This window comes from Schistocerca cancellata, chromosome 7 (assembly GCF_023864275.1).
Source record: "Schistocerca cancellata isolate TAMUIC-IGC-003103 chromosome 7, iqSchCanc2.1, whole genome shotgun sequence".
Taxonomy (NCBI): Eukaryota; Metazoa; Arthropoda; class Insecta; order Orthoptera; family Acrididae; genus Schistocerca; species Schistocerca cancellata.
The window spans coordinates 391,834,294-392,122,651 of NC_064632.1; the positions used below are offsets into that span (position 1 = coordinate 391,834,294).

The 288,358-nt window shown below is 42.6% G+C and overlaps 1 protein-coding gene across 1 annotated transcript; it reads left to right on the top strand.

Moving 5' to 3' along the window:
• The first annotated feature begins 47,070 nt into the window (after positions 1-47,070).
• Positions 47,071-217,025, top strand: LOC126092787 (vesicular glutamate transporter 1). The gene is made up of 11 exons (XM_049908515.1): positions 47,071-47,204; positions 62,088-62,147; positions 73,504-73,676; positions 75,885-75,949; positions 108,006-108,124; positions 117,597-117,711; positions 182,639-182,813; positions 194,000-194,289; positions 204,922-205,165; positions 208,518-208,645; positions 216,744-217,025. The coding sequence occupies exons 1-11, from the start codon at positions 47,071-47,073 to the stop codon at positions 217,023-217,025; spliced, it is 1,785 nt and encodes a 594-aa protein (XP_049764472.1).
• Positions 217,026-288,358: the final 71,333 nt, after the last annotated feature.

Sequence of the window (288,358 nt, forward strand, 5' to 3'; positions counted from 1 at the left end):
ACATGTCGCCGGAAACTCCTGGCGAAGTTCCTCCAGCGTGCATGGCTTACATAGGTATACGTTATCTTCCACAGTTGCCCACAAGTCAAGGTCCATAGGTGTTAGATCTGGCGACCGTGGAGGGAACTCAATGGGTCCTCTTCGTCCAGTCCAATGCCCCGGATAATTGTCATCCAGGAAAGCTCGTACGACTACATGGCAGCGTGGTGGCACACCGTCCTGTTGATAGAAGACCTTTTCATCAGCTCCATAAAGCACACGTATACCTGTCAAAATTGATGAGCTTAGCATTTCCAGGTACACTTCTCCAGTGACAGTAGCTTCAAAGAAAAAGGGTCCTACTAAGCCACTAGATGATAGTCCACACCACACATGAGCCCCTGGTAGATTGACTGCTTTATCCACATAAACACGCGGGTTTTACGGTGCCCAGTACACATTTTATGCCGATTCATGGTTCCTTTAAGTTTAAAGTGAGCCTCGTCAGTCCACACTACCTTCGTCACAAACTGTTCATCAGTTACCATTCGGCGATCAGGATCGTCATCATTAATCGCGTGCAGTGATCGTAGAATGTAAACTTTCCACTTTTCAGTTTTCAGAATACTTCGTAGACTTCTACTGCTAACCGCCACTTCATGTGCACATTGCGTAGCAGACTTCTGTGGAGAATTAAGAAACATTCCCAACACGAGAGCCGACGAAGCAGGACTTGTAGCTGTACGTTGTCTTCCTGATATTCCTTTGTGAATATCACAAATCGTTCCATACAATCCAAACTTGTCAATGATGCGTTTAATTGTTAGGCGGGTTGGCGGTTCTGTTTCAAACTCCCGCCTCCACTGACGTTGCACTTCAATGGCATTATCAAACTTGAAAAACAAATTCACAATACATTTTCGTTGCTCGAATGTCAAGCGTGCTCCAGCCATCTTGTTTTCTTAGTACCGAAATGAAAGTACTAACATCTGTTGAGCCAAGGACCATACTACAACACATTCGTAACTCAAATCGAACGACAATACCGTATGCTCTAGGACTGTGTAGAATGAATTTCGACATGGCCAAAAGATTCATTCCACAAATTCCACAGGCACCAAGGTCATATGGGAGTACCGAAGATCCACAAAGAGTATTTTTGTTTAAGGCCCATTCTGGGTAGTATTAATTCACCGACCTGTAAACCGGCAAAAGAACTGGCACCGAATCTTCGACATCTAGCGAGCTAAACAGATTCGTATCTCAAGTATTCCTCCCATTCTGTGACACTTTTATAAGGAAAGTATGTCCTAGCTTCGAATCTGATGATTAGTTTTGACGCGAAGTCTCTATTCACGAATGTATCAGGGTTATGTCCTAGCTACGAATCTGATGATTAGTTTTGACACGAAGTCTCTATTAACGAATGTATCAGGGTCAGGTACGCTGTTCACCTTAGAGGAATGTGTGGCACCTGACATCTGCGAACTTGTGTGCTACTGTTTAACGACCTCCTGTATTAGGTGGAAAGGGGAATTTTATGAACAGACGGACATTGTATGTTCAAAAGTGTGTGAAACCTTATGGGACTTAACTGCTAAGGTCATCAGTCCCTAAGTTTACACACTACTTAACCTAAATTATCCTAAGGACTAACACACACACCCATGCCCGAGGGAGGATTCGAACCTCCGCCGGGATCAGCCGCACAGTCCATGACTGCAGTGCCTTAGGCCGCTCGGCTAATCCCGCACGGCCGGACGGTGTAGGTATACGTTCCCATCTCTCACTTATTGCAGCAGACATCTTCATGGAGTCATTTAGTTCGCACCATTACATCCTGATTACTGGCTCCGATATTCCGATATGTTGATAATACCTTCGTCATTTGGCCACATGGAAAGAAAGAGCTACAGGAGTTCTACCAACATCTCAATCAACACTTCTGGCGTCTGTCTACCTGTGCTACGTTGGGTATTCCTTAGGATACACCGCGGCAGCTTCTGTGCCCCACGTAGCCCTGTTGCAAATATACTGTAGCAACATGGGCCCGGCGTGGGCGCCAGAGGGCGCCGACCTGAGGCAACAAACACAACCGAGCTCCTCTGGCCTCGGCGCCACAGGGGCCCTGTTTGCTCGTTCCGGACGCTCAGCCACAGAGGACCGCCGCTGGTAGCGTCCGCTGGCGCACATATCGATTGAGAGCAGCCACCGTGACTGGTTCACCTATAATTCTACCGTCTCCTAAAGTAAGTTTCCAACGCAATTTTTTGTGAGCACCATCACGAAAAACTACGTGCGTGTGACTGAGAGAGAGAGAAAGGAGCAAACTATTTCATTACAGTTATCCTCTGCTTCCACACTTTCTATGGCTCAGTAAACAAAGCAAGTAGTAACCGATGAATCCATTCCTGGAATGTTTGGAGCGACAGGATACAAACAAAAAACTACTTTTTAGAAGAAGACATTTCATGTTACACAGTAAGAGTGTAACTATGAAACCTTAATTCGCTTCTAGTTTTAATCTATTTGTTCTTGATCAGGTGACATAAATATTGTTGTTAGATCCTAAATAGCAGCATTACTGCTGCGGTCTCGAAATAAAATTCTCCCTCTCTGTGTCCAACTCATAGTCCCACCTCTGTCTGTCTCCTGCTCCCCACACTCTTCACCTTCTCCTCCGCTTCTTTTATTCATATCTTCTACTCCCTCCCTCTATATTTTCTCTCCCACCCTCTAACCATATATTCCTGCTCCTCTTTCCACCTCCCCGTCTTCCTTTTCCACCTGCCCACTACCCCTCTACATCTTTGTCCTGCTCATGTAAATCCCCTTCCTTCTCTCGCTATGCCATTTCCTCCTTCCCCCCACTCTGCCCATCCCTTTCTCTATCCATTTCAACCTATCTCCAGCCATGCTCATCAGCATTTGTAGCGCCTGCAAAACAGTACAATAAAGCAGGCCAGTACCACCTAAAACATGGCTGTTTTGCAGGATGGGATGCACATTAAACCTCTAAATTCATTTATTTGCTCAAGATGGACGGGCTGCTATGGAAAACAGGTCGATAATGCTCATCGATACTATGCCAACACAGCACACCTGCAGGGCAGCCTACATGTGGAGTCCCAGAAAGCAATTTCTTATCTCAAAACTGCAGCCTGTCCTGCATAGCAGGTTGATTTGGCAGGCCACTACTGTTCCCACAGTACATACCTGTCATGCAGGGCAGGATGTGTATCAGGGGCTGTAGAAAACATGTTTTTGCCTACATCTCCATTTCTTTTATATCTAGGAAGGTATAAAGTCAACAATGCTCATACTCATGAGTCCTTCCCTTTCTGTGCCAAATTTGGCTGAAATCGATCATGGGTTTTTGAAGGAAATCCTGAACATACAGATATATACAAACACACTTTCCTTTATATACAGTATGGTCAGAAATACATATTTACACACATATACTCTGCTTTATTTAGATAACTGACTATGTGGAATATTTCTACATCTACATGGATAGTCCACAAATCACATTTAACTTATTTATTGGAATTTGTTTGTACTACCACCTTCCAAAACATCAATTCCAGTAAAATACTTTACATAAAATACGTCCAATTTTTATTTGTTACAGAACAATAGTTGTTAGACTGTAGCCTATATACTCAGAGACACGAAGGCAATTTTTTAAATTCAAAATGTTGACTATTCATAAACTGCATGAAACATGGATCATTAGAAATCCAGAGGTGAAATGGATTTGAAATGTGATGCTAATAAAGAATTTTAAAAATTAGGTACACAGATATAGTACAAAGTCAAGAACAACTGAACAAGAGAGGTAAGGAAAGAAGTTTACAGAAGACCAATGTTAGATGGAGGGACCGATTAGTGGGGCAGTATCATGGTATGGCGAATTTGGGTCTGGAATCAGCAGTACAGTAAAAATGTAGTTGAACACAAGAATAACAAAAATACAATGCCATACAAGCACCCAGAAGACATAGTCGAAAGTCAATGTAGCTTTGTACAAGTAAACACCACTGGCTTGTTAGAAAATGATTATAGTTTTCTGTGTTTAGTGTTGTTAGCAGGCATGGTAGATTATATTAGGGGCTTGAACTGTGCCAGATGTTGAACAATTTCTGTGAAGGACACAGGGTTGCTGCATACTCACTTAAGATAATGGTACCAGCACCTGACAGAAAGGTGCATCATTGTGGATCTGCATTGGGCTAACTGGTCCAGTCATAAAATATCCAGTTTCTGGGGTAGTCATAAGTGACACTGGCCTGATGTAGGACTGCATGAGAACATGAGGCAGGCATACTCGCTGAGAAATTTCCAGTCTACCATGTCTGACCTAAAAGTCAGTGTCGCCATATTGTGCGCCAATCACATCATAATCTCTTTACATATGCGACAGAGAACAAGTAACAGACTCCCTACAACATTTTGTGTCATCCTGCAGCATTGGTCAGAGACTGTCAGCAGGTGGTCCAGGGAATTAGCGTCTCATGCTTAGGATGCCCTTAGCACAACACAAATGGCTGCGGTTTGAGTAGTACCACGACCAGATGGCATGAACTACCCTGATGATATCGAAGAGAATAGCGGTGACCTTGAGAGAGATCCCTTTCTTCCATGGTTTAGGAGGCATCAGGAGTGACTTCACTTTACAGCTGGTGATGGCTGAAAGAGCTCTGACAGCAGAACAGTATGTTGCAGACTTCCAGCTTCATGTGTTACCTCCCAAACAACTGTATCACTCTGCATCTTTCAACAAGATGAAACTCGTCACACAGGTATTGTGTCTTTATGTCTGCACGACGTGTACTTCTGTGGCCTGCGAGGTCCACAAATTTGTCCCTGAAAGAACACTTACAGAACAAGGTCAGACGTTAACTTAGTCCCAGTGTAAGTTCCATAATATCAAGGACCGTTACAGAAATTGCGGTCTAGCTTTCTCTGGAGAGGATACAACTTTATGACATTTTCCTATCCAAAACAATGCAGATATCCAGAAAGTGCAACGTCATAATGCCATACTGCCTGTAAACTTGACTCGATTTAGAACAATCACTTACATAGCACCACATGCACTCTTAACCTGTGGAGTTTCATTTCAGTTCCTCCTACCCTTCTGGGGGCTTCATTGTTTTGTCAGGCCGTGTAGATCATAGAGGATTTTTGATGTAGTAGCTCTGAAGACATGATGTGGTTATGTCAATACAGAGAAGCACATGTGCAACATATAATCATTCAGTAGAATGATGGCTTAAATTTTATTAAAAAAATATATAAACAGAGTAGTCACTCGACCAGAATCAACCAAACAGAAAGCCCCAGGAAAAATAATATATCGCACAAGGCCTGCTCACAAAACTAAACATGAACAATTCTTATAATTATGCACCCTGTTAAATTTTTATGCTTTCTTATCACCTTCATCTCCAACTTCTTGTACAATGCCTGGAATGGTTCAGAAAGAAGGAGTATACTGTCTAACAACAAAATGACCTTTCATAAATAAATGGTGACATATCTATGTCGGTTTCGTAAGTTATCCTTCCTTTTCCTTGCAATTATCTTGGCAAGTGGATAACTTGAAAAGGCTATGACGTACTCTCTGGCAAATAGCTTTTCAGATTCTCTACGTGACCTACATCCGTTTCTTAAGCTTCCCCTTCTCCTTCCTTTCAGCTGTCTTGCTAAGTAGACACCTTCGAAAGGACGCGATTTTAAAAGCTGACGGTTTTCCCAAGTGCTATGTTTGTACAACTGTTATCCCACTGAGAGTCGAACAGACGAAAAATTGCAGCTCGCATTTCAATTTCCTTGATAATTTGAAATAATTTGATTCTTTAGGTTTGTGGCACAAATACTCAAATTTTAGATCCATATCCTTTATTTTCCCCATAGACACACATTATGCCATCGTTTTGTTTTCACCTCACATAAATTCATTACATATATTAGTAGTGTTTTCGCCACAGCTTCACCCACACATTTCTTTGACACACATATAGCACACATATCCTAACCCCCTATCTTGGTTCATGTCCTATTCCTCCTTTTATATCTTCATCTCCTCCTTGCTTCTCCTCTCTGTCTATATCCTTCTTGCCACATTCTATGTGAATCTCCTCCTCATCTCCCCCCTACTTATCTCTTCCTCCCCTGCTCTTTTCCACCTTCCCCTTTCTGCTCATCTCTTCCTGTCACCCCTGCCACTCTCTGTCGATCTCCCCCTTCATCTTCACATCATTGCATACCTCTTCTTCCATCCCCTCCTACCCATCCACTACTCCACCCCCTCTTCCCATATTTTTCCTCTTCCCCACTCCACCCACCTCCTCTCCAGCTCTCTCCTTCCATTTTTCTCCTATTTGCCTTTTCTTCTCTCTATTTCTCTCTCTCCCTCCCTCTCTCTCTCTCTCTCTCTCTCTTTCTTTCCATCCCTTCCTACCCCCTCCTCTCTGTCCACCTCCTCCTGTTCGCATCCCCCTACTCATCTCCTGTCTGCTCCTTACTCCTCTCCCTACCCATGCCCTCCTCTCACCCTCTATGTGCCTCCCCTCCTTCGCCCCTTCTCTGTGTCCATCCAATCCTATCCCACATCGCAGCTTATCTCATCTGTCCCTATCTCTCTGTCCCACCTCTCCTCTGCACATCTGAATCTTCCCTCAGCTGGGTACATCTGCACATGTAGCCCCTGCTGAACAGATTCATAAAGCAATAAAGCAAGCATATACTGTTTTCGCTACACTCCTGTCATACTGGGCTGTCTAAACTTCAGGGATTTGAAAATAGTTTCTTGCCCCTCATATGTAGGCTGCCCTGCATATGAGGTTTGTTTGGCAAGCTGCTACTATTCCCAAACTATGTGTCTGTCACGTAGGACAGCCTATACACCAGGGGCTCAAAAACACGTTTTTGTCCATATCTCATCTGCTATTGTAGCTGTGAGGTTATAAACACCAGAGTGCTGATACCTGTGAGGCCTACTGTCATGTTTGGCTGAAATCGATTTAGGGGTCTGGGCAGAGATGCTGGACGTACAAACAAACACTCTGTTTTGTTTACATGGTGCTTAAAAATTACACTGGCAAACAATGTGGGAATGTAGAGGGTGTCTTGAGAAACAAAGATAGGATAATTACCTGTGTCCAACAACGTTACAGAGCCTCCAAGCTGTTGTGTTAGCAGAAGAGCTACCACCGTGTTACGAGTGGAGGCCGAAATGCACGCGTTTTAGCTCACGCAGGCTGGCGTGAGGAGGGAACAACTATACTGATGTGAGGTCTGGAACATGACAAGGAATTAGAATTCAGAAAGCGGACGTAATTAGTTTAATACTTAACTTTAATCCATTAATGATGAACGTCGCTCTTGACGATATATGACTCACAATTTTATCTGTTCAGAATACATTCATAGTAACTGAATATGGTGCCTTGCTAGGTCGTAGCAAATGACGTAGCTGGAGGTTATGCTAAACTGTCATCTCTGCAAATGAGAGCGTATGTAGACAGTGAATCATCATTAGCAAAGTCGGCTGTCCAACTGGGGCGAGTGCTAGGAGTCTCTCTAGACTAGACCTGCCATGTGCTGGCGCTCGGTCTGCAATCACTGATAGTGGCGACACGCGGTCCCGACGTATACTAACGGACTGCGACCAATTTAAAGGCTACCACTTAGCAAGTGTGGTGTCTGGCGGGGACACCACACAAGCTATAGGTGACAGTGCATGGACATGTAATGTATGCATATACAGGGCGATTCTGTGATAATTTTACAAACTCTCGGGAATAATGGAGGATGATAAATGTATCAATTTGAGCAAGGGATCCTGGTCCAGGAACGAATGATTCCAAAGTTACAAGTGAAAATTGTTCTGATACATCAGACAATGGAATACATGTGCTGGTTTTGTTGTTATTGAAATTGTACAGTAGACGGTTGTAGTATGGACCAAAACAAGGAAAAAGTCTAGTAAACACAGGCTGTAAAATGTATACCATAGGATCTACGAGTACTTTTTCGATAGAGAAGATGTGTTTCATAGTAGTGAAGATGGACAAGTGCTTGTAGCTCCTCAGTTATGCATTTTAGTGCCCATGTTTACATACTACTACATCTGAAAGTTGCCTATCCTACAGTGTTAGCAACAATTGTACACTGGGTCCCCTATCTGAAATTGATACATGTATCGTTCCTCACCATCCCTGAAAGTTGGCAGTCTGTGTATACATACAGTATATGACACACATAACATTGATGCTCTATACCATCAGTGGATAATCTTTCTGCACTGTTCCTCAATACGTCTCCACATCCCATCAAAGTTCGTCAGCGTAATTTTCAAACACCCTGTACGTAAATGATAGGGTTGCAGCAGTATCAAAACACACTACAAACTGTACAAATACCAGACAGCAGTTACAAAGAGCCAAATAACATAAAAGGCCATAACTGAGAAGGGGTTGATACAAGTTTGAAGCATGTACAATAGATCTAAGCAAATTATAGAGATGCAGGCAAGAACTTATTTATTTAGCTATTTCCTATCTTCTGATAGTCTCTTATCTAGGTTCAAGAACAGACCAAGCGTCACACACAAGTTAGCATGTATGAGTATAGCGCATAATATTTTAATGTAATTTCAAATGAGTTAGTATATCCAAGAATTATGCTGTCTGAGGGAGAAAATATACATAAAATACCTACTATAAAATAAAATAAATAATTTTAAAAATCTGCATTATGTTCATCTGAAATCCAGAAGGCACATGCTACTGGTCTGCTGCACTGATACATAATTAATTTTGTAATTTTTAGTTCTAGACTACATTAGACTATGGTATGCAGCACTACACTACACAGCACTACACTACACTACCATGTTTCGTTCATGCTGTGCAGGGTCATTTAAATCTGTGGTAGGCTGGGCTACTCTTGCCAGAAACCGTAATGCAGCATATGAAGGAAGACGACACACATAATAAACAGCTAGCACAATCTCACAACCGATGATGCCCAATAACAGAAGTTATCGATAGTGAAAATTAATTACTAGCAAATGAGTAATTAACATTAACACTGTCCCTTCACTGTTTAACCAAGAATAAAGTGAGTGTTATTAGATAGGTATATGGAGCAAGTAATAAAGGAAATCATGGATGAATGTTGAAATAGAATTAATGGTCAGGTAGACGAAATAAAAATGTGAGGGTCGCTGATGGCATTGTAAAGGAGGGAAGAGCTTGGAATTTAAACTGAATGGAACAGATAGTGTTTTTAAAAGAGGTTCTGAGATGGACATGGACAAAATTAAAGGTAAATATTAGAGAATAACCGAATTAAATTAGGCGATGCTGATTAAAGTGAAACGATAAAAGTATTCCCTGAGTTTTGCAATTGAACCGTCAAAATAACAGACAATGACTGATGTAGAGAAGATATAAAATCAAGACTGCCAATAACGGAGAAATCGTTTCTGAAACGTAGAAATTTGATAACTAAGATAAATATAAATTTCAAAAGTTTGGTTCTTGTAAATAATCTTATATTAGTCCAATTAGCAAAATTTCTTTTATAATCATCGGATAACTAGTTTCAGCTAAAACGTATCTTCAAATCAATAGGACAAACATTCCTGTGTCTAATCACCAGGCCGGTAGGAGACATGTTAACATCAGTGAAATATGCTGTTATGCATTATGCACAAGTATGCACTATATTGATGGCAATGTGTCTCCTACAGGGTTGGGACACCTAGCTGTTTCAGTCGAAACTAGTTATCAATGATTATAAATAATTTTAGCCATCTTGACTAATAAAGCATTATTTGTAAGAATCCATAGCTTTTAACATTTACAGATCACTAATCTCTAACGTATGCCGCGAAACAACACAATGTAAATGTTTGGAAGTCTTTTCTTGAGTTATTTGTTCGGAGTCTGGCCTTATACGGAAGGAAAACATGAGTGATAAACAGTTGAGACAAGAACAGACTAAAAATTTTTGAAATGTGGTACTACAGAAGAATGCTGAAGATAGGAGAGAGAGATCAGATAACCCATGAAGAGGTACTGAATCGAATCGGGGAGAAAAGAAATTTCTGGCGTAACTTGAACAAAAGAAGCGATCGGTTCATAGGTAATAACCTGAGTCTGGAAAGTAAGGGTGTGGGGTAAGACACGTTAACAGGAAGTAAGACTTGACTGCAGTGAGTAAGTTAAAGTGTATGTGGATAGCAATAGCTGCTCAGAAATGAAGAATCTTAAGTAGTGAAGACTACACTATAGAGCTTCGAACTGAAGACAAGCTCACAAGATCGAGCACTAATTTTTTTAATTTAAACTCCTATAGTAATTTCAGTGGCATTACTGCACGTTACAACTAAAGATTCAAAGAGTCGTATTTACCGTATTAGGACACAGGAATTTGTGGTTTGTTCGACACTTGCAACTGTCCCCGTGTTGAACACATGTGATCAGTGAGACAGCTGTCCGCCTTAGCGGTATTTTCGAAAGGCGCCTCACAGGTGAAGCTGCTCACGTTCATTTATCGATCCAGCAGCAGCGAGTGACGACGACTGCCCGAAGGTCGATTGGTAGTGCCGTTTGTTACAGCATTGCCGAACAGCCTGACGAATGTAAAAGCTTCATTAGCAGATGAAATTTCCTCTAATGGATATGGAAGCGATGCAAATTGTGCCATTACGTGTCATTCGTAAATGCTATCGTGTACGTACCTTGTCAGACCATTAGCAAGGCCTTTTTTACGATAAGATGTACACGGGTTTATCCAACAGCATGACAACACTGCGACAGATAATCTCTTGTACCACATGAAAAAATTCTGGGTTGATTGAAGTGAGATTGAAGCCTCTAATCTTTAGTATACATGAAAATAAAAACGATGGTGCAGGTGTGAAAATTAATAGAGTACAGAGAGGGTGCATATGTTTCATTGCCAATCTCCAACAGTCGCGTACTCTGCAATAAAGATCCAGAATCATTCTTAACTAAAGAGTGAGTTATGTGATATAAATAGAGACGTGTTCCAATAAATATAATTCAAGAGAGAAGTATAAGCTCAAGATCGAGGCAAGGCTGATTAATGTAAGAAACCACTTATTTAATATAATCGTATACCGAAAGGTAACATAAAAATTAGTCAGCTGCGAGAAATGGCTGCCACATGATTGGATGGCGCTTCTTAAAATGTGATAACCTAGCAGAACGTCCTTACCGTCTAAGATTCTCTCTCTCTTCCAGTGGAAACGTAAAACGCGCTTCTCGTGTGGCGATGTGTAAAATAAAAAATTGGCCAAGTCTGAGTAGGAGTCGCGCTCTACGAGTTCACTACAAACTTAGTTACGCTTACAGTTAGTTCATCCATCCCGAGAATCTAGAACCACGACGATTGTTTAGCCGATACCGACATTGGCCAGATATCAGCTCCCCCGAAATTCCAAGACTGTCGAGAATGTTTCAGTTTTACATTTTAAGTTCAAATTTGTTGTGTAATTTTGTATTTGCTATCCTGAGAAAAAAGTGTCTTTACAGACGGACAGACAGTCGGATGACAAATGACAAAAAAGTATTTTTTCGTATCATATAATTACAAATTAAAAATTTTCGGGTTTTATCTTTTACTGGTACCGTGAAACCGTGCTGCTTGCCAAATTTCATTATTGTAAATCAACAAGAAGTACACTATAGGTTTTGATGAGTGATCTTCCGAGGATCAAAATATGTGACAATCATTTGACTGCATAGACTCGTAAACTTAAAATTTGTACACCGCCAAAGGACCGCAGGCCTTAGTATGTTACAAAAATTTAAACTTGATACGTCAGTCCCTTCGTCAGAAGAAAGGTTCTTAACGGTCGGACGGTCAGACAGACGGGCAGATACATGGGTGGACAACGAAGTGGTCCTACAACAATGGCCATTAAACTTGCTACAACAAGAAGAAATGCAGATAATAAACGGGTATTCATTGGAGAAATATATTAAACTAGAACTGACATGTGATTACATTTTCACGCAATTTGGGTGCATAGATCCTGAAAAATCAGTACCCAGAACAACCAACTCTGGCCGTAATTACAGCCTTGATACGCCTGGGCATTGAGTCAAACAGAGCTTGGATGGCGTGTACAGCTACATTTGCCCATGCAGCTTCAACCAGATACCACAGTTCATCAAGAGTAGTGACTGGCGTACTGTGACGAGCCAGTTGCTCAGCCACCATTGACCAGACGTTTTCAATTGGTGAGAAATCTGGAGAATGTGCTGGCCAGGGCAGCACAGTTCATCAAGAGTAGTGACTGGCGTACTGTGACGAGCCAGTTGCTCAGCCACCCATTGACCAGACGTTTTCAATTGGTGAGAGATCTGGAGAATGTGCTGGCCAGGGCAGCAGTCGAACATTTTCTGTATCCAGAAAGGCCCGTACAGGACCTGTAACATGCGGTCGTGCATTATCCTGCTGAAATGTAGGTTTTCGCAGGGATCGAATAAAGGGTAGAGCCACGGGTCGTACCACATCTGAAATGTAACGTCCACTGTTCAAAGTGCCGTCAATGCGTACAAGAGGTGATGGCTGTAATGGCTCTGAGCACTATGGGATTCAACTGCTGTGGTCATAAGTCCCCTAGAACTTAGAACTACTTAAACCTAACTAACCTAAGGACATCACACACATCCATGCCCGAGGCAGGATTCGAACCTGCGACCGTAGCGGTCGTGCGGTTCCAGACTGTAGCGCCTTTAACCGCTCGGCCACTCTGGCCGGCTACAAGAGGTGACCGACACGTGTAACCAATGGCACCAAATACCATCAAGACGGGTGATACGCCAGTATGGCGATGACAAATACACGCTTCCAATATGCGTTCACCTCGATGTCGCCAAAACACGGATGCGACCATCATGATTCTGTAAACAGAACCTGGATTCATCCGAAAAAATGACGTTTTGCCATTCGTGCACCCAGGTTCGTCGTTGAGTACACCATCGCAGGCGCTTCTGTCTGTGACGCAGCATCGAGGGTAATAGCAGCCATGGTCTCCGAGCTGATAGTCCATGCTGCTGCAAACGTCGTCGAACTGTTCGTGCAGATGGTTGTTGTCTTGCAAATGTCCCCATCTGTTGACTGAGGAATCGAGACGTGGCTGCACGATCCGTTACAGCCATGCGGATAAGATGCCTGTCATATCGACTGCTAGTGATACGAGGCCGTTGGGATCCAGCACGGCATTCCGTATTACATTCCTGAACCCACCGATTCCATATTCAACTAACAGTCACTGGATCTCGACCAACGCGAGCAGCAATGTCGCGATACGATAAACCGCAATCGCGATAGGCTACAATCCGACCTTTATCAAAGTCGGAAACGTGATGGTACGCATGTCTCCTCTTTACACGAGGCATCACAACAACGTTTCACCAGGCAACCCCGGTCAACTGCTGTTTGTATATGTGAAATCGGTTGGAAACTTCACTCATGTCAGCACATTGTAGATTTCGCCACCGGCGCCAACCTTGTGTGAATGCTCTGAAAAGCTAATCATTTGCATATCACAGCATCTTCCTCCTGTCGGTTAAATTTCGCGTCTGTAGCACGTCATCTTCGTGATGTAGCAGTTTTAATGGCCAGTAGTGAATAAGAACAAAAGTAGTGCAGTGATTTGTGAAAAAAAGGGGTTCCCTGTACTGTGACCTTCCCGAGGGTGTTTTTGAAGTTTACACATCTTAAAACGTTACTTTGACGCTTTTCTGGGAATTTTAGAAGCCTGAATGCAACATTTGTGCGGGTAAATAATAACACTCTCGTATGCACCAACAATCTTGCATTACGTGTTTTATTATTTTAGTTAGACATTATTTGCCAATTTACGATTTCTTACAAAAAGAACTTTGAACTACAAGATACTGAAAAAGGGAAAAATGTTAATTGTTTTTATTCAGAGTTAATATAAGAGTCAAAAACTTTGAGAGGATTTCGTTGTACGTCCCTTGTGTCTCTTTTTTTTCTTGCTGTTGATGTCCATAGCTGAGTGCCGCCCACGAAGCAGCCAAGATTCTACACAATTCGAAGGGCTAAAACGAGTCAGCGGTGTGTCATTCCACTTCAGAAAAAGTAGCACTTTTCTTAACGGAGAGACTCTGCTGTCAATAATGACCTGATTCAGGTTCACTGGACGACCCTGTAACTCTCTTGAAGGAGTTGGCAACGGAAATTATTTTCTGGGATACTTTCTTCTTTTTTTACGATTTACACCGAAGTTATCACAATTGTAAAAAACATTCGAAGTGAATTATTCGTACCTCGTTTGCTCTACTGAAAGCGTGCTGCGAGGTCATGACATATTTTTCCCAAAATTTTTGTCGTACCACATCTCAAAATCGGTGGTTCTGATTTTCCTTTTTTTTTTGTCAGGACTTTCGGTACGGCGTACAAGTGAATACTGTCACAAATCAAGCACTGTCTACTTACAAGTATTGTCTCGAGAATGAAATATCACGTTTGGTAGCAAACTAAGGAAGTGTTCGTTGTAGCGTATTAGTATGCACCGAAATAAGCTTACCAGATATTACTCGCATCTTAAAAGGGAACACTGGCCGCTTTGTGTCGCTATAATGTCGTAGAAACGATACCAGGCGCTGACATATGTGAAGACAGTGAAGCGACGTTTACGTGCCAATGGGGGGTATGAAGTCGAGCGCAGTAACATGTGTAGACATAGAGAAGCGACAGGATGGCAGAAAGGATCTGTGACATGATCACAGCCACACTGTCAATGAAGTAACGTAACTGTCTGCTGTATCGACGTGAACTGTTCAGGGCGTCCACGAGAAACGTTCTGCCCCTCGGAGCGAAGTAACACTGCGTAACAACAGTAGTGATAAAAATGTCCAGCCTACAGAACCAGAGAAGACTGTAACGCCTTGTCAATGACATTCGGTTCCAAATCAGACAGGAATTGCTGTTGCCAGTGAATGTTGCTGCATCTCAACCAGTTTCGATGTGGGCATTGCGATAGAAAGTGTATACAGCGGAGAGTTGGTGTCAAGTACCGAGGACAAGGCCACTGCTAACAGTGAAATATAAAGTTGCATATTCCCAATGAGCGAAAGAACATAAACATTGGACACCAGCTGACTGGTGGCATGTAGTTTGGTCCAACGAGATGCAGTTTTTGTCTCTTTTCAGATTTTTGCCCCAATTCAATTGATATTAGGCGTCGACTGTAACGACGGTTGTATAATGCGTTTCCCCCACTCTGTGTGGAGGATGAGTTCAGACCACAGGTGTGATGCTCCTCTTTCTTCGTAACTTGACAGATTCGCTCCCTCAGGTTACAGAGAACATATGACCTTTATTCCGATATTCACTGTGACTAATTGTCGCAACTTTTTCGCCTTCACGGTAAGTGTGCGGAAAATATTCTCGGCTTTAGATATTACAACGGCCGTGTTCATGTTGTTTCATGGGTACGTCCTTGATTCGACGAATTTTTATTTTATACACTGTCTCTGTTGCTCTAATATTTTTTAAAAAAACGTAGGCCTATTTTTTACAATTTTACAGAGGACAAAAATATGGAGACATCAAAACTATATATACTGTACGATACCCACTACGGTGTACGACAACCATGGACATCCAAAACAACTTCCAGTCGTCTCGGAATGGATAAGAACAGGTCCTGTTTGGTTTTCAAGCAAATTTTATATCATTCTTCCCTCAAAATAGTGGCAAGCAAATTCAGGTAATGATGATGGAGGTGCATAGGGATCACATACCCTTCTCTCCAAAGTAGACTTCAAAGACTCAATAATATTCATATCTGGTGACTGCGGTAACCAGGGGAGATACGACAAGTCGTCCTCGTGCTCACGAATCCAGTCCTGGACGATGCGAGCTGTGTGGTCAGAGGCGCTGTCTTCCTAAAACACAGCATCACCATTGGAGAACAAAACATCGAAACATGGAACGGGCGTGCTCATCCAAAATGGTCACATAATCCTTGTCAATAACACGATCTTGAAGAATATCCATGGGGCCCCTGGAATACTACAGTATGGCTACAAAGATCATTACAGAATTCCCGCTGTGTTTCACTCCTGGAACGTAAACTCGGTCAGAAGATGGAAACAGTGATCAACGAGACTCATTCGAGCAAATGACTTGCATGTATTGCTCTATAGTCCACGCTTTATGGCATCGGCACCGCGTTTTTCTCTATCGTAGCCTCACTGTAGTGGCTTGGAATTCCTAATGGTTCAAATTGCTTTAAGCACTATGGCACTTAAAATTTGAGGTCATCAGTCCCCTAAACTTAGAACTAATTAAACCTAACTAACCAAAGGACATCACACACATACATGCCCGAGGCAGGATTCGAACCTGCGACCGGAGAAGCAGCGCGGTTCTAGACTGTAGAGCCTAGAATCGCTCGGCCGCAGCGGCCGGCTTGGAATTCCAGCTTACCCTAAAATTCACTACATAGGAAGTTCTCTTCCAGTTGTTTTGTCGCTAACAGGGTTCGCGAGTTCGGCATTCACTTCTGCAGTGACTTTCGCAGCTGTCGCCTTCTTATTTTTCGTCACAATTCTCTTCAACGAACGTCGACCGCGACCACTCAACACACAATTTCGTTGGCGTTGTGTCTTAGTGGATGATGTTTTTTTCTAGTTTCCTTGTAAGCGGAATAAATCTTCGGTACGGTGCCTCGTGATATGCCAACATTTCTACTACCTTGGTTATGGAAGCACCCACCATAAAAGCACCAACTACTTACCCTCGTTCGGAGCCACTTATCTCCGATATAATGGACTCACAACTACACAGAACAACGTTTGAGCACGACTGAGACTTGCAGTGTATTGACGACACTGTACAGGCGCCGCTTGTTGTGAAATACAGCAGCGCAACCTGCAGGCTTGGCTAGCATATGCATTTATGTTAAAGGATGTTTTTCTAGGGGTGTCTCCATATTCTTGACCAACCCCTGTATAATGTTCCACATCACTATGAAATGTTGTTTTAAGAAATAGAAAACCAGAATAATGGCAATGAGTCATAGAGAATTCAGTTGTTTGAAGGAAACAGATGACATGAAACAAAAAATGTTTGTTATTTAGAAGAAGAAGACAATACCCTGTGGCATCTCAGTTGGTCCGCTAAATCAACCGATCCAAGCTGTTTATTTTCATTTTCTTGGTGATTAAGGGTCACCATATCTTCAGCTCCAAGATAAGTGTGCTCCGAGATGATAACAGGCAACAGCAGTTTTCACAGAGCCGTTTGTTTACATTTCAGGCTCGACGAACACTCAGATACCCTATGATACCACTGTTGGCCAGGTGCATCAGTCGGTCTAAATCCCATTGAAAATGACCGGGACTACTTGAAACCGCAGATGAAACATCGCTAGCAACATCCCCGAACTTTGGCAGGTGTGCAGAATTAATCATAAATGGAAGGCTTCAGTCTGATATGTCATTCCTGATGAAGCTTGTGGGCACTGTTCGTCACCCAAATGAGGCTTTTGTCAATACTAGAGGCTGCGTGATGTTTCCTGAGGGATAACTTTTCGCCTGGTTTGTTTATCACTGACTGCTACGGTCGCAGGTTCGAATCCTGCCTCGGGCATGGATGTGTGTGATGTCCATAGGTTAGCTAGGTTTAAGTAGTTCTACGTTCTAGGGGACTGATGACCACAAATGTTAAGTCCCACAGTGCTCAGAGCCATTTGAACCATTTTGTTTATCACTGGTTTTGATGTTATGTTGAAGGCGTTAGTGTTGACTGATAAAAATAATGTATCTAATCACTTGTTTTTATTGCACTGTGCACACTTCTGGCGATCCGCTCGTAAGGGACCAAGTATAGTGTCGCGGTGGTTAACACACTAGACTCGCATTCGGGAGGACGACTTCTCAAATTTGCATCCAGCCATCCTGACTTAAGTTTTCCGTGTTTTTCCGAATCTCTCAAGGGAAATGCCGGATTGGGTCCTTTGAAAGGGCACGGACGATTTCCTTCCCCATCCTAGAAATATTCCGAGGTATTGCTCCGTCTCTAACGACCTTAATGTCGAATGTCGATGGGACGTTAAACCCTAATCCTTCTTCCTTCCGTTAATAAGACATTAATAATACGAGACTCGCCAAGAAAATAATGCCCCAAATTTCCTTCTTTGACGATTATTTATGTCACACAGTTGAAGCTACACACCTGAACACACCTGAAAGAATGATGTTTTATCTACACACTATATTATCCACGTAATCTCCTTCCACTTGTACTACCTTCCTCCAGCAAGACACAAGGGCGTATATATCCTGTTAGCACCAATTCTAATTGTGTATTCTGTTCTTTTTTTTTTCCTCCGTGGTTCACCTCCCTCCTCGTCGTCCTTTTTAATGAGGCCAAACAAGCGGAAGTCCGAGGGAGCTAGGTCAGAGCTGTTAGTTGGTTGGGCCAACTTGTTTCGGAATGTGCTCAGAGGTCCTCAGATTTGTGTGGAGTGTTGTCGTGTTGAATCAAAACGTCTACTGAGTCATTATGGCCAACTGCCTAGTCGTTACGCGTCGATGCTCGTGGGTGAGAGCGTCAGCACACTGCAACACGTCAGGTGTGACTGCTGTGGATGGCCTTCCCGGTCGCTGCAGACCATGGAACTCTGCCGAACCACTTTCCGACGGTCTCCCCCTCTGCGTCCTGCGACCAATTGCGTTCCTGCAGATACCTCATGTCATCAGACAAACGTTTGTGAATATTCTCCGCACTTTCCTTCTCTGCAGTTATAAATATAATGAAAAGACGCCACTTTTAACGTACAGGGGGGTTATAATTAAATTTTCGCTACTTTCAACAGTGTAGGTGAAATATTATTTACGTATTGGTACGCAGGTTTATAGAAATGATGTTCAGACTGCATACTGCATGATTTGCATTACTAGTAGCGTTAAGTGTCATGACATGCTACACTCCTGGAAAAGGAAAAAAGAACACATTGACACCGGTGTGTCAGACCCACCATACTGGCTCCGGACACTGCGAGAGGGCTGTACAAGCAATGATCACACGCACGGCACAGCGGACACACCAGGAACCGCGGTGTTGGCCGTCGAATGGCGCTAGCTGCGCAGCATTTGTGCACCGCCGCCGTCAGTGTCAGCCAGTTTGCCGTGGCATACGGAGCTCCATCGCAGTCTTTAACACTGGTAGCATGCCGTGACAGCGTGGACGTGAACCGTATGTGCAGTTGACGGACTTTGAGCGAGGGCGTATAGTGGGCATGCGGGAGGCCGGGTGGACGTACCGCCGAATTGCTCAACACGTGGGGCGTGAGGTCTCCACAGTACATCGATGTTGTCGCCAGTGGTCGGCGGAAGGTGCACGTGCCCGTCGACCTGGGACCGGACCGCAGCGACGCACGGATCCACGCCAAGACCGTAGGATCCTACGCAGTGCCGTAGGGGACCGCACCGCCACTTCCCAGCAAATTAGGGACACTGTTGCTCCTTGGGTATCGGCGAGGAAAATTCGCAACCGTCTCCATGAAGCTAGGCTACGGTCCCGCACACCGTTAGGCCGTCTTCCGCTCACGCCCCAACATCGTGCAGCCCGCCTCCAGTGGTGTCGCGACAGGCGTGAATGGAGGGACGAATGGAGACGTGTCGTCTTCAGCGATGAGAGTCGCTTCTGCCTTGGTGCCAATGATGGTCGTATGCGTGTTTGGTGCCGTGCAGGTGAGCGCCACAATCAGGACTGCATACGACCGAGGCACACAGGGCCAACACCCGGCATCATGGTGTGGGGAGCGATCTCCTACACTGGCCGTACACCACTGGTGATCGTCGAGGGGACACTGAATAGTGCACGGTACATCCAAACCGTCATCGAACCCATCGTTCTACCATTCCTAGACCGGCAAGGGAACTTGCTGTTCCAACAGGACAATGCACGTCCGCATGTATCCCGTGCCACCCAACGTGCTCTAGAAGGTGTAAGTCAACTACCCTGGCCAGCAAGATCTCCGGATCTGTCCCCCATTGAGCATGTTTGGGACTGGATGAAGCGTCGTCTCACGCGGTCTGCACGTCCAGCACGAACGCTGGTCCAACTGAGGCGCCAGGTGGAAATGGCATGGCAAGCCGTTCCACAGGACTACATCCAGCATCTCTACGATCGTCTCCATGGGAGAATAGCAGCCTGCATTGCTGCGAAAGGTGGATATACACTGTACTAGTGCCGACATTGTGCATGCTTTGTTGCCTGTGTCTATGTGCCTGTGGTTCTGTCAGTGTGATCATGTGATGTATCTGACCCCAGGAATGTGTCAATAAAGTTTCCCCTTCCTGGGACAATGAATTCACGGTGTTCTTATTTCAATTTCCAGGAGTGTATTAGCGCCGATATTAGTACGGCGACGTAGTGTTGAAACACAAGCATAACTGTGCATTACAGGTGCAGACACTCAACATGGGTGTGGACGGGGTATGCAGGGCTTTACTCGTAAAGCTGTTTTATCAAAACACGAATAGTACTGCTGTTTCTCGCGATTATCGACACATTAGAGGAATACGGAGAGGTCCTTTTTCAGCTCTGGGGTTGAAGAACGTGATTAGGTAGTTTGAACTGACTGGCGATTTGGGAATTGCTCCTGCGAGAGGCCAATTCCAATTCCTCAGAAACCGTTGAAGAAGTTACTGTCGCCATGGTTGGGAATACTGGACGTAATGTGCAATCTTCAAACGGAGTGCGAGCTATTTCACTACAGCCGAACATTGCATGACCCACCGTTTGAAAAGTGCTGAACAACTGTGAAATGCCATCAGTAGTGCGGTTCCAGTCTGCCGTGGATGCAGATGGTCGTCAAATTGTGAGCATGGTTTGTAACTTGAAACGTCAACGTGGTACGCAATTAACAAATGTTATCCTCCCAAGTTAAAATGTGTTTCCTTCAATGGTTTATTAGTTGTTTCTCTTCCACGTGTTATTACAAATGTTTACACAAAATTTTGTTGTCTTATTATCACTCGTTGTTCATGGAGGCCCTCTTAAATAGTGAAGCTTTAATTATATCTATCCTGTGCACTACTTACACACATCATTTTGAAACATTGGTGGAGCTACGCCATCTGTCGAAGGTAAAGGAAGTTTCGTACGCCATCAGCAAGCTGCAAAGAACTGGTATCTAAGGTTTTGCATTCGCAATATTCTTGTCGACTGTGAAAAAAAAACTATGTGGAGAATAAATTTTTGGGCTACCCTGGTAACGTAGAAATTAGCGAGTCTATAAAAAGATTAATGCACGAAGCGTACAACAACTTCTGCAGTCATACTTTGGCGAAAGGTCTTGCCGAGAACCAGTAAGAATTCTGATCCTTGGAAAACATTTCTAAGCGGGTCGAAGACTACCACTCAGTCACTCATCGACCAGTCTAGTGTGGCAAAAGAACACAGCACATCGAAAGCTAAAGTTTAAAACTTCCCGATTAAAATTCATTCACGCAGAAGCATCATAAAGACATGCCACCGTTACACTGTCATACAGACTCCTGTATGGAGGATATAGAAGTAGGTATCAGTAGTGTTGAAAAGCAGCTGAAAGAGTTGAAAACAAATAAGTTGCCAGGTCCAGATGAAATACAGAGATAATGGCTGAAATATGGTAGTTTTGGGACAATCTCCACTCTGTGGACGTCGGAATATTGCATTCCCTAACGATTTCCGAAATTTAATGTCCCTTGCATCTAGTTTCAACTACTATTCCGAGTTCAAGATCTGTTATTCCCCTTGTGTGGCTATTATGAACGCGTTTTCACTAGAATCACCTGAGGATAAATGACAGCTCTGAGATGCATACCTGTGTACATGATGCCACGCCATCGGCATGTGTGTCTGTCGCTATTCCATGACTTTTGTTACCTCAATGTAAAGACAATCATTTCACCACCGCAACATTCGCAAGTGGAACACTATAGCGAATGACTATTAGTGTTACAGCTTACCCTCTGTCATACACCTTACGGTGGCTAATGAAATGTGAAGGCAGATTTAAATGTAAATGTAATTGTAGTATTTTCCGCCAGCTCCTGCTCGTTGCTTGACAGCTGTTACTATTGGGGACCAATGAAGCTGTACGGACATATAACGCAGCAAATAGTCAGGATGTGCTCTCCTCGAAACCTCTGACTTCTTCATAATCTCAGATTTAGTTAGCGTTTCCAGACTGAGTTTTCGAAATTTCCTCGCAGAAAGAAAAATATGCCCACTGTGGTGTCACCGCCAGATACCACACTTACTAGGTGGTAGCTTTAAATCGGCCGCGGTCCATTAGTACATGTCGGACCCGCGTGTCGCCACTGTCAGTAATTGCAGACCGAGCGCCACGACACGGCAGGTCTAGAGAGACGTACTAGCACTCGCCCCAGTTGTACGACGACGTTGCTAGCGACTACACTGACGAAGCCTTTCTCTCATTTGCCGAGAGATAGTTAGAATAGCCTTCAGCTAAGTCTATGGCTACGACCTAGCAAGGCGCCATTAACCATATCTAGAGAGAGTCTCACTTGTATCATCAAGAATGCTATATACAAATGATGGATTAAAGTTAAGTATTAAAGAAGCTACGTACTTTTCTTTATAGCATTCATTACGTATCCTGTTTCAGACATCATGCCAGCCGGCGTGTGTAACGCGTGCATTTCGGCTACTTCCGAGTGGCGTGGCTGTCTTGATACGCCACAACACCCACAATGATACCATTTCAGCAACTTTTCCCCATGTATCATTAACCTAACTATTGGTTTAAACTATTACATGTTATCAGCTGGAAGAGGTGGAATTATAAGCTCAGAGCCATAAAGTTATTGTACAAATCAAAATATTATGGTACACAAACTAGAATTTTTTAATTTGTATATAAAAACTGTAGCCTGACCAGAAGAATAAAAAAACCTGCTCTAGGAGCGCTAAATGTGTTTTATTCGTGATTTTTTCATTGTTGCGTTGAGTTACCATTAGTGCAAAACCTATATTTCATTTCGTAATCCTATACCTCTATCCACTACGCTAATGTGAATCATAAAACCCGTGCCTATGTTTCTTAACACAAGTCCTGAAAGCTCTTAATCACCGATCTGTCATTACCTTATATTTAATTACATTAATATGGACTTGATTTCGAGAGATTCTCAATATTTGAAACGGTATATTTTTCTGTCTTGTTGCTTCATCTCCCATGCCCAATGTGTATGTTTTAAATTAAACAGATTAATGACAGCAGCTAAAAAGACGAAAAACATCGACAGCTTAAAAAATATAGTTACAATGAGGTGATATTCTTCTATGAAGAAAGCACTGGAGCACTGCATTTTGACTTAACATCTGAAGAATCTGCAGAGGATGAGAAGTACTGTGGGAGGAAAGCATATATCCTACAGAGGTTGAGGGGTGTGGGTAAACAGATAGTGGTCAACAGCACATTTTCGTTGGACATACGTTACAGTACAACGCAAATAAAAAACATGCTTCAACGGAAACGACGAAATGCTGTACGACATTCTCTGAGAACTCGATACGATCACGAAAGTCGATAGGATCCCAATGGTCGAAACTAGACACGTACGTGTTATAGTGTCGTCACGAAGAGGTGTCACACCGGTGAGCGTCTCCCACATCTCCCACAAAATAAGGGTGCGTTGATTCAGTTTAAGAAAGAGTGACATCTAAAAAATATCTAGGGACCTAGGTATTTGTTGTTTGAAACATCAGACATGGCATTAATAGTAAGACACTTTCCAAATTCCCGTGGTACCACAATTTTCTTCACCAAACATTTCCCCAAGGTACCCAAATTCCTCCAAAAAATATTTTTCTACAAACCGCTAAAAAAGAAACAATCTGGAGTCGCTGGATTTAGTCAGCACGAGTGAGTCCCCGCGCACCTCTGTTCCTCCAGCCCGATGCTATCACGGGCGTGAGCGGCAGCGGACGCGTGGCGCCGCCGCGGTGAGTCGCGCGGCCTGATTTCCGGCGGCGATAGACGCGGCCGGCCGCCAGCCGCCAGCCGCCCCCGCAATCAGCGGACGCCGTGCATTAGCGGCCAGCCGGCTGCGGCATCGATTGAGCGACGGCTTTTAGCGCCGCGCCTCGCCGCCACAACACTCGCCACGGTGCTGTCTCCGGTCACGCGACACCAGAGTCACCATCGTTTGTGGTCGCCCACAGACCTAGCATGCGTCAGCTTGGTGCACTTCCGGCACGTTCTCCTCTCATAGGGCTTCGCTGTTCATCTTTTTATTTTCATGTAGTATCTAAATTTCGGATCTCTCGTTTTTTATTTACTTATTTATTTTTTATTTTTACTACTCCTTTCACTATGGCTTCGCCCGTTTATGTGTTCGACACATATATTGTATACAGCTCCTCCTCCCACTCTCTGTGTTCACACCTTCCTCCCTCTGTTGGCACACACTGTCTGTCTGTACCCACCACCCACTCTCCATCTCTCTCCATCTCCTCCTCTCCTTTCTTTGTCCATTTCCTCAGTCGCCTCTCCCTGACCATATTTTCCTTCCCCATACATCTAACCATATCCTCCCTCTCTCTATCTCTGCCTCTTCCTTTTCCTTTTCCACATGCCCACCACCTTTCTACACATTTCACCTGTCTATGCATCTCCCTGTCCTCCCCCCCCCCCCCCCTCTCTGCCCATTTCTTTCTCCCATCAGTCCTTTTCTACCCATCTCATCTTGTCCCTAGGCCAAGCTTGTCAGCATGTATAGCACCCACAATACAATTAAATAAAGCAGGCCAATACTATTCCCAGGCATGCCCCTCATGCATGGCATGCTACACATCAGGGGCTTAAAAATTATTTATTTGCGCCTGACGTACTGGCTACCGTACAAAGGAGGCTTATACTACTACAACAGAACACGCCTGTCATGCAGGGCAGCCTAGATGTCAGGGCCTGGAAATCCATTTCTTTCCCCTGGCATGTAGATTGCTCTGCAATGCAGACTGATTTGGTAGGCTGTTACTGTTTCCATGCAACATACCTGTCATGCAGAGCAGCCTCTAGAAGAAACATATTGTCAAATTTGGTTGGAACTAATCGAGGGGCTTGGGAGGAGATTCCAAACTCATACACACACACACACACACACACACACACACACACACACACACACACTCACACGCAAACACACACTACTTTATGCACATATCAGCATTTGGCTTAGTTTCATATTCTCAACACTATAGATCACAAACAATGCATTTGTTTAGTATTATTTGGTTATTTTTGGCATAATGATGATGTAATGAAATTTATGTCCTGCACAAACTTTCAGTGTAAGGACCGATGTATACATATTCACAGATTTTCGTCCCTCAGGTTGACATGTATTGTGACTTATTTAGTTGCATAATCGAGAAAAGCCTCTCACACACATCATTATGTTGAATTAAACACTGAGATCACGCTTGAAAGCTCATTATAGAGATGCTGAAATTCTTCCTGTATAGCTCCTGAACAATTCCAGCATTGCAGATCGACCTGTTGCGTTTGCAGATTTGCAGATGCGCTTTCAACTGGAATGGAAAATGGTCTCGAAGAGATCTCAAACACAAATGTGAGATTGTAGTATCCTCATTTGTTGAAAAAGATATTTCTGTAATTCTTTCAGTCGCACAATGCATGATTCAAATTTCGTGTTTTCCTTAACGCCAATGAGCTTAGAGAAATGGACGGCGTTTCTTGTCAGAAGTTGTCCCTTAGACAATGCATTTATCTTTCTAAGTGCATCCCCTTTCGCCATTAAATCAGAAAAGTTGCTTCGCACCTTTCTGTACCATACGGAAGGTAGTTTGCTGTCAACTTTGTTTAAAATGCAAGGTTCATACTGGATCTTCTAAATTTCGTTCTCCTTTCTTTCGCTAACAAATGCAATACTAGTGCAACTTAACCGTAAATCGAAATCTCGTTCAGGCATGTCCTTTGACTGCAGTAATACAGAACGTTGCCATATTCTTCATTCACTTCCACCAAAAACATACGATATAATAATGTGTGAAACATCATAAAATTTTCTGTCCACGCAACTAATTCCACCACGTGTTCCATGCTGGGATATTTAACACAATGCACTTCTTGGCAAACAGAATAATGAATCCCGTAAAAATTGTCTGTCGACCTTTATAATTTTCAGCTCATTCATCGTCAACTAAATCTTTCAGCAATAGCTACATGCTTTTGTAGTGCCATTTCATAGCAAATTTGCAGTACCTGTAGTTTATGCTACTATATAATACATATTGATAGTTCTCATTCTTCTCTTGTGCTTCCCATTCATTTTTAAGGAACTGCGACGACAGATTGCTAGACTCTCTCCTTTTACACAAACAGCCTGTTGTCCTGTGAACTTCCCTTAATCTACGAACAAATAGCGAAGAATAAATAGCACTCGCACCACGATTCTGCTGAGCTGAAGAAAGTAGTGCCGACCAAAATAAGCCGCACCAAATGCTGGAAGAAGTGTCACAATGAACTACTGAAAGAAGCGTCGTGCTATGCCAAAAAGTACCGAGCAAAGTCGAGACATACCGAGTACTGCCGAGATAGGCCGAGCCTCGGCAAACATGAGGGGAGTGCATTGTACAAGTTTTACTTTTCGGGAGCGACCTTATCTTATGTAGACCATTACTAGTTACCAGACTTGGACCTGCTCCTTCCCCGCTTAACTGAGGTACTCCACAAGTGGTGAGAAGATATCCCACTGAGACTGATGAGAGTCTCTCGAATTAACGCATTTTTATAAAAATGATGCCGTGATTTGCGACGGCTGTCACCATTGTTAGTGTGGGAGAAACCAAGAGGCGAAACCAGAAACGCGAAACTAACAGGGATGAAAAAACAGTAGAAACGCAAACACCCGACTTGATAGCAAAGCTGTAGCCGCTGAAGAAAGCTGTTACGTTAAACGTGGTTTCCAGTGACATGTATCAAGCCCACTGTAAGCACGTGGTTGCTAAATTCTCAGTCTTCTAGCCTTGACAACGCTGAGCAAAGGCTTTCAGGCAGGGCGCTCCTCAGTCCGGAAAAGGAGGGGTAACAACGATCAGCTCTGGCCCAAACAAACGCCGTATGAGAAAAAATTGTTAAAGCACCTTAGTTTACATGTAAAGAGTGTGCAACAACCTCAATTTGTAACGATTTACGTGAATGATGTTAACATTGTGAAAAGGCCTATTTTTCACGATGACATGTGTATGCTGTCGCAAAAAAAAAAATAAAAAAATAAAAGAGAGTGCTTTTGATGCTTGTATGACAAGAATTCCAGGTGTTGAACTTCTTTACATAGGGGCTCACTTAACAATTGAATTAGAAAATTGGAAAGACGTACTCACTTAATAAACTGAGACTAGCTGCACTATATAAACACGAATTCAGTGAAGTTACTTTTTCTGCCCCACACAAGAGAACTAAACAGGAATTTCTGGGGAGGTATACCATGTCTGCTAAGTGAAAAGTGAGCAGCGCTCCTGTTGCGTGAAGTTTCATTTCACGGAAGAACACTACAACTACCGTATAGCGTTACTAAGAATCAGGTTCCACTCTAGCAATGTAGAACACAGTGCAGACATTTAGACTTCCAAATTTCCAACTTGTCGCACACTAAGCCCCACCTGTCCATTACCCTCATTTCTCGCAGCATCATGCTGATTCCACAAGAGGTCGCACAAAGAGTGCTTCTGCACTGAACGATCTTTAATTGCTGTCAAGGTGCTTACATGCATATGTCATGTGCCTGTTCTTTCGGTCATGTGAACTGTGTACAGTTAAGTGATAGGGTTGTCCTCAACAGATTAGACAGCAAGCCAGTTCCGCTAACGATAGTTCAGCTATACACGCCAAACTCACAGGCAGCAGACAAAGATGTAAGGAAAACGTGTGATGATACTGAACAAGTAATTTAGTATTTAAAGGGAGATGAAAATCTAATAGTCACGGAGGATTGTAGGGGAAAGAAAACAAGAAAGGGTTAAAGGAGAATATGGGCTTGGCAGTGGAAATGAGAGAGGGAAAAGGCTATTGAATTCTGCAATAAATTTCAGACAGTCAATACTCTCTTCAAGAATCACACGACGAGGGAGTATACTTCGAAATGACCGGGGAACATCAGAAGGTTCCTACTGGATTACATCGTGGTCAAACACACATTGTGAAATCAAGTAATGCATTGTAAGACGTACCCCGGTGCAGATATGGCCTCAGTTCGCAGTTTAGTAACGACGAAATAAAGACTGAAGTTTAAGGGAATTGTTCGAGTGAATAAATGTTGAACGAAGTGTGATGCGGAGGAATGACGACACGCGCTTCAAGTTCGCTAAAGATGTGAATACTTCGATAAGAAACACCAGGGTGGGTTGTTCAGCTGAAGAGGAGTGGACATCTCCAAAACGGTCAATCACAAGTGTTGGACAGACAAACATAGGTATAAGGAAGATAACACACCAGAATCCTTGGGTAACACATGGAATATTTCAACTGATCAACGAAGGAAGGAAGTAATAAAATGTTTAGGGGAAGGAATATAGCGATATAAAACCCTTAAGAAAGAAAGAAATTGCAGGTACAAATCAGCCAAGGCCAAATGGTGCCAGGAAGAATGTAAAGAAATCGAAAAAGAAGGAATTGTCAGGAGCACTCATTCAGCATGTGGAAAAGTTAAAAAACATTCGAGAAGTAACGGGAATTTCACTGCTAAAAGCAGAGGAGAGAGGGGATTGGTGGAAAGAATACAATGAAGGCTTTTATGAGGGGGAGGAACTGTCTTATGACGTGATAAAAGAAAAACTGGAGTCGATGGGGAGGATATAGCTATCCAGTATTAGTCAGATTTGGAAACACCACTAGAAGACTTGAGATCGAATAAGACTGAAGGGATAGACAACATTCTATCGGAAATCCTAAAATCATTTTAGGAAGTGACATCCGACCCTCTATTCAGGTTGGTGTGGAATCTATGAGACTGGCGACAGCAGGCCGGTGTGGCCGAGCGGTTCTAGGCGCTTCAGTCTGGAACCGCGCGACCGCTACGGTCGCAGGTTCGAATCCTGCCGCGGGCATGGATGTGTGTGATGTCCTTAGGTTAGTTAGGTTTAAGTAGTTCTAAGTTCTAGGAGACTGATGACCTCAGGTGTTAAGTCCCATAGTGCTCAGAGCCATTTGAATCATTTAGACTGGCGACGTACCATCAGATTTACGGAAAAAGTATCATCCACATAAATCCAAAACTAGCAAAGACCAGTAAACGCTAGAACTATTGTACAATCAGGTTAACAGCTGATGCATTCAAGTTGCTGACAAAAATAATACGCAGAAGAACAGAACAGAAAATTGAGGATCACTTAGATGAACGCCTGTTTTCCTGTGGGAAAGGCAAGGGCGTCAGAGGCACATTTTTCACTTTGTGCTTGATAAAGGAAGCAATTCTGAAGAAATGGAAAGACAATGTATAGGATTTGTTGACTTAGAAAAAGCGTCCGACAATGTAAAATGGGACATGAAAAATTGTGAGAAAAGTAGGAATAAGCAACAGGGAAAGACGAGACAAGAGGGAACAATCCGATTTGCTTACAAGAATGAAGAGCTCGGATTAGGAATGGTTTAAGACAGGGACCCAGCCTTTCACCCCTTCTGTTCAGTCTGTACATCAGAAGCAATAATTCAGTGGATCACTAGGAGAATTAAAGCATCTGCTGGATGGAATTAACAGTCCAATGAGTGCAGAATATGGATTGAGAGCAAACCGGAAAAAGACAAAGGTAATGGGACGTAGCAAAAATTACAGTAGCAAGAAACTTAAAATCACGCTCACGCACGGAGCAACTGAAGCTCAGGGGTTCTGTTACCTTGTCATCAAGGTTACTCGTAACGGACGAATTAAGGAGGACATGAAAAGCAAACCAGCACAGGTAAAGAGGGCTTTCCTGGCCGACAGAAAGCTACTGGTACTGAATATACGCCTTTGTTTGAAGAATATATTTCTGGGAATATATGTTTGGAGCACAGCATTCTAAAGTAGTGAATCGCGGACTGCAGGAAAATCGGAACAGAAGAGAATCGAAGCGCTTGAGATGCGACGCCGCAGAAAAATCTTGAAAATTGGGTTGATTGATAAGATAAAGGATTAAGAGTTTCTGTACATAATCAGCGAAGGAAGGAACACATGGAAAATACTGTTAAGAAGGGTCTGGATGATAGCACATGTGTTACGACATTAGAGAATAACCTCTGTGGTACTAGAAGGAGCCATAGAGTGTAAAAACTACAGGAGAAGACAAGGAATTTGTATATGCACAATAAAAAAGTGAGGACATAGTGTGCAACTGCTACTCTGAGATGAAGAGGTTAGCGCAGGAGAGGAGTCAAAAAACAAAAAGGAGTGGTGTCCCTACTGTAACACATTGCCGCGTCGGACACGCAAATGGCGCGAAATGTTATACGAGATGTTGTGGACTGGCAAGACAGCCAATCCACTAGGACGAAGCCGAAAGGCACGCGTTTAAGCTCACGCAGGCTGGCGTGAGGTCTGGAACTGGACAAGGACGTTATAGTAGCAAAGAACGTACGTAACTACTGGAATACTTAACTTTAATTCATAATTGGTGAACATCGCTCTTGACGGTACATGTTTTACAGCATCAATAGTAACTGGTAATGGCGCCTTGCTAGGTCGTAGCAAGTGACGTAGCTGAAGGCTATGCTAACTATCGTCTCGGCAAATGAGAGCGTAATTTGTCAGTGAACCATCGCTAGCAAAGTCGGCTGTACAACTGGGGCGAGTGCTAGGAAGTGTCTCTAGACCAGCCGTGTGGCGGCGCTCGGTCTGCAATTACTGATAGTGGCGACACGCGGGTCCGACGTATACTAACGGACCGCGGCCGATTTAAAGGCTACCACCTAGCAAGTGTGGCGTCTGGCGGTGACACCACACGAGAATTGTCGCATGGGCAACTGATAAAGAGTTTCAAGATAACTGAAACCATCGTTAGGCGGCAGTCAGTGTAGATGATGTCAAAGACTAATTAAAGCCGTATACAAACATTTCAACACTTGATATTAATGAACAATTGAAGGAAGTTAAGCCTTTGCTGCCAAGCCCCGCAGTGTGAATCGTGTATTGTCTGTATCCGCAAGAACGACATGGCTACTGCTCGCATCTTCCTCCTCACACTCCGCGACCATCTGTCGTTTCGTGGGGGTGGGGATTCCCATCGGTCCTAACTGCTCGCTGGCATACAGCCTTTTTACATTGCGGGATGAAATCTAACCGTGGTGAAATCTAACAAAATACGGTTCGACAAGGGACCTAAATGCCACAGTATTCACTCTTGATGACATACATTTTGGTTCCTTACCTCAGAGTGATACAGTTGCCCGTCTGTCGGGCGTGGCTTTTACGGTACACAGAGTACGATGCTGTCGTCTCCTCCCCGGCGCGTCTTTAGCCAGAAGAGTGGCATCGTGTCGCGGGCCATCCATCAGTCGTGTGACAGGAGGGGCAGACAGCGGTGGGCAAGGGAGAGCGCCTGGGAGTGACGAGGGCCGAGCCCTGCCGCACTGCACTTCCTGCCTGGCGCTGATCAGTTTGGCTGTCGGGTACAAGCCGAGGCGTGCACTGACTCTGTCGGCGTATGAGGTACAGAAAAAAATGGTCAAGTGAAAGCTTCACGCCGAGGGTTCCGTGCAAACTTAATTATGAACATACAGGGTGTTTCAAAAATGACCGGTATATTTGAAACGGCAATACAAACTAAACGAGCAGCGATAGAAATACACCGTTTGTTGCAATATGCTTGGGACAACAGTACATTTTCAGGCGGACAAACTTTCGAAATTACAGTAGTTACAATTTTCAACAACAGATGGCGCTGCGGTCTAGGAAACTCTATAGTACGATATTTTCCACATATCCACCATGCGTAGCAATAATATGGCGTAGTCTCTAAATGAAATTACCCGAAACCTTTGACAACGTGTCTGGCGGAATGGCTTCACATGCAGATGAGATGTACTGCTTCAGCTGTTCAATTGTTTCTGGATTCTGGCGGTACACCTGGTCTTTCACGTGTCCCCACACAAAGAAGTCACACGGGTTCATGTCTGGCGAATAGGGAGGCCAATCCACGCCGCCTCCTGTATGTTTCGGATAGCCCAAAGCAATCACACGATCATCGAAATATTCCTTCAGGAAATTAAAGACGTCGGCCGTGCGATGTGGCCGGGCACCATCTTGCATAAACCACGAGGTGTTCGCAGTGTCGTCTAAGGCAGTTTGTACCGCCACAAATTCACGGAGAATGTCCAGATAGCGAGATGCAGTAATCGTTTCGGATCTGAAAAATGGGCCAATGATTCCTTTGGAAGAAATGGCGGCCCAGACCAGTACTTTTTGAGGATGCAGGGACGATGGGACTGCAACATGGGGCTTTTCGGTTCCCCATATGCGCCAGTTCTGTTTATTGACGAAGCCGTCCAGGTAAAAATAAGCTTCGTCAGTAAACCAAATGCTGCCCACATGCATATCGCCGTCATCAATCCTGTGCACTATATCGTTAGCGAATGTCTCTCGTGCAGCAATGGTAGCGGCGCTAAGGGGTTGCCGCGTTTGAATTTTGTATGGATAGAGGTGTAAACTCTGGCGCATGAGACGATACGTGGACGTTGGCGTCATTTGGACCGCAGCTGCAACACGGCGAACGGAAACCCGAGGCCGCTGTTGGATCACCTGCTGCACTAGCTGCGAGTTGCCCTCTGTGGTTGCCGTACGCGGTCGCCCTACCTTTCCAGCACGTTCATCCGTCACGTTCCCAGTCCGTTGAAATTTTTCAGACAGATCCTTTATTGTATCGCTTTTCGGTCCTTTGGTTACATTAAACGTCCGTCGAAAACTTCGTCTTGTTGCAACAACACTGTGTTCTAGGCGGTGGAATTCCAACACCAGAAAAATCCTCTGTCCTAAGGAATAAACCATGTTGTCCACAGCACACTTGCACGTTGTGAACAGCACACGCTTACAGCAGAAAGACGATGTACAGAATGGCGCACCCACAGACTGCGTTGTCTTCTATATCTTTCACATCACTTGTAGCGCCATCTCTTGTTGAAAATTGTAACTACTGTAATTTCGAAAGTTTGTCCGCCTGAAAATGTACTGTTGTCCCAAGCATATTGCAACAAACGGTGTATTTCTATCGCTGCTCGTTTAGTTTGTATTGCCGTTTCAAATATACCGGTCATTTTTGAAACACCCTGTAGATACACTATTAGCCATTACAATTGCTACACGAAGAAGAAATGCAGATGATAAACGAGTATTCATTGGACAAATATATTATACTAGATGTGGTGTCACCGCCAGACACCACACTTGCTAGGTGGTAGCCTTTAAATCGGCCGCGGTCCGTTAGTATACGTCGGACCCGCGTGTCGCCACTATCAGTGATTGCAGACCGAGCGCCGCCACAAGGCAGGTCTCGAGAGACTTCCTAGCACTCGCCCCAGTTGTACAGCCGACTTTGCTAGCGGTGGTTCACTGACAAATTACGCTCTCATTTGCCGAGACGATAGTTAGCATAGCCTTCAGCTACGTCATTTGCTACGACCTAGCAAGGTGCCAAAACATGTACCGTCAAGAGCGATATTCACCAATTATGGATTAAAGTTAAGTATTCCAGCAGCTACGTACTATTTTTGCTACTATAAATTCCTTGTCCTGTTCCAGACCTCACGCCAGCCTGCGTGAGCTTAAACGCGTGCCTTTCGGCTTCCTGTCATAGTGGATTGGCTGTCTTGCCAGTCCACAACACTACAACTCATATCTGATTACATTTTCACGCAGTTTGGGTGCATAGATACTGAGAAATCAGTACCCACCTCTGGCCGTAATAACGGTCTTGATACGCCTGGGCATTGAGGTACAGCTGCCCATGCAGCTTCAAAAATGGTTCAAATGGCTCTGAGCACTATGGGACTTAACATCTGTGGTCATCAGTCCCCTAGAACTTAGAACTACTTAAACCTAACTAACCTAAGGACATCACACACATCCATGCCCGAGGCAGGATTCGAACCTGCGGCCGTAGCGGTCACGCGGTTCCAGACTGAAGCGCCAGAACCGCACGGCCACACCGGCCGGCCATGCAGCTTCAACACGATACCACAGTTCATCAACAGTAGTGACTGGCGTATTGTGACGAGCCACCATTGACCAGACGTTTCCAATTGGAGAAAGATCTGTAGAATGTGTTGGCAAGGGCAGCAGTCCAACATTTTATGTATCCAATCGTGAATTATCCTGCTGAAATGTAGGGTTGTGCAGGGATCGAATGAAGGGTAGAGCCACGGGTCGTAACACATCTCAAATGTGACGTCCACTGTTCAAAGTGCCGTCAATGCCAACAAGAGCTGACCGAGACGTGTAACCAATGGCACCCCATACCATCATGCCGGGTGATACGCCAGTATGGCGATGACAAATACACGCTTCGAATGTGCGTTCACCGCGATGTCGCCAAACATGGATGCGACCGTCATGATGCTGTAAACAGAACCTGGATTCATCCGAAAAAAATGATATTTTGCCATACGTGCACCCAGGTTCGTAGTTGAGTACACCATCGCAGGCGCTCCTGTCTGTGATGCAGCGTCAAGGGTAAACTCAGCCATGGTCTCCGAGCTGATAGTCCATGCTACTGCAAACGTCATCGAACTGTTCGTGCAGATGGTTGTTGTCTGGCAAACGTCCCCATCTGTTGACTCAGGGATCGAGACGTGGCTGCACCATCCGTTACAGCCATGCAGATAAGATGCCTGTCATCTCGACTGCTAGTGATACGATGCCGTTGGAATCCAGCACGGCGTTCCGTATTACCCTCCTGAACCCACCGATTCCATATTCTGCTAACAGTCTTTCGATCTCGACCAACGCCAGCAGCAATGTCGCGATACGATAAACCGCAATCGCAATAGGGTACAACACGACCTTTATCAAAGTCGGAAACGAGATGGTACGCATTTCTCCTACTTACACAAGGCATCACAACAACGTAACACCAGGCAACGCCGGTCAACTGCTGTTTGTGTTTGAGAAATCGGTTGGAAACTCTCCTCAAGTCAGCAAGTTCTAGGTGTCGTCACCGGCGCCAACCTTGTGTGACTGCTCTGAAAAGCTAATATCACAGCATCTTCTTCCTGTCGGTTAAATTTCGCGTCTGTAGCACGTCATCTTTGTGGTGTAGCAATTTTAATGGCCAGTAGTGTATATAGTTCATCCGTCCCAGAATCGAGAATCTCCATGATTTTTCCCTCTTAAGAGTATCGATACCGGTAAGATGTCGGTCCCGGGAATTCCAAGATCATATAAATATCTTTACAATAGTGCCTCAGACTAGCCCTGACATGCAAAAGAATGCGAGCAGGGACTCAATATCAGTATGAAGACTGAGAAAATTTAATAAAATATTTTTATCTACTTTCTAAAAGCACGACTCCAACTTACATTTTATGTTTGCATGAAGTAATATTTTTCATTTATGCTTTTAACAGATGATGATTGCAATGAAAGTTCTAATGGAAAAATTATATTTTTTATTTGATATAATTACAGTTTACGTATTTTAGAATTATACTATGAAACCTTGCTTTTTGTCTTATTTAATTATTCCAAGTCAATCGAATTTAACATTTAGGTTTTGATACATGAGTCCGCAAGTACCAAAGTATGTCTCAAAATATGTGACATAAATGGTCTTGAGTATTAATTTGATTGACTTTAGAACGTTAAATTTTTTACACCGCCAAGGTTCGTAGACATCAGTAAGTGACATAAATTTCAACTTCATACGTCTATCGTTCCTTACAAAAAGTGCTATTAATAGGAAGACAGATATGCAGGCGTATAAGAAATGACAAAATAATATTTTTTTTTCAAGTGATATAATACAAATTAACAGTTTTATGATTTTTTCCTTTACCTTGTACTGTGAATCCCTACTTCCTACTATATTTTATGATTCTAGGACAACGAAAAGTGTCCTATAACTTCGAGGCGTGAGTTTTGAGTATCAAAACATGTGACATTGATGGCTGTAGGTTTCGAAAGCACTGACTTAGAAGCTTTTGTTTATTACACTACCTGGAGCTTAGAAGATGACATCAATTTCAACTTAATCCGTCTTCAGATTCAAATGGCTTTGAGCACTATGGGACTTAACAGCTGAGGTCATCAGTCCCCTAGAACTTAGAACTAATTAAACCTAACTAACCTGTGGACATCACACACATCCATGCCCGAGGCAGGATTCAAACCTGCGACCATAGCGGTCGCGCTTGATACCTCTGCTCGTTCCCGAAAAACGGGTCTTCACAACTTGACAGACAGACACATAGATAGGACGAGAGATGGACTGGCGGAAGGACGAACAACAATGCGATCCTATGAGGCGTCCTTTCATAACAACTGAAATACGGAACCTTAAAAATAAAGAAATTAAAAAACTCAGTCACCCACAAGGGGAGAGGGAAACTAAATGAAACTACATGGTGTTGGATGGAATAGGATATCACTTCAGTGATTTCAAAATCGAGCGAAATTCACAAACAGCTTGGCAATATGAACCCACGTATCAGTATTTGACAATGAAATTTGCGAAACAGCAGTGCAATTGAGAAGTCATTTCGTTTCATCTTCCCTACTAGTTTCGGCAATTCATTATGACATCTTCAGGCGCTATATGCACCTCTCAAAAGTAATCGATATTGACATACCTGGGCCCCATGTTTCTAGATATCGTAAATTCGTACCTCAAATACTTCCTTCGAAGACTTTACTGCTGCCAAGGAAGCACTTGAGGTACGAATTCACTATATCAATAAACATGGGGAACCAGTATGGCAATGTGCCAATACGGATTATTTTGGAGAGGTGCATTTGGAATGTGTCGATGGCGAAACTGGTAGCACAACTGCACATATGTTTGGTGGATTTAATTACTGAATATTTAACCACCCATTGTCCCAGGTCCACAATGGATCAACAGACACTTACCAGTCTGTCATTGTAAGCCCTCTGGCCTGGATGTATGTGCTGATTCCGTTCGAAAGTATGTTATAAAACCTTTGTACTCACTCCTGACGCAACCTGGCCCACAGCTGTTGTAAGTGGCTCTTGACGCTTGATATAATGACTACTGGCACTGACGCGGAGTTGACGTCCTATCTGGTCCAACACATGCTCTATTGGGCACAGTTCTGGACACAGATCTGGTAGTAGCTTAACATTACGCAAACAGTTCGCAGAGATCGTGTCACATATGGATGACCGTTGTCCTTTTCAAAACCGGCACCACTGTATATCAAATAAGAGGTAACACATGAAGGCTCAAGATGTCCGTGATGTCCGCTTGTGCTTTCAGAGCGCCGTCAATCACTATCAGCCGCGAACTATAGCCACATGCGCTGGAAGTAATACTGTTTTGTCTGTCCAGAATATTGACATAATGGGACCTCTTCCCAGACAGCGACCATACTCGTCGATAATCGCTGTCTGGAGTAGAATTCATCACTGAACACGATACACGTGGGTAGTCGTCCGTCTGCTGCTATTCCGACCAGGGATGCAGGATGAAACAGATTGTAGCGGGTAGTCCATTACTTGTTCTCGGATGACGAGCACCGACGTGAAGGGGTTACGACGTGCTTGCTGAACAGTATAGCAACCCTCCCTTGTGATCAGATGTGGTTGACTGGAACCTTGACGACGAGTACGCCTGCCCTCATCATCCAATACATTCCAACAATGGAGTATGGTCACATTTGAATACCTGACAAATCTGGATACCCGGCCGCGGTGGTCTAGCGGGTCTGGCGCTGCAGTCTGGAACCGCGGGACTGCTACGGTCGCAGGTTCGAATCCTGCCTCGGGCATGGGTGTGTGTGATGTCCTTAGGTTAGTTAGGTTTAAGTAGTTCTAAGTTCTAGGGGACTTATGACCTAAGATGTTGAGTCCCATAGTGCTCAGAGCCATTTGAACCATTTGAACCAAATCTGGATATTCGTCAGTTCGACCAACCGACCAAGTAACACCAATAACGAGACTCTTTTCAGACTCTGTGCCGGCCAGTGTGGCCACGCGGTTATAGGCGCTTCAGTCTGGAACCGCGCGACCGCTACGGTCGCAGGTTGGAATCCTGCCTCGGGCATGGATGTGTGTGATGTCCTTAGGTTAGTTAGGTTTAAGTAGTTCTAAGTTCTAGGGGACTGATGACCTCAGATGTTAAGTCCCATAGTGCTCAGAGCCATTTTTCAGACTCTGTCAGGTGCTATATACGCTGTCTTACACGAGGACGCCACGTCTCCATGTCTTTGACACTGATCATGCAACATCTATAGCTCTTCACACCTCTTATGTAGCCTACAAGTTCTGGTAACAACACTAAACACAAGCAATACTACCGCAATCAGGTGACCGTACTTTCTGTCACAGAGGACTGCAATTTTAATCATATACATACCCGCCAATGGTGTGTACGTTTATGAGGTTATATTGCTTCCGTCGATGCCCTCGTGATGTTTCACTTTTATTCAAATGGTTCAAATGGCTCTGAGCACTATGGGACTTAACATCTGTGGTCATCAGTCCCCTAGAACTTAGAACTAATTAAACCTAACTAACCTAAGGACATCACACACATCCTTGCCCGAGGCAGGATTCAAACCTGCGACCGTAGCAGTCGCGCGGTTCCGGACTGAGCGCCTAGAACCGCTAGACCACCGCGGCCGGCTCACTTTTATTGTCGGGCCATGTATGTAGCTGTTTTGTGCAGCGTAGGCTATCTCCGCACAGTATTCGATAGTTGAAAAATGGTCAGACGCATGTAAACGACAACTCACTACTAAACTTGCCTAAAGAACTCACACGCACGCACGCGCACACACACACAAACACACACACACACACACATACACGCACAAATATAACTGTCGCCCACAGGAATCACAAAATATCCTTTCCTCAAGGAAAGATGTAATGGGCAATGTAAAGTTTTGAGGAGGAGGCGGAAGTCATGATTGGCTAGCTTAATCAAAGGAACACTGCCAGGAGAAAGCAAAGTTAATGGTTAGAATCCCGGTCCGGCATACAATTTTAAACCTGCTACCGAGTTAAATAAATGTCCTGGATACAAATAGTATGTAAGGAATGTTGTGTCGGCAGATTAGCCAACACAACGCACACTAATTGAGAGAGGAGGCCGAAATGCATGCGTCAACTCACGCAGGCTGGCGTTAGGTCTGAAACAGGATACGTAATGAATGCTACAAAGAAAAGTACGTAGCTGCTGGAATACTTAACTTTAATCCATCATTTGTATACAGCGTTCTTGATGATACAAGTGAGACTCTCTCTAGAAATGGTTAATGGCGCCTTGTTAGGTCGTAGCCATGGACTTAGCTGAAGGCTATTCTAACTATCTCTCGGCAAATGAGAGAAAGGCTTCGGCAGTGTAGTCGCTAGCAAAGTCGTCCGTACAACTGGGGCGAGTGCTAGTACGTCTCTCAAGACCTGCCGTGTGGTGGCGCTCGGTCTGCGATCACTGACAGTGGTGACACGCGGGTCCGACATGTACTAATGGACCGATTTAAAGCTACCATGTAGCAAGTGTGGTGTCTGGCGGTGACACCACAGGTAACACAAGTCAAATTGGCGAAAACATGGGAAAAAAGTACACTGAGGCGTCAAAAGTCATGGGATACCTCCTAATATGGTGCCGGATCTCCTTTTTCCCGGCGTAGTGAAGGAATACAACGTGGCACGGACTCAATAAGTCGTTGGAAGTCTCCTGCAAAGATACTGAGCCTCACTGCCTCAATAGCCGTCCATAATTTCGATAGCGTTGCCGGGCAGGATGTTGTGCACGAACTGACTTCTCTATTAAATCCCATGCATTTTCAATGGGATTCATGCTGAGCTGTCTGGGCGGCCAAATCATTCTGAATGTTCTTGAAGCCAATATCGAACAACTTTGGCCCAGTGATATGACGTCGTTGTTTGGCAACATGTACTCCATGAATGGCTACAATAGCCTCAAAATAGCTGAAAAAACCATTTCCGCCCAACGATCGGTTCAGCTGGACTAGAGGACGCAGTCCGTTCCATGTAAACACAGCCCACGCCATTACGGAACCACCACCAGCTTGCACAGTGCCTTGTTGAGAAACTGGGTCCATGGCTTCGCGGGATCTGTGCCACATTCGTACCCTACCGTCAGTCGTACCAAGTGAACTTGGGACTCAGCAGGTTACGGTTTTCCAGTCTAGGGTCCAACAGATATGGTCACGAATCCAGGAGAGGCGCTGCAGGCGATGTAGTGTTTTTAGCAAAAGCGCTCGCTGCCGTAGCCCATTAACGCCGCGTCAGCCAAACGAGAACGTTCGTCGTAAGTTCCACTTTGATTTCCGAGATTATTTCACGCCGTGTTGCTTGTCTGTCAGCACTGACAACTCTACGCAAACGCCGCTGCTCTCTGTCCTTAAGTGAAAGGCAGTCGGCCCCTGTGTCGTCCGTAGTGAGAGGTTATGCCTGAAATTGCATTGTGGGTCCGAAATACTGATTCCTCTAAAGGTTACCGAAATGGAGTGCCCAAGCGTCTAACGTCCACGTTCAAAGTCTGTCACTTCCCGCTGTGTGACCATAATTACGTCGGACATCTATTCACATGAATCCTCTGAGTACGAATGACACCTCAACCAATGCGCTCCCCTTTTATACCTGTACATTGTGAACGTGACACTACCACCATCTGGATATGTGTATGTCGCTACCCTATGACCTTTGTCACTTCATTGTGTATTTGCTATCACACATATTTTCCGCGCCCCCCTCTTCTTCCCCTCCCCCCCTCCCGCCACCCACACACACACACACACACACATTTGTGACTTAACGTTAGCGTAGCACGCATGGTAAGTAACATACCGTGTCACATCTAGTCTTCCCATTAAACAGGAGACTATTTTGGCATTATTTACCGTAAATTAACGCTATTTCCGAATTTACTAGTGATAGAACCACAAAAGAGTTTCAGGGAATCAGTAACTTTGATTCGAGGTTCTCTTATGCCTCAACAGAAATCTCGTTTCGCGAATTAACTCCTTCAGTTGTAAAACGGAGGTAATAACAGTTTTAGCTAATCAGATACCGAAATTAAAAAAGATCAATAACCTTATTTTAGAGGTTATTAGTTGAACGTTCTTTAAAAAATTACTAAAGCGTCATTGCAGCCCCATTGTGAATTCTGTTCTCGAACACTGGGTGAGTTACTTGACATTGATAAGCAATTGGACATCGTCCTAGCTACTGTCAAGCTATCCGAAGCTGCTGCGACTAGCTGTGTTGGCAAGTATGCCGAAAATCATTTAGCAGAGAAATCAAAGGTACCTTAAGTACCATCATCTTATGTGGATCCTGTTTCCTTTACAGGAAGTACGGTACATATCATTACTCACCCGCTTGACTCAAAGCAGCATGTCAGTGGTAGTGCAACCGCCATGTACAGGAGGAGCAGGGACTCCCTCACAAACAAGTTCCAGACGTTGTCTTCCACTGAAAACGAAACTGAGCCAGCGAGAGTTCACCTGTTGGGAAACCTGCTGTGTACCGTGTCATCTGAAAGCAAACACACTAGGATATGGTCTATTAATTGCTATCAATTCAAACACCTAGCGAATAGTGGTACCCCTCGGGGAAATGACAGCAAGGGATGGAAACGAACACGAGATGCACTCAGCATGTATGCCTTGGGCTTCATGCCAAATTGGCTGTTCCGACAACCATTGAGGAAACAGTGTGGATCCAAATGAAGAGTGTGGGGCACATTGGAACGAACGGTGCCTGGTGTCTGGAGTCTGAGGTCACACTTGGATCATTCCAGTGACTCGCAGAAATGGCTCAGGCCACTCCCCCCCTCCACCCCCCGCCGTCAAAAAAGGCGCAACGAAGCTCACTAACTGCAGAATTGTACCCAGAACTGATTATGGCACCCTGGCTCTGGAGTGAAGGGTGTGGACTATAGAGTTCCAAGATTCTGTAACAAGCTAAGCTGCGGCTTCCTAGATTTGCGCCACATGTTTGAGCACTGTAGAGTCCCCCCAAAAAGGGTCAGGTATGCAGTACACGTCAGAGCTTCTACACGAATAGCTAGTTTTCTGTGCCGATTCTCCATCCAGCACAGATAACGCTATAAGAGACTTGAAAACATCAGAGTAAGATCCAATGAAATTCCCTCTGCACGCGAGAGTGTTAAAATCATGAGAGCAGTTCCAGAAGCATTCGCAACCAAATGTCAGACTTTGAAAAGCTCCTAAAGAGCAGTAGATCCCGCCATCCACAGTTACAGGGATAGGGGAAGGATTATTTGTTATTGCAGAAGGCGGGAATTTACAAAATACCGTGTCAATGTGGTATGGCCTGTATAGGACAGTCAACGCGTACAGTGGAAGAGCGTTGTACGGAACATCAACGTTGCACTCGCCTACTGCAACCCAGTAAGTCTGCAGTTGCGGAACATTGTATTTCTAACGGACATTCAATGGAGTACGACAAGACTTCGATTTTGGCCACAGCAACAACTTTTTGGGACTCCATTATCAAAGAATCCGTTGTAATACGCATCGCTGGGAATCTGTTGAACTGTGACAGTGGTTACCAATTGAATAACGCGTGGAATCCCGTCATCTCCGAAATTTGCTCGAGACGAACACGCAAGAAGACTTCGATAGCTGCGACCAGCGACAATACCGACGGCAGCTGAGTCTTGCAGTTCCACCAGCGAGGGCGCCGCCGCTGGGCGATGTTGTCCTTTTGTCTCCGCGACTGCAACGCATGCGCGGCAGTACTGTCAGCGCAGTACACAAGACGGAGAGGAGAACGTCTTCGTCAGTCCTCGTTCGGCTCACCTGAAGATGGCTGGTGGTTGTCCAGCCGAGATATCGTGCAATGAAGTTTACGACGACCGGCTGCAAGCTCGAAATCTTTTTGAACACTTCATTATATTCCGCATCCCAACCCCCAACAAGCCTTGTATATCTTCCACTACTAGTGCTACCACCTACCATCTATTAGTGGTTATTGTACGTTGACGTCGAACATAGGCGGCGGCAACTGACCCTTGACAAGATTGTGCAATATGAATTTTGCTTCGGTCATTAATAAACTGCATTATAATTGCTTGTTCCTTATAACTTCACTTTCACCATTCAGATTCCCATCTTCACAGCAGACAAATTTCACAACAGACGTATTTTTTGCCCTGATGTGTAAACGGAAATGACCACTATAAACAGACGATTGGCGGCGAGTCGTACGGCTTGGTCGATGTCTTGCGCCCAGTGAGTTGTTCACTATCTTTGCTCATGAGAGGATCTTTGGTTGGCGGACTCTGGGCAGGAGAGACAAATTTCAGCCGGGGACGGGAGATGGAAACTGAGCGATCGGTGAGCGCAGACGTGCAAAGGCGAATGTCCTTGTTTTTTTCGGAACAGCCGCCTTGCGGAATATAATGGTGAAGCTGCTATCGCGGCGTACTTGCCGGTGCTGGTATTGCCCCGGGATGCATCGGGCCTCCGTCTTCCTTGAGTTCCCCGCTCGGGAACAGAGCCCCGAGATTGCTGCCACTTACTCCACGTTGAGCATTGTTTTTGAAAATCCTCAGAAAACCCGTCACCGCCTTCGGCATCTTGTTGTACTGGAGCAGCTTCGTGCGTACCTTCCCGAGTGGTTTGAAGCTACTATGGCTATTCAGAAAGTAAGGTCCGATCGGTCAAGAAATGGAAACCACCTTCAAAATCAGAAACGTTTTATCTACAACAGTTAGATACACCTTCCAGCTACTTCTCTAAATAGTCAGCTCTCCGACGTAGACATTTGTCGTAGCGCTGTACCAACTTCCCACTATCCTCGTCATAGAAGGCGGCCGCTTGTGCTTGCAGCCAATTCCCCACACTGGTCTGCAGCTTGTTGTCTGTGCCAAAATATTTCCTTCATTACGGGCTTAATTATGGGTGATCAAACACTTCCCAATCTAAAACTCCACAGGAACGTCTTCATTGCCCTACAGAGTGCGGCCCAGAACTGTCGTCAAGAAGGAAATGCGTGACAGTTGTGTAGTGCGGGCTGCATGACATCAGGCGGAATCACTCACCAGGGCCTCATACTTGGCGGGAGACACTATTTACTAGGCATATTTACGTCATCACTGTGCTCTCAGAACTGAAAAGAGTGACGTGACGCGATCAACGGGAGTACTAGAGACACTGTCCAATACATCTGTGCAAAGCTTCATCGGATGCACACTGTGGTTTCCCTTCCATGCACGATCGCACCTTACTTTCTGAATGGGCCTCGTAGTAATCACATGGTTGCACGGTGACCGGTTGATTCTTTACAAAACGAACTGCCAACAAGTGCTCAGCTCTCTCCCATAGAGCAATTAGTTTGCCCATTAGAGTTTTTGGGCGCCTTGTTTTAAGATAAGATTTAGTGCCTGTGACTTGTGTTTTGATTTTAAGGCGTAGCGGGCTGGGCTCTGCCTTAAGTGGGATCTTATCTTACAACTGTGTTGCATTAAGAAGAAAGGTCCGCTCTGTGTTTTGGCAGCCACTGTATTTGTATTTAGCAGCAGAACCTGTGTTTTAAGGTGCCACAGCCACCTAGCAGAACGGCCAGTGGTAGACTCTCTATAATGCCCTGAAGGTTTTAACGTCTGCTACGTTTCTGGATGAAAGGTTCCAGCAGCGGTTTGGTAAAGCCAACTGAAGCGCTTAAAATTGGTCTAGACTATCTGGTTAGCCTAGAACCATTCATATAGCGACGGGTAATGTGCTTGTGGATTGTCTAGGTTATTTCCTGAAGGGTAGTTTTGCATTTTTAAGATGTTTTTAATATTTCGTATGTTTAAGCATTTAATCGTTTCTTAATTTTTCTGCACTCGCCTTTGTATTCGCCTAAAGTGTGGTATCATATGGGTGTCCTTGCAACTAGTGGGGATATTTTTCTGAGGCATACTTTTACATTTGTTAACGTGGTTTTAATAAGTGTATATGTTTAATGCTTCAATAATTTTTTAATTATGCCGCACCTGCATTTGTAGTTACCTTGAATGTGGTATCCTTGAGGCGGATCAAAGGATTATTGTTGTGTCCTTATATAGTCTAAGACGGATTTGCTGCGTGAGTTGTAGTTACATGACACTTCGCTTGTCTCGATGAGGCCTGGGACTAGTGCCTGAGGTCTACCTCTGATCCTGTTGTGCTTCCTGTGGGCTTGCGCCATATTCAACCTCGGCCTGACGAGTTTTAATTTATTCGTGGTTGATATACTTCCTTCTTATGACAGGAAAACCTTGAAACATGGTTAATGATTAAAGTGAAGCCGCGCGGGATTAGCCGAGTGGTCTGAGGCGCTGCAGTCATGTTTCGTGTGGCTGGCCCCGGCGGAGGTTCGAGTCCTGTGTGCGTCCTTAGGATAATTTAGGTTAAGTAGCGTGTAAGCTTAAGGACGGATGACCTTAGCAGTTAAGTTCCATAAGATTTCAAAAACATTTGAACATTAAAGTGAAGCTGGAGTGAAATCACTGTATTCCTTAAAGTTTGAAGCTTCTAAAGAAAAGAACAATAATGCTTGGGCCTCGCAAAATCTTAATAAAGAGTTTTCATGTTCGTTGTTATAACGATTGTTAAGTAACAAGCAATGGTTAATAAGTTTCCCATCCCATCCTCTAGGATCTGGCTGCTGGTGTCCGGAAATACGGAAGCGTCCAATCCCACCCGTCTGCTTTGACCCACGACGTCACAAATATGGCGGAAACGACCATAACCCACGATTCCAATATGGCACATATGAAGTCGTTGCGTACACATTATGAGGACGAAAATACATCGAAAAACAAACACACACACACTTTCCACAAAAAGCCTAATGACACTAACGGGACAAGCGCGGGAAATGGGGTGTTTTTGGGTGGGGGCAAACTAAATATAAACCAATTTAGACACCCACCCCCATACAAAACCACACAAAACGACGAAATAAACCGACATCACAAAACTCCCCAAATACCACTAAACACAATATCATCTGGAATCGGACACTTCCCTTCACCTATATAGCTCAACAGCAGCTCCCGATCCCATAAATTACGATCAGACACTCCCCTTGGCCTATGTAGTTCGAAAACATCTCCCGATACCAATATCAACATACACAGCCACATATTGGGATCGAACACTTCCCTTGATCTGCGCACTGTTAGTTTTATCCGTCATATCCCTTCCTGAACAAAAACAACAACCGATTAATTTTACTAAAATTACCACACGATGTACAGCGAACAACACTGAATTAACCTTCACAAAAAATCGTTAACTCACTGAAACGAATTCCACTACAAACACAGCCGACACTCGAACAATTCTGGATAATGATCAAAAGCAAACTAAGCTCATTACACCACACAAACAAAGACCTTGAACATACCACCAGAGAGCACAACAAACCACAACACGACGACATCTACAAACACGCCTCACTCACCAACCAAACTCCGCGCCGTCATGACGTCACACACGACAACACCCTTACGTCACGGGTCAAAGCCGACGCGTGGGATCGGACGCTTCTGTCGACCCTGGTGTCCTTTATCTTGGTATACTAAACTGTCGAAGTTATCACTCAGCACAGGAGAAAAACACCAGGTGCACTGCAGTAGACTCAATTACCCCAAGTTGTCATTTGAGACAAGAAAGTCGACTGTGTAAAAGGAGCTTTAAGGTACGCATTCTAGAGCCCGTACTTACTAGAGTTTTTTGCTTTTTGTCCTTCTGAAACATCCTGTAGATGTAGATGAAAGGAAAGTAGGGAGACAGAGGGTAGTGAATTAGGATGGCGCGGCGCAGGACGCGGTGCTTAATTCGTGACAACTGGCATGCGACACGCCGCCTTCGCCGCTGCCGCCGCCCCCCTAACGCACGGGGGAGCGGACGTGCCGGCTCATAATGCACTCGGCGGTGGGGTGGGGGGAGCGTCGCGGCGCAACATTCATAACTGCTGGATTGAGCCGTAGGAATCCGGGCGGCGCTAGTGCCGGTGCGTGCTGCGCAGTTTAGCGCGAACCGCTGCGGGGCGGCAACAGACCCATTAATATCCCGGCCGGTCCCCTCGCCTCCCCCTAGGTGACAGAGCGGCCACCCCTCACTGCTGACAACGACTCTACAATTATGATCCGCTTATGAGGGACGGTATCCGTTGCAATCAGAGTGCTCCATCAGAGCCGCGCCGTGCCTCCATTAGCCTACACGTGTTGCCGCTGGCGGACCAGCCACCCGGCGGCTCCCGTAGGAACAGGCAAGGGTAGACACTCGCCTCAGTCCCCCAACCCAAGTCTAGGTTGTCGGCACCAACGTTCCGAACTTTTCCGCCCTACATTTGCAGCGCGTTCGGAAATTACCGTTGCAGTCTTCTAAGATTTGTACAGCGCCGTGAGCACATAATATTTGAAATTGGAACCCATGACCCGAAAAGGTTGATATCGTGATGATGTTACAAGCTTACAAAGGTGATGGAGAAGGGTAAATGTATCAGTTTGAAGTAAGGATCACTCTACGGGAAACGAAAGGGTCGCAAGTTGTGAGCAAATAACGTTCTAATACCTCTGGAACTGGAATACATGTGCTAGTACTGTTGTTTCTAAGGCTGTGAGGTAGGTAACTTTCAGAGGCGGTAGTGTGGACCAGAACAAGAAAAAATGTATGGTGAACATGGGACCTAAAATGCTTACCTAAAGGAATACTAACCCTTGTTCAACAGAGGGGATGTGTTTCAAAGAATCGAAGATGAAGAAGTGGTCATAGCTCCTCAGGTAGCAAAAATACACTACTGGCCATTAAAATTGCTACACAACGAAGATGACGTGCTACAGACGCGAAATTTAACCGACAGGAAGAAGGTGCTGTGATATGTAAATGATTAGCTTTTCAGAGCATTCACACAAGGTTGGCGCCGGTGGCTGACATGAGAAAAGTTTCCAATCTATTTCTCATACACAAACAGCAATTGACCGGCGTTGCCTGGTTAAACGTTGTTGTGATGTCTCGTGTAAGGAAGAGAAATGCGTACCATCACGTTTGCGACTTTGATAAAGGTCGGATTGCAGCCTATCACGATTGCGGGTTATCGTATCGCGACATTGCTGCTCACGTTGGTCGACATCCAATGACTGTTAGCAGCTATGGAATCGGTGGGTTCAGGAGGGTAAAACAGAACGCCGTGCTGGATCCCAACTGCCTCGTATCACTAGCAGTCGAGATGACAGGTATCTTATCCGCATGGCTGTAACGGATCGCGCAGCCACGTCTCAATCCCTGAGTCAACAGATGGGGACGTTTGCAAGACAACAACCATCTGCACCAACAGTTCGACGACGTTTGCAGTAGCATGGACTATCAGCTCTGAGACCATGGCTGCGGTTACCCTTGAAGCTGCATCACAGACAGGAGTGCCTGCGATGGTGTACTCAACGAACCTGGGTGAACGAATGGCAAAACGTCATTTTTTCGGATGAATCCAGGTTCTGTTTACAGAATCATGATGGTCGCATCCGTGTTTGGCGACATCGCGGTGAACGCACGTTGGAAGCGTGTATTCGTCATCGCCCTACTGGCGTATCACCCGCCGTGATGGTATGGGGTGCCATTGGATACAAGTCTCGGTCACCTCTTGTTCGCATTGACGACACTTTGAACAGTGGACGTTACATTTCAGATGGATTACGACCCGTGGCTCTACCCTTCATTCGATCCCTGCGAAACCATACATTTCAGCAATATAATGTACGACCGCATGTTGCAGGTCCTGTACGTGCCTTTATGGATACAGAAAATGTTCGACTGCTGCCCTGGCCAGCACATTCTCCAGATCTCTCACCAATTGAAAGCGTCTGGTCAATGGTGGCCGAGCAACTGGCTCGTCACAACACGCCACTCACTACTCCTGATGAACTGTGGTAACGTGTTGAAGCTGCAGGGGCAGCTGTATCTGTACACGCCATCCAAGCTCTGTTTGAATCAATAGCGCACGCGTATCAAGGCCATTATTACGGCCAGAGCTGGTTGTTCTGGATACTGATTTCTCAGGATCTATGCACCCAGATTGCGTGAAAATGTAATCAGATGTTAGTTCTAGTATAATATATTTGTCCAATGAATACCCGTTTATCATCTGCATTTCTTCTTAGTGTAGCAATTTTAATGGCCAGTAGTGTAGTACCGGTACACGTATTCCAAAGTCAGAGGTACCAGAATGATTTTCACTTGTAGCTTTCGACTCGTTCGCTTTTGAAGCAGGGCTCTTACCTCAAATTGATACATATATCTGTCTCCATCACTCTTGAATGTGTGGGACATCATCACAGAACCACCCTGTGTATACATACATTTACAGGCGCCGGAACCTATACGTTTGCGCTCTGTAGCGTCGTTGGATGACGTTCCCATTCTAAATATTTGTATTCACTTTCTTCTGAAAATCCTATAAGTATGTAACGTGAATTTCCGAACACGATTTATTTAGGTACTAGCTATCTGCGCCCGGCTATTTCCGTGTACTAATTCTCATCAACACGTTATTCTCGAAAAGTTTTGGAATATTAACAATTAATAGTGGTCATTCGCTTTTTATTTCTATAAATCCGGAGAGAAACTGCGAAGTAAAGCATTCTACTCCCTTCTCCAGTTTTACCCTCTACAAGTTTTAATGTCCTACAACGCCCTTAGTAGTCGCACTTTTTGCCACTTTCTATTCACCCTGTATGCGAAAGAGGGATGGGGGTCGCTGTCGTCAATTGACATGAGCCTCCTTTTTAAAGAAAGTTACAAGTAGGAAACACCCTGCAGTTAAGCAACATCAAAAATGCGAATAATTAAAAAAAGATGTGTGTGCTTAGTCACCTCAAGGTAGCACATTCCAATACCGATGAGAGTATTTCCCATTCTTACACCATTTCTGAAGAGCTCAATTGAAAAATTTTCATTATATCATGATTAAAAAATGAGATTTTTATTTCCATTCACCTTGATTTTGTTCGATAATCTGTGGATGATCAGGGCAAATGCGTTGTTTATGGCTTACGACGTTATTCAGTGAGTTTTGATCGTATAAATTCAATAAAATTCTTACACTGTAGAAATGGACTTTATTTCTGATAAAGATGTGGTCATTTTGTAATGCGAGAATGCTTAACGACAGAGCCAACACGCATCTGAAATGATTTCGTCATTGAACAATGTGGTTGCCACCTGTTGAAGTATTCCTCCCGTAAAAATATTAATTAACACTTTTGATTGCCTAACAATATGGAAATACGGTATTTCAGATAGTTCTACTAAATAAAACGCTATTACATAAATGAAATCTATAGCAATTATATGTAATTTTTATTCAATAAGGAGGCTACTGCTCAGAAACTTACATTATTCTTCCACACGACGTAACTGCAGGCAAGAGACTGGGTAAGTCACCACGACACAAGTGAAGAATTGTAGCATTTTCTTGTTAAAAAAACAAGTGAAAAATTGTGTAATTGGTATCTCAGGATGCAAAAAAATCTCCAGTTAGTTAAGTTTTTAAAATAATTTGTGTATGAGAAGTACAAGTCTGTCTCAATTATTTGCTTGAATTAATAAGTAATACTATAAGAGGGATTAGTAGTTTACTGGTTTCTCGAATACCACACTCGTCTGACGAGCATGCATGCAATGTCGTCTGTCCCTAACGGCACACATTGTTTCTAACCCCCTAATTTAAATAGCACAACGAAGGTGTGCTACGACCATGGTACACAGAGACATAAAATGTATCAAACAATACGTTTTATTTAAGGTGGGGAGGTCTGGTACTCTTACACATTATGTCTTGTAAAGCCTGAATTGTTGACTATTCAGGGGAGTTCGTAGGACGTAGAAAAATATGTGACGCCTGTGACCATTTTCAGGTCATTATAGAAACAAAAATTTGTCAAAATGAATAAAAATTTTGATTGCTACAGTAACCTGAACGCCCACACAAGCAATCAAACGTTATCTAAACACTTATTACAATAAAAATGGTCCCTTAACATGCGTTATGACTGCAGCGTGCAAAGACTCAGTAGGAGTGTTGGAATATGTGACTTAGAGGGAGTTGATCTGAAAACTAGAAAAACTTCAGGGAAGGGGCAATAACTCGCTTTTCATAGACGTTATCAAACACCAATAAAGATTAGGACCATATCCCAAAGCAATGAAATCATACAGAGAAATGACAATGGGATGAATACAGTGGAATAGAATTCAACATCAGTCCTTCCCCCACAAATTTTAATAAATTCAGTTACTTCATTTAAACTGGGTTTCCATCCCGAAAATAGAGGGTGGTTCTGCATAAAATACTTCGATCTATTCCAGGATTCTCAGAAGTAAGTGTTAAAGATGTAAATGACGATATAATCACCTTTTTCGACTGCAGACAATGACATACTAATGATGGATTAGCTGCAGAAGCTGACGCTCAATCTGACGTCATTATGACACATACAAACGCCACAAAACAATGGTTTATTTGGCACGCAACACATAAATTACTTCAGCTGAGATAATGCTTGCGAAACACTGTGTAATCGTGCTATGAGTAAAAGACATAACAATCTGGCTGGAAAGAAACATACTGATTATCTCAGACAATAAAATTCACTGTGGCTATTTTCCTGTAACCGCGTAGTATATGAGTGACAATTTTTATGCTACGTGAAAATACATATAACGTGAGGGGTTTTTGGCATTTAACAGATACCACATAATTCTCTTTCTGAATTTCCGGATTTTTTTGTAATCTCGATGACCTACGGTCCCATCTACTCCGGATAAACCAGGTACCAGGGTACCATTAAATCCACAGTAAGAAACATGGTCCACATATAAAGCATTAATCATCATACTAAAAGCAGAAGTAAAATTTTTATGTGGGAAGCCCATTACATTTTTCCCCTATTCTATGAACGGCAAAGTCGCTTATCAGCACTGCGATGGTAGTTTATCAACAAGTAGAACTTCGTCAAGTGTTACGAGTAACTGGAAACTGACACAGATATCACGTATGGTGAAATGAATTCGTCATCAACACGTCGCTGACGAGCGATGATGACTTACGGTAAACTGCATGCTATAATTAGGTAAACTCGATACATAGGAAATTATAAGAATAAAACGTTACCATAAAAACTTGATCACAACCGTATAAAAGGTATCATTTACCTGCTTCTGGATCAAAACATAAAATCAATCTCTCTGCTAGTCATGCGTCCAGAACGATGGTTCATCGCAGACTTTTGTTTCACGGGTTCTATGTTTAGCTGATCTTAATTTACTCACTTGCACACAGAATTTACTCTAGACGCAGACAGGTGGTGTACACTGATTTCATCGTGGAGGGTGAATAGGATACTATCGACCTTACGCATCTAGTCTCCTTAGACCCGTAATGAGCAGCAATAGTGCTTCATGATGGCAATACTTGAAACATGACAATAACGTAATAAATGTAAAGAAAGAACTTAGTAATTTAGACTTTTTATTCGCAAAAAATACCTCTTTATCTTTTTGATTCTTACTTCTGACCGGTTGGATGTGGACCGCTACAAATTAATCTCCTGTGCCAACCTCTTCATTTCAGAGTTACACTTGCTGGATGTATTCTGGTATCTCTGTTTCCCTACCGTTTTTAGGCTCTACAGTTCCTTTCAGTGTAATGGATGTTATTTCCCGATGCCTTAACACATATCCTATTATCGCGTCCCGTTTTCTTGAAAGTTTCCCATATGTTGGTTTCTTCACTGATTATGCGGAGTACCTCCTCATTCCTTATCTTACCATTCCATCAGATTTTCCACAGTCTTTTGTTGCACTGCAATGCAATGCACTTCCAGTGCAATGGATGTTATTTCCCGATGCCTTAACACATATCCTATTATCGCGTCCCGTTTTCTTGAAAGTTTCCCACATGTTGGTTTCTTCGCTGATTATACGGAGTACCTCCTCATTCCTTATCTTACCATTCCATCAGATTTTCCACAGTCTTTTGTCGCACTGCAACTTAAACGCTTCGATTCTCTTCTGTTCCTGTTTTCCCACTATCCATGGTTCACTACCATATAATTCTGTCTCCAGCCGTACATTCTCAGTAATTTCTTCCTCAAATTAAGGTTTACGTTTGATAGCAGCAGACTTCTTCTGCCCAGGGATGCGCTGTTTGCCAGTGATGGTCGGCTTTACATGTCTCCCTTGCTTCGCTGCTCATGGGCTAACTTTGTCTACTTGTTAACTTTTGTTAAGTTTCTTGCTACTCACATTTCTGCTAATTCTCATTGCTTCTGTCTATTTTTCCGTTTGCTCTTAATCCATTCTCTGCACTCATTAAACAGCTCATCCCATCTGACAGATCCTGTAATTCTTCGTCAAATTCACTGACGATACCAACGTCATCAGCAACTATTATCATTTATATACTTTCACTCTGAATCATAATACCACTCCTGCACCATTTTTTCTTTTTAATTTCATCATTGCTTCCTCGATGAACAAAAAAAGAAATGGAAATGAGCGTATGGCATTCTTGGCCGGGAGGCCCCATCCGGGGAAGTTCGGTCGCCAAGTGCAAGTCTTATTTCAGTCGACGCCACATTGGGCGACTTGCGTGCCGATGATGAGAATGAAATGATGATGAAGACTACGCAACACCCAGTCCTCGAGCGGAAAAAATCTCCAACCAGGCCGGGAATCGAACCCCGGCCAGCTTGCACGGGAGGCGAGCACGTTACCACCCAGCTAAGCAAGCGGACTCTTCGGTCTACAGATTGAACTGTAGAGGCGAAATACCGCATCCCTTTCTTTCATCCTTTTTAAACAATGTACTTCGTTCTCGGTCATGCAGTCTTGATCTTCCGTCATGATTCTTGTACTTATTTTATATTAGCCACTTTTAGCTGAAGCTTAATCCTATTTTTCTCACAATTTCGAACATCTTGCAGCATTTTACTCTGTCAAACGCTTTTTCTAGGTCGACGTATCCTGTGAACGTGTCTTTATATTTCTTCATTCTTGCTTCCATTTCTAAGCGCAACATCAGAACTACCTCTCTGGTACCTTTACCTTTCCTAGACCCAAACTTATCGTTGCCTAACAGATCCTTAATTGCCTTTTCCGTTCTTCTATGTATTACAGCATTCTTGTCAGCAACCTGGATGCATGAGGTGTTAATATGACCGTTCGATAGACCGATTGTTCTTCCTTTCTAAATTCGGAACTGTGCGGATGGTATGTTCTCGAAAGCGTAATGAGATGTTGCGAGTCTCATAAATTGTACACACCAAATAAATTAGGAGTTTGGTTGCCGATTTTCCTATTGGTTTTAGAAATTCCCATACACTGTTGTATATCCCTTCTGCTTATTTCATCCCAAGTATTCCAGTCCTCTTTCAAGTCCTTACTAATGTTGGACCCCCTTTTCTCTATTCGTTACCTTACAATATAGTTCTAATACCCCTTGATTATTAATTTTCAAATGCCTTTACATACCGAATTACCAGTTCAATATCATCACATACTTTGTCTATCTCTTCATCTTATGGTGGCGACGCATATCTGAACAACCATTGTCAGTGGTGGTTGCTGTCGAATATGATGAGGAGAACATAACACCTTAACCATAAAATTATTATGCTGTTAGATAACCCATTGACAGTACTCAAACCTACGCTATAAATCAGTAAAATGTAGCTTGTGATGTAGGCACATATGGAACGGGGGTTGTTTTGTCAATAAGGATTACGATTGAACGTTTCCATGACGGATACAAACATTATGTTGCATTCAACGTGAACTGATGCGAGGAAGTATAGCGATAGCTGGCAACACCACTGCTTCTTTTACTCTGTTGGTTGCAGTTTTTAATAGAATACTTTTGTTTGGAGCAAAATTCCACTTTCGTGAAGTCTTCAGGTAATATTAGGAAGCTGGACGCATCTAACTGGGAACCGTTCTGCACACACTTATGCAGTTCCTGAAATGTTTTGGTGACATTCGCCATAAATTAATAATATGTCGTGCAATCCTATATTATATTACTGAAATCCTACGTATGATTTACGTATTACTGACGTTTAGACGATTCGGTAGTTTTACTGAGAGTTTACAACTCTCCTGCGTATCTAGCGGACAACCATTAGATATGTAATGAAATGGAACATCTACAACCCTCCTTACGATGTTATTTATGAAGAGGTTGAAAAAGTCAGACAACCAGTTGCAAATCAAAGATTTGCTTTGCTCCTTGCAACTGGCTGACTGAATCTTTCAACCTCTACAAATTTATACAGTTGCTGAATCACAGCCATTTTTAAGAATTTGAGGTTATTTATTCTATGGCTACTAGTTTAACAGTTTCGATGCTTCAGTGCATCATCTTAAGGCCTGAGCTGACGCTGAAGGGGTTAACACTATCTGTATACAAGATTCATCAGTAGCCAGCATCTATAACTGGTTTTCGCAGACTACCTGTAACAACGAGGTTGTCTGTGAAAACTAGTTGTACGAGGGTTGACCAGAAAGTAAGTTCCAATCGGTCGAAAAATGGAAACCACAGTGAAAACCAGAAACGTTTTATTTGTAACAGTTAGGTACACCTTCCACCTACTTCTCTACAAAGTCGCCGCTCCAGCTTCGAGTTTCGTCGTAGTGTTGTATCAACTTTCCAATATCCTCGTCATAGAAAGCAGCCGCCTCTGCTTTCGGCCAGTTATCTGCACTGGTCTGCAGCTCGCTGTCTGTGGAAAAATTTTGTCTTCATAGCCAGCGGTTCTTGTGAGCAGAGATGAGACGCAGGGGAGCCAGTTACAGACTGTATTGTGGGTGATCAAACACTTGTTATCGGAAACGCTGCAGGATCGTCTAAATTGCCCCTGCAGTGTGCGGTCGAGAATTGGCACGAAGAAGGAACTGCATGACACAGGCGAAATCTTTAATAAGGCCCTCTTACTTGGCAGTAGACGCTATTCCGTACGCATCTTTACGTGCTCATTGTTCACTCAAAACTGAAAAGAGACGACGGTCATACTACAGACGCTGCCCAACAGTCTGTGCATAGGTTTATCGGATTTTCCCAGTGGTTCCCATGTCGCGACCGATCGGAACTTACTTTCTGGACAACCCTCGTAGACGTTGGCAACTGATGAATCGTGTATACTGTTACGACTTCTGCACCACTTGTTAGCAGCAGACACAGTGGCTGCGCCAAAGACAGAGACGGCGTGGAGTTTTACAATTATTTATTGAACTTTCTTTACAGTTTCTCCCTCGTCGTCGCTGCCCAGCCCTGCTAATACCTCTGCCTGGCTGCTGCTGTGTAGATTCTCCGACAATGCGCGCAACGCGCGCCGCTGATCGCACTCGGGAGCCTCAGGCCACCAGTGCTCCGCTGAAGCCAGGATGCCATGTGGTTGAGATGAACTCGCCTCCACTCTGCGCCCCAGTGCGGGCACCCCCACGGAGCCGCGTCGCCGTGAGGTCAGCTGCCGACGCCTGCTGCACCGGCGGCTGGGAAGCCGTCAGTCGCGATATCCGCGAGGTCCCGTCATGGACGGACCATGCGCCATGGGGCCGGGTTGCCGTGAAGTCCGGGCGTCAGTCCCCAGCGGCACCTGTGACAAAGACCGCGCTGCGGCTGATCCTGCTGGAAGTTCTCGCTGTAGTCAGCCATGGTGCCGACCGAACTCGGGCCGACCTCCAGAGCTGAAATTGACATCTGGCGGCGAACGGATAACTCCTGCGAGATGGAACAGACTTCCGGAATCGTCACCTATGAAGATTGAACATTCGGACATGGACCACGTCCGTCCTCTGATCCGAACTGCTTCCTAATGGCTTCTGTCTGTTGCTGCCTGCGCTCCACTGTTTATGTCCGGCAGGAGGACTTTTTTACCCTCGGTGATAGCTTCTTGTTATTACTCCTGCAGTATATTGCAGCATAACTTAGCGTACTGACCTCACTTCCCCTTACTCAGCACTCTCCAGGCTTTGCTCAGCTCTCGGTCTGTGTGTGTCCTTGCATCAGCCTGTGGGTAGACTGCTCCTGTCATCAAGGCTATCTGTGCCTGCCTACTTGGCAACGCCTCGGTCGCCGGCGTGCCTCTGTTTTGCCATTCTCCACTGCGTGAAGCGACGCTTAGTACATGTGGCCGCAACACTATGGATGGTCGGTTAAGTCCTCCACCGAAATTGGTAACCATATAATAAATAAAATCTTAAAGACGGCTGTAGATGTTCTATTGTTCTATTTTAAATACTGTAAAGTACATCAATGAGCTAATATGGTGGTTCTTGTCCATTATAGCAGCCATTTTATTCTCGCCATGAGTCATGTGTTCCTTGTTCATCCCTAACCTAATCATATGCAACATTGACTCGAAAGGTGGCAGAAATCTCAATCACAAGGATAGGCATGTGACTTGACGAGCAAGCAATATGTGCACTAGCGGTACCAGCGGTCACAAATCATATCAATGTGTCGGACGTAGCATAGCGTTGTTGAGAACAACATATTCTTTGTTAATAATACGCAGAACAAATGACCAATAAATTCTGGCCTGTAATTGTACTTTAATTTGTGCAACGGATTCAATACTGTGACCAACTATGCCGAGATTCAGCGTCTCACGATATCATCGCTGTACTGACGCAGCTCTAGTCAAATCATAGTGCAGAGTGTTGACTCTGGGATTTCGTAATATTTCACCTTTCGTGTCAATGTTGCATATGATTAGGTTAAGGATGAACAAGGAACACATGACTCATGGCGAGAATAAAATGGCTGCTATAATGGACAAGAACCACCATATTAGCTCATTGATGTACTTTACAGTATTTAAATCTTCAGATGAGCGTTGTATGCAAGGTACAGAACTATAGTTTGGCCGTCGATGAGAATGAGATTGCTTCGTTTCATGACTATAGACACTGAGAGATTGTGTGTGCCCTGTAGGGTTTGATTTTATAAGACTATAGTTTGTTAGTATAATTTAAGTTAAATTGTAGTGTTAGCGAACAGTTGGGGCCTGGTGTGAGATGTCATCCTTAGCGTACATGCTCTATTAACCAATTAAACCAAATACAAACTCTGTATCTTGCATGCAAAGCTCGTCTGGAGACACATTAAATCAACAGAAATCAATCTGAAAGTATTTATTTTACTATTACAGATCTCACCAAAATATTGAATTATCTATCTGTACAGTTTCCTCTCACTTTATTTTAATCCCAATGCACATAACACTTACGTAACAATGTAGTGATCTCGGCAACTTATTTATGCATCGTATCACCTGGTGCTGTTTTCTATACATTTCTTCGTACTCACCGTTAGGTACCATGATCAGACTTGCTTCACAGCTTAGTATTCCAAATACGATATTTTTCCTGACAAACTTAATTTTAATCTTAGGAGCTACCATATTCCCAGTGCAGTACGGTCCTCGTGGAGTCGCTGGGCGAATGGCTAATGCAGTCGCCCTTATTTTGCTCACGGAGTGAAAAATCAAAGTATTCACACGATATTAATTATCTAAATTAGCACATTAACACGAATTTTTATACTCAAGCACCTACCGTGGGTTGTCCATGCTGAACCCATTACGTGTGTGCGGGAGCTCGTTTTACCAAAAAACTGAATATACCGAAAAATGATATGAAAACGGAATTTCACACGCAAATATATATAGCACACACGCAGTCCTATAATTAAGAATGATACTTCTGGTCTGCTTTGTCGATGCGATTCACCGTGACAAAGACTATACGTAAATTTACTCATCCTTGCGGAAGTGCTAGACTTACTCGAAAATCTTCACGCGGCTCTCTTAAACAGTCTCACGTTACACACTAACACACGATAACATTTCAATTTACATCTAGCACATATAGTTGCATTATTTACGAATCACGCCGAACAATAAAGGACCGTTGCTCTAAAACAAATAATCCTAACATTCCACATTTATCTGCATAAAAAGTCTATCAAAGTTCAGAAAATATCTACTCATCTTTTTGTAACAGTTGTTATGCTGAAAAGAAGAAACATTGTTTCTAACTACAGCCTAAAGTATTTCATATTCATACCAACCTGCAGAAAAATATTCGTAGCACACACAAAGTCAACCGTTCAGATCAGGAATCAGCGCCAGAGTGAGGAATGGCTGCCTACAAAGGAGAGTTCCATCCGGTCACTTGTGGAAGGGGTTACATCCTCTTCTACAACGGCCACCCGTAGTCCACACTCTCCACCACTTCTGAACAGCTCCCTTCTTTGAATTAATTTAGCCGAGCAAGTGACTGGTCAAGAATTAACAACGACTACACCTGCACTAATCATGTCTCCATGCAGACGACGCACACCCACCCACCCACACCCACCCACCCACCCACCCACCCACCCACACACACACACACACACACACACACACACACACACACACACACACACACACACCATCCAGTAATAAATACACAATGAAACGGTACAAATCAGGACATAAGGATCAACTGGGATAGGAGGCGCACATTCAAATCATAGAATCCACATCTTCATTGTTTTCTACTTTGACTACCGGTACACAAGTATTGAGAAAATAGGTCAGATGCTATTAATTCCTAATGACAAACCTGATCTTCTTAAACAACGGTTACACTGTGTTCAGTTGAGTCTCCTAAATGGAAATACATATCTAGTCACGTACCCTTCCCTCAAGGAGACAGATTTCCGTCAACTGTGGATGAAACTTAACGTAACGCTTGTCTAGGCGATACTAACTTATGTGTGAAACGAAGTAAAATGCCTGGCGAACGTCATGCAGATTTTTGCAACAACAGCGGAATACTCTTCAATTTCAACATGCTTTTCTCAGACCTGCAAAAGAGTTATGTGACTGAATCTGTCGGATACAAATCTGCTATTCTCGTGTAGAAACAGGAGTTCAGTTTTTTGTAAGTGACGCCTATAGTATGTAGATGATAAATGAAGTTGGTTTAACGAGCTGGTCTTTTATTAGCCACTGTATGTATGTATGTATGAGTGTGTGTGTGTGTGTGTGTGTGTGTGTGTGTGCGTGTGTGTGTGTGCGTGTGTGATTGCACACTGCATTATCTCTGAAACGCCTTGAGCAATTTCTACTTTGTTGTTCCTGGAAGTACAACAGTAAATTCTGGTGCAAAAATACTCAATGAATCCACAGAGATAATGTGAAAACGAGCTGACAAGTATAAATCTTCGAAATAGATATTAATGGCGAGTCAAGTTCTAGGTGTTTCTAGACAAATTAGTGACAGTCACAACAACATTCAAGTTTAGTCAATAACACCATCAGAGCTCTGTGACACAGAACGTTTTTAGAAACGAGTAATGTTCTGTAGTCTCTTTGCATGAACTAAAAGTGAAAGCATTATTTTCCAGAGTCTTTACGTTCTGCAAAATTATGCATCGTGCCATATACTTTCTAGTTCACTCGCGTTGATATTTTGATGTTGGAGAGATCGGGAGGAGGTGTAGGGAAAAGTGTTACAATTTGTACGTCTTAACTGAAATTGCTCATAGGTTACATTATAGGAATATATCAATTCATTTCCTGCCCAACAGAAAACTGCGATAGGCCAGTGACATTGCCACGTCAGATAAAGAGCAGATGAGCTATTAAAACATTCATTGTTCACAACAATTACCAATTCAATAATTGAGACAAACAAGTTAAGAGGAGATGTTTACTCTCATTTTTTGCTGGTGATTTTTTTGTTTTAGAAAATTATAAGCAACGCTTGTATGTCATTGCTATGATCTCGCCGAATTTACTGTAAAATGGACAGAAAGGTTGTGTACGCAGCAAACATGCGAAATGTATGACTTTCATTCGGCCCGTTTTCATTTTTCGGACAATGTGTTGTAGGGATGAATTAGGGACACCTGCATGGGTGTAGATAACCGTCGAATAAGCATATCTAAGCTGGTTGGTGTACGAGAGAGAAGTCGTTAATTTTCATCTTTTGCCTCGCTTTCTAGCAAGTCTTCGCAGTCGTCAGCGTGTCTTCGATTACTACCTCAGGTCCCATGCAAGCGGATGAGAATGTCTCCGATGCCATAACGCTGTTCCACCAGCCTGCGTCCGTAGCGCGCTGCACGTTTCGAGCCGGCGTTCACCTGGACGACGGCATTAATGGAGAGACCATCGACACAGTGTAGCAAAAATGTGATTCACCGGAAGAACTAAGACGTTTCCATTGATCGACGTTCGAGTCCCTATCGTCACATGCCCACTGAAAAAGTAATTTTCACGTAGTGGTGGTCTGCTGCAGAGCTCCATGTTGAATAAAGTACGATGAACGGTGTGCTCCGAAGCGCTTGTGCGTGCACCAGCATTGTTCTCTTTCAGCAGAGATGCCACAGATCACCAACAATCCTACTTTACACAGAAAACATGCTTCCAAACCCAACGTTTGTGAAGAGACTTGGACGTCCATTTATCGCTTAGTGGTAGTTTCACTGTCCTATCTCTTTCCGTAAATGTTCATGATAGTACCACGTGAGCATTCGAGCAACTTTACCGTGTTCGAGAAACTCGTTCACAGGCTCTGGGTAATAATAATCTGTCCTTCGTCAATGTTGCCTATCTCAATGTACTTCCCCCATTTGCAGCCCATATGTCTACTAGGGTTAGGTGCAGTTACATATTTCTGTTAGCGTGTCATATGCCCACAACACCACTAAGTGGGATCCACCTTCGCGGTGGTCAGTGTTCATAATGTTTTCTTTTATCACTGTATGCTCTGCGCAGACAAACAAAAAAATTAATCTCTTTGTCCGTTTCTTTTGTTTCAGAAACATCCGGTATGAAGAATTCGAAATGCCTTCCAAGAACCTGAAACACATGAACATGGGGTAAGTTCCTTCGAAATATTTTACGTCATCAAACTATCTGTGAGGTGCATCGGGTAGTATCTGAAAATTACATTCACCAAATAACTAAACGATGAGTACGTGCTGTAACGTTCAGCATTATTTTTTGATTTCATTTAATTAACACATGGCAAAACTACAGCAAACTGTGTGACGTGTAAAATGTAATAGTTAGGTATGAAATGAACATTTAGAAATATTAACAAATTAGTATAGCTCTGTTGTGAGTGAATACCTGCAGATGTAATTACTTTCATAATTCCATCACGGCCTATGTCCAGGGGGGTTAATCGCGGAATATCGTCTGGAGAGTCATTTATAAAATCGTTCCCTTCTACTTTAATCTTCTTATTTTGCATTCAAGAATAAAGTGGTCTGCTGTTTGCTTCATCGCACCACAGTCGCAGAGCTGTATATGGTCTCTCATTTATAACGGGGCGCTTTGCATCCAGTATCTTTGCAACTTCGTTGACTGGAAAGTTAATAGGAGCTGGTCCATTCTATATCTTACCCCAGTCTCTGTACACAAGGCAGCTGGTCTAGATTCTGGCGTGGAAGTGAAAATTCTCACTTTGTCCTTGAGCTGGACATCAGTCTTGCTTACATGACTTCTGTCACACACAGGAGCACAGTATTCAGCAACCGAGTACTCAGTGGATTATGCTGCGATCTAGTGTTACGCAAAAATATTTAGGATGATGAAGCCCACAGAAGCTGATGTTAAATTTTAAGCCTGAAATCTTGTGGCTTGGGTAAAATACGGACCCCTTAGTTTTAGCAGTTTCTGGGTAGAGTATGTTTATAGTATCTGTTCAGTTTATCTAGATTATCTTCATAGGATTTACTTATTGTGTTGGTAGAGATATATCATCTGCATAACAAAAAGCTTTTCGTAACGCTGTCGCCGGTATATCCTTAGGACAGTCATTTTCTGTTTCGTTTAGTGCTATGACTTATCATACGAGGTGCATTCAAGTTCTAAGGCCTCCGATTTTTTTTCTAATTAACTACTCACCCCAAATCGATGAAACTGGCGTTACTTCTCGACGTAATCGCCCTGCAGACGTACACATTTTTCACAACGCTGACGCCATGATTCCATGGCAGCGGCGAAGGCTTCTTTAGGAGTCTGTTTTGACCACTGGAAAATCACTGAGGCAATAGCAGCACGGCTGGTGAATGTGCGGCTACGGAGAGTGTCTTTCATTGTTGGAAAAAGCCAAAAGTCACTAGGAGCCAGGTCAGGTGAGTAGGGAGCATGAGGAATCACTTCAAAGTTGTTATCACGAAGAAACTGTTGCGTAACGTTAGCTCGATGTGCAGGTGCGTTGTCTTGGTGAAACAGCACACGCGCAGCTCTTCCCGGACGTTTTTGTTGCAGTGCAGGAAGGAATTTGTTCTTCAAAACATTTTCGTAGGATGCACCTGTTACCGTAGTGCCCTTTGGAACGCAATGGGTAAGTATTACGCCCACGCTGTCCCAGAACATGGATACCAACATTTTTTCAGCACTGGCGGTTACCCGAAATTTTTTTGCTGGCAGTGAATCTATGTGCTTCCATTGAGCTGACTGGCGCTTTGTTTCTGGATTGAAAAATGGCATCCACGTCTCATCCATTGTCACAACCGACGAAAAGAAAGTCCCATTAATGCTGTCGTTGCGCGTCAACATTGCTTAGCAACATGCCACACGGGCAGCCATGTGGTCGTCCGTCAGCATTCGTGACACCCACCTGGATGACACTTTTCGCATTTTCAGGTCGTCATGCAGGATTGTGTGCACAGAACCCACAGAAATGCCGACTCTGGAGGCGATCTGTGCAACAGTCATTCGGCGATCCCCCAAAACCATTCTCTCCACTTTCTCGATCATGTCGTCAGACCGGCTTGTGCGAACCCGAGGTTGTTTCGGTTTGTTGTCACACGATGTTCTGCCTTCATTAAACTGTCGCACCGACGAACACACTTTCGACACATCCATAACTCCATCACCACATGTCTCCTTCAACTGTCGATGAATTTCAATTGGTTTCACACCACGCAAATTCAGATAACGAATGATTTCACGCTGTTCAAGTAAGGAAAACGTCGCCATTTTAAGTATTTAAAACAGTTCTCATTCTCGCCGCTGGCGGTAAAATTCCATCTGCCGTACGGTGCTGCCGTCTCTGGGACGTATTGACAATGAACGCGGCCTCATTTTAAAACAATGCGCATGTTTCTATCTCTTTCCAGTTCGGAGAAAAAAATCGGAGGCCTTAGAACTTGAATGCTCCTCGTATGTCATTCGAGGCATTTAAATATTAACCTTTAGCGACACCTTTATGGCTTGAGTTAGGTGTGGGTCAAATGGTGACGAGAAACGGACATTTGCACCAAACTTCTGCACCGAGCTTTCGGCTCTGCAAATTGGGTGAAGAGTAGCCCTGATGCTGTTTGGGGAGTTCGCAGTCAGCAGTTATCAGGAGCGGCAACCCGTTGACTCTCGTGCGGACTCGAGGAAAGCGCATTCTAATGGAAACTGATAGGGTGCCACAAGTGCTTTAAAAGCCGCCCTTGAGCCCAGTCTCCCCGGCCCGGCATCCCTGACGATGGCCAATATCCGCCCCCATCTGCCGCCTTAATGACGATGCACCCTCTTCTTGCGCTGGGGCTGGCGGCCCACCCCACCCGTCGCTCATCGATCGCTCTTTAGTTTCGCCTCAGGAGACGAGCCAGAAAGCTGCCATCAGCATTCATTCCCAGGCACCAGTTTCCTCCAGCTGAACTCTGCTGTCGCGACTCCAACCCCTGTGCTCACTGTTCTCTCTTTCATGAAACTGATGTCTCTTGTAAAGAGCATCATTTGCAAATTTAATTATGTGAGAGTTCCTCAGGCTGCACATTATTGATCATACATGATCGATGTGAGATACTCATTCGATCATCACATATATCTGTCATATAAATAACATTTATATCTATTCAGTGAACTACGTCAATGTTTGGGTATGTGACGACCATCGAATTCTTGTCATACCACTTTACGGCGTAGGTATTTTACGTAATTTATGCAAAATTTTAGACGTTACACAACGCATACGAAATCCAAACGGACCACAGAGCATGTTTTAGTTGGTACTCTCCGTAATAAGTTTGTCTGTCATATGTGTTGTGTGAAAATAAATGTTTTCGGACAATTCTATATAACTTGTACTGTCGCGAAATGGAAGAAAGAGTGCCGCAGACACAGTAAACGAGATATGGGGTCAATCATTAAAAGCAAGGCTTCTTTTGTTGCGGCGAGAATTTCTTACGAAATCTTAGCCACCAAATTTCTCCTCTGAAAGTCAAATTTTTTTTGTTAATTTACACAACGCTCGGTAAGAATAATGTAGGTGTTTAGTTTTCCCAAGTGCGATTCGAGAGCGGAACGGAGACGAAATTGATAGTTCTATGAACCAACCACCAAAGATTTAAGTTTGAGTCGCACAGTAGCCATATAGATGTAGATATAAAATTTACCCACGTGATTAAGTGGTATGGAAAAAATCCAGTGCTTATCGGATGTTCAAGCAGGGATATATTCCATTGAATATACACTGTCGGAAAAAAGTTAATATAACCTTTTAGAGGTTTCCACTCCACTAAAAATTTATTGTTGCAACAGGGCATATGGCGTACATGAAATGATTACCTTTACAGATTAATAGCACAAGCGGTCTGAGGTAACAAGTATTGACCCATGCTGAAACATCCTTACGAATATTAGTACGTGGCGCTGTGGTCGAGCGGTTCACTTCGGAACCGCGCTGCTGCTACGGACGCAGGCTCGAACCCTGCCTCGGGCGTGGATGTGTGTGATGTCCTTAGGTTAGTTAGGTTTAAGTAGTTGTAAGTCTGGTGGACTGATGATCTCAGATGTTAAGTCCCATAGTGCTTAGAGCCATTTAAACCATTACTACGTGGCGTAGCCTCCGCGAGTGGCAATGTAGACGCTGACTCTGGCATCAAGTCGATGTTAAAGATGGCGACTACTGTCCTGTGGTACGATGCGCAACGCCTTCTCGAGCTATTCACGCAGTTCTGTGAAAGTTGTTGGTTGACGATTCGCACGAGCCACGTCTCGTCCCATCATATTACAAACGTGCTCGATTGGAGATCCGGAATCGTTAAAAAATGGTTCAAATGGCTGTAAACGCTATGGGACTTAACATCTGAGGTCATCAGTCCCCTAGACTTAGAACTACTTAAACCTAATTAACCTAAAGACATCACACACATCCATGCCCGAGGCAGGATTCGAACCTGCGACCGCAGCAGCAGTGCGGTTCCGCACTGAGGCGCCTAGAACCGCTTGGCCACCCTGGCCGGCCCGGAGATCGTGCTAGCCAGGAAAGATACCTCACGTCTTGCAGAGCACGTTGAGTTCACGGTCACCTTGCGGCGGAGTATTATCCTGTTAGAGCAACACAACACCTTTCTGTTGCACGAACGGCGAAAGAACGGGTGTAACAAAATTCTCCACGTTCCGTGCGCTGTTAGCGTCCCTACCAGAACTATCCAACAGTGAACGGGAGTGTAGGTTATCGCACCCAAGATCATAAGGCCAGGAATTGGATCAGTATGTCTTGGACGAATACACTCTACGAAACAGTGCACACCAGGTCTACGTCGTACTTGCAAACGACCATCACTTGGGTGCAGGTAGAAGGTGCATTCATCGCTGAAGACAGCGGCGCACCATTCCATCATCCGAGTGGTCCTCTGATAGCACCATGCACATCGATACTGTGGTGTGACTGGAAGCGGTGCCAGAGGTTTGCCTGCCCTTAGTCCAAATACTAATAACCAGTTTGCAACAGTTCCCGTTGACGCATGTGCGATCACAAGCACTCTTATTTGTAAAAAATTGTTAAGGCTTTCGTGGCCACTTGTTGACAAACTGCCTATTGGCTTCTGTCTCGGGTTTTTCGGCCGACGTTCATCTAATGATTTTTCTGACGTTTCGTCAGCACGAGTGGCTGGCATTGTCAAAGCTTCACCCTCCATTGCCGGTGGTGAACTGGAGGCGAGCTCGCGGCCGCAGACTATATGTACCTGGCGCGCCAACGTCCGAGGGCTTCTCCGCGGTCATTTCCGGTGCGGTTCTCCTCTTGTTACCTGCGACGGTCGTTCGCTGCAGTACGGGAAGCCAGGATCCGTTTACCTTAAGGCTTTCCTCTTTCTTGTTGAAACTGTTCAGAGAAGCTGTAGAAATACAAAAACACAATACACACGTTTTTCCGACAATCATTTTTTTTATTTCTTCGCATTTTTCATGCAGCCATTTCGCCTTAACTTCCCTGCGCTTCCTGTTTATTTGATTCGTAAGTCATTTGAAGTTTTGTATTCCTGAATTTCCCTCAACACTTTTGCACTTCCTTCTTTCATCGATCAACTGCAGTATTACTTCTGTTATTAATGTTTTCTTCGCAGTTACCTTCTTTGTTCATATACTTTTCTTTCTAACTTCTGTAACTATTCTTTTTAGAGACGTCCATTCTACCGAGCTATTCGTAATGACAGTATCTATAGCCTTAGAGCTCTTCAAGCGTAACTTTCATTCCTTAATACTTCTGTATCCCACTTCTTTGCACATTCATTCTTCCTGACTGGTCTCTTGAACTGCAGCCTACACTTTCTCAGTAATACATGTTAATCTGAATCTATATGTGCTCCTGGTTGCGCCTTACCATCCAGTGTCTGATTTCTGAATCTCTACCTCACCGTGATGTAATCTAATTTAAATCTTCCCATACCTCCCAGCCATTCCAAGTATACCTCCTCCTCTTGTGATTCTTCGACAGAATATTCGCAATTACTAGCTGAAATTTACTGCAGAACTCAATGAATCTTTCTCCTCTCATCCCTAGTACCAAGCCTGTATTTCCCCATAAACTTTTCCTCTACTCCTCTTACAACCGCATTCCAATCCCCCATGATTATTAGGTTTTCATCTCCCTTTACGTACTGAATTACCCGTTCAATATCCTAATATGCTTCCTCTATTTGCTTGCGGTGTCGCTATGAAAGTGTGAATTACTGTTGTCGGTGTTGGTTAGCTATCGCTTCTGATGATACAATCCTTTCACTGAACTTCTCACGTAGCTCTCACTCCAGGCCCTATTTTACTATTCTCTTTTCTACTCCCGTTATACAGTTCTCTACTGCTGTTGTTATTACACGATACTCATCTGGCCATAAATCCCTGTCTTCTTTCCATTTCACTTCACTGACCGCCACTGTATGTAGATTGAGCCTTAGAATTTCTTTTCAGATTTTCCAGCTTACGTACCACTTTCAAACTACTGAAATTCCACGGCCCAACTCGTAGAACGTTATCCCTTCTTTGGTTATTTAATCTTTTTCTCATGGTCACCTCCCCCTTGGCAGTCTCCTCCCGGAGATCTGAATGGGGAACTATTCTGGAATCTTTTGCTAATGGAGAGATCATCATGACACATTATTAGTTACAGGCCACATGTCTTGTGTAAACATACCATGTGTCTTTAATGCAGTGGTTTTTCGTTTTCTTCTGTATCCTCATTGCTGATTCTTTCGTCTTTAGGAGCAGTTTCCCACCCCAATGGCAAAGAGAGTGCTCTGGCCCTCCGTCCGCCCCTCCACCCTCTTTGACAAGGCCGCTGGCTGAATAAGAGTGTCTTCTAATACCGAAAGTCTACGGCCGCCATCGCTGATGATTTTCATTCCAAATTTAAGCGGTGGACGGATTCGAACCATCGAATCCGGGACTGAGGACCTTTTGATTACTAATGAAATATGCTACCCCTACACCACATATAACGAATAAAGATTCAATTAGAAATCTGGCTGTGACCACGAAATTATGTTTTAGTTCTTCTCTAGAAATTCACCATTCTGTTCAACACCTTACTCCCAAAGGTGGATGACTGGGCGAAGACCTCCATCCTAGACGTCTGCATTTTGTCTGTTAAGGAAACGCTCTACTTGGAAATCACCTCGTAATCTCAATGCGAATGTCTGCCATGTAATATTTTCTTCAACGGAGGTTGCTTTGCCTGTGGAATACGTGAGGTGAGACAAAATTTCATAGCCCAAAGAAGGAACATTTGTGACAAGATGGGACGCCGTCGTGGAGCAAAAACACGCCCTCTGACAGCTTCCCACGGCACTTCATCCTCACAATCCTTCAGTGACCTCTCGGTAGATTTAGCTGGTATGCTCCTGTGACTGTTTACCCCTTACGAGTATAATGTGGTAACCCTTCATCATCGGAAGCTCAGGAAACGGCATCACATTCTCCCATTATGGCTTAGTCTTCGCCTTTTTCAGTAGTGTATTCACACGTTTCCATTGCTTGCTCAGATCAACTGTGTTAGCCTGACGCAGCTGCAAAGTTTCCGCTACTGCCACTTCGAGCACCATCGCTTCCACTTCTCAGTGTTTCACATATATGATTGTGTGCCATTTTATTCTTCGTCATTCAGATTTGTATCACCTCACTGCAAGCTTTTGCGCTAGTAACTACTGTGTCTTATTACACTGTGCAGTGTTGACGTAGAATTCCAGTAATTCAGCTGGATTGTTACTGCGTTATTGCCTTTCAAATACATAAAACGAAAGATCGAACGATGGTGCACTTTATCAAAACGCTGTGATATTATTTTGTGTCTTTTGCGGCATGCTACGATAATGTCAAGCAGAGCCTTCAGTGTGTACCAGCGTGCGTGCAACTATAAAAAAAATTATAATTAAAACTTTATGATGACCTCTCACAAGTGTTTATGATTTTCACAGAAACATTACAGATCTATTTTTACCTTGTAAGTGTTGCACAACGCAAATGTGTCCCCTTCGTTGTGTAATTATAACGAGTGTCCAGATTGAACGTTTAAGAATATAAAATGTTCAAGGGTCAGTTGACAAGTAATGCAACACATTTATTTTGTGACAGCAGATTGGTTTTATTCACGATACGAATACACTATTATGTACCGCTGATTTGGCTACAGCATCCTGCTTTCCAACGCAATCTCCATTCAGTGCGACCGTCCTACACCACCTCACTGGAATGGCTTTTATGCCCGCATGGAGCCACTCTATTATTCTACGTCGGAGCCAACATCTTGCTTTAGCAGTAACCTCCAAATCATCCACGTACTGCTTCCTGTGAAGTGCATTCTTCATTCTGCCAAACAAATTGGGGTCGAAAGGTGCGAGGTGTGGGCTGTAGGGTGGATGATGAAGAATAGAACCCCAACTGGTAGTCGAGTGTGTCAGCACAACCAACAGAGACGTTCAGCTGACTAGCGAGGTGTTTCTCAGCTGTAGATCACCTCGAATGAGTCTGCAGGTTCCAACATACCTGGAGTCACGGCCGGCCGGCATGTGGGAGATCTGACAGGTTTGCACGACACTGCTGCGATGTTGAGAGACGCCTCGCCCAACGTTTCACCCTGCTTTTGGTCACTGCCAGTCTTCCGTAGAGATTCTGCAAGCGCCTCTCTGCTTGGAACGCACCTCCGTTACAGACGCCATTTTGAAGGCTACGTATAGCGCTGCCACGTATAGGAACTTTATGAGATTATAAGAGCTGAAGCGGGAATGTCCCACTGCAAATTCCGACTCATTTCAATCGACACTGGCCGAGAGAAAAAAAAAGTGTTGCGTTGCTTGTTGAGCGCCCGTCGTAATAACTTGAGACGTAATTAAGATATTTATTGAACCTTTGCTTCTAAATATGGTAATTGAAAATGTTTGGTTGCGATAGTTGGTGCCGTGTACACAAGCGCGTAGCTGCTTTATCTACGTAAAGGCGCATGTGGACTCCGCTGTAGGTACTGTTCGAAGCGCTTTCTCTGGTGGAGCTAAAGTCTGTTACACTGGTATAACGCCGTGACGTGATCTTTCAACAAGATGATGCACCATACCATTTTGTGAACAATGTGAGGAATTTCTTGGATCTTGAGTTCCCAGATCGCTGGACTGGGTGTCGTAGTCAACTGATTGCTTGAGAACCTAGAAGACCAGACGTTAAGCTACTTGTTTTTTTTTCTGTAGGGTTCCATCAAGAATCAAGTGTACCAGATTCTAGTTCGTGATGCACCATATTTGCGCCATTCCATTCGCGTAGTTATCGCAAATGTTATGCCTGAAATTCTGAAAAACACTTGGAGAGAAGTGGAGTACAGATGAGATACATGTTGTGCGACTAATGGGACGGTACGTATATCGAGGTGTATGAAGTGTGAAAAAAATAATTTCAGTTACCATGCTTGTAGAAACATACCGGCAATAAATATCTCAATTACTTCTCAAGCTATTACATTTTATACTGCTATATGTTTAACACGGACACCCCTTATATTTAAAAATTTACTGAAAGAAAGCGTTACTGCTTATTCTGTTGCAGACAAGGTAATAATTTCTGAGTATGTCATTTTACATTACCAGAAAAAGTAAAGACATAAATATTAAATTTCTGTGGAAATGGTGTAGTAGTGTTTTTCGTGACACGTAGCACAACAACATGTGCATCAGAACTGCTCGTCTACGGCTACCGAGTTGATCGAGTTTGAAGACACAACGTTATGGACACGGTTCAGCGTCGATAAAGGAAGTGCACCAACATGCTGCCACAAATTGTTCCTTATTAACAGGAGTAGTCTCGATTCGTCTGTATCGAGTTAGTAAACCCTGTTTCAGATCTTACTCTCTCCATATTCGTGACCATATTTTCCTTCATTCGAATATAAGCACAGTACATTTTGGATGCGCTTTTCTTCTAGAACCACTACAATTCATGCTGCTGTTTGCCCCTTTTTTGTACGTGAACTGGTTTCTCTCTGAAAGGACATTGTTCGCAGATAGGGCTAATGGTTCTGTCTTTACGTAATGAGTTTAACAAAGCGATAGAAACATAACCAGAATGTTCTCTTGACGATTAGCCATTGTCTAGATAGTATACGTTTATTAATTCTTCTTATAACGCATTGCACTGTCAGACATGATAAATTCGATATACCTGGTCAAATACAATACTGAATATACAGCAGTAAGTGGTACTTACAACTGTATGTTCAGTACCGTATTTGACGAGCTACACTTGATGACGCCTGATGCTGAAACGCGTCGTAATGAGGTATAATGAATACTTGTAAATACGATATACAAGATCCTGTGCATAGGAGCCAAGAGGGTTATTGCAAAGATTCTTCATCTCTTGTCCTGCTGCTTTTTTTTTCAAACTTTAGGGCTTTATGGCACTCTTAGTAAAACATTCTGGGCTATTGGGCCGTAGTCAAATGATTTTTTTTCAACCGATCGTTCCACCACCATCTGCGGAGGATATATCCACTAGAGAGCCAAGATGCGAATCGGACATTCATAAATGCGTAGATGAGGACGAAAAGTTGGATTTCTGCAAGAAATTAATTCGACCACCGAAAAACTGAGTGCTGCTATATACATCGTAAGAATGATCTCCACTGTGTCCGTCAGTGTACCCGGTAGGCTGTTTACACTGCTTAAATTCATTCTGCCGTTTCATATGGTGCTACATTTTGAGCAACTCTATGCGCCCATTAAGAATATTCTTAGTCCAGAAGTGGGCAATCGGACTAGCCTGTGGCGTCAGTCTCGAACTTTGTTTAGTCCTCTTTTCGGCTGTTCTGGAATTCCTACTCTGCTCACCCAGTACATATATTCCATCGTTGAATTTGTTGCTGACAGTGTTCACTATTCAGAAGAAACTGCAATATTAATTCAGTGAACACCAGGTGGGAAAAACTATGTCCACTCGAATAACAGTTCCGCGAGGACTGCACAGAAAGACGAGCACTATTCACCAGGATTCGTTATCAACAGGCTTCCAGCAGAACCGAAAAAAGTTGAGAGGTAAACCCCAAGTGCTCAAATACAAGTGGAAATTTTTGGTTGTGACACGATCCTTCTATTCTGTGAAAATACTCCCCTCAGTACTTCAGAACTGTTCTCTGTAACCTATTACAAATTCGTGCATTCGCTCAAGCAATTTTTTTTTTCTTTGCACTTTCTTAATTTTTCAGTTCTTTTGTTCAGATATTATCTAACCAGCAGTCTCTAAATTATGTACTGACTCATTCCATGACCAGCTAGTTTTGGCTCGCCGAGTCGCAAGAGACCTGACACGTAAATAAATAAATAGCTCTGAATATTTTATTGTGTGACTGTTCCGGCCGTGAAAGTTTACCCAGCACGATATCGCCGACGCGAGGGACTACTCACTGTGTCGGATACTGACCGCTGGCGTCGCACTGGTTTTGCTCTTGTGTCGTAACGTGAGGCCTTGCGACAGGTACAGCAAGTCGGAGGACGAGAAGGGCGTCGGCCCGGGGGACTTCGACGCCGGGACCCCGGAGTCGCTGCCCAGCCCGGAGCGGCCGCCGCTGCGACACATCGACAAGTACATCCGGCCAGAGTGTCCCTGCCTGACCAAGCGCTACACCATCGCCCTGCTCACCTGCGTAGGTGAGTTGCCAAGCCAGCCAAATGCTCTTGCCGCCTGCGGCTTTCCGAAAACTCTGCAGCGCGTACAGGCAACGTACTCATTTTTAAAAGAGTCTTCTGGAAACTAAAATGGACCTAACCTCCTCAGTCCTTAGCTTAGATTTCATGAGTGAAAAGTTTGTATTGGTCGTAAATGTATAGTTCTGGGACAAAATAAGTTTAAAGTACTAAATGTTAAAAATTTGAGTGATTCACCCAAATTCTAGAACATGATAAAAGTGAATACCACTTGTGTTAGACAAGAACTGAATTATGTAAAATACTCCGAAAACTCAGTAATGAACACCTAAAACTTATGAAGGCACTGACTGGCAATGTGAAACTATAGATCATTGCCGAATGAAGTCCCACTATTACACAAAAACGATCGTTCTCATGGAATAAAAATCATTTATTCGATAGCGTAAGGTTCATTAGAACCTTGTAGCGTGTTCTGAACACATTCGACTAAAAAATTACTAGAAAACAAAGAGAAACTACATTTTCTCGAAGACGTGCTGAGACTGCGATAAACATATTCCTTTAAGCAGATGCTTCCAGCTGCTGGGAACATCCAGAAACCAAGACAAGTGGTGCGCTGAAAGCACTTGGTGGGAAGTGTATGCTACAGTCAGACACAGCGAGTTTAGTTTATTCGTTGTGCTAGGGAAGAATAAACACTGAATGTAGCCAATATGCTACATAATGACTGAGGAGGTTAAGGGAAATTCTGATAGTTTTACGAAGCTTGTAGCTACATGCATGTAGTATTTAAAGCTTGCGATAACATGATGAGGTCTGACAACTTTTGCGCTCTTCTTAGTCTTATAAGTAATAAACTGGAACAAGAGGATGGGTGCCATTTGAGTTGGGTTGGAGGGTTGTTTTGGGGAAGGAGACCAGACAGCGAGGTCATCGGTCTCATCAGATTAGGGAAGGACGGGGAAGAAAGTCGGCCGTGTCCTTTGAAAGGAACCATCCCGGCATTTGCCTGGAGCGATTTAGGGGGGGGGGGGGGTCAGGGATTTTCTCTGCCTCGTGATGGCTGGGTGTTGTGTGCTGTCCTTAGGTTAGTTAGGTTTAAGTAGTTCTAAGTTCTAGGGGACTGATGACCGTAGCAGTTAAGTCCCATAGTGCTCAGAGCCATTTGAACCATTTGGAGCGATTTAGGGAAATCACGGAAAACCTAAATCAGGATGGCCGGACGCGGGATTGAACCGTCGTCCTCCCGAATGCGAGTCCAGTGTCTAACCACTGCGCTACCTCGCTCGGTGCCATTTGGGTTGTGGAACGTCTGAGTGTGAGGTAAAATAAAACACTTCAGTTTCTTGTTACTTTCAGCAGACAGGAGTGGGTAATCTTGTAGTTATTACTGATTTATTTTTATCCTAATATATTATTCGGACCTGTAATTCATTGTATCATTGCAAGAACTTGCTTTCTAAATATGTTTAACGTACAGTATTTGATCGTATTATTTTGTAATGGCAGACGGGGGTTGATGTGACTGATAGACAAGACGAGTACATTTCCGCGAAAAAGAAGCTGGAAGAGAAATGAAGAATAAACCAGGGAATGAAAAGTAACAACAGACTGAGTTGAAGAACAAAAATGGGGAAGCTGTACTTACGTGCTTTACTGAACAGCCAGAAAAGAAGCAAACGGAAACCAGTAAGAAGGAGAAAACACCAGAATTATTGAAGATATCTTATGTTACCAGCCGTTGTGATAATGATAAGGAAAGATAAAGAATTGTGGTACAGATGTGTAGAGTGTCGCAATCAGAATCATGATTTGTGTTCTAGAGAAAACACTCCTGGACTGTATTTGTGGTATTTCCTTATTCAAGAAACCATCTTCTTGGAAGGTGGCAATGGATCGTAATGCAAATAAGTAAATGTAGATTATATGAGATGCTTTAGGCAGGGAACCAGACCACGTGGCTACGTTAACAACCCGTACTTAAGAATACAGTATTCACTTGTGTTTAAAGTTTATGTATGTAAATCAGGTGGGCTGCCCATCTCTATAATAGCGGTGGATGCTTTGAGCAACAAGTTGGACAATACTGTCGGCTGTTCTTAAGATTACTCATCTTTGCATGTGTTGTTGCTCGTATGTATTACTTTAGTGTTACAATTTCATTTCAGATGCTAACCTGTATTAGCTTTGACCTCTTTATGTGTACAGGTTTTATCATCTCCTTCGGCATGAGATGTAACATGGGAATGGCGAAACTGAAAAAAATACACGGGGTAAGTTATTACATCACTTTTATACTCGTAATTTTTTCTGAATACAATCTTATTCCATTTCTGAGTAAAAGTCTATTTAACAAACGAATACATTAGCTCAAATTCTACTAAAATATGGCTAACTCTCTCTCTCTCTCTCTCTCTCTCTTTGACGTATTACGTTGAAAAATATGAAGTTGGGGTAAGACTAACTGCGACGTTTCTCTTGTCTGAACAGCACTCGTTTCCACATTTCTTCAAGTCTCGTATCTTGACGGCATGAAATAATTTGTTGTTAACTGATTTCAGAAAGGATAATGCCAATTGACGTGCGCCACACAATAGTTAAATTTAAATGGCTCCTTCCTACTTCATTTGCGCTTTGACGATTTTGATGGTCAGTTCCAGATGCACAGTGCACAGTTTTCATAGGTAAAGAGAATCGCACCGATTCCTTCTTCCACATGATGATAATCCAGTAATACGTAAGTCAGTGACACACTGTTCCTTAAACGTCACAGTGAAAACTCGATAGCCGCGCGGGGTAGCCGTGCGGTCTCAGGCGCCTTGCTACGGTTCGCGCGGCTGCCCCCGTCGGAGGTTCAGGTGCTACCTTGGGCATGGGTATGTGTGTTCTCCTTAGCGTGAGTTCATTTAAGTTAGATTAAGTAGTGTGTTAGCCTCAGGACCGATGACCTCAGCAGTTTGGTCCCATAGAATTTACCAAAAATTTCCAATTTGAAAAATTTACACAGTGGCAATACATCATCGAAATAAACACAGTGCACACTTCATGCTCACGTAGGAAGACGACAACATAATCAAAATATCCATTCAGTAGATTTGTGGCACAATTACGCTTGGATGTTGCGCGATTACTGTAGCGCCTGAGATTTTAAGATGCATAGATGTGACGCGTTTACTTGACGGTCGCAGTTTTTTACAAGTGAGTGAAACAGATATGATCCAAGCTCAGTTTCTTTACCCGATCCGAGATGGAGATATGTATTAGACAGCGCACCGGGATTGTCAAGATTAAGTTTAAGCAACACAGTTGTTGCCTGTGGGCTCTTAATAGTAAATTAGACATAGATGTTATATGGATATTTTCCGGTGCTTACTTTGTCACGGTATGTTAAAGTTACGACTGGATTCCGAAGACTGGAGATTTTGTGGTGGGATTAGCTATTTAAGGACTGACATACAAATATTTATCAATCTCAGAAACTACGTGATGTTTTGATAATCGACTAGGTTAGATCTTCCTGCTTTGAATGGACTATAAGACTTGACCTGGTTAAGACTTGACCTGGTTTATGAAAAATGTTGAAGGTCATTGAATTATAAAAGCCTTTAAAACCTTCTTATGGTCCCTTGTAGGAAATACCCTACATACGAGTGTGACATTCACCTCGAAAATTATTTTATATGATGTTAACTTACCTATATTCTTCATTAGTAGCTTAATCAATTAATGAGGGGTGTCATTCAATCGGGAAAAATGTGGGAAGGGAAGTACAGTGTCACATTTTGGAATCTAATACATAAGCAAAACTGGCAATGGAAAAATTTGGATGTCTTAAGTTTCAGTGTCATTCATCTCGTAAGTTAATTAATTTCGCCTACTTTTAATCAATCAAGGTTCTACTAAAATTAATTGCGCCGCTGAAATCAGCAAATTTAGTTCAACCAAGTCATTAATAAATTTAAGTTGAACTTCGCATAAATAACACGTTGAAATATTCATGAAAATATTAGATATTTCATGCACAACTACATTAAAATAGAATAAAAAGTCAGGAAAAAGTTGGTTATTGATTGTATTAGAAGATATAACAGATAGAGAGTTTCCAAATTGCTACGTCTCAGTTCCTATTGAGCTTAAGGGGCAGATAAGGGAGGGAGAAGGGAATGTCGTACAAATACCCGAGACTGAACTATTTCAGTGCCGATTCCACAGTTTTTGAACGACCTATTTTTTTAATTATTGGTCCTCTGAATGTAGGATAGCACTGTGTACAAAAGATATGGACCATTTCTGAATTACAAATACACATGCCTTGAAATATTTACACACATCAGTTTAGCGAAAGTCAATATTACACTATATTTTGTTAGTCTATATGCTTTACAAAAACAGTATTAGTTGGCACTGCAGATTTCTTTTTCCAATTGCTCTCTTAATGTATAGAAGCAATGCTTTACCAAATGTTGATTTAAAATTGTTTCTGTCCGTTAGTATTTTCATGGATTTCGGTAATGCATTATACAATTTGATGCCGGGATAGGATCTACTTTTATTCAACAGTGCTGTATTTGTTGTTTGTATTGTACATTATTTATGTGTTGTGTGTGGTAGCTGTCTAAAGATTCATTACTGGAGATCCATGAACTGTACTGATTAATTTTAATTTTTATAATAATTACTCTTTCTAGCATGTATAGCCATGAAAGTGGTAGTATTATATTTTTCTTAAATAGTGGCTTGCTTGATGATCTTCAATCTGTCCCTTCCAATAGCCTAAAAATCATCTCCTGTAATCAAATGATCTCAGACTTGCTCCATATTTCCCCAGAATACTACATCATATTGTAAGAATATCCGGCAAATACATGGTCCTGAGATTATCAAATGGTATAGGTTTCTTAATAACCTTATTACCAAACCTATTTTGCTCAGTTTCCTGTTCGCGTGGTCTATATGTTTATCTCATTTTATATTTCATTGTATCCACATACCGAGAAATTTTGTACTCTCTGTTTTTCGGATTGCTTGCTCACCTTCAAAAAGTGGTGTAGAAGTATGAACGAGGATCACATGTAACTCATAACTCTGATACACTTGATTAAATTTCAGCGAAACTTGGAACGCTAACATCTGACGGCGTGGAAAAAGTGTGGAACTAGAAGGGATGTGGGTGAGGATAGGGATGAGAAAGTATGACATGCAAAACTAACTCTGGCCACTGCAGATGATCAAACATTCCTTAATAAATGCATAGGCAGAGATAGCCGTCAAGAATTCTCGCTGCCTGCGACACTGTTCAATGTACACTGGGGATATTACAACAAGTACCAAAAAATTGTGCTGCGAAACCATGTCGGCATTGCTGCTGGCGAACCCCGTTGCGAACAGCTGTTGTAAATGTAGCAGTTTGTGAAACTTGTGTAGATAAATGTAATTCATTGATACAGTACCGTAGACTTAGGATTTTCGATCTCTATAGCATAAAGTTAAGCGCGCTATCAACAGGGGAAACTGTCTGAGAGTACTGTGGAGAATTCATAGGGAATTCCGCAAGTCTTCGTGGGAGTTCGGAAGTTGGGGCCCTTAGTTTGAGCGCTGCACGAAGCTAAGGCAGAACTTGAATAAATTTTCGCTTATACCTTTCTACTCGGTCGTTTCCGGACCAGCGTCTCTTACCCCAAACTAATACACTTACCCTTCCCCAGAATTTCTGAAAGCTTGTATCATCACTACGGATTCAACCTGTATAAACACTGCTCTTCCTAGATTGTGTCTGTTAAGACACACATTTATTCTCATTACCACATAACAACCACGTTGTTGTCTTTGTAGTATAAAGAGTACAGAAAAGCGAGGGAATCAGGCAGTAGCGTAAACTGCAGTCGTGCAGTTCGTCCATCCACGTTCCCTGGAACATTCACAAAATTGAACAAACACTATCTAGGACGGAGAGCGCTCTCATTTATATTAAACAACACCAAGTACTGCAATTCACACTCCTGCTAAATTAATAAGAGACACTCATAATCTTTTGGGAAACATAAAGTGAAAAAAAAATAGAGATAGCGAGACACGAACCTGCTACCTCAACGTCCACAGTTCACGACTCTACCAATTACTCTCCAGTCTCAGCATGCTGAAAGCGTCTTAGTTATGGTATACAGTGTGCACAAATGTCTGAACGCCGTAAGCAGTGATGTCATTATTTGAAGTTTAACTGTCACAAACTGTACTCAAAGCTACACACTTCTGATAAATCTTTAGTGTGCTGTAATAATGAAATGGAGACATACATACCTATCACGAAAGCAATAATACCAAAAGCATCAAATACGAGAAGACTTTAATTATCGATATGCAGTTTCCCGCCTTTTTATTACAACAAAAGTATCAAAAACGTTTTTAATAGATCCTCATTGTGATGGTGATTTGAAGTATCTTATGTTCATACGCTACAACACAAAACTCAGCAAATATGGAGTTCTGCTCCATATGCGCCCGCATGTCGTTGTCTAGTAGCTAGCGTTGCTGCCTCTGGATCACGGGGTCCTGAGTTCGATTTCCGGCCGGGTTAGGTATTTTCTCTTCCCTGGACTGGATGTTTGCGTTGTTCTCATCATTTCATCATCGTCATTCGTGACAGTAGCTTGATTGGATTGCGTAAAAAAACTGGACTGTGAAAAAATTTGGACTTTTTACAGGCGCTGATGATCGCACAGTTGACCGCCCCACAAACCAAACATCATCTACATCATCATAGTCATCATCAACTCCATATGCCTTAATCCAATAAGGCATCCCCTAAGTTCTGCTTCTGCCATAAAACTGATACTACATCTCATTAACCACATTGCTCTCTACGAGGAAAAATGTCTGGGTTGGCACATTCTCTCTTTCAGCCTTCGCAGTGTTGTGGAGCGTGAAAGTCCTCGCTGGGACGCCACAAAATTCGCGCAGCTCCTCGTCCACTAGTGCCGTGCAGTGCACGAGACATATTACGAGACGTATTGCTCCGCACACTTCGACATTTATTGGTGGACACGTATTTCTTCTATATGCCGCTACACATGTACCATCACGGTAAACGAAGGCCACCAGCCTCGCTTTAGCCCACGACCTACAGTTCGACAACCGAATTGGGAAATCAGCACCACAAACAATTGCTACAACGTTTCCAATTGGTTTGTAGTAGTACTTCCTCCGTAACTAAAACTGTATAACAGTGTAATAAAGTTAAAAGGACACACACAACAAGAAACATGAGTTTCCACTGAAGCACACGGAATTTAGTGCCTTCTACTTATTTTTCATGCATAGCACAACACATTTCGTGTATTTATTCCCATTTTCAAGTGAATTAGCTTACATGAATATTTTTAATGATGTTCGCATGTGCTATTTTCACGCCGCGGATTCTCAACCGAGAAACCTAGCGTAGCTCGCCGTGGCACTAAAGTCGTCATGGCTTCACATTCCTGTCCGTACCTTCCAGAACCACACTGACTCTCTTCCTGAACGTCTTGCAGTGGCCCGTGTTGCAAAACATGCTTATTGAGGGTTCCGACAGTTTGCCACATTAATGTTAGTGGGCACTGCTTATAAATGAGTCATTCGTCTTCGAAGTTCTATATCTTCTGAAGTATTACATTTAAAAGTATTATTGAAGCACCAGATCCGTAAACTCACAGAATTTGCACTGTAATCGCCAATTAGCGTTACAAGCGCAGTGTTTGGACAAAACGGCAACAAATCTAGAAAAGAACCTTCGTATCTTGGAATATGCGAGGTTTACGTGTGAAAACAGTGCGGCGTGCATTCAGATAGAATTATGGAAAAGTACGGCCAAGTAGAAAGAGCATTTAGGGACACTCGTTGTTTCTGCAAACAGAAAAGTACCGGTCGACCAAATGTACCAGAGGCAAAATTAATGGTCAGCCCAAGCTAAGAATTTGGAAGAACGCAGAAAATTGTTTGGAAGATTTTGCGATGGCGGTTACGTTTCAGACAGTACCACCTAAAGCCAGGGTAACAATTAAAACCCTAAGATTATGTCCGCTGCCTTCAGTTTACATCGGCCGGCTGCGGTGGTCTCGCGGTTCTAGGCGCGCAGTCCGGAACCGTGCGACTGCTACGGTCGCAGGTTCGAATCCTGCCTCGGGCATGGATGTGTGTGATGTCCTTAGGTTAGTTAGGTTTAAGTAGTTCTAAGTTCTAGGGGACTGATGACCACAGCTGTTAAGTCTCATAGTGCTCAGAGCCATTTTTTCAGTTTACATCATAATGCAAGAGGCACTCGAGGTTGCACATTTCACCTCCAAGCTGAGATTTAGCAACAAAGCAACCTTCCATTTATCTGCGAAAGTTAGTGGCCCCAGTGTGAGAGTGTAGTGTGCTGAAAATCCTCATGAAATTGTGGCGCTTAAACGAGATTCGCAGTGCCACAGACGAAGCTGCATGGGCCGTTTCTCTTCAGTGGCCAGATGTGACGAACAGCACTTACCTGACATGCTGCAGTTGTAGTTGTCTCTGCTACTGACTGATTAATGCCACAATTTCTTCTTCTAACAAGACGGGGAATTCTCTCGTTGGAGCATCGATGTTCGTCACAACCAAAACGATGAACTACCGCATTGCTGGATTGTTCGTAGTGGTGAAGGCGATGTGGCTGTGTTTGCTTTGTACCCAATATCGGCTGACCTAACGCATTACGTCATGATGAAAAATGCTTCCTCAGCTGTTTGCTAAATACTTATTATCCACCTAGATTCGTGACGTTAGAATCACATCATCAGGGATACATGTGTATTTCATAATTAGTTCAAACGATAACCAAGAGATGAGTCAACGTTCTTTGTCCAATGGTGATAAAAATGTTCAACCGTCAAGAGGTCATTAGTCCAATTTAAAATACGGTAGAATGCACGGGATGAAACGTGTAATACCATTGTGAAAACGTGAGGCACGCAGTGACCGCCTAGACGAAGTAGTGGTTGAACATTTTTATCACAATTGTACAAAGAAAGTTGGGTCATCTACTGGTTATCGCTTGAACTAAATAACTAATTTATTAGAAAATCTGGGGAATCTGACTCGCTTCTGGACACGCACCATGTAAGTGCAGCGGACTGAGTATGTTTCCACGTAAAACTGGCACGTAAAACATTTATGTGCAAATTCACCAGTGTGCGTCTTCGAACTGTCATTAAATTCGTACGGAGATAATTTTGTGAACTTCGAATGGCGCTCGATATGTAACGACCTTAATCCCTGAACATACATTCAATTATTACCGTTTGACTGGCTCCAAGCACTGTTTTTCTTTTCTTTTTTATTAGAAACACGGTGGCATCCCTTTACTTCGAAACTTTCATTAAAGCAGCGTTAAGATTTCCTCACTTGGGATTCCATTATTCACTGTCGATGAGAAATTTCCATGGAGCCACAAATTTCGGTCTAGGAGATGGCCATTTGGGACTATGAGACAACTTTACAACACACGAGGTAAACAATTCTCTTAATGGTGAAGTGGGGAATTGGGCAGCAAAATAACTGATGATGACTGAAGAAGAGAGAAGGTAAAATGTAGACTGGCACTGGCTACAAAAGCATTTCTGAAGAAGAGAAATTTGTTAACATCGAACATAGATTCAAGTGTTAAGAAGCCTTTTCTGAAAGTATTTGTCTGGAGTGAAGCCATGCATGGAAGTGAGACAAGGACTATAACCAGTTTAGACAAAAAGGAGAATGTAAATTTTAGACATTTGGTGTACAGAAGAAGGTTGAAATTTATGTGGGTGGATCACGTAACTAATGAAGTGGTACTAAATAGAATCGGGGAGAGAAGAAATTTGTGGCACAACTTGACCAAAAGAAGCGATTGATCTTTGGGGCACATTCTGAGACGTCAAGGGATCACTAAATTAGTATTGGAGAGAACTGTGGGGCTAAAAATAGTAGAGGGAGACCAAGAGATGAATACAGTAAGCAGATTCAGAAAGATGTAGATTGCAGTAGTTATTTGGACTTGTAGAGGATTGCACATGATAGAGTAGCATGTAGAGGTGCATCAAACCAGTCTTGGGACTGAAGAAAACAACAACAACATTCTGTATGAATGTTGTCACTCAAAATGTTATGACGACGTGTTAAACCGTTGTGGCAGTTACACAAATCAAGACAGTTTTATGATATGGATATTGCCCATGTGTAGCTGAAACTAGGAATTACATCAAAATGTTTCTGTGATCTAGACTTCGAGAATTTTTCATCCTTACAGTTTCAGAAGAATCGTCAACATGGATAACCTCAGTGGAAAATGGACAAACTGATTATCACAGACAACTGGTGCTCCACTAGCAGGGAAAACCAATAGAATTTCAGCGCAACCTGGCGGGGTATTTTATTTTAAAATGTTTTGAGCAATGGAAATCAAAGAATTTAGGTATGTGTGGACTCTAAATCCTGCTGTTTGAAGCCGCCATCGCTAGCTCAGTACTAAATTTGCAGCATCAGACTCGTTTTTACACGTGACACTTCGTAGTCTATTCATCCGCTGCAACTTATTTAATCAGTATTGGTGAAATTTGTCACGGCGTAAAGACGTTTCAACGTATAAGAGGCGATCAGAATGTTTCCGTTCTAAGGCCGTAGAGTCCAGAATCGGTTTTTTCAGTAAGGCAAAATCTCCGTGGGCATGGTGACAATCAGCCCATTGACGCAAATGGTTGAAGATACCTATTTGGTAAAAACTGCGTCCTGCTGCGTGAAGAAGTCCGTCACACCTATTGCAAATCCTCGACCGAAAGGAATCGTCGATCTTTCAAGGCCTTTCTTAAGGGATCGTTGGCGTAATAATCGCATGGAGAGAGATCAGCGTTATAGGGCGACTTTGCGTGTGTCCCCACTTGAATCGGCTCAGCTTGAGCGTTACGACATTTTCGACATGGGACTTGCGTTACCATGAAGCAGAAGCATTCCACAACGGTGATATTGGAGAGACGTGCTGCCCCATACACGTTCTTCAAGCTCCGATGGGTATCTACTGATGTTTCTCCTTCAGCAACCAAGAACAAAATAACAGCATGTTGATCCTCTTTGGACGCATTTGGCAATAATGTCGCCATAGTTTACGTTTCCGCATTTACCGCACGCACGTCGGAAAGTCACGAATGCCTCACCAGTCCCTTACCCACATGCCTGTGCTTATATACCCGCGCAGTCTTTGTGCGCCCCTTATGGAAACACAGTAATGCGCTAGTTATACAGGGTAATAGTTCCTTAAATACGGTAGTAGTCTCGGTTTTTCTATGCTTTTCGATGTAAACGTGTTTGTCTCATCGTCACTGTACTTCTGTTGTTCTTTTTTTTTCTTTTTTCTACAGCAGTTTTGTGATCCCAGTTCTACCCGTTGATGTTAGATTGTTTCATTCGTAATATTTTGGCTCTAACGTCAGTATCGATTTCAATTTTTGCACCTATGCTGGAAGCATTCTCCCTCTGCTTCATAAAACTCTGCCGCCCTCACAGTCTCTATTGTTCAGTTCGCGATCCATATACCAATTTTCTGAGTATTGCTTTCTGTGTCGCTATCGGGACCCCTCCCCGTTCTTCCCTTCCCTTTTCTTCCAGTCCCCACCCCCCACCCCTATTTTTTATAGATATGTATACACGCGCCCTCCTCCTCGCGGGCCATCTGTGGGAGGAGAGAGGAGTCGGAGAAGGATTTCCCTTTCATCGCACGCTTTTTGCCTTTTAACCGGAAGTGGAGTCCGTTTGGCAGAGGCCGGAGTGCTGCAGATGAATAGAATCAGAATTACAAATGCCGCCACCCTCTTCTTCCACCCCTGCCCACAGCCCCGTTCCTTCCCACTGGCGATGCCGGCCCGTTTCCTAGCGACGCGCCGCCGGCAGAGGGCTCGAGCAGCGGAGAGCAGCACTTCCGCCGAAAACACAGCGTCCCCCCCCCCCCCGCCCAATCGTTCACCCCACGAAGGCCTTTCCAGCGCTCAGAGCACAATCACAAGAGACCGAGAGTGGCGCCGCGGCGCGGTGATTCGCTGACATACACTGGGCGTTGTCGTTCGCGCGAACCAGTCCGTTCACGCTGACACACTGAAATGTAAACTGCGTATCCCATTGTTTGTTGGAGTGCTTAGAACAGTACGTGTTGCCACATAGTTAAGGGCTTAAGCGATGAACGCAGACTTCACACCAGACTGAGAAACGTTCCGTTGTACATCTGCATCTACATCTACAGGGATACTCTGCAAATCAAATTTAAGTGCCTGGCAGAGGGTTCATCGAACCACCTTCACAACTCTCTATTATTCCAATCTCGTATAGCGCGTGGAAAGAATGAACACCTATTTCTTTCCCTACGAGCTCTGATTTCCTTCATTGTATCGTGGTGATCGTTCCTCCCTATGTATGTCAGTATCAGCAAAATATTTTCGCATTCGGAGGAGAAAGTTGGTTACTGGAATTTCATGAGAAGATTCCGTCGCAACGAAAAACGCCTTTCTTTTAATGACGTTTCAAATGGTTCTGAGCACTATGGGACTTAACATCTTAGGTCATCATTCCCCTAGAACTTAGAACTACTTAAACCTAACTAATCTAAAGACATCATACACATCCATGCCAGAGGCAGGATCCGAACCTGCGACTGTAGCAGTCTCGCGGTTCAGGACTGAAGCGCCTAGAACCGCACGGCCACCGCGGCCGGCTTTTAATGATGTCCAACACAAATCCTGTATCATTTCTGTGACACTCTCTCCCATATTTCTCGATGATACAAAACGTACTGCTTTTCTTTGAACTTTTACGACGTAATGCGTCAGTCCTATCTGGTAAGGATCCCACACCTCGCAGTGGCATTCTAAAAGAGGACGAACAGGCGTGGTGTAGGCAGTCTCCTTAGTAGGTCTGTTACATTTTCTAAGTGTCCTGCCAAAAAAACGCAGTCTTTGGTTGGCCTTCCCCACAACAATTTCTATGTGTTCCTTCCAATTTAAGTAGTTCGTAATTGTAATACCTAGGTATTTAATTGAATTTACGGCTTTTAGATTAGACTGATTTCTCGTGAAACCGAAGTTTAAGTAGTTCCTTGTAGTGGATGACCTCACACTTTTCGTTATTTAGGGTCAACTGCCACCTTTCGCACCATTCAGATAAAAGCACTCCGTCTTCAGGCCACGAGTGGCCTACCAGGACCAGCCGACCTCCGTGGAGGATGCGGATAGGAGGGGCCTGGGGTCAGCACACCGCTCTCCTGGTCGTTATGATGGTATTCTTGACCGAAGCCGCTACTGTTCGGTCGAATAGCTCCTCAATTGGCATCACGAGGCTGAGTGCACCACGAAAAATGGCAGCAGCGCATGGCGGCCTGGATGGTCACCCATCCAAGTGCCGACCACGCTCGACAGCGCTTAACATCGGTGATGTCACGGGAACCGGTGTAACCACTGCGGCAAGACCGTTGCCTCACCATTCAGATATATTTTCTAAATCGTTTTGCAGTTTGTTTTGATCTTCTGATGACTTTATTAGTTGATAAACGACAGCGTCATCTGCAAACAACCGAAGACGGCTGCTCAGATTGTCTCCCATATCGTTTATATAGACAAGAAACAGGAAAGGGCCTATAACACTACATTGGGGAACGACAGAAATCACTTCTGTTTTACTCTATGACTTTCCGTCAATTACTGCGAACTGTGATCTCTCTGACAGGAAATCGTATGCCCTCGGAAGTGTCGTGGCGTCGCACGAAATTACACTCACTACCTCGGCAGGAATACCCGATTTTGCGAGGAGCAAAAATTTTGCGCCGCGTAGTACCTGAGGCGCCTGACTTTCTCCCCTTGACAGCGCAAATAGTGAACAAATGTGTGGTTAAAAACACTATATAAAGATCACTGTAATCCACTATTGACTACTAGTGTGGGCTCATTCACGAGTCATCTTCAGACTAATAAAAATTATTACTTAATTCATTGTATCAGACACCAGGTGTTACACATCGTCATAACCTGTTGACCTGAATCGCTCTTGTAGTCGTGTACACACTAAAGTAGGTCGTCCTAACTCACAACCTTAGCCATAAACGATGACATTCAGCTGCCCCTACGAATCGGTTTTATGCAAATCTCAACACCTTCAAAAAGGACATAAGAGATTTTCATATTCTCTCACTCCCAACCTGCAAACTATTAGTTCTACAGAAAAAAATGTAGCTGAAGTTTTCGTAGGAAACGTAATGTTGTTGAATTTTGTACTGGGATATGCTAATGCTGGAGGTCACAATTTCCGTGTTATTGAAGAAGTATGCTTTTGACGGTCACTATTATACGATTCTTGAATAATTCGAAAACTACGGCCTTTAACTAAAACGTATCCTACTACAAACTTTAGCTAGATTAAACTTCCTACATAAAGATCCTGTTCACTTTGTCTGTAGCATTAATACTTTGGCCATAACGAGCGAGAAAATATGAAAATCTTGCATGTGGTATTTGAAGACATTGCCGGTTGCGTAAAACCCAGTGGTAGGGGCAGCTGTATCAGCCAGTGCTCATATTACGACGCTAGCATATTTAAAACCACACATGAACTACGTGATAGTTAGTTTGTATTTAAACACGAGTCTCTTTATTTGAAAATGCCAAACCACTGAAAAGTAGAGATGCTTCCGGCAGAACGCAAAGTTTAGTGTACCAGTACTTAACGTCAGATGTGGCCAGGCTATCTGGTTCTGGAGGAGTCTAGTGCCAGGATGTTCCTATGGGCACGAATTTTGCACCACCCGCACAGGACAGTAAATACTTAATGTATTCCTGTTTTCCACACCTGCTATCTGGAAAGTAAGTTGTGAAAGCAGTTTTCTTCTACTTGTTATGTTTTATTTGCGTGAAATTCAATAAAAAAGTTTCACAACTCTCCAACACTCAATAAAAACATCAGCTACACACAACCCCAAACAAATTTACAGAAATTAGAGTGAATTTTATATAGTAAATAAAGTAAGGAACCTTCCACAAAGCACTGTCTTGTTCCGTATTACTTGTTGCATTAGTCCCCCCTCCCCCCCTCAGTAAGGTCAATTAATGAAAAAGAAAGTGCTTGAGTGGCCATGCCACTTGTCTGACTAACTTCATTGTAGGGTGTGTTGTGGGTGTACCAGTGGTGGACCTGGCGAACAATGTTGACGAGCGCTGTGGCGACGAATGACTTTCATTGTAATCCACAGCTGGTGAACTACAACCGCATTGATGCTGTTGGTTGAACGCCTCTGTCTTTCTAACGAATTGGAAAATTCTTATCTTGGTCTACGAGATGGGATCTGGCCGAAATTTTCCACAGTCGCAGCTACACTTTTGGAGAATGAGTCTATTCCATCCTCTTGCGGTGTTGGTATTGACAGCTCTTCCAGACAGCTTAAAAGTGGAGTTTTTCGTCTTTGTTCTCATTTTAACATTTGAGACGGCCATCGCTTTCCGTCCACTTTTAGGTCAGAGGCATCTGGCTAAAGGACCTGGTTCCAGTGTTTCCTGGGATTGGGGTGAAAGTGGTTCACACTCAGCAGTTTCTGGACAGTGACCGTCAGCGTTGCTACAGAGGCCATTTTTGGCTTCCGTCGAGAAGTTACGGCAGTTATCCATATTTCAGTGTCCGATGCGATGTAGCATTTGAGAAACTGTTCCTTTTATCTTCCGTACATTGTAGGTGGCACACTTATTTTTTGTAGCAGACACTGCTATACCTATTCCTTCTTTTCCATGTGTGCTGTAGGAATCACGGATGCTTTTCCACCGTCTTTCGCACTCATTTACTAGAACCCAGCATAACAATGCATTTGGGCGAGCGGTTCTAGGTGCTTCAGTCCGGAACCGCACTGCTACTGCGGTCGCAGGTTCGAATCCTGCCTCGGGCATGGATGTGTGTGATGTCCTTAGGTTTGTTAGGTTTAAGTGGTTCTACATCTAGGGGATGATGACCTCAGATGTTAAGTCCCATAGTTCTTAGAGCCATTTGAGCCATTTTTTTAACAATGCATTAGTCTCGCCTAAGACCAGTAGGCCACTCATTCTTGACCTAAGGCGTTGGCACACTACGGATTACATTCTGTCGGAAAACTACTTCACTCTTTTGTCACTGTTGAGTGGACGACGCAGGACTCCTGGCGCATGACGTACTAAGCGATGCAACATCCCTTCTCCTCTTAAAATTTGGCTTTAAGCAAGAAGTTTGCGTAACACAAACATGACAGGTCGATTTACGCCGGCAGAATCGCAGACCTTAGACACATTCCGCATTTGTGTTTTCTGAAGAAATTGAACCCCAAGTGCTTTAACTACTCAGTCCACACCTGTAAACCTCAGATTATTTAAAGAATCGAACTCCCCTTTATAACATAGCTTCAAAATTTTTCATTACTTTACAAACCGGTTAATGTGTTGACACTAAGAATATGACGAGAAGTAGTTTCAAAGAGGTTTGAAATTATGTTTAAAACCTGTTGTAAGTCATTGAGTGCTCCGATTATTAAACACTGAATGAGTGACGTCTGGGTAACCTGCACTCTGTTTTAAACAAAAGCCAGTTCTTCACGCATCTCAGTGTGGAAGGAGTCGCATCTCCGGGACTATATATCGTAAAATGACATACTTTTCCAGGTACATTTATTGGTCATGTAGCATTGTTGCAAACTGTATTGTGAATAGAGTTAGCAGTGAAGAGGTAACAAACTGAAATGTCATGCCTACTGCTAGAGCTAGACTGCATGAAGCACGGAAATGCAGTAAGCAACAATTTTTTTTCTTTTTATCGTTTTGTGTGTGTTTGGTGGGGGCGTTATCAGCGAGAGAATCTGCAAATGTTTGAAATTACGTATTAGATACACTGGAAGTCACTAAGTCCTCTCATTCTGAAACAATGGATGAATTTAGTTGAGGTATCTGCAAGCTGCGCGTTACTTTGCCTCCAGTCCCCCAAACAATTGCTATTGTAATACTTGTCTTACTGTGTTGAACCTGTAACTTGACATTATGCCTCTTAGTGAGTAGATTATGAGGGAAAAAAAAACACTCCTTCTTTGGGCCACGAGTGGCCTACCGGGACCATCCGAACGCCGTTAAATTTTTTAATTCGGTCAATAATGGTACAAAATATTGAAAATTAAATTACTTGCTACCCCTGCTAGCTGCTAGACAGGAAACTTGTAGCTTGCATTGGGTTGCCGTGCCTTGGGCTATTCGCACTGTAATATACTGTAGGAAGATGTGACGCCTGGGATGAGTGCTTAATCAACTTGTTCTTACTCTAAGCGAAGTCCTAATATACTTTGCAGTAGTGATGGACCGCGTGAGAGAAAAGTGAAGGAAACTCCTGGATTTGCTGATAGCTAAGCATATAATGCACGAAGAAGAAATACACTCCTGGAAATTGAAATAAGAACACCGTGAATTCATTGTCCCAGGAAGGGGAAACTTTATTGACACATTCCTGGGGTCAGATACATCACATGATCACACTGACAGAACCACAGGCACATAGACACAGGCAACAGAGCATGCACAATGTCGGCACTAGTACAGTGTATATCCACCTTTCGCAGCAATGCAGGCTGCTATTCTCCCATGGAGACGATCGTAGAGATGCTGGATGTAGTCCTGTGGAACGGCTTGCCATGCCATTTCCACCTGGCGCCTCAGTTGGACCAGCGTTCGTGCTGGACGTGCAGACCGCGTGAGACGACGCTTCATCCAGTCCCAAACATGCTCAATGGGGGACAGATCCGGAGATCTTGCTGGCCAGGGTAGTTGACTTACACCTTCTAGAGCACGTTGGGTGGCACGGGATACATGCGGACGTGCATTGTCCTGTTGGAACAGCAAGTTCCCTTGCCGGTCTAGGAATGGTAGAACGATGGGTTCGATGACGGTTTGGATGTACCGTGCACTATTCAGTGTCCCCTCGACGATCACCAGTGGTGTACGGCCAGTGTAGGAGATCGCTCCCCACACCATGATGCCGGGTGTTGGCCCTGTGTGCCTCGGTCGTATGCAGTCCTGATTGTGGCGCTCACCTGCACGGCGCCAAACACGCATACGACCATCATTGGCACCAAGGCAGAAGCGACTCTCATCGCTGAAGACGACACGTCTCCATTCGTCCCTCCATTCACGCCTGTCGCGACACCACTGGAGGCGGGCTGCACGATGTTGGGGCGTGAGCGGAAGACGGCCTAACGGTGTGCGGGACCGTAGCCCAGATTCATGGAGACGGTTGCGAATGGTCCTCGCCGATACCCCAGGAGCAACAGTGTCCCTAATTTGCTGGGAAGTGGCGGTGCGGTCCCCTACGGCACTGCGTAGGATCCTACGGTCTTGGCGTGCATCCGTGCGTCGCTGCGGTCCGGTCCCAGGTCGACGGGCACGTGCACCTTCCGCCGACCACTGGCGACAACATCGATGTACTGTGGAGACCTCACGCCCCACGTGTTGAGCAATTCGGCGGTACGTCCACCCGGCCTCCCGCATGCCCACTATACGCCCTCGCTCAAAGTCCGTCAACTGCACATACGGTTCACGTCCACGCTTGTCGCGGCATGCTACCAGTGTTAAAGACTGCGATGGAGCTCCGTATGCCACGGCAAACTGGCTGACACTGACGGCGGCGGTGCACAAATGCTGCGCAGCTAGCGCCATTCGACGGCCAACACCGCGGTTCCTGGCGTGTCCGCTGTGCCGTGCGTGTGATCATTGCTTGTACAGCCCTCTCGCAGTGTCCGGAGCAAGTATGGTGGGTCTGACACACCGGTGTCAATGTGTTCTTTTTTCCATTTCCAGGAGTGTATTTGCTCGAGACGTAAGGGAAACGCAGAGGGTCAAGCAGTAATGTGTTTTTGGCACTGCAACAGTTATCGTTTTAACTTCTCCGGCGCTGAAACGCACTTTTTAGCACACATTATAGCCATTCTTCACAAGAGATGCACATGACTTGCAGCAAATGCTACACTAGAACGCAGCGTACGATGCATTAGACTCGTCGACAAACAGTTGGCCGGTCACGGCTGACGTACAGTGCTGGCGCACTATACAGGGTGATACAAAAAGGTACGGCCAAACTATCAGGAAACATTCCTCACACACAAATAAAGAAAATGTTATGTGGACATGTGTCCGGAAACGCTTACTTTCCATGTTAGAGCTCATTTTATTACTCCTCTTCAAATCACATTAATCAAGGAATGGAAACACACAGCAACAGAACGTACCAGCGTGACTTCAAACACTTTGTTACAGGAAATGTTCAAAATGTCCTCCGTTAGCGAGGATACATGCATCCACCCTCCGTCGCATGGAATCCCCGATGCGCTGATGCAGCCCCGGTGAATGGCGTATTGTATCACAGCCGTCCACAATACGAGCACGAAGAGTCTCTACATTTGGTACCGGGGTTGCGTAGACAAGAGCTTTCAAATGCCCCCATAAATGAAAGTCAAGAGGGTTGAGGTTAGGAGAGCGTGGAGGCCATGGAATTGGTCCGCCTCTACCAATCCATCGGTCACCGAATCTGTTGTTGAGAAGCGTACGAACACTTCGACTGAAATGTGCAGGAGCTCCATCGTGCATGAACCACATGTTGTGTTGTAAAGGCACATGTTCTAGCAGCACAGGTAGAGTATCCCGTATGAAATCACGATAACGTGCTCCATTGAGCGTAGGTGGAAGAACATGGGGCCCAATCAAGACAGCACCAACAATACCTGCCCAAACGTTCACAGAAAATCTGTGTTGATGACGTGATTGCACAATTGCGTGCGGATTCTCGTCAGCCCACACTTGTTGATTGTGAAAACCTACAATTTGATCACGTTGGAATGAAGCCTCATCCGTAAAGAGAACATTTGCACTGAAATGAGGATTGACACATTGTTGGATGAACCATTCGCAGAAGTGTACCCGTGGAGGCCAATCAGCTGCTGATAGTGCCTGCACACGCTGTACATGGTACGGAAACAACTGGTTCTGCCGTAGCACTCTCCATACAGTGACGTGGTCAACGTTACCTTGTACAGCAGCAACTTCTCTGACTCTGACATTAGGGTTATCGTCAACAGAATTGCCTCGTCCATTGCAGGTGTCCTCGTCGTTCTAGGTCTTCCCCAGTCGCGAGTCATAGGCTGGAGTGTTCCGTGCTCCCTAAGACGTCGATCAATTGCTTCGAACGTCTTCCTGTCGGGACCCTTCGTTCTGGAAATCTGTCTCGGTACAAACGTGCCGCGCCACTGCTATTGCCCCGTGCTAATCCATACATCAAATAGGCATCTGCCAACTCCGCATTTGTAAACATTGCACTAACTGCAAAACCACGTTCGTGATTAACACTAACCTGTTGATGCTACGTACTGATGTGCGTGAAGCTAGCACTGTAGACAAATGAGTCACATGTCAACACAGGCACCGAAGTCAACATTACCTTCCTTCAATTTGGTCAACTGGCGGTCAATCGAGGAAGTACAGTACATACTGACGAATCTAAAATGAGCTCTAACATGGAAATTAAGCGTTTCCGGACACATGTCCACATAACATCTTTTCTTTATTTGTGTGTGAGGAATGTTTCCTGAAAGTTTGGCCGTACCTTTTTGTAACCCCCTGTATACTGAGCGCTGTCGGAAAACACTTTCACTATTTTTCCCTGTCAAGGGTGAATCAGTAAGTACTCTAGTCCAGTAATATCTGCTTCTTTGGCCAACCCAGAAATCAGCTTGATCGATAATGCTAACGAAAGTGTTTCCCCTCTGAGAATATCTAGTCATAGCAACCTTCCTTTTGGCTGCAGCATACTTATTTTTAGGAAAACAGTAAAACAATTGTGTGAGTCAGATTCTGTAATTCCAGTCATATTTACGAGTCACATGCGTCAGGAAGTGGTGTGACTGTGTTGGGTGGTGACTGATCGTAATTTTAAACTTTTATTTCACAATGTGGCAGAGATTTTATATTACAACCAAACTTAAAAATACTTAGAACAAAGCGCTAAAACCCAACAACGAGTGGCTGAACAACAACAAATATTTAGTAATACAATATTACCTCTCAGCAAGGCCAACTGCAAGAAGGGCTCTGAGCACTATGGGACTTAACATCTATGGTCATCAGTCCCCTAGAACTGAGAACTACTTAAACCTAACTAACCTAAGGACATCACACAACACCCAGTCATCACGAGGCAGAGAAAATCCCTGACCCCGCCGGGAATCGAAACCGGGAACCCGGGCGAGAACGCTACCACACGACCACGAGCTGCGGACTCCAACTGCAAGAACCATTACAATTAATTAACATCTAAAACCGATTAACAGGCCCCGATGATGCTAACTATGATATCAAAAATTAATAATATAATAAAATTACACTTGGAACAACCCACCGAATGAGCACAGCTTAAAAACACATACCAGATTCAAACGTAATATGACTGCCCACAGACTGGGGTGCAAAATACAATTTTGCTACAACAGCGAAAACATATACATTAAGGTTTGCTCTGAATAATCGCACGCACAGCGCCTGACAAATTCTACAGTGACAATATATCTGAAATGTGACATGGCGTAAGGAATTTCGTCATAATTAAAAATTGCAAGAGAACGAGAAAATGTTTCGGAATATACTCCCAAAATAGCTTTACGCCTTATACTCAGAACCGGCATTATGGGTATTAACAAGCCTAAGCAATATTTATAATTGACTCATAGCAAAAGGAATCAGAGTGGCAATTACAGTAACACTAAATCGAAGACAACAAAACATGCATAGAGTTTCTGGAACATTTTTACTTAACACTTGCTTGTGTAACCTTTAAATCTAAATGGAGTGGAAGGGCTGACCCAATAAAGTGAACATTTCAAATCCAATGTGTTTATTAACTACCAAAAACAATCTCACATAAAAACTGACAGACGCCACTAAGGCTGAATTTGACCATAACTTTAACAAAACAACTCTAGTTAAGACACTTATTTAAGACCCTTTCCATTCCAATACTTTAACATTACGTGTAAAATAACAGTGGACAAATGGCTCTGAGCACTATGGGACTCAACTGCTGTGGTTATAAGTCCTCTAGAACTTAGAACTACTTAAACCTAACTAACCTAAGGACAGCACACAACACCCAGCCATCACGAGGCAGAGAAAATCCCTGACCCCGCCGGGAATCGAACCCGGGAACCCGGGCGTGGGAAGCGAGAACGCTACCGCACGACCACGAGATGCGGGCAACAGTGGACACACAGCTTCAATTTTAACACGAAACTTAGGACATATTTATAAAAACGTAACTTGGGAAATATTGCAAATTACTGGACTAGAGAACTTCCAGAGCGAACCATGAAACTATTCAAGTGCCCATTGGTTTGTAAGATAGGCTTTTAGGGCATAGAAAGTTACAACTCTGTATACTCATAAATGTGTAACGACAGAAGTAAGGCCCAAGCTTGTAAGGCCGAAGATCAACCACGAACGGTGGAGCCGACTGAGGGAAGTAACACTTAACATCGAATCAACTTGCAGCTCCACATCGAGTAGGCCACCGAAATGTGAACCCAGCAAACATTACCGAAGAGGAACACATGAGCTCAGGCGAGGTCCACCGCCCGTAAGCCAAACTTGTAATCTAAAGGGAAGCTCTGCGCTTCGGTTGCCCGCTGCCTCAGCTCACGAAAACACAGACCACACCTGACAAAAGGAGGCCAAAAAAACTTTTCTTATTTTTAACATTCAAAATTGACTAGTAAAGTAACACTATAAAATCAAGGATAAACAACAACTAATTTTACTCGCAACTCCTTTCTTTAAGAGAAACAGTACCTGATAAACAAAAGCTAAGAGTGGGAAATGAACTGGCCCACGATAACCGACACTCACTAGAACTTAATGACACACATATTGGCCACCTTAAGTGGGCCTGCAGAGCTCAACACGCTAACCTTTACAAATAAAAAACTCAGTTTGCCCGCAGAGGACATATTGCAACGGATTAACCGATATCGTGAGCAAATTAAACAGTTGCTAATAAAAGCTAATGAACTAACGGTCTGCAAATACATCAATATTATGCGGAACCAGAGTACACGCTTAGCAAGAGGCATCAAATGAAATCGAACACACATAACATCACGCGTCCGGCAACGTCTTACTATACCAAGAGCGATCACAATCACAATTAACTAAGCGCTCTTAGAAATTAGAGTCCTTAACTGGGTGTCTCGATGCTGGGGCGATTTTGCGAAGATGTCAGACCATCACTTCGCAAGACCTTAACAGCGTTTCCCTCCAAGGAAGTGGGCACATCCACAGCTCACGAGGTTGCCGGTGAATGCACAGCGCCGGCCAACTCCCGCCGCCTCCAGTATAACCACGTGATAAGGCCGCCCGGCCTCAGGTACCCCTAACACTTCGGCCCGCCAGCCAATCGCCGACTCGCGCACCGCCGCCTTCCGTTCTCAAAGCGTTGTTCCCTTACTCGCTGTCAGCACTCGCTTATATCCCGAGACGGCCCAAGCCCCAAGACAACTTCTATACTAGGAAATCGATCGTACCCATGTCAGAGATACTACTGGCGCCGGTCCCGCCATGGCTCAGTTTCCTTTATGTAGATAACATAACCCAGTGGTCAGTGAGTGCTATTGCATAATTCACCGAAATGGTGATTATAAAAGTACTCAGAATTGAGTGAAATATATTACAATACCAAAGAAAGCAGGCGTTGACAGATGTGAAAATTACCGAACTATCAGTTTCATAAGTCACGGCTGCAAAATACTAACACGAATTCTTTACAGACGAATGGAAAACCTGGTAGAAGCCGACTTCGGTGAAGATCAATTTGGATTCCGTAGAAATGTGGGAACACGTGAGACAATACTGACCCTACGACTTATTTTAGAAGCTAGATTAAGAAAAGGGAAACCTACGTTTCTAGCATTTGTATACTTAGAGAAAGCTTGTGACAATGTTGACTGGGATACTCTCTTTCAAATTCTGAAGGTGGCAGGGGTAAAATACAGGGAGCGAAAGGCTATTTACAATTTGTACAGAAACCAGATGGCAGTTATAAGAGTCGAGGGGCATGAAAGGGAAGCAGTGGTTGGGAAAGGAGTAAGACAGGGTTGTAGCCTCTCCCCGATGTTATTCAATCTGTATATTGAGCAAGCAGTAAAGGAAACAAAAGAAAAATTCGGAGTAGGTATTAAAATTCATGGAGAAGAAATAAAAACTTTGAGGTTTGCCGATGACATTGTAATTCTGTCAGAGACAGCAACGGATTTGGAAGAGCAGTTGAACGGAATGGACAGTGTCTTGAAAGGAGGATATAAGATGAACATCAACAAAAGCAAAACGAGGATAATGGAATGTAGTCGAATTAAGTCGGGTGATGCTGAAGGAATTAGATTAGGAAATGAGACACTTAAAGTAGTAAAGGAGTTTTGCTATTTGGGGAGCGAAATAACTGATGATGGTCGAGGTAGAGAGGATATAGACTGGCAATGGCAAGGAAAGCGTTTCTGAAGAAGAGAAATTTGTTAACATCGAGTATAGATTTAAGTGTCAGGAAGACGTTTCTGAAAGTATTTGTATGGAGTGTAGCCATGTATGGAAGTGAAACATGGACGATAAATAGTTTAGACAAGAAGAGAATAGAAGCTGAAGATTGAATGGGTAGATCACATAACTAATGAGGAGGTACTGAATAGGGTTGTAGAGAAGAGGAGTTTGTGGCACAACTTGACTAGAAGAAGGGATCGGTTGGTAGGACATGTTCTGAGGCATCAAGGGATCACCAATTTAGTGCTGGAGGGCAGCGTGGAGGGTAAAAATCATAGAGGGAGACCAAGAGATGAATACACTAAGCAGATTCAGAAGGATGTAGGCTGCAGTACGTACTGGGAGATGAGGAAGATTGCACAGGATAGAGTAGCATGGAGAGGTGCATCAAACCAGTCTCAGGGCTGAAGACCACAATAACAACAACAACAACATATTACGAAAATGTATAATAACCATACAGTAACAAATAGTCACACTTGCAGAGACTAAGAACTTAGGTACACAATAATAACACTCCCAGCTGTTTCCTATAAGCTCGATACTTGCCACATAAGGGAGAGGGTTAACAACAACTTGCACCAGAAATGAAGGAAATGCTGCATGGCACTCACATAACCCAAGGCTCCGCCCCAATTCATGCTTTCCAGGAACTGCCAGGGGCAGACATGTCCATAGCAAATGACATCATGCGTGCTGTACTTCCATTGTTGGGTCAGAACATTTCATCATCAGCCGCCAACCTGACCACGGCTATCTCGCGTCCACTCCAATCATTCCGGTTCGGCTTCTTTCAGAGTACCCCAGGGTTCCCTCTTATGATACTCGCCCGGTTGTACTCACAGTTCTGCCCGATGTGTCCGGCTCGCGGCAGCACTGCTGTTGTGCGTTCTCGCTGACGGCGCCCTAGTGGAGTCGCGCTAGCACAGTCGTAAGTTTGTAAGCGCGGCCTTTCAAACTGCAGCGGCTCACGACTGACGTCTATCACTAATTTGTAATGTTCAACTCAATATAACTTTTTTTGTCTCAGTATGCGTCTCAGTAGTGCTCCATGAGCTTTTCATCATGACACCCGAATAAATGCCCTAGCTAAACCTATGTCAGCACTACATCAGTTTATAACTTCACCAAAAGCTTCTTCGTTGTAACAATAACGCTCAAGGGCCTACGTTACACGAAAACCAAATACTGCATGACAAGCATGTGTCAACGTGGTGTATCTACTGTGGGCTCATTCACTGTGTAGCGGTGACGAGCGGAGACATCTCTACATTGTCAGGATGGTGTTTTGGAATCTGTACAGCATCTTTCGGCGCTGATAGAATATTATGAGCTGGATAATGCTTATTCTGTCAGATTGACTATTCTGTGTCTGTTTGTGAGCCTCGGCTGACTCCTCATGCGAGTAACACAGTCTAATTACGCTGACTCCTCTGTCAGCTCGGTTGGCCGGTCGCAAAGGCCACTACAATACGAGGTGCTATCCAAAATTTTCTGGACTGGTGCTGTCACCTGTCGAAAACCTTACCTTTGGACTAATGGTCACCATCACCATCAGTAGTTTCCATCCGCACGTACACACCGATCCAGTACTTCTGCCACTGGTTAAACGTTTACTGGAAGTCCTGTTCTTTGAAGGTGTTTATCATTGCCAGCGATGCTTCTTGAATACTCTCAAGAGTGTCGGAGCGACAGCCTTTCAACTTGAGTTTCAGTTTTGTGAATAGCGCGAAGTCGCAAGGTGCTAAATCTGGTGAGTACGTTGGGTGGGGTACAACCGCCATGTCGTTTTTTGCCAAAAAGGTTCTGGTGAGCAAGGACGTGTGACAGGGTGCATTGTCGTGATGCAGCAGCCAGTTCCCTCGACGCCAAAGTTCGGGCCGTCGTCACCGCATGTTTTCACGGAGCCGTCGCAAAACGTCACAGTAGTACGCGGAATTCACTGTTTGGTTGGGTGGGACGAATTCTTTGTGCACAATTCCCTTGGTATCAAAGAAAACTATGATCGTGCTCTTCACTTTGCTTTTCACCTGTCTCGCTTTTCTGGGTCTTGGAGAGGCCGGGCTCTTCCACTGGAATGATTGTTGCTTTGTCTCTGGCTCATAGCCATAAATCCAACTCTCGTCGCCAGTGATAACCCGTGACAAAAAAATGGTTCAAATTGCTCTGAGCACTATGCGACTTAACTTCTGAGGTCATCAGTCGCCTAGAACTTAGAACTAATTAAACCTAAGTAACCTAAGGACATCACACACATCCATGCCCGAGGCAGGATTCGAACCAGCGACCGTAGCGGTTGCTTGGTTCCAGACTGTAGCGCCTAGAACCGCACGGCCACTCCGGCCGGCAACCCGTGACAAGAAGGTTGGGTCATCAGATGTGGTCTGACGAAGGACCGTGCACACTTCAACACGCTGTGCCTTCTGATCGGCAGTCAAGATCCTTGGCACAAATTTTTCGGCGATTCTGTGCCTGCCAAATTCATCATCAACATTCGTTAACATGGACCATAACCAACACACACTTCATTCGCAAGGTCTGGAATGGTTCGACGTCGATTCGCACGAACCAGTTGTCGAAGTTTAGTAACAATGTCTGGTGTTGTGCGGCTAATGGGCCTTCCAATGTGAGCATTATCTTCGACGTCTGTACGGGCGGTCCTGAACAGAGCATGCCACTCAAACACACGCGTACGGCTCATGCTCTGTCCCTCAAATACCTGTTGAATATCAATGAAAGGGTCTCAGCACTTTTCCCGACATTCGCACAAAATTTGATACACATACGCTGTTCTGTTCGCGGATCCATCGTAAAATCGCCACACACCAAACACAGACTATTACGGAAATCACTGTGGACACGCAACACGTCCTTCCAGCTGAACACCACTCTCGCCACCTAGTGTTGCAAAGATCTACTACTCCTGCTTTCCAGATGGCAGCACCTGTCCCGAAAATTTTGCATTCTACCTCGTAGGAATTCGAATGAATTCTTGTGGGCAGCTCTGTGGTAGCCTGCAGGCGAAGCCGTAACGTGAGTATGAGCCCCATACTCTGTTAAAACATTCCCGATCCTGCTCCGGAAGGCGATGATGACCTGCAACGACCCATCAGGATGTAAAGTGCTGTCGGAAGTCGTCTAGTTGGCTGATCCTGGTGCCACCGGACAGGCAGGCTCTGGCACTGCAACTATGATCAGGAACAGAGACACCAGATGGCCCTCTCACCCAGCGCTGACGTTGATGTTGGTGCAATAAGCACCGTGCGATATACAGCTGCTGGAAGACCCTCAGTCTCCCTATCAGCAATGTGGTAGGCGGCGGCCAATGCAATGATCCACGAGCGGCAGGTCATAGTTACTTGGATGTTATCTCGAGAATGGCGAGTAGTGGCTTCATGAGGAGTGCTGGAACATCTAACGCATGGATGTCACTACACTGTAATAATCATTAAATCAAGTGCTTCGACGCGAACGGCCTCGATCCTAATGACCAGCTGCATTGACAGCTGGAGAAAAGCGGTATTTATGGAGAAGGGCGGGAGGTACTGCTTTCGTCATGACCGAATGTGGCCTTCTTCATTACTAGTGGTTAGCGGTCCTCGTCCGCTGCGTTCGCTTAACGATTTGTTACAGGCTCTTAACTGCGCTGTCAAGTCTCTGAAAGGTGTTATTGCGCCCAAGGTAAAGCTTGTCGCCTCATGTACCAAGAGGTAAAAAATGCATCTCCGTCTCTCTCTCGCCGTCTCAGTTGACATTTCGCTGATTATGTAACTTGTGTCTGGCAGTTGGTGCCGATGTGGCAACATGTGCTCGTGTACACGAACGACATACTGTGTTAATTACACTCCTGGAAATGGAAAAAAGAACACATTGACACCGGTGTGTCAGACCCACCATACTTGCTCCGGACACTGCGAGAGGGCTGTACAAGCAATGATCACACGCACGGCACAGCGGACACACCAGGAACCACGGTGTTGGCCGTCGAATGGCGCTAGCTGCGCAGCATTTGTGCACCGCCGCCGTCAGTGTCAGCCAGTTTGCCGTGGCATACGGAGCTCCATCGCAGTCTTTAACACTGGTAGCATGCCGCGACAGCGTGGACGTGAACCGTATGTGCAGTTGACGGACTTTGAGCGAGAGCGTATAGTGGGCATGCGGGAGGCCGGGTGGACGTACCGCCGAATTGCTCAACACGTGGGGCGTGAGGTCTCCACAGTACATCGATGTTGCCGCCAGTGGTCGGCGGAAGGTGCACGTGCCCGTCGACCTGGGACCGGACCGCAGCGACGCACGGATGCACGCCAAGACCGTAGGATCCTACGCAGTGCCGTAGGGGACCGCACCGCCACTTCCCAGCAAATTAGGGACACTGTTGCTCCTGGAGTATCGGCGAGGACCATTCGCAACCGTCTCCATGAAGCTGGGCTACGGTCCCGCACACCGTTAGGCCGTCTTCCGCTCACGCCCCAACATCGTGCAGCCCGCCTCCAGTGGTGTCGCGACAGGCGTGAATGGAGGGACGAATGGAGACGTGTCGTCTTCAGCGATGAGAGTCGCTTCTGCCTTGGTGCCAATGATGATCGTATGCGTGTTTGGCGCCGTGCAGGTGAGCGCCACAATCAGGACTGCATACGACCGAGGCACACAGGACCAACACCCGGCATCATGGTGTGGGGAGCGATCTCCTACACTGGCCGTACACCACTGGTGATCGTCGAGGGGACACTGAATAGTGGACGGTACATCCAAACCGTCATCGAACCCATCGTTCTACCATTCCTAGACCGGCAAGGGAACTTGCTGTTCCAACAGGACAATGCACGTCCGCATGTATCCCGTGCCACCCAACGTGCTCTAGAAGGTGTAAGTCAACTACCCTGGCCAGCAAGATCTCCGGATCTGTCCCCCATTGAGCATGTTTGGGACTGGATGAAGCGTCGTCTCACGCGGTCTGCACGTCCAGCACGAACGCTGGTCCAACTGAGGCGCCAGGTGGAAATGGCATGGCAAGCCGTTCCACAGGACTACATCCAGCATCTCTACGATCGTCTCCATGGGAGAATAGCAGCCTGCATTGCTGCGAAAGGTGGATATACACTGTACTAGTGCCGACATTGTGCATGCTCTGTTGCCTGTGTCTATGTGCCTGTGGTTCTGTCAGTGTGATCATGTGATGTATCTGACCCCAGGAATGTGTCAATAAAGTTTCCCCTTCCTGGGACAATGAATTCACGGTGTTCTTATTTCAATTTCCAGGAGTGTATTTCTTTGTGATGCATAGGTATGTCACCATCACCGTCTGGTATCGCCTGTGGGTATGCTAGCGTGAACATAAGAAAAATTTTAGTTTCTTCCACTTTTCTACTCTGTGGGTTAATAACTGTTCATACCTTATTAGTGGCTTTTCCCGTGACAGGGGGAAAAGGGGGGGGGGTTGTTTGGGGGAAGAGATCAAACAGCGAGGTCATCGGTGTCATAGGATTAGGGAAGGATGGGGAAGGAAGACGGCCATGCCCTTTCGAAGGAACCATCCCGGCATTTTCCTGGAGAAATTTAGGGAAAACGTAAATTAGGATGGCCGAACGCAGGATTGAACCGTCGCCTTCCCGAATATGAGTCTAGTGTACTAACCACTGCGCCACCTCGCTCGGTCTGCGTTATTAGTCTCGTCGCTATTAGCGATTCGGATCTGACGGTATTTTGTCAAGGAAAGTTCGACTGACGAGTGAATACACATTTTCACGTCAAAATATTGCCAAATATATTTACTAGATTCCCTCTCCCCCACTCTAACGCCCTCTGCGCACACGGGGTAGTCCTAGCGGCAGCGACATTCTCCTGACTATTAAGCCCGCACCTTGCGGAAGCCGGGGAACCCCCGCGTGCTGATGGCGCCATTCACTGTGCGTGACGTCACGCTTCCGGCGGGCGCCCTGTTTCTCCATTTCCGGCCGCGTGGCGCGCGCTCACGCTTCGACGCGCAATTAGACGCCGAGCGGCGGCCGCCGGCTGAATGCGCCTTTTGTCGGCCCGGCGCGCCGCTGATGCGCTTTTCGTTCAGCGGCGGACCGGCAAAAAGGGGGTTAGCAACTCGTGATGGATGTGGCGTTCTGACAGCGGGGTAGAACGACTGCGATTGTACGCCGAGCCAATCTTACGATCAAGAACACGCTTATGTAGTTTATATAAGGCAGTAAATAACGGCGTACAGGTTAATGCCGTGAGCCTGCACTTCCGGAGGACGCGCAATACATTTCCGCATTGTACCCCAATGTGCAAAATACGAGAGTACCGAATATTAGTGCGGAATATTGGCCATCATAGTGATTAAGGTGAGGTGTTGCTAATAAACATAACATGAAATGGGTCGTGGTGCGAGGATCCAGGAGTGGTAAACGCCTGAACCCAGACACAGCAGGAATGATTGATGGTTGGTTGTTTCGGGGAAGGAGACCAGACAGCGAGGTCATCGGTCTCATCGGATTAGGGAAGGACGGGGAAGGAAGTCGGCCGTGCCCTTTGAAAGGAACCATCCCGGCATTTGCCTGGAGCGATTTAGGGAAATCACGGAAGACCTAAATCAGGATGGCCGGACGCGGGAGACACAGCAGGAAAAGTGAGAGATTTATTGTTTCACAAACAATATTACAAATAAGGCAGCCCCTGCTAAATTGAGCACATTCGATAAAGTAATATAATTACTGAATTGTAAGGAACCGAATATAGTTTAAAGACCTCAATAGGCAATTACATTCACAATATTTTAAAGGCGTCAACAAATAAAATCAAAATAGTTTAAAGGTGCCAATGAACATTGACATAAAACATTATTTAAAAGCAACACCAAGTAAACTGAATGTTACAAGGATAAAAATAATTTAAGGGTGCCAATGAGCATTAACATCACAAAATTGTTTAAAGCAAATAATAAGATTTTAAAAACTACAAAAAGCAAATTATACAAAGTAATATCAAAAAATATGTTACAAGGATAAAAATAATTTAAGGGCGCCAATGAGCATTAACATCACAAAATTATTTGAAGTAAATAATAAGATTTTAAGAACTACAAAAAACTATTTATACAAAGTAATATCAAAAAATTATTTGAAGTCGTCAACAATTATAAGAGCAAGAATTACTCATATCCAAATGTTTTAAGGCCAGCAATAAGCAGAACAAACGCTGTACCGTTCCATGTATCTCAACATGGTACAAGCAGACTTACAATGACGCAGGTTAAATTACAACCCAGGATTTGTGCCAACGAAGAACATCAATGCCTCGCTCTGGAAACTTTGCCTAGAAGCAAGAGTTTACATTCGACGTTGTTCGCTGTAGGCCATCCCAAATAATAGAATAAAAACTGCTGTTAAAAAATTTTACGTACTAGGATCTAAATTAACTTCATTCCTTCTCTTCCATCGCTAGATTTTCAGGCCCGTGCGTTGTGGGTGGCTTCCGTCGTTGTTCATTGTTTGGTTCAAATGGCTCCAAGATTTGGGACTTAACATCTGAGGTCATCAGTCCCCTAGACTTAGAACTACTTAAACCTAACTAACCGAAGGACATGACACACATCCGTGCCTGCGGCAGGATTCGAACCTGCGACCGCAGCAGCTGCGTGGTTCCAGACTGAAGCGCCTAGAAAAGCTCGGCCACCATTGACTGTTTGACCGTGAAACATCGCGAAACTGATAGAAAAGAAAGAAAATTAAATTATTGGACTTCGCCTCTACGACGATAGTTTCTTTCTTTGAGGCAAAATATTCACAAAAGAGCCGACATGGAGCTCAGATCGTCTTGTCATTGAACAATGGCGACCGCACCCCTATTGAGATCGACCTCCTGTGAAATAATAACTGATAGTTTTGATTAATTGGCAATCTATAAGACTAAGTGTTTCAGATATGACTAGTGTATAAAAGCCTCTACACAATTAATTAAGTAATTATTAAAAACCACTTTTACATGAGCGAAATTTACAATATATAACCAACGGAGAAGCAGTCAAAGAAGCAACAGGACACAAATCTTGTCATGACAGAAGAAGTACTGTAGCCTTTTTAGCTTGTTTTACGATATAAATACTAAAGATATGCAAACAGCATCTTAGGATTCTGAAACCAATCTCACCAATACAATTTCTTCAAATTATGTAAATGAGTAGTACAAGGTGTATTCTCTACATATTTTTATTGAATTTTTTAAAGTAAGGGAAAAGGTTGTGTTGCATTACGTCAACTGGCAAGTAATTTTAACTACACTACTGGCCATTAAAATTACTACACCACGAAGACCACGCGCTACAGACGCGAAATTTAACAAACAGGAAGAAGATGCTGTGATATGCAAATGATTAGCTTTTCAGAGCATTCACACAAGGTTGGCGCCGGAGGCGACACCTACAACATGCTGACATGAGGAAAGTTTCCAACCGATTTCACATTCACAAACAGCAGTTGACCGGCGTTGCCTGGTGAAACGATGCCTCGTGTAAGCAGGAGAAATGCGTACCATCGCGTTTCCGACTTTGATAAAGGTCGGTTTGTAGCCTATCGCGATTGCGGTTTATCGTATCGCGACATTGCTGCTCGCGTTGGTCGAGATCCAATGACTGTTACCAGAATATGGAATCGGTGGGTTCAGGAGGGTAATACGGAAAGCCGTGCTGGATCCCAACGGCGTCGTATCACTAGCAGTCGAGATGACATGCATCTTATCCCCATGGCTGTAACGGATCATGCAGCCACATCTCGATCCCTGAGTCAACAGATGGGGACGTTTGCAAGACAACAACCATCTGCACGAACAGTTCGACGACGTTTGCAGCAGCATGGACTGCCAGCTCGGAGACCATGGCTGCGGTTACCCTTGACGCTGCATCGCAGACAGTAGCCCCTGCGATGGTGTACACAACGACGAACCTGTGTGCACGAATGGCAATACGTCATTTTTTCGGATGAACTCAGGTTCTGTTTACTGCACCACGATGGTCGCATCCGTTTTTGGCGACATCGCGGTGAACGCACTTTGGAAGCGTGTATTCGTCATCGCCATACTGACGTATCACCCAGCGTGATGGTAAGGGGGTGCTATTGGTTACAAGTCTCGGTCACCTCTTGTTCGCCTTGACGGCACTTTGACCAGAGGACGTTACATTTCAGATGTGTAACGACCCGTGGCTCTACCCTTCATTCGATCCCTGCGAAACCCTACATTTCAGCAGGATAATTCACGGCCGCATGTTGCAGGTCCTGTACGGGCCTTTCTGGATACAGAAAATGTTCGACTGCTGCCCTGGCCAGCACATTCTCTCAACAACTGAAAACATCTGGTCAATGGTGGCCGAGCAACTGGCTCGTCACAGTACGCCACTCACTACTCCTGATGAAGTGTGGTAATGTTTTGAAGCTGCACGGGCAGCTGTATCTGTACACGCCATCCAAGCTCTGTTTGACTCAATGCCCAGGCGTATCAAGGCCGTTATTACGGCCAGAGGTGGTTGTTCTGGGTACTGATTTCTCAGGATCTATGCACCCAAATTGCGTGAAAATGTAATCAAATGTCAGTTCTAGTGTAATAGATTTGTCCAATGAATACCCGTTCATCATCTGCATTTCTTCTTGGCGTAGCAATTTTAATGGCCAGCAGTGTGGTTTAGCTCGTTGTGAGGCGCTCTGCTGAGGTGTCGGCTTGCTGTTGGCAGATGGCGGTGTTCAACTGGACGGTGGCCGTGGAGAGCGCCGTGGACTCTTCGTTCTTCTGGGGTTACCTGGTCACGCAGGTGCCCGGCGGTTTCCTGGCGTCCGCCTACCCGGCCAACAGGTGCGTCCAACGACTACAGCATCCTGTTCCACACCACCTCACTCCCACTCCTAAATACTCTGAATTACAGTCATCATTTATGTAAGAATAGATGTTATGCGTCATACGCAACTGAATGTACGCTTCGCCAAGGACAGAAGTTGAAGCAATGAATTAAAATCTGTAGGACGGCCAGGACTTGAACATGGGGCTCCTGCTTACAAGGCAGATTTGCTAACCACTACGGCGTCATAGCACTGTAGCTACCACCACTGCACGGGCTCAGATTGTCTGGTGCCTGAGTATCAAAAATCTCAGTTCACTTACGCCTGAGGCACAGGCAAGATTCCGACATTTCGTACAAAACGAGCGTGCTATTCCAACATTGGAGCGCTTCGGTTTAAGAAAAGGAAAATGGGCTGAAGGTGTGAAGTTGCTCTTTGGGAGGACATTGGACAACGGTTGTACTTCCAGCTGTAGTAGACGCAGTGCGGTGTTGTACTGGTTAGCACATCTGCCTAATAAGCGGGCAGTCTGGGTTCAAGTCCTGGCCAAGGTATAAATTTTAATTTATTGCTTCAGCAAGGAGCCCGTTTCGATTTCCGGCCATGTCAGAGATATTCTCTGCTCGGTGACAGATGTTATGTTTTTATTATCTTCGTATCATTATTATTGACACGAAAATCACCTACCTAGAATCACATGACAAGTCTTAAGCCTGTGTAACTTCGTACCAGGATATGACTCGCAACTGATGAATGTTCTGAATTGTGAAACACACTGTCATATCGTCCTTCCACTGTTGAGATGGTTGTATGGGCACGGTCCTAAGCCAATAATGACAGCGAGAGAGAGAGAGAGAGAGAGAGAGAGAGAGAGAGAGAGAGAAGAGTGTTGCACCTTTAAACACAATATATTTATTGGTCGATAATCTAGTGACGGATTTTAGAATCACATGAAGGAATGCTCGCCTGAGACCTCTATAACCAGTTTTCTTGTTGCGGAAACATGAGACTGTGTTTTGTACAACGTCTGTGTATACTACTTCCACACATTTAAGTGTTTTATAATACAGTAAAGCTATTCACAAGATACCATTGAGTCATCAGTGATAGTTATTCTTGGAAGTAAAGCTCTTACTACGGAACATGCGGTATTTCCAAAAGAACTGACTTTCTTAAATGTCTTAACAACTTATCTGACTAGAAAGTGGAAATAGCTCCTATTTTAATATGTATTCAATTTGTAACTGGTTTTTCTTACTACTTCTATTATAGGTCTGGCTAGAAGAGAAAGTCTGCAAGATGTTCTAATGCACAACACTCTCTCCTGCGTGGACCGAACGCAAATTATTCTTCAACACCTATACTTTTTTCGGTGCAGTGTCACCATCATCAGTGAGTTCATATCACTTTCTCTCAAATAACATATATAACAGTTTGCATGATAATGTATACAGCTTTGGGATTATGGTACCTGTTTTCAATATACTGGTAGCAAAATATATACGTTAATATCGCACAGTCATACTCGTGTAGCTGTCTGTTATTTACGGTGCAGCTAATATTTGCTACAGTCTGTCTTCTTCAATGAATCAGGATTATTCTTATGAGTATAAATACTAGAATCCAACAGGCGTATATATATTACCATGCAAACGTTTTTACTTGAAATCTGACGGAACATAAAATGAACCCATTGGTGGTGGTGAAACTTCAAAGAAACATTTATGGGTGTTGAAGAAGAATTTGTGTTTGCTCAAGACAGCACCACGTTTCCAAAATTATGTGTGATTTTCATTATAATTTTCTACAGAACACGTTTCACCTAATCATGGTAGGCATCTTTTGTGGCCTGAGACAATTAATAGAAATTATTATTTAACTGTCAACATTTTGTTATTGGATATGTAGTGTTGGTTGGCAGCTGACTTGCTTTAAGTCTTGCATATATATGATTGTGAAGAAGGTATCGGGTCACAGAACATATTCTGAAGCATCCAGAAATCCTCAGTTTGGAAGGAAGTGCTGAATGTAAAAAATTTTAGGGGAAGACCAAGACTTGAAAACAGTAAGCAGGCTCAAATTTATGTAGGTTGAAATAGTTATGCAGAGAGGTTTGCACAGGGTAGACTAGCTTGCAGAGCTCCATCATACCTGTCTTCTGACTGAATATCACAACAACAACATCGAATTACTTCTATAGGCGGTGCTGTGTTAATATTGCGACGAACCGCTCTATAAAGGTTTCCAGAACTTTTATTCGTTCATAAGCTACCTTTAGATCCACTGAAGGCTGTCCGCGTTTAAAGGCACTTCACATTTACACTAGGTGTAGGTAATGGCTGTGGTAGTGGTGCTAGTGTAAAGTGCTGAAATTACATAGATTCTTCTGCATTGCGCACATAAATAATGAGTTGTGTTGTTATCTTGTCAATTAAGCATTAGGTTGTTCCTCAAGTGGTAAATAATATCACTCAATCCATTAGACACGAGCGTCGAAAAGACTGCAGTTAGATCCACTTGGATAAAAACTTCGTGGTTAACTTCCTATGACAAATTCGGATAAAATTCCAAGCTCACAATGACTGCCTCCATTATCGTGGTCAGGGTTTGTCTGTCGTGAAAGAGGCGAGGCTTCCACTTGATGCCCAGATGACAGCATCTGATTGGGTACATGACTTCCTGGAGATGCCGCATGCTGAGATAAAGCTCTCTGCCTCCATAGATTATGTCCGTGCTCGCTTTAGAGCGTCATTGCAGCACCAAAACTCTTACGAGGCGATAAACTACGTTCCATACTCTAGGCATAATGCACTCAGATCTTCTACCACGTTCGTGATTGTCACTTCATCTTCAGTCAATACACCTTTCAAAACAGCAGGTGACTGGAATCAGAAACATACAAAAAATATTTGAACCCCCGAATGAATGAGCACAGGCAGAGCAGACTAACAAAATAAATATTCGTTTATTTCTGGAGAATAACTTACCTGTAACATGAGTTGCCGAAATGAGTAATGAAATGTCAAATTACCGAAAATAATCAAAAATAAAATATTTTAAGAATAAATTAGTAAACTTAGAAAGCTTCCAAGGAAGAAGAAAAGGGAAATATGCAACAAAATGGCTGAAGAAAGAGAAAAGCTACGTCGGGAGAAAACAGAGAATTGGAAAGATGGGAAACAACGATGAGCAACGTGATCCAATATGCTGAATGCAAAGACAGGAAAAGCACATACTTACACTAACCCCACAGCAACGGAATTTAACAGGAATGCATCACCCAATTTATACAGTACACTCAGATAAGTGAGACAAATACGAAAGTAATGTAAAGTGTTATACTGGAGGCTGCCCACTTGCTAAACGTCAAAATTGTGAAAGAGATGGCAGAAATAATGATTGGGTACCAAAATTCGACGCACCTGTTAGGTGACCGCATACAGAAAGCAGAGGAGAGTCCAGGGAGAGACATTCTTCTTTGCGTGATATTCTCTTCCTCAACATTTGCGAAGCTGCCGAATCCCACGGACGAACTCTGAATGTTTCATGCAGCCGGTGGTCGATCCGAGACGACCTTTGGGATGTCTCACCCTCGACACAAAAAGTTTATTCTGCTGAATGCTATCGACGACCCTCTGAGTCTTGTTCTTATCCTTGAGTAGGCCTAACAACTTGCCACTAACAAAATATCGCAGAGTGAAACCAAAAATATTTCGATTAAACTAAGTACAATAAGAATAGTTTATTTTAGTGCTCATTCAGTTGTAACGAAGAAATTCTTAGGAATTCTTCTTATAAAACTGTCTTGTTTTACTGCAGACCTCAGTACTTTTCGATTACCTTAAAGAGTTTCTAAATTCCACTTTGGAGACAAGAAAAGCAATACCCGTACCGGCTAGAATTACATGTCCTCTTCTTCTCCTGCTGCCTCCCGAAGATTACGCCTAGAACGTGTTCCGGTCTCACCATCTCATCCTTGGTCTTCTCTCGATCCATGGTTTACAATCCATTATTAGTTTAGGAAGCCTTTGTACCAGCATACGAAGTACATGTTCTCTCCATTTTTCTTTGTGTTGATTTGGCTTTTGCGTTATTGGCTGGATTCCTAATTCTTTCCTTACTACTTCCTTTCTTATTTTGTGTCCCCTAGCACAGCTTTTCAAATATCTTAGAAATTTAATTTCTGATGCTGCTAATTGCCGTAAACTTTCTGTCACATATAATTAAATAGGAATTTCCATGACTGTATAAAATTTCAGTTGTCTCTCTTCTCTTTTTTATCATTGAATGTTCTTCTTATTGTTCCTGCAAGTATTACTTTATTTCTGTGTATCCATATCTTGATCATATGCTGTGTCACATCCTAAACACTGGAAGTGGGTTACCTGTTTTATTTATTTATTTTTGAGGATTTCTTTAGACCATAGTGGTGAATACGTAAAAAGGCCATGATTTTAGTTGTTTCAGAGTATAGCTTGCACTTATCTCATTTAGTTTATGTAATGCCATTTAATTTATTTTCGCTGTCTCGTACGGTAACTTGATCATCTCACAATAACATCGTGTTAATATTTTTATTCCTTCCAATATTTGTACCTGATGGTGTTCTATCTCCTGCCCATTTCCTGATTGTATTCGTTTATATACAGTAGATACCGAATAGTGTTGGTGACACGCCACACTCTTTTTTACTCCCTGATTATTTGTATTTCAGAAGTTAGTACTTTACCCGTGTCACTTCTAATTCTGACTTCCGTATAGATACTCTTTGCGAATTAGATGAGATGTTTAAGGATTCTTCTTTTTTTTCATTATTTCCAATAGCTAGTCTCTGTGAATTCTGTCAAGTGCGTGTCCATAATCGCCAAATGCTAGTTGAGTTTCCAGATTAAATTCTCGTCTCTTGTAGGAAAGTGTAGTTACACTGATCTGTCAGACACATGGGCTGCTCTGATGTTAGTATGTGACACACAGTTATAACTATACAGTTGTACAATTTTATGAGTCTCTCTTTATACTTGCTCAGAAAAACGTTTGTCACAAACTTTCCTCTCTCTAGATTTACTTCAGTCCCACGAACTGACATTTTGATAAGAAAAAGTCCGTCGTACATGGTTGTCCTTTGATGAAGGACACACTTGTAAAAAGTTTCGGGTTCACAACATTTTGTTTCTAAAGGCAAATTAATAGCAACTAACTTTACTCAACAAATGCATACTATGTCTGAAATAGTATGCATAAAGAAGAAAAAAAAGAGCCATCTTCTACACTGAATCTGAACAACTGTGAAGATTGTAACAGTACTGTCCAATAACTCTGCAACTAAAGACGGAAAGCAGATTGTAATTATTTTAGACAGCTATAACTTACTCTTGTCGTGCCCTTTTCACTGGATTATTATTTATTGTTTAGTGTACCATAAAACTCGGTAACTTTGTGACACTCTCAGCAGCTTTTGTGAGACAACTTTATAGAAATATATACCACGATATTTAATTTCCATATGTATGGAATTTTGAAACTTTTATCCTTTGAACTTGATAACAATAGAATTTCTATGTGCAGTGAGGTATTCGGAATATGGAATCTTGATTGTCACTAAGTACTCCTCACTGCAAGCTCGGATAAACTTTGAAGCATGAAGTCTGATACAGGGAACGTAGACTCCAAAACTGATATTAGTATTGACCACTAGCCGGCCGCGGTGGTCTAGCGGTTCTGGCGCTGCAGTCCGGAACCGCGGGACTGCTACGGTCGCAGGTTCGAATCCTGCCTCGGGCATGGGTGTGTGTGATGTCCTTAGGTTAGTTAGGTGTAAGTAGTTCTAAGTTCTAGGGGACTTATGACCTAAGATGTTGAGTCCCATAGTGCTCAGAGCCATTTGAACCATTTGAGCCAGTATTGACCACTAAATGTATCAATTTTATACTGCTTTACGTATTTCTGTCTTGTGTCATTCGGAAAGGTTCGAAAACGCTGTAACACGTTTTCTTAAGCAACACGAAACTGAATTTGTCAAACTTGGATACAAATTATCTGGCCCACATTACTTGAACGTTTACGTATTTGTTTAATGGAACCGAAAGAGAAAAAATAAATCACAACACATACACTTAACGTCCTCTTTTGTTGTTGTGGTCTTCAGTCCAAAAACTGGTTTGATGCACCTCTCCATACTACTCTATCCTGTGCAAGCCTCTTCATCTCCGATTAATTACCCCCCCCCCCCACGCTCCCCTCCAGTACTACATTGATGATCCCTTGATACCTCAGAATGTGTCCTACCAACCGATCCCTTCCTCTAGTTAGGTTGTACCACAAATTTCTCTTCTCCCCAATTCTGTTCAGTACCTCCTCATTAGTTACGTGATCTACCCGTCTAATCTTCAGCATTCTTTTGTAGCAGAAAATTTCAAACGCGTCTAAGCAAGGTGATTAGCTCAGACTGCTTGGCGTAAGTTCAATTGAATGGGAAAAACAGCCATGACACATTTAGTACAGTATTCTGAGCAATTGCACGTTATACTGTGAAAAAATGTTATATTGGGAATAAAACTTTGTCTCTTTTACTAAACCAGTCACAAATTCCCATAAAATCAGTAATGAAACTTGGTCTCTGCGATTTCAATTGTTACACTTGTTTCCACAGGTATGTGTGCTGTCACGAAGGTTACGTTTCTTATTTAAGGAAACAACTAATTCACTTTCCAGTGGCAGAAAAAGATTTATGAAGTATTATTCTTATGCAGTATGGTCTGCACATTTATATCAACTTACTTTCAGTTGGGCATCTCGTCAAAGTTATCAACTATAGCATACAATTTCCAGGAAACCTACAGCCTCGTTTTTCCACTTACAAACAAAATGGCTTTGTGGTCAGCGGCTTCTATCGCTAATGGTAGCCACAGAAGTAGAGCTATATGCTGAATAGGGACGTGACGTGGCGTATTTAAGAATAAAAAGCTATGTTTTGTCACAAAGCAATATCTCAGTCACACAGGTGGAGAGTTTTACGTTACCTGAAACATTTATAGAAAAGACTACATACACTGCTAGACTCATATCATCTTCTGCTTTTAGGTTTTTGTAACGTTACTTTAGTGATGAGAACAGTCCCTACACTAAGGAAATTAAAACAAAAAGAGAGAACAGGCTACAATAAAAATCGTGTAACTACTGATCATGCAGTTACATTAATGAATATTCTGAGCCACACAGTTCTCAAAATAAGAATTTAGCAATAGTGGGAACCAAGTATCACATGTAAGATTACACAACATATGAAATATGAGCAATACGACTCACAGAATTATCAGATGGTATCTGTAAAAACTGTTTCATGTCCTCGTCTACCCTCTCTCTCTCTCTATCTATCTATCTGCCTCCAATTTTTACTTCGTGTACAAATTTATTTATGTCAAAGGTCTTATTATATATCAAACCAACCTACCACGTCTAGTGGTAAGGATTTCCACTAAATTAATTTTGTCATCTTTTCTTTCTGTTACCCCTCCGTTCCACATTTTATATTTCCACTTAAGTAAATGTTCAAGTGTTCATGCATCTATCTAGATTGTTTTTGTGTCCTCTTTCTCGTTTTTCCCCTACGTTATGAAATGAAAATACCATTTCATAATTTTTATGACTATCAACTATGAGCAATGTTATTTACGTTTTTAAACCATTTGTTACCATCTTTTGTCTTCCCTTTCGCTGCCTTCACCATCTCTTTGCTTCTATTTAATAGGTTAGTAATACTTCATAAATATTTCAAGCGTCATTTAGTGCGTAGACGTACAATATATGTTATTTTTCCTTATTATGAACTTTTTCCTTTTTGAAAAGTAGTGTATCATTAAGAAGCCTGTTACCATTTCATGCACTCTAAGACAAAAGAAACGATGTACCATGAAGGAGTTACCCGAATGGAACGAAAATCGTTAGATGTGATGTATATGTACAGAAAATCAAATGATTGCAGTTTCAGAAAAACTGAATGATTTTTCCAAGAGAAAGACCTTCACAAGTTGGTCTAGTCAATAATGCGTTCGTCCGTCCCTGTTCCATATGCAAGCAGTTGTTAGGCTTGGCACTGATCGATATATTTGTTTGATGCCTTACTGAGGGATTTCGTGACAGTTCTGTCTGATTGTCGCTTTCGATCATCAAATCCCCGAGCTGGCTGGAGTTCCCTGTCTATAATGATCGAGATAGGCAAGAGATCCGGTGAACTTGCTGGTCAAGGTAGGGTTTGACAAGCACAAAGACACGCAGTAGAAATTCTCTCCGAGTGCTGGCGGGCATTATCTTGCTGAAATGTAAGCCCAGGATGGCTTGCCATGAAGTGCAACAAACCGCTTTGACGTAAGGTTGGCGCGGATGACAACCAAAAGGGTCCTGCTATCAAATGAAATGTCACCTCAAACTATCAGTCTTGGTCGTCGAGCCGTATGGCGGCCGACAATCGGGCTGGTATCCCACAACTGTCTGGTGTGTTTCCAGACACGTCTTCCCGTTGCAATGTCATTGACTGCAGTAGAACTGTCTTCAGAGAGTGCTGCTTCGAACTGAACCCAATGACCAGTGACGACGGGTCTTGAGACACCCCAGACAGCAGTGGGATACCAACCTGATTGTCGCCCGCCATACAGTCCGACAACTAGGAGTGTCATTTCATGTCGTAGCAGGACTCCCTTGGTTGCCATTCGCAGCACTTTTTGAGCACAGCGTTACGTCGACGGTATTCTGTGTCCTGTTTTGTTGCCCTTAATGGCAAGTCATCCTGGGCTTACATTTCAGTAAGATAATACCCGCCCGCACACGACGAGAGTTTTTACTTCTTATCTTCATGCTTGCGAAACTCTACCGTAGCTAGCAAGGTCACCGGATTTCTGCGCAACTGAAAAAAAAATTGGTGGATTATGGGCAAGGCCCTCCAAATAGCTCGGAATTTTGTCGACAGATCAATTGGATAGAATTAGGCTCGATGTCCCTAAGGAGGACACCCGACAACTCTGTCACTTAATTCCAAACCGAATACCTGCTTGCGTGAGGGCCAAAATTGATTTATTGACTTGCTCATTGTGTGAAGCTCTTTCTCTTGAATAAATCATCCAGTTTTTCTGAAACTGTAGTCATTTGGTTGTCTATACATGTACATCACATCTGTCGATTTCTGTCAGATTCATGGTGCGTCGTCTCTCTTCCTCTTCTTCTCTTTCTTCTTTTCTAGGCTTTGACTGTATGTGTTGGTTGGTTTTGAGGCTTTACGAAGTTTCCTTCAGGACGATTATTCCTGTAAGCAGAGGAAAACATTTGTATAACACCATCGGTGCAATATCTTCTCCCAGCTTCGAATTTAAAACAATCCTGACTGAATGGATGAGTGGTGTCGGGTTTATTTAGCTCAGAGAGCTGGTGGCTGAGACGATGCTGGAGGTTTTAGTTGTGCTGCAGATACCGGAAAGACGTGGTGGTGGTGTGCGCAGGATATTCGGGACGGCGATCGCCATCTCGTCGTTCATGAACCTTCTGGTGCCGGGCGCGACGTCCCTTCACCCCGCCTGCGTCATCATCGTCAGGATATGCCAGGGCTTCGTCGAGGTAAGTTCCAGCTATCAACTAACTCTGTCCTTTTCATCTCTGCTCCACAACGCTCAGTTGGTTACACAGGTTTACAGTCTGGTGATTACTGGCTAGAATGAAGAGTTACTGGACCAGTTTAATTGTTATTTATTTATTCATTCAGCTGTAGCCTGTTACCTGTAATTTAAACATAGGCTGTATTGATTCTTACACAGATTATGCATTTACATTATTACTTAATTATCCTACGCAATACTACTTCCCATCACCAAAAATATTTCCACTATTAATAATACCAATAATAAATTTAAAAAAACTATTTCTACTATAGATAAAGACTACACCTGTTACCAAATCTATGTCTACTCTTATTATACCCTCAATTCTTGTTGGCACATTAAACTATGCACTCAATCGTTCCACAGTCCATAGATCCGCCCTACCAGTTCCTTGGGCGCTATGGAGGGCATCTACCCCATCCATTGTTCGTTGGCTCCCTGTTTGCAGGGAACGATTCCCATGTCCCAAGGAATGATCGTTGTTGCCAGTAAGGAGGGCAGCCATACGCCGACTCGCGTTAGCCCGGTTCTAGTTCCGTGGGTGGCGAGACACGTCTCATGGCTGCACTCCTCTCTGGTGTTTTTACGATGGCCTTGCATGCGGTGTTGGCAGCTCTGTTGCTGCACCTGTTCACCTCAGGTGCCTTCGCTGCGTTGCTTCTAGATTTTTCGCTTCTCGATCTGCGAGAGCAGCCTGATATAGTGCAGGAGACGGGTGTTGATCGATAAGATAACGCTCAACCCAAGCCTTTCTTGAAATAGCGATGGCACTGTTGTTCATATCTACATCTGCACCTGAAATATTTATTTCTCAAAACCGGTTTTCGCTCATATAACCCGTCATCAGTGTCATCTGATTAAAGGAACAAATAACTGTAGGCACTTCTCTTTCTACAATACCATAACTGTGCACATAGCAACAGTAATACAAGTCTACTTACATTATGTACCTCCATAGCACTGACATGCGTGTCATTTAATACGAAAAGTTCTGAAATATGCCCTGTGACACAGTATACAGCTTATTGTGTATGTATGTTATTGCTTTCAAATCTTGGGCAGTGACGATTCTTGATAACGTTTGGCATAACTGTCATAAGGTGGATCTGCGGGTCAAAGAGTCTACATTAGCTGTTCTTTGTTATATATATATATATATATATATATATATATATATATATATATATATATATATATATATGCTGAGGAAATTAGGTTAGGAAATGAGATACTTAAAGCAGTAAATTAGTTTTTCTATTTGGGTAGCAAAATAACTGATGATGGTCGAAGTAGAGAGGATATAAAATGTTGACTGGCAATGGCAAGGAAAGAGTTTCTGAAGGAGATAAATTTGTTAACATAAGGTTTAGATTTAAGTGTCACGAAGTCGTTTTTGAAAGTATTTGTATGGGGTGTAGCCATGTGTAGAAGTGAAACGTGGACGGTAAATGGTTTGGACAAGAAGAGAATAGAAGCTTTCGAAATTTGGTGCTACAGAAGAAAGCTGAAGATTAGATGGGTGGATCACATAACTAATGAGGAGGTATTGAATAGAAATGGGGAGAAGAGAAATTTGTGGCATAGCTTGACTAGAAGAAGGGATCGGTTGGTAGCACATGTTCTGAGGCATCAAGGGATCACCAATTTAGTATTGGAGGGCAGCGCAGGGGGTAAAAATCGTAGAGGGAGACCAAGAGATAAATACACTAAACAGATACAGAAGGATGTAGAATGCAGTAGGACTGGGAGATGAAGAAGCTTGCACAGGATAGAGTAGCATGGAGAGCTGCATCGAACCAGTCTCTGGACTGAAGACCACAAAAACAACGACAACATCAAGATACGTATATCAGTGACACGCATTCAAATACGTAAAATACAGTTTTAGACAAATAGTCTATAAAGGTAGAGATCACAAAAGTAATAAATGCGCTAAATGATCCACCATGTCACTCGAAATTGGACAACTTTACACGCACGACACAGACTCCAAACCAATATTATATAGAAGTATCTAATCTGTCTTAAAATGTTGGATGGTGTTGCACTTTTACACCTTTTGTATATCCTGCCTTCATATACCAATTGTCTAACATATTAATTTACATATTTGAAAGCGTCTCACCGATATAAATAAATATTACTTTAGAAATAACTATTTGACCTCTCAGTTCAATGTTTACACCATACGACAGTTGTGTGAATGTTATCAAAAATTGTCACTGCCTAAAATTTCACATCAGTAACACACAGGACAATCCGCATACTACACTACATGACAGATTTCGGGTCTTATCATATTAACTGACACTCATATAACCGCTGTAGAGGTACATAATGTAAAGAGAGTTGTCTTACTGCTACTAAACATACAGTTGGCATTTTGTTGAAGTCAATGTGCATACAGTGTTTTTGTTCCGCTCTATCAGATGCTACTGATGATGGGTTATAAATCCGAAAGCCAATTTCGGCAAATAAACGTTTCAACAGCTCATGGCGTACAGAAAATATCCTTTAAGAAATATCTGAAAGCTGCAGAGTACCAAGGATTCAAAATTTCTATATCTGCCATTCTTTCTCTCAACGCAGTATTTCCTTGACATCGTGTCTTCCCTGCCGATGCAGTTCATGGTGATCAGTGTCGGCAACATAGGCGTACAGTGCACATCCCCAGACACGATGTTCTGGGGTGCCTTCTTCAGCAAAAGCACCCTCGGAGGACTGTCTTGCACTACTTCGATGCCAGTAAGCGCCATGGGTCCCATGACCAGTCAAGAAGAGTGTCAGAACTTTTGAGTGATTCAAGTGCTTCCTTCCCAGTCTATTTGTTACATATGGCAGAAAACAATAGGCGTGCCTCGCTGTTTGGGCATCATCCCATCGTTTCTTCCATAGGTGAAGGATCTAATTGTGAATTTGCTCTCTGTGGCCGGGTTCCTAGTACTCTTCATGAATAGTTCTTTCTTCAGTCAACGCATCACCGTTTTTTCCTGTATCTCTAGATCGAGTGGACATATCCCAAGTATTACTTACAACGCCTCAAATGACACAGTGTCCAAAGCTACCGTCAAGAAAAGAAATTTTCCACGTTGCTCGCTGTTAAGTACCGAAGATGGTGTTATAAGGTTAAGTCTGTGCACCGAAGTCCTCGCGCAGTATAACATGATCGCAGTTGAGATGTCGTAATGATACGTTTTATTACTTGCGTTGCCAGCTTATAATCGTATCTGGATCAACGAAATAATTCGTAGCATTTCGTGTCTTTGAGACAAATTTTCATCTGAGATGAACAGTGTGTAGAGACGACTCACATATCACGTTCCCCACCTTTTGGTTGACATACTCAAAACGCTCAAAGAATCTTTTGATCCTACACCAGACGAAATATGTTGCTTTGTAATTGGAGTCCATAGCAAGTTTTGTAAGAGTTCCATGCTAATATCATCATTTTATGGCTGTGCCTGAGTGCCCTTGTTATGGCTGTAGTCTACGCAGCAGTCGGTACCTGAAGGAAGGAATTTTCTCCGTCCTGGAGGTGCTGGCCCGGTCTTTCCCAAACCCTCGTAAATGGGTTGTGGGGGAGACGTTAGGGGGGGGGGATTTTCCCAGAATAGCAGGTTTTCTAAGCTCTGGCTGGGAAATAAACATATGCGGAGATACCACGACTTCGTTGTGACGTCAGCTCGTCAGTTGGCACAGCACTTCCCACAGACTTCTTCTTCTTCTTTCATCATAGAAGGCCACAGGCCTGTTCCACCTTCTAAGTATCCATCCATCGTTTTCTTAGTCTTCCTACTGATCTTGTACCTATAAGACTGAAATATAAGGCTTTGTTTGGTAGTCTTGAATCTGGCGTTCTTTGTATATGTTATAGACAGCTTTGTAGATTAGACTTGATGTCGTACTTATACCCTACATTCTTAGCTTTGCTATTATGTCTTCGTTTCTTAGTCCGTGTAATCTCGTACAGTTCTTAACTCATACAGGAAATTTCATTTCTGCCGCTTGGATTCTTCTTTCTTGCTTTTTAGTATTCGTACAGGTTTCGCTTCCCAATATCAATATGAGGTTGGCCATCACCATATAAAACTTGATTTTTGCGTCTTCTCTCACTTTATTTCTGGGTGTTCAATTGATTACTCCGCATATCGTTTGATATTCTGTAGTTCGTTGTCAATGTCGAGTTCACTCTGACAGCTTGTAATTTTTCCAAGGTAACTGAAGTGACTATCTTGCTCAGTGGGTTCGTTTCCTATTATGATCTTACTTCTCAGCGATTTCGTCACTTAGAAAGCCATCACTTCTGTTTTGGGATGTATGTTCGCATATTAAATTCTTTGGAAATCTGGTTCAGTTTATATATGGATCTTTGTAGCGAAGTCTTGCTATCCGGCACAATTGCAAGGTCGTCTGCGAAAAGTATCGTATTAAATGATATGTTATATGATAACTTGCTGTTTCCGTCTTTCTATCGTATCCCCAGTTTATGTATTGAAAAGTGTGGGTGATAAGCTACACCCTTGTCGAATCCCTTGGTTTGTCCGTATGTCTTCTGATATGACTAGTCTTTATTCTTTCTATCAGCTTTTTTATTTGCTGAGGATATCCAATCCTGTGTAATATGATCCATAAGATTTTCCTACCCAATGCTCGAAGTCTATAAATGCGATGTGTGTTTCCCTGTTGAGCTCTTTGTTTTTCTGTAATGTGTTTCAGTGTGAAAATATTATCAGTACGGGATCTTGTTTCTCTCCAACCATTTTGTTGTAGAGGTAACAGATTTTTAGCGATAATTTGTAGATATTGATTAATTATCTTGACTTAAGTCTCATACGCTTTGTCTGCTCATGTTGTACGACGATTATTATTGCATTCGCTTCGTTTACCCTTTTTAAAGATTGAAAGACAACTTCACTCTCCATGGTTTTCGGATTGGTGTTATTGCCCACACATGTTTTACAAATGGAGAAGTCTAAGTTTTAAAAATAATCTCCACAAACTGTCGTGTTAAAAACACGCTAAAGCCTGGGTTTCATCCGCATCAGCCGCGCTCCGACTCCCGTAGCTGCAGCACAGAGACTGAGGACCACGTGAAGCGTCCAGACTACTGTCCTAAATGCCTTAATTATATTATAGTGTTACTGTAAATTTGCAACAGAAATTAATGGAGTATTAATTTCGTTTATCCCACCATCAGCTGTAAATATCGATTCATATGTCTTTCACACTGTCCCCAGCAATGGGTATACCCATCTACTCACTCTGTAAAACACACACACACACACACACACACACACACACACACACACACACACACACACACATTTCCATTTGACAGTACTCATCTTCAAAAAATCACAAAAACTGCATGTACATTTTTAGATACATATTCTCTATGGATATGTCTTTTTGATGTTTATTTTTGCGGAAAATTGTTTAGTGATCCTTGAGATCTTGACAGAGGAGGACGTTCGCTATGTAGCTTGGTGTGTGCTTCCATTTCCAGAGGCAGTGTTCGCTTGGACAATGGCGGAAAACGTACCGCCGCATAAGCCAGCGAGCACAGAGCTTCTATAAAAGCGCTCTTGACATTTATCACGGCATCTGCACGCATTAAATATGTCACACGCTAAAATAAATTTAAGTTTGCCTTCGACATCCTTCGAAGCAGATCTAAATGTCGTGTGATTTTCAAAATTACCTCTCACTTCGCTAGCGGCATATCACCGTGTTCGAGGTGATAAATATGTCACACGCTAAAATAAATTTAAGTTTGTCTTCGACATCCTTCGAAGCAGATCTAAATGTCGTGTGATTTTCAAAATTACCTCTTTCTTCGCTAGCGGCATATCACCGTGATCGAGGTTGCGTCCACTACTGTACTAGTTCTATTACTCGACATCATACTTTAAATGATAGGAAATAATTCTTTTACTTTACGACACAAGCTACAGGGCGATGAAAAATTTTTCGTTCGAAGGTAACACTAACCTCTTGCCTACATGTCGGTTCTTGTAAACGAGCAAAAGAGTCAAGCTTGAATGCATAGAGCTGCAGCAATACCCTCAGCAGGAAACTTTATGATCGCCCTTACACTATAAACCATTCCCACAAATGCACCAAAGAAAATTTCTCAAACATTATTTATTGCTTCTCTCAAAGTGATATAACAATGAAAATTTGTTAATAACGTAGCTCATAAACACATTTAAAATCTGCTTTCTAACATCATCAGTAATAGTACCGTATTTGCTAAGACAGTACGTAACACACTTGAACCGGAAATTACGGGTATACAGGGCGAATCACGTAAAACTTGCACCGCAAATATTGCGGAAATGGAAAGTGGTATTGGTGTACGGTTTTCACAGAAAGGATTGGTAGTCAGGAGCTCGTAACTTTTGCCAAAAAAAGATTGTGAGAATATTTTGAAAGTGTATTTTTTGTGCAAGCATACACTCTTTTAAATGGAACAATGCGTACTGACATTAACCAACTAAAAGTAGGGTAAATTAGAATGTTAATGGTGTTTGTCGCTGGATTCTAGTGCGACTTTTTTACGAGATACAGCACGACATAACAAAAATGAACAGCATATACTTCGTTATGTTGGCAATATGTACGTAAACAAACCAAAGGGGATGAGACCTAATGGGAACTCACAGTAGTTATTACTATAGATCATAGTTTTCTGTCAAACATCTGCAACTAGTGACAGATGACTAATAGTGCTCCACAGCAATCAGGGCAAACAGTTTGAAAATTGTGAATAAAGAAATTCAGAACACGAAAACGTGACTATGTTTCGTAAGTGAAGCTATGCATAGTGCGAACTCCAACATATAACCAGATGAGAGGAAACGCAGATACCAACCAAAAACGGGAAGAACTGTAAATAATCACTTATTTACGTGAAAAGCAGGACGTGAATTGGTTTAGGATCTAAAAATATCACATACCAAAAGCAGAACTGTATCATTCTAGATCTCACAGAAGATGCCTTAAAGTAAAAGGCTCTACGTGTCTGGGAGAAATCAAACACGTAGCAGCAAGAAAAGGTGGTTTTTTAACAAAACAAATGTATCCGTATTTGCTGCGGATGACGGCTATGCAAATAAATTTCTCAGACCTTTGAAACTCAATTCTGAAGTAAATTAAGTTTTATGAAAGTAAATTAAAACAACAAAGAAAAATAATGTGGCCAAACACAGAGTGGAACTTAAGGCCACAGCATGGAAAACTAATGAGTTATCAATACATCCTGAATACACTTAAAACTTCAATATACTTCTGTAAAGGCGGGCTCAGTTACCTGCAGCTGTAGTCACGTAAAACCTCTAGATTTTACTATGTGTGATAAAAACTGAACTAGTAATAATACAAGAACGTGCTCTTCAACTGAACCAAATTTTAATCTCCTCACTTTGCTTGAAATGCAGTATCTCACAATAAATAAAACGTAATAAAACAGGTAATTATCAGAATTACTTAATTACAAGTAAGGCAACCTGCAAGAGAGTAAATGATGTTAACAAGAGATTACTCAACTCATGCAAATGTTGTTGTATTCAGCCAGTAATATTACGAGAGTCACCCTCTGTCATAGTGGTCACTGCCATGAGAGTCTGCCACTTCCTGTACCTCAAGCTGAGATTTGAAAAGTCTTGAAAAGAGCGAAGCAAGTATGCAAAACATTGCTGTAACATAAAAAGATTACTACACTACCTAACCATGCACAAAAAAACTCCAGGTACACTGAAGCACCGAAAAAACTGGTATGCGCATGTGTATTCAAATACAGAGACATGTAAACAGGCAGAATACGGCCCAGCGGTCGGCGAGGCCTGTATAAGACAACAAGTGTCTGGCGCAGTAGTTAGATCGGTTACTGTCGCTAAAATGGCAGGTTATCAAGTTTTAAGTGAATTTGAACGGGGTGTTATAGTCAGCGCACTACCGATGGGACACAGCATCACCGATGTAGCGATGAAGTGGAGATTTTCCCGTAGACCATTTCACGAGTGTACCGTGAATATCAGGAAACCGGTAAAACATCAAATCTCCGACATCGCGGTGGCCGGGAGAAGAACTGGACCACCGATGACTGAAGAGACTCGTTCAATGTGACATAAGTTCAACCCTTCGGTATATTGCTGCAGATTTCAATGCTGGGTTCTCAACAAGAGTCAGGATGAGAACCATTCGACGAAACATTATCGATATGGGCTTTCGGAGCTGAAGGCCCACTCGTGTACCCTTGATGGCTGCATGATGCACGCCTCGCTTAGGTTCGTCAACACCAACATTGCACTGTTGATGACAGAAAACGTGTTGTCTGGTCGGACAAGTATCGTTTCAGATTGTATCGAGTGGATAGACGTGTATGGGTATGGAGACAACCTCATGAATCTGACGACCCTGCATGTCAGCAGTGGACTATTCAAGCTAGTGGAGGCCCTTGAATGATGTGGGGTGTGTTCAGTTGGAGTGATTTGGGACCGTTGATACGCCTAGGTACGACTCTGACAGGTGACACGATCGTAATCATCATGACTGATCACCTGCATCCATTCATGCCCAAGGTACATTTCGACGGACTTCAGCAATTCCAGTAGGACGATGCGAACCTCCCCCCCCCCCCCCCCCCCTCCACATACAGGATTGCTACAGAGTGGCTCCGGGAACACTCTAACACTCTTGTGAGTTTAAACACTTCCACTGGCCCCCAAACTCCCTAGCAATCAACATTATTGAACATTTCTGGAATGCCTTGCAACGTGCTGCTCAGAAGAGATATCCACCCCCCTCGTCCTCTTACGGATTTGTACACAACACTGTTGGATTCATGGTGTCAATTCTCTGCAGCACTACTTCAGATATTAGCCGAGTCCATGCCACGTAATGTTGCGGCACTTCTGCGTGCTCGCGGGGGCACTACATGATATTAGGCAGGTGTACCAGTTTCATTGGCTCTTCAGTGACATCACTTTTAAGCTTAGAACGGAATCTTCTTTTCAGTTTATAATATAACAGCAAATAACGCAAACCGTGCCAGGTCACTGTAAAGTTAAGCACAACGCAGATCACTGAAAGTTACTTAAGTACTCACTGAATCTTTCGGAGCCAGCCGGAGTAGCCCAGCGGTTCTAGGCGCTACAGTCTGGAACCGCGTGACCGCTACGGCCGCAGGTTCGAATCCTGCCTCGGGCATGGATGTGTGTGATGTCCTTAGGTTAGTTTGGTTTAAGTAGCTCTAAGTTCTAGGGGACTGATGACCTCAGAAGTTAAGTCCCATAGTGCTAGAGCCATTTTTGAACCTTTCGGAGGACTCACTTAAATAATCACTCTATAACCAGGGTGCTAAGAACTATTTTATCAATGAAGAAAAATTTTTCACCAGTTTTTGGTGGGTCCGAATGTTGGGGAAGACGGTTTCGGTATTAAAGTTTCCTCGGACTGTAACGTTAAAAACATCGTGGCAACAGACTACCAGAGCCAGAGAGTACGAACACAACTCTTGTGATCAGCTTGACACAATGTTAAGAACGTGCCACAGTTCTGTTGAGAACTCAGCTCTGATGTACATTACAGAATGATGTCTGACCCGCCCAAATCTACCTCACCGCACGTAGAGAGCGCCACCAATGCACGCCCAGCCCTCGCTCGAATGAAGGCTGTCCTCGCTACCACAACTACCACGATGAGCCAGAAGATAGCTGCGTCACCTGGGGAGGAATAACTGCTAATCAGACATATACGCGTTGCATGTAGTATCGGTGAGCGTGCTGTATATGTGTAAATTGGAGAAGGCACCCAGTCTATCAGATTATGACGGTGGACTTGTGGGGTGTTCAAAAAGTACTGTGGTGAGTGTCTTCAACAGGTGATGAAAACAAAGTGAAACCTTGTCCGGACGTCGTGGGATTGGGCGGCCACCCCTCGTTACAGATGTCGGACGTCGTAGGCTGGGCAGACCGTTAAAACAGGACAGGCGGCGAACTGTGGCCTATCTAGCATCATACTTCAATAGTGGGTAGAGTACAAGTGTGTCTGAACAGACAGTGCACCAAACACACCAAACGATGCCTCTACGCAGCCGACGACCCATGCATGTGCCAATGTCAACATCATGACATCGACATCTGCGAATGAAATGGGCACGTGATCATCGGGACTGGACGTTGGCGCAGAGCCAGAGCGTTGCATTGTCTGTTGAACCCCGATATGTTCTTCATCATGCCCATGGGAGGACGCGAATCCGTCGTCTTCCAGGGGAACAGGTCCTTGACACCTGTACTGCAGGATGGAGACAAGCTGGCGGCGTCTCCATTATGCACTGGGAAACATGCACGCGGACATCCATGGGTCCAGTGGAGCTCGTGCAAGACACTATGACGGACAAGGAGTATCATACTCTGGTTACAGACCACTTACACCTCTTCATGACGGTCATGTTTCCCGACGGCAGTGGCGTTTTCACCAAGGTAATGCTCCATGTCACAAGGCCATGAGTGTGATGGAGTGGTTCGAAGAACCCCAACACGCCAGATCTGAAACCGACCTAACACATCTGGGATATGATTGAACGTGTCGTCAGAGCTCATCGCTCCCTCCACGGAATTTACGGAAATTAGAGAACTTGTGTGAGCAGATGTGGTGCCAACTCCCTTCAGAGCCCTACCAAGACCTCGTTGCTTCCATGCCACGATGCGTCGCCGGTGTTTTCCGTGCCAAAGACGGACATACAGGCTATTAGGTAGGTGGTCATAATGTTTCGGATGATCAGCGTATATCTGCAAGCGCCCCCCTTTCCACGACACACACTTTTGCACCCGACTGTACAGGCCACTTTTTCAAACCCGAATCCTTCACCGCTGGAAACACACCATCGCGGCAGTGGTCACGTGACTCTACAACCCAGCACGCACCTAAGTAGCACACATCTCTGCCCTCACTAACATTTGGAGAGAAAACTAAAGACCACAGTCGTTGAAGCCAAAGAGGCAGCCAGGTGTGGGAAGACCGGCAAGAATAACTAGACGCAGGAATTTCTGGCACAATGCTCAGCAAGTAATGTAAGTGCTATACCGTCTTTTGCAGCTTCAAATGGTCTGACTGGAGGAGACGCGTTTCGCTTTGGTTAAGTGTCAGTGGTCATTGTGGAAATAATATGAGACCAGAAAATAGAGAGTAATAAAAAGTAATTTTAAACATAAGAACTCATTACGATATTGTTGAACTATCAAGTGTTATAATGACCACTGAAGACGCTTCAAATAAAGTGAAACGCATGCGATCCAAATCAGACTTCATACAATCACAAAAGACACAGTAACTTTTTTCATTTCATTGTCTTTGCTGGAGACACTATGCGAGAATATGCGAATAATAGGAATAAGTTTTCTCTTTAAAAAAACGTTCGTCAACCAGTGTAGTACTCACACACATCAAAAGGAGCTACGTGTAAGTTGAGAGCTTGAAACCATTTGGAACATTAGTATTTCTAGCTGGCTTTTCCTCCAGTGTCCTGCACATTTGTACAAATACAACTAACTGATATTTTACTTTTAAACAGCGCACTGTGCGGCGTTAACACCTGTTGGCACTCTGTGCCCGTCCCCCACAGCGCCTGCCGTGATGCAGCCTGGTGTACTCCAGAGAGGGGCTGAGTGTTGCCGGGTCGTTAGGCGCGGAACTGCGCCGATGCCGGCAACGCGAGCAGGCGTTACTGCCGCAAGCAGCCGTTAGTCCGCTAATAAGGAGCGCCGCGAGAGTCCTGTTTCACGGGCCACGCACGTTTACCGCAACACATTCTCCGTCCTAGCGCTATCCGGAACACGGTTTAATGTCCAGCTACAGTTATCCACACGGCTGGCTGCAGCGTTCTTCATTGATTCATTTTCTCACCTAAACATGTCTGAAAGATACCCTATTACGAAGACTGCCAGTATCCCTCCTAAGAATCGCCAGGCGCCTTTTCTCTGCGGCTCCGACAGGTACTTCCAATTTCGGTTTTGGAATGTGTATCAGGTGTCATCCCAAACAAATACTGCTCTTCATGTCTTTCATGCGATGCTTCGTGTCGGCGCAAAGCATCAGTATATTTGCCGTTACAAGCAAAATTATTGTTCAAGTGAAAATTTACGTACCCATTCGATACAGCTCAAATTAGTCTATTTCATTACTTATCAACCTTTCAGAGATCAGTACTCCTGTGTGCAATCACATATTAGATAGTATCCTACACCTACCGCCACACGATCGAAACATTAGCGCCTGAAGAAAATAAGTTTCTTTGAGCTCTTTTATCCTTAAAATGACAATTGAGAAATGATATTTTGTTTTTATGACAATCGGTATCGCTTATTTCTATAAATCTTTTTCTTTTATTGTACAATGACAACAAAGCTAACTATCCACCTTGATGGTAGACACTTGTTACAAAACCATCTTCCTGTGCACCACTACCCCCCTCCCCCCAGCCACGCTTCCTTCACCCACATACTGCACTCCTATTCAGAATCAAATAAATTAATAGAGAATTATTGTGAAGTTGGTTCGATGAACCCTCTGCCAGGCACTTAAATTTGATTTGCAGAGTATCCATGAATATGTAGATGTGGGGACTCTACTTAGGCCTACTGTTTGTAAATCACTTGATAGCTGGACTTCTTACATCTGAACTGGCAGATACTGGAAGACGCCAGGCTGTCAGTGCTTTGTGTCTGAGCACTGGCATTAATAACATAATAATAATAATACTGTGTAGGCCCTATACCAGTGTAGTACCCATTGCATACTTACTGCCAACTATCAGGTCTTCAGTTATTGTGAAGAAGTGGATAATGGAGCTGTTTGTGTCCTATTAAAAACACAGAAATTCGTGGTATGTCTTAAATCGAAATCCCTTAATTTCTTACACTAATATGTAAATCATTATGTCACAATCTTCACTTTGTATCATAATCGTCAATGTAACCTAAGGGAGGGAAGAGGTGAGTCCTGTGTGCCATCTGTGAGTCGTATGATCTTTGCTCCGTGTGTTATCGTGGGTTAACTGCTTGTGTATCGAACTCCCTGTGGCAGAATTTTGGGACCAGTCCAACATTTGTCTAAACGAGAGAGTGGGAAACCAACTGAAAACACACTCAGTCTGGCCGGTGTGCCAGCTCATGGTCTAAAATCCGACACGGGAATCGATCCGGGTCTGATTCAAGCAAGGCCCCACAATCCCTTAAGTGGACTACGGTGAACAGCAGACAAATTGAATACTGGTGGTAATCTTAAGCGCAAAATCTCCTACTGCTTGCATCTCAGTGCCTTTAAAGTTCTATATTTAAAATGCAACATGATATGTTTAAAATATGATTCGTCCCGGTTTTCAAAAATAATTTATCTTCTACTGTACAGGATAGCCGACTTAAACGTTGCGGTGCAGATATCTCTGAAACAGCAATAGATATTGAGAAACGGCTTTCGCGGGCATGAATGTAAAGCAGGGGCTAACGAAAGTAAATAACATGATAGATTCTAACATGTAACCAACTATTAGTTTCAACACAAACTTCTCTGTTGTTGTTTTGTTGTTTTTCAAGATCTGTTGTTGTTCCAGTGACATTTTCGCTGAAACGTTTAAGTGGGCCACTCTGTAAGTAGTTCGATAAACGAAAGATAGACGGAGATGCACAATCTTTCAGCTTTCCGCAATGTGCATATTTCACAAGGAAACAGATTCTGTCGAAATATTCCGAACATAGAAAATGGTTTACTGTCGGTAGAAAACCTTGCCTCCTGACTGTATATTTCCATTTTTACAAAAGCTGTGGTTTTGAAACAGGAAAACTGATAATAAATACATGTTCATTATATTAATATCACGTATTGCACAAATTTTATTGGGCAACTGCATTAACGTACAAAACATCTAAAAATATCCACGTACATACGAAAGATTTGTTCTTTTCCCGAACTGTTTGTGCCACTAAACGTTGCACAACTCCGCATCAATTTTCTTCACGTTAATCACGTAAAGTAGGATGTGTAGACAATGTAATTATGACTGACAGGTACTGTGTATATGAGCCTATAAATATATAAGGCGTGATCAAAAAATTTCCGTTCGAAGGAGGTATGTCATTGAGGTAATCATTCCCCTGACGCACCGTTTGGTAAGGCGTTGCTTCCTGATGCGTGAAGTAGTCCGTAACTGCCCGCTGCACTTCCTCGTCCGACACGAAACGTCGATCTATCAAGGCCTTTTTAAGGGACCGAAAGCGGGATAATCGGATGTTGAGAGATCGGGACTACAGGTCGGTTTCTCGAGTGTTCCTCACTTCAGGAATGATTGTAGTGGGGTGTTCCACAGCGGTGGTGTTCGAGAGACATGCTGACTCATGAACATTCTTCATTCTAAAAAGAATATCTACCGCTGTTGGACCAAGGAAAGAATAACAGCAAGTTTGTCCTGTTCCGATGCATTTGTAACAACGCATGTTCCCCCATTTACCACAAACATGTCGCAGACACGTATGTCACACTAATCACTTGCCTACGTGTAGGTGCTTATATACCCGCATAGGAGTTGTGCTAAGTCGCATATATGCTGCAGCAACACTCTCGGATGGAAATGTTTTTGATTGCCCCTAATATCGTGCCCAACCTGTGTCTTTATAATACACTCCTGCTTACCAGTCTTACCACCGAAATGGTGTCCAGTCGAAGGTTCAAAGTATCCCGTGACTGCAGCGCCCTAGGGAAGTCCAGTTATTTTGGCTTTGGCTCAAGACTCTGGACTGAAGGAGCGCGCTGCACGTTACGGTGTATGAGGACTTTGTGTCTGAGATAAAGTTCTGTTTGGTAGATGGGGTGAGGCTAGGGAGGGGTTGACACGTAAAAAATAACTGAAAGCGAACTACAGACATACTTCATTCCTTTGATACGTACAAGTACCCGGACTACACCGAGTAATCGCTTTGTTTTACAGGGAGTACATGTTACGCCACAACCGGGAAATTCAGGAAAAACGTGAGAAATTTTTTATTCGGGAAAAATCTTGGAAAACCCAGGTCTTCTTTCGAACTGTGAGAATTTTTCATTGTTTTAGTCTTCATAAAAATTTTTGTACCTTTTACTGGTAAGAACTGATCCTGAATTTTACTTTTATCCGCTGGTGCAGTGAAATACTGCAGCAATAAAACATAAACTAGGGAATAACCCCAAAGTAAAATTTTAGTTGGGAAAAAATGGGCCATTTACAGCAACAAAACACAGTGTGCACACAAGCGTCTGCCGATAGCAATATTTGTCAAAGTTTTTCGGACGAAGGCTGTGCAATATTTCGTAACAACAAACTGCTTTCGATGAGAGTGACGCCAACACTGTTTAAATTTCTAACAGGCCGCGGGGAAGTATCCCGAATGGTGGTTTGAGAAGGTTTACACTCAAAGGAAATTTCCTTTTTCGCAGTTTCAATTATGTTATATGTGTGAATGTACGACGAATGTCCTAAATCATGGAGTGTCTGCGTTCTCATATTTAGTTTCGTTTTTAATAGATTACAAATTATGCAATAAGAATGACAAAAATATAAATACCCTTTAAAAACAGTGTGAAGTGAGTTCTTGAACAATTTCACTCATAAGTGGCTTTTCTATGGGAAAGTCGAAGCACTCGACTGAATATGTATTCTGCCAGGTAGCCCATGAGATGTACGGGTACAGCAGTGAAATTTATAATCACGCTTCTCAGAAAAAATGAGCTGCTGCAAATCTAAGCTGTGTTCTTAGGACCTGCCTTATCGCACCCTTAGAAATAAACAGCAAAACATTCTGACAGCAAATATTATATCTGAAAACTTTGCTTTTCTTGTATATATACTGTAGGTATATTGCTCCTAATTTAAACCATTAATTTTTCCTGTCTGTGTTCGCGCTGCTTAACAGGGACATTGCTATTGGCTGACTACATCTCGTGTCCTATACTTTCAATAGCTGCTATTATTTGGTGTCGAGATCACGTGACATGAGCTATGATTGGCTGCCAAAAGCGCGTTGCGGCTTACGAACTTAATTTATCTGCCTCGGAAGCTACGGTGCCGTATTTGGTGGCATTTTTATTTATGCTTCCGTAATACGAAAATATGCAATGTACGTGTTATCGCGCGTGAAAGATCTTACCAAAACGCGTTGTCCTTTGCTCGGTTCTGTTTCCTAGATTGTCGGGAAGTTCTACGCCGGTGTATAAAATCTTTTCCATTCAAAGGTTAGATGTTTTACAATCTCGAGGAAAAGTACATTGCCACTTAACTTTCAAAGAATGTACTTTTACCCAAGAAATAGGGCACTTTCATCTGGGAAAAAGAGTATTTTTAACCGCAAAGTGTGGGAAAAATTTGGAATGCTTTTTTCTTCTCCATGTATACACCCTACTACAGGCATCGTTTGGGGACGATTCGCGGAGATAAATCCAGGAAACCCTCGAGGGCGGCGAGTCGGAATTGCCGGCCAGCGGACCACCAGACATGCTGTGGCGTGGCGTGGCGGCTGGCTTACTGCCGCCTGTCATCGATTCGCAATCTGCTCAGAGAGCGGGTGGAGAAGCGAAGGGGGGGGGGGCGCTAAGCCTGCACAGATGAGTCCCCACACTCTGTATTCTGGCCGCAGCCCCGGAAAGAATGGCTCCACGCTGGAGACGGGTAAACTCGCTCATCTCTGAGAAACAGTTCACATTTGATCGGTCGTTTTCGGGACCAGTTCATTTTTACTCTTTCATCGGTCCCTTTTTATCTGATTTTGTCTGTACCAAGCGCTAACTCATTCTCGTACGATCAGTTATTAAAATTGTTGCATTTTTTTTTAATTACAGTTCAGTACTTCTCAATTAATATTTCAATTTCAGTATACATCTTTGGTGGTTACAACTAAAGTTAGCTACTAACGGAGGTCCGTTGTGGACTGGAATTATCGTATGGCAGCGGAGCCTGGTAGATAGCCTAATGCATGAATGCAGAACCGATTTATGGTTCAAATGGCTCTGAGCACTATGGGACTTGACATCTGAGGTCATCAGTCCCCTAGAACTACTTAAACCTAACTAACCTGAGGACATCACATACCGATTTATGGCTAGAAAAAATTAGTTCCAATGTTTACCACTTGGTGCAAATCTAGAGCTGTACAGTATCATGTCGATGTCTTCGGTGCTCATATTAACCAAATTGTGTAAAAACCAAAATTTGGCCTTCTCATTTGTTTGAATTTTCCTTCCACGCCCCATTTCTAATCCATTACATATCGACACATTTCTATATATCTTTCTTCCACTCACAGCTCCAGATTTGTGCAGGTGGCCAAAACTGAAACTAATTTTTTTTCCAGCGTAGAATTTTGGAACACGTATTATGTTCGAGTATAATGACTTTTATGGAGACTAGAAATCTACTCTGTAGGAATCGGCACGGGTTTCGAAAAAGACGATCGTGTGAAACCCAGCTCGTGCTATTGTCCACGAGACTCAGAGGGCCATGGACACGGGTCCCCAGGTAGATGCCGTGCTTCTTGACTTCCGCAAGGCGCTCGATACGGTTCCCCACAGACGTTTAATGAACAAAGTAAGAGCATATGGACTATCAGACCAATTGTGTGATTGTATTAAAGAGTTCCTAGATAACAGAACGCAGCATGTCATTCTGAATGGAGAGAAGTCTTCCGAAGAAAGAGTGATTTCAGGTGTGCCGCAGGGGAGTGTCAAAAAATGGTTCATATGGCTCTGAGCACTATGGGACTTAACATCTGAGGTCATCAGTCCCCTAGAACTTTGAAGTACTTAAACCTAACTAACCTAAGGACATCACATACATCCATGCCCGAGGCAGGATTCGAACCTGCGATGGTAGCGGTGGCGCGGTTCCAGACTGAAGCGCCTAGAACCGCTCGGCCACAACGGCCGGCAGGGGAGTGTCGTAGGGCCGTTGCTTTTCACAATATACATAAATGACATTGTGGATAACATCGGAAGTTCACTGAGGCTTTTTGTGGATGATGCTGTGATATATCGAGAGGTTGTAACAATGGAAAATTGTACTGAAATACAGGAGGATCTGCAACGAATTGACGCATGGTGCAGGGAATGGCAATTGAATCTCAATGTGGACAAGTGTAATATGCTGCGAATACGTAGAAAGAAAGATCCTTTATCATTTAGCTACAATATAGCTGGTCAGCAACTGGAAGCAGTTAATTCCATAAATCATCTGGGAGTACGCATTAGGAGTGATTTAAAATGGAATGATCATATAAAGTTGATCGTCGGTAAAGCAGATGCCAGACTGAGATGCATTGGAAGAATCCTAAGGAAATGCAATCCGAAAACAAAGGGCGTAAGTTACAGTACACTTGTTCGCCCACTGCTTGAATATTGCTCACCAGCGTGGGATCCGTACCAGATAGGGTTGATAGAAGAGATAGAGAAGATCCAACGGAGAGCAGCGCGCTTCGTTACAGGATCATTTAGTGATCGCGAAAGCGTTACGGAGATGACAGATTAATTCCAATGGAAGACTGTTCAGGAGAGACGCTCAGTAGCTCGGTACGGGCTTTTGTTCGTTTCGAGAACATACCTTCACTGAGGAGTCAAGCAGTGTATTGCTCCCTCCTACATATATCTCGCGAAGAGACCATGAGGATAAAATTAGAGAGATTACAGCCCACACAGAGGCATACCGACAATCTTTCTTTCCACGAACAATACGGGACTGTAATAGAAGGGAGAGCAGATAGAGGTATTCGAAGTGCGCTCCGCCACACACCGTCGGGTGACTTGAGGAGTTTAGATGTAGATGTAGATGAAGAAATCGGCGGCGCGCTAACGCTTTAGAACATCTACCAATTTTACCTGTCATAGGATAATTACAGGCTTCCCTGGACCTCTGCGAGTAGCTACGCTTTAACGCTTCCAAACCTTCTTGCTACATTTGTGTACATAACTGTTACTGTGTCTTAGCTGCAACAGAAGTATATTTTTCCAATGAAAACCTGAGGTACACATTTGTGAATGATCAACCTTTTCATCATGAGCAGCTGCTGTCAGCTGTTAAGTGTCATTATGAACGCATCAGCAAATCAATGTAGCAGTGTGCAGTAGCTCATGACCACCAGAATACACGGTTCTGGCTGGTCTGCTATATTCCACTGTATAACTGAGTATTGTTATCGTTATTTTGCCTGGTAATTATTTAATGAAGATTTTACTATTTATTACTATAGAAAATATTTCAAAATTAGTTAGTTTAGTCCATAAAATGAAGCCAAGTGTACAAAATATGTTTTTAAAATGGATACATTTTTTGTATAAAAGTGTCATACAACATCATTAAAAAATCATCTAGGAGCATTACCACATAAAGAAAATTTTCCTTCCGCCAGAAAAAAATCGTTTGGGAGGGCTAATTATAGCCTCACAGTATTCGGAAGTAGTTAAACTTGCCAGTGCTTCCAGATCGCCAAATATATGTGGGAATTGGACATATGCCTCTAAGCGGGGTATCGCTGGGACTTGTCTCAGGACAAATGTTTCGGTTTCTTGTCGGGACTTCCCCACTTTGAAGATATAAAACTGAAAATTACAATAAATCATAATGAATATGACTGAAAAAGATCTCTTTACTTCAGATTTTTACATTAAATTGTAAAAATTATTCGGACAGAGATGAGCTATTTATTTCCATAAGCAATAATACACAGAATTTCTGTTAAAAGTGACTGAATGGAAGAAAATGCTGCGCTGTGAGAATTTGTGGCTTCCCCTTGATAAAAATTAGTATACATTTAAATAAAAGTAAAAAAGAAAATGCTATTAGTCAGATTCATACCAGTGAGTTTAAGGGTAGAAAACCAACTCCACACACGTCTTTCCCGCCATCCACTGGTACCTGTTTGCAGTAAGATATTTTTACATGTAATTATAAAAGTGCTACAGACTCATTTCAACGACTATTTTACTTGGTACCAAATTTTTCAATTAAGAGAACATATATCACTTACAGTAAAAGAAATACGGTATTCTATAGCCCAAAAGAACTTAAGTAGTACTAAAATAACCAAGCACAAAATAATCTTTTGACAACAAGAGAACAATGTCAAACATAGAACAAATTCAATTCTGCCATACAACGGATCACTAGGTAACAACATAGACATTAAAATGTCTGGCACTCTGCCATAATCGGGAATGACAACAGAAAACTTACGATGTGAAAGATTATTTATTTAGTATCATTACCAATATAACCTCAAAGTACACTTGTTTTAGTATTACTGCCATCACCCAAGAACTAAGACACCAGTTACCAACAACATTACCAGCTACCCAAGCTTCTTCTGAATCACTTCTCATTCAATAAATATGTCAAAATTCATTACATATTATTATATGACAATGACTTCACTTAATGCAACGACAAAATAAAATTTTAATGGAAAAAAGTGAATCACTGGTTCCATCACAAGAATTAAGTACAAGGCAGTTTTTGATGACAATGAATAAACAAACACTTCATGCTCACGGTGAACGCAACAAACTTCTTTTTATGTTGAAGTTCCCCAACACGACGCTTTATTTGAAAAGATCACAAAAGTGTTTACAGTGATGAATAGTTTTCGCAAATCTGAATTGCCATTTACAAATCTGAAAATGCATAAGATGAAAGCTACTAGTGAATGTTCGACTTTAATATGTAGTATAAGTTAATAGAGAAATTAAATACTGCATTAATACAAGCAGTACCTTTATAGGTAGAAACTCAATGGATAATAATGTTACTGTAAAATAAAAAATTGGTGAGTATGTACAAAAATATCCACAGTCATAAGTAAACTAATACAAGGTGAGTTCATAATTGACACATCTCACAGTACAGGTACTGCTATACATTCAACATTCCATGGCAGTTGCAGAAATGAAATGTACATCAAATGTTGCAAGTCGTTGATAGGAAGTACATTTAACCACTGCATTGACAGATAAACCTCCATTTTAGCAGCTGGAGGACGACCAGCATACCACTTGTAAACATATGAAGGTGCTCGAGTCAGCTATCAGGTGCAGTGTAATTTACACTAATTGTTTTTCGTACCGAAAGTAATACGCATACAAGCGTGTATCTACCATACATATGCTATGTCACAGAACACAAGTTATACAAATTCAAAAATTGTGTAAAATAGATAAAGAGGTAGTTACACAAGAGAAACTCGTGGCAGGGTCGCATTAAAGCAGTCAAAAGACTCATGGCTCAATTTTAAAAAAAGTCATGCATTCGGTCATGGTTACGGCTATGCAAAATAGACGTTTAGGCGTTGCTTATCACTGGATGCCAAATCAGTTAAGTTCCGAACTCCCATAAATTAAAATGGATGCGACAGATCCATCTAATGGATCTCATCGTGTACACCAGTGTATCTGAAATGGCTACAGTCCATTACAGGAGACTGGTGTCTCGGTTTTCTTGTGCCATGTTCCAGATATTAATAAAAAAATTGGAAACATTCGTTCACAATTGGTGGTTTAATGGTAAACTCCGTTCACACTGTTCAGAGGAATCGTAGTCCAGCCGGCCGCTGTGGCCGAGCGGTTCTAGGCACTTCAGTCTGGAACCGCGCCACCGCTTCGATCGCAGGTTCGAATCCTACCTCGGGCATGGGTGTGTGTGATGTCCTTAGGTTAGTTAGGTTAAAGTAGTTCTAAGTTCTAGGGGACTGATGACCTCAGCTGTTAAGTCCCATAGTGCTCAGAGCCATTTGAATCGTAGTCCACACAGTAACAAAGAGTCAGCCATATTGTTTGAGTGTTGCCAACTAAATTTTGGCAGACAATCACAAAAACTGCACGAATGTTAAATGACACGACCCACCCCAATAACATCTTACAAAGAAATGCAGTTGATGTCTCTCAAAATTGTGTTTATAGACATGCCTCTCCCCACCAGATTAGGGGAAAGCGAAGTACAAATATATACTTCATAGTAGAAATAAGCTTTCTGGGGAAAGCACTATTTTAACTTATAATACTATTAACAGAAAAGAGATAGTCACTCGTAAATTAGATCGACTGATGTATACTGAAGTGTTAGCAATAATATTTGAGTCATCTATTCAATCAACGAACCGTTCTGTCATATTAGCAAAATGATATAAATGCAATTTTTGCGGATTTAAAAACAGGTGTAAAATGTTGTATAAAGTGACTTACCTTAAAACATTTGTTGTGCTGATTCGAAAACTGGTCTTAGAATTCGTGTAATTATCATATTTTCAAAGTTATGCATAAGAAGCTATTGATATTAATGTACTTAAATATTTTGCAAGTTGTGACAGAGTAACGAAAAGGTTTGCAGCGCTCCAGGAAAGTATTTGCATTATTTCTGTCTTGGATCTTAATGTTTATTTGTAATTAGGTTATTAATTTTAGTTGGTAATGACCATTTTCGGACCTGAGTTTCTACTCAGGTCTGAAAATGGTCATTATCGACCGAAATCTTACTATCCTGACATCACGGCTTGCCGAACCATTGTGTATGATTTCAGGTCACGGCTGATAGTGACCGGGAGAACTCTGACGGCACAGTGTTACGTCCTCATGTGACAGTACAGTGTCGCCATTTTTTCAAGAAGACAATGCTCGTCCAAACACGCCACGAGTCTCTAGTCTATGATGTTGAGGTACTCCGGTGGCGAGCAGGATTCCCATATCCTTCCCCTATAGACCATGTGTCGGACCATCTCGGACGACAGCTCTGTCCCAATGACAATGTACAGAATATCGAGGACCACTTACAAGAGTTGTTAGCCAGCTTGCCTCAGGTGAGGATATAACGGAATTAAGGCACCCTTCCCAAAGGAATCTGTGTTCTTACTCGTTTTGAGTCCTGAGTGGGCACCAAATTCCTTGTAAATATGACTCGATTTTGTAGTCACTGAAATAACAATACACACCGCCTCAACCCGCGAATTTAATTTCTTTTCTTCCTCCGTTTTTTTTTTTTTTTTTTTTTTTTTTTTTTTTTTTTTTTTTTTTTTTTGTCAAGCAGTCTGTTGCCTCCGCAAAGTCCAATAAATTCTATATTGTTTCCAATTTTACAATTAGTATATATTCATTCATTCATTGATTGTAAATCATCATTCGTTACTTATAACTTACTCTTATTTTTATCAGAAGGTCGGACATCTCGCTCTATTTAGCTTTCCCTAACTCGACAGATTCTATGACCGAGTCCTAATTTTTCTAATGTTTTGCTACCATCGTCGAGCGGAATACCAGGCGGCGTAGCGCAGTGGGTAGCACACTTTATTCACATTAGGGAGGAGGACGGTTAAAACCAGCGTCCTGCCATCCTGATTTAAGTTTTCCGTAATTTCCCTAAATCGTTTAAGACAAATGCCGGGATGTTTCCGTCGGAAGGGCACGGCCGCTTTTCTTCTCCATCCTTTTCTAATCCGAGCTTGTGCTCCGTCACTAATGACGTGTTCGTCGACGGACATTAAACACTAATCTCTTCCTCCTCTTCCGCAAACGGAATGTCAGAATTGCGTCTGTGGTGCCTTTACCTTTCCTAAAACCAAACTGATCGTCAGCTGAGACGTCTTCCCGAAACCTTTCGTGGAAACGAAATACAGCTAATAAAAGTTATTTCTGGCTGGTAACGTTCTCTCTCAACAATGCCTTACCATTCACTGGCTAACCTAATAATGACCTAATGCTACGCTAGAGATAAGTCTGTCCCTACCATCTACTTTCCCTCCGATCAGAAGTATCTAGTATAAGGAGAACTATTAAAGTACATAAAAATAGGTGCACCTACCCTTCGCCCTAAGACGAACTCTGTTGGGGACATTTTTAGTGAGATGTCTGAATGTCTGTGGAGGAGTGGAAGAGAAGACAAGAACCAAACCAGAGAAGGCAGTGATGTTGGACAGTGGGATCTGGAGCGGGATCGATGCTCTAACTCATCTCAGAGGGGTTCCATTAGGTTAAGGTCGGGTCTCTGGGTTGGACAGACCATTTATATTATTGTCCACATATTACTGGCTCACACATGCTGTTTTATGACAGGGTGAATTCTTATACTGATACAATCATCGTCTCCGAATTGTTCCTCTACTCTAAACGGTACACCGTGCTGTAATTTTGTAAGTGTCCTTCCGCATTTAGCGTTTCTTAAGCGAGATATGAGGATCACACATTAACCACAACAAACACCCCACCCCAAATCTCCTCTGTATTCAGAATGAGATTTTCACTCTGCAGCGGAGTGTGCGCTGATATGAAACTTCCTGGCAGATTAAAACTGTGTGCCGGACCGAGACTCGAACTCCTCTGTATTGTCCGCACGATACACAAGGACGACGTTCACAATGTTTTCGCCAGACTCAAAACTTTCCATCTGATTTTCAGGGAGTGTAGCATGATTGATCACTCAAAATCCCTCGTTTCCAGCCACGCACTGTTCAGTGACGTCGCTCTTTAGTCCACTTCAAGTGTCGCTTAGCACTGACTGCAGGGATGCATGCTCGTCCTCTGTACCCAACAATTTTAACGCCTTACGCACAGACATTGTGCTAGTTGAACTGCTGAACTGTCTGTCTAGTCTTGGATAAGCTGTGGATGTTCCTCCGCGCTTCTACATCAAAATCACATCACCAGCACTTGATTTGGGCTGCATCAGAAGGGTTCAAATGTCCCTGATGGATTTGCTACTCACGTGATATCCAATGACCAGTCCACGTTCAAAAGTCTCTCAGCTCTCCCGAGCGACCTATTCTGCTGTTATTGCTTCTCTGCTAGCAACACAATAGTATGAGCCTCCTTATACAGTGACAAGTCCGCCTTTCGTGGTATATATTAGGTCTACAACTTTGCTTCCGCCGTTTTGCAATAGTCGGCAGTAGCGGCAAGTGGGGTTCAGGTGATTGGTCATAGGAGTAATACAATAAGCTTAGCCATCTGTAACCATAATGTCACAAAAATATTAGTCTATTTGTGATTGCACGTGATGAAGCACGTCATTTGACTTACCCATTCCTCGACATTTGCGGGAAGTTTTAATTTTCTGCTTTAACATGAAGAAATCTGCGGTTGTGGCTCTTAAAATGCTGGGTAACACCAACGGTGAGGGAACTATTAGTGGAAGAACGTGCAGAGAATGTTTTCAACGCCTTAAGAACGGTGATTTTGATCTAGAAGAGTAAGACAGAACGTTTTCGTAGTTACTGAAACAGACGAAGACAGTCACAGGAAATCATTATCGAAAGCGACTGATGCGTGAGAGCCCAGCACTGAAACACAAACGGCCACAATACAGCGATATACACGTAAAGGTAATTTTGCAGCAGGTCAGTGCTCGACCCCATGTCGCAAAACCCGTCAAAATATACAGGAGAACTTTGAAATGAGAAGTCCTATCCCTCCCACCGTACTCCCCATACGTTGCTCTCTCTGACTACCACCTTTTCGATCAGTGGCGTACAGTCTGGTTGACCAGCACTTCCGATCATGTGAACAAGTGCAAAATTGAATCGATTCATGGATCCCCGCAAAAGACGCCCAGTTCTTCTGCCACGGAATTCGTATGCTATCCGAAAGATGGAAGAATGTAGTGGCCAGCGATGGGCACTACTATGGATCATAATTTTTGTAAGTTTTATGGTGCGTTATACGCCGACTGAAAAAAATCGCAAAACCAAAAAATAATTACTGTAGGGTAATGAATCTTCGCGGAATACATTTTTGTCTAGGTAACATTTTTAAGTGATTAACATTGATAATCATAGGTTATTGTAACCGTGAAATAAGCCATTGCAAATGTGAAATGTTGGTACATTAGTAATCTATGTGACCGCAAGAATATTGAAAGCAAGCATGCAAAAGTACATGCATTCTGTTGTACAGATCTCGGATGTTAGTTTGTGGGATGGAGTCCCATGTCTGTTGCACTTGGTCGGTCAATAAAGGGATGGTTAATGCTGGTTGTGGATGATGCTAGAGTTGATGTCCCATATGTACTCCACTGGAGACAGATCTGGTGATCTAGAAGGACAAGGGAACATGTCGGTACTATGTAGAGCATATTGGGTTATAACAGCGGTATGTGAGCTAGCGTTATCCTATTACAAAATACCCCCTGGAATACTGTTCATGAATGGCAGCACAACATGGCGAATCACCAGACTGACGTATAAATTTGCAGTCAGAATTCATGGAATAAACACGAGAGTGTTCCTGCTGTCACACGAAATCGCACCCCAGTTCATAGTTCCAGGCGTAGGTTCAGTGTGTCTAGCACGCAGCAGGTCCTCCTAACCAACGCACAGCCATGACTGTTGCCGAGGCAGAACCAGAGTTCATCTGTAAAGATAACAGGCCTTTGTGCTGTCTTCCAGTGAACTATCTCTTGACATCACTGTAGTCGCAAATGTCGGTGGTTTGGGGCAGTGGAATGCATGCAACAGGGCACCTGGCTCGGAGCTGTCCTTGAAGTAACCGATTTGTAACAGTTCGTTGTCACTGTGGTGCCAACTGCCGCTCAAACTGCCGCTGCAGATGCAGTACGATGTACCAGAGGCACACACCAAACCCGATTACCTCCCCTCGCGAGAGTGTTACGTGACCGTTCGGAGCCCGATCTTCTTGCGTCAGTACATTCTCGTGATCACCGCTGCCAATCATTTACAGTTGCTAAATTCCTGCCAAGTATTTCTGCAATATCGCAGTATCGAGCTTTTCGTATCCCTATTATACGACCTTATTCAAACTGAGTCAGGTGCTAATAACGGTGTCTTTGTCGAATTCAACGCGTGCAGATGAAATTGTGGGGGATTACCAAGCCGGCTTTCGGAGGAACAGATCAACTATAGACCAAATATTCACCCTGCGTCAAATGTTGGAAAAGAAATGGGAATACAATAAATCAGTTCATAATCTTTCCATAGATTTTACAAAAGCATATGATTCAGTATTGCAATCAAAATTGTACAGAATTCTTTTGAAACTTGGAATACCAAAGAAGTATGTTAGACTTATAGAAGTGAGTTTGAAAAACACAAAAGGTAAAGTACGCGTGGGGAAATTGGAGTCAGAAGAATTTGTAATAAAGAACGGACTTAAGCAGGGAGATGCCCTGTCTCCGCTACTTTTTAATTTAGTCCTAGAATACACTCCTGGAATTTGAAATAAGAACACAGTGAATTCATTGTCCCAGGAAGGGGAAACTTTATTGACACATTCCTGGGGTCAGATACATCACATGATCACACTGACAGAACCACAGGCACATAGACACAGGCAACAGAGCATGCACAATGTCGGCACTAGTACAGTGTATATCCACCTTTCGCAGCAATGCAGGCTGCTATTCTCCCATGGAGACGATCGTAGAGATGCTGGATGTAGTCCTGTGGAACGGCTTGCCATGCCTTTTCCACCTGGCGCCTCAGTTGGACCAGCGTTCGTGCTAGACGTGCAGACCGCGTGAGACGACGCTTCATCCAGTCCCAAACATGCTCAATGGGGGACAGATCCGGAGATCTTGCTGGCCAGGGTAGTTGACTTACACCTTCTAGAGCACGTTGGGTGACGCGGGATACATGCGGACGTGCATTGTCCTGTTGGAACAGCAAGTTCCCTTGCCGGTCTAGGAATGGTAGAACGATGGGTTCGATGACGGTTTGGATGTACCGTGCACTATTCAGTGTCCCCTCGACGATCACCAGTGATGTACGGCCAGTGTAGATGATCGCTCCCCACACCATGATGCCGGGTGTTGGCCCAGTGTGCCTCGGTCGTATGCAGTCCTGATTGTGGCGCTCACCTGCACGGCGCCAAACACGCATACGACCATCATTGGCACCAAGGCAGAAGCGACTCTCATCGCTGAAGACGACACGTCTCCATTCGTCCCTCCATTCATGCCTGTCGCGACACCACTGGAGGCGGGCTGCACGATGTTGGGGCGTGAGCGGAAGACGGCCTAACGGTGTGCGGGACCGTACCCAAGCTTCATGGAGACGGTTGCGAATGGTCCTCGCCGATACCCCAGGAGCAACAGTGTCCCTAATTTGCTGGGAAGTGGCGGTGCGGTCCCCTACGGCACTGCGTAGGATCCTACGGTCTTGGCGTGCATCCGTGCGTCGCTGCGGTCCGGTCCCAGGTCGACGGGCACGTGCACCTTCCGCCGACCACTGGCGACAACATCGATGTACTGTGGAGACCTCACGCCCCACGTGTTGAGCAATTCGGCGGTACGTCCACCCGGCCTCCCGCATGCCCACTATACGCCCTCGCTCAAAGTCCGTCAACTGCACATACGGTTCACGTCCACGCTGTCGCGGCATGCTACCAGTGTTAAAGACTGCGATGGAGCTCCGTATGCTACGGCAAACTGGCTGACACTGACGGCGGCGGTGCACAAATGCTGCGCAGCTAGCGCCATTCGACGGCCAACACCGCGGTTCCTGGTGTGTCCGCTGTGCCGTGCGTGTGATCATTGCTTGTACAGCCCCATTTCCAGGAGTGTATATTGTACGAATGGCAGCAGATAATTCAGAGGGTGTGGAGTTAAATGGAAATATTAAGATATTAGGGTATGCAGATGATCTAAACATCATTAGCGATAGGAAAGAATTTGTAACAGCAAATGCGAATGCATTAATCAAGGCTATTGAAGATGTAGGTCTGAGGATAAGTGAAGACAAAACTAAATACCTGGTTACTTTTAGAATGGCAGCAGCAGTAGATCAGGAAATGTTAAGAGTTGGAGACATGCAGTTTGAAAAAGTGAACACATTTAAGTATCTATGCGTGGACATCACTTCGAGAAATGAGATTGAATCCGAACTGAAGAAGAGATTACGGGCGGGAAATGCGTGCTACTTCTCACTGAATAGATTACTTTCATCACGGATATCCTCTAGAAATTTAAAGATTATAATATACAAAACTATCATTCTACCAGTAATGCTCTATGGGTGTGAGACTTGGTCTCTCACTGTGCAAAATGAAAAGCCATTTAGAGTATTTGAAAACAAAATTTTGAGGAAAATTTTCGGAGCAAAAAGGGATGACATTAGCGGAGAGTGCCGAAAACTGCATAACGAAGAGGTTCACGAACTCTATTCAAGCCCTGACATAATCAGTATTATTAAATCACGGTAGGCTGCGATGTGCCTTTCCCGTAGCTCGAATGGATGAGGGCAGGGCAGCGCGCAGAGTACTGGTAGGGCACCTAGAGAGAAAAAGTCCTGTGGGGAGACCGAGGCGTAGATGCGAGGACAATGTGAAGGCCGATTTGAGGAGCGTAGGTATTGAAGGGGAATGGAAGGAAATAGCCCAAGACAGGGACAGATGGCGAAAATACGTTGCTGCGGTAATGGACTCTCGAGTCCGGTATGACCAGTGAGTAAGTAAGTAAGTTGTCGAATTCAACGTATTCCGGACTCAAAACGTCCATTATGAAAGGTAGGTAACTCTCACGATAGCTACAGCGTGTATTTAAAGCAAACGTGATTTCCATACTCATAGTGGCGCTACGTGCGCCACTTCTAAGTGACTTCCGCGAAAGTTGATTAGCAGTCATCATTCAGGTGTAGAACCACAACTCGTTCTTGGTGTTCTGATTTTTTTCCGTAGGGGCAGAGGCAAAACAAATGTTCTCAGTGTTGTTTATGATCTCTGAACGCACATGTACGACGCCAAACGCCGATACATGATTACGTCACGGATCAAAATTCCGTCCGGCACCTGTAGGTTGAAGCGACCCACTCCCCACCCCCCACCCCACCTCTCACCCCTTCCCAATGATCCTTGAGCGGGACTCAAACCACGCTCACCTCAGTCGTGAGAACGGTGCCGTCTTGTCTCAGACCACCGACTGCCTCCCGCTTGTACTTGGGCCAGTGGCTGTGTCACAGCGCTTCCCTCGCACCCCCTCAGAACAGCGACGTGGCGCCAGCCTCGCGCCGAAGGAATCTCGAGTGCGATTACTTCATTAGGGGCTAAATAAGATTTATGGGCGGCGCGGCCGCGGAATACGCAAGGAGCGAACGCGGCCGGCAATCTGATCACGCCTCTCCTCCTCCCACCGGCGGCTTCTTCTGGATGCCGGCAGACACCCGAGCAGAGCCGAGCCACGCGGAAGCTTCGCCTCTCTTTTCCTTCTTTGCGCATTATCTCCTTACTCCCCTGAGGCGGAACTCGCCACCGTCTAAGCGTCCGCCGGCATAAATCCGCTCCAGGCGCTCGCTTCACGATTGTTTTCCCTGGCGTGAGAAATCCGAGTGTGTATCCGTGCGTTTTTTCCCGTCCCTATTTCACAGTGTCATCCAGATTCTGGGCGTCTCACGAGAATAAAGGCTAGATGTAATCAGATCATGTGGGCTTACGAAAGTAGATTTTGTCGAGATAAGCGAAGAAGACAAAAAAGATTTTATTGTAAGACCTGTAGTTTATTTACTAAAGCTAGCTTTTTCCCCACAGCTTCGCTCTCCCCGCTTCCCCGAACACGTTCACCATCATTCCTTCCTCCCAGTGTTCCTTTCTCTGTCCGTTTCCTTCTCCCTCTCAGTCTGTGCCCATCTCTTCTTCCTCGCCATCTTTGCCATCATCCTCATTCCCCTCCCTCTCTCTGTCAATTTCCTCCTCCTTCAGCACGCTCACGCCCTTCCCCTCTTCCTATTCCACCTGTACACTGGTCCACTACCTATCTGCTTCTTTCACCTGCCTCTTGCATCTTCCCCTGCCACCCTCTCTCTCTCTGTTTTTTTTTTCTCTGTGCCCATCTCCACCTGCCTAAACATCTCTGAACATTTTCTCCTCCTTCCCTCCCTTGTTTCCCCCATCAATCCACAGCCATCTCCCCTCTCTGTGTGTCCATCCAGTACTGCCTCCTCTCTCCTTGTCCGTCTCCTACTGCTTCCTTCACACTGGCCATCTCCTCCCCAGGTCATCTCAAACTTTCCCCATCCTTAACCACTCACTTAAAAATCAATAAATCAGGCTGATATTATTCCCACAACAGACTTGCAGGGCAGGGCAGGGCAGGGCAGGGCAGCAAACACATCAATGGCTTCAAAACTGAAACTTCCTGGCAGATTAAAACTGTGTGCCCGACCGAGACTCGAACTCGGGACATTTGCCTTTCGCGGGCAAGTGCTCTACCATCAGAGCTACCGAAGCACGACTCACGCCCGGTCTCACAGCTTTACTTCTGTCAGTATCTCGTCTCCTACCTTCCAAACTTTACAGAACCTCTCCTACGAATCTCATTCTGGGCTTCAAAACTGTTTTTAGGCCTGACATTAGGCATCCCTGAAAGCAGATCTTAAGATAAACTACTACTACACTACTGGCCATTAAAACTGCTACACCACGAAGATGGCGTGCTACAGACGCGAAATTTAACCGACAGGAAGAAGATGCCGTGATATGCAAATCATTAGCTTTTCAGAGCATTCACACAAGGTTGGCGCCGGTGGCGACACCTACAACGTGCCGATATGAGGAAAGTTTCCAACCGATTTCTCATACACAAACAGCGGTTGACCGGCGTTGCCTGGTGAAACGTTGTTGTGATGCCTCGTGTAAGGACGAGAAATGTGTACCATCACGTTTCCGACTTTGATAAAGGTCGGATTGTAGCCTATCGCGGATTATCGTATCGCGACATTGCTGCTCGCGTTGGTCGAGATCCAATGATTGTTATCAGAATATGGAATCGGTGGGTTCAAGAGGGTAATACGGAACGCCGTGCTGGATCCCCACGGCCTCGTATCACTAACAGTCGAGATGACAGGCATCTTATCCGCATGGCTGTAACGGATCGTGCAGCCACGTCTCGATCCCTGAGTCAACAGATGGGGACGTTTGCAAGACAACAACCATCCGCACAAACAGTTCGACGACGTTTGCAGCAGTATGGACTATCAGCTCGGAGACCATGGCTGCGGTTACCCTTGACGCTGCATCACAGACAGGAGCGCATCAGATGGTGTACTCAACGACGAACCTGGGTGCACGAATGGCAAAACGTCATTTTTTTCGGATGAATCCAGGTTCTGTTTATAGCATCATGATGGTTGCATCCGTGTTTGGCGTCATCGCGGTGAACGCACATTGGAAGCGTTTATTCGTCATCGCCCTACTGGCGTATCACCCGGCGTGATGGTATGGGGTGCCATTGGTTACACGTCTCGGTCACCTATTGTTCGCGTTGACGACACTTTGAACAGTCGACGTTTCATTTCAGATGTGTTACGACCCGTGGCTCTACCCTTCATTCGATCCCTGCGAAACCCTACATTTCAGCAGGATAATGCATGAGAGCATGTTGCAGGTCCTGTATGGGCCATTCTGGATACAGAAGATGTTCGACTGCTGCCCTCGCCAGCACATTCTCCAGATCTCTCACCAATTGAAAACGTCTGGTCAATGGTGACCGAGCAACTGGCTCGTCATAATACACCAGTCACTACTCTTGATGAACTGTGATATCGTGTTGAAGCTGCATGGGCAGCTGTACCTGTACACGCCATCCAAGCTCTGTTTGACTCAATGCCCAGGCGTATCAAGGACGTTATACGGCCAGAGCTGGTTGTTGTGGGTACTGATTTCTCAGGATCTATGCGCCCAAATAGGGTGAAAATGTAATCACATGTCAGTTCTAGTATAATATATTTGTCCAATGAATACCCGTTCATCATCTGCATTTCTTCTTGGCGTAGCAATTTTAATGGCCAGTAGTATATAACCACACAACCCGTGTGTCATGGAGAAAATTGTACATGACAGAGTCTGAAAAAAAATATGATTTTGCGTGTATCTCAGCTACTATTGGAGTTATGTGGTTATAAAGTCCACAGTGCTGTGTGTGTGTGTGTGTGTGTGTGTGTGTGTGTGTGTGTGTGTGTGTGTGTGTGTGTGTGTATGCATGAACGACTTGGCCTTATAAGACAATACAATGTATCATTACCCATGTTTGTCACAAAATAACGTAACACAACTGTCGATGCTCAAAGAAGAGGGGACAGAAAATGCAGATTGGCAATACCAGCAAATGTGTTGCTGTAAAACAGATATTTTTCATAGAATATAAACGTTAGAAAGTCTTTGTGCATAAATTTTATGCAAAATAATGTAGCACAGGTTATACTTCACAGCTTATAACACTTGTCAGAAGTCTGTATAAAGAAACATTACTAATCTTTTTGAAGACATATACACTGGATCGATACAAGGAAATAAAGGGATGAAACAAGACTGTAGTTTATCCCATATGCGATTTAATATTTTCATGGAGTTTTCAGATGGTGTTCTGTGATAAACACTGGGGTGGAACTAAACAGTTCGGTAAAGCTTAAGTCATCCGTAAATGCTGACAATCATCCACTGACTTTTTCAAGAGATGATTTACAAAAAGGAACTTATGAACTAATAAAAACTGTAAGGAATATACGGCCATATAACGTGACGGAGACTACGTAACAATTAATATGTTATGAGAAAAAAATGGGGCATTACTTATTGAACGACCTTCGTACTCGACCGATTGATTTCAAATGCTCTAAACGTTGTTAACAAAATTCTCGAAAGTTTCTTGACTGATTTACTTCAAAATTTTAGACGATTTTAACATAAATGTTCGGAATGACAAAGGCTACATACTTTTAATGTATATAATATATAAATATATACTCTATATGTACAATATATAAAAGGGAAACGTTGTTGGGAAAAACGCGAAAAGTTCTTGACCGAGTTTTGCACACTATGCTAATAAACATACAGACGGACAAAGACTATTTACTTTTTTAAACGACAATGTACGAGTTTTCTGTGAAAAGTGACAGCTATAAAGAAGACACTGTCCTGTGAGAATTGGCCGCTTCGTTTTTGTTTTTTTTTTTTTTTTTTTTTTTTTTTTTTTGCCACTGTTGGTTTTAACTACGATTGAGGACATGTCAGCCATTAGACAAACTGTTTCTCCCACATATATTATTTGGTCTTGGAGATAATTGTAAACAAAAGTTCCATACAAAACATTGTGATGCTTCGATATCTTACTCGTCGTTTTAGCGAAAACAGGGGAGTTGTATTTGTGGCTTAGATGCTTATGATTAGAACACCAGCACTACCACTACTACTACTACTGAATTTGAACCGTCTGAAACTTGGTAATCCTACACATTCATGGATTTAAACTATGCGAAATACTGTTACTGTGTCTACTATCCTCACAGATCGAACATCTGAAGAGATCTCTGTCATATCTCTTATATGAACGGTCCACCAGATTTACCCATTCATTTTAAGCGACTTCAATTCCCTTATCAACTTTTTGTTTACAATAAGAATAAAAAAGGCTTAAGTTCAGAGAGAAGGGAGAAGAAGAGATGGAAAGAGAGAGGATAAGGAAATGGACATACAGAGGAAGGGGAAAGAGATGGACAGAGGAGCTGGAGAGGGGGGAGGGAGGAAGACATGGACAGAGATAGAGGTGAGGAGACGATGCCAAGAGAGCACAAGGGGAGCAGGAGGAGATGGACAAAGAGAGGGAAGGACTAGATCCACAGAGAAAAGACAAAAGCAGTTTAGGATGTATATCTAATTCGCGTACATACAATGTTGTTGTTGTGGTCTTCAGTCCTGAGACTGGTTTGATGCAGCTTTCCATGCTACTCTATCCTGTGCAAGCTTCTTCATCTCCCAGTACTTACTGCAACCCACATCCTTCTGAATCTGCTTAGTGTATTCATCTCTTGGTATCCCTCTACGATTTTTACCCTCCACGTTGCCCTCCAGTACTAAATTGGTGATCCCTTGATGCCTCAGAACATGTCCTGCCAACCGATCCCTTCTTCTAGTCAAGTTGTGTCACAAACTCCTCTTCTCACCAATTCTATTCAATACCTACTCATTAGTTATGTGATCTACCCATCTAATCTTAAGCATTCTTCTGTAGCACCACATTTCGATAGCTTCTATTCTCTTCTTGTCTAAACTATTTATCGTCCACGTTTCACTTCCATACATGGCTACACTCCATACAAATACTTTCAGAAACGACTTCCTGAAACTTATATCAATACTCGATGTTAACAAATTTCTCTTCTTCAGAAACGCTTTCCTTGCCATTGCCAGTCTACATTTTATATCCTCTCTACTTGACCATCATCTGTTATTTTGCTCCCCAAATAGCAAAATTCCTTTACTACTTTAAGTGTCTCATTTCCTAATCTAATTCATGAAGCATCACCCGATTTAATTCGACTACATTCCATTATCTTCGTTTTGCTTTTGTTGATGTTCATCTTATACCCTCCTTTCAAGACACTGTCCATTCCGTTCAGCTGCTCTTCCAGGTCCTTTGCTGCCTCTGACAGAATTACAAAGTCATCGGCAAACCTCAAAGTTTTTATTTTTTCTCCATGGATTTTAATACCTACTCCGAATTTTTCTTTTGTTTCCTTTACTTCTTGCTCAATATACAGATTGAATAGCATCGGAGAGAGGCTACAACACTGTCTCACTCCCTTCCCAACTACTGCTTCCCTTTCATGCCCCTCGACTCTTATAACTGCCATCAGCTTTCTGTACAAATTGTAAATAGCCTTTCGCTCCCTGTATTTTACCCCTGCCATCTTTAGAATTTGAAAGAGAGTATTCCAGTCAACATTATCAAAAGCTTTCTCTAAGTCTACAAATGCTAGAAACGTAGGTTTGCCTTTCCTTAATCGATCTTCTAAGAAACTCGTAAGGTCAGTATTGCCTCACCTGTTCCAACATTTCTACGGAATCCAAACTGATCTTCCCCGAGGTCGGCTTCTACAAGTTTTTCCATTCGTCTGTAAAGAATTCGCGTTAGTATTTTGCAGCTGTGACTTATTAAACTGATAGTTCGGTAATTTTCACATCTGTCAATACCTGCTTTCTTTGCGATTGGAATTATTTTATTCTTCTTGAAGTCTGAGGGTACTTCGCCTGTCTCATACATCTTGCTCTCCAGATGGTAGAGTTTTGTCAGGACTGGCTCTCTCAAGGCCGTCAGTAGTTCTAACGGAATGTTGTCTACTCCCGGGGCCTTGTTTCGGCCCAGGTCTTTCAGTGCTGCGTCAAACTCTTCACTCAGTATCGTATCTGCCATTTCATCTTCATCTACATTCTCTTCCATTTCTATAATATTGTCCTCAAGTACATCGCCCTCTATATACTCCTTCCACCTTTCTGCTTTCCCTTCTATGGTTAGGACTGGGTTTCCATCTGAGCTCTTGATATTCATACAAGTGGTTCTCTTTTCTCCAAAGGTCTCTTTAAATTTCCTGTAGGCAGTATCTATCTTACCCCTAGTGAGATAAGCCTCTACATCCTTACATTTGCCCTCTAGCCATCCCTGCTTAGCCATTTTGCACTTCCGTTCGATCTCATTTTTGAGACGTTTGTATTCCTTTTTGCCTGCTTCATTTACTGCGTTTTTATGTTGCCTCCTTTCATCAGTTGAATTCAATATTTCTTCTGTTACCCAAGGATTTCTACTAGCCCTCGTCTTTTTATCTACTTGATCCTCTGCTGCCTTCACTACTTCATCCCTCAGAGCTACCCATTCCTCTTCTACTATACTTCTTTCCCCCACTGCTGTCAATTGTTCCCTTATCTTCTCCCTGAAACTCTGCACAATCTCTGGTTTAGTCAGTTTATCCCGGTCCCATCTCCTTAGATTCCCACCTTTTTGCAGTTTCTTCAGTTTTAATCTGCAGTTCATAACCAATAGATTGTGTCAGAGTCCACATCTGCCCCTGGAAATGTCTTACAATTTAAAACTTGGTTCCTAAATCTCTGTCTTACCATTATATAATCTATCTGATACCTTTTAGTATCTCCGGGATTCTTCCATGTATACAACCTTCTTTTATGATTCTTGAACCAAGTGTTCGCTATGATTAAGTAATGCTCTGTGCAAAATTCTACCAGACGGTTTCCTCTTTCATTTCTTACCCCCAATCCATATTCACCTACTATGTTTCCTTCTCTCCCTTTTCCTACACACGAATTCCAATCACCCATGACTACTAAATTTTCGTCTCCCTTCACTATCTGAATAATTTCTTTTATCTCATCATACATTTCATCAATTTCTTCATCATCTGCAGAGCTAGTTGGCATATAAACTTGTACTACTGTAGTAGGCGTGGGCTTCGTGTCTATCTTGGCCACAATAATGCATTCACTATGCTGTTTGTAGTAGCTTACCCGCACTCCTATTTTTTTATTAATTATTAAACCGGCTCCTGCATTACCCCTATTTGACTTTGTATTTACAACCCTGTATTCACCTGACCAAAAGTCTTGTTCCTCCCGCCATCGAACTTCACTAATTCCCACTATATCTAACTTTAACCAATCCATTTCCTTTTTTTAATTTTCTAACCCACCTGCTCGGTTAAGGGATCTGACATTCCACGCTCCGATCCGTAAAACGCCAGTTTTCTTTCTCCTGATAACAACGTCCTCTTGAGTAGTCCCCGCCCGGAGATCCGAATGGGGGACTATTTTACCTCCGGAATATTTTACCCAAGAGGACGTCAGCCATCATCATTTAACTATACAGTAAAGCTGCATGCCCTCGGGAAAAATTACGGCTGTAGTTTCCCCTTGCTTTCAGCCGTTCGCAGTACCATCACAGCAAGGCCGTTTTGGTTATTGTTAAAAGGCCAGATCAGTCAATCATCCAGACTGTTGGCCGGCCGAAGTGGCCGTGCGGCTAAAGGCGCTGCAGTCTGGAACCGCAAGACTGCTACGGTCGCAGGTTTGAATCCTGCCTCGGGCATGGATGTTTGTGATGTCCTTAGGTTGGTTAGGTTTAACTAGTTCTAAGTTCTAGGGGACTAATGACCTCAGAAGTTGAGTCCCATAGTGCTCAGAGCCATTTGAACCATTTGAACCATCCAGACTGTTGCCCCTGCAACTACTAAAAAGGCTGCTGCCCCTCTTCAGGAACCACACGTTTGTCTGGCCTCTCAACAGATACCCCTCCGTTGTGGTTGCACCTACGGTACGGCCATCTGTATCGCTGAGGCACGCAAGCCTCCACATCAACGGCAAGGTACATGGTTCATGGGGGGGGGGGGGGGGGGCAGGAAAGATCATTCACGGACCGTAAATAAGGCAGGAGGGAATTCAAAGGGTAACTCAACATCAAGGAGGAGGGCGTTGCCTTAAGATCCCATGACAAGCCGAAGTGAAGGCTAAGTTCAACCATGGGATAAACACATTCCCCTTGTTCTAAGACTCAGCTTGAAAAATTATCGGTGCAGATTTCAAATTACGATTCAGTCTTCCGGCAATCGAAAGCCGAAGGCTGAGGGTACTACTGTATGGTAGTGAAATGTGTGATTGCGTTTTTTTAACAAAAACGCTTTAATTGGCTGGAAAAAAATGCTGCACCATTGTCACCGACCACAGGCCAGGGAGAGCCCAAAAGTGGAGAATATCTTAGACAAATGGCGAATAGTGAAGGCCGTAGTCACCACGGTTCGGAAACAATCATGCAAAACTAGTAAAAGCGTCCACCGACACAAAAAACAACAGGTCCCTATCCCTTGAACGTGGGACTCAGCTGGTATAATCAATTAGCATTTTATCCATGCGACTACCTACTCGTGTGGTCTGAAGTAAAACTTGTCCAGAACTGGGGGTTGGTCTTGGCGACATAGCAATCATCGTACTCCCCCACTGATATATGCACTTCTGTACACATCGTGGGTGGTGTCAGGTGCTGTTTAATTTTCAGAATGCTTTTGTTCACATCCAGTTGCCTACCAATAAGGGCGTTGTAAAAATACTTGACAAGAAAAAATTCAAATTATCAAAACGTACCTTTTAGCTAGAAAACTTTGCCAATGACAGAAAATTCCCTTTCAAAAAAATAAAAATAGATTCCAAAATCTCGTGGATTGACAATGAGTATCAAATTTAACCTTTGCCATTAAAATACAACACAAACTGGTAGTAAATACACAACAAATGCGTTACGCCAGTTGGTGACCTAAGTTTATAATGAAGCGAAGTCATCTGAATACAATTCAAACTCCGCTACAGGGAATGACGATAGAACGGACGGGATGGGCGTTACAGACGCGCCACACACGGGCGTACGGGTAGATGCGCGGGTTCCATACAGAGTCAGCTACAACAGACATAATATTAGATGAATCAGTAGCACTCAACGTCTCCACAAGCTCGGTTCATGCAAGTTTGCAGGTGTACCATAGTCGAACATCTGGCCAAAAGAATGTCCTCCTTCGTATCAGATATCCACCCGCAAAGGTAGAGTTTAATATATCAGGGTTGAAGGGCAGCAGACCGTCCTCGCACCCCATGTGCTCTTTCCGCCTTCGCTAACAGTCTCCAAGTGCTTACCCAGGTGCCGATCAAAGCGCCTGGCGTGGCGAACCGTCAAAGGTTCTGCACGGCTATCGCGATCAAGGGATCCAATCAACCCAGCGCGGCTCAATTCCCCAGTCTTTTCGCTACAAAACCTTATTATTCAACATAATCTCTTTTTCTTACGCCCACCACGTTACTAGGAGAGCCTTTATCCCCTCGTGGTACCATTCTACTGGCCGACGTCAGAGCCAACGTATTGCTGCATCAATAGCCTCCCCTTCATTTATGTACTTCCTCCCGTGGAATGCACCCTTCATTGCACCAAACAGATGGAAATAGGAAGGTGCGAGATCCGGGGTGTAGGGTAGATGAAGAAGAACAGTCCAATGAAGGTTTATGAGTTCCTCTCGGGTACAAGGCACTGCGTTGTCATGGAGAAGGAGAAGTTCGTTTGCTTTTTTGTGGCGGCGAACACTCTGAAATCGTTTCTTCAGTTTCCTGAGGGTAGCACAATACACTTCAGTGTTCATCTTTGTACCATGAAGGCGGACATCAATCAGAATACCCTCTGTAGTGTCCCAGAGCACCAACGCCATCAGTTTATCCAGCTGTGGGTGCGGCTTTAAAACGGATTGCCGTTTAATTTCCAGTTAGAAGTGATGAAGCCGTGTTTCTTTACATGTGATAATTTTCGACAAAAAATTTTGCTTCGTAACGAGCAAGCAATTTCGCACAGATGATCCTATGTTGCTCTTTACGGCCTTCTACACTACTGGCCAATAAAATTGCTACATCAAGAAGAAATGCAGATGATAAACGGATATTCAATGGACAAATATATTTTACTAGAACTGACATGTGATTACATTTTCACGCAATTTGGGTTCATAGATCCTGAGAAATCAGTACCCACAACAACCACCTCTGGCTGTAATAACGGCCCTGATACGCCTGGGCATTGAGTCAAACAGAGCTTGGATGGCGTGTACAGGTACAACTGCCCATGCAGCTTCGACACGATACCACAGTTCATCAAGAGTAGTGACTAGCGTATTGTGACGAGGCAGTTGCTCGGCCACTATTGATCAGACGTTTTCAGTTGGTGATAGATCTGGAGAATGTGCTGGCCAGGGCAGCAGTCGAACATTTCCTATATCCAGAAACGCCCATACAGGACTTGCTACATGCGGTCGTGCATTATCCTGCTGAAATGTATGGTTTCGCAGGAATCGAATGAAGGGTAGAGCCACGGGTCGTAATCCATCTGAAATGTAACGTCCACTGTTCAAAGTGTCGTCAATGCGAACAAGAGGTGACCGAGACTTGTATCCAATGGCACCCCATACCATCACGCCGGGTGATACGCCAGTAGGGCGATGACGAATACACGCTTCCAACGTGCGTTCACCGCGATGTCGCCATACACGGATGCGACCATCATGATGCTGTAAACAGAAACTGGATTCATCCGAGAAAATGACGTTTTGCCATTCGTGCACCCAGGTTCGTCGTTGAGTGCTCCGTTGCAGGCTTTGCGTCTGTGATGCAGCCTCAAAGGTAACCGCAGCCATGGTCACCGAGCTGATAGTCCATGCTGCTGCAAACGTCGTCGAACTGTTCGTGTGGATGGTTGTTATCTTTCAAACGTCCCCATCTCTTGACACAGCAATCAAGACGTGGCTGCCCGATCCGTTACAGCCATGCGGATAACGTGCCTTTCATCTCGACTGTTAGTGATACGAGGCCGTTAGGATCCAGCACGGCGTTCCGTATTACCCTCCTGAACCCACCGATTCCATATTCTGCTAACAGTCATTGGATCTCGACCAACGCGAGCAGCAATGTCGCGATACGATAAACTGCATTCGCGATAGACTACAATCCGACCTTTCTCAGAGTCGGAAACACGGTGATACGCATTTCTGCTCCTTACACGAGGCATCACAACAACGTTTCACCAGGTAACGCCGGTCAACTGCTGTTTGTGTATGAGAAATCGGTTGGAAACTTTCCTCATGTCATCAGGTTGTAGGTGTCGCCACCGGCGCCAACCTTGTGTGGATGCTCTGTGGAGCTAATGATTTGCATATCATAGCATCTTCTTCCTGTTGGTTAAATTTCGCATCTGCAGCACGCCATCTTCGTGGTGTAGCAATTTTATTGGCCAGTAGTGTATTAGGCGGCGAGGAACCCAGCGGCCACGTAACTTTGAGTATCCCAGCTGGTTTACGAGTGTCTCAGCACTACCAACAGAGGCGAACAGGTGAGCAGTGAGGTGTTCGACTGTGATCCATCAATCACCTCGAATGAAAGTGTTGGCATGTTCCATCATTGCCGAAGTCCCAGTTGTCTGCAGCGGGCTTGCGAGCGGGAGGTCGTTCATGTTGCTCGACCTGACAGACGTCGCAACCAACGACTCAACGTGCTTTTGTTCACTGCCATGTCTCCGTAGGAATTCTGAAAACGACTATGAGTATCAGCAATGCTCTGGTTCTCCACAAAAAGAAACTCAGTGAGCTCTCTCTATTTTGAATGCATCTCCGTTACAAACCCCATGAAACGTACAGCGCCGTCACTTATCGGAACCTGATAAAACTAGGGGATAAAGCGGAAATGTTCCGCAAGGTCCCACAGAAGCATTCATAAAACCTAAAAAAGTGTACCATTAGTTATTGAACGGCCCTCGTATTTAGCAATTGCGAAGCATTGCCTGGTTCGCTAGTTTGGTCAATAATTACAACAACAACAAAAAAACTGAAAATCAAACTCTTGTTTCCTGTGGGAGCCGATACGTAGACAACTAGGCACCCTTTTCAATAACCTGATGATATAATACCCAAATGGTGGTGTTGCTGCTTTTAAGGCCCTAATCTTCCTGGAAGAAGTACGGGGTGATCAAAAAGTATAAATTTGAAAACTTAATAAACCACGGAATAATGTAGATAGAGAGGTAAAAATTGACACACATTCTAGGAATGACATGGGGTTTTATTATATCAAAAAAAAAACAAAGTTCACAAAATGTCCGACAGGTGGCACTGGACAGCAAAACGTCAGTGACTGCGCGTGACAATCGAGTATAAAAGGAGCTATAATGAGAGAGAGAATCAGATGCGCCAGCAGTCGCCGCATGTTGACGTTACCTGAAAAGGCGCTTTTAGTGAAGCTGTATTATCAGAATGGGGAATGTGCTAGTTCAGCATTACGATCCTATCGCCATAGGAAGGGGATTTGAATGGGTAAAGGTCCGTTGACAAATGCAGCTGTGACGAGAATGATTTCGAAGTTAGAAGCCACGGGTTGTTTAGACGATAGACCCCGTAGTGGCCGACCGAGCACAAGGCGTAATGCTGCTGAGACAATTCAGGAAGAAATGGAGACTATAGCGGGTTCGTCTATGCACGGGGAAGTCAGCGCTCGTGCAGTCGCGCGTCGCACCGGCATTCCGTACACTACTGTTTGGTTGGCACTGAGGCGTACCCTCCGATGCTATCCGTACAAAAGCCATCGGCATCATCAATTGTTACCTGGTGATTTAGTGAAGCGGAGGGCATTTGCGGTGTGGGCGTTTCAAAAGGTGGCGAAAGATGACGATTGATTGAGTAATATGTTGTGGACCGACGAAGCTCAATTCACGCTCCGAGGGTCTGTCAACGCCCACAAATGCAGAATTTGGGCTACCGAAAATCGTAGAACTGTCGTAGAAACTCCATTGCACGACGAGAAAGTCACGGTATGGGTTGGATTTGCCACATCTACCGTTATCGGGCCTTTTTTATTCGAGGAAATGCGTGATTCTGGTTTTGTAACTGCTACCGTGACGGGTGAGAGGTACGCCGATATGTTACAGAATCGCATCATCCACAGCCTGGCTGATAACACATGCTGGAACGTACGATGTTTATGCAGGATGGCGCTCCACCCCATATTGCTAGACGCGTGAAATACCTCTTGCGCGTGTCGTTTGGTGATGATGGTGTGCTCAGCCGCCACTTTCATCATGCTTGGCCTCCCAGGTCCCCAGACCTCAGTCCGTGCGATTATTGGCTGTGGGGTTACCTGAAGTCGCAAGTGTATCGTAGTCGACCGACATCTCTAGGGATGCTGAAAGAAAACATCCGACGCCAATGCCTCACCATCACTCCGGACATGCTTCACAGTGCTGTTGACGACACTATTCCTCGACTACAGCTATTGTTGAGGAATGATGATGGACATATTGAGCATTTCCTGTAAAGAACGTCACCTTTGCTTTGTCTTGCTTTGTTATGCTAATTGTTGCTATTCTGATCAGATGAAGCGCCATCTGTCGTACATTTTTTGAACTTTTGCATTTTTTAGTTCTAATAAAGCCCCATGTCATTCCAAGCATGTGTGTCAATATGTACGTCTCTATCTTCATTATTCCGTGATTTATTCAGTTTTCAAATTTATACTGACTTTTTGATCACCCGGTACATATACAGCAGCGCTTTTTCCAGGAACATTTTGAAATCACAGCTGGAAACTCAATTCATACACTTATCTCAGACTCCTCAAAATACGTAGATTGCGTGCTGCAGCTGGCTCAAAGAGAAATGCAGCTTCAGCCCCTTTCTGGAAAGAGCTGAAGGAATGTAAACGGCAGAAGGTTGCCAAAATGTTATGGGCGCCGGCGGCGAACACCGGTTGCTGCTCTGAGGCGGCAACAAACTGTCCCCTGGGCGACGCCGCAGACTCGTAAAGTGCCCACAACGGTCCCTCCGAACCGCCTCTGCCAACACCCGCTCCAGCACTCACAAGCCTAGCTGCCGGCAGAAAACACTGTGTCTGAGCGCGAGGTGAACGTGCCGAGAATGCACAGACGCAACGTGCTGTGTACCTGTACCGTGTCTGATCTGTAGAATGTACATTTACGTGCGCATACTTATTTTCCATTACAAAGGTGTATGTGATGATCTTATACAACATTTACAGAACATTGAACGAAAGGGAGTTAGTTTACGTTGTCGTCGGCATCGAGATCTATAAGGACAAAGCAAAAGCTCGACTCGGACAACAAAGGACAGGAGAATGAAATCAGACGAGGCTATGTTAAACATATTATCCTAACACTGTCACCAAATCAACTATAGACCTATATCTCTAACGTCGATCAGTTGTAGAATTTTGGAACACGTATTATGTTCGAGTATAATGACTATTCTAGAGACTAGAAATCTACTCTGTAGGAATCAGCATGGGTTTCGAAAAAGACGGTCGTGTGAAACCCAGCTCGCGCTATTCGTCCACGAGACTCAGAGGGCCATAGACACGGGTTCAAAGGTAGATGCCGTGTTTCTTGACTTCCGCAAGGCGTTCGATACAGTTCCCCACAGTCGTTTAATGAACAAAGTAAGAGCATATGGACTATCAGACCAGTTGTGTGATTGGATTTAAGAGTTCCTAGATAACAGAACGCAGCATGTCATTCTCAATGGAGAGAAGTCTTCCGAAGTAAGAGTGATTTCAGGTGTGCCGCAGGGGAGTGTCATAGGACCGTTGCTTTTCACAATATACATAAATGACCTTGTGGATGACATCGGAAGTTCACTGAGGCTTTTTGCAGATGATGCTGTGGTGCATCGAGAGGTTGTAACAATGGAAAATTGTACTGAAATGCAGGAGGATCAGCAGCGAATTGACGCATGGTGCAGGGAATGGCAATTGAATCTCAATGTAGACAAGTGTAATGTGCTGCGAATACATAGAAAGATATATCCCTTATCATTTAGCTACAGTACAGCAGGTCAGCAACTAGAAGCAGTTAATTCCATAAATTATCTGGGAGTAGGCATTAGGAGTGATTTAAAATGGAATGGTCACATAAATTTGAACGTCGGTAAAGCAAATGCCAGACAGAGATGCATTGGAAGAATCCTAAGGAAATGCAATCCGAAAACAAAGGAAGTAGGTTACAATACGCTTGTTCGGCCACTGCTTGAATACTGCTCACCATTGTGGGATCCGTGCCAAATAGGGTTGATAGAAGAGATAGAGAAGATCTAACGGAGAGCAGCGCGCTTCATTACAGGATCATTTAGTAATCGCGAAAGAGTTACGGAGATGATAGATAAACTCTAGTGGAAGACTCTGCAGGAGAGACGCTCAGTAGCTCGGAACGGGCTTTTGTTAAAGTTTCGAGAACATACCTTCACCGAAGAGTCAAGCAGTATATTGCTCCCTCCTACGTATATCTCGCGAAGAGACCATGAGGATAAAATCAGAGAGATTAGAGCCCACACAGAAGCATACCGACAATCCTTCTTTCCACGAAAAATACGAGACTGGAATAGAAGGGAGAACCGATAGAGGTACTCAAGGTACCCTCCGTCACACACCGTCAGGTGGCTTGCGGAGTATGGATGTAGATGTAGATGTAGATGATTTAAGGAAAATGTGGAAGACTTAAATGTGGATTGCTCTTCATTTCAGAGTGGCACTTACACCCAAAGTTCCCAATTACTTGTTATACAGGGTGAAGCGAAATTCGCGCACTCGGGCTTCACAGCGCGACTACCCACACGCCAGCGATAAAAAAAAGTCTGTCACAAAATTTCGTCCGGCGACTACATCCGGTAGAAAAAGGACGTTAAAGAGTGGCAGTCTGGCAACACTGTAACCACATGTATAGTAACTATCTCTGTCAACACGAAAGTTTGTGCTGTACAGTTGGTGCAGTGGCAGGAGTTTTTGGTTTGCATGCAGGAGGTCTAGGGTTCGATCCTGGGTTCAAGAATATGTTTTTTTTTTTGTTTGGTATATGTAGTCCAAGTGGTACAGTATCTGGCATCTTAACCTTCAACAAAGATTTCTGTGGGTCCTCTGGAAAACATTTGCACTTACATACGACAATCGTACCAATGGAACATTGGCCAGCTTTGAAAGATGCCGTTACCACGTCGTGGGCTCCAATTCATTCGCACCACTTCCTCTACTAGAAGAAAAACCTGTTTTCTTTGTACCCTCCTCTAATGGTCACATAGATTAGTACCAACTGTTATTCTTGCCCCGTTCGGGTCCATTACGTTTCGTTAGGACCTTACGTTACCCGTAGACTAGCAACGTGCTATACGAATAACGTCCAAACTTGGTTACTGTTTGTATGTGTTATCGCCATGGTCCCATTAATTGTTTCAACTGTCTATTTCTTATTTGTCTAACCACGTATTTGTTGTGTTCAGCGCTACAAAATGCTGTAAATTTAGGGTACATTTGACAGAAGAAACGGCGTATATTACGGGATGAAATGTCAGAATGAAATTAGCAAATAAAGAAATGCATCCCAACCCATGATTGAACCCTTGACCTCCTGTACGCTAACCCAAAACTCTGTCCACTGCGTCAACGGTGCATCACGATTAATTTGTGCTGTCAGAGGTAGTTACCATAAGTGTTGTTACAGTATTGCCAGACTGACACTCTTTAACGTCCTTTTTTCTGCCCGATATACTCACCAGACGAAATTTTGTGACAGATATTTTTTATCGCTGGCATGTGAGGAGTCGCGCTGCGAAGCCCGAGTGCGCGAATTTCGCTTCACCATGTACAGGGTGTTTCAAAAATGACCGGTATATTTGAAACGGCAATAAAAACTAAACGAGCAGCGATAGAAATACACCGTTTGTTGCAATATGCTTGGGACAACAGTACATTTTCAGGCGGACAAACTTTCGAAATTACAGTAGTTACAATTTTCAACAACAGATGGCGCTGCAAGTGATGTGAAAGAGATAGAAGACAACGCAGTCTGTGGGTGCGCCATTCTGTACGTCGTCTTTCTGCTGTAAGCGTGTGCTGTTCACAACGTGCAAGTGTGCTGTAGACAACATGGTTTATTCCTTAGAACAGAGGATTTTTCTGGTGTTGGAATTCCACCGCCTAGAACACAGTGTTGTTGCAACAAGACGAAGTTTTCAACGGAGGTTTAATGTAACCAAAGGACCGAAAAGCGATACAATAAAGGATCTGTTTGAAAAATTTCAACGGACTGGGAACGTGACGGATGAACGTGCTGGAAAGGTAGGGCGACCGCTTACGGCAACCACAGAGGGCAACGCGCAGCTAGTGCAGCATGTGATCCAACAGCGGCCTCGGGTTTCCGTTCGCCGTGTTGCAGCTGCGGTCCAAATGACGCCAACGTCCACGTATCGTCTCATGCGCCAGAGTTTACACATCTATCCATACAAAATTCAAACGCGGCAACCCCTCAGCGCCGCTACCATTGCTGCACGAGAGACATTCGCTAACGATATAGTGCACAGGATTGATGACGGCGATATGCATGTGGGCAGCATTTGGTTTACTGACGAAGCTTATTTTTACCTGGACGGCTTCGTCAATAAACAGAACTGGCGCCTATGGGGAACCGAAAAGCCCCATGTTGCAATCCCATCGTCCCTGCATCCTCAAAAAGTACTGGTCTGGGCCGCCATTTCTTACAAAGGAATCATTGGCCCATTTTTCAGATCCGAAAGGATTACTGCATCACGCTATCTGGACATTCTTCGTGAATTTGTGGCGGTACAAACTGCCTTAGACGACACTGCGAACACCTCGTGGTTTATGCAAGATGGTGCCCGGCCACATCGCACGGCCGACGTCTTTAATTTGCTGAATGAATATTTCGATGATCGTGTGATTGCTTTGGGCTATCCGAAACATACAGGAGGCGGCGTGGATTGGCCTCCCTATTCGCCAGACATGAACCCCTGTGACTTATTTCTGTGGGGACACTTGAAAGACCAGGTGTACCGCCAGAATCCAGAAACAATTGAACAGCTGAAGCAGTACATCTCATCTGCATGTGAAGCCATTCCGCCAGACACGTTGTCAAAGGTTTCGGGTAATTTCATTCAGAGACTACGCCATATTATTGCTACGCATGGTGGATATGTGGAAAATATCGTACTATAGAGTTTCCCAGACCGCAGCGCCATCTGTTGTTGACAATTGTAACTACTGTAATTTAGAAAGTTTGTCTGCCTGAAAATGTACTGTTGTCCCAAGCATATTGCAACAAACGGTGTATTTCTATCGCTGCTCGTTTAGTTTTTATTGCCGTTTCAAATATACCGGTCATTTTTGAAACACCCTGAATATTCTACGTTTTCAACTGTCATTCCTGATGTGACAGTATACTTCCGTTTTATCATCCTATCCCATCTTCTAGTCAACAGTTTACGCGTATTTCTTACTTCGCCGACAGTTCGGACAACTGCATCATTTCTTATCTAAATTTTCGTACTGGGCGATTAAAAAGTTCTCGTTTGAGGGCATTGCTGCAGCGTAAATGCAACGTAGCGGGAATCAGATGCGGGTATATAAGCACTGACATATAATTTGGGGTTAGTGTGGCATTCGTGTCTTGCTGGCGAGCGTGCAGTAAATGCAGAGACGTCAACTATGCGACGTTATTGCCAAATGCGTTCAAACAGGACAGGCTACCGAAGGACAAACGGCGGTAGGCATCTCTTCGGGAATGAAGAATTTGTATGGGGCAGCATGTCTGTCGAAAACCACTACTCTGGAACGGTGCAACAAGGGGTGCTCCTGATTCAGGATTATCCACGTCCCCATGTCACGTTGTGTCGTAATGCAGAAGTTACAGAAAATCAAGTGGGAGACACCCGAGTACACACCGTATAGTCTTGATCTCTCTCCATGTGATTATCAAGTCTTTGGTCCCTTAAAAAAGGCAATGAAGTTTCGAATATTCCTGCCGGACGAGGATAGCAAGCAGGCAGTTATGGACTACTCCACGCTGCAGGACGCGGTATCACTGGGACGATTGTCTCAATACTCATGGCATGGCTATATATACAGTATATATATACCGGGTGATCAAATAATCAGTATAAATTTGAAAACTGAATAAATCACGGAATAATGTAGATAGAGAGGTACAAATTGACACACATGCTTGGAATGTCATGGGGCTTTATTAGAACCAAAAAGATACAAAAGTTCAAAAAATGTCCGCCGGATGGCGCTTCATCTGATCAGAATAGCAACAATTAGCATAACAAAGCAAGACAAAGCAAAGGTGACGTTCTTTACAGGAAATGCTCAATATGTCCATCATCATTCCTCAACAATAGCTGTAGTCGAGGAATAGTGTTGTCAACAGCACTGTAAAGCATGTCCGGTGTTATGGTGAGGCATTGGCGTCGGATGTTTTCTTTCAGCATCCCTAGAGATGTCGGTCGACTACGATACACTTGCGACTTCAGGTAACCCCAAACCCAATAATAGCACGGACTGAGGTCTGGGGACCTGGGAGGCCAAGCATGACGAAAGTGGCGGCTGAGCACACCATCATCACCAAACGACGAGTGCAAGAGATATTTCACGCGTCTAGCAATATGGGGTGGAGCGCCATCCTGCATAAACATCGTGCGTTCCAGCAGGTGTGTATCAGCCAGGCTGTGGATGATGCGATTCTGTAACATATCGGCGTACCTCTCACGCGTCACGGTAGCAGTTACAAAACCAGAATCAGGCATCTCCTCGAAGAAAAAAAGCCCGGTAACGGTAGCTGTGGTTCTAATAAAACACCATGTCATTCCAAGCATTTTTACTTCTCTAACTACATTATTCCGTAGTTTGTTAAGTTTTCAAATTTATACTGACTTCTTGATCACCCGGAATATATAGCGGTTCTAGGCGCTTCAGTCCGGAAACGCGCGACTGCTACGGTCGCATGTTAGAATCCTGCCACGGGCATGGATGTGTGTGATGTCCTTAGGTTCGTTAGGTTTAAGTAGTTCTACGTTCTAGGGGACTGATGACCTCAGATGTTAAGTCCCATACTGCTCAGAGCCATTTGAACCATTTTTTTGTAATGGTTATACATGCAAACAATTCTATTGGTGACTGAAGACGGTGTACTGATCAACAACATTACATCAGCATCTACTTTATTTGCGGACTAATAATTATAGCTATGAGAAGTAGTATGGTTTTAGGTTGGTTACTATTTCGAAGTACATGAAGTACATGTGGCAAGAGCAAGCCATTAATACCTTTTTCCCCGGGTAGCGGATCACACGTTGAAGTGTGGACGCGCGGACGCAAAATGATTAATTTATATCGAAAGAGGTAGCCCACTTACGCGTTAGTGGTGCAATTACGACCGTGCAGAGAATATCAGTTAGTAAATTGTGTGACGTGTTTGTGAAAGACTGTTTGACAAAGAGAAAAAAATAAAGTTAAGCACACAGGCAGTGAAAAGTGAAGCACCCTAAAGGGAACGTGTAAACGAAATGAAACTTCACTTTAGAGGCTTTGTGATGTTATTTCAGTGATTACAAAATCTAATCAGGAAGACAAGAAATTTGGGTGTCTAAGCTGACTTAACGGTACAACGTTGCACTCCCTCTGGTCTTGAGGGATACACTGATTCGCTTGGGAAGTGTGTGATAAGGTCGGCATGCTGGCCCACAACTGGTGAAACGATCCCTGATATCTTGGAAATTGGCCCTGGAATGGCTGGTACCACATTTGTTTTCTAGGGCACAGATCTGGGTATCTTGCTGGCCACAAATACACGTCGATACCATGCGGACATGGAAAATGGCATTACATATCAACAGTTGCGTACGAGCACACAGTAAGTGTCATATTTGACAGCGCAGTGGTAATTCTATCAAAAATATTAAACAGAAAATAAAAAAGGCTACAAACCAAAAAAAGTTAACACCTAACTCGAATGAACAACGCCTACATAACATTTTAAATTAAATTAACAATCCCAACAAAATTATCAGTAAAGTATTGAAGAATAGCCTAAAGAGGTATTACATACGGAAGGTAATACAGAAGCAGATAAAAGATAGAACTGACACTTGCAGCAACAGAATGTATGGACTGCATTCACAGTGACAATTAAAAAATACAGGAAAAACAAAGGAATGGAATGGAGCAGACAGAATGGCAAGTATTGGCAAACTATGAGGGTTGTCTGAATTTTAGAAGAGGGTGAATTATTGCGCTTACTTACACTGTAGAGAGTTTGCATCCAACAAATAATTGAGGATGTTGTCTGCAGGTGTTACTCTAGCGGCGTGCTTGTGTACTATAGCGTGGGAATGTCAGTGTGCATCACGGTTGTGGAAATGTACCTTCTAAAGAAGAAAAACACAATCACGTATGTTTTTCTTTTCAAAGTGATAGTTAAAATTTATGCATTAATGCAGAGTCTGTATTTGATAGTTCGTTGCAATGTTCCTTCGGACACACATGCATGTCCAAAGGATCACTGCATCGAACTTTATATACAGTATCAAATACAGACACTGCTCTAACGTATTTCTTGCCAAAGCCAAGAAAGTCTGGAAGGAAAATTAAAGAACTCCCCCCTGTGCGTGAATCACATACTTGTTTGACCACTACAGGAAGTATGCTTATGGAGGAATGGCCTGTCCATGAAATGTGTTCGGATAGTAGAAGTAGTTAAGGTGATTGCTCGCGTAAAGCGGGAAATCCGGCTTAGAAGTTCGGTCCGGCATAAGTTTTAATTTGTTTCCTGTTGACAGATGCGAAAACTACCGAACTATTAGTTCAATAAGTCACAGCTGCAAAATACTAACACGAATTCTTTACAGACGAATGCAAAAACTGGTGGAAGTCGACCTCGAGGAAGATCAGTTTGAATTCCGTAGAAATGTTGGAACACGTGAGGCAATACTGACCTTACGACTTTCTTAGAAGAACAATTAAGGAAAGGCAAACCTACGTTTCTAGCATTTTTAGACTTAGAGAAAGCTTTTGACAATGTTGACTGGAATACTCTCTTTCAAATTCTAAAGGTGGCAGGGGTAAAATACAGGAAGCGAAAGGCAATTTACAATTTGTACAGAAACCAGATGGCAGTTATAAGAGTAGAGGGTCATGAAAGGGAAGCTGTGGTTGGGAAGGGAGTGAGATAGGGCTGTAGTCTCTACCCGATGTTATTCAATCTGTATATTGAGCAAGCAGTAAAGGAAACGAAAGAAAAATTTGGAGTAGGTATTAAAATCCATGGAGAAGAAATAAAAACCTTTGAGGTTCGCCGATGACATTGTAATTCTGTCAGAGACAGCAAACAACTTGGAAGAGCAGTTGAATAGAATGGACAGTGTCTTGAAAGGAGAATATAAGATGAACATCAACAGAAGCAAAACGAGGATAATGGAATGTAGTCGAATTAAGTCGGGCGATGCTGAGTGAATTAGATTAGGAAATGAGACACTTAAAGTAGTAAAGGAGTTTTGCTATTTGGGGAGCAAAATAACTGTTGATGGTCGGAGAGGATATAAAATGTAGACTGGCAATGGGAAGGAAAGCGTTTCTGAAGAAAAGAAATTTGTTAACATCGAGTATTGATTTAAGTCTCAGGAAGTCGTTACTGAAAGTATTTGTATGGAGTGTAGCCATGTATGGAAGTGAAACATGGACGATAAATAGTTTAGACAAGAAGAGAATAGAAGCTTTCGAAATGTGGTGCTATAGAAGCATGCTGATGATTAGATGGGCAGATCACGTAACTAATGAGGAGGTTTTGAATAGAATAGGGAAGAAGAGGAGTTTGTGGCGCAACTTGACAAGAAGATGGGACCGGTTGGTAGGGCATTTACTGAGGCATCAAGGGATCACAAATTTAGCATTGGAGGGCGGCGTGGAGGGTAAAAATCGTAGAGGGAGACCAAGAAATGAATACACTAAGCAGATTCAGAAGTATGTGGTTGCAGTAAGTACTGGGAGATGAAGAAGCTTGAACAGGATAGAGTAGCATGGAGAGCTGCATCAAGCCAATCTCAGGACTGAAGACCACAACAACAACTACCAGTAAATTTATAGCTGTGGTGCTACCGTACTCACAATTCGCGAATACATTTCTCAATGAAATTTTATAACTGCTCATTGTAGGTGTGAAGGCCAGGAGGAGCGATTATTTCGCCTTCGCATACGGCAACTTGTACAACATATCTGCAGACATGGAAGCATAACCGTTAGGCGATTGCCGGAGCAGGTGGCGGAAGGTACGTAGCGGCGCGTCGGCGCGGCGTCTGGGCGGTTTCTTTCCGGTCGATAGCCGGCGCGGCGCAGCGCGGTGCCACCAATCTGCCAGCGGCGCCGGCACCGTCGCCGTATTTAAAAAAGCCGCACGCCGTCCCTTTGTGCCCGCATAAAGGCGCTATTTGTGTCCCACTGATACTCAATTTCACAGCCGTCCTGATCGCGCGCCATGCAGTAGCAGCTTGGCCTGCGTGACGCATAAAACGCCGACTTTCATGGGAAGCCCATTCTCTCTGTAGAGACCCCGTAGACTAGACTGACGTCTGTCAGTCCACTTTATGGAACAGCAGATACATTGTCTCGGTTACTTTAATAGAGGCTGACTGTTGATCTGTACACATGCGATAGCATGTACCATGTAACACGTTCCAAAACGCCGCACATAAAACGAGATTTTTCCAAGGCTCACTCCTCAGGTTATACTGGCGATAGAAAGGGAGGGTCGAGTGATCAAAAATGGTACAAATGGCTCTGAGCACTATGGGACTTACCGAGGGAGGTGGCGCAGTGGTTAGACACTGGACTCGCATTCGGGAGGACGACGGTTCAATCCCGCGTCCGGCCATCCTGATTTAGGTTTTCCATGATTTCCCTAAATCGCTCCAGGCAAATGCCGGGATGGTTCCTTTGAAAGGGCACGGCCGACTTCCATCCCCGTCCTTCCGTAACCCGATGAGACCGATGACCTCGCTGTCTGATCGTCTCCTTCCCCAAAGAAACCAACCCAACTATGGGACTTCACATCTGAGGTCATCAGTCCTCTAGAACTATTTAAACGTAACTAACCTGAGGACACCACACACATCCATGCCCGAGGCAGGATTCGAACCTGCGACCGTAGCGGTCGCGCTGTTCCAGACTGAAGTGCCTAGAACCGCTGGGCCACTCCGGGCGGCCGGTCAAGTGTTTTGGATAGCCTTTGGGATAGAAACAATTCGCATACCCAACTAAAGCATCGTCTGAGTGTAACTACACTCAATTGCGCGATCAAGATTTGAATATTACACACTTCCTCCATCCTAGGCAAATGGAGAAAATGGTTGGTTCTTTTTGCATTACATGTGGCCTATGATTGTCTTAAGGGGCTTATGAATGCACCATCTAGTACATTGGCAGTGTCTGAAAAACAAAAAAAAAACAAAAAAACAGAAAAACATGGTTAACGGCTACCAAAACTGAGCCGCTGCTTCCAAGGCGGCATCGCACAGAAAATGGCTGAAATTTTTACGATATATTCCTAAGAATCTGATGTGGAACAACTTCAAAATTTTCTTGATATCCTTATCCGTTTCCGAGGTAGAGGGGTTCAACTTTATCTTATGGTACACCTAAAATATTCAGTTAATATTCTGTGTGATGCGAAAACGTAGTTTACAACGAGACGCAGCACGGAGAAATGTACTGTAAAGTGTGTCCGTTATCATCCTGTGAATCCCATGTTCTACACTCCTGGAAATTGAAATAAGAACACCGTGAATTCATTGTCCCAGGAAGGGGAAACTTTATTGACACATTCCTGGGGTCAGATACATCACATGATCACACTGACAGAACCACAGGCACATAGACACAGGCAACAGAGCATGCACAATGTCGGCACTAGTACAGTGTATATCCACCTTTCGCAGCAATGCAGGCTGCTATTCTCCCATGGAGACGATCGTAGAGATGCTGGATGTAGTCCTGTGGAACGGCTTGCCATGCCATTTCCACCTGGCGCCTCAGTTGGACCAGCGTTCGTGCTGGACGTGCAGACCGCGTGAGACGACGCTTCATCCAGTCCCAAACATGCTCAATGGGGGACAGATCCGGAGATCTTGCTGGCCAGGGTAGTTGACTTACACCTTCTAGAGCACGTTGGGTGGCACGGGATACATGCGGACGTGCATTGTCCTGTTGGAACAGCAAGTTCCCTTGCCGGTCTAGGAATGGTAGAACGATGGGTTCGATGACGGTTTGGATGTACCGTGCACTATTCAGTGTCCCCTCGACGATTACCAGTGGTGTACGGTCAGTATAGGAGATCGCTCCCCACACCATGATGCCGGGTGTTGGCCCTGTGTGCCGCGGTCGTATGCAGTCCTGATTGTGGCGCTCACCTGCACGGCGCCAAACACGCATACGACCATCATTGGCACCAAGGCAGAAGCGATTCTCATCGCCGAAGACGACATTTCTCCATTCGTCCCTCCATTCACGCCTGTCGCGACACCACTGGAGGCGGGCTGCACGATGTTGGGGCGTGAGCGGAAGACGGCCTAACGGTGTGCGGGACCGTAGCCCAGCTTCATGGAGACGGTTGCGAATGGTCCTCGCCGATACCCCAGGAGCAACAGTGTCCCTAATTTGCTGGGAAGTGGCGGTGCGGTCCCCTACGGCACTGCGTAGGATCCTACGGTCTTGGCGTGCATCCGTGCGTCGCTGCGGTCCGGTCCCAGGTCGACGGGCACGTGCACCTTCCGCCGACCACTGGCGACAACATCGATGTACTGTGGAGACCTCACGCCCCACGTGTTGAGCAATTCGGCGGTACGTCCACCCGGCCTCCCGCATGCCCACTATACGCCCTCGCTCAAAGTCCGTCAATTGCACATACGGTTCACGTCCACGCTGTCGCGGCATGCTACCACTGTTAAAGACTGCGATGGAGCTCCGTATGCCACGGCAAACTGGCTGACACTGACGGCGGCGGTGCACAAATGCTGCGCAGCTAGCGCCATTCGACGGCCAACACCGCGGTTCCTGGTGTGTCCGCTGTGCCGTGCGTGTGATCATTGCTTGTACGGCCCTCTCGCAGTGTCCGGAGCAAGTATGGTGGGTCTGACACACCGGTGTCAATGTGTTCTTTTTTCCATTTCCAGGAGTGTAGTACTGAAATTCTTGTGCACACAAAACCCGGCCTGAGATATAAAATTATATATTTTTGCGTTACTTCAATTTCACATAAGAAAACTATAAAAATTTTACTGACCCCTATAGCTCTTTTCATAAGAACGATACGCATTCCTGTGACAGGGAGAAGAACCTGCGGAAAAATGCTCCTATCGGAACACAAAAAAGGGGAATATGCTCACGTTTATTACAAGTGGGGGATCAGCTCCCTAAGTCTGCCTTCCCCAGCAACTTAAAACATTGAAACCTCCTGGCAGATTAAAACTGTGTGTCGGACCGGGACTCGAACTCGGGACCTTTGCCTTTCGCGGCCAAGTCCTCTACCAACTGAGCTATCCAAGCACGACTCACGACCCTTCCTCGCAGCTTTACAGAAGCGCAGGAGAGCTTCGGAAAAGTTTGGAAGGTAGGAGACGAGGCACTGGCGGAAGTAAAGCTGTGAGGACGGGCCGTGAGTCGTGCTTGGGTAGCTCAGTTGGTAGAGCACTTGGCCGCGATAGGCAAAGGTCCCGAGTTCGAGTCTTTGTCCGGCACAAAGTTTTAATCTGCCTGGAGGTTTCATATCAGCGCACACTCCGCTGCAGAGTGAAAATGTCATTCTGGAACTTTAAACATTTTCTCAAAAAATTAGGCAAGCAAAGGGAATATTCCTGCTTTTTTTATCGAAGTGAGAAACACACAAACACAGAAAAATTGTATTAACTACTACAAGAAAAGATTGGTGACAAAGACAAAAATTGCATTCGCATGTGAAGAGAGTGAATGAGATGAGGATTCCTAATAAAACGTACGGAATGAAGCGAAGGGCAAGAGACCAAGGAACAAGCAGCTACGAAGGACAGTCATAAAGTTTTAGTTATCACATTTAAAAAAAAGAGAACTGAAAACTAGACTGTGCCCATGAAACTTGGTCATGGTATTACTCCTTCTCTACGTAAGGAAGACCTTATGGGGACCATGGCTGTAGAAGTCAGCATTTTCACTACTCAATAAACGTTCCGTGTCATCGTCATTCTGGATATACTTGCCACACAGTGAGAAACAGTGACTGGGGAGTCATTCAGAATACTACGTCCGCGGGAGATGGAGGGGAGGCTGGGAGATGAGATATGTAAAATATTATAGCCCAAAGAAGCAGCAAGCGTGGCTTTCCCCGTTGTAGGCTGTCGGTACCCCTTCAGACTGTTTTCTTTTGTAGGGAAGCCTGGAACGGTGTCTACTCACTCCAGTCAGGTCAGATGAGGAGCTGCTTGAATAAAAAAACAGCGGCATCGCAAAGGGTCATCTACTTTCAATAACGGCTGGAGGAATCGATGACATGCTGGTCACATGAGCCACGATCATGTTGTGAACTAATTTGGTTCCTCAGTTTCTGGGTGGCTCACGAAATTATGCAACTTTTACCGTATTTTAGCGTTAATATTTTGAGGTTATCTGTTTCTATAGCGTGTTGTGTTGGCAGAAGTGAGAGTAGCTCATGGAGATTAGAGTTTTTTATTTCCGAGTGCATTGTCTATATATCGTTCCACGATGGCTGACAAAATGTTGAAGCCGTCAGAGTAGTGGGAGAATTCCATACAAATCAACAAGGAAAACAGCATCACAACTTCGGATTTCTTGATGTTCTCGACAGCAAATTAAAAAAAAAAAAAATTTGCATTTGCATCCGTACAAAATAACAGTGTTGCCTAAATTGGGGACAGACAACAAACAATGAAAAATGGCGTACTCTGAATGGGCTGTGGGTTAAGGTGTGTTGTTGAACAACGTTTGGTTTTCGTATAAGGCACACTTTCACCTTGACGGCATTTTTAATAAACAAAACGTGCACTTTTGGCTTCCGAGAATCCAAACATGCGTCATGAGAAGATGAATCACGCTCTAAGAATTAATTAAGTTAGGTGTAATAGGGCCATTCCTTTTTTGTACACACAATGAACAGTGACCGTTATCTAAATATGATGCGTAATAGTTTTCATGCTCAGCTTGTTGAGAAAAGGTTTCAGATAGAAAACAATTTGTTCATGCAGGGTGGAGCCAAATCAGGCAAAGGAAAATATTTTCCCTGAACATTCTCGTACAGTGATGAAACTGCGAGAACTAATAATTGAGGCGTACAACGAGATAACCTAGGATATGTATCGGCGAGTAACTCGAAACATAGGAGTTCGTGTTGACTAAGTTGGTAGAAGTGATGGTGGTCATATTGAACACGTCATAAGTAGAACATATTTTTCATTTAGATATTTAGATTGTTTACATGTTGTATTTTACAGTAGTGTACGAGGGCTATTCGGAAAGCGAGGTTCTATCGGTCGCAAAATAGAAACCACAGAGAAAATCAAAAACGTTCCATTTGAAACTGTTCGCTATACCTTCCAGCTACTTCTCTACGTAGTAGCCGCACCGACTTAGACATTTGCCGTAGCTTTGTACCAACTTCCCATGTCATAGCAGGCAGCTGCATGTCCTTTCCGTTTTCCGTGCCAAAACGTCTTCATAGCGAACAGTTCGCGTGAGCAGATATGAAAATCAGAGGGGAATCAAGTCAGGCTGTATGGTGGGTGATCACTTCGCGTCGAAAATTCAGCAGGGGCGTCCTTATTGCCCCTGCAGTGTGTTTGTTGCGAAGAATTGTCATGAAGAAGGAAATGCATGACAGGTGCGTTATGTGGGGTTGCATGAGATCACGCAAATCCTCACAGCAGGCAGCCGTAGTTGGCGGAACACAGTCGTTCCCCACCGTCCAGGAGTACTGTATGAAGATTATTGACAGCTCTGCTTTGTCCGAATAGAGGGTTAGCGGTCCAGCCTTCAACCAGTGGCAGAGGGCATCTCTCAAGGCTATGTTTGCCCCGAGTTTGTGAGTCTGAGACATGAGTGACTTGGCCGGACGGGGTGGCTGAGCGGTTCGAGGCGCTACAGTCTGGAACCGAGCGACCGCTGCGGTCGCAGGTTCGAATCCTGCCTCGGGCATGGATGTGTGTGATGTCCTTAGGTTAGTTAGGTTTAGGTAGTTCTAAGTTCTAGGGGACTGATGACCTCAGAAGTTACGTCCCATACTGCTCAGAGCCATTTGAACCATTCGTGAATGACTTGCCGTTACTTCCACATGTCGTGCTTGCGCGATACGCTGACGATGCCGCGATCCTTGAACAACACTGCACTCCATTGGATAAATCAGTTGAAATACCCGTAAGGAACACTGGATGGGAAACTATTCTTGAAATATCACTTTCAGGGAAGTCGCAACAGCATCATTTACCTGCTTCACCAATTATACCCATTGCTATCGAGTCAGCATCTGAAAGTCAGCATCTGAACGTGAGGACCAAACTATACCTTTATCTAACAACGATCCTGCCATCAGTCTTATATACATGACCCTCCTGAGGGATACTTCGTATTTCGACTGAATACTTCTTTTTATTTCTGTCTTTTTCTCTGAACTCTATTCGTACCACCTTCTCAGAACACGTTTTAAGCCTAATCTGTGAGTGGTGTTTACGTGTGACGCGTATTGTGTATACCTACAAAGTGCGACTGTTTAAAATTTGAGGCGTAAGCACTTGAGACTGGCGCATCTCCGAAATTAGCTGATCGTGTAAGTAGAAATAAATTTGATCATAATAGCGACGAGGTGGAGAAAGGAATTGTCCTTCAAATTTCCAGGGACATAGCCAAGGGCTCTTTGACTCCATGACTGAGTCCGCGTACCCGCCGGACACGCATGTAGGTCAGCGCTCCCCCGGCTCCAGGGAGCGGTTCCTCGTCTGCTCGTTAGCACCCCACCAGCGCTGCGGTCGAGGGGCGCTGATGGGGTGGCAAGAATGCGGGAGCGGCGCGATGCGATGCGATGCGGTGCGAGGCGGGGCAACAGCCGCCAGAACCCCTCAGGCCTCGCCCGCGGCTCCCGCTGAAGGCCTCGTTAGCACACGCCACGCTGGCTGCTCTCTTAAAATTTCCAACGGGGCAACTTACGCAGTTTTACCTCGTTGTGTATGCATTGTAGCGCCCGTGCGCCCATGTCTCAGTTCGGTAACTTTTTTTCTCTTTTTTCCGTCACTTCCTCTTTGGTACAAGACTAGAGCCGTCCGCGACGGGAAGTGCAAGATAGCGATACCAAAATTTTCGTATTCCACGATGACATTCTGACATATTTTTATGTCCATCCTTGTCAACAGTTGATGGTAAGAGAGAGACATCACTGTTACAGGTAGTCTGCGTAACCCAGTTGTGTTGGTCACTGATGCATCATATATATGTAACGTGATAGCCCCTTCTGCATCAACGAAGGCCTGAAGATGGTGCACTGAAACGTCGAAACTCCTACCTAAACAATAAATTACATCATAAGGACGGCTGTAGGTGTTCCATTACCTTAAAATTCATTTTTGTCTTTTTTTGTCACCAGTATTATGTTATCATTGATCCAAAGATTCCTATTTAAACTCTCGGGCTATGTGTTACCCCATCACCATGGGTAGTGGAGTAGGTAGTTCGGCATCTGGTGCAGAATGTTAATTTAGGTTAAGTCCGGAAAAATTGAACCACTGGGTGCGACGGACTAGCGAAATATTTCGCAAATGCGCCGCTAGAGAGCAACTCCCGCTGTTCGTAAACAAACATGCTGCTAAAGTACTTTGTTATTTTCATTTTAGTTCTGGAGAAAAATCACATTCTCTGTTGCAGTTTTTTTTTTTTTTACTGAGAACTCCTGATAAATTTGTAGGCATGAAAATAACATAAAATGGCCATTAATTTCTTTACCTCCAGGTAGAAGTCAGACTGGTCCATCTCTCCCAGACAATCTGGAGATTTTAACCAGTGTTATTTGGGAGAGATGGACCACGTGTTTTAATGTGTGAGAGAGGGAGCACAATTAAATTTATGTTCAAGGCATGTGGAATAACCCCACTGAAGATGGCAGCAGTTCCCGAATCTTCTTATCTTTCGGAAGGTGTGTCATTTCCAACAAATGGAAGAGCTGACCAACCGACCATTTAAAAGCTCATCAAAAGCCCTACTGATTCCAAGCACATCAAAAGAACAGAGTTATCTGCACAAGTCAAATTCTTTCACTACACACCTTCAGAGTTATTAAACCTAAGACTTTCAAGATTACCACCTCAAAACTGACTACTCCTGAGGTAACGCAGGTAAGACTTTGTCCTCAGCTCGTGGTCGTGCGGTAGCGTTCTCGTTCCCGCGCCCGGGTTCCCGGGTTCGATTCCCGGCGGGGTCAGGGATTTTCTCTGCCTCGTGATGACTGGGTGTTGTGTGACGTCCTTAGGTTAGTTAGGTTTAAGTAGTTCAAGTTCTAGGGAACTTACGACCATAGATGTTGAGTCCCATAGTGCTCAGAGCCATTTGAACCATTTTTGATAAGACTTTTGGAGGAAATATGACTTGTTCCTTCTATCGATAAAGACATTAATGTAACTGGAAGGCAGCAGCTGCATCCAAAGGGTTAAACTCTGCTGAAAATATTGAAACAGTAAAGAAAGAAAGGATGAGAAAAGAGAGGAAAAACAGAAAAAAGACACAAAAAGATCATCAAAGGGAAAATACTCGTAGAGAGAAAACCAGACTGAAGAACCTAAAAAAAAAGACAAATACTGCAAATAGCTCACTGTATTTATCAGATTCAGACATTATATAAGCTTACAAAAGTAATTTTGCTGAATGGAATGAAGGTAAATGTGTTTCAAATGGCTCTAAGCACAATGGAACCTAACATCTGAGGTCATGAGTCCTCTAGACTTAGAACTACTTAAACCAAACTAACCTAAGGACATCACACACATCGATGTCCGAGGCAGGATTCGAACCAGCGACCGTAACAGCAGCGCGGTTCCAGACTGAAGCGCCTAGAACCGCTCGACCACAGAAGATAAATGTGTTGGGTGTGATAAAATCTATTAAAATGACGATTGGATTCAGTGTGTTTCCAATTCACGATGGTCACACGGTGATGAGAGAAAGACAGTTAAGCTTGCACAAAACCAACAATTTATTAGAAAAGCCAGTGTTGTGCATGGTTCGGAGAGCACCAGGATGAGTTTACCATTCTCCCCTGACCACAACGCTCCCCGGTGTTAAGCCCAATCGACACTCTGATTCTGTGGGGCCACCTCGATCGGGCTGTTCCCGTCATGGATGCTCAACCGAGAAATCCAGCGCAGTTGACCACAGAAATGGAGTCGGCAGGGATCAACAACCCTGGCAGTACCTTCCAGACCCTCACTGACCCAATTCCTGGGCGACCGCGCTGCAAAATTGGTTATTCAGTTTTTTCACGTGTGGTCACATAAATAGGGCTGGACCGTGTAGAAGACGTTCGCGGTATTGCGCATATCATTTCGTTTTAGTGACGAGTGTACTGTGGTGGTTAATCCACCCTAATCAGCCAATTGCTGTTGAGCGGGAGGGTCGGGCCACATAAGCAACATCCACAGTTAACAGCATTAATTTTATTAACTTTCCCTTGGCCAAATAAAATTTTATCTTTAAAATTCAAAATCCTTACAAACACGGGGAACCGCCCTCTTCAAACAACAACATTAATCTTTAACAAAGCATTAAGTGACTTGCAAGTTAATTAAATTCTATACACAGTAAAGCTCCCAAAAGGAGACTACAATAATGAGATAAAGTTAAATCCAATAATGGATATCAAAAAATTTTTTTACACAAAATAAAATACAAACAGATACGCCCCTTCGTGACACATTTTCAAAACAGGTAACGTCACATAGGCACGGCCTAATTCAAGTAGCAGAAGGGGGTCCCACTGGACCCAGACCAGAGGTGACTAGACCTCAGAATCCACAGCAGCCGTCGAGCTGTACAGGGTGCCGCACACAGTACACTATAACACACTGGAAAAAAGGTCTTAGAGCCCATGCTACTATACAATGTCAGAGAAAGAGGGGGGGAGGGGGGAGAAAACGGCAAACATTAATTCCTCAAACGTGAAATAACTACGATGTATAAAATGATAGCCTATATCACAAACATTGAAATAAAACAGTCAAGGGTGAATCAATAACTATTGCCCTTGACGTAACCTTAAAGTACGAGGGCGAAGAGCATAATACCAAGTCAGTTTATAAATTCAAACTACACTAGTAAGTTAACATATGCTCACTGAAACTGGAGAGCTCATTTAAATTACCCCTTAACAGTATACTGATAAACTTAAACACTCAAGTAAGGCTACCATTTCACTGTTTACGAGTGAACAAGTAATGCAGTTAGATAACACAGAACGTACAGATTCAATGTTAAGCCTGTGCTTTGAACCAACTATACCAACGTCCACACAGCTCACTGTACCAGGAAAAAGAAATTACAGTTTCACTATACTAGCTTATGCCGTCCGTCACTCGGAGCATCAATAGTACCAATTAACACATCTCGCTTGCTCCAACTGTATCACATCACCTAAATCCAGATAGACCTTTAAGCAAGCACAGTAACACGTGAAACTTCCTGGCAGATTCAAACTGTGTGCCCGACCGAGACTCGAACTCGGGACCTTTGCCTTTCGCGGCAAGTGCTCTACCATCTGAGCTACCGAAGCACGACTAACGCCCGGTCCTCACAGCTTTACTTCTGCGAAGGTTCGCAGGAGAGCTGCTGTAAAGTTTGGAAGGTAGGAGACGAGATACTGGCAGAAGTAAAGCTGTGAGGACCGGGCGTGAGTCGTTCTTCGGCAGGTCAGATGGTAGAGCACTTGGCCGCGAAAGGCAAAGGTCCCGAGTTTGAGTCTCGGTCGGGCACACAGTTTTAATCTGCCAGGAAGTTTCATATCAGCGCACACTCCGCTTCAGAGTGAAAAATCTCATTCTACAATAACACGTGTTTACTTAAACAGCACTAAATAGAGGGGACCATTTGGTTGGCAAAACAACAGCTTCTGGCCATAGTGCCGATACTCGGAAAGCAAGGATCAGTATAATATGCGCACCAAAAACATGACAAGCAATTCTCATCAAATCTTTTATGAAATCCTTTGCAGATCCAAATGAGGGTCTCACGACTCGATTCGAGTAATGTGGCCGAGTCCAGTTCCCACACTACAAGCCAGGTTCGGTCTTGCAATCGTGTCAAACACCCCACAACTTCAGCGTCATGCCCCGGCCAGCTCAACCACGCTCGCCTCCGATTCTCCCGCGCCTCGCGGCTCTCCGGCTGTCCCTGTCTAGCGCCACACGCCCGTCGCGTCGCGGCCAAAAGCCACGTCAAACGGCCGAGCCCAAAGATCACACCATGCCGACCCGATCGATGAATCGGCACGAGCCGGCACGGCTCACGTACTATAAAGTGAAAAGAAACGTAGATTTAACTGAAGAAGTAAATGTTCAGAAAACTGAGGAGCGACTGCTTCACCTATTCGTTATTAATCGCTTCGGCTGAAAGTGATGAGGTGAAGGGCTGTACCAGAAGCAGAGTTTGTGACGTTTGTGGGTGTGCGTGTGGTCGTGCTGCAGGGCGTGACTTACCCGGCGTGCCACGGCATCTGGCGCTTCTGGGCGCCGCCGCTAGAGCGCTCTCGGCTCGCGACGCTGGCCTTCTGCGGCTCGTACGCCGGCGTCGTGCTGGGCATGCCGCTCTCCGGCATGCTGGCGGGGGGCATCAGCTGGCAGGCGCCCTTCTACTTCTACGGTGAGTGCTTGCGGCGCTGCCCTCCCTTCCGCTGCACCTAAGCCTACGTCTCCTGCAAGCGCCAGAGGCATCCATTCGGAAAAACTAGCCACATGACTAATACACCAGCTCGTCAAAAGTATAAAATATTTGATCAGTTGAACGCCTGGTGCAGAGGAACAAATTTATAGAATAATAATCCGCTTCAGTTGCTCGTAATTTTCTTAATTTATTCCACCAGTGGTTACAGAGTTGTTGTTGTTGTGGTCTTCAGTCCAGAGACTGGTTTGATGCAGCTCTCCATGCTACTCTATCCTGTGCAAGCTTCTTCATCTCCCAGTACTTGCTGCAACCTACATCCTTCTGAATCTGCTTAGTGTATTCATCTCTTGGTCTCCCTCGACGATTTATACCCTCCACGCTTCCCTCTAATACTAAATTGGTGATCCCTTGATGCCTCAGAACATGTCCTACCAACCGATCCCTTCTTCTAGTCAAGTGGTGCCACAAACTCGTCTTCTCTCCAATTCTATGCAATACTTCATCATTATTTATGTGATCTACCCGTCTAATCTTCAGCATTCTACTGTAGCACCACATTTCGAAAGCTTCTATTCTCTTCTTGTCCAAACTACTTATCGTCCACGTTTCACTTCCATACAAGGCTACACTCCATACAAATACTTTCAGAAACGGCTTCCTGACACTTAAATCTATACGCGATGTTAACAAACTTCTCTTCTTCAGAAACACTTTCCTTGCCATTGCCAGTCTACATTTTATATCGTCTCTACTTTGGCCATCATCCGTTATTTTGCTCCCCAAATAGCAAAACTCATTTACTACTTTAAGTATCTCATTTCCCAATCTAATTCATGAAGCATCACCCGATGTAATTCGACTACATTCCATTATACTCGTTTTGCTTTTGTTGATGTCCATCTTATATCCTCCTTTCAAGACACTGTCCATTCCGTTCAGCTGCTCTTCTAGGTCCTTTTCTGTCTCTGACAGAAATACAATGTCATCAGCGAACCTCAAAGTTTTTATTTCTTCTCCATGGATTTTAATTCATACTCCGAATTTTTCTTTTGTTTCCTTCACTGCTTGCTCAATATACAGATTGAATAACATAGAGGATAGGCTACAACCTTGTCTCACTCCCTTCCCAACCACTGCTTCCCTTTCATACCCCTCGACTCTTATAACTGCCATCTGGTTTCTATACAAACTGTAAATAGCCTTCCGCTCCTGTATTTTACCCCTGCCACCTTCAAAATTTGAAAGAGAGTATTCCAGTCAACGTTGTCAAGAGCTTTCTCTAAATCTACAAATGCTAGAAATGTAGGTTTGCCTTTCCTTAACCTATTTTCTAAGATAAGTTCTAGGGTCAGTATTGCCTCACGTGTTCCAACATTTCTACGGAATCCAAACTGATCTTCCCCGATGTCGGCTTCTGCCAGTTACAAAGTTATATTTTATATATGTATTATAACATTAACAGTATAGACTCTATAAGTGTCTAAACATTTATTACAGTAGAGTGTAAAAATTTCAAGTAAATCAGAAACGTACATTTTGAGATATTTTATTAACAATTTTTTCATTTTATATGTTACATATTACATGTTGCATATTATATGTATTAAAAATATACATATATTGACGAAGTGGGTACCTAGAAACACGCCCGTGTTAGAATTCAACGTTATGACGAAATTTCAAATCAATCAGTCAAGAACTTTCACAGATTAACGGTTTTGAACAAATCAACATTCACTCTTTTACAGTTTTTCCCCTTTTATTACATATATATCACACATATACCAGATGTTGTTCCAGTAGCACTAGAAAAATACGACGATATTCGAATGCACTGTTGCGTCAAAATTTCAAAGCAATCCGTGAGGAACTTTCAGATATCAGAGTATTTGAAAAAACAAACAACTAAATCTGTACTTACGTCGAAACTGTAATTGCTCGTAATCGCAAATCTCCAAAAGTTTTTGACCTAATGGTAATAACCTTGACGTAACGTTGCACTGGAATACGCGCGGGAATTTATATATCTATGGTTAAAATATGAAATGTATATTTTTTTATAAATATAATGATCCGGAACCTTTATTATAAAAACGTAAAAGTTATATATGTAAAGAAATATGTACCTAGAAAAATACAGCATATAAACAATTTTTTCAGCCTTCAGTTGCAAGGTAATTTTACTTGTTTACCTAGGTTTCGATTCCAGTAATGGAATCTTCTTCAGAACAAAAAATGAAAATATTTTGTGAGCCAAACACTGGCCATGTCACAGATTAAAAATTAAAACATTAAAGACGCATAATCATAAGATTATGTCAGTCAAAATCTGTGACATGGCCAGTGTTTGGCTCACAAAATATTTTCATTTTTTGTTCTGAAGAAGATTCCATTACTGGAATCGAAACCTAGGTAAACAAGTAAAATTACCTTGCAACTGAAGGCTGAAAAAATTGTTTATTTGCTGTACATTTCACAGTTGCTGACACGCTGCAATATGTTAAAGATTTGTAAACCTAGAAAAATGCTTGTATTAGAATGCAACGTTTTGTGACAATTTTGAAGCAATCGGTCAAGAAGTTTCGGAGGTTTACGATTTTGACCAAATCAACATTTACGTTTTTATTTATGTAGATTGGTAACTCACAAAAATTTGAGTGTTAGGAGCGCACAATACACAGCCTACATTGTTGTTGTTGTTTTCAGTCAAAAGACTGGTTTGACGCAGCTCTCCATGCTACTGTGCAAGCCTCTTCATCTACGAGTAACTGTTCCAACATACATCCTTCTGAATCTGCTTACTGTATTCATCTCTCGGCCTCCCTTAACGATTTTTATCCTCCGTGCAACCCTCCAATACTAAATTGGTGATCACTTGATCCGTCGGAACGTGTCCTAGCAGCCGATCGCTTCTTCTACTCTACTTACGCCATGAATACCTCTTCTATGGTTCAAATGGCTCTGAGCACTATGCGACTTAACTTCTGAGGTCATCAGTCGCCTAGAACTTAGAACTAATTAAACCTAACTAACCTAAGGACATCACACCCATCCATGCTCGAGGCAGGATTCGAACCTGCGACCATATCGGTCGCTGGGTTCCAAACTGTAGCGCCTAGAACCGCACGGCCACTCCAGCCGGCAAAATACCTCATCTCCCCAATTCTATTCAGTACCTACTAATTAGTTAGGTGATCTACCCATATAATCTCCAGTATTCTTCTATAGAACCACAATTCAACATCTTCTATTCTCTTCTTGTCTAAACTGTTTATCGTCCATATTTCATTTCCATGCATGGCTGCACTCAATACAAATACTTTCAGAAAAAACCTCCTGACACCTAAATTTGTACTCGAGGTTAATCAATTTCTCTTCTTCTGAAACGCTCTCCTTGCCATCGCTAGACTACATTTTATATCCTCTCTTCTTCGACCATCATATTTCTTCCAAAACAGCAAAACTCATCTTTTACATTAAGTGTCTCATTTCATAATCTAATTACCTCAGAATGGACTACATTCCATTATCTTCGTTTTGCTTTTGTTGATGTTCATCTTACACTCCTGGAAATTGAAATAAGAACACCGTGAATTCATTGTCCCAGGAAGGGGAAACTTTATTGACACATTCCTGGGGTCAGATACATCACATGATCACACTGACAGAACCACAGGCACATAGACACAGGCAACAGAGCATGCACAATGTCGGCACTAGTACAGTGTATATCCACCTTTCGCAGCAATGCAGGCTGCTATTCTCCCATGGAGACGATCGTAGAAATGCTGGATGTAGTCCTGTGGAACGGCTTGCCATGCCATTTCCACCTGACGCCTCAGTTGGACCAGCGTTCGTGCTGGACGTGCAGACCGCGTGAGACGACGCTTCATCCAGTCCCAAACATGCTCAATGGGGGACAGATCTGGAGATCTTGCTGGCCAGGGTCGTTGACTTACACCTTCTAGAGCACGTTGGGTGGCACGGGATACATGCGGACGTGCATTGTCCTGTTGGAACAGCAAGTTCCCTTGCCGGTCTAGGAATGGTAGAACGATGGGTTCGATGACGGTTTGGATGTACCGTGCACTATTCAGTGTCCCCTCGACGATCACCAGTGGTGTACGGCCAGTGTAAGAGATCGCTCCCCACACCATGATGCCGGGTGTTGGCCCTGTGTGCCTCGGTCGCATGCAGTCCTGATTGTGGCGCTCACCTGCACGGCGCCAAACACGCATACGACCATCATTGGCACCAAGGCAGAAGCGACTCTCATCGCTGAAGACACGTCTCCATTCGTCCCTCCATTCACGCCTGTCGCGACACCACTGGAGGCGGGCTGCACGATGTTGGGGCGTGAGCGGAAGACGGCCTAACGGTGTGCGGGACCGTAGCCCAGCTTCATGGAGACGGTTGCGAATGGTCCTCGCCGATACCCCAGGAGCAACAGTGTCCCTAATTTGCTGGGAAGTGGCGGTGCGGTCCCCTACGGCACTGCGTAGGATCCTACGGTCTTGGCGTGCATCCGTGCGTCGCTGCGGTCCGGTCCCTGGTCGACGGGCACGTGCACCTTCCGCCGACCACTGGCGACAACATCGATGTACTGTGGAGACCTCACGCCCCACGTGTTGAGCAATTCGGCGGTACGTCCACCCGGCCTCCCGCATGCCCACTATACGCCCTCGCTCAAAGTCCGTCAACTGCACATACGGTTCACGTCCACGCTGTCGCGGCATGCTACGAGTGTTAAAGACTGCGATGGAGCTCCGTATGCCACGGCAAACTGGCTGACACTGACGGCGGCGGTGCACAAATGCTGCGCAGCTAGCGCCATTCGACGGCCAACACCGCGGTTCCTGGTGTGTCCGCTGTGCCGTGCGTGTGATCATTGCTTGTACAGCCCTCTCACAGTGTCCGGAGCAAGTATGGTGGGTCTGACACACCGGTGTCAATGTGTTCTTTTTTCCATTTCCAGGAGTGTATATCCTCCTTTCAAGACACGGTCCATTCCGTCCAACTGCTCTTCCAGGTCCTTTGATGTCTCTGTCAGACTTACAATGTCATCGGCAAACCTCAAAGTTTTTATTTCTTCTCCTTGGATCTTAATTCCTACGCCATTTTTTTTGTTTCCTTTACAGCTTACTTAATATATAGATTGAATAACATCGGAGTTACGCTACAACCCTGTTCTCACTCCCTCTCAACCACTGCCTCCTTTTCGTGCCCCTCGACACTTGTAACTCCCATTTGGTTTCTGTACGAACTGTAAATAGCTTTTCTCTCCCTGCATTTTATCCCTGCCACCTTTACAATTTGAAAGAGAGTGTTCCAGTCAACACTGTCAAACGTTTTCTCTAGGTCTACAAATCCTAGACACTTACCTTTTAAGATAAGCCGTAGGGTCATTATTGCCTCGCGTGTTCCTACATTTCTACGTAATCCAGAGTGATCGGTTTGTACCAGATTTTCCATTCGTCTGTAGAGAATTCGCGTTATTTTGCAGTCGTGACTTATTAAACTGATAGTTCGGTAATTTTCACACCTGTCAATACCTGCTTTCTTTGTTATTGTAATTATTACATTCTTCTTGAGGTCTGAGGGTATTTCGCTGTCTCATACATCTTGTTCACCAGGTGGAAGAGCTTTTTCATGGCTGGCTCTCCAAAGGCTATCAGTAGTTCTAACGTAATGTCGTCTACTCCCGGGCCTTGTTTCGACTCTTATATGGTCCCTCTGTTTACTCCTTTCGCCTTTCTGCTATCCCTTCTTTGCTTACGACTGGTTCTCCACCTAGCTCTTGATATTCGTACAGTGATTCTCTTTTCTCCAAAAGTCTCTTTAATTTTCCTCTTGGCGGCATCCATCTTACTATCGGTTTATGCTTCTACATCCCTGCATTTGTCCTCTAGCTATGCGTGCTTAGCCATTTTGCAGTCCATTGTGTACTTCCTGTCGACCACATTTTTGACATGTTTGTATTCCTTCTCACCTGCTTCATTTACTGCAGTTTTACATTTTCTCCTTTTACCAATTGCATTCAATATCTCTTGGGCTACTCAAGGGTTTCTGCTAACCTTCGTCTTTTTACGTACTTGATTCTCTGCTGTCTTCCTTATATCAGCTCTCAAAGCTACCCATTCTTCTTCTAATGTATTCCTTTTCCCTGTTCTTATCAATCGTTCCGTAATGCTCCCTCTGAAACTCTCTACAACCTCTGGTTCTTTCAGCTTCTCCAGGTCCCATCCCCTTAAATTCTTTCGTTTTTTGCAGTTTCTTTAGTTTTAATGTACAGTTAATAAGCAATAAATTGTGGTCAGAGTCCACATCTGCCCCTGAAAATGTCTCACAGTTTAAAACCTAGATCATAAATCTCTGTCTTACCATTATATAATCTATCTGAAACCTTCCGGTGTCTCCAGGCCCCTTCCACGTATACAGCCTTCTTTCATGATTCTTAAATCAAATGTTAGCTATGATTAAGTTATCCTCTGTACAGAATTCTACCAGGTGGTTTCCTCTTTCAATCCATATTCACCTATGTCTTTTATTTCTCTTCTTTTCCCTACTATCTCCCTCAGTTATCTGAATATTTTCTTTTATCTCATCATAGATTTCTTCAGTCTCTTCATCATCTGCGGAGCTAGTGGGCACACAAACTAAATGTTGTAGGCTTGGGCTTCTTGGCCGTCTTGGCTACAATAATGCGTGCACAATGCTGTTCGTTGTAGCTTATCCCCGTTCCTACTTTTTTGTTCATTATTAAACATTCTCCCGCATTACGCATATTTGACTTTGCATTTATAACCCTGTATTCACCTGACCAGAAGTCCTATTCCTCCTGCCACCGAAGTTTGTATGAAAATATCTGAGATAAATGGCCGTACTTATTGACTGTATTGACTTATAAGTTCAAACTTTTTACACCGTCAAGACCATAGACGTATTTGAAATAAATTTCAACTCGATAATTCTACCCGTTTCTCAGAAAAAATGACCTTAGCAGACGGACAGACAAAGGAACAACTAAGCTACGTCATACGTTTTTCGTTTTTACCGACTGTGATGTGGTGTGGTGGTAAGTTCCTATGGGACCAAATTGCTGAGGTCATCGGTACCTAGGCGTACACATTACTTAATCTAACTTGAAGTAACTTATGCTAAGGATAACACACACACCCATGCCGAGGGAGGACTCGAACCTCCAACGGGCGGGAGCCGAGCGAACCGTGTGTCAACACGTCCTGGACCACACGGCTACCGTGCGCCATCCGAATGAGATGCAGAACCTTAAAAACGAACGCTTCATCATTTCTTTGGCCTGTGAGACAGGGTTAAATATGTTACTACTCCAGAAATAATAATTAACTCCCAATAATTATCAAGCTGCTTAACGTAATTTATTGATTTCAACTATCCGTTTCCAAATTCCTCACATTTAGTGACAAGAAATTTTTAGTAAGCTCCAGGGCCCAATGAAATACCTGTTAGTTTGCGTGTATAACTTGTGACTGAGGTAGCCTATGTCTTCGTGGCGTCAAAATTTCTGTGGAATGTATTTAGTATCCAGCTTAGAAATGCAACCAATTAGTCAGCAGTGCAAGGTTGCTACCATCGAAAGCCTTGTTTTTGGCACCTACCACCGTTTTCATATGCACACATTCTGACAAAGTTGCCATTAGTGAGATTGTGAAATCTGAGATACACTGAGGTGACAAAAGTCACGGGATAGCTATAGGTACACAGTCATGTGGCTGTAGTGTCGCGTACACAAGCTATAAAAGTGCTTCCCATTGTCGAAGCTCTCGTTTGTACTCAGGTGACTCATGTGAAAAGATTTCTGGCGTGATAATGGCCGCACGGCGTGAATTAACAGACTTTGAACGTGGAATGCTAATTGAAGCTAGACGCATAAGACACTCGATTTTGGATATGTGTCAATAATGTACCGAGAATGACAAATTTCGGGCATTAACGTCTCACCACGAGAAATGCAGTGGCCGACACCATTCACTTAATGACCGAGAGCAGTGGCGATTGCATAAAGTTGTCAGCTATTTATACCCGCTCAAGGACAAGTACAGACACACCGATTCTATTTTTAGCCGCTGACGTTAGTTATAGCGCGGCTGGCGACTCGTTAAAACTAGAGTCGTCAGCGCTGCGCCTGGTGGCAGTGCCCTGAAGCTCGTTCAAGGTCACAGAGTTGCCAACCCAGCGGTGCCTCACACTGAGAGCATCCCAGAGTGCCCCTGAGAGCTAAAACACCAAGAAGAATCGCTTCTCGGCTTTTGACAACATCAATGTGTAGGGTATGTTCAATAATACAACAAATAAATTAAATAAAAGATTTATTAAACTCAAACATTAGAATAATAAAACATAACATCTCCTTGCACTACACAATCATCACCTAAAGAACCGCCACTCTTACACCATACAAATACATGTTCGGAACTTTCAATTTAGGTAATGATTGTTTAGTTCAAGGAGATGTTATGTTTTATTATTGTAATGTTTGAGACTAACAGGGAAGCAACACTGTGTGAAATTACTGTTGAAATTAATGTGAGATGTACAACGAACATATCAGTTAGGACAGTGCAGTTCAATTTGGCATTAACGGGCTACGGCAGCAGACGACCGACGCGAGTGCCTTTGCTAACAGCAGATCACCTACAGCGCCTTTCCTGGGATCGTGACCATATCGGTTGGACCCTATATGACTGAAACACCATGGCCTAGTCAGATGAGTCACAATTTCAGTTGGTAGCAGTTGATGGTGGGATTCGAGTGTGTTGCAGACTCCTCGATGCCTTGGACTCAAGTTGTCAACAAAGTACTGTGGAAGCTGGTGGTGGCACTAGTCCAGCTGAAGCGATCATTGACTGTAAATGATTATGTTCATTTACCTGCAGATCATTTTCAGCCATTCATGAACTTCATGTTCCCAAACAACAACAGAATTTTTTATGGATGACAATGCACGACGTCACTGGGTCATAGTTGTTCACGATTGGAATATTCTGGACAATTCGAGCGAGTGATTTGGCCACCCATATCGCTCGGCAGTACGTAATCGAGAGGTTAATTCGTGTACAAAATTCTGCACCGACAACACTTTCGCAGTTATGGACGGCTTAGAGGCAGAATGGCTCAATATTTCTCCAGCGGACTTCCAGCCACTTGTGGAGTTCATGACATATCGAGTTCCTGCACTAGGCCGAGCAAAAGAAGATCCTACACTGTATTAGGAGGTATCCCTTGACTTTTGTCATTTGAATGTACGAGGGTCACTCCAAAAGAAATTCACACTATTTTTTAAATCCATCTTTTATTCTACATCAGTGGAAGTTTTACAGCTAGGAACAATATTTTCATTTCTCCACATAATTTCCATCCCTCTCAACAGCCTTACGCCATCTTGGAACCAGCGCCTGTATACCCGCACGCTAAAATTCTGGACTAATCTGTTGGAGCCATTGTTTGGCAGCATGCACAAGGGAGTCATCATCTTCAAACCTTGTTCCACGAAGAGAGTCTTTCAGTTTCCCAAAGAGATGATAGTCACATGGAGACAGTTCAGGACTGTAAGGCGGGTGTTTCGGTGCTGTCCATCCGAATTTTGTGATTGCTTACATGGTTTTTTGACTGACATGTGGCCGTGCATTGTCGTGCAACAGCAAAACATCCTGCTTTTGCCGATGTGGTCGAACACGAATCAGTCGAGCTTGAAGTTTCTTCAGTGTCGTCACATATGCTTCAGAATTAATGGTGGTTCCACTTGGCATGATGTCCACAAGCAAGAGTCCTTCGGAATCGGAAAACACTGTAGCCATAACTTTTCCAGCAGAAGGTGGGGTTTTGAATTCTTTTTTTCTTCGGTGAATTTGCATGATGCCACTCCATTGATTACCTCTTCGTCTCTGGTGAAAAATGATGGAGCCATGTTTCATCACCTGTCACAATTCTTCCAAGAAATTCATCTCCACCATTCTCGTACTGTTCCAAAAGTTCGCTGCATATCGTTTTTCTTGTTTGTTTGTGAGCCACTGTCAACATCCTGGGAACCCACCTGGCAAAAACCTCTTTTAACGCCAACACTTTCAGTATTCTGCAAACACTTCATTCCCCTATCCCAAAGTAGTGTGACAATTCATTCTCTGTGATGCGTCTGTCAGCAGTCACCAATTCGTTAACTCTCTGCACATTGTCTAAAGTGTGTGCAGTACGAGGCCTGCAGCTGCGAGGACAATCCTCAATATTGCCGTGCCCGCTTTCATCATGTAACCTGCTTGCCCACCGACTAACTGTACTGCGATCGACAGCAGCATTTCCATACACAACCTCTTGTGGATGTTTCCTACTGTCTCGTTTTCACAGCACAGGAATTCTACGACAGCACGTTTCTTCTGACGAACGTAAAGTGTAGCAGCCATCTTGAAGACATGCTGTGACGGCGCCACTCACGGGAACAGGTTGAACTAAGCTTGAAAACAAGCGGAAGGATGTGTCTACACACTGTAAAACTTTCACACATGCAGAATGAAAACTGTGTTTTTACAAAAATAGTGTGCATTTCTTTTGGAGTGACCCTCGTACTGTCCCAGGGTAGTAACGTGCTCGCATTCCATGCAAGCAGGCCCGAGTTCGATTCCCGGCTGGGTTGGAGATTTTGCTCCGCTCGGGGACTGGGTGATGTGTTGTCCTCATTATCATTTCATCCCCATCCCAGCGCGCGAGTTCGCCAATGTGGTGTCGAATGAAATAAGACTTGCACTTGGCGGCCGAACTTCCCCGAATAGGGGCCTCCCGGCCAACGATGCCATACGCTCATTTCCATTTTCTCTTAGGCGGCAATTATGTCTCACACTCCCATTAAGTTTATCGAGTCATTTACGCAGTTGTTATCAGGAGACTTGTAGCGTCGCCTTACAGTGGCGTGTACCCAAAGGCCGCGCGGGATTAGCCGAGCGGTCTTAGGCGCTGCAGTCATGGACTGTGCGGCTGGTCCCGGCGGAAGTTCGACTCCTCCCTCGGGCATGGGTGTGTGTGTTCGTCCTTAGGATAATTTAGGTTAAGTAGTGTGTAAGCTTAAGGACTGATGACCTTAGCAGTTAAGTCCCATAAGATTTCACACACATTTGAACATTTTCGTGTGCCCACAGGCGTGGTGGGCCTGCTGTGGTACTTGTTCTGGCTGTGGCTGAGCTTCGAGAAGCCGTCGAAACACCCAAGCATATCGGCGCGCGAGCTGCAATACATCGAACAGTCGCTGGGGCAGTCGGTGAACCAGGCCATGCCGACCATGTCGACGACCCCTTGGGGCGCCTTCCTCACGTCGCTTCCCGTCTACGCCATCGTCGTCGCCAACTTCTGTCGCTCCTGGAACTTCTACCTGCTCGTTCTCTTCCAGGCGCCCTATCTCCAGAGCTCTTTCAACATGACCATAGAGGAGGTAAGTCTCACGTTTCTGGATTACCTCTTCTCATTCAAGTTAGTATCAGTTATGAAATACAGATTAATGAATTACAATCACAAGAAGACCAAAGCATACTTAACGGTACTGCAGGAAATGACCCAGTGGGTATAGAGGAACTTAGCACGGTACTGAAAACCTTAAAAATGAGGACAGAAGCTGAAGTAATGAAGTGCCAAGGTCGGGACTTGAAACCAGTTCTCTTGCTGATGAGAAGTGAATTGTTTGTGTTAGTGAGGACATCGGACTAAGACAGTCCGTGCAGCTGTGTCTGCCAGGAAACCAGGCTGGGACAGTGGATAGCACATCTGCCTAGTAAGGGAGGGACCACGCTCAAGTACGGGCTTGGCACAATTTTAATTCATTACTTCGGTTTCTGTCGAAGATAAAATTGAGACTCAGTGTGTTTCCAGGTAAATGTAATTCCATCAGACTTTTAAGAGAGGCAAGCATAAAGGTTAGATAAAACGAATTTGGCAGGATGATTCTTAAAGTACTTAATATAAGTAATCTACATTGGGAAAGGAAAACCATACCCAATGTATGCAGAAAATCTAAAGTAATCTTAATTTTAAAGCAAGGTGATGAAGTTCTTGTAATAACTATCGTTTAATAAGTTTGCGAAATGCTGCGTATGTAATATAAGCTAAATTAATAAGCAATATTCTGAAGATTATAACACGCTCTGCCTGGAAGAAAAATGTGGGTTGAGGCAAGTGAGATCTTGCACAGATAATACACTCCTGGAAATGGAAAAAAGAACACATTGACACCGGTGTGTCAGACCCACCATACTTGCTCCGGACACTGCGAGAGGGCTGTACAAGCAATGATCACACGCACGGCACAGCGGACACACCAGGAACCGCGGTGTTGGCCGTCGAATGGCGCTAGCTGCGCAGCATTTGTGCACCGCCGCCGTCAGTGTCAGCCAGTTTGCCGTGGCATACGGAGCTCCATCGCAGTCTTTAACACTGGTAGCATGCCGCGACAGCGTGGACGTGAACCGCATGTGCAGTTGACGGACTTTGAGCGAGGGCGTATAGTAGGCATGCGGGAGGCCGGGTGGACGTACCGCCGAATTGCTCAACACGTGGGGCGTGAGGTCTCCACAGTACATCGATGTTGTTGCCAGTGGTCGGCGGAAGGTGCACGTGCCCGTCGACCTGGGACCGGACCGCAGCGACGCACGGATGCACGCCAAGACCGTAGGATCCTACGCAGTGCCGTAGGGGACCGCACCGCCACTTCCCAGTAAATTAGGGACACTGTTGCTCCTGGGGTATCGGCGAGGACCATTCGCAACCGTCTCCATGAAGCTGGGCTACGGTCCAGCACACCGTTAGGCCGTCTTCCGCTCACGCCCCAACATCGTGCAGCCCACCTCCAGTGGTGTCGCGACAGGCGTGAATGGAGGGACGAATGGAGACGTGTCGTCTTCAGCGATGAGAGTCGCTTCTGCCTTGGTGCCAATGATGGTCGTATGCGTGTTTGGCGCCATGCAGGTGAGCGCCACAATCAGGAATGCATACGACCGAGGCACACAGGGCCAACACCCGGCATCATGGTGTGGGGAGCGATCTCATACACTGGCCGTACACCACTGGTGATCGTCGAGGGGACACAGAATAGTGCACGGTACATCCAAACCGTCATCGAACCCATCGTTCTACCATTCCTAGACCGGCAAGGGAACTTGCTGTTCCAACAGGACAATGCACGTCCGCATGTATCCCGTGCCACCCAACGGGCTCTAGGAGGTGTAAGTCAACGACCCTGGCCAGCAAGATCTCCGGATCTGTCCCCCATTGAGCATGTTTGGGACTGGATGAAGCGTCGTCTCACGCGGTCTGCACGTCCAGCACGAACGCTGGTCCAACTGAGGCGCCAGGTGGAAATGGCATGGCAAGCCGTTCCACAGGACTACATCCAGCATCTCTACGATCGTCTCCATGGGAGAATAGCAGCCTGCATTGCTGCGAAAGGTGGATATACACTGTACTAGTGCCGACATTGTGCATGCTCTGTTGCCTGTGTCTATGTGCCTGTGGTTCTGTCAGTGTGATCATGTGATGTATCTGACCCCAGGAATGTGTCAATAAAGTTTTCCCTTCCTGGGACGATGAATTCACGGTGTTCTTATTTCAATTTCCAGGAGTGTATATTTAGCTTAAAATAAATACTGGAGAAGGCAATTTAACTTAAAAACCTGGTTCACATTCGTTAATTACGTAATACTATTTTCAGTTCCGTCATTTTGTTGACACAGGAGCAGCAACCTTTTCAAAATTTCATGAAGCATTCGTTAACAATCTGTCACATTTACAATACATATGTTTGGCTACTAGGTTCGAACCAGCCGCTTCATTCTCAAGTCTGGCCTACCGAGGCTGCACTGAAAATACCTGATCTTAATAACAACTATCAACCGGCAATACATACAATCAACGTATCCCTGCTTAGCTAGTCAGAATCAAACTGACTTGTTAAGTCAGCACATCTTGATTGTGACAGTCATTTACTAACATTTTATAAAGCATGTAGTGCCCTTTTGATGTGTGTTATTAAGATCGGGCACTTTCAGTGCAGTCTCAGTAGGCCAAGCTTGAGAATGAATCAGTGGGTTCGAAACTAGTCGCCAAAGATATGGTCTGCAACTGTGAGGGATTGTTGATTACGTAATATCTTTTGATACGGTAGATAAGGGGCAGTTTTAGAGCATAATGAAAAAAACTCCTACCACAAACACTTGATTGAAGTTATTCGAGATACGTGCGCAAAGACAAAAATTGTTTTAGATTTGGAGCGGAAGTTAACACAAGAAATTATAATTAATCAAGGAGTACGCTAAGGTTGCAGCCCGTCCTCAACTCACTTCACTATATGTCGAAATTATTGGACCTGTAAACAACATGTCCATCCTGGAATAAAACTGAATAACAATATGTACATAAACACAATGTTTTCTGCAGATAATTAATTCATACTAAATATCATTTGTAGGAGCTACAGTTTTCAGAATTTCTGGGACCAGAAAAGTTATGGTATAGCAAAGAAAGTTCCCAATCACAGCCGAGATAATAACTGACGATCAAACTAGGACAAGTTTCAAGCTTTATTTATCTTGGTTGTAATTTATCTTTTAAAGATGATGACGAACAGAAGGAAAAGTTCCTCGATTTCAGTATATGTTAAGAAAACTCCAGTGAACATTGAAATGTAAGGTGAGAGAACAGACTAACTTAAATTGTATAAGAGTATACCTGTCACAAACCTCATTATGTATGGAAGCGAGGACGGGGTAAATAGAACAAAGTATCGAAACAGAGTTTCATCGTGTGAAATGCGGTTCCTTAAATCAGTGAAAGATTACGACTTAAATAAAAGGAAGCAATAAAGAGATTAGGTAGTAGTTAAAATAATACATTCTTGCTGAATGACAGAATTTTCTAAACAATGAGAAAAGGGGAAAAACTGTAGTTATAGAACGTAGGACAATAGAATTTCTGAAGCTTTCCTTTAGACAGTGTCCTCCTGTAAGAAGATACGTTTGTCATCTCATGTAGAGATGGCAGAAAAATTGAGTCCAAAACAAGCTGACAGCCTAGTCCTGGAGGAGGCAGTAAAATGAAGTAAAAACAACACTCTTAAATAAATCACATTTTGGGCTCCGAATTGGTAAAAATGCAGAATTAATTATAGTGGAATTTACAAAAATGGCACTTGATGCTGTTGACAAAAATGTATCACAGAAATTTACTTAGGTCTGACAAAGGCTTTTGATACCATTTGCCATAAGACGCCACTATATAAACTACAACGATAACGAATAAGAAGTGTTACCTCATGATTAGTTCGTATCATACCCAGAAGATAAGGTGCAAAGAGTAGAGACAACGGAAACGTCAAATACAACAAAACATCAGAAACAAAATGTATTAACATCAGTGTATTAATTTAAGTGTTCCTCAGGGCAGTACATTAGGGCTAATACTGTTCCTGACACACATCAAAGATTTTCCTAACAGTGTTACTCTAGAAAAAAATCAAGAAAACTCACTCCACACAAGAAGCAAATGCTACCGTCATGGAAATTTACAACTGGGCAATACGCAATAAAGTTGAATTGAAGATAAAGACATCACATGCTATAAATGTCATTATGAAGAGGAGAAAATGACACTGTTAGATATAGTCTGTGTAACAAACTCAAAACATCTAGTAATGAATATTGATTCTCAAACTGAAGTTTCATCGTTTCGCAAACTTTCGCCTCAGTTTTAGATGTGTTAGGTCTACACTCAGTCAATTGGGAGCATGCAGACAGTCGGAGAGGTTATAGTTTTGTTAATCAAAATCAACCAAATTTTCTACTGCGTAGTTTGTTTTTTAAAAAATTATCATTCGTAAAAGAAGTATTATATGCTAATTGACAGTACGAGAGGGCATACTAGACGACATCATGCAGAGTGTGAACTTCGTATTCTCATTGTAATATATCTCCATCTTTTCCACAAGGAAATATGGAAGGAGAAACTTACATCCCGCTAACATTAATCACAGAGCGTTCTTGACAGTAAATAAGAGAAAAATGAGAATCAGCAATAAAGATTCAGCATCGACTTTTTACCTTTGATTGATACACTGAAGACTATCACTGAAAAAGACCAAAGCACAGAGAAGCTGTGCTGAGTTGTGCTGAGAGATTACTTGGCTTTCTATAGCTTCTCATCCCAATATTCTGCCTTACTTTGTCGCGTGAACCAGGCCACTGGCACAGTTTTTTATTTGAATGGAGGGGCGAAATATACAAACAGAGCTTCCATCATCACGTTATCCTCTCATAGTCCTGTCATCAGTGTGTAACAGCCAGTGCCTTCTAGTCTCACATGAAACATCAATCCTTAGCAGTGAATTCTTTTCTAGGCAACAAATGCACGAAATATGAATATAGCTTTCAAACTCAAGAAAATGGTTATATGAATAATTACAAAAATTGTAATCGGGCTCATTGTAAAGATATGTTCAAAATCTTGGGGCTTTTAACTAATCCATGTGAGTAGATTTACCAATTAATTATTCGTGAATTACTATTATTAGCGATGACATGGGAATGGTAAGGCGCTAGGTCACAAAAACATAACTTTTAAATCAGAGAAGAATTTTATTTTTTGAAAGGTATTCCAGAAAGCTGTGTAAAGACTGAGACATTCAAGTGAGTGCAAAAAAATGAGAAATACAATTTTAGAATCAAAAACTGAATAATTCAACTTGAGATATCAAACCGTTGATTTCCACCGCACTCCGGTGGTTAGGTATCATCATACACTAAAAAAGGTAGAATGTGTAATAAAACAGAGAGAAAAACATTTCAGTTAACGTGTGTACCATAATCATAAATCTAACATGAAAGAAATTTAGTTATCAGATCAAAACAGAGAATGAGCCTCTATTTAAAAAAAATGAAGAAAATGGGTAGCGATGGAAGGTGTGTAAGTAAAGTTTAAATAACACGCCCAACTGACTTCAGCAACAAGTAGATAAATTTACCCTAGGTACCACAGTCAGCACACACAATACCGATAAATCACAAACCGTACTCGAACACGGTAGATAGGAAGATCTGTAACGTGGCATGACAGAGATTTTTAGCAATGTATGTAGCTTAATTTTAAACTGAAATTACTAAGGCTAATTCCATTAAGGAAGGCCCAAATAAAATTAACGAGAACGCCAAAATGACTTCAATTAAGCAGGAAAACTGAACATAAATTTATGCTGAATACTCATTATATTACGGAAGCAAGTTACAACATTCACAAAATATCAACATGGCTCAAAGCCAAGCCAATACAGAGAAATAACAATGACAAAAAATAATTTACCAATGTAAGTTAGCACGACCGGCATACTCCTTTTAAATAACACTGGGGCAAACAGGCCCAAAACACAAAGTGTAATAATTCCTGGGGCGCAGTGGATATCCGCGAATGCTCATATATAGTCTACACACTTTTCTCCTCACCGTACTAGTCCAACGGTTGCCAATCTACATCTTCATCTATACGACTACACTGCAGTTCACAATCAAGTGCCTGGCAACAGGTTGATCGAACCACCTTCAAAGTATATCTCTGTCGTTCCACTCTCGAGCAGAAAACGGGAAAAACGAACACTTAAATCTTTCCATACGAGCTTTTATCTCTCTTATTTTATTACAATGATTATTTCTCTGAGTTCAAATGGGCACAAACAAAATTTTTTCCAATTCGGAGGAAAAAAGTTGGTGATAGAAGTTACATAAGAAGATCCTGCCGCAACGAAAAACGCCTTTGTTTTAATGATTGTCACCCCGGTTCACATATCATATCCGTGGTACTCTCTCCCTTTTGTTTCGTGATAGTACAAAACAAGTTGTCCTTCTCTGAACTTTTTCGATGCCCTCTGTCAGTCTTATCTTATGCCGATCAACATCGCGCAGCAGTACTCCAGAAGGGGAAGGACAAGCAGAGTGTAGGCAGCCTCATTAATAGACCTCTTGTATATTCTGAGTGTTTTGCCAATAAAATGTAGTCTTTGGCTGACCTTCCCCACAACACTATCCAATTTAAGTTATTCGTAATTGTAATGACTAAGTTTTAATGAGACTCACAGCCTTTAGATTTGAGTGATTTATCATGTATCCGAAATTTAGCGGATTCGTTTTAGTACTCATATGGATAAATTCACACTTTTCAGTAATTAGAGTCAACTGACACAGATATCTTCTATAAATCACTTTGGAATTGGTTGTGCTCATCTGATGACTTGTAAAGAGACGATAAATGACAGGATCATCGAAAAAAGTCTGACAGGGCTGCTCACATTGTCTCCTACATCGTTTATATAAGTCAGAAATACTAGAGAGAACTTTTGTGGCACTTCCCTGAAGAACACCAGATATCACTTCTGTTTTACTCGATGACTTTTCATCAATTACTACTGACTATGACCTTTCTGACAAGAGATCACAAGTGAGACGATACTCCGTCAGCACCCAGCTTGATTAAGAGTTATTTGTGAGGAACCGTGTCAAAAGCCTCCCGTAAATCTAAAATTGTGAAATCAGTTTTGAGATCCCTGTCAATAGAACTCATTGCTTCACGTGTAAAAGAACCAGTTGTATTTTACAAAAACGATATTTTCTGAATCGATGATGACTGATTGACAATAAATGGTTATCTTCGAGATAACTCATAATATTCGAGTCTGTATTTTCAGTTCGTCCGTGTACTATGTGAGCATAAACAACACATTAAATTTCAAGGCCGTCGTCCACCAAATACGATCGATGTGCTTCTAGGATGTGTATATTCATAGAATAGCGCCACACATTCACTTGAAATCCCACGTGACTGCCAGGACTTGACCTCAGATGGCCATCCTCCAGCTATCGGTGGTAAACAATAGAGACCAAACTGATGGGGACTGCCCTTACGTCGGTGTGACAGAGAGGGCTCGCCCCATGGCGGGACATGAAAGAGGCTGTTGCTTATAAGAGGCGAACCAAAAAGTTTCCGTTAGAAGGCCCTACTGTCCAGACTCGGTATGCCAATAAAGCAAAATCACCCTGAACATCGAGGCAACCATCCCACCAGGTTGAAGAGACCGGTCTGGTGAATCATCGTGTCCTACTGTGTGAAGTAGTCCGTCACTGCCTGCTGATATCATCGTTCGACTGGAATCGTCGACCATTTAAGGCTTTTTTGAGGGACTATCAGGCAAGTTGCTTGGGTGTGTCCCACTTGAGTTGGTGTAAATTCTGCGTTACGACATTTGGGACATGGGATCGATCAGCGTCTTGTGTCTAATAGCGACCAGCACAGAACTTGGGGCACCATTCCACAACGGAGGTTTTCTACAGACACGCTGCACCGTGCACCTTCTTCATTCTTCAATGGATGTCTGCCGGTGTTTGTCCTTCGGCAGACACGAAAAATACTATCACGACATTAGTCCTGTATGGACGCATTTGGCAACAATGTCACCATAGTTCACGTTTCGTTATTTACCCCACGCACTACGAAAGTTACGAGTGATACGCTAATCCCTTGCCCACATATCGGTCCTTATTTACCCGCATCGGTGTCGCGCTACGTTGCATATACACTGCAGCAAACGCTCAAACGAATTTTTGATCGTCCTATATATACCAGGGTGAGTCAAATGAAAACCTTAAATTTTTTATATTATTTATTGTGCAGAAGTGGTACAAAGCTGTATCACTTTCCAACACAGTCTCCCCTATGCTCAATGCAAGTCCTCCAGGGCCTACAAAGTGCATAAATACCTTTAGAAAAAAATTGTTTTGGTAGTCCTACGCAGCCACTTATGCACTGCGTGGCGTACCTCTTCATCAAAACGGAACTTCTTTCCTCCCATTGCGTCCTTGAGTGGTCCAAACATATGGAAATCACTTGGGGCAAGGTCTGGTGATTATGGTGGATGAGGAAGACTCTCAAAATGCATGTCTGTGATTGTTGTAACTGTTGTACGGGCAGTGTGTGGCCTTGCATTGTCATGCTGTAAAAGGACACCTGATGACAACAATCCACGTCGCTTTGATTTGATAGCAGGCTGCAGATGATTTTTTAGGAGATCTGTGTATGATGCACTGGTGACAGTGGTCCCACTAGGCATGTAATGCTCCAAAATGAAGCCCTTTTCGTCCCAAAAGAGAGTCAGCATACCCTTCCCTGCTGATGGTTCTGTTCGAAACTTCTTCGGTTTTGGTTATGAGGAATGGTACCATTCCTTGCTCGCTCTCTTCATTTCCGGTTGGTGGAAGTCAACCCAGGTTTCGTCCCCAGTAACGATTCTTGCAAGGAAGCCACCACATTCTCGTGCAAAGCGCCGAAGAAGTTCTTCACAAGCATCAACATGTCGTTCTCTCATTTCAGGAGTCAGCTGCCATGGCACTTATCTTGTAGACACTTTGTGAAACTGGAGCACATCATGCACAATGTGGTGTGCTGCCCCATGACTAATCTGTAAACATGCTGCAATGTGATTCAGCTTCAACTGCTGCAATGTTCTGTGGAGTCACAACTCGTTGTGCCTGGCCTGGACGAGGAGCATCTTCCACTGAAAGCACACCATTTTCTAACTTCCTACTCCATTCGTAGACTCGCTGCTGTGACAAACGTTCATCAACGTACTGAACCTTCATTCGTCGATGAATTTCAATAGGTTTCACACCTTCACTACGCAAAAACCGAATAATAGAACGCCATTCTTCCCTTGTGCAAGTCGCAAGTGGGGTGGCCATCTTTATACTGATACTGCGACGGTATGTGTGCATCTGTACTATGCTGCCACCTCCAGGCCATTCTGCACTCTGTTTGCAGCACGCTTACCAATTTACAGGATATCGGCGCGAAATTTCGATTTGTTATTACAAATTTAAGGTTTTCATTTGACTCACCCTCGTAATTTGTCTCGATACACAATGATTAAAGCAAAGCCGCATTTACACATACTGCAGAAGGTTCGATAGCGAACGCCAAACTTTACTACAGAAATCTGAAATTCCTTGTTCTCTTTTAACAAGTAAAAGTGGTAGTTATTTCTTTGTACAATTTTTGTGATATAGTGTCTCTGTTTGCGCTTAAAAACACTAACAAACTTGATTTTCAACTACGTTGGTTATAATAAGTCTCAATTTTACGGCAAAATACACGTGAGAGAAAAATCACAGAATGTCACGCCTGTTGAACATAGCTTAATACGTAACACTTTCCCGACATAAGTGATCTCGGGCTATCGTCACAGGTTTGTGAAGCAGTGATCAGAGGTCCAAGTCCAGCCTGAGACATGAATATGATTTTCAACAAGGCTATCAATGCATGTTTCCTCAAAATGAGCACAAAATAAAAGATATTGATGATCAAAAATTACAAAAACGTAGTTTTTTATAAATATAGAGGAGATGGGCGCGAATTAGACTGTTGGAAGGCTTGTGAGGCCTGCTACACGAATGCCGTTCTATAATATGTTCACGTCAGGAAATCATATTAAAAGAAACAACTTCCAATCCATTAAAAATGAAGTTGGAAGTTCGTAAATTAGACACATTTGTTATACTAACGGTAGGTCTCACAGATACTTCAGTGAAGATACGAAGTCGCAAACGGTACCACAACATTTCCAATTTTCATCTCAGTATGCGAATCTATTGCCACATGCCCCTTATTCTCAAGCAACGATATTAAATTATAGTTTGTGTTTTATTGTATGTCTGCAGGGCCAAAAGATAACCTCGTACACTTTCAGCACAGATTCTTTTCTCATTTTACGTTTTTTTTATGTTGACACTTGATTTACCCAACTCAAAATCAGGGTTAATGCCATAAAATGAAAGGAAACCGCGTACCTCTTGCTAAATTTTAAAGTTCCAATCTCCTTCGAAATGCTGCAGAACCAGTATTGTGATAGCAAACATTGTGCTTCTGATGGTTTATTTTATCAGGAAAGATATTCGCTGTCAGAGGTAACTACCACATTGCATCCGACAGGAATCTTACAAGACTGGATGGCAAGTTGTGTGAAGTCGTCGTTTACGCTCTTGCGCAGACGGGGTTCGTCGGCGCGCTGCCCCACTTGCTGATGACGATCATCGTGCCCCTGGGAGGTCTGCTGGCAGACCACGTCCGCAAGAAGGGCTACCTGACCACCACCAACGTGCGCAAGGTGTTCAACTGCGGCGGCTTCGGCATGGAGGCGTGCTTCTTCATGGTGGTGGCCTACGCGCAGACCAAAGTGGCCGCCACGGTAGCGCTCACCCTCGGCGTCGCTTTCAGCGGCTTCGCCATCTCCGGTGAGTCACCTACAGTAACATACTGTCTTACAGTGCTACAACAAAGCACATAACTTAGGATCTAAATCCTAAATAATTATCTTTTTTTTTTCATCTCAAAGTCGCAATTTTAGCCTACGTTCTCAATTATTTGCTGGATTGTTGGACGTATCGCAATCCCTGTGCTTCTATATGTTTTTTACCCTCTCCAGTTCCCTCTAGTAACATGGAAGTTATTTGCTGATGTCTCGCAACACGTTTCCTATCAGCCCACTCCTCGACTTGATACCTCGCTGTGATATGTGGGAATGCGGTTCTGCGCCGTCGCGTGGTGTTACCTGCGGTTAAACAATTACTTATAAAAATGGCCTGGGTATATGTTTATTCCAATCTTCTATCAGTCCATCTCCTGTCTTTCCCCCTCACTCCCCAACTCCACCACACCCCTCTCTGTCCACCTGCTCCTTTCCCACTCTCTATCGATTTCTTCCTCCCACTCTCTATGTCCATCTGCTCCTCCCCTCTCTCCCTCTCCACCTCCTCTTCCTCTCGCTCCATCTCCTCTTACCCCCTCTCACTGTCCATCTCCTGCACTTTTCTTTCTCTGCCCACCTTCTCCTCTTCCCTCTCCCTCTTCCCTTTATGAGCCGATTTCCTCCTTTCTCTCTTTCTGTCCATTTCCGCCCCCCCCCCCCACTCTCTCCTTCCACTTACTCCTCCTTCCTTATCTGTATCCATTTCCTTCTCCTCCATGTCTGTCCATCTTGTCCTACCCCATTCTCTCCACGTTATCACCCCCACCCCAACAGGAAGAGGGTGGTTCTTAACCTCACAGTATTTCTTCCAGGTAGTAAGTAGTACGTGTACCAAATCTGGTTTAAAACGTTTCATGGGTTTAGAATAGGCCTTGTACTCGTGTCATTGCCCGCATACGCACATGTCAAGTGAGCAATTGTACGCATATTTCACCTTATCTCTAGCGAATGTCGCTTTGAAGTTTCGTTTTCAAGTATATCGCTATTTATAACTTCGTAGTTCCTGAACTAACTGCCGGACAAAGATATAATTTCGGTGATAAATTGATTATTATATCCGAATACTATCTACAAAATGCTTTTCGAATAAGGTTAATAGTAAAGCACACGCACACGCTTCGTCATCGCCAAACTGGCGTATCACCCGGTGTGATGGTATGGGATGCCATCGGTTACACCTCTCGGTCACGTCTTGTTCGCATTGGCGGCACTTTGAACAGTGGACGTTACATTTCAGATGTGTTACGACCCGTGGCTCTACCCTTCATTCGATCCCTGCGAAACCCTACATTTCAGCAGGATAATGCATGACCTCATGTTGCAGGTCCTGTACGGGCCTTTCTCGATATAGAAAATGTTGGACTGCTGCCCTGGCCAGCACATTCTCCAGATCTCTCACCATTTGAAAACGGCTGGTCAATGGTGGCCGAGCAACTGGCTCGTCATAATACGCCAGTCACTACTCTTGATGAACTGTGGTATCGCGTAGAAGTTGCATAGGCAGCTGTACCTGTACACCCATCCAAGCTCTGTTTGACTCAATGCCCAGGCCTACGAAGACCGTTATTACAGCCAGAGGTGGTTGTTCTGGTTTCTGATTTCTCAGGATCTATGCACCCAAACTACGTGAAAATGTAATCACATGTCAGTTCTAGTATAATATATTTGTCCAATGAATACCCGTTCATCATCTGCATTTCTTCTTGGTGTAGCAATTTTGATGGCCAGTAGTGTATTAGGGATCTTAATGTGTCGTGCTTTCGATGTTTCTCTATCTTTCTCCAGCCCCTGTATTTAAAAGATGTGTGCCAGGTCATTTCGATCGAACATGAATACACACAGAGATGCAACTGAAGAATATGATGAATTAGAACATCAGTCCTTAAATGAATGCAGCCTTTCAGTTCATACAAGAGCATTGACACTGAGGTGACAAAAGTCATAGAATGGTGATATGTACATATATAGATGCCGCTAGTATCGCGTACACAAGTTGTAAACGGGCAGTGCATTGGCGGACTTGTCATTTGTACTCAGGCGATTCTTGTGAGAAGGTTTCATACCTGATTACGGCCGCTCGACAGTATTTAACATTATATTTCGGGAATCGTTAAGGAATTCAGTACTCTGAGATTTACAGTGTCAAGAGTGTGCCGAACATACCAAATTCTAGACATTACCTCTCGGGTCAGACAAAGGAATGGCCGATGCCTTCACTTAACGACCGAGGGCTGCTCCGGTTGCTTAGAGTTATCAGTGCTAATAGCCAAGCAACACTGCACGAAATAGACGCAGAAATCAATGTGGGACGGACGACGCACGTGTCCGTTAGGACAGTGCGGCGAAATTATGCCTTAACGAGCCAAAGCAGCAGACGACACCCGCGAATGCCTTTGCACGACATCACCAGCAGCGCCTCTCCTGGCTTCGTGATCATATCGGATGAAACCTAGATGATTGGAACGCCGTGGACTGGTCAGATGCCTCAAATTTCGATTGGTGAGAGTTGATGGTAGAGTTCGGTTGTAGCCCACACAACACGAAGTTATGGACCCTAGTTGTAAAAAAGGCACTGAGCAAGCTGGTGGTGACTCAATAATGGTGTAGGCCGTGTTCACGTGGTATGGACTGGGTCCTCTGGTCCAGTTGAACCGATCATTGACAGGAAATCACTACTTGGATTTGGAGCCATTCAAGGACTTCATGTTCCCGCACAACGACAGAATTTTTATGTATGAGAACGCGCCATGTCACTCGGCCACAATTGTTCACGAATGGTTTGAAGAACATTCTGGATTATTCGAGCGAATGACTTGGCCACCGATTGAACATTTAAGGGTCATAACTGGGCCGTCAGTACATGCAAAAAATCCTGCACAGGCAACACTTTCACATTTACGGGTAGCAACAGAGACGTAATGACTCAATATTTGTGCAGGGGACTTCCAACGATACATGTGGAGTCCATGCCACGTCGAGATGCTGCAATGTGACGGACAAAAGGAGGTCCGATACGATATTAGGAGGTTTCCCAAGACTTCTGTCATCTCGGTGTATGCTATAAAACAGGGATATTTCAATAAAAGAGTTTTTTTATTTCTTCTAGGTTGTAGTAGAAACGATTTGTGTGGATTTGGTTGACAATAAATTAAAAGATCCAATACTTATTAATTACCATTGAACAGAGTGCCTTAGAACCTTTGTTTGAGTGGTAATGTATAGCTTTGTTTATATGTGTATAGCTGTTTAATCTAACGCCCACGCAGATGTTGAAATTTGATTTTTTAATCGTAGTTAACAGCTGACTCATCAAACGGTCTGTTTGCCTCTTGTTATAGGGTTCAACGTGAACCACCTGGACATCGCGCCACGGTACGCCAGTATCCTGATGGGCATGTCCAACGGCATCGGCACCATCGCCGGCCTCATCTGCCCCATCGCCATCGATAACATCACCAAAGACCATGTGAGGAGCTCTCGTAATGCGCCGTTCAGCCACTAGCATTCGGATAAATGTTACTCGGATTTCTGTCCGCGCCAGATTTGTTTGTAAGCTCAAGACGTCAACGACTTCCTCTGTCATCACTGTCGAGAGTTAAGCACTGTTCGTTTAGGGCGTATGTAATTTACCGAATTATGTCATGGAAAAGGCTTGAAGAAAGGGAACTTCCATATGATACTCGACTTTACTACAAGGACGATATCTTTGACAACAGTTAGTGGTTCCTTATCGTTCTTTTGAGTCATCAGTCTGAAACGTCCCTTTAGAACAATTTTAGAATTACTGTGCTGATAAACCTCTTACATTATTTGCTTTTCAAACAGCTGAGCAAAACTGAACGTACTCAAACATTCACTAAAGTGACACACAATATTTTTAGCGCAACGCAATCTGACTTTCAAAAATCCCTACAAAAGAATGGCCCTGACTAACATTAACCTATACCTTTCACAAATCACTTACCTCACAAAAATCTTCGTTACTCAAGCTACAGCAATACAGCGAGCGCCACTACTGCCAGCTAAATAACAGATTCAAACTACGGAAGGCACTAACTACTCATAGGCATAGTTAGCAAATGAAAGATTTTAATAGAGAACAAACAATGTATTTACCTTAATAGTCATAATATATATAGTAGTTCATGACATCCAGTGTTACAAATTTCAAAACTCCGCCATCTCTCTCCCCAAATCCACCACTGCTGGCGGCTCACCTCCAACTGCGCAACGCTACGCGCTTTTCACATCCAGCTGCCGCTGCCCAACACTACAATGGCAGACAACAATGCAAACTAGCCACATACTGCACACAGCACAGCCAGTGATTTTCATACCGAGCGCTACGTAACGTTGCCGATAAGAAAACATAAACAGCCTACTTACAAGTCTTCTAACCGGTTTGATACGGCCCGCCACGAATTCTTCTTCCGTGCCAACCCTTCATCTCAGACTAGCACTTACAACCTTCGTCCTCAATTATTTGCGGTATATATTCCAATCTCCGTCTTCCTCTACAGTTTTTCCCCTCTAGTTCCCTATAGTACCATAGAAGTTATTCCTTGCTATCTTAACAGATGTTCTATCATCTTGTCCCTTCTTCTCAACGTTCTACGTCTAAATCTACATGGTTGCTCTGCAATTCACACTTAAGTGCCTGGCAGAGGGTTCATCGAACAATTTTCATACTACTTCTCTACCATTCCACTCTCGAATGGCGCGTTGGAAAAAGGAACACCTAAATCTTTCCGTTCGAGCTCTGATTTCTCTTATTTTATTATGATGATCATTTATCCCTACGTAGGTGAGTGTCAAAAAAATATTTCCGCATTCGGAAGAGAAACTTATTGATTGAAATTTCGTAAATAGATCTCGCCGCAAAGAAAACCGCTTTTGTTTTAGTGACTGCCACCCCTACTCGCGTATCATATCAGTGGCTCTCTCACACCTATTGAGCGATACCACGAAACGAGCTGCCCTTCTTTGCACTTTTTCGATGTCCACCATCAATCCTACCTTGTAAGGATCCCATACCGCGCAGCAATATTCCAGCAGAGGACGGACAAGTGTAATGTAGGAGGTCTCTTTAATGGGTTTGTCGCATCTTCTAAGTGTTCTGCCAACAAAGCGCAGTCTTTGTTTCGCCTTCCCCACTTTATTATCTATGTCGTCTTTCCAATTTAAGTTGCTCGTAAATGTAATTCCTAGGTATTTAGGTGAATTGACAGTCCTTAGATTTGTGCGATTTATCGCATACCCAAAATTTATCGGATTTCTTTTAGTACCCATGTGGATGACCTCGCACTTTTATTTGAATAGTGCCAATTGCCACTTTTCGCACCATACACAATTCTCTCTAGATCATTTTGTAATTGGAATTAATCGTCTGATGATTTTACTGGTCGGTAAATTACAGCGTCATCTGCAAACAATCTAAGGGGGCTGCTCAGATTATCACCTAGATCATTTATGTAAATCAGGAATTGCAGAGGGGCCTATGACACTTCCTTGCGGAAGGCCAGCTATCACTTCAGTTCTACTCGATGATTAACCTCTATCACTACGAACTGTGACCTCTCTGAGAGGAAATCATGAATCCAGTCAAACAACTGAGACGATACTCCATATGCACGCAATTTGATTAACAGTCGCTTGTGAGGAATGGTATCAAACGCCATCTGGAAATCTAGGAATAGGGAATCGATCTGAGATCCCTTGTCGTCAGCACTCATTACTTCATGGGAATAAAGAGCTAGCTGTGTTGCACAAGAACGATATTTTCTGAATCCGTGTTGGTTATGTACCAATAATTCATTTTCTTCAAAGTTCAAAAATGGTTCAAATGGCTCTGAGCACTATGGGACTTAACATCTGAAGTCATCAGTCCCCTAGAACTTAGAACTACTGAAACCTAACTAACCTGAGGATATCACTCACATCCATGTCAGAGGCAGGATTCGAACCTGCGACCTTAGCGGTCGCGCGGTTCCAGACTGTAGCGCCTAGAACCTCTCGGCCACACTGGCCGGCGTTCGAGTACAGTAAATGCTCCAAAATCCTACTGCAAATTGAGGTCAGTGATATGGATCTGTACTTCAACGGGCTACTCTTATTTCCTTTCTTGAATATTGGTGTGACTTGTGCTACTTTCCAGTCTTTAGGAATAGACCTTTCGTCAAGTGAGCGGTTGTATATGATTGGTAAGAAAGGCGCTATTTTGTCTGCATACCCTGAAAGGAACCTGATTGGTATACCATCTGGACCGGAAGACTTTCCTTTCTTAAGTGATGTGAGTTGTTTCGCAATACCTAAGATATCTACTTTTATGTCACTCATGCTAACAGCTGTTCTGGTTTCGAATTCTGGAATATTTACTTCGTCTTCTTTCGTTTTCCATATATTCATTTCCTCCATGATTTTGTGGAGAACCTATCCATTTTTACCTTATCAGTCCACTTAATTTCAACTTTCTTCTATAGAACTAAATCTAAAATACTTTTATTCTCTTCTGTTTCTGTTTTCCCACAGTCCATGACTCACTACCGTGCTCCAAACGTACAGCCTCAGAATTTCCTTCCTCAAAGTAAAATCTATGTTTGATACTAGTTGACTTCTCCCGGTCAGGAACACCCATTTTGCCAGTGCTTGTCTAATTTTTTTATGTCCTCCTTGCTCCGTCCGTCACTGTTATTTTGCTGCCACGGCAGCAATATTCCGTAACTTCATGTACTTCGAGATTCCCAATTATGATGTTAAATGTCTCGCTGTCCTCCTTTCTGTTACTTCTCATACATACTATTGTATATCATTTGATAAAGAGAGAAATGAAGTTACCAGGAAAGAATTAAACACATTTAATCCCTATCAAGAAACAGCAAAGTAGAGAAATAAAAGGAGTGAACATGTAACAAGAATGTAATAAACCATAGATACTGTTGAAGAATAAGCCAAGAAAAGGAGGTAATAGATCGGTAGAACAAATAAATTTGCTGCTGGCAATATTCCTTCGTATTTCTACCGTGTCCTATTTTCTCTGCTATTACCATGTTTTCCCTGGTTTCCTCATTTCTTTTACTTCAAAATGCGTATTCATGATTTCCCTTCTGAATCTGTCTCTTTCGTATATCATTTATCTACTGATTCCTGCTTATTCTAGGTATTCTTTTTATTTTTTATTTTTTATTGAGTCTTGTTCTTTGTGAGTCTGTTGTTGTTCACGTAATGAATGTCTCAATAGAATGTTAGCCGTCGTTTTCTGTTCATATCTGTGAGTCTCTCCATGTGCTCGTGTAATTCTTTAGTTAGTCTCTTCAGCCAGATACAATCTCTGTGAACTGCTCGAAACCTTTTCTGAGGACTTTATGTCGTCATTTTTCTGTCTGTATTCTTCCTGATGCTACGATTGTGGTCATTTATGATGCGTAGAGTGCATCTGATAGTACAACTGTATTGCAGTGCCAGAGTTTGGCGTGTCGTGAAATGTTCCTTTTATTGTAAGTTTGTACGCTTTCAGAAGTTTTTCTGTTGGATGACTTGTTTGATGTTCTATTTGTAAATATTCTCATAAATACTTCAATTTTTTTCACTCTGTTAACGTTTCCGTATTCTGTGTTCATGGCTTGTGTGCTGCTTTTTCTCATATGATATCTGTAGTCTTGTTTTGGCAGAAACTTCATGTAAGTACTTGTATTCAATTGCTTTTTGTGCTCCTTGTCTATTGTTGCTGAATATTGCCTGGTCATCTGCAAATGCCAGGCGTATAATGGAAATCTCCTTTGCGCGTGTTCTTCCTGACGAAAAGCCTTTTACTTTTTTCCCATCCTTTGACAATTTTGTCCAAGACCATGTTGAATAAAAGCGGTGAGAGAGCGTCTCCGTGCTTGACCCCTGTCTTTATCTCGAACGGTTCTGAGATTTCTCTCATAAATTTTGTTTTAAGTAATGCGTCTGTAGTATCTGTTGTAAGAATACCCTTTTTTTTTTGTCTATTCCGTATTATTCCAATGTGTCAAAGAGAGTCTGAATGTCTAGTGAGTCATATTTAAGTAGTGTTGATGTAGTGGTCACAGATTAAATAACGAGTTATCAGTAAGCAAACTATGTTCTCCAGGAACCCGACTTGGAAGAAGTAATTGCAGCTGCGTGATGCAGTTGGTAGCAAAAAAAGGATGGTATTTTATGTCATGTAGGATCTTCACAGCCCATTTTGCTATAATTCGGGTGTCTAATAATATCACAGGAGCGATATGTACAAAGTTATTCCTCCACGAGACATTATACTCATCTTCCGTGTTCTTAGTTTATCTGGTCGTCTCCACATTGCAAATTATGAGTGCTGTATATAGCGACGTCTATCAGGAAGGAGACGTGTACAGCTTTATTCATCATCGTTATGTGATCTTGGTTTTTTTCTGTCGTCAGTCTTTCTACTGGATTGAAGCGGCCCGCCACGAATATGTCTCCTGTACCAACCTCTTCATCTCCTAGTAGCACTGGCAATCTATGTCCTCTATTATTTGCTGTATGTATTCCAGTCTCCGGCTCACTCTACAGTTTTCCCATCTACAGCTCCCACTAATACCATGGATGTCATTCCCTGATGTCTTAACAGATATCCTATCATCCTGTTCCTTCTCCTTGTCAATGTTTTCCACATATTCCTTTCCTCTCCTTTTCTGCGCAGAACCTCCTCATCCCTTACCTTATCAGTCCACCTAATTTTCAACATTCGACTGTAGCACCACATCTCAAACGCTTCGATTCTCTTCTGTCCCAGTTTTCGCACAGCTCATGTCTCACTACCATACAACGCTGCGCTCCAGACGTACATTTTCAGAAATTTCTTCCTCCAATTAAGGCCGATGTTTGATACTAGTAGACTTCTCTTGGCTAGGAATTCCCTTTTTGAAAGTGATAGTCTGTTTTTGATATCCTGCTTGCTCCGCCCGTCATTGGTCGTTTTAATGCCTAGATAGCATTCCTGACCATCAATCCTGATAAGTTTCTCGCTGTCCTCAATTCTGCTGCTTCTCATTACTTTCGTCTTTCTTCGATTTACTCTCCATCCATATTCTGTAATCATTAGATTGTTTATTCCATTCAGGAGATCATGTAATTCTTCTTCGCTTTTACTCAGGGTACCAATGCCATCAGCGAATCGTATTATTGATACCCTTTCACCTTGAATTTTAATTCCACTCCTGAACCTTTTGTTTTATTTCCTCATTCCTTCTTCGATGTACTGATTGAACAAAAGGGGGAAAGACTACATCCCTATCTTACAATCTTTTTAATCCGAGCGCTTCGTTCTTGGTCGTCCACTCTTATTATTCCGTCTTGACCCTTGTACGTATTATACATTACCTGTCTGTCCCTATAGCTTACCCTTATTTTTCCCAGAATTTCGAACGTCTTGCTCAAGTTTATATTGAAGGCCACTTTTTCCAGTCGACAAATCCAATAAACGTATCTTGATTTTTCGTTAGTCTTGCCTCCATTATCAACCGCAACATCAGAATTATCTCTCTGGTGCCTTTACCTTTCCTGAGGCCAAACTGATCATCATCCAACACATCCTGCATTTCATTTTCCATTCTTCTGTATATCATTCCCGTCAGTAACTTGGATGCATGAGCTGTTAAGTTGATCGTGCGATAATACTTGCGCTTGTCAACTCTTGCAGTCTTCGGAACTGCGTGGGCAATATTTTTCCGAAAGTCAGATGGTATGTCACCAGACTCATACATTCTACACACCAACGTGAATATTCGTTTTGTTACCACTTCCCCCAATGATTTTAGAAATTCTGAAGGAATGTTATCTATCCCTTCTGCTTTATTTGATCTTAAGTCCTCCAAAGCTGTTTTAAATTTTGACTCTAATACTGGATCCCCCATCTCTTCTAAATCGACTCACGTTTCTCGTTCTATCAGATCAGACAAACCTTATCCCTAATAGAAGCCTTGAATGTAGTCTTTCTACATATACGCTCTCTTCTCTGCATTTAACAGTGGAATTCCCGTTGTTCTCTTACTGTTACCAACATTGCTTATAATTTTACCGAATGTTGTTTCGACTTTCCTGTATGTTGAGTCTGTCCTTTCGATAATCATTTCTTTTCGGGTTCTCCCATTTTTCAGGCAACCATTTCGTCTTAGCTTCCCTACACTTGCTGTTTATTTCATTCCTCAGCGACCTGTATTTCTGTATTACTGAATTTCCCTTAACATTTTTGTACTTCCTTTTTTCATCGATCAGCTGAAGTATTTCTTCTTTTACCTATGGTTTCTTCTTAATTACTTTCTTTGTAGCTGTGTTTTTCTTCCCAACCCTTTTAGAGATGTCCATTCCTCGGCAACTGTACTGTCTACTGAGCTATTCCTTATTGCTGTATCTATACCCTTAGAGAACTTCAAGCGTGTCTATTCATCCCTTAGTATTTCTGTATCACACTTCTTTGCGTGTTGATTCTTCCTGACTAATCCCTTGAACTTCAGTCTGCTCTTCCTAACTACTATATTGTGATCTGAGTCTATATCTGCTCCTGGGTCACATCATGTTATTATATCGATTATTATGCTTTAATTGCAGTAAAATATTAAATTTTCAATTTCCTTCAACAGTCCGAAAACAATTTATTGGACTGTTCAATTAACCAAAACAAATTCTCCAAGTATAACGCTAACACAAAACAGTGATCCGTCTTCGAATCACAGCTACATACAAGAATAATATAGAAAACAACTGAAATGATTTCCTACTAGTCTCCGCCAGAGACTTCTCCGATATACCAAGCCTAATCCAGAGATCATCGAGAAGATCCAAGCTGGGTTGCCGGGGCGGCAGCTATCCATGGCTGCTGGCGGTCGATGAACTGCCGATGTGCGGCCGAGCGCCGGCCTTTATATCGCTTCGACGGATGAGTACCTCAGAACTATTTTCCATCACGTGGTTTAACGTGTAAAAACAGTTCCGGGATCTGCAGCGACCTCTTCCTTACGTTTATGTGGGCCGGTAGTGGCCCCTGGTGGCCGCTGGTGTCTTTGCTGCGGTGTTGTTGTTGTGGCCGTTCATCAATATTGCCTGTCGGTTGTGTAGTGCTTCGATGTGCCTGCGAAGCGGGCAACCCGCGGCGGCAGGCTGTCAGTTTGGTTGCTGAAAATCTAGGCGCCGTGATGTCTGGTGGAGAAGGCCACAGCAAAGACGATGGCTAAGTAAAAACAGTGGTGATGAAGTGGTTAGCAAGTCAGGTGGCAGACTTCTATGAGGAGGGTATTCAAAAACTGGTACAACCTTATGAAAAGTGACTAATTACGTAGAAAAGTAGTTTAAGGTACAGGCTTTCATGTGAAAATAAAACTATTGAGATATCTTAGCACGTCTTTTTTTAATTTCAAAACGGTACTTACTGAAAAAACACGCCTCGTACATAATCCAGGGACACTTAGTGCACGTCGATGTTCAACGCCTACAGCCTGTTGCCCACAATATTAAAGTTTGGGGCACACTGATACACAACACGATGTGACGTGCCAACCGCTCCATGTTCGTGCTCTCTTTTGCAGACGCGAGACAGCTGGAAGACTGTGTTCATCATGGCGGCGATGGTGCACTTGTTCGGCGTGACGTTCTACGCGCTGTTCGCCTCCGGAGAGCTGCAGCCGTGGGCGGAGCCGGCGGCCGCGTCGCCCGCCGCAGACAAGAAGTGGAACCCCCTGGACGAGGCCTACCAGCTGGACCCCGGCCGGCAGCTGCCGCCCGCCGGCGACCAGCCCACCTCACCGCCCCCACCTCCCGTCCCGGGCGTCCCCCCCAAAGTGCGTGCCAACCAGCCGGTAGCCGTCTAGCCTTCCTGTCGTGCCTCTGCGCCCTGCACTCGATCGCGGACCTCTGTTATCCCGCAGTATTGTCAGTAGCTACACAAGAAATGCCTGGTCGGCACAGAATAGCGACAATAACAGAAGTCAACTAAGACCGCGGCTCGGTTCGGCTCCCTTAACCAGTCTGTCGATAGAACAGTGGACTCAAACAGGTAGCTGAAGTATTCTGGTTCGAGGAAGAACAACTGGGTAACAAACTGAGAGTAGGTATGGAATCGATGAAAATTTTCGATATATCCATCGATTATAAATGTACCACTGTCGAGCAGTAGCTATACAACGGCAGCCAATCAGTGACGAATGCATGGAACTGTGTGCTTTCAAATAAACTTGTTCCATAATCAAGGGCTTTGATGAATAATACCAACTTTTAAAGGTTAATATCTAAGAAGCTGAAGGAAAGGCATAAACATGCAGAATCTTGAAATATAACGAAAGATAATATTTTAAAGGAAAATAAATTGAAATATGTTATCTTTTTGACTGGCTTTATTGTCTAAATCGTTGTAAATAAAAACTTTAACGTAAAGCTAAATTAAAAGAACTAAACATACCATTAGCATCAGAGCGAATTATAGATACCAAAATAAAAACCCAAAGCATCAACATTGCTTTGATAATAAAATTAAGACTTATATTACTGGGATGAATTAATCACATCAGTCATATACCAGGTGAACAAAAAGTCAGTATATATTACAAAACTTAATAAATTACGGAATAATGTAGATAGATAGGTACAAATTGACTCACATGCTTAAAATGACATAAGGTTTTATTAGAACCAAAAAAATACAAACGTTCAAAAAATGTGCGACAGATGGCGCTTCATCTGATCAGAATAGCAATAGTTAGCATAACAAAGTAAGACAAAGCAAAGATGATGTTCTTTACAGGAAACGCTCAATATGTCCACCACCATTCCTCAACAATAGCTGTAGCCGAGGAATTATGTTGTGAACAGCACTGTAAAGCATGTCCGGAATTATGGTGAGGCATTGGCGTCGGATGTTGTCTTTCACCATCCCTAGAGATGTCGGTCGATCACGATAGACTTGCGACTTCAGGTAACCCCAAAGCCAATAATCGCACGGACTGAATCCTGGGGACCTGGAAAGGCCAAGCATGACGAAAATGGCGGCTGAGCACACGATCACCACCAAACGACGCCGCAAGATATCTTTCACGCGTCTAGAAATATGGGGTGGGGCGCCATCCTGCATAAACATCGTACGTTCCAGCAGGTGTTTATCAGCCTGGCTGGGGATGATGCGATGCTGTAACATATCGGCGTACGTCTCACCCGTCACGTTAGCAGATACAAAACGAGAATCACGCATTTCCTCGAAGAAAAAAGGCCCGGTAACGGTAGATGTGGTAAGTCCCACCCATACCGTGACTTTCTCGTCGTGCAATGGGGTTTCCACGACAGTTCTACGATTTTCGGTAGCCCAAATTCTGCAGTTGTGGGCGTTGACAGACCCTCGGAGCGTGAAATGACCTTCGTCGGTCCACAACACGTTACTCAACCAATCGTCATCTTCCGCCATCTTTTGAAACGCCCACACCGCAAATGCCCTCCGGTTCATTAAATCGCCAGGTAACAGTTCATGATGCCGATGGATTTTGTACGGATAGCATCGGAGGGTACGCCTCAGTGCCAACCAAACAGTAGCGTATGGAATGCCGGTGCGATGTGCGACTGCATGAGCGCTGGCTTCCCCGTGCATAGACGAACCCGCTACAGTCTCCATTTCTTCCTGAACTGTCTCAGCAGCATCACGCCTTGTACTCGGTCGGCCACTACGGGGTCTATCGTCTAAACAACCGTGGCGTGGAACTTCGAAATCATTCTCGCCACAGCTGCATTTGTCAACGGACCTTTACCCACTCGAATCCCCTTCCTATGGCGATAGTATCGTAACGCTGAACTAGCACATTCCCCATTCTAATAATACAGCTTCAGTAAAAGAGCCTTTTCAGGTAACGTCAACATGCTGCGAGTGCTGGCGCATCTGATTCTCTCTCTCATTACAGCTCCTTTTATACTCGATTGTCACGCGCAGTTACTGACGTTTTGCTGTCCAGCGCCACCTGTCGGACATTTTGTGAACTTTGTTTTTTTTTGTTATAATAAAACCCAATGTCATTCCAAGAATGTGTGTCAATTTTTACCTCTCTATCTACATTATTCCGTGGTTTATTAAGTTTTCAAGTTTATACTGACTTTTTGATCACCCGGTAATATCATAACGTATAACTTCTGCTCTAATATCAGTTACAGTAACGAATAGAAATGTTATTCCTGTTGTACTAAATAGTACAGTTACTAACTAAAATAAGCTGAAGATGACAGATAAGTTGGAAAGTTAAATCACGTAAACTTTCCATGGCTCGTTACATTAAAAGCGAACGTCTACTGGATAAAGCTATTAAAGCAACTACCATTAATACCAGTTATTTGTTAATTCATTGTCCGCCTGCTTAGCTGTGCCGTAACGTGCTCGCCTCCCATGCAAGCGGGCCCGGGTTTGATTCCCGGTCGGGTTGGAGATTTTCTACGCTCGGGGACTGGGTGTTGCGTTGTCCTCATCATCATTTCATCCTCATCACCGGCGCGCAAGTCGCCCAATGTGGCGTCGACTGAAATAAGACTTGCAGTGGGCGGCCGAACTTCCCCGGGATGGGGCCTCATGGCCATACGCTCATTTCATTTCGTGTAAATTCATTAAGTACAGAAAGGGCACTGCAGTAAGATTGTCGATATGCTGTACTGTAAAGTGTAAATTATTAACAATCAAATCTAAAGGTTGCATGTTTTAATATTTACTTCTGTGCAGAACCTCGAATGAACTTTTATTCTAACAAATACGGAAGATCAGAAAATGGTGATACGGAAATCAGAAGTTAAATTCCCTACGCTCTTTTCTTCTCAAATTATATTTTCTTGCAGAAAATACTCAAAATTCCGTACTCCAACATCAATACAACATCGGGACCGTCGATGAAATTGTTGTCGTACCTTCTCGAATATTCCTCATCGTCGCGGTCTTAAAATTTTCCCTGAGCTGCTCTTAACGGCTGTTGACTTCACTACACTTGTCACCGATTGGCTGTCCTTTTATGCCCGTTGCATTTCCGCCCACTGGATATTTAGAAAATTTTCATCGATTCGACGTCGGCCGACCTGCTCTGTTTTTATTAATTCGTATTTCTCCACTCTGTACATGCGTGCGTCGGATGTAATTCCTGGTCCTCTGGTCATATAGTACACACGTAACAGATTTTACTTTGAAAATACCTTCGTTCTAGGTTAGTGTTGAGGCTACGGACGACAGCTGCAAGAAATATCGATACTAGTATCTGTACACCCTAATGTCACCTTTAGATACAATTACAACCAAAATATTGACTAATCGTTCAAACCACGGTACCAATTCCAGTTTCCCCAGGTATTAATCAATCTCTATTCAGTATTAGCAGCAATTTGTAGTTCACAACTGAAACGTGTATCTTACAATGATGCACAATCTTACTGAAAAAAAATTAGTCATCTACGTCTTAACACAGAGTAATAGCTCCACCAACCATTACAATACAGCAATGCTCCGTGGCGTGGATCGAGTAAGATTCTCAGTGTCAGAAACATCGACATCCAGTCTTTCTAGAGCTGCAGCTTGCAGGAGGTCAGGCCTATCACGTTGATGCCGTCACTGAACATAAGAGCATTGTTAAAATGAGATCCCAGATATTCTCAGAAATGTTACGAGGAAATAAACTAGAGTAGTCGGTTAAGACAGGGTTAATATTATTAACCCCCATTGCTGAGATGATGGGCACATCATGCAATCTACAACTCGACACAGCTTTTGTAATACAAGGTGATTCTTCTGCCCACATTACAAGTACCGCGTCCTTCCCGCTGCAATCAGACAACTGTATGATCAAATGTGAATGAGAAAGTGTGTAATACTACTCCAAATGCCTCTGCGATACAGTTCCATCCTTTCTAGTTCTCCCTGCGTTTTCAATGGGAGATGCGTGAGCAGTAACCAGATTTGACCCACTGCAACACTTTGTGCTCCATATTGAAGGAATATTTAGGAAGAAACCAGAAATGCCAGTCACGCCACCTTCACCATGTTCGTCTTTCGCGTTCAATTCTGTGGTGTGTGTCTAATCAACCTATGACACTTTATGATTTTTTTGTGTCCCTGAAGTATAAGATAGGATGAGGAGGCATGGCTGCTAAATCCCTAAATCTGCCACTCACTCACCTTCAAAAGTTCCTACCCCCTTCAACCCCCCCTCCCCACCATCGGTTCGTCGCCATGGTTGTCTATGATCATATAGGCTTTGCACGGCACGTTACACATGGCGAAGAACACATATGTTATGGATCTACATCATTATCAACACCAGTACCCCTCATACCACTGCAGGGACTCCTTTCGGAATGTGAACACTCAGAATATTGTGAATGCTGTATTGTCTCTGTTGTAGAGTACATTGCCGAAACGAGGTCTGCTAGGCCTCAGTGTATTACTACACTTAACAAGCGTAAAATTGAGTATATAAATATTGCCAAGGCGACTAACATAGCAACTAAATGACTTTTCTGAGTCAACGTTCACACTATTTGACACAACTAAATAGGCTTCCGCGGTCAGTGTCATGATGTCTGTAAGTTGGTGAAAGAGTCGTGGACACGCCTTTGCAAAATGCGAGAGGGGATTGAAATTATTAAGGGGCGCGACAACGCCAATAGTGAAGATGGCTACGAACTTACGGGGTTCTGGCTGCCAGCTGTTATAGTCCAAGCGGCGACGAGGCAGCAGCCTCACTGCGCACGAACGCGACAGCCTAAACAAACTGCTATAGGGGAACTATCAGTGCGTTCCCCATGCACACCAGGAAGGAAACATGCCCACCAGAAGCCAAGCACTGATTTTCAGACTGTCGTCAGTCAGTGACAAGCCGGATAGTATCACGAATAGTTTTCTGCTATCCTCTCCATTTCTTCATGACTAACCTATTACATTCTTACTTGTTTATCCAGCGGTCACCGGCCTAGTAGAAATGCGCTGCATCTACAAACAGTCACCACTGAATTCTGTCTCTTGCTGTTTCCTTCTATTTGAGTACATTCGGAGATTCTACATCTTTCTTTGCCTCGTCTTCCCATCTGTTTTTGGGCCTACCCAGGGCTCTTTTCAGGGTATTGTGGGAAATGAAAGTTTTCTGAGGATGTCAGGTCTCTGGCATACTGATTACTCGACCTTACCATTGAGGTCGTCTATTCTAGGGGCAGTAAAGTTTCGCAAATCTGATTCATCAACGCCGATCTTCTCCAATAAATAGAGACACCTTTCCTCCTCCCAAATAAGTGTTGCGCTGAGGAAGACGCTGTAATACGGTCGAAACGTCAGTTTTATAGTTTATAATTACATTATTTTATACACTGGCGCGGTACAACACCAGCAGAAATTTAATAATATTCATACTCTTTACTACCAAATCAGTTAAATACAATACTTAACTCTCTTTTGGAAGAGATCAGATGTCAGGTACAATGTTCGATAGGATCGCTGTGAATCAAAGTGCTGACGCGGTTGACAGACACCTCCGAGGAATTCTACTCCATCGAGAAGCGATGAACTGACGGCTGTTGAAGACTTGTAGAAGGCTGTCGTCCGCAGACGCTATCCATAACTAGAAAGCTGGGTGTCGGCTCCGGGAGTGGTCCTGCCTGTCGGGCCGTACGGCCCTCATAAATACCCAGCGGGCGAAGTGATTCCCAGCAAAGCTCTATCCCCGCCCACGTGATAGGTGATGCAAAGTAAGGCAGCCCGGAACCACTCGCCCCTTAACGCCTGCGGTGCAGGCCACCCAAATGACACTTCTGTTTCGCGTGGAGCGACCGTGCTCCATTGCATACAGCAGTGAATAAGAGGCACCCGCGGATGAACACTGCTTTTTTCCACTGTAGTTTGAGAATTATTTCTGTAACGCCCGTACTGTGACTAACCGAACTCTTTAAAGATGGGTGCAACTCTTCTTTGAATCTGTTTTCTCTCTGCAACTAACCCCGCTTGGTAAGTGTTGTAGATCGTCGATTAATTCGAAATGATGGAACGAGAGTTCTGTAAGCGAGCTCTTTCATGCGTGAATTACACTTCTTCAGCATTCATCTAGTAAATTTCAGTCCACGATCTTCTTTTCCCAAGACTAGCGTCGTTCACCCTTAAATCGACACGGAAAGATAATCCTGAACATCATCCGGCTGTAACTACTTGCAGTGACTTTACTTGTTTGTATTTATTTATTGCTATTTCATCAAGACCAGCCCTCTTGAATTTCTACTGCAGCTCGTTTGACACGTGATTTATGCTATATTAAAACCATTATCGTTCAATTACAATTCTAAAATGACTATCTTATCGTCTACTTTCACGCATTAATTACATTTATTTATGCTCCAGGTAAGCCGGCAGTCTGTTCACTAGGCAATAATAATCTGCAGATCTCTGCAAGTGAGTATTCTAAACTCTTGACTACACTTCGCAAGTGTTAATGCACTGCTCTATACTTCAATCGACGACATCGGCATTCGCCTGAGTTTGCCGATAGCTTCTAAATGACTCGTCTCACAACCCATACACAAGTGAAGTGCAGGTGAAACATTGCCCTCTTATATACAGCAGCAACACTACATATTCCAATTAGACTGAGACAAAGAAGACTGATTCTGTGAATGACTGCTGTAAGCTTACTTATTGATATTCTCACCAACCAGACCAAGATGTAGCTACAATTGCAAGGTACGGGCTAACATAACGGCGACTCCTTAATCAAAAATGACAAACCATGTGCTCCCAGCTGCGACACTGCGTACAGTACATGTATCTCATGGCTGTTCTATTGAATTATCGTCGTAGTCAGTAACTCTCTCCATCGTTCGTAGCCCACGTGCTCAGATGGCACCAGAACATGATGCCCAACTATAATGTACAAAACATTGCTTCTAGTTTCGAATCTAATGTGGGTATCTGTTGAGTTTGCAAATTATTAGGAAGTTTAACTTATAGGAAGTTTAATTAGGTTATGAGAGGGAAGATAAGTTGCTATGAAAAACGACTCAGAAGCAATTTCATCACATTAGGTTCATATCAAGGGTTGCCACTCCGATACGTCTAGGAAATAGACCACCGTCTACAAAAACATATATTTAATGAGATCGTCAACAAATAGGGCATAATTTTCAGTGTACGTCACCTCGCCCCATCATTGCTACCGTTCATCGCAGTTTTTCAGTTACAAGCAACAGCTAGCAGAAGATATTCATAATTTACATATTTGTCAATAACTTGTGAAAACAGATGTCCCATACCCATCTGTACAGTCATGTTCATTAAGTTTCTACCGATATATTTTCAGAAATTGTCACCTTGCATTTAATGTTTTAGCTGCGTTTGGGAAAGTGCACCTTCCGGCTGACCTCTGTGTGAGCATAAATACCATTTACAGAAGTTATTACGTGGCAAAAGAATTGCTGCAGTTGTTTTTTAAGTAAATTTCTTCTGTCTTCCGTTCAAAAAAATACGATCCGTCCGCATCCTTTCGAGCTTATGCTTATGCCAATGTCCTCTTCACTGACGGCTGTTTCCTCCAGTATTATTCCTCTGAGGAAATTCAACCATGAGCTTAACCAAAATTTAACACATCTGAATCTTGGGAAGATTTAGACTCCATTGATTTGTTGCTAACGTTCCAACTACTTTTTTGCTTCTGTTGATATGAAAACGAAAGATAAAAATCTTCTTTTTTGGTTCAGTTTTCTCAGATTTTTTTATGTAGTGGGATATGGCTGTCAAAGACTGAAAAATGCGATAACTTCATGTAACTACTTTTTTTTTCTCGAGAAGTTCATAGCACGACGCAAAAGCGGACCTTCTTAAGTGACAATACAAAAAAAGTTATTTGGTTCAGTTCTGATCTGTTTTTACAGTATATATACTTTGAGGAAGTTACAATTTACAACAGGAATGTAGCATAGACAGAACTGTTTAAGTGCTGTGGAGTATTAAATAAAATCAACTTAATCAAATAAATAACTTCTTTTCAATACAATGAGATTTTTACTTCTCAAAGACGTACTCCTGATGCAGCTAAAGTGGCCATCAATAAGCTTCGTCGATTTTTGTCCTTGAATACGTTAGATCCATGGTAACCGGAACACAGCAGGTTGCTCCAATTTGGTTTATAGCATATTAACAGAGGAGTTCAGAAAAAATTCCATTGGAAATTTAATGCAATGCAGAGCACACAAAACTTGCAGTCTCTTCTAATCGGCATTCATTGCAAACTCTTGGGATGTGGATTCACTGGAGGAGTAGGTGAGTGATAATGGAGCACCATGATTGCCTCCATTGCCTCAGATTAATTTTGCCTATCCACCAGCAAGATAGTATGGTGACATGTACTGGATGTTGGATTGTAATCCAGATGCACTGAAGATGGCTATTTATAGCCGAGATCTAGATATTCATGAGTAAAGAAACTAATGGAATTGGGACTGATTGTTGTGTACCTCTCCTTTCTTGTAGTCTATAGTCGCTGTGACAACAATTCCTTACGGAAACAAAGTTGGTAAAAATTACTTATTCTCTGAAAAATGTAAAAGTAAGCTTCAAGTGATGGTTGTTCCCATACACCAGTTTTTTTTTATGTATCTGCAGTGCACTTATAAGCAAAACCGGACCACAGTTGTAATACTTATAAAGTGTTTTTTACTTGTTTTTCCCTGCGTCACAGATTCATACTTTATCATAAATGAGAAATTTTCTAGAAAAGCATTTGTGCATTCCGTTCACAGGCAACCCCGTAACGAAGAAACCCGTCCGAGGGAGAATTTTATTAAGCTATTTCAACTGACAGATTTCCACAGACCACGTCCTCGTTGGGTTCCCTTAGTATGTGAAGCAATGGCTAAATAGGAGTGTGTGTGTGTGTGTGTGAGAGAGAGAGAGAGAGAGAGAGACAGAGAGAGAGACAGAGAGAGAGACAGAGAGAGATGGGGCAGGAGGGAGGCGGTTAGAGACGAAAAGATGAGATGAAGACGACACTTTTCACTATAAAAATGCAGAATAACACAATATTTAGGTTCAGAGTGACACTTGTCTCTCATTACGTAGTTCCTTGTTTCTGATAAGAACATGAACACCATCTTGCATTCTCGTTGCCTGACACATTCCTCCTTCAAGCTTCATCACCCACCAATTTATACTTCCATGTACCTCAGTACCTCAAATCATCTGTGTGTGTGTGTGTGTGTGTGTGTGTGTGTGTGTGTGTGTGTGTAAATGTGAAGACAAATTATAGACCTCATCTTGTAGTTTACCCAAACAGGACATTTTGTGAACGAAATCATCAGGCATTATGTAGGCGTAAGACAAGCCTTCAGCGTGCTTGATAGCACTGTAATATAAAACTTAAGTTCTGGTTTTTGCAGAATAAATGTTCTGTATGAAACGAATGATGAGACGACACAAATTTTCTGGGGTTTCTCAGAGTAATCACGCTCATCTATTTATCTGTTGTCGTCCGATGGTGTCAACAAATAGTTCATACGAAGATGTTTCATAGTTTTCCTTTTTGCTTCTCTAAATAATAAACAACTTGAGATGGCTTGATGAATTTTGCGGTCACTATTTCAAACTGTAACGTAACATCAGCCTGACACCGGATAACACTGGATAAGAGCTCTGTGGCATTAAACAAAGATAATCTAACTCGGTCCAAGATGTACTGTTTCAAATCACAAGGTGTATATTACACAAAAAATAACCTTCCATTTTAAATTTGTCTTTTTACTTAGGTATCAATAAAATCTTGCATTCCAGCTGAAAATGCAAACGAATTTTCGCCACTTTTTGAGCGCTTAATCAGAACAATTGGGGTCAAAATATCGAAGCAGAGTTTCTGTTTCACATCTGGTAGTTCTAATTGCTTTCACTGAAAATCAGGAAACAGAACTGGCACATCAACGAAGATACATAGATTAAAAATTTACGCACGGTGCTACGATCACAAATGATACGTGCAGTGTAGATTACCTTGTTTTGGTAATATTCCATAAAATGGGAAAAGTGTTCACAGACCCAAATTTCGCTTCTGGATAGAGCAGAGGATGAAGGTAAGTGGTTTGCCTTCAAGAAGCTGGAGCCAGCGAATATGGACAGTTACTGGACGACTCCTATGTAACGCATTTCTTTACGGCTTTTGATGCTGTGTTGAGTCTAGTTAAGCAATCCCATAAGTCAGAAACGCTCAGTGGTACAATTTTTCTCTTAACATGTCCTACTGTTATCAAAAATCCACTTCAATCGATATGCAAATGTTAGCGAAGCACTACTAACGTGACAGCATTTGCTCAGCTCAAAATGATTGAAGCCTTGCACAGATTCTCAAAGAGTGGCACTTGTGGCGTGGAAAGCTCCACTTACAATTCGGGAAACCCATTTTCACAGAAGATTTTCAGAGCGCATCACACTCCAAGGAAAACCGTTATTAAGCAGGCAGAGACACTATTGTTATTTTCATTTATAGTAAACGTTCAAAAAGAAAATTCGTCTACCTGAACTAAACACATACAGCAACATCACCTCACCACGTTCTCTAAGCAAGATGATAGCAGAGATCAAGTTGTCACTTTATTTACGTTATTGTTCAACAAGTGCCAAGGTCGCCGAGGCTGAATATTAAATTTAAAAGTTTTTTACAAGACGATGTTCCCCTACGGCAGCGATTTTTAGCCTATGGACTATAGGGGAAGAGGGGGGGGGGGGGGTAACACTGAAATAGAGGGGGGGGGCGAGCTCGAGCTTATCGGAAAGAAAAAAATGAACTAAAAGAATTGATCAGTTTGCTGACAGAATGGCAACACATACTTTCTGACACAATAAAAAATTAAAATCCACACTTATACTGGTATACTGTCCTTATGTAGAACTGTATCAGTACTGCAGAATGCTTTTAATAATTAAATTTTCAATACTAAATTAAAAACAAGTTTTGTAATTGTTAGTGACTGCTTTGGGCCCGGAGTGTAGAGCAAACATTTTCGAAGGAGGTTTGAATACTAGAAATACACATTCAGAGCCCCTTTTTCTACGTTTAGCTGCGATTTATATTTATTTTCACGGCAATCAACCCATAAAATCCGGTAACGCAAAGGCAGGATGTTGAAAACAGCAAAAGTATACGAAATGCTCTCGTTTACAGTGGCGAAAACTCATCAATCTACCCTAGCCGAAATTCAAAGAATGATATTCTGCTAAATAAAATTTTTATAGTTCTGCTTGCCGTGAGGGCTATGAAGACTTCTTCTTAGGCGTATGAGAGACGTTTGGGAGTATTTGCGCGTTATACCTGTAAGAGAGAGAGCAATAGAGGGCTATCGGTTTTGGGTTTGTCAATGTTGCGGATTGGTGTTGCGAAATAGTGACAAAATTGACTTATTCTTGGTAATTAGTAAAGTTTGTAAATTAGTAGCTTTAGCGTCAAAATACTCGAAATATAGTTATAGTATAAGTAAATAGGGTAGGGCGGGGGTCGTAATAAATTTCTGACTGAAAATGTGGTCGCTAACACCGAAAGGTTGAGAAACGCTGCCCTACGGAAACACTCGAAGTCTGTGTCTGTTCTTATTTATTCTCGTCCTCCCTACCCCCCCCCTCTCTCTCTCTCTCTCTCTCTCTCAGTGTGTGTGTGTGTGTGTGTGTGTGTGTGTGTGTGTGTGTGTGTTTGTGTGTAGTTGGTTACTGTGTGTGTTTGTATTTATTTGGCTCTTGCGTCTGGGTTGGTTTGGCTAAAGCACTCTCGCCAAAGTCAAGAAATATCACGTAAAAATTTTAGGTTTCCAGAAGACTGATAGCACTTGGCAGGCCTGTAACATTACCGGCTGGTACAAAATTCTTTCAGAATAAGCTATGAGTACGAAGAGTAACAAAATAACACAGCAAACTCTTCAGGGAAAATTGTTCTCGCTATTAACTGACATGAAGAATGTGTTCAAGAACAGATCAAATGTAATAGAAGGAAAACGCTCAGAATTTGTACACAAGAATTTTGAAAATCGATGAATATCCAGGCAGGAGACATAGCATGTTCGAAACACGACGCCTGAAGGACAGAGTTCACTTCGTCTATCCGGAGAAACGCTACGTCTACAGGAGACATGTCTCTGTCAGCCTGAAATATATACACCCCAGTCCCTTTTCTCTTGTAACATTAAACCTAATGGAATAAACGTATTGGAACTCCGCTGCTAACCATTAATATTGCAACAGCAGGGAAATAAGCAAACAATAAAATTTTATTTATTGTCCGTATAGATATAAAAGCATACATGATTAAACTTGTTTAGGGGTACACACGGATTAGCCAGAACATTATGACCACCGACCAAGTATCAAGATGAACCCGACCACACGATAGCAGCGTCACTTGGCGAGGAATGACTGTTAGTCAGACACACGCACGATGCATGCAGCATCAGTGAGCGTGCTGTCCGTGTGTAGGATGTGTAAGGCGCACGATCTATCTGAGTTTGACTGAGGGCAGATTGTGATGGCATGGAAGCTCGACAGAGCATTTCGGAAACTGGACAACTTGTCGGGTGTTCGATGAGTGCTGTGGTGAGTGTAATCAACAAGCTGAAACCATGTCCACGCGTTGTAGGATTGGGCGGCCACCCCTCATTAAAAATGTCGGACGTCGTAGGCTGGGCAGAGTGTTAAAACAGGACAGGCGCCGGACTATGACGGTGCTAACATCTTACTTTATTACTGGGCGGAGTACAAGTGTTCCTAAACACACAGTGCACCGAACACTCCTAACAATGGGCCTCCGCAGCCGATAACCCATGCCTGTGCCAAAGTTAACACCTCGACATCGGCAACTACGACTGAAATGGGCACGTGACCATCGGCACTGGATGTTGCAGAGTGTTACATGGTCTGGTGAATTTCTATACCTTCTTCATCATGCCGGTGGGAGGGCGTGAATCCGTCATCCTCCAGGGGAACAGCTCAGTGACACCTGTTTGGTGGGAAGGAGACAAGCTGGCTGCGGCTCCAATATGCTCTAGGGAACATTCACGTGGGCATCCATGGCTCCCATAGAGCTCGTGCAAAGCACTATGACGGCTAGGGAGTACCATACACTAGTTGGAGGCCACGTACAACCCTTCATCACGATCATGTTTTCCGACGGCAGTGTCATTTCTCAACAAGATGATGCGCCATGTCACAAGACCAGGAGTGCGATGGAGTGTTTCGAGGAACACACTGGCATGTTCCAGCTGATGTGCTGATCCCCCAACTAGCCAGATCTGTACCCGTTCGAACACATCTGGGATGTGATTGAACGTGCCGTCAGTGCTCATCAATCCCCTCCCCGGAATTTAAGGGAATTTGGTGACTTGTGTTTGCAGACGTGGTGCCATCTCCCTCCAGCGAACTACCAAGGCCTGTTTGCTTCCACCCCACGACGCTTCGCCACTGTTATCCATGCCAGAGGTGGACATACCGGCTGTTAGGTAGGTGGTCATAATGTTCTGGCTGATCAGTGAATCCATGGTGCGGAACACAGTACAGAGAGCACAGTCGTAACGGCTCTAAGGTAGAGATGGAAATCATTTCACACCGTACTCAAGTTCTTTTGTTTAATATTCTCTTGATGGACTTCGCACGTAACGCCTAAATAAAACCAAAGTTTAACACCAAATGGACTGTTGTTGCTAGTAGTCAAAACTTGGTTTTCAAATCGCGCTCAAGATTCACTTAAATAATATTTGTTTTCTGTTATTCTCAATACACCAGCCTAGCGACTTGAAACCGTTACTTCTGCATCCATAAATGTAAATTACTTACCTACCTGAAGATTCTTCACCTGTGTGTCCCCTTTTACTGAGTGTCGTTATCGCGTTTTCAGCATTTGTATATGAACGAAAAGTTATTCAACCCTAATTTTTTTCTGCAATCGTAAGCCAGTCCTGTCACTAAAATGTCATCCCAATTTCAGCTGGGATCAAAGGCCTGTACGCCATCTGTGCGTGCGATGAAGTCGACACTTTATGTGTTCTCAATCTTCAACTGTTTACGAATTGTATACGTGACGATTTATGAGAAACAAATCTACAATTTTCGTAAACAGGTAAGTAAAACCATCTAAAAATAAAATATAATTCCTGGCAGACGTGTTTTGCTGTGAGCCTACACGCTGGTAAGATTCAGACCTGGGTCAATTCTGTGGGCTACAAAATAATGCTCTCTTCGTAGAAATATACGAGAGTTCCGAAGTGCTTATCTGTTGCGAACTCTATTGAGAAAGTTCCTTCGTCATGTATCATTGCTTATTTTTTTCCACAGATAACCATTCAATCGCATGGATTCTGTAACAGATTCAGAACATGACCAGTTCTATTGGTAGAATGCTAAGCTCTTGAAATCAAGCTGGCGTCATCAAACTCAGAAAGGACCTGTAGAACTCAGTGTTATATAATGACACTTGCAATCAAACTTCTCAGTTACCTGATGAATATAAATGGTGGTCCATTGATCGTGACCGTGCCAAATATCTCACGAAATAAGCGTCAACCGAAAAAACTACAAAGAACGAATCTCGTCTAGCTTGAAGGGGGGAACCAGATGGCGCTATGGTTTGCCCACTAGATGGCGCTGCCGTAGTTCAAAAGGATATCAACTGCGTTTTTTTCTAAAAAGGAACCAACAATTTTTTTTGCCGGCCGGGGTGGCCGAGCGGTTCTAGACGCTTCAGTCTGGAACCGCGCGACCGCTGCGGTCACAGGTTCGAATTCTGCCCCGGGCATGGATGTGTGTGACGTCCTTAGGTTAGTTAGGTTTAAGTAGTTCTAAGTTCTAGGGGACTGATGACCTCAGAAGTTAAGTCCCATAGTGCTCAGAGCCATTTTTTTAACCAACATTTTTATTACATATTCGTGTAGTACGTAAAGAAATATGAATGTTTTAGTTGGACCACTTTTTTCGCTTTGTGATAGATGGCGCTGTAATAGTCACAAACGTATGAGTACGTGGTATGACGTAACGTTCCGCCAGTGCGGACGGTATTTGCTTCGTGATACATTACCCGTGTTAAAATGGACCGTTTACCAATTGCGGAAAAGGTCGATATCGTGTTGATGCAAGGCTATTGTGATCAAAATGCCCAACGGGAGTGTGCTAAGTATGCTGCTCAGTATCCTGGAAGACAACATCCAAGTGTCCGGATTGTTCGCCGGATACTTACGTAATTTAAGGAAGCAGGAAGTGTTCAGCCACATGTGAAACGTCACTATCAATGGAACACCTTGTATACCAACCTCTATCTTCCCTTACAATTTTCAGCCTGTACAGCTCCAAAAATACTATGGAAGTTATTCTCTGATGTATTAACACGTGTCCTACTATCCTGTTCCTTGTTCTTCCCAATGTTTTCCACATGTTCATTTCCTCGCCGCATCTGAGTAAAATCTCCTCATTTCACACCTTATCAATTTACATAACTTTCAACATCCTTCTGTAACACCATGTCTAGATCGGTTTGCTTCTTTTCTTTTACGAATTCCCCCAAGCTCATGATCGACTATCATACAATGCTGTGGTCCAGACATACAGTCTCAGAAATTTCTTCTTCAACTGAAGGCCAATGATTGATACTAGCAGCCTTTTTTCGATAAGGAAATCCATTTTCTCCCGTACTAGAATGCTTTTCATGGACTCCGTTCAAGGCTCTCCATGTGTTATTTTGTTACCGGGGTAGCAGAATCCCTTCACTGGTTCCATGACGTGGTCCCCAATTTCGACGTTAAAGTTATCACTAATCTCATTTCTGCTATTCCTCATTACTTTCATCTTTCTTCAGTTTACTCTCAATCTGCGATGTGTACCCATTAGACTTTTCATTCCATTCAAAAGATCTTGTAATTCTTCCTCACTTTCAAGGAGGACAGAAGAGCTGTCAGAGATATTTATCATTGATTTTTTTTTTACTCTTTTAGTTCGCCTCCTGAACCTTTCTTTTATTGTGTATAGAAAAATTTCCGCTACCAGTCACAATAAAAGATTATTTATTCGTCACACGACCAGTTTCGGACTTGTGCCCATCCTCAGGTGTTTATAAATTCATGTACATGTTTATGTTGCTGGAGACCACTGTTTGAATACAAAGCAATATACAAAGCAATATAAACATGCACATGAATGTATAAACATCTGAAGATGGGCAAAAACTCGAAACTGGTCATGTGACGAATAAATAATCTTTTATTGTAACTGCCGGCCGGGGTGACCGAGCGGTTCTAGGCGCTTCAGTCTGGAACCGCGCGACCGCTACGGTCGCAGGTTCGAATCCTGCCTCGGGCATGGACGTGTGTGATGTCCTTAGGTTAGTTAGGTTTAAGTATTTCTAAGTTCTAGGGGACTGATGACCTCAGATGTTAAGTCCCATAGCGCTCATAGCCATTTGAACCATTTTATTGTAACTGGTAGCGGAAATCTTTCTACACCCTATAAAGCAACAGTCACGGAGTTCAACAGCAACCATTATGGACAAAAATCACTTCCTTTCTTTACCGTTATTGCTTCTTCGATGCACAGATTGCAAAATAGAGGGGATAGTTTACATGCCAATTTTATCCCTTCGTTCTTGAACTTCATTTCTTATTCATCCTACTTGATACTTACATATATATAGCTACCATACATAAAAATTGTATTCTTCCAGTGCTCGTACCTATGATTTGATTGGTGATAGACAGTTTGGATAGTCCTAGGGATAGGGACCATTTGTATGCCCAGTATAGGGATCGTCTCACTAACATTATCCTACAGAACAGGATAAAAGTATGAGTACACATCCTCCTCGTTATGCAAATAGAGCAAAGTGAGTTCGGTCTTTCTGCATTTGTTGCGATCTACGATGGGCCTTAGGAAGCTTTTGGAGGCACCATTGGGTGGTTCCTCAGAATAACCCAAGGAAAAGGATTCTAAGACGGCTATGCACATAAAATGGCTGAAATTTTAAGTTGTGTCCTAAGATCCCGATCTCGAAAGACCTCGAAAATTTTACTGTTATCTTTATCCATTTCCAAGATACAGAGGTCCAAACGTACTTCACACTGACACGTAAAAGACGCACATAACATTTGGTGTGAGAGGAAAACGTAGTTTGATGTAGCACGGAGAAATATGCTGTAAACTGTCTCAGTTCTCATCAGAAGAGTTGTTGGAACTTATTTTGTGGTACTGAAGCACACAGTCATGCAAAATCAGGGCTGATGTGCGAAATTAGTTCTACGTTATCTCTGTTATCAAAATTTTACTGACCCACACAGTCCCTTTCATATGGGTAGCATGTCCTGCTGCGGAGTAAAAAGAAGAGAACCAGCGGGAAAATGCTCTTATCAGAGCACAAAAAAGGTGAATATGCTCCTGTTTAAAATTCTCTGACTGAAAAGTAGGATACCAGTTGACTTAATCTACTTCCCTCTGAACTTTTAAAAGTTTCTACAAAAATTTTTGACTCCAAAATTTTCGCGCCCTTTTAACGTGCAACTCACTTCTCACTCCCACACGCCCCCCTAACTGTATGTAACTCACTAAGTTTTCGATGTCTCCCGACTGCTACCGATTCGGAAAATGGGAATTCAGATGCCGACATAAAGTGTGCGAGTAGCAATGCTTCTTTATTGACCTTGATGGTTGTTACATTCCAATGGTTTTTTCTGAAACTTAATACTTGACCAACTGCTGCCTCACTCTTTTTGCCTACAGAACCCTCCTCGGCCCTGATTTCAGTTCGTCGATAGATTTTCTCCATCACCGTCGTCAGTCAGGCAATCACCCATTCAGTGACCCATTGGTCCATGGTTGTAAGTCGCTCATACCCATCCACTCCCACTTGCCCATTCTCACTCACTTTTCAGCCCGACTTACTGTCACTATCTTTTTCCGGCTTTCTGTCTCTGTCTCGTGCCACACAGTCACAGGTTCCTTCGTTCTGTCCTACTACTATCGTCTCCTCTGTCACTGCCACCCTCTTGCTCTCTCATTCCTTTCCACTACTGCTGTCTCTTCTCACTGTCACTATTTCACTCTTCCTCGTTTTCATTCTCACTGGCTCTCATCCACTTCCACTTTCTCCTTCCTTTTATTCCTCTCCTACTGGCACTGTTTCCTTTCCTCTTCTCCAGCACTATTCTTTCACTGTCAACTACGTTCCACTCTCTTTGTATCCCTCACACTGCCATTCTCTCCTTCACTTTTTCTATGCCACAGCCACTGTCTACAATCTACCAGTACTGATTACTTCTCCCTGTCTTTCCCGCTTCTCTCTCAGCATAAAAAAGCGTGAATATTTTCACATGCCAATATTTTTGCAAAATTTTTTTAATGTGCTGAGGAAGGCATAATGTGGCAGATAGTAACCCACTTTTCAATAAGATTCCTGTAAAGAGGAGCATATTCGCCTTTTTTGTGCTCCGATAGGAGCAGTCTTACGCTGGCCCCTTCCTTTCCCTGTCACAGCGAGGCATGTCACTACCGTGAAATGAACTTGATGGGTCAGTAAAATTTTAATTGTTTAGTATGTCAAATTGAAGTAACACAAAACTCATTTTAGACGTCAGACCGGATTTTACGTGCACAAAAATTTTGCATTTCCTTGAGTACTGCAGTACGGGATTTTCAGACGTCTTCAGGTGTTAACGGACACACTCTGTAACTACGTTTCCGCCTCACACCGGATTTTGTGAGCGCACTTAAAGTGTTGAGGTAAGCTCACTTTAACTTCTGCATCTTGAAAACGGATAAAGGTATCAAGAAAATTTTCAGGGTTTATCGAGATCTGGATCTTAGAAATTCATCGCATAAATCTCAATCATTTTCTGTGCACAGTCACCTTCTAATCTGCAGCTTAATTTTGGTACCCGAAAATCATGGTTTCTGGGTGTTTCTCTATAACAGATAAATATTCTTGAAAATGGAAAGATGGTACGTCTAGATAAATTCCTAGGGAATATACGTTAAAATCTGAGCTATTTGCTGCGGTTAGTTATTTAGATATCCGTTTTTGACGGCGAAAAACTGATGAAAAACGCTTTTTCCTGGTTTCCTCTAGAACCACCCATGAACAAAGTGGCATCTCCATAAACCTAAAGGGCACCGTAGCCCACATCTAACGCAAAAAGAACCAACCGATTTACTCCATTTGGCTAATCTGAAGGAGGTGTGTAATATTCAAACTTTGAGCCCGTTCGTTGCAGCAAGGCGATCCTTCATTTGGGTATTCAAAGGACTGTCCAGAACACTTGACCCTACCTTTCTATCACCAACAGAACCCGAGGTATCAGCCCCGGAAAAATCCTGTTTTTATTCCAGGCGTTTGGAACATATTAAGTAGCACATGCTGTCGCATGTATAACCTAAAACATAAACATAAATAATCAAATCAAAATCAACATTGGTACTCGTCAGTCTAAAGAAATAATAAAAAAGACGTTATGAAGAAATGTGACCATAAAAATAAATTTAAATAATTAGTCATAAAAAATAAGTACAATGTATGGAGTAATATTGTTGACGAAATACTTTTGTTTGGAAAGCCACTGAATGGGGTGATTACTTGACTCACGATGCTGATGGAGAAAATCTATCGACAAACTGAAATCAGGGCCGAGGAGGGTTTGTAGGTATAAGGAGTGAGGCTGCAGTTGGTTAAGTATTAAGTTTTTTAAAAAGCCGTTATAATGTAACAACCATCAAGGTCAATATAGAAGAAATGCTACGCGTAAATTTTATGTCGGCATCTGAATTCCCATTTTCCGAATCGGTAGCAGTCGGGAGTCATCGAAAACTCAGTGTTTTTGGTCGAGTCGCTTAGCTGTCAAAGAGTGCTGTATAGGGGTGCCACCTCTGGAAAGCCATAAGTCGGGAGTCTTCAAACGCAAGGTAGCACTTCATATATTAAATGTGGAATTCTTGCTAACGTTCGTAGGTTTCTATCCTCACACTAAAACCAAACTAAAAATGCCATACTTGAAACTTAAAAGATATAAATGTTACAGCGTTTGACGTACATTAATAATTGGTGAAAATCATTGGGGCTGTGGCTGGAATTTATAGACGTATTTTTTACCTGATGTACAGGCCTTTAGAAGTTTCTTCTCGTGTAGCAGAGCAGCTCATGTTAAAGGTTATTTAAATAAGAAGTTTACTTTCCACAGAAAATATGAACCGTGTTGCAACACATGGCTGGGACTCATTATCTTGTATGAAAATGAGGCGGAGAAACAAATGAGTTTTTAACCCATTGTATTATTGATTTCTAATGTATTTTACACATACTGGCTTTGGCTAACAAGAATAAAATAATAAACTTTGAGTATGAAACTAAAAATCAAACAATATGATATAAAAGAAGTGTAACTGTAAAGTAAACAAAAACTAGGGATTTGAGTGTGTTCTGTCATACTCATGTGTGTGCACTAGACAGTCCCATAAAAATACGGGAAGGTGGCAACCTTAACGCCGTGTGCCATGTGGCTGTTGTAGTCAGTTATTGTCGAATGCTACTTATATCATTCGTGTACTACATAATTCCTACAGTCTGATTAAATTTACACGTTATTTGGTATACGATCTTAGAGCCGATTTCTTTCTGTCAGAGCTTTCAGTGTCATGTGGAAACTGCCCACTGTTAGCACAACAAAACATCAGGTTACTTGCAGTATCGAGTGGTACGGCACATAGTAAATGCGTGTTCTGTTACCTTCAACATGTATACTAACTTTCGTTATCAGTCTTCGATGTGACCCCTCATGTCTGTTGAAACGTGCTATAAAATAGACATAGCACTGATAGCACTGGTCTGGAAGCCCCATACAACATGGATAGATGGGCAACGAATTATGCTTAAAGGACAAATCATCAATTTTTGTGCGATGTTCAGTTTCCAGAAAGGTTTAACATTTCTGCAGGCGCAAGGTGGGTTAAGTTAGTACATGAGTTTATCTTAAATCAATTGCCATAAAAGAGTTGGTTTGCCTGTATACTTAAAACGAGCTGCCAACATAGTGTCTTATATTCACATCACACCTTATCGCCAAGAATGGTCTGAGAAAAACGTAAGAAATAGTAATTCTGAATGTGACCAGCTAGCTGCACCTGAGTCATCCACAGCAGTGCGGCAACTTACAGTCAATATGGCCACGCTGTAGTTCAAATGGCTCTGAGCACTATGGGACTTAACTGCTGAGATCATCAGTCCCCTAGAACTTAGAACTACTTAAACCTAACTAACCTAAGGACGTCACACACATACATGCCCGAGGCAGGATTCGAACCTGCGACCGTAGTGGTAGCGAGGTTCCAGACTGTAGCGCCTAGAACCGCTCGGCCACTCCGGCCGGCCACGCTGTAGTGCCACGTAACAAACGCCAAATACCAAGCAGTGTTAATTTGACACCTGGATCTTACAGACTTTTTTCGAACTGCTTCATACGTCTAGGATGTGAAGGTCAGAGTCCGGACGTTAATTATTTCCTAAAGCAGTACTACACAGTTCTCAAAAAAAAAAAAAAAAAAAAAGAGAGAGAGAGAGAATATCGCCATTCAAAATTACAAGTTTTTCATACACTGCTCAGAAATGTGAAACGTTAAATATCATTTTATTTCTCGACGTTAAACAATATCGTTGATGTATATAGTTTTTTTCAATTAACAGGTAAGATATTTTGTATGTCTTCATCAAATTTTAATTTATTTTCAGCGTTCAGTTACCCAAAACAAAAAGTTCTTTCTATAAAAAAATATGATTCAATACTTCTTAATTGATTTCTCTATTTGGTAATAAACATATAAATAAAATGAAACAAAAAACGTCGTTTGCTACTGGCAAGATTCAAACCAGCGACTCCACATAACAAAGCTTATATGCCACACAATCAGTTTCAATTTGTTCAATTAAATGTTTCATTGGACTGAAATTACAAGAATTACATGATTTTACAAATTTCGATTCATAGCTCAACATATCGTTCAGATTCTTTACAGTGAACAGTATGAAGCAGTCTGGGGGTTCTATAATAACTTCTGTGCAGCATTGGGTCATGGCGTTATGCTGAAGTCATGGGAGCAGGCCATTAGTTGCTTATTCAAACATAATCAAAAGACAAAACATTTTATGAGCAATCAGTTGAATACACTGGAACCGTCTCAGTGAAGGCGTTGGCCACGCCCCCTCACAACACGTGATGACGGCAGAAAGTAGCGGCAGTGAGTGACAGCTACCGTGTGGTGACCTTATTTTGGGCCCAGCGGTGCTGATTCCAGTAACTTACACAACAGCTTGTGGCCAGTAAGTGGGACTCCACTGTACCAAGCACTTATGAAGACTGCCACTTTATTTGCATGAGACAGTTGGTGATGGTGACAGTGGTGGTGGAACTCGCCCCAACGGGTGATAATATGTAGTCCGCAAGTGTTGGCAGCTGTGCCACCTGGGTCTCGTTCCACTGCCCTCCAGGTCAGAAGTCTTGCAGCTGCTGGAATGGGCCAGAAGGCAGACAGCCAGCAGAATTGTAGGAAGTCCAGTTTGGAGTTCTTAACATTACCAGACGGTGCAGCAGTTGAAGCCTGGACCTGTGCCGCCTTCATGCTGTCATCTGTCAATCGGACGTCCGGCGTGGCCCTCTCGTCCCCACAGGCGCTACATGACTTCTGATACCAGTTCTCAAATCAACCATTTAAACCTGTTCTCTGCTCACTTGGTCCGTTGACACGCTGTTTCCAGCTGTGCTCGATACAACAAATCCGTGGCCTGGGAGTGTGTAAATGGCTTGTCTCGACCTACAAAGCTTCCTTTTTCCCTGTGCAGTTTCAGTCTTTCGGTGCTTGGGCTGGTATGCGTCAGGGTGTGTTGGCATGTCAACATTTTAACGTCCGTCGGCTGCCTTCCGCTGCTGTGGCTGAACTGATAGTCTCTGAGGTAACGCCGAAAACACAGTGGCGGCATTACAAATATGATCATGAAAATGCAAGTTATAGCAGTGGGCATTTTTCGTCCAGAGGAATATGTTTTTTGAAGTAACATTAATTGTTTTTGGTTCTTCTTGATCATTTTCTTTAATACTTTGCTACATAGGGTGTATGAGTGTAAGGTCACGTACTTCTATTGGTCACTTAGGACAGTGCACTCAATAAAATTACATCACAATTTATGTGATTTGCAGACTATATTACAAGTAGTTTGTTTTTAGGTTGTTTAGAGTCTCCAAGTACATACGGCAAGAGCAAGTCAGTAAAGTTTATTTTCCCTAGTGCAGCAGGTCCTCTGTTGAAGTGTGCACGTGGATGCAAAACAGTTACTATATACTGACAGGCGTGGTCCACTTAGTGGTGCAGTGCGACCGTGCAGGACGTGTTTCTGGAAAGGCTGTTCGATCCAGACAAAAAACAGTCAACTCACTGGTGGGAGTACATTTTAAGACAGCACATATAGAAATATCTGTACTTCCACACGTTACATCCTGTATATTATCTGAACTGTTTTTAAGTGTAAATTGGATGAAAGATTTAAACAGCAGAATTATAACAACTGCTGTGGTATTTAAATCCTTTTTCTAAAACAAGCATATCTCGTGTACTGCAATAAAATTAACCAGCGACACTTATGTTAACCAGTAACTCAATGATACAGATATTCTATACGTAAGAGCTCCCAGAGATCTTCTAAACACTAAAGGCTGTTTCTTTTTCGGTAATTCGTGTTCAGGCAGTGACTTTCAGATTATACTGTATAAGTATGAAGAAAATCCCAGATCCCCTGTGTATAATGCGTTGTGATTGTCACTAAATCAAGTGCAAATTCACGGGGAGAAAGAGTGGGCGTCAGGTAGGTCATACCCGTACCATCCCCCCCCCCAAAAAAAATTATTTTAGTAGACGTTAATAGTTTTACATGCATTAGTTTCTAAAGTTCTCTGCTAATTTCTAGGGAATAAAGTATTAAGGAAATGAAAAGCCGTGAAGCTGGCAAGGAATTCTAAAAAAAATTACAAGCTATGTTTAACACAGGATACTTTTCAATGTCTTACCCACGTTTATCACTTTGCATACTGACAACCTGCATAGAAATTTTCAGCCAGGTACAAACATCCAGTCTGAGGCTGGGCTTACCTGCGGCCGACAAGAAACCCGACAAGTACGAGTTTCCATAGGAAATTGACTAAACCAAGATAAAGAGAGAGTAATCACCCCCAAGAAATGAATAACAGAAAGTCTGACTTCTACAACATAGGCATAAATGGCTAAAACAAACAGAATACTCCTCACTTAAATGCTAGTATAAGTTTTAGTCTGCAGACTTGTGTTGGCAAACAGATATTGGTAAACAGTAAAGCATTTATAGCATTTATTGACACAGAAAGAGCTTTTAATATGGTTGATTAGAAGTTATCATCTAGAGCAATGCGCAATCTAAAATTTGACTGGAAGGACTGGCAATTAATTTTTAGTACATGCAAAAATCAAAGTACTGATCTGTATATTGACGGTAGCAAAAAATAAGCAAAAACATTTTTTAATATTTTAATGAAGGGGACAATAACAACAGGGAAGGAAAAGAAGAACAGAATCGAAATTAATGATATTCATATTCACCGTATCAGATTTTCTGATGACATTACAGTAGTGGCAGATTCAAAGAAAGAAGCAAATGAAATGCTTAAAGTCTTAAATCAAGAGATAACGAAACTTAAATTAAAGATAAATACCACGAACACAAAGGTCTTGGTTTTAGATAAGGAAGGAGGTGGAGGAAAGACTGACATAAAAAAGACAGTGAGCTACTCAAGGAAGTAACCGAATTTCAGTATCTCAGTGGCACTGTGGAGGGAAACTATATATATATTCCTTATATCAAGGAAATCAAGAGAAGACTGACGCTGGCTAATTGAGAAGAACCTTCCACTTAACAAGAACATTAGCTTCACCAGTAAGAAAAGATCTGTAAAGACAAATGTGTAAAGTGTTCTGACATTAGTATGTGAAATCTGGACGTTAGTAAAGCAGGAGGATGGTCGCATAGAAGCTGCCAGAATGCGGTGCTGGAGAAGAATTGCAGTAACTAGCTGGACTGACAGTAAATGAAATGAGATGGTTCTACAAGGAATAAGTGAGAAGAAGAAAGAACTTCTGAATGTGATAGAACAATGCAAAGCAAAACGTATTAGACACTTAATTAGGCATGATATTATTTTAGCAAACGTTTTTGAGGGTAAGATCGTAGGAAAGAAAACGAGGGAACGACCGAAGATATTCCATATAGAAAATATTATCAGTGAAATTGGGATGTTCTTCGTACGTGCAGATGAAGAGGACTGCTGAGGAGAGAAGGCTGTGGCTGCAGACATAAAAGAAAGAGAGTTCAAGCATAGATTGTTTGCTCCTAGGACCCATGCTATGGGCTGGCAAGTTCTATCTGTAGAGTTGTGTATGTGGTAAGATGTGGTATGGACTCTCGAGCAACGCGGCGAGGTTGGAATCAATAGTGCTTCTTTAAAAAAAAAAAAAAAAAAAAACAGTCGTAGGTTTCACAATATTCCATATTAACTTAAGAACAACGCGTTTCGCCCTTTTAGAGTACGAAGTAGAGAACGAAGGAGAAACTGAAAAATGCGTATTACCTCATGGAGGCGACGACAGGGACCAGAACAGGACTTCGCGTACAAACTGTAAACACAGCCGTACACAACAACGACCCCAGAGGCCCATCCGTATTCACATAGTGCATACATATGAATGATAGGAACTCATGCAAAATATTGGGCCGGTAGTGACAGTCACCGTGAGGCGTTGTCGTCGAGTATATAGTGTGATAACGGCGAGCGTAAAATTCAAATACTGATCGATTAATTAAGAAATAAATAGAAACGTAATAGAGAACATGGTAATGTAAGCAATACAGGACATCCTAGATGGAAAGCTATGCACAGACGGATAGAAAACCCGTTCGAAAGCAGCTAAAAAGGTAAAGTTCTGCTGCATACACCTGACAAGCGACGTTTCTCTACCTAATTTTATTCGGTCGGTTCTTTAAGCTTATTTTGCTTTTATAGTAGTTCAGAAAGGAACCACGCCGAATTTATTGTAATGTCGTCCTCTTGTATTTTCAGATGATCCGATGATGCCCCATCCGGGCAACTTGTTCCTAAGTTAATAAAGGACTTTGTGCAACCTACGACTCTTCTTTCAGTAGTAGCAATAGGAGTTTACTGTTTCGCCTCACCGAGATGGAATGGAATAATTTTGAACAATGCTTGTTGAACAGTAACACTCTTTGTTACATGATGCCTTCCACACAGTATTTCAAAGATAGCGACCCAAGTGCCGGGGGTGGCCGCAGTCGAGTTGGTGTAAGAAGATCCCTGACAGCTAACAGCACTGTAGCCAGCTTTCAGCTGCGTAGTGCTAAAGACTGCATGTAAAAACAATAGTTGTCTATCTAGCTGCGACAACACTGAGGTGGAGCCTAGAGGGGTTTACAGAATTGCGTTATGTGATAAGCTGAGGTAGACGTGAGCTGCTGCCGTGCGTAGCCCACTGCAATTGTCTGGCACCTTTTTACAGCGACTCGAATGTAGCAAGCAACGAGCGACATCTCCAGCGGATTGCTGCGACAGTGGCGGCTGGCAGTGAGCAGCTAACTTGCTGATGCCAGTCGCCTAGGCGTGGTGGTGTAAGACTAAGATAGGCGGCGCTCAAACACCGCTGGTGTTCCAAGATACTGCTGGAAAGCGCGCAGTCCCGCATAGAACCCTCGAAGACTGGTTGTAGTCTCAGGGGATGGCACCCGCTAGGCGGCCTGGCGTCGGCTGATCGAGTTCAAGGCCCAGAGCTACAGTATTAGTGCAAAATGACTGCTCTTAGATCAGCAGCTTCGCCGAGTTGGTGAATGCGAGATAATTCTGGTCCTACGTAAGTCAGTAATTGGGTTGAAGGCTTTATACGGTCACTTGTCGACCATTCCGGTGTGTCGATAGAGGACAACATAAGGAAAATTGAAGTTAAAATTTCGTCTTTAAAAAATAATTCATGCAGGAGACTCTCGTATGGAGGAAATAGTGACAGAAGTAACTGGCATTCAGAAGCAGCTTAAAGAGTTGAAAACAAGTGAGTTACAATGTCTGTATGGAATCCCAGTTCCGTCATCAGCAATTGCCCATCAATTAGCTTGCACCTATAGGAAATTTCTAGCCTAGCGCAAAGCCACAACCGACTGGAAAAAAGAGCAAGTGATTCCTCTATATAATAAGCGTAAAAGAAAGGACCTGCAAAATTGCAGAGCAATACCCTGAACATCGATTTGCCATAGTATTCTTGATTATATTTTAAGTTTGAATGCTGCAAACTTCCTTGAGACGGGAAAGCTCCCGTTTGGAAATCGGCACTGGCTTAGGAAGCATCCGACCTTTTCTCGTAGGATATCCTGCCGACCACTGATGAAGGCCAACAAGCACATTCCATATCCGTTGATTTCCGGAAATCGTTTGACACGGTGCGCCACTGCAGATTGATAACGAAGATCATAGCATATGGAATGGGCCCCCCAGATGTATGAGTCACTCTAACACTTCTTAAGTAGTCCGCCGCTCGTGGTCTCGCGGTAGCGTTCTCGCTTCCCGAGCACGGGGTCCCGGGTTCGATTCCCGGCGGGGTCAGGGATTTTCACCTGCCTCGAGATGACTGGGTGTTTGTGCTGTCCTCATCATTTCATCATCATCCAGAAAAGTGGCGAAATTGGACTGAGCAAAGATTGGATAATTGTACGGGTGCTGATAACCACGCAGTTGAGCGCCCCACAAACCAAACATCATCATCATCATCACACTTCTTAAGTAATAGAATGCAGTACCTTGTAATGGATGGCGAGAGAAGGGTATCGTCAGGAGTACCCCACAGTAGTATGGTAGGACCACTGTCAGTCTCTGTATACATCAATCATCTGACAGACAGGAGGAGTAGTCTGCGGCTTTTTGCTGATGATGCTGTGGTGTACGGGAAGGCATCGTCGCTCAGTGATTGCAGGAGGGTACAGTGTGAGTAACACAAAATTTCTGGTTGGTGTGATGAATGGCAGCTTGCTCTCAATGTAGAAAAATGTAAGTTAATGCAGATGAGTAGGAAAAACAGTCCCATAATGTGCAGCATTAGGTATGCTGCTTGACACGGCACATCGATTAAATATCTGCAAGTTAAGTTGCACAGCGATATGAAATGTAACGAGAATATAAGAACCTAGCAAGAAAGTTAACTGGGAGAATTTTGTGGAAAAGTGTAGTTCATGTGTAAAGGAGACCCGTATAGAACACTAGTGCTGCCCATTCTTGAATACTGCTTGTGTTTATGGGATCCCCATCAGTTCGGATTAAAGGAAGACATTGAAGCAATAGAGAAATGGGCTGCTAGATTTGTTACATGTAGTTTTGATCAGCACTCGATTACTTCCGACCTGCTGCATGAATTTTATTAAGAATCTCTGGAGTGAAGACACTGTTCTTTTCGTGAAACAGTATTGAGCAATGAAACTATTTGGTTCCAGAGACTTTTTCAAGCCTGAAACATCTATAATGTATACATGCTGGCTGAGGCGTCGAACGAAATTTTGTACCAACGCCGGGCTTCGAACCCAGGTCTCCTGCCCACTAGGCAGATGTGCTAATACTACGACACCCTGGCAGAGTCGCTTTACACACTGCTTGGTAGGAATGCGAAGCCACTTTGCCAGGGTGGCATAGTATTAGCACATCTGCCTAGTGAGCAGGAGACGTCAGTTTGAACCCCGCTCTTGGTACAAATTTTCATTCGATGATTCAGTCTGCATACTTACAGTGCCAAGAGAATTTAGAGAACCCGCATTTACGGCTGACTGCAGTATGTTTCTACTACCACCGACGCACATTTCGGGTAAGGAGTACGAAGACATGATAGAGCTCCTTTGAAGGCACATAGAGAGTCGTTTCTCTTTTCCCCCATTTGCGAGCGGGACAGAAAGGGAATGACTAGCAGTGGCACAAGGTACCCTCCGCCATGCACCATATGGCGGCCTGCGGAGTATGTGTATGTAAATGTAGATGTTTAATGACGCTGGAGTATCTTAGATGTACACACGACTGAGGCCTGGCGTGAAGATTGCTCCAGACACGCAGAACACCAAAGGAATTTGGAATGTGTTGTGTAAATAATTACGACACGAAAAATATTAACTGCTAATGACTCGCCATGTGTATGAGCAGGGCGACAGCAAATGAGTATCCAGGACGTGCAGACATCAATCTTCTACTGAATGTATGCATTACACTTCACCAAATGGACAACGTCAACATTCAAGAAATATTCCAAACGAACCATTAACTTGCACCACGAATACCAAATAAAAAATGGTGTGTAACAGTGATCAAGGTTCGCACCATCGAGATCAAAGGCGAACTCCTTGGGAGTTACAAACTGTGCAGGAAGTTCAGCTTGGTGTCCACTCTTAAAGAGTGTGTATAGAATAATATTGGTGCAACGGAGTGATGAGAACAGTTACAATGTGACGCTACCGAATGCGAAACAGTCTGCCGTACAGTTTACAGTGAAACGGTCTATCCTTTAATCCGTAGCTGCAAATACCGCGATAATGTATAGGCACGGAGAAAACGAACCTCCAGAGGCTGAACTTGTCCAGTGGTTCCAGTTGGTATGAACTGCAATTCCAAACACTTTTTAGGGAAGAATAGTTGGCTCCAAAGGAGCAAGATTTTAATAAGCAGTCTAGGGATGAAGGGAAAGCAACTTATTTTGACCAGCTATTGGCCAAGAACAGTGCTCATACCATACTTGAAGTTCTCTTACGCCCATTTTCCCTCTTAGCTTGCTGTGACGTAAATATTCCATACTGCCCTTGCAAGATCTCGTACACGAGAATGAATCGTAGGAGACGGAGCACTTCTAACTTTTCGACACTGCAGCAAATAACTTTCCAGATAATTACTGTCCAGATTAACAATCGGCATAATTGCATACGAATGCGTTAAGGCGTTGATTTTAGTTGATCTTCATACAGCTCTCTTGGTACCTCTAACTTCCAGGATTCCTTTCATATGCATTTCCTCTTCAAATCCCTGTTAGTCTGGATTTAAAACAAATTCCTTACTGAGCTATGGTGTAAGTTTGCTTCTTTTATCCACAAATATTTGGGCCGATTCCGCAGTTTGCTGCGCATCGTCAGGTTGACGCTTTGCTTGAAATTTTATTATCTTAGATCTTCTAATTCTATAACACTGTTCGAAGTTGTGCAACCATCCACTGCTTCACTTGCAATTAATGTCATCTATCTCACGCGCAATTTGATGTGCTCAACACGTCCTTGAAACGACGTGCAAACGCTAGCTTTTGTAACAGGTGCACCTTGTCCTCCCTTGACTATCCATAGTTTTTCTTATGCATTACACGCTCATATTGCTGCATATGTATTCGAAATCTGCTCATATTTTTTTTTTTTTTTTTTTTTTTTTTTTTTTTTTTTTTTTTTTTTTTACTGTGCTGCGGCTGATCTTCCACGTAGGTAATTATGTTTAGGGCCCGCTCCATGTACAATGATTGTCCTTTTGTTCTTTACTACGTTTCATTGGAAATGGGTATTGTGGCTCCCTGTCCGACAAGGATGATGAATTCCATGGCTCGAGATCTGTTTCAATATCACTTTCATTTTTGAAGCACGTGTCGTCATCACTGTACTCCTCATGTACATTGTCCGCACACTCGAGCGTATACGACACCACACATTCTACTGGCTCATCTTGCAGAAATGCTGATATTTCATCTGCAGCTTCTTTCTCTCTCTGCGGAATGCCTTGTTTCCCCTCTGGTAAATTTCAATTTCGGCAGCTGTTACTGTAAATATAATGCAATGTTTGCTTTATATCTTGTAGCTATTGCTCTGCTTCGTATCAACGATACCAGCACTATAGTAATGTTTTGAGTTACTCCTCGATTAAGCAGCTCAAAAAAATGGTTCAAATGGCTCTGAGCACTATGGGACTCAACTTCTGAGGTCATTAGTCCCCTAGAACTTATAACTAGTTAAACCTAAGGACATCACACACATCCATGCCCGAGGGAGGATTCGAACCAGCGACCGCAGCGGTCTCGTGGTTCCAGACTGCAGCACCTAGAACCGCACGGCCACTTCGGCCGGCTAAGCAGCTCAACTAAACTCCATGACCTCGTGCTGTGCTTATCGTTGGATAACTCCAATCCGCCTCCCCTGTTGCCCTTAGCACCCAATATTGTGGTTGTATGGTGTACAACGTATAGGGCATCGAATGCCGTAAACATCATTGGCATTTTGCGTTCACGCACTGAAGAGGTTTCTTGTGAGGATGTGAAATGCGCGGGTAGCTGGCCAGCATATCACTTGGCTGGCTGCGAAGGCCTTTCTGTAGCTCAGTCAGTAGCACATGGTAGTGGACATACCATCTGAACCACATTCCGCCCAATGTAAACATCTTTCACATGATTGTAGCTCCACCAGATGCCTAAATAGTGTCCTCTTGTAACATAGTATGCATTTCCTCATAAGACTCATGCTGTACTCACATCCCACCATTTCTCCTTACTTTGGGCGTCAGATGGTATCGAACCAGTGCTAATTTCTTCACCCTGTGAGTAGAGATACACGTCTGAAGCAGTCTGTGGGCGTCAGATGGTATCGATCCATGGCTAAATTTATTCGTCCTGTGAGTTAAGGTACGTGTCTAAAGCAGTCGCTTCTTGTCCTCATAGTGAGGAAATGTTAATGGTTAGCACGGCTATTACTTTACAGTGTAACTAATACTTGCTGCCCTAGTCTCCACACACTCAGGATACTAATATATGAGAAAGAAAACTCTCACTTCTATGAAAGCAGATCACGTAGCCGCTAGTATGCAATTAGAAACAGTTTTTTTTCCGCAGTATCCTCTCTGCCATAAGTGCTAGTCTTGTAAGTTCCACAGGAGAGCTTCAATGAAGTTTGGAAGGTTGGAGACGAGGTACTGGCGGAAGTAAATCTTTGAGGACGGACTGTGAGCCGTACTTGGGTAGCTCAGTCGGTAGAGCACTTTCCGGAGAAAAGCAAAAGCCTCGATTAAGAGTCTCGGTCCGCCACACAGTTTTAATCTGCTAGGAAGTTTCATACCAATGCACACTCCACTGCAGAGTGAAAATTTCTGTTTGGAAAGGAATAGCTTTTTGTAATGTTGTTCATCTTCTAGATAGTGCTTTAAGAGGTCTATTATGTATTCAATGTCAAAGGAAAAATCTAGTGGTCTACATAATGTAAGATACTCATACTAAGTGCAAGTTCAACTTCTGTGTGTGCAAGAATATTGTCAAGAACCATACCTGCAGTGTATACTCATTCGCGGCGAGCCTGAACCATGACGAAAAGTTTTAAGACGCTGATCCCGTGGCTGCCAGAACGTTTTGGTTTACAACACCCTGTGCCTTATATGATTCCTTAAAGATTTGGTCATTCGGTTTGTAAACTCAATATTTTCGGCTCTATTGCAGTGCGCATATCTGGTATGTGATATAGACTGGGATAGTCTCAGTTACGTCTATTCTTTCTTCTTCGTTCCCGCCCAGGCCTTTCCTTTAGGATTGGACCCTCTCAGCTGCAGGGCACTATCAGGTGTACAGGACCAGATAATGAAAACTGACAAGACATGGATAAACACGATACTGCAATGTACAGTACAGAAGAGTTCAGTAATGATCTTTATGGTAATTGTTCAATATGTCGAACGTCCTAATCACAACACGTCAAACAATCGACATTGGGTGCCTCCTGTTGGTGTTGTCGATACGCGACGCCGTGAGAGGAAAATATGAAAGCGAATCAGAGACGAATGGAGAATTATTCCGGCAATGATACAGGCCGCAAATGGAGAATTTTACTAACGTAAGTGTCTTTGACAAGGAGCAAATTGTCATGATCAGGCGCCAAGGAACGAACATCTCGGAAACGGTGAATCGGCTGTTCGCGTGCCATATAGTGTTGAGAATCCATGGAAACTGGTTGAAGACGCCGAAATCACAAGTAGGCAACAAGTATTGGTCGTCCATGACTCACTACAGAACGTGACGGTTGCGGGCCTGCTCCCTCTGTAAAGTAGAACAGGCTGTGATCTGAAGGCAGAGTACAGTGCTATAGCAGGCACGTGTCTTTCGGAGCACATCGTTCAATTCACGTTACTGCTCTGCAGCAAACGAAACCTACTGGTCCCCATGTAGACAAAACCACATCTTCAGTTACGTTTGCAGTGGGCACGTGATCATCGAGATTGTACCGCGGATTGAAGGTAACGTGTCGTCTGATCGGATAAATTACATTTCTTATTAGATCAAATCCATGGTCGTGTCCACGGACGCCATCATCCAGGCGAACAGTTGCTCGATGCTTGCATTTCACTACAGATGCAGACCGGTGGCTTCGGTATTGCGCTTTGGGGGACATTCAGCTGGGGTTCCATGGCACTTGTGATAGTAATTGAAAGCACCATGATAGCTGTGGGCCACCTGCATCCTCTTTATGCCTGATACCTTTCCCGATGACAATGGCATCTTCCAGCAGGCTAACTATCAGGGTCAAATTGCGAGAGACAGGCTGCAATGGTTTGAGGAGCATGATGCTGAATTCACGATTATGTCTTGGCCGCCAAATTCTCACAATCGTTAAACCTGTGTGCAAGTCTTCACACACCTGAATTGATATCAGTCACCAGCTTCGTGACCCCAACCACCAACCCGTAATTTACGACAATTGTGCTCTTCATAGACGCCTGGTGCCACTTAGCTCTGGAAACCTACCAAGAACTTTTAGAATCTATACCACTGCTATATTGGTCCCAAAGGAGTTAACTTGGGGTCCATAATGTTTTGTCTCATCAGTGTGTAGTACACATTGATGTGTACACACTGATGTGTACTGCCACTGATGCAGTATAATTGGGACAAGTATCAGATATTGAAGAGTGCCAGGCGATTGGCACACAGACCATGTGAAAATCATCTGCACTGTACAGGATGATTTAGCTGCGCCTAAAGCTGGGTTTAATACAACCCACAACGCCTACAGACACCACGCGCAAGATTTTCACTCTCTCTCACTCGCTACACATAAACTATTAATCCTCCAGCAAAAATGAACAGGACATTTGGAGTAATTTCAGTGTAGTCGAATTCTGTATGGGGAAGAGCTTTCACTGGAGGCTGTAATTTTCGAATTATTCAATAAAAGCCTAAAAATTGACCTTCAAATGCGTTTTTGTGAATAACTATAAAACCGTGGCCTCCAGCGTATCCCGTTACAAAATGTAAAGTTTAATTATATTAAATTTCCTACAAAACGGTCCTGTTCATTTCTTCAGCGGAACTAATAGTTTGCACATAGCGAGCGAGAAAATATGAAAATTCTTGCGTGAGGTATTCGAAGGTGTTGCAGGCTGCATAAAACCCAGCGATAAGGGTAGCCGAATCGCCCTGCATTACTGCTTATATGAAACTAAAAAAGGCTAAAAACAAATCCTGAGACAAGATTGACAAGTACACAGGTGAATTTTGAGGGCGAGAGTATTTAATTGTATTCTGTGACTGAGAACCATGAGACCATGGAAACATTTTTTGTATATATGATACAATTGCATATTGTACGCATTCAACTTGTGTTCAAGACTGCTCACAACAGTGCTTCCACCAAGATAAGTAAGGTAGTTAACCCAACAAATTGTTCTGTGTCGATCTAATGAAGATCAGGGATTCCGACCATCAAAAAGCGGAAAACCTGATCAGATTCTTAAAGTACGCCAATCGAGTGCATTCCCTTCCACTGACAATATCTAATTAATTGCCTTTCTTACCTATAAATAATAAATGTATATGTTTTCATCTCAAATTTTCAAACATTGTTCGTTGCAATGAATTTACGAAATAATGAACACACATACCTTGTAGTAATAATAGTTACTTGCATTCACTGGTTTACGCTCTTGTTACACAGCATAATTCTGTTTTCTGCCAATAGAGGCCTCCTCCTCCGACGCAAATGTCGACCGACAGCATGACGCAGTCTGCCGGCTGGGGCCCCAACTACGGAGCAGTGGAACAGACGCTAGCATCGCAACAACCGCCCCCTTTCTCCAACCACATCGAGCCCGTGCAGCCAGAGAACAGAGACGCTTACTACAACTACGGGGACAAAGACAGCGGTTTCTAAGTGCAGAAAGTTACACAACTTTCTTCACCTACGCTGTTCGTGCGGCCTGATTTGGCAAGGGATTTTTAATGTGATAGCGATAGAAAATAGCGTCCAAGAAAATCCACAATGTCTTGTGATTACTAATGAAGAACAGAAGACAGTTGTTAATATGTTTTGTTTGGAGAGCAATTCTATAATCGAGCAATAAGCAGTACTTGTGCTTTGATATCTTGCTCTTGCATGTAATGTTAGAGTTGTATGCGAGGGGACTGAAATGCAGTATTCTGTTTCTACTGTGTCTTATTTGTATCTGACATTAATTTGTTTACTTTGTAACTATATATATATGCAATAAAGCAATAGTAGAACATCGAAAGTGGTACTTCAGACATCGTCCGTGTAAATAAAAATTCAATGAACCTGTCTTTAGTTACAGTACCTTAAATCGGAAAAGAGGGGCGAGAAGTAAATTTTTTTCACAACTGCGTAAAGCAATATTTATATAAACAGTATAGTTACAAATACTGAACCTTTGGTACTGACACGGAATATATGCACAGGTAAACAAATTCCCCTCGATTTTATCAGCCATCCTTGGTAACATGGCCTACACCATCTAACAACTTACCACTGCCACAATGTTTTTATGAGAAAAAAAATGTTTTTAGCTATATGATGTGAAATGCACCAGTGGAGTAAATATGGATTATCAGGATAGGGAAGACTATAGTATAGTATGCTTGTCTCATAATCGCATGGTTCTCTGTGGTTGCTACATGTTAATCGAATTTTAGTTAGACATGTTCTACTTTATGTTGCTTTCAGATGTCATTTCGAACTGTCATGATTCCTCCGCTTTCCCTTATTTCCCAATAAAAAGGCAGTTCCTCTTTTTACAAACAAAAAGAATTCAGTTAACCTTATTTCTACACGAATATTTCTTAAACAGAAACAAAACTGATTATTACCTGTAGCTGACAGGCTTGTTAAAGCTTCGGTACGGTATCAAAATATTTCTGGGGTAAATCGTTAAGTATAACTTAAGTAGCTGATATTTCTGAGACTCTTAGAGCTCATGCATTACGTAGTTTAGATATTAAAACATTATTTCTATCGATAGAACACATTTCCGAAAATTTATGTTTAATGGCATTGCGTTGCTGATGGGTGCAGCAAGAACAAACTTACTGAGTTTGTTGTTAGCTTTGGAGGCTCCATTTTATCGCAAAGGGCCTAAAAACAATCCTGGATTTTTAGTTATGGTATTTATACAAAGGAACAATCCTAAAATTTCAATTAAAGTGTTGCCACAAATGTCGATTACTGAGAAACTCTTGGATTTCATACACGACTTAGAAATATCGTTGTCATCTGAAATTAGTCATAGTACATTGCATATATATCCTTTACGTTCAGTCTCATCTGCCATCAATATGAGGAGCATTTATTGCACAATTCAGGAAACCACATATGACATTCCTTGATGGTACTGAAACATGTGATGAAGCATATGAAAATATTTACACAAGGACATCTCAAATGACAACGTATTAAAACAATACGATATTTATTTTCTATGACTTCTAGAAAATGGAAAAAGAAGGCTCCATAAGAAAAATGCTATACTCGCTGTATACCTAACGTGCTCATACAAGACAAAAACATGAGAACAGATGTACTAAAGCATTCCAGTGACATACATACGTCCTGATGAAAAATACCAATAACGTATTTTCTGGCAAATGTTGTCATACAGCTGTTTCAAGCCATGCAGCCCATATGTATACCCTCGACAGACAGATTACATTGCAGATTCAGATGTAGAAAAGGGTAGAGAAAAGACTTGTGCCACCCTGCACAAGCTCTGGTATTTTCAGACGTGGGGCGCAGCTGCGCGCTAGAAGTTCAACAAGAATCGTACATTGATCGACATTTTTCTTAGACATTCCTCCTCTCACACTGTCTCTTTACTATCATTAATCCACAGTATAGTGAGTGCGAATACTTTTGTTCCCTAAGCCAATGGCAGTTTGTATTATGATGCTTCAGTTTCTCCGCCACAGTCTTCGCTATTATGTCTTTTCCTCTGTTATGGAACCTTTTAAAACCGAATCCCACAAGTATAATAGTTTTTCTTAAAATTTCTTTCCTATCCTGGACGTTGTGTTATTGACATAGCTTTCGTAGAAGGTGCAGTCCCAAATATCGTTTCCCAGTATTGCCTAATAGCACGTTTATCCTTATCGTCAGGGTAATACCTAATGAGGGCATGTTTTTACTTCTTCATATTTGGGATAGATACTCGAATCTCAATCCCTTTGGAATCGTATCCCTTCAGAAAATCCCCTCACGACCCAGTTTCAATAAACAAAAGGGTGTAATGAATATAATACCTAGTCGCCGCGCCTGTCGGCTGAGACAATTGTTTCCAGGTACCATCTTGGAACTGGAATGTGTTTGTAACTGATCACGTGTTGATGTCGTAGTTTCTGCTACAGCTAACATATCAGTTGATATTGTGGAACTGCACTTCATTACTGACTCACCAACCATTGACGACATTGGCTCATCCAAGGTAAGAAAAAGTGGGTGACCACTATCTATGTTGATCTGCTATTAGTTGGGCCAAAGTTGCACTAGTGTGCAGTGAGGAAACAGAGATGTAGAGTGGAATATTTACCAAAGAAGGAAATTTGAATTTCTTATTCTTAGTCTTGATTTTTCTGTATCTTGCGGTACTTTCATCCATGAAAAACCCATTATTAGTTTCTCATAAGTCTTTTGTTTGCTTACAAACAGAGAAGTTCTTCCTAAGGACAGGTTCCACGAATATTCTTCGATGTAGCTGTTATGCGATTTCCGTTACCATCGTGTTCCCTTGTCTATTTAGCATTTTTTTGTCTGAAATTCTAAACTTTTATTTGAAAATGGAACTTCAACTGAAGATTTGTAGTTCTCGGAGGAGCATGCCCATCTTCCAGAATATTGGTCTTAAGACGTGGGCAGGGTTTTACTCGCCCATCAGAAGTTGTCACCCAGAGTTATGGAGACAGTTGTGCACATGTTGCAGCTCTTTGTCTGCCGTTTGCATCTCACAGCGATATATCATTGAAAATGTTGACACAGAGTTTGGGATAACATCTTCTGTCGCTGATCTTCATGTTCAATTGCACCATGGTTGCTTGTTTTACAGGCCAGTACCAGCTAATGATTGACAGCTTGTAGAACACAGGTACGGGAGGAGTTTCACTGAGTAATTACTCCTTACGTATGGAATCAGTCTTCAGATAGTACCATTTTTAAGTTTCACATAGGCAAATAACTTTTAATGATGTTTTAAACTCCCTTCTTCCTTTTTATATAAAATATTTCTGCAGTTTTATTTCCTATGCTACCAGTACCATGCATCGAAAGAATACAAATTTTATGTTGTTTGCGTGGATCTCTGTTTTATTTCAGATTTTACAGAACATAGCCGCTAGAAACAAAAGAATCAAAGACTTCTTCTTCATTGCTCGTGGCAGAAGGAATAAACACATTCATAGTGATACTCGTGCCTCTTATGACTTTCTAATATCTTACTCCATATTATTCTCTTCACAAAAATTCGGCAATGTTTCATTAAAGTTGACGCCATTAAACAGCCAATTCCCAAATTTTTGTGTGTTTTTAAGTTGTGGTTATCATTCCTGAATTGCACTGAAAAGCCTAGCTCAGTCGTATTTGAAGCATCAGATTGTTGACAGCTTCCGTGTTTCCTTGCTGAGCAGAACAGGAAAGTAACAAATGTTCAGTCTTACTTGATGTTAACCACTGAGTGTGTCAGTATGAAAATATTATCAACAAATATTTCCAGTCAGCCTTTTCTGGTCTTCACAAATATTCATAACACTGGTGTTCCCCTTAGTGTTGTCCCTGTGGCTGTTTGTAGCTACAACTTCTTTTGTGTAACTTGATAACACTGTATCACCCTTCCATTTACGCTTGTAGTAAGTGTGTGTTGCAGGTGTATTATTCTGAGTAAAACAAATACACAAATTCAGAAGTTATTAACATGTTAATGTTCCCAATTACACAACAATACCTGAACAGATGTAATTATATGGATCGATTTTTGATAAATCTGAAGTACCACTTTGTCAACGGTAGTAAACAACTTCATCGCTGTCTTTTTTATATATATTTGATAGGCCCAATAGGTGTGTAATGTATCTTGCTGTATTCAGTCTCTTTTGTGGGGGAAGTCTGCATTTTTAGGTGTGATTTTGGAGAGCTCAAGTAAACATATTAGTAATCGTTACAACTGACTTAAATAATTTAGTGTTTGAGCAGAATTGTATTTTTGATAGGCAGTTGAAAAATAATATTGGAGCTATGCTATAAAGGATTCTTAAGTTTGTAATATTGTTTTTCATAAATTTTCCAGTGATTTTGCAATAGAGTTTGTTATTGACATATCATTCTTGCATGTATAAATAAATAGGTCATTGAAATATGATTGACATCAAACTAATTACATCTCTAACATTTAATATTTTAATTTAATAATTGCTTTACACTTTGATACACAACCACTTGTTACTTTTCCTCATTCCTTCTTATTGTGAGTATAAATGTTACTATTATTTGCAATATTTGTAGAAAAAATACATTAGCCATTCCTTTGAAATGCTGACTGCTACATTGTAGCAGATGCATAGCAATGTTTGCATGGTTCCTTAAATATTATTCATGTTGCAAAGGTGTATTGAGTTTTGAGTTGTCAATGAATAGTAGTTTAAAAGTAAACCATAAGCTTCACAGACTTTTATTACCCAAAAATTAGAGCAGCTATAATATTTAAATACAAATGCCACTTCTGATAAAATCAACTTAGCATTGTTTTCATTGAATATATTCAGGATAGTAGCGTCAGATTTCTTAATAACAGTATATTCTTTGAAATCGTATCTGCACTACATTCAGTCTTCATTTGTTGAATGTGATGTAGTATTTTTACTGTAACTAATGATTTCGCTGGCTATTTCAGTGGGTACAACTGACATGCAACACAAAGGATGATGGAAATGAGTCTTTTTCTGTTTACTTTTAAAATTTATCAGGTCCAACACCTGTGAAAGATAAAGCTATATTGAAATATTTTATTCTTATAGGTATTGTTGTCTACTGAGTGGTTTAAACATGTAGAACAAGAATGTCTACTGTTGTATAGTTTAAATGAATGACTATATTTTGAGATTTAATGTCAGTAGCTAGTTACCTGTATCTTTAACTAATATGAATCTTTTTGAGAATGCTGGTTTAATTGTACTTTTATTTTAAAATGGTATATTGTGAGATACAACTCTCTAAGGCTGTGTTGACAATAATATATCTGGTGCACAAATGCTGTGCATCCAGATAAAATATGACAATATAAGCTATAAATGTAAGTGAAACATGTATGTATATGTCTATGTGAAAGTCCATGTATGTGTGTGTGTGTGTGTGATAGATAAGACCACCGAGACCTTAGAATTACTAAATTAAATACTAATTTATAGTAGTGCCTACCTCAGAATTGTTTGTTTCAGTTTCTCACTGCTTTTAACTGAAATTCCTTGAGCCATGTATTAATACATATTGCAAAACAAAAAGAGCAGAATGCTGATAGTCATCTGTATTTTACTCCTTCATCAAAACTACAAATTCCTCATACTTCTCTCCTGCTCTTCTCACAACAGATAACAAATGTTCTTGATGGCCTATAGTATGATACAGAAGTGCACATTATATCTGATTCTTAGATTTTTGCTTTTAGAGATTATTATAAGCGAAACAATCCTTAATTCTTTTTATGGGTAGCTATCTGAATGACATTTTGTGACACTAATAAGTACAGTATCATTACGTGGCACATAAAACCTAACTTAAATATCATTCTTCCATTTTGAGACAGGTACATCTGTCTCATATGTAAAACAGAGACATCTAGATACTTCTCATGGGTACATCGAGAGTGAAAATACCCCATTTTGAGATAGATATTTAAAAAACATGACTACAGCCTTTTGCAGTAAGTATCTATACAGTTTTCTTTCCTTTACAATAAACAGGCCTATTTGAAAATCCCTAGTATAGTGGTCGTTTTAGGAGTGTATGTGTTTGTGTGTGTATATGTGTGTGTGTGTGTGTGTGTGTGTGTGTGTGTGTGTGTGTGTGTGTGTGTGTGTGTGCGTGTGTGTGTGTTATTTGAATGCAGTAATTTTGCAGATTTCAGTATTAGTGTTATTCAAATGTTGTTCGTTGTATGGTGATTCATGTTAACCAGTTGACAATAATTTTCTGACACCGAGAAAAATATCTCAGACATTTTAAAATGTAACATTAGAAATGTTTAGCTCTACTTATTGCTATGTGTGAAATAACAAAATGTGTGTTTTTGATGTTTACAGTTTGTATCCCTGATAACTGACAAGTAATGTACTACAAAACAGAAATCTTCTGTACAAAATATCCTGTATTTTCTCTGTGTGTTGGTTGAACTAGTTGTAGATGTGTCGGCGTTTTACAGACTCAAAATTGTTGTTTCAGAAATGATCATTGTAGTTGGATTATCTTGAACCTGAGGCCTCAGACCTTAAAACATAGCAATAAAGGTGTTTCAGTCCACCAGTTAGTGTATGTGTATTCAAGTATGTTAAATAGTCATGTGCTGTTTGCATGGAAATTGCGAACACATAAAACTGATGTGGTTGTTAATGTACAAATACCCAGTTTTGTCATCTAAATGTGTTTCATTTCTTTTATATAGTTTTTACTTTTGTGTATGAAACTTCTTTGCAGTTTGTGAGGTTTGGATGGAAGATAATGCTCCAATGGAAGAGTCACATTGGATCAGGTATTGTTGGTTATCAAACAAAGACTCTACCTTCAGTTTCATAAGATTGATGCTTGGTTTGACACTGCGCATGATGTGTTGTAACGAATGATGTGCAGATATCAGTAATAACGACCCTGGAGGAATGAGGAATTGCTTGCATATAACTTAACGGTCTTAGCTATGAACTAGGTACAGAAAGTTCAATTAGAAAATGCACTATACAGCAGTGCAAGATTTTCTAAGTACAAGAGTGTTCTGTAGATTCCCATGTACATTACTCTTTTACTCTCTCTGCAAACTTTGAGGACAAAGATGAAATCAGCTATATAAACAGTAGAACAACCTAATTTTTCTAAAATAGAGCGATAATACTTTAAGATATTATTATATAATTTATGACCATTGTTTGTAACATTTTAGTTACTGTTCATGTGTGACAGACTTGTTGGAAACTTCACTTGTATCTGTATTATAAAAGCCCTCTAAAGAGTTCTTTGTTCACATTTAGGGAAGAATTTTCAAAATGTAGTATCTCTATAAAGGTATAAGTTTGAATTTCTTGTTATAATTCCAGGGTCTTTATGCTATCAATTCCATTACTTCCTCAAATTTTAGATAGCCTGTTCTAATATTATTTACTGCTTTTGAAAACTGCCCATGGTGAAATTATTACTATCAAAGTATTTGCCTTGCATTCTTCTCACACAGAGAAAAATAAATACGCAGAGTATCAGAGAATAGGTGGTACTAGGTACACTTTTTGTATTATATGATGATGCTACTATATACAAGTTTTGATGTATCATGTGGACTTCAAATCAGGTAAATATATTTCTTCCATCCAAACCTTCCAACATAGTGCAAAATAGTTCCTTTATTCTTGGAAAGTACTTGTAAATGCATTCTATTGTAGATAATTTTATTTGAATCCTACAGTATTGAAACTCATAATTTTTGTGTGCTACATATGACCACCTAAGAAGGAGTTAGGTAGTAATGTTATTCAGAAATATTTTAGTTAATTCTATAGTATATTTTCCATTCTCAGGCTAAAGAGATTAATCTGTGGAAGAATTTCTGTGTTTCAGACATTGAGAGAGTTATTACATTTATGCTTGTGGCTGCTGCAAAATGGAATGCTTCAGAAAATTTAAAGAAACAACTTACATGTTGCCAGATGTATAATTATATGAATGTTAAATATGTTACTGTTTTGCATAGTCTGACTACTAAAATGTTACACTGATGTGTAAAGTTAGAGAATCAGGTACACAATGAACTGAATTCTATCCGTGCCTTAGTTGCATCGATTTTTAATGTTTTCGGTATTTCTGTATCCACCTGCTGTATATATCTATACGATATCTATGGTTACTGTACAATATGTTGTTCTGTTGCTAATTCAAATACTACAATTTTTAAAAGTACCTTGTTTTATTTATTAAAAGATATAATTTTATAAATATTGTAGAAATGGCAACAGTTGTATTCACTGGTTTGGATGGAATCCTATAGCAATGTATATGTGTAATCCAAGGACTGTAGTTAATAAAAATGCATCCTGAACTACTCAGTTTATTTCTTTAGTTAGTCTCTTCAATGTTGTTTTAAACATTTTATGAAAATAAATTTACAAATGAAGTGTAGAAGCGCAAAGTCAAGATGGCTGTGAATCATAGTTAAGTTGTGGTGTTACAGAAAGAAATTAAAAGAAAGCAGCATTTACAGCACATAAAGAATTAGAATTGGTTATGCTGCTATGCTAGATATGACCAATAAACTTAAATATTACAAAGAATGGAGAGGTTTTTCCTATGATTCTACATTCACAGAAAAACATGGAATATGCAAATGAAAAAAAAAATTAATGTTAGGTCACAGGCAGATATCCTTACAATTTTTATAAGCTTAAAAATGGGTATACACTCTTCTTAAGGCACAGTATAGCGTTTTCCATACTCACCATAAAAAAGATAAAGGAAAGAAGTGGGAAAACACTGAGACCAAACGATTTTCTTCTTCTTTATCAAATTGTCTTACATCATCTTAGCTTTCTTCAACATGCACAATGGGCTATTGTATCTGATAACTTTCATTTGCTGTAAGTTATAGCAAAGATTTTTCTGATTTAATGTCATCCGCATCAACGATACCTTAATATGTAGTGAGTAAAGTCATGAACATTATCCATCAGTATATTGCCTTAATTGTGTTGCACGCTGCATTTGAATTTTATCCACGATTTAGGAACACCTATGGAAAGAGTATAACTTACCACATATGTTGCCAACATCAAACTGGGATAGTCATGCGACTTTGGTATGCCTCTGGTTATTGACAGTTTGCGGCTATGCCCGAAACTTTTATATTACATGTATTTGACCTGTCTGTTTCCACACATTGATTTATCAGTGATAGCAATATTGGTGAATTATTGCTGCTACAGATGCGAATCGGAATTCAACAAAGGAGAAAAAAATTACTTCTCATAGGTAAGAACAATAAAGATATAGTTATAGCCATCACACTAGTAAGAGGCCCTTTATGTGTTGATTAATATTGGGACACAGTGTAATTAAGGGTTGACATCATAGGGTAATTTGCGTGACTCTATAACCACCTAAACTAGTCCTTCAATATTACGTCTTTATTGGTGACAATATCTCTCCACGAACCATGGACCTAACTGAAATGGGGTGGCATTTGTGTCTCAACGATATGGACAGCTGTACCACAGGTGCAACCATAAAGGGGAGGCCAGACTACACTATGTTCCCAGAAGAGGGGCAGCCACTTCAGTTGTTGCTGGATCACTGATCTGACCTTCTCACATTACCCGAAAGGCCCTTGTTTTGCTGGTGCTGGGAGCAGCTGAAAGCAAGAGGAAACTAGAATTGTTTTTCTATGAGGCCATGCAGCTCAACTGTATGGATTAATGACGGCATCACCTGGGGAAAAATGTTTCCAAGACGAAATAATTCCTCATTTGGACCTCTGCATGGGGCTACTCATAAGGATGTCACCATAAAGAACAAAACTGGAATTCTATGGAATGTGAAATCTCTTAACTGCACAGCCACTCCATGCAGCTAAACTCATTCATAAAAACCTGTAGATGAATTTTCCACATATATGTCAGAGGCGGTAATTTAGAAGTAAAGAGCATGCCTGAACACTCAGAGTTCGTGCCATCACTGGAATCTCGGTGGGATCACGGATTTCTCTGTCTTTGTTTTAACCTGGCCTTCTCCTCTCAAGTTACCTGAGGAGCCGCCCGAAACAACATGTGATTTTCGTACCACCTTGAACTGTAGGTTACCTTTCCCCAGTTGGATAACTGGTGTAGCTTAGAGACTCGCAAGTCGCCGAAGTGGCGTCCAATAGAAAGACTTGGACCAGGCCATGGAGTCACAAGAAATTATTATTATTATTATTATTATTATTACAATTAAGTTTGTAGCATACCTTCAGAGCATGAGTCCTAGTTGCACTTGAGCAGGTTTTTATGTAAAGTAGCAACACTTTGTCCAAAAGCTGTCGATAGATTTCTTTGTTTCAGTTGGTTGACAGCTCAGAACGATAAATTTGTCTTACAAAGATGTAATACATTCTGTTTGATTAGTACTTATAAATAAATCAGGGTTGAATAGAATAGAATATTTATTCACCTCTGAACATGTTTTTGCCTACATGTAATTGGTGTTATCCTGTGTTTTATAATTACAGTTATTTTACAGTTATCCTTGCCTAATTATTTTGTAAGGAGGCTTTTACATAAGTAACTACCTCAGAAAAATATTGCAACACAAACTGATCACTTTTTGCAAACCAAATACAGTATGCCACAATGAATCAGCATTTCATATTAGTCTATTTGTATCTAAATAATCTCTATACAATTACAATAATCATAAATTTTATCTCTGTATTGCCTTATACAATATGCCATAATGACTCAACATGCCAGACTGGCAGCTTCATAAAATATTACAATTTATACTTTAGTGTAGTCTCATTTCAAAACTCCAGATCATCTATTACACATTCTTCAAATTATTTCACTGTATAGAAGGCTCTGCTTTTTACCCACTTTGTTATTGCACTTTTGAATTTATTCAGGGACACTGAGTGGGCATTTTTAGGTAGTTTGTTAAAATTTCAATGCAGTGGACACTGTACTGCTCCGTTTTATACACATATTTTGCAAGTTCACACACCCTTTTTTGCTGTAGCAGTGTGTTAAACTTACGTTTCACTTTCGTAATATCATTCAGTAGCACACTGATTACTTCATTTGCACAGTTTTTATTCCAAAGTTTTACGCCTAATTCATAGTCATATTTATCGCATATCCAGATCTTTCTCTTGGCGTTTTCGTTATCACAGATAAAGTGGTATATTGTCTTGCATTTTACGCACATTACACCATTCTCCGCACGTTTTTCGCAGGAGCAGGTATCGGTATTCCTTATTCTCGAGTAGTCGTGAGACGACGTTGTCGTTTCACTCGAAATTTTATTTATATGTTTTACAGTTTTGCGTTTGTTATTTCCGCCACTTTTGTTATTATATCTCATGAAAGACACTTTGTTTCACTATATACTCACAAATATTTGCATTTCAGATACTTTACTACGAAATTTTTAACAGCATTTACGGACCTACTAAAATCGTAGTTTACACTCGGCGCCATCTTGGAATTCAGAAATTGTAGTGATGGTTTAAAGTCGAAAGAATATTGCAGTTTCCAACTATTCATCAAACGTTAGCTTGTCACTGGCGCTGATGTGTTCGGGTTGGTGAAACGACACAGCAGAATTCTTTGTTTCCCTTGAGTGAATCTCATCAAGTGTTTCAGGCAACGAGGCTGCCGCATCCTTTTCCCCTCTGCCACTATGCTCGTGTACGAACCACATGTCCATTGCATCTAGCCTATGGAACACCCACGAATCAATCATTTTATATTTATCTCGTGTCGATCATTCTCTTATCCCTTGGGTCCTCACGGAAGCTGTTTTGTACTTGTGAGCATGCACATTCGTACAGAGCCCACTATCGATTAACGGCTTTTGTTTATTTCCAAGAAGTCAACGAAAAATTTGCCCCTCCAGTCAAACAAGACGTAAACCAGTCAACGGAACGGCATCACAATGTGTAGGCAAGAGCAACAAACTCAGAAAAGCTCATTAAAGGTGCTGTCAACAGTTTCTGGACCAAGTTTTGCTGCCTTACATAAAAATGGAGTCGTTTCTATGCATTATTGTATTGACTAGTGGGCTGGAAGCCGGAACATCGACGGGTTCATTAAAAGTAATTCCTCCAGAGTTTATGCCGTTCTGTCAACCCTACGACGTATACCTTTACTGTCAGGTGAAGATTTGGCCATTACAAAAGTGCCCCATTTGAACCGAATAGCAAGCGGAAATTACGTCTAGAAGCGATGAAATTAGTAAAATATACGCCTCGATCAATAAGCAATTGCAAGCTCCAGCTCTCGACAAAATGCTTTGATTTGCTTGCTTTCCCCTGAAATTATCGCCAGATCTTGATGCATTCACGAGAGAATTAACGAAGTTACTTTTCCTAATGATATTCACACCAAAGAAGATGAGTGTGACATATGGCACTTCGTACGTTGTTGGTGGTGCTTGAATTTTTATGCTCTGAACGTTTTTATGATAGATACCAGCGCGCGGGACACAATGATTCTCTTGAAGCCTAAAAATAAAAATCATAGGAAATTGATATATTAGGATTTATATGTTTTTCACTTTCAAGTACTATGAGTTACATAAGGCTGTATAAGAATTGTGTTGAAAAAATCTAGTTGTAATAATATTTGAAATACTTATTTATGTTGTATAGAATTCCAGTGTATTTCTCGATATCACAAAATTATTGATGTCACGTAAATCTGCGACAGCAAAAGGAAAAATATAACAACATAAGATTGTATCTGAACATGGAGTGCAAAAATTATAATGTGTACTGCCAGCCACTATGCTACAAACTGGCTTGGTATAACCCAGCGTGTGTGGACCGACACATCAGCATCAAAACTTTTTCTAGGAAAGTGTTGACTGTTGGCGTCTTAAACAAAGTAAGTGTCCATTTGTTTCCAGCCTTCTTTTATCAAGTGAAGTTTCGAATATGTCAGAGTGTGACCCAATCAATATGGCTCCACTGTGTAAGACATACTTTCAGGAAACTTCTGATGTATCTCCATGGCCACACATGGAGCATTGCTCTTGTTCACTATTTACACGCAAGATTTGTAGCTCCGCCAATCCCTGTCGATCCCAAATGTCTGTCTTGAGAAACTATATTTTATTCATCAGTCTTCTCATTGGTTTCAACGCGGCCCGCCACGTCCAGTGCCAACGTCTTCATATCAGAGTAGTCCTTTCAACTTACACCCTAAATTATTTGCTGGATGCATTCCAATCTCTATCTTCCACTACAGTTCCCTCTAGTGCAGTGGAAGTTATTCCCCGATTTCTTAACAGATGTCCTACCATTCCGTCCCTTCTTCTTGTCAGTGTTCCATATATTCCTTTCCTCGCCGATTCTCTGAGAACCTCCTTATTCCTTACCTTATCAGCCCAGCTAATTTGGAACATTCTCCTGTAGCACCACATCTTAAACACTTCAATTCTTTTCTTTTCTGGGTTCATACACCATTTTTCACTATCATATAGTGCTGTGCTCCAAATGCACATTCTCAGAAATTTCTTCCTCAAATTAAGGCCCCCCAGTGCTGGTCTGTTTCTTATGTCCTCCTTGCTCCGTCCGTCATGGGTTGTTTTGCTGCCTAGGTAGCAGAATTATTTAACTTCATATACTTCGTGATTACTAGTCCTGATGTTAAGTTTCTCGCTATTCTAATTTCTGTTATTCCTCACTACTTTCGGTTTTCTTCAGTCTACTCTCAATCAATATTCTGAACTCATTAAACTGTTTACTCTATTCAACAGATCCTGTAATTCTTTCTTAGTTTCACTGCGGATAGCAGTGTTACCAGCGAGTCTTGTCATTGATATTCTATCGCCCTGAATTTTAATTCCATTCACAAACCTTTCTTTTATTTCCATCACTGCTTCTTCGATGTACACATTGAACAATACAGGCGACAGACTACATCTCTGTCTTACAACATTTTTAAGCTGTGCACTTCATCGTTGGTCTTCCACCCTTGCTGCTTCCTCTTGGCTCTTTTATTTACCGTATATTACCCTTCTTCCTCTATAGCTTACCCCCATTTTTTTCAGAATTTAGAACATCTTGCACCATTTCATATTGTCGATCGCCTACCCAGGTCGACAAATCCTATGAATGTGCGTTGATTTTTCTTTGGTCTAGCTTCCATTATCAACCGTGTCAGAACCGCCTCTCTACCGCCTTTACCTTTCCTAAAGCCAAACTGATCGTTATCTTACACGTCCTCAATTTTCTTTTCCATTCTTCTGTATGTTATTCTTGTCAGAAACTTGGATGCAAGATCTGTTAAGCTGATTGTCCAACAGTTCTCACACTTATCGGCTGTTGCAATCTTCGGGAGTGTGTTGATATTTTTCCGAAAGTATGATAGTACACCATCCGATTCATACATTCTAGAGACCTTCGTGAATAGTCGTTTTGTTGCCACTGGATTAGTCAACACATCATGCATCTCTCATGACTGCTTGATGATATTAGTATTGTTAAAGCAAGATTTTATCTCATTGATTTTTTGGAAACTGACTAGTTTCAATTCCTTTAATTTGTGGACTATTTTGTTTTCTCTTCCTCACTCTGCTCCCGAAATTATGTCATTACTAAGCTTTTCACTGGTACAGTAGGATGCTAGGTGGGGATTGCGTCGCACCAGAACTATGATGACGACAGAATTGGGTGCCGAACGCTCCCCACCGCGACCTCTGGTTACCAAAGTCTTTAAAACAAAGAGAAGAGATCTTCAGTTAAAAGTATTTGCCATTTGTTAACTGTGTAGGGGCCATTTCAAAATGGAAATTCTTATGGAAGAAATTATTTGGGCTCCATCTAGAGATGTTTAATTTATTTCATCAACTCCATTTCATCTAAATTCGTTGCCTTAACAGTGCTTAGCTTTTTCAAGTTATTCCACAGTGATGAAAAGAGTGAGGTGTCAACTCTCCATGCCTATTTATCCTTCTGGTTTTACCTTATTTATGTGACCTTCGACTTTTTAGCTAAGCAAGAGCCAATGAGCAGTTGTAACAGGAGATAAGCTGATAAGTGTAGTGACTATCCTGAAAGCGTTATTAAGACTTCCCAGTAGTCTCCAAGATGAAATGAAATCACAATTATGGTTTCCACCGAGTCAGTTCCCGGCCAAAAATGCCATAATATTTAAAACAGCAGCCTGTCTCAACAACTACACCTCGATAATTCACATGTGAATGTTGTGATGGTCCAGTGGGCACCCGAAGAAGTAAATTACAAACAAAATACAGTAGTTGCGAGATACTGGATAGACAATCCGCCAAACGCTAACCTAGGGTAGCTAACATCTTCTGAATATTTGGTTCCTGTCTGTCTTAAGCTGTCTGAAACTTGAAAAGATAATTCATATGGCACTTTTCGCTTTTATTGGCAAAGCAGCGCCAGTAGTTACGCAGTAATCATTACGATTAGATGATTTTTTCATCTCTTTGGTTTTTATAGAATGAAAGACAATATAGCGTAAGAATGACATATTCGACACATGGCAGATGGCCTCTTTTGTTCCTTGTTTCACGTTCTCACCACAACTGCATCCTCTTTCGTGTTTTCAGATTCTCGAACTGAACTTGCACAGCTATCATTCAGCCTTGTTTACCTTCACAGCTTCCGAATTCTATTCTTTGGTCATTGAGAAAAATTCCATTGCATGGTTTTCCTTGCGATTTGAAACTTTTTGTTATTTGCAACGTACGTAAAGGAAACCAAATTTTGGGGGGGGGGGGTTACCATTATTGACACATTGCACCAAACTGAGTAGGCTAAAGTATGTTTCATGGTTAGACAAATAAGGAATATTGTTAAAAACAGCACCCTCACATCACCCACCATCTTTTCTACTCTATACTACGCTACAGAATCATCTTTTGGGGCCACAGTGCAGAAGCAGTGTTTAAACTCCAAAAAAAGTACTTAGAATAATACTATTCAAACAGCAGAAAGAATCCTGTAAACCACTGTTACATAATCTGAACATACTACCCCTCCCATGTCAGTACATACTGGACCTACTATATGTCACCAAGAAAAATATTAGCAACTTAGTTATAAACTCCGTCACCAACATGATACAAGGTCAAAGAACTCTCTACGAGTAATTCCCCATTCAACAAAACTATACAGTAAAAGTGTCAAATATATGGGAATAAAACTCTACAATCACCTCCCAATAGCAGTGAATAACATTACACAAGTGAAGGATTTTAAAGTTAAACTACGGTCACTCCTAATTAACCACTGCCTCTACAGCATACACGAATTTCTCGAAAACAGCCTGCTATAAGGAACTGCTATAAGGAACCACTCAACAAAAACATCAGAAAATGGATCCCAAACTATTGACCTTATGTAACATAACTGAACGTAAGTTTTATTCGTAAAATGCTAAATTCTGGCACAGAATAAATATAAGACCTAAGTACATTACACATGTGATATAAATATGTTATCATTTCATAGATTCATAGAAAAATAAATAAAAAATAAATAAATAAAAATAAAAATAAATGCCTAATATGTATCAAATGACCTGTCCTATATCATGTGCATTTCTGTACAATGTATGATTCATAGGATCAAAATAAATAAATTAATAAATAAATGAAATCTGATCGCCAAACGTGAACATCCATAAACTATGTTATGTTGTCTTTTGAATTGTATTATTATCCTTTAGAAGTGATGCGAATGCAAGCATTCATATGAAAAACTGTTTTCAAATACATAATACTAAAATGACTGTCATTTACTGTTAACGGTGTCTGGTGAAGCTAAAAAAATGAATCGCTTCCAATGAATGAGTATTTTAGTTTGCAGCTCAATGAAGGCAAAAAAAAGTAGGTCTACGACAGCTACAGAAGAGGGGAACCACCAAAATAATTTTTACTGCTATCTATGATCTCTACATCTACATCTACATCCATACTCCGCAAGCCACCTGACGGTGTATGGCGGAGGGTACCCTGAGTACCTCTATCGGTTCTCCCTTCTATTCCAGTCTCGTGTTGTTCGTGGAAAGAAGGATTGTCGGTATGCTTCTGTGTGGGCTATAATCTCTCTGATTTCATCCTCATGGTCTCTTCGCGAGATGTACGTAGGAGGGAGCAATATACTGCTTGACTCTTCGGTGAAGGTATGTTCTCGAAACTGTAACAAAAGCCCGTACCGAGCTACTGACCGTCTCTCCTGCAGAGTCTTCCACTGGAGTTTATCTATCATCTCTGTAACTCTTTCGCGATTACTAAATGATCCTGTAACGAAGCTCGCTGCTCTCCGTTGGATCTTCTCTATCTCTTCTATCAACCCTATCTGGTGCGGATCCCACACTGCTGAGCAGTATTCAAGCAGTGGGCGAACAAGCGTACTGTAACCTACTTCCTTTGTTTTCGGATTGCATTTCCTTAGGATTCTTCCAATGAATCTCAGTGTGGCATCTGCTTTACCGACGATCAACTTAATACGATCATTCCATTTTAAATCACTCCTAATGTTCGAGTTGCAGTCGGGGCATCTAGATAATATTAGTAACTAGACGTTAGAGTCAATTAGAAGAAGTCAAATGGAAATTTGGGAACATTTTACAATACATTTGGCAGCTATGTGATTCTAGATCTACTTCTTCGAGTATTTCAGTTTTATTCTAGTAAATTCACTCGATATATTCTTGTTAATCAGATTAAATTTCCGCACTGTTCTCATTTAAGGTATAACAAAGAGGTAGCAAATTAATGTTTTTGAGTCTAGAAAGCTCATTCCAACAGAAATTGCAGCTTTCTTCAGCATTTACATAGTGAATTATCCATCTTCGTCATCAATGGCACAACAAGGGAGCGCTGTTTGACGTAGTTTTATGCTGGCTTAGCAGTAAAGCGTTCGCCCCACAGCGGGAGGAGTGCTGTCATAACATCTCTGGAGACAAGCTTTCTTACCTCATTTATGAAAGAGCTACAAGCAGGCAGATTTATAGTAAAGATATCCTACCACTACCTTGATTCTGCATCCAACAGATCTAGAGGTTAAAAAATTTGCTGAATTGCACAGTTGATGGCGACTTCTTCTTCTGCTTCTGTCAACTGCATAAACCTAATTGTGGCACTGAATGATCTGTTATGTGCATTTTCTTAGGTATGTGCTGCTGCTAGAAGACTTGCATAGGTTCTTGGTGGATTCGTAACGTTACTTCCTTACTTCAGTATGACTGTCGACAGAACATGGATACAGACTGTTTCGAAGGCAAAAGTGCATATTAGCCTGCTAATTAGTGACAATTTAGGATACTTTATTTTATTAAAAATACTTTTTTGTAATGCTATAATCATAACCTTTAGTTCGGTTTTATTTGTACATTCCATAAAAAATCGCTTTTTTTCGTTAGTTTATTGAACACGGCAGACAAACGTGAGACATACATGAATCAGTAGCAATATAATCTCCCATATTACCTAGAACATTCTCACAATGTTCAGACTGCTTTTTCGACTGCATACCTGTAATATGCTGATAGCACATCGTCTCCCTGCACGTTATGCTGTGTTAGCAGACAGCAAGCTTTGAAACTAAGCATAACAATGAGGCAAGGGGTCTTGTGGATTCTGTCACCGACTGTACGACACGAGATTAGATTAGATTAGATCAGATTTACTTTCATTCCAATTGATCCGTAGTGAGGAGGTCCTCCAGGATGTGGAACATGTCAGATAAACAACAATACATGACAAATATTTACAACTAAGACAAATAAGCTAATGTACCATTCCACAGGTCCCAAGGGGAATGATCGTCATTTTTTAATGAACACTAAGAGTCATTTTACAAATACTAATGCACCGAATTTAAAATAAAAAACTTTTTTATTTATTTATAAGGCAATAAACATGTAATACAACTACTGTAATACTTATTTACAATGAACACATGATTGCACTCAAATGGTGCAGAAGTTAGATTATACTTACACACACACACACACACACACACATACAAATTTTCAATGAACACATTACTGCACTGAAATTGTGCAGAAGTTATGTTGTACTTATATACAAATCAGTTGGTTTTACTAAGAAATTCATCAATGGAGTAGAAGGAGTTGGCCACCAGTAAATCCTTTAGGCTTCTCTTAAACTGAATTTCATTGGTTGTTAAGCTTTTTATGGCTGCTGGCAAGTTATTGAAAATGTGTGTTCCTGAATAATGCACACCTTTTTGTACAAGACTAAGTGACTTTAAATCCTTATTAAGATTATTCTTATTTCTAGTATTGATTGCATGAATTGAGCTGTTGGTTTGATAAAGTGATATATTCTTAATGATAAACTTCATTAACCCTTTGTTTCCTGACATAAGAAAAAAATTACTTTTTAACATTTTCTTTGCAGAATTTATACTATTGTGGCCTCAAATGACGCTAGGATTTTTTGTAAAATTTTATTTTATTTTTTCACAACTTTTTTCTCTCCTGTTACTCAGAAGTACCGTCAGACTCCATGGACAGAATCACAACACGCGCAGAAAAATGCTCCAATTTTTATAACTTGTACCTTATTCCACATAAATATTAAATATTTTTACATTAGAAAATTAATTAACAGAAATTGATTTTTCGGATTTTTTTTAAATTTCGCATAAATTTATTCTAGAGCAACTTCACAATACATAGTAACTTAGCTATACATTTTTGACAGTATATACATATCACATATTTAGTGATACCTCATGAAATTGTAGGAAACAGTTCTTTTTCATATTGCAGCACAAATACACTTTACATGTACGACATTGTGAATGTGGTCTCGACTGAATTTTATTTTTCGCACACATTTCGCATCGTCCTCTTTTACAACTGAACACTACAAAATGGTTTCCTCAGTTGCCGAAACGTACAGCCTTCGGAACAGAAAAGTTATCCTTCCTTCTCTTTGGGAGAGTTATTTCATCTTTACCAGAGTTTCTCTTTTTGAGATTTGGCACTTGCTGTTCATTCATTAGCCCTAGTGCCACAGCACGCCTGAATTCCAGCAGTGGCAGTGCCCCATGTAGATCACTAAAAATGACGTAAGCATTGACAAAAGAAATTTCTATAGCTCCCCAGAAGAGACGGTGCCACCATTTCTTTGATCGCTTGTCAAGACCATAAGTTGAACGTAATCTGTCTACATGATCCACACCACCCATGTTTTTATTGTAATCACATACAATAACTGGACATGGTATAGTCATACCAGTTCCATCTTTCTGTTTTCTTGTCACTACGCTCTGTTCAGTGCCATGGAAGTTTGACGCAAAATACATTATTTTCCTTCCATTGAAATATTGTTAGGTCTAAAGATGACTCTCTGTGATTTGATTTAAACAGTTTCCTTTAGGTAAATTCCCTGGCAAACCTTTCCTGTTTGTTCTAATTGTTCCACAGGCAAATGTACTTACGGATTTCTATGTGAGAAAAAGTGGAAAGAACAACTAGTGAGAGGTAACGCATTGTTGCTACAATAAAGTGTTCGCACAACCTGGCGGTACTAATAAGTCCGCCTTATATTTTCCACTTTATCTCATTCACTTGTAACGTAATGCTTCAAACTATTATAAAAAACAAAGAAGGTAAGTACGTACAATGGAAAACTCAACGGAAGTTTCAATAAATTGCGCACAAATTCAGGCAACACCATGGAAACAAGCACATACAATCTTCTGTTTTCACAGCAGCGCGCGAAAAACAATTTCAAGCTCTGACCGCCAGAGAGGTCTATGTATTGCACAATAACATATATGAAACAGCAGAGCAGAGTTACTGTTACGTACCGACAGGCTCTCAGATCACGAAACTGCACCACGAGAAAATAATGAGAGTCAAAACTTACTGGTACTTTTAAGTACCGTCCGGCAACAAAGGGTTAAGGAATAAATATATTGGGAAGCAGTAGTTAGTATCCCTAGTTCCCTAAACAGGCTTCTGCAGGATGTTCTTGAGTTCACACCACATATAACTCTTACTGCACGTTTTTGTGCCCGGAAAACTTAAGCTTGGCTTGATGAACTACCCCAAAAAATAATCCCATATGACATTATGGAATGAAAGTAAGCATAGTATGCCAGCTTTTTCATTTTTATATCCCCTATGTCTGACAAAATTCGCATTGCATACAGAGATTTGTTAAGACGCTTCAGCAGTTCTGTAGTGTGCTCCTCCCAGTTGAATTTATTATCAAGCTGTAATCCTAAGAATTTGACACTGTCCACTTCTTCTATCTTCTTGTCATCGTATGTTAGACATATACTCTTGGGACACCCCTTACAAGTTCTGAACTGCATGTAGTGTGCTTTTTCAAAGTTTAGTGACAAAGAATTGGATAGGAACCAGTGATTAATGTCCACAAATATTTTATTGGCTGATCTTTCTAAGACTACACTTGATTTGCTAATTATCGCAATGTTTGTATCATCGGCAAACAAAACAAACTTGGCATCTGGAGATTATCGCTATGAACTGGAACGTTTGACCTACGCACAAAGAGAGTTTTATGTCGCTAAATACAATATACAGCTTTACAAACGTATTCCCAGAGGAATGACTTTTTTGAACAATGTTACACAAATGATCAGGTATTAATTTAATAAGAATGACAAATATTTATAGTGGATAACTCAAAGAGTATAATACATATTGATTTTTAAACTTAGGTAAAAATCAGAATATTTTGCATGATTTACTAAAAGCATTTTGTTACGTTTTCAACAATCTGTTAATTTTGGATAGTCTCACATACTAAAAAAGATGTACAAACATGAAACTAAAATTGTGGGTCCTGAACAGCAAAGTAAACGAATGAAGTGACATCAAGGAAATGTCCATTACCAATGTTATAAAATATTAATAGGGCAAAAGGTGTATCATGTTATGCGATGGATTACAGTTGTATCGCTATCTACTATACTCCACAGTCATACTATACTCCACAGTCTTTGTGTAGTCTCCTTATAATACCCCACATGCAATACAATGCACACATTTGGATGAGATTGTGTGGTCCTGTGACTAGTAATTTCTTATTCTGCATTAGTTTCTATCTTCAATTTAACTGATTTTTGAATTTGAAAAGATATAACTTGATGACTTAATATGGTTTTATACTCTGTGAGTCATTAATTGCATAGTAACATATTTACAACATTATTACAAAAGTATTTACTGGTACTTCTTATTCTTTATAAGAATACAGCTCATTAAGATTGAGAGATTTAAATATGTATCTTCTTACTCTGCAGACAAAAGAAGTTTTTAAGTTCAGTTGATTTATTTCACATAAGAAAAATTGTAATTAATATTCTTTTTCACTTCTCCAAGATACTACAAATAAAATATAGAAATTTACAAAATTACATATGACACCTTTCCCCCAATACATCACTTCACACTCAGGTCTCAAGTTCAGAGTGATTTCAAGACCATTTCTTTCATAACTGTCGACACAAAATAGCAATGTTTTTAACATTAACTAAATTCTCTGTCAGTGCTTGGCAGAAAATTATTACAATATTAAAGAGGAAAACACTTCCTAATGTTTTGTAACACAATATTTATTTGGTAAGGAACTGGCTTTCAGCTTCTCAGTCATTTTTGGGTGTCAACTGAATGTAATAAGCACAAATAAACACAATTTACAACTTAAACTGATACTACTTGCACAGACAATACAAAAATTACAAAGTGTTTATCTAAGAAAACATTACAATAATTACATTAACTAAAGAAGAGCATAAACAAAGTTTAAGTGGAGATATATTTAACAAATGATGAGAAATAAGATGAATTTAATGTCTGAATATATTATTTGTAATGAAAACTAAATTTAACAAAGTGTAAAATAGAAATTGAGTCTGATTATTTAAATACTAGTATGGCATTCTGTGTCTTGTGTTTGTCGATTTCCAGTAGGGTCATCTTTCTGTCCTTCTTGACAGAAAGTAAAATTTCCATTATCCAAATCAGCCTTTCAATCAGAACTACAAACCACCAAACAAACTGCTTCCAGCAATGGTTATACCATTGAGGACATTCCATGAAAAAGAAAGTGAATAAAATCACACCACTTCTGTATGCAGGTCAACAGCAGTCACCCAGCATGCTAAAGTTACAAAGTGTGTTGCAACATTCCATATACTGACAACACTTCAGACAATCTTGCAAAAAAGTTAATGTCTCGCAACTACAGACATGAATTTGTAATTCCAGTAACATATTAGAAATTTTATTCGATAGTAAATAAAAATTGCAACCCTTAGCACGGAGTGGTGTGTATGAAATACTTGCACATTGTGTAAAGAAGTGAAGTCAGGCAGAGCTGTAGCAGTTAGTCTACATGAATGTGTGCAAAGCTTGTGATTACGGAAAAAATATTTGACCTTTAGTGATGATTTATTTAGCAGAAAACCATTCATGTGATGCTGAATGTGTAGTTTACATTTTGTCAAGAAAATCCGAAAGATGACTAATTATTCTAATCTTGTACTTGTGAGTGATACATAGGGGGTTGCAGTATATTCCTAGAGTCATCATTTAAAACTGGTTCTTGCAACTATTTTACTAGACTTTCACGGGATAATTTACATCTATCTTCAACAGACTGCCAGTTCAGTTTTTCCAACATTACTGTAACATCCTAATACAGGTCAAACAAACTTGTGAACATCTGTGCTGTCCTTCTCCGTATACATTCAATATCCCCTGTTAGTCCTATTTAGGTTTCATACACTTCAGCGAAATAGAAGAATGGATCACACAAGTAATTTGTAAGCAATCTCCCTTACAGACTGATTGCCCTTCCCAAGTATTCTACCAATAAACTGAAGTCTACCACTTACTTCACTCAAAACTGAGCCTATTTGACCATTCCATTTCATATCCATACAAATTGGTACACCTAGGTATTTGTATGAGTGTGCCAATTCTACTTGCAAGTCATTGATATTGTAGTCACAGGATACTATGATTTTTCGTTTTTTGAAGTGCACAGTTTTACATTTCTGAACATTTAAAGCAAGTTGACAACCTTTGCATCACTTTGAAAACTTATCAAGATTTGACAGAATATTTGTACGGCTTCTTTCAAACAGTACTTCATTATAGATAATTGCAACATATGCAAAAAGTCTGAGGGTACTATTAACAGTACCCACAAGGTCACTAATTAAAAAAATGAACTGCAAGCGGCCAATACACTTCCCTGGGGCACACCCAAAGCTACTTCTACAGTTGATGATGCCTCTCCATTCAAGAAAACATGCTGTGACCTCCCTACCAAAAAATTCCTTAATCCATTCACAAATTTCACTTGATACTCCATATGATTAACCTTTTGACAATAAGGGCAGATGTGGTACTGAGTAAAAAGCTTTTCAGAAAAGTATTGTACCTGCCTGACTACCTTGATCCAAAGCTTTCAGAAAGTCGTGGGATGAAAGTGCAAGTTGGGTTTCATGTGATCAATGTTTTCAGCATCCATCCTGGTTGTCATGGAGTAGGTCACTCTGTTCAAGGAACCTTGTTATTTTTGAGCTCACAATATGTTCTAAGATTCTACAACAAATTGATGCCAAAGATAATGGGCATTAGTTTTGTGGATCACTTCTACTACCCTACTTGTTGTTGGGTGTTAACTGTGCTTTCTTCCAACAACTGGTAACAGTTCTTTGTTTGAGGGATCCATGATCCACTGTAGTTAGAAGAGGGGCTAACTCAGTCTCATTTTCAGTACAGAATCTCACAGGGATTCCATGAGGCCCTGGATCCATGTTCAGTTTTAATGGTTTCACCTGTTTCTCAACACCAATGTCACAAGTACTGATATAAGTCATCTTTTCAGTCATATGAGGGTTATTTACTTTTGGAAAGGAACATTTCAGTGGAGTTAAGCATTTCATCTTTTTCATTAAGACCATCAGTTTCAGTTCCTATCTGATTTTCTGGGGAATATTGTCACTAATATTTCTGCCAGTAATAGCCTTTACATACTATCAGAATTTCTTTGGATTTTGTGAAAAGTCATTTGACAATATTCTGCTATAGCTGTCACTGAAGGATTCACATGAATTGCCCTCTTGACAGATAAATCTGCTTCCTTCAGCATTCTCTGTCCATAGTTCTATGCTTCATTTTAACTCTATTACACATAGATCTGCTTCTTTACAAGATTCTTCACAGTGACTGTATGCCATCGAGGAACCCTCCCATTATGAACTGTTCTAGTGGATACATAGTTACCCAGTGCATAGTTGACTATTCTTTTAAACTTGAGCCATAGTTCCTCTACAAGCTCCTACCTGTGCTGAAACTTTCAAGTTCCTCATTGAGATGTGACCACTACTGATATTTTGATTCTTTATCTAGGTCACTAAAACACACACACACACACACACACACACACACACACACACACACACACATATATATATATATATATATATATATATTTAAAAAGAAAGATGATGAGACTTACCAAACAAAAGCGCTGGCAGGTCGATAGACACACAGACAAACACAAACATACACACAAAATCTAGCTTTCGCAACCAATGGTTGCCTCGTCAGGAAAGAGGGAAGGAGAGGGAAAGACAAAAGGATTTGGGTTTTAAGGGAGAGGGTAAGGAGTCATTCCAATCCCGGGAGCGGAAAGACTTACCTTAGGGGGAAAAAAGGAGGGAAAAAAGGACAGGTATACTGATATCCCTCCTTTTTTTCCCTCCTTTTTTCCCCCTAAGGTAAGTCTTTCCGCTCCCGGGATTGGAATGACTCCTTACCCTCTCCCTTAAAACCCAAATCCTTTTGTCTTTCCCTCTCCTTCCCTCTTTCCTGACGAGGCAACCATTGGTTGCGAAAGCTAGATTTTGTGTGTATGTTTGTGTTTGTCTGTGTGTCTATCGACCTGCCAGCGCTTTTGTTTGGTAAGTCTCATCATCTTTCTTTTTAAATATATTTTTCCCACGTGGAACGTTTCCCTCTATTATATTTATATATATATATATATATATATATATATACGGTTATAATAGAAGGAAACATTCCACGAAGGAAAAATATATTTAAAAACAAAGATGATGTGACTTACCAAATGAAAGTGCTGGCAGGTCGACAGACACACAAACAAACACAAACATACACACAAAATCCAAGCTTTCGCAACCAACGGTTGCCTCGTCAGGAAAGAGGGAAGGAGAAGGAAAGACAAAAGGATATGGGTTTTAAGGGAGAGGGTAAGGAGTCATTCCAATCCCGGGAGCGGAAAGACTTACCTTAGGGGGAAAAAAGGACAGGTATACACTCGCACACACACACATATCCATCCACACATACACAGACACAAGCAGACATTTGTAAAAAATGTCTGCTTGTGTCTGTGTATGTGTGGATGGATATGTGTGTGTGTGCGAGTGTATACCTGTCCTTTTTTCCCCCTAAGGTAAGTCTTTCCGCTCCCGGGATTGGAATGACTCCTTACCCTCTCCCTTAAAACCCATATCCTTTTGTCTTTCCTTCTCCTTCCCTCTTTCCTGACGAGGCAACCGTTGGTTGCGAAAGCTTGGATTTTGTGTGTATGTTTGTGTTTGTTTGTGTGTCTGTCGACCTGCCAGCACTTTCATTTGGTAAGTCACATCATCTTTGTTTTTAAATATATATATATATATATATATATATATATATATATAAAGATGATGAGACTTACCAAACAAAAGCGCTGGCAGGTCGACAGACACACAAACAAACAGAAACATACACACAAAATTCTAGCTTTCGCAACCAACGGTTGCCTCGTCAGGAAAGAGGGAAGGAGAAGGAAAGACAAAAGGATATGGGTTTTAAGGGAGAGGGTAAGGAGTCATTCCAATCCCGGGAGCGGAAAGACTTACCTTAGGGGGAAAAAAGGACAGGTATACACTCGCACACACACACATATCCATCCACACATACACAGACACAAGCAGACATTTGTAAAGGCAAAGAGTTTGGGCAGAGATGTCCTTCCCTCTTTCCTGACGAGGCAACCGTTGGTTGCGAAAGCTAGAATTTTGTGTGTATGTTTGTGTTTGTTTGTGTGTCTGTCGACCTGCCAGCGCTTTTGTTTGGTAAGTCTCATCATCTTTCTTTTTAAATATATTTTTCCCACGTGGAATGTGGTTTTTTTATATATATATATATATATATATATATATATATATATATCAACACCTTCAACCCATTACATGCAGTCTCCCATCCTTCATCAAAGACACCAACCACTTTCTTGAACGCCTGGATTCCTTACCCAGTGTGTTACCCCCGGAAACCATCCTTGTAACCATTTATGCCACTTCCTTATACACAAATATTCCGCACGTCCAGGGCCTCGCTGCGATGGAGCATTTCCTTTCACGCCGATCACCTGCCACCCTACCTAAAACCTCTTTCCTCATCACCTTAGCCAGCTTCATCCTGACCCACAACTTCTTCACTTTTGAAGGCCAGACATACCAACAATTAAAGGGTAACAGCCATGGGTACCAGGATGGCCCCCTCGTATGCCAACCTATTCATGGGTCGCTTAGAGGAAGCCTTCTTAGTTACCCAGGCCTGCCAAACCAAAGTGTGGTACAGATTTATTGATGACATCTTCATGATCTGGACTCACAGTGAAGAAGAACTCCAGAATTTCCTCTCCACCCTCAACTCCTTTGGTTCCATCAGATTCACCTGGTCCTACTCCAAATCCCATGCCACTTTCCTTGACGTTGACCTCCACCTTTCCAATGGCCAGCTTCACACGTCCGTCCACATCAAACCCACCAACAAGCAACAGTACCTCCATTATGACAGCTGCCACCCATTCCACATCAAACGGTCCCTTCCCTACAGCCTAGGTCTTCGTGGCAAACAAATCTGCTCCAGTCCGGAATCCCTGAATCATTACACCAACAACCTGACAACAGCTTTCGCGTCCTGCAACTACCCTCCCGACCTGGTACAGAAGCAAATAACCAGAGCCACTTCCTCATCCCCTCAAACCCAGAATCCCGCACAGAAGAACCATAAAAGTGCCCCACTTGTGACAGGATACTGTCCGGGACTGGACCAAACTCTGAATGTGGCTCTCCATCAGGGATACGACTTCCTCAAATCCTGCCCTGAAATGAGATCCATCCTTCATGAAATCCTCCCCACTCCACCAAGAGTGTCTTTCCACCGTCCACCTAACCTTCATAACCTGTTAGTTCATCCCTATGAAATCCCCAAACCACCTTCCCTACCCTCTGGCTCCTATCCTTGTAACCGCCCCCGGTGTAAAACCTCTCCCATGCACCCTCCCACCACCACCTACTCCAGTCCTGTAACCCGGAAGTTGTACACGATCAAAGGCAGAGCCACATGTGAAAGCACCCACGTGATTTACCAACTGACCTGCCTACACTGTGATGCATTCTATGTGGGAATGACCAGCAACAAGCTGTCCATTCGCATGAATGGACACAGGCAGACAGTGTTTATTGGTAATGAGGATCACCCTGTGGCTAAACATGCCTTGGTGCACGGCCAGCACATCTTGGCACAGTGTTACACTGTCCGGGTTATCTGGATACTTCCCACCAACACCAACCTATCCGACCTCCGGAGATGGGAACTTGCTCTTCAATATATCCTCTCTTCCCGTTACCCATCAGGCCTCAATCTCCGCTAATTTCAAGTTGCCGCCACTCATACCTCACCTGTCATTCAACATCATCTTTGCCTCTGCACTTTCGCCTCGACTGACATCTCTGCCCAAACTCTTTGTCTTTAAATATGTCTGCTTGTGTCTGCATATGTGTGGATGGATATGTGTGTGTGTGCAAGTGTATACCCATCCTTTTTTCCCCCTAAGGTAAGCCTTTCTGCTCCCGGGATTGGAATGACTCCTTACCCTCTCCCTTAAAACCCACCTCCTTTCGTCTTTCCCTCTCCTTCCCTCTTTCCTGATGAGGCAACAGTTTGTTGCGAAAGCTTGAATTTTGTGTGTATGTATGTGTCTGTTAGCGTTTCTATCGACCTGCCAGCGCTTTCGTATGGTAAGTCACATCATCTTTGTTTTTTTTATATATATATATATATATATATATATATATATATATATATATATATATATATTGTGCCTGTATATGTGTGGATGGATATATATATGCTTGTATTAGATGCCCTTTGTGCTTTGGTAATCATTGTTGCCACAACCACGTCATGATCACTGATACCAATTTCGATATGGACATCCTCAAAGAGGTCAGGCCTATCTGTTGCCTATTGATCCAATATATTTAGATAAAGAGTAGATTTCGAAACTACCTGTTCATGGTAGTTTTCAGAGAAGGAATTTAGTAATGTTTCACAGGATATCTTAAAACATCTGCCACTAACAAAACTGTAGTTTTCTGATTTGACTTCTGGATGAGTAAAGTCTCCACCAATGATTACAATGATTACAGTTTGATAGTGGATATTACATACAAGAAAACTGAGATTGTTTAAAAGTTTTCAGATACATCAGGAGATGAATATGGTGGGCAATAGAAGGATCCAATTAACACTTTATGCCCACCCCTGATACTGAGACTTGGAACAAAAAATCTCACATGCTACTTCAATTTCTATATTAGTGAATTTGATTCTCTTGTGTACTGTGACAGCGACACAACCTTAGTTTTTGTTTAGCCTATGATTTTGACATACACTTAAATTTTCCCCAAAAATCTTACTGCTGGTAATTTCAGGTTCAACCAGCTTTCTGTAACTAGTATTATGTGAACTTCACTGCTTTTCAGAGGGCTTCAAGCACTGGCACTTTTCTGTGAATGCTTTGGCAGTTGACAACAAGGATTTTAATTCTTTCACCTGTGGGTGGCATTTCTTTTGATCTTATGCTGATACTTCTGGGTTCCCTACAGTTATCATTATCTGGACTGGATGGAGAGTCACCTAATCTAAAAAACATCCTGGTGTGCACCCCACACACAATCAACTACCTGTATTTTTGTTTGGTCTGTGCAAATAATATCTGTGTAAGTTGTACACTGAGTTTATCTGTGTCTGTGACATTCAGTTGACACCTGAAGATGGCCTGAGAGGCCAAAAGTAAGTTCATGACCAAATAAACATAATTTTGCAGAACATTAGGAAATGTTTTCCTTTGTAATGTTATTAATGTTTTTTTCACTCACATACTTTTTCTTTAGAATACTCTGAATGAAATGTAGAATTATCTTTCTCCTCATTGGCTCTCAGTTCCTATACCCATCCTAATTTTCATTTTGTAAAAGGTATGACATAAAAAATGAAAAAAATTGTTAGTAAGAGAAAAAGACAAAAAGTAAGGCTGTTATGGCAATCTATTATTGTTTTCCTACAGAGTGACTTAATTTCCCATATCAAGAATACATATCATTAAGTTAAAAGAGTACACAAGAGAGCACAAGAGAAGTATAAAGAAGTATACTATTAGATATATGCAAACAATCTAGATCCCCAACCAGTGTACTATTCATTACTTTCTGCAACCCTAACCAACCTGACTACCAACAACTAAGTCTGGAGGTCTTAAAAAATGAAAATAAAGAAAAATCTTTACCATTAGTACAGTTCTCTCTCTCTCTCTCTCTCTCTCTCTCTCTCTCTCTCTCTCTCTCTCTCTCTCTCTCTCTCTCTCTCTCTCTCTCTCTCTCTCTCCCTCTCTTCCTCCCAACCATTTAAGTGACAGGAATACTGACAACTGAGTCAGGTGGTCTTTTGAAAAAACAAAAATAAAAATAATAGAAAAATGAATGTGGTACTGGTTCAAATCTTCCTCTCTACCTTCTTCCAATGTATGTTTGTATTATTGACTCACATTATTATCCAAGTACTCTGACAAATTGTACACACTGCGGCTTTATTCTGACAATAAGAAAAAATACTATTATTTCTTCAAGAACAGTGATTGCTCTCAGTAAAATATTTATTCACATTATCTCAAATATTAAGTACTTGGTTTCAATGTGTGTCTTATACATATGAACACACTGTACAGAATTAGAAAGTTTATCTAAAAACAAAGATGATGTAACTTACCAAACAAATGCATTGGTATGTTGATAGAGACACTAACGAACACAAACACACACACAAAATTCAAGCTTTTGCAACCCACGGTTGCTTCATCAGGAAAGAGGGAAGGAGAGGGAAAGACGAAAGGATGTGGGTTTTAAGGGAGAGGGTAAGGAGTCATTCCAATCCCGGGAGCAGAAAGACTTACCTTAGGGGGGGAAAAGGGACAGGTATTCGTCTTTCCCTCTCCTTCCCTCTTTGCTGATGAAGCAACCGTGCATTGCGAAAGCTTGAATTTTGTGTGTGTGTTTGTGTCTCTATCAACATACCAATGCTTTTGTTTGGTAAGTTACATCATCTTTGTCTTTAGATATATTTTTCCCAAGTGGAATGTTTCCCTCTATTATATTCATATCATGAATTAGAAAGTTTTTATTTTAAACTGGAAAGTCTTCTAAGTTGATCTCACAAGCAGAAACACTCTATTATTTTTGCTCAATTTTGATAGTCAGACTAATAACTTGATTTATATTTTTTGTTATCAATTACTTATAGTCCCTACATCATTATGATCATCACTACATCTTATCACTTTAGTTATTTCATTGAAATCATTCATATGTCAATTCTGTGTCGATACTGATCAAGATGTACATATCATAGATATGTCGGACCAACAACAATTATTTCAGAAAGTTATGAGCTTCATCGTAGTAAAAATTTGACCCCAACAAACATTACAAACCTACCAAACATATCTCTTCACTTTAGGCAGAATTCTGTCATGAGTGAGAATAATATAAATTACGCAGCAAAGTATCATTATGTTCCTAACACATCCTCGACCTCATTATCATCGCAGTAAACATTACAACTATCATCTCAAAATACTCAGTCACTTAAGCTTCCACTTACATCATCACAACATCAAATATCATCAAATAATTTACTTATTTTCTCCTGTCAACACCATAAATTTTTACTCAAGATATACATTAGCTTGCAGTTCTTAATCATTACATAATATTCCTTGGGATCTGACACTACTTCTGATAAGCTTTTTCTCCAGACAACAAGCATAACTAGACAACTGACACATATTGCAAAAGTTAACCTTATATTTTTATTTCAAGTTATTATTTTCCCCATGCACTGCATAAATAGTTGTTGACTGTATTTGCATTGACAGTTAAATTTAGTTTCAGCCTGAATTGCATATTTAATTTTACCAGTGATTCAGAGATATTTATCTTATATCATTGTTTGCTGCAATTATACAACATAATAAAAACAGTTTGTAACCTCAGATGAGGTTATGAGTGTACAGAATTTGAATAAAGCATAAAGATTTTTCTAGCAATATCACATATTGCAAATTCCTCTGTCCTAATCATATTTCATTTTCTGGCACAAATATGAACAGTAACTACATATTATCTCTTACAACATGCATGGCTTTTCTCAATTTGTAGCTGTTTGTACTATAGTAAATTCACATTACCACTTTAAGATAAACGTATTTACCTATGATATTGATTCACTTACTACATAACTGTTTACATAACATAGAAGAAGTTAGAATGACAGTAGAAAATATTTTGTAAATGGTAAGTAGAGGAACACATGCAGTATAGAAACGAAAACTACTGAACTAATATGCAAGAGTATCAGGGCTTTGGTTTTGCTAATACCATATCACGTAGAGTTCATGTAACCCCCTGAGAGTATATTCAGGAGACTGTTCCCAATACTATAGACAAATGAGACTTGGAAACATGATAAGACAATAAGAAAAAGTATGCAAACAACACAGAGTTCTCATATTCTCAAACACTACTCTAAACATTTATTTTAACATTTCCAAGAATTCTGATAAATGAAACTTGGGTTCGTCGTATGACAGTAACAATAAGAAATATTTGTGATTTTCAGTGATGAAAATAGTTTCCCATATAGATAAATGGTGGCTTATTTGGATAAGGCCTGGTTCCAATGTAAATTTCGCTTTAATACCACAGCTTAAGTCAGAAACTGTGTTTAAGTATGCCTCAACTGTACTGTGATATTGTGCATCAGTTTGACCCTCCTTAGTATGATCATTACTTCCTTCAAAATATTCTCCCTCATTTGTCACTTCCTACTTTGTTTATTGCTGTCTAAACAGTTCAGTGTGTTTAATAATGTATTAGAAAAAAAAACTGATTTTTTTTGGCTCAATAAATATGACTTCCTTGTTTGGCCTGTGAAGTTCCATTCTGATCTTTACAATCTAGCCAATATCTAAAACGACATTTCCATTCAAATCTGGTATTACAAGACACTCTTGTGTAAATTCTATATAACCAACATTCAGTGGTAGTAGTACTTGTTTCCTCACAAACTTACTGTGTCTGCTGGTTTCATTCTACACTACAGGCATCTCAATGAAATCTGAATTATGCTCAGTTCTGTGTCTTAATTTTTCAGGCATCCCACAGACAGGAGTGCAATGATCTATCAAACAGTTATCCTCTCAATTTTCAGTTCGAATATAAATGCAATGACTTCCCTATATCTTGCTTTCACTTTTGTTATCTTCTTCATTTAATAGATTGCCTTCAGTTTCATTCAGACACATAATTTCATCTAATCATTACCTGTGATTGCATCTCCTTCTGGGTGCATAACACTTGATATGTACCACACCCTTAAAACCTCAGTTTCTCCATGCATATAAAAAGTCCAAATCACTTATGGGACTACAGCCATCTGATGTCTTTGACAACCACCAATATTGTAACATGTGCACACCCTGACACCACACCACTCATCTGAATGTGACTGATGTTAGAAATTATTGACAATGAATATTAATAACCAATGCGTGGGGTAGCATTATCCTGCCCCTCTGTTTTGTGACATGCAGAGAGCAGGACTCCGTGCAGAATTTAATCAGAAACCTCCATCTCTATTTATAAGATCACTTGATAGCTTAATTTCAACTGCTTTCTTACTAACACTATCCCAGTGCTGGAAATGCATGCCAGAATCTACAGGTAATTTCTTCCATAGGATGACCAGGGCCAAGGCAATGAACTGCAATAGCAGATTTTATCAGCTATTGTAAGTATGTGTGACACTTACGCTCAGTATACCAGTCCTCTATTATCCTGAAAGTCTGACAATATATGACATGTCACAATTGTAAGGAATATGATAACATCCATCATATGCAAACCAGTATCATACTTTGTGTACCCTAAAAGGACTGTAATTTTACATGTTGATCGAAACATGTCTTTGAAATCATGTTTCTGAAAAATACAATCAATCCTGCTGAAACGTTTCCTGAGTAAGGTGAAAAGGCCAAAGACTTTGGTTCCACCTCATTATTATCATCATTCACTCAGGGCACAGTTGGTCAATAGTGCAATGCATGTCAGATCTGTCTTCCACTACAACTATCCTGACATAAGGTGAAATGAAGAAGGGCTATCTCAGCTGACAAACTTTCAGGGTCTGAAATGATGTGGGCACTGTGAATCAAAGTATACAATACACTTTCGTACTGACACAGGGGGTGACAACTATTAGCCTGTTGATAGAAGTCAGTGTGAGTTGGTTTCAGGTAAATTGCATGTCCCAATGTATCATTAACTGCCCACCTGAGACATCAGAGGGGAAAGTAGTTATCCTTTTCCATTTCCATCATGAGATGAATGTTGGGGTGGGTTGAATTCAGATGTTGTAAGAAGTCATTTAAAGTGACACTGTTGTGTGGTCAAACAACAAAGGTATTGTCTACATACCTAAATACACACAAATGAGATGAACAGTAAACTAAACATCAAAGATGGGAACCAAAAAGTAGATGAAATAAAGAACTCTTGCTATCTTGAGAGGAAAATAACACAACAGATGAAGCAATGAGGACATAAAAGGCAGGTTAGTGCAAGCAAAGAGGGCATACATGTTCAAAAGAGGTCTACTGTCATTAAAACAGTCTTCATTTGAGGAAGGAATTTCTGATGATATTTGTTTGGACAGCATCATTGTATGAAAGTAAATCATGGGCTGTGGAAAGACTGGAAAATATGGGAATATAAGCCTTTGAGATGAGGTGCCCTAGAACGGTGTTGAAAATTATGAAGACTCATAAGCCAAGATGTGACGAGGTTCTCCACAGAATTGTTGAGCAGAGGAACATGTAGGGAATACTGACAACAAAAAGGAACAGGATTACAGGTCATGTGTTAAGACAACAAAGAATAACTTCCAAGGTATATGAATAATGCGTAGAAGGTAAAAACTGTAGTGGAGGATAAAAATTGGAAAACATTAAACAAATAATTGTGGAAATTGGGTGCAAGTTGTAACACAGCCATCTGCTTGTATTATATGAGTCACTTTGTGGATTAAATGCCTCTGAAAAGCAACATCCTGTTGCTACTAACATAAATGCAGTCAGATGTAGGGAGAACATTCCTTTTTAAAAGGTGTTTTTAAAGAAAATGTTCAAATCAGGCAGACAGAAGTGAGCTCAACAATTCTAATTATGCCTAACAACACTTCATTTGCATAATACTTTACCTAAAACCCATGGCAGTATTACAGGACCACAAGAAAATATACAACACAAAATATAAAATGGACAAAATCATAAGGAAGTTAATACAAAGATAATTTGCAGCCAGAGTAGTGATAAGGATTCATTGTGTTGTTGTGGAAACAGTAATTCTTTAAAAATAAATTTATTGACAATAGTTGTAATTTGTTAATTTGCAG

Bases quoted from the DNA above. Each gene is read 5' to 3' on its own strand.
- LOC126092787 (XM_049908515.1), top strand. From the start codon at position 47,071: ATGCGACACGCCGCCTTCGCCGCTGCCGCCGCCCCCCTAACGCACGGG. The intron at 47,205-62,087 runs GTAGGAATCCGG...CTTTTGTTTCAG, and splicing joins CATAACTGCTGGATTGAGCC to AAACATCCGGTATGAAGAAT. The intron at 208,646-216,743 runs GTGAGGAGCTCT...TCTCTTTTGCAG, and splicing joins ATAACATCACCAAAGACCAT to ACGCGAGACAGCTGGAAGAC.